We start from the raw sequence: 244,354 nt of genomic DNA, 5'->3' as shown, positions 1-244,354 counted from the left end.
AGCTACCTGGACAGCCAATAGGAACACAGCCACCTGGACAGCCAATAGGAACACAGCTTACTGGAAGTCCAGAGGGCTGGCTTAGTGAAGGAAATTTAATTTAAAGTTGAAGCAGAAAGTTAACAAAGAAAGTTGAAAACCACCTTCTGATACCTGAAATCTCTGAGTTTTCACACAAAGAACACCTGAACATGTCAAACTGGTTCCATAGTAGAACCATCATTGTAAAAACGTCATAGTATGGTGTGTTGCTCAAAAAACATTAGGACCCGGCTGTCAGGGGACAAACATGTAAGAAACATGAGAACAGAGAGAACCCAACCAGTAGGTCACAGTTTATCATCCCCCAGTCATCTCCTGAAGTCCATATGGTGAGAGACATCAGTATCTGGTTGTTCATTTACCAGAGGATGCTTGTAATGATGCTGATGTGGTCTGTACTCTACAGTATTTTAGTGACTCAATAAATGCCTAAGTTGTTTTTTTTTAAATACTTTTTAGTTTTTAATAAAAATTTAAGAGCCTATATGTAATAAATAAACGGCCTTTGCCTATCTTAAGAAAAATTCACTCAGAACTCTATGTTAACAGTACTAAATAAGTCAATAAATACATGCATACACACATAAATAAGTTAATACATTAACTGTGTTAAGATAAAATTTAGATTTTAAAAAAAGTTGTTTATGTTTTTGCAGAATCCAGTATTACTCACTGGTTGGTCATTACATTTTGTTAGTTTGATTTCACTGTTTAAAATGATGCCACCTCTTTTCAGACAGAACCTGTGATAATAAAACAATACAAAATTTTTAGGTCCGTGTTAATAAAGCACTTAAAGCTTTAAGTATGGCTAAATGCTTTTTTCAGAATTAAATATATCACTCCTTAGGTGGTAGTGGCCCCAAGTTCAGTAAAGTTGGAAAGATATTCACAGATTCAGACTTCCAGCATCAATAACTCATTAGATATAGGTTGTCAAAACATAAACGGTGCCTCTTTCCCATTGTTGCAAGGCAGACAATGTGCTACAAGCCCAGTTTTATCAAAAGTAGCTTTCTTTCAAGCTACAGGAATAACATTGGTGTCTATGGAGTGAACAGGATCCGTCTGCAATTTGCAAAACCGCTGCAACAGTAAAGAGAGACAAATATTCAATAACTTCACTCTTATACATTGTAGTGTTACTAAAATCACTGCAGCCTTCAACTGGCTCCTGTTGACAAAGTGTTTTAACAGAAATGTAAATGCTGTAATTTGATTCTTTTAATGAACCATGTAACTTGAATGGATGTGATGCTGGTGTGACCACAGTGCACACGTCTGATGTTGCTCACAGTGGTCCAAGGAACGCTCAGGGAGTTTGTGTGTTTGCTCAGACTCATGAAAAATTACAGGGAACATTGCTTATATATAATGATGTTTGTAAACATCTTTATATGTAAATATATAAAGATGTTTATATAAAAATGTTTTCGGAACACTGTAGACTGTATATTAAGATGTTGACATATACAGAAGTTTATAAACAAAGATGTTTATATACAAAGATGTTTACATATAAATATGTTTATATATAAACATGTTTTTATATAAAGCTGTTTTATATATGAAGATATTTTATATATAAAGATGTTTATATATAAAGGTTTTGGGGATGCTGCAGACCGCACATAAAGATGTATAGTAAGATGTTTATATATAAACATGTTTTATATATAAATATGTTTATACATAAACATATTTTATATATAAATGTTTAGGAACATTGCAGACTGTATATAAAGATGTTTATACATAAATATGTTTATATACAAACATTTAGGAACATCTGGCGCCATCTGGCGGTCGGTTTGTGAAAGTGCATGAGCGGAAATATCGTTGCAGTGAGTTCCTCCGGAGCTTCCTGCCTCTTAATCTACTTGTTGATCGGAGCAGGAGGCGGTCTGCGACTTAAACCTTCACTCAAACAGCTACAACAATGTCGGAAACTGACGGATAAACGGCGCCAGAAACGCAGCAGCGCAGCCGGCGGTGGAGCACCATGTTCGGCCTGAGGGAAGCCGCAGTCCTCGGAGCCTCCGCGGTCCTGGCGGGAGGAGTCGCTTATCTCATCTGGAACTACGCGTCCTCCTCCGGGCACCAGAAGCCCGACACACGGCCGGGAGAGGACGGAAGGCATTCCGGAAGAGGAGAGACGGAGGGGAAAAGAGAGGAGACTCCTGTTGAAGAAATTGTTTCTGCTGCTGAGGCTCCCAAAACATCACAGGTAAATAAAACTCTTATCACCGAGCTGCACCTAAACACACCTCTGCACCGCCAGATGTGACCGTAAGATCCATAATAAGAGAAAAACAATGTTTGAAAGGACGTGTTGTAGCAGTTAAAGCTTTTACTAGATGATCCATTTGCATTTTACTTCTTGTGTTGGATGTTTGCCATCACTCAGCTACACACTTTATATTAAACAAACTGCTCAGTGTAAATATTCATCAGTAACTCTTCTCAACCTGTTTAGACATGTCCTCTGGGGTCAAAGGAGGAAATGCTGGGAAGTGTAGGTCATTAACAATTTTGTCCCTTACGTAATGGTTTTCGTAATTTAAAATATCCTAAAGTGTCCCTTGTTGTACTTTGTTTTTGGATTTAGACATTTGAAGATGTCACTTTGGTCTGTGGGAAACTATAATGAGATTTTTATTTCATAACACATATCTATAAAATATAGAATGGAGTATCTTTATTGTCATTGCACAACAAAATTGAAGGTGCAGTCCTATCGTAGGTGAATGGGGTAAAGAATTTAAAAACTGTAATAAAATATAAAAGAAACAGAATTAAAAGAACAAAGTGCCCAAAATTCCCTGGAGTGCAATTGAGAAATAAAACAAAAACATTTCATTCCCACATAAACAAATTTCACATCATTAGGTTGTTGCACGTGTGATTATTATTACATTTGTATTTTGTGTTAATATTGCACAAAAAACGTTTCTTCGTCTGTTATATATGTATTTTATGTATAATAAGTTTTATTTTATTAATTAATTAATTTTTTACAAATTTCTGGCATTTGACTAGTCAAATCAATGGAAAATGACAAATACTCAATAAATTAATAGAGACAACAATATTTTGTTCATATGTTTTACAATATTTTAACTTCATATTGACAGAAATTTCCAAATTGGAAGAGCCAGAAACAGCCAATACTACACATTTTTTGCTTGAAAATAATTATAAACTTCCTTTATGTGTCACCATTTAAAATAATCTTACAAGTTAAATTGTGAAAAACAAGTTTATTGTCCAGTGGACTAACAATAATCAAAAGATGCTGTTTCTGTATGTCCAAACTGCAGTTTCTTTTTCATTATCATCCATCAAAAGCAATATATCTGCAATTAAATATTGTTCAACTAACTCAATACTTTTTTCCTTTTTCATACTGAGATTGAACAAGTTATTTTATTGTTCAATCGTCAATATATGTTTATATTCCATAAGTAATGAAAGCGTTCAGAGAAGCCTCATTTTAATATCAGGATGAATGCTCACCCCTGCTCTGCTCTGTGTTCCAGTCCTGTTCTGTGGAGTCTCAGGGGACACAGGTTCTGGTTCTGGGCCTGGATGGATCTGGGAAGACCAGCCTGCTGCACTGCTTTTCCTCGGGCAGCCCGGAGCAGGACACGGAGCCGACGGAGGGCTTCAACGCCGTCTCCATCAACAGAGACGACCTGCACATCGAGTTCCTAGAGAGTAAGTCTGTTTGTAAATCAGGGAGTCTGTAAGATTTAAGAAGCTCGGAATAAAAGGCCTTAGAAGGTGTCAGAGAGTGTTTTCTTCCTGCTTGTTGTGACCTTTTTTACATTAATTTAATAAATAAATCATACATAAATCAAGGTTGCTGCTAAAGTAAATATCGCCTCCATCCCTGCAGTGGAACCGCACTAGTATCGCTGAATATTATACTGTAATATTAGGAGATGTTGGTAATTTTGAACTCTGTATTTGTATGATACAGACGTTTGAGTGATTTATTTTACATGCAAATAGACTGTGGATGCTGGCTGCAAAATGGCTAAATAAAAGACTAAATATTGGTGCAAATTTAACACCTTTGTCACTATATCTTAGCTAGAATTGCCACTGTTGAGTCTTGCTTGCTGTCCTCCGATTGGTTCCCTTGTCTCGACCAGCTGTATCCTCCTCTACCTCCTCCTCTTCCTCATCATTGTTTATGCCATTTCTGTGATCTTCCTCCTTTCTTGGTCCTTCCTGGTGTTTTACTTCTAAACATTTTAGCAATATATTATGAGCAATTATCTAAAAATCTAACTTGCGGCAGGTTGATAAACATACACCTGTATTAGTGTGAGTAAATCACCCAACAATGAGCGGAACAATATTTGTGATTTTTGGTGTAATTTGTGAAAGGAATTCCTATTCCAAATTCGGATTCAGAATTTTTTATTAAAAGAAATTATTGCTATTGTTGTGAAAGTTGCATGATGTCAAGGCACACACAGAGAGACATGCAGGAGACTCAGATGACTTAGGCTGCAAACAATATTTACCGATATCAGGAGAAGTGACACTGATAGAGCAGCAGTACATGCAAGCAATGCCAGCATCAGTTCTGAGGATTCTCTCTGAACTTTGGGTACATATTATAGCTGGGAGAAGGTCTGATTTAGATTACAGACCAATATGGAGACAACTCACCTGCTCAGTCACGTCAGAATAGACAATATCCAACTTCCTGCAGCGTCTGCCTGGCTATTGGCCATTATTATGACCTTAGAAAGTGGAAAGAGTCATTTTGCCTTCACAGCTGTGATTTAATAATAAATTTGTTTCCCCATAGCTGTTTTTTTTTTTTTTTTTATCAGACTTCCACACTGTAAAGGCATTAAGTAGCATTCTATATTGTATTTAAAACCCTGTAAACGACTGAGATGCTGAGTTTGAGTCATAACTTGTCTGTCTGTTAGTTGGAGGTAAAGAGGATCTGCGGCCGTACTGGCAGAGGTACATGTCCAAAGCTCTGCTGCTGGTGTTCGTGGTCGACTCCTCCGACCCACAGCTCTTCCCGGTTGCTAAGAAACATTTACACGAGCTGCTGGCCTCACACCCCCGCCTGCCTTTAATGGTACTGGCCAACAAACAGGTGAGCATGACAGGAAGACACTCCAAAGTGTTTAAAATTAGAGACAGCTTGAGAGTCAGTCAAAATAAATCAACTGAAACCACATGATTCACTGAGCTGCCAAAATAAACAACAACAAAGTGGGTTTGTATTGTTAATAGTGGTCATAGTCTTTCATCTGTAACCTTTATGATTAAGTTTTGCACTTTTATTAGAAGTCCAGCTGTAGTTTTTCTCTTGTGATTGGTAAGAAAAAGTTCCAGAGTTGTCATGTAACCCTGTTTATTCATGTAGCACATTTCAACAAGCAGATCCCAATGTTTGATTCCTTCTATACTGCTGTTTAAGTATATTTATGTAAGAAGAGAACTCGCTGGTTCGAAGGTGCCATTTTTCCGTAATGTATTTTTTTACAGGCATTTTGAAGTTCCACATTAGAAAGAGTTGATGATAAACACGAATGTGGAAAATTCATCCCCATTTTTGCAAGTTTTTACACTGGCTGAAGGTGGTTTCTTACTTTTTCAAACAGAGTTCTTGGGCATAATGGAAGACGAAAACATCTTTATTGAATAAGTTCAGTTGTTGCTGTTTTTTTCTTTGTGTTCATCTGCAACTTTTCTGATTGAACACAATTTCTAAACAGGTGACTCCATTTTCTCTCAAAATTTTGTTTATTTTTCTGAGTTGACAAATGATTGATCTTGTTTCTGGCTTCTTCTACTCTACTACTGACACCTTCTAATGACACTTTGCTGGGACATTTAAAAGGTTTGCTGAAAATTGGCTAGACATTTTTATGGAAACACGGCTAATGAGCTCAAACACACTGTCCGTATAACCAGAACTTTTATTGACTGACTAAGACCATTATCAGGTTTAAATTCTGCGTGTAACCTGTTAAAATGGAGGCTGGAGTCTGAGAGCATTTCCAAAGACTAAATGATTAATTATAAGTGGTCATAGATTTGATGTAGCCAAATCCTAGACTTTATTGCTGAATAGTGATTTTGGAATGAATTTAAAAAGGAAGTGATGCAGTGTGGAATTTTGCCAATTAGTGTTTTATAGATAAACAGGAACCAATGCCTGTCTCGCCTTATACAATAAGCAGTGATGAGTGGAATAGCTGTCATGGATAATAAATCTGAGTACTGAGAGATAAACAGAATCTAAAGCCTTCAGAGTGGAAGTAGAGGCGTTTCTGTCAATGCTGTCTCCATTATCTAAGACAGACAAGAAGACTGCTTTGATTATTTGTTTTCTACAAAATATACGAAAAGTAGCTCTGTTTCTGGAAAAGTATCCAATTTTGTGCCATAGCTTGTAGACTAACATTTCAATATGATTTTCAAATGTGAGTTTTTGTTCCAGATAGACATCTAGAAACTTAGATTCTGAGACTCTCTCGGCATAATCTTTATATTTGGACATCCAGGATCTAAAAAGACAAATTCTGTTGAAGTCCATCGGGTGGATTCTTGTAAGAAGTGTGAGAATATCTCACCTTATCTCCACCCTGACGTCTCCTCATGTTGGTCTTCTGTCTCCAGGATCTTCCAGGTTCCTGCAGCATCACTGACCTCCATGACACCCTGTCTCTGTCCGATGTTGGGGACCGCCGCTTGTTCCTCATCGGTACCCACGTGAAGAAGGGCGAGGCGGAGCTGGGCTCAGGCGTTCAGGATGCTCGGGACCTGATCGTCCAGATGGTTTGTGACGGCAGATAAAGCTCACAGTTGGTGATCGTCAGTCAGTCCTGTGTTTCTGATCAAATTTAATGCACTTTTTTTTCTCTCTTTACTGTTTCCACTACACCGGGTCGGCTGAAACTCCTTTATTTATTTGTGTTTTGGTACGTCGCAGTTGGGATTAGAAAAAAACCTCAGTGTCGTCATCAGAAAAGGGCCAGATCTTATTGTTTATTTCCTGATTTTTACTTAAACTGGGGGACAGTTCTAAAAATTTAAAACAAAGAAAACATTTTTCCAATTTGTCTCAGCAGAGGATGGATAGAGCCATGAATAATACACTTTGCAAGACTGTTACTGTGTGTTCGAAAGCTTTAAAAGCATTGTAATGTTATTTAGTGCTGCATTTTAAGACAGATCATAATGCTTTTCATGTGTCATAATCAATAGAATCTAAAACATCTTGACATATGAGACTTCAAGCTCATTGTATCGGCTTAGAGCAGACTTTTATGTTACTTCTATTTCAACGAAAAACAACTTAATTAGCGTCTGTTATAATAGAAATACATTTTTCAGTCAGTAGCATCTTTCTGCCATGTGGGGACACCAGTGTGCAAACTTTCAAGTGCTTCAGAGTCTTAGTTACCAAATCTGGGGTCCGTTTCATGAAGCAGGTTTAGTGAAAACTCTGAGTTTGTTAACCCTGAAATGAGGGAAACTCAGAGTTTTCCGTTTCACAAAGGGAGGTAACTCAAACCCGAGACAGAGGGGTAACTCTAGCCTGTTTCACAAAGAGAGGTAACTTAAACTCTCGGTCAGTTACCGTAGTAACAGACTCTCTGACTCTAACCTGGTCGGGACCAGGTTTTTCTCAGTAAACCTCGAGTTTCTCTCAGTCTCCGCCCTCTTTCAGCCACACGCCATTTCATTTCCTCATTCATTCAGTCAGCTGGCGAGTTTTGGCGAAGTCTAGTTCTGCCGTGTGTCAAAATGACGTCCTTTTATTAACGATCCAGTAGATGAAGGAGCAGCATTACTGCACAGAGAATTAAATATTCGTCAGGAGATTGTTATCAGACCGTGCATAGATGTTCTCGCATTTCTCGACAAGTATCTTTTAGAGCAGTACCGTTTCACGTCACAGTCCATAATCTACATCCAACCTCATCCGTCCTTATATTTACAACATGACCAACCACAGTCATGCTCTCACATCCCAGCAGATATTGTGTGTTGTGCTGCGGTTCTTTGCAAATGGAAGTTTTTTTTATATAATGTAGGAGATGCAGAGCACTTCAGTAAGACAACTGTATGCAGGACGGTCAGAAAAGTGTGTCTGGATCTGAAATGACTTTTACCATCTTTGTGGTTTTCCCTGGACATAAACCTGTCAGAGCCATCAAGGCTCTCTCTCTCTCTGTGTATATATATATATATATATATATATATATATATATATATATATATATATATATATATATATATATATATATATATATATATATATATATATATGTATATATATATATATATAGTTGGCTGAGTAGAAGTCTGTCAGTTTAAATAGGCTTAATTATTTAACAACATGATATGGATGCAGACATTTAGGCTGTGTGTGGGATAAAACCACTGCATACTTAATATTTAGGCTACTTTACAATGTAAAACATGATCAAAACGAGGTAGCTCCATGAGATTATGCCGACTTCTTACCTGTTTTAAAAATGTTTTTATATTTCATCTTCAGCTGCTGCCACATGTGCTTCTCCCCTGCAGGATTGCACCTAAATGAAATAACTTAATAGGCTACTATTCAAACAGTTTTCCTGTAATATTATTGTGATTTAAACTTACGCATTGACCCAGGCAGCAATGTTCTCCCACACCGTCTCCCTCTCTTTTGCAGCTGCAGGTGTTGCACTTCTTTCTAAAAACGTGCTCAAACTCGCTATATAAGCGCATTAAGATTTCCAATTCAAACGATGTAGTCCTCTGCTTCCCCGTTGCCATGGTGACTCGTCGAATCGGCGCTCCATTGATACTGGCTTTTCAGAGTTGTGGTGCACTCGCTTAACTCCGGGTGAAACTACTCCGAGTTGATTGAACCAGCTCAAATCAGCCGTTGTGAAACTGAAAACTCAGAGTTTTCTATCTCAGAGTAGATCAACTCAGAGTTCAGGGTTAAACTCAGAGTTTGTTGAACCTGCTTCGTGAAACGGACCCCTGAAGACTGTTACAGCTTTAAAAACACACTTCTATGTTACACGTTCATTGTATTTGATGTGTGTTTTCTGTTAAACCTGTTAAAGGGAACTTGCTTTATCTTAATGGAATAAAAAAAAAACAGGATGGTTTTTTGCCGTTCAGAGAGATGACTTGCTTTTTTTTCGTTTAAATACTGTCTTATTGGAGGAAATCTGTAACTGCAAACTGTGGGATGAAGCTGAACTACACTGTTGATGTGTGCAACGTCTTCACCTGTACCATTTCTGAGGGATGTAAAGCATTTCAAAGAGCACATTTACAAAAAAATACCAAAATATCCACTAAATAGTAAATGTGAACAGTTTGATATTTACTGTTTTTTCATATTATAAATAAACTGTTTCCACAAATTTTTTCTGGTGTTTTTATGGTGATTTTAGGGTTTGAACCTTTGAGCTTCCACGTACAGGACAATCTCTGTCTCTGTTTATGGGTATAAAATGAACTTATCTGCCTCTAAGCCTCATCCTAACATAGCTCCTGTCATCTACACGGCATCAAAGCACACTTATATCTCCAGCAATACTCTGCAATCACCTCCCGGCTGACCTAGACGTATCACTTTCCTTTTAACATCCCGTGTCGGAAGTCTTGAGTCGGTAAGATGGATGGCGAAACCACACTGACTCCTGTTTCAAGGAGTCCTCAGGTGTGGAGCTGGTTGCCAAGGACTCCCAGCTCCATAGCAACAGCAGGAGATTATTGACACCATCAATGGGCAGCGAGCCGACATATCCAAGCCTGCTGCGGCTGCAAGGTGACATGGTGTCTGGAAAACAAGGTAAATTTATCATTTCCTCTCAGTCTTAGGATGCTTGGGAACTAATATTTTTAATCTGTTAACTCCTTTTGTTGTTGGTTGTTGCAGGAATTCAGTCCAGATTTGGTCCATCGAACAGGTGAAGTTATTTTTCCAATGCATCTAGTGTCCTCTATCGAAACTTTTACTGTTCTCTCGCTTATTCCTCATATCACAATTAGTTAACATAATCAGAATTCACAAGTATGCGCCCAAATTTCCTAAGTTGCTGGGATAAATATAGACAGTAATGGATGAACTCTTTGATTGGAGGGCTAAAAGTAATGAATGAAACCATTGAAATATTTGGCCAGAGGTAAGACTAGATGAAATATGTATTAGAGTTATGTAGGGAATAAAAAAAAATAAGATAAATGCAGCAAAGTTAAAGTTAAAATGCAATTTTGTGACCACAGTGAGGTTTGGGGTTCAATCTGAAGAGTGACACCAGTTTTTAGAAGCTGGAATATAAAAAAATCCTCAGCAAAGATGTGAAACCCCCTGAGCTACTGCATGTTCCCACTGGGCCCTGAGATACCCTCGTATTGAATGCAGTTTTCTGCTGTTCTCTGAATGTTATATGATTTGGCAGAATCTTGGAGCTGGCGCAGCATAAAACCTCAAAAACAGTTTGGGCAACGACTCCTTGGTGAGTAGCTGTGTCACACAAACTTCCCTGATAACCGCAAGAAGAATCACAATGGCCTCTATTCAGCACATGCCGGGTCCTGAACATTTTGAGAATGGCAGGGCCAGTTCTGTTCCAGCTGCTACATCATATAAGATTCCATGTTTGTTCATTGATCCAATGTGAAACTGACTCCAAGAATCCAGGAGCCAATGTGGTCAGTATTTCCTTCTTCGAGTGCAATTTCCCTAAACTACATAGTTCAAAGCAGATGTCTGGCACACTCTGAATGTGTGTTTAAAAGGGAAATACAATGGAGGCATGAGCAGAGGTCATAGCTGATTGAAGGTATCATTTTTTTATTTGGTAATTGCCCATTTGGAAAATATTTATTCTGCCTCTCCACTCATATTTTCATCATTGCAGCTTCTTACTGGAAGCTTTCCATGTTTTTTTTCATTGATTAGTGAGAAGCTGAGCTGGGGCAACCAGGAGCCAATATGGCCCATCTCCGCTTCAGCGCTCGGAGCCGCTCCAAGTGCAAGAATCCAATACCTAGCCAGGCACAAAAGAGACTTCTCAGCAAGGGAGGACCACCGGAGGTAACTGTAGCCTTTCTGCACCTCCAACATTATTGATGACTCTATCAAAAAGGCATGAGCGGGAGGGTTGTTTGTGTTTGTGCTGTAAAGCCGAGCACACAAGCTTTTTATGCCGTGCTGCATCGACATATTTGAGTGGAAACGTTTGCAAAGCTCTTTGGCACACAGTAGATTCAGGAAAGTGATGTTCAGGACTGATGCCAGCTGATCAGAGGTGATCACCCCAGAGAGCTGTCAGGCTCAGTTAGTGGCTGGAAAGATGCACTGGTAGTTACAGCTGCAGAGGCTCTTCTTCTGATAAAACCAATAATAAATCACTGTTATTAAAGATGACAGCTGGTTTGGTCCAAAGCCATGTTTGTTTTTCCACATTGGCCTGCAGACTGCTGATTACATACATATAGATAGATTTTATTCTCCATTGGTTTGCTGGACTAAATTAGAATTTGTTGTGTCTGATAATTACCCTGCTGGTCGACATCTAATTACATCAGTCTGCAGTCTAGAAGTCTAGTCCATGTTGTTAATTTTTAATCCAATTAGTTGTCAAAGTATTGCACAAAAACACTCTAGTCTGACTCCACTATTGTTTTTTAGAATATAATACCTTAATATCGATAGTGTGATAGTGCTAGAGTGTGGTAGCTGGACCTTCAACCGCAAATTTAGCTCAGGTGTGCAACTGATTACTTCCAATTATTCCATTTTATATATAAATATACTCTACCGTTGAAAAGTTTGGGGTCATCCAGACAATTTCATGTTTTCCATGAAAGTCACACTTTTATTCATGTGCTAACATAACTGCACAAGGGTTTTCTTATCATCAGTTAGCCTTTCAACACCATTAGCTAACACAATGTAGCATTAGAACACAGGAGTGATGGTTGCTGGAAATGTTCCTCTGTACCCCCAGGGTTTCTTCTACATTCATTCGCCGCTGCTGAATCCCAAGTTTCTTCTTCTTTTTTTTTTTTTTTTTTTTTTTTTTTTTTTAATCGTCGCAAACACACCACCGCCGCATGTCTCCACCTTCACAGCAGTCTTGCAGTGTCGGGTACTCACGACTACTAAGGTAAACTGCAGATAATTATCTTGCTCAGTATCTACTCTTTGATGCGTCAGGTGGGGCTGCACAGTGGAGTAGTGGTTAGCACTTTCGCCTTGCAGCAAGAAGGTCCCTGGTTCGCGTCCCGGCTTTCCCGGGATCTTTCTGCATGGAGTTTGCATGTTCTCCCTGTGCATGCGTGGGTTCTCTCCGGGTACTCCGGCTTCCTCCCACAGTCCAAAAATATGCTGAGGTTAATTGATCATTCTAAATTGCCCGTAGGTGTGAATGTGAGAGTGCTTGTTTGTCTTTGTATGTGGCCCTGCGACAGACTGGCGACCTGTCTAGGGTGTCCCCTGCCTTCGCCCGAGTCAGCTGGGATAGGCTCCAGCCCCCCCCCCCCGCGACCCTAGTGAGGATTAAGCGGTGTATAGATAATGGATGGATGCGTCGGGTTGGCCGAGAGGTGCAAACCAAATTTACATAATGCAAAACACTTTTACAACCTCCAAGACAAATTTACAAGCGACAAAACACTTTTACAAGTTCGAAAACACTTTTACAAATCTAAAAACACTTTTACATAATGCAAAACACTTTTACAACCTCCAAGACAAATTTACAAGTGACAAAACACTTTTACATAATGCAAAACACTTTTACAACCTCCAAGACAAATTTACAAGTGACAAAACACTTTTACATAATGCAAAACACTTTTACAACCTCCAAGACAAATTTACAAGTGACAAAACACTTTTACAAGTTCGAAAACACTTTTACAAGTCCGAAAACACTTTTACAAAGCCAAATGTAACCGGAAAGGGAATGTCCCAACTCAGGGGTTGAAGCGGAAGTGACGACGAGGAGCGGCTAATGCAACGGACAACGAGCGGGTGATGTTTTGCCCGTTTTGTGGGGAACATATAAACCGATTGACGCGGTTTTGTTTTTTGTGTGGTCGGTCTTTAGAGTGTTTAAATGGCGCAGATCAGACCGACAGAGTGCATTAGCCGCTCCTCGTCGTCACTTCCGCTTCAGCCCCGGAGTTGGGACATTCCCTTTCCGGTTACATTTGGCTTTGTAAAAGTGTTTTCGGACTTGTAAAAGTGTTTTCGAACTTGTAAAAGTGTTTTGTCGCTTGTAAATTTGTCTTGGAGGTTGTAAAAGTGTTTTGCATTATGTAAAAGTGTTTTTAGATTTGTAAAAGTGTTTTTGGACTTGTAAAAGTGTTTTATCGCTTGTAAATTTGTCTTGGAGGTTGTAAAAGTGTTTTGCATTATGTAAATTTGGTTTGCACCTCTCGGCCACCGTAGTTATAATAGAAATACATTTTTCAGTCAGTAGCATCTTTCTGCCATGTGGGGACACCAGTGTGCAAACTTTCAAGTGCTTCAGAGTCTTAGTTACCAAATCTGGGGTCCGTTTCACGAAGCAGGTTTAGTGAAAACTCTGAGTTTGTTAACCCTGAAATGAGGGAAACTCAGAGTTTTCCGTTTCACAAAGCGAGGTAACTCAAACCCGAGACAGAGGGGTAACTCTAGCCTGTTTCACAAAGAGAGGTAACTTAAACTCTCGGTCAGTTACCGTAGCAACAGACTCCCTGACTCTAACCTGGTCGGGACCAGGTTTTTCTCAGTAAGCCTCGAGTTTCTCTCAGTCTCCGCCCTCTTTCAGTCACACGCCATTTCATTTCCTCATTCATTCAGTCAGCTGGCGAGTTTTGGCGAAGTCTAGTTCTGCCGTGTGTCAAAATGACGTCCTTTTATTAACGATCCAGTGGATGAAGGAGCAGCATTACTGCACAGAGAATTAAATATTCGTCAGGAGATTGTTATCAGACCACGCATAGATGTTCTCGCATTTCTCGACAAGTATCTTTTAGAGCGGTACCGTTTCACGTCACAGTCCATAATCTACATACAACCTAATCCGTCCTTACATTTACAACATGACCAACCGCAGTCATGCTCTCACATCCCAGCAGATATTGTGTGTTGTGCTGCAGTTCTTTGCAAATGGAATTTTTTTTTATATAATGTAGGAGATGCAGAGCACTTCAGTAAGACAACTGTATACAGGACGGTCAGAAAAGTGTGTCTGGATCTGAAACAACTTTTACCATCTTTGTGGTTTTCCCTGGACATAAACCTGTCAGAGCCATCAAGGCTCTCTCTCTCTCTGTGTATATATATATATATATATATATATATATATATATATATATATATATATATATATATATATATATATATATATATATATATATATATATATATATAGTTGGCTGAGTAGAAGTCTGTCAGTTTAAATAGGCTTAATTATTTAACAACATGATATGGATGCAGACATTTAGGCTGTGTGTGGGATAAAACCACTGCACAGTCAAACAGCCACCTAATATTTAGGCTACTTTACAATGTAAAACATGATCAAAATGAGGTAGCTCCATGAGATTATGCCGACTTCTTACCTGTTTTAAAAATGTTTTTATATTTCATCTTCAGCTGCTGCCACATGCTCTTCTCCCCTGCAGGATTGCACCTAAATGAAATAACTTAATAGGCTACTATTCGAACAGTTTTCCTGTAATATTATTGTGATTTAAACTTATGCATTGACCCGGGCAGCAATGTTCTCCCACACTGTCGCCCTCTCTTTTGCAGCTGCAGGTGTTGCACTTCTTTCTAAAAACGTGTTCAAACTCGCTATATAAGCGCATTAAGATTTCCAATTCAAACGATGTAGTCCTCCGCTTCCCCGTTGCCATGGTGACTCGTCGAATCGGCGCTCCATTGATACTGGCTTTTCAGAGTTGTGGTGCACGTGCTTAACTTGGGGTGAAACTACTCCGAGTTGATTAAACCAACTCAAATCAGCCGTTGTGAAACTGAAAACTCAGAGTTTTCTATCTCAAAGTAGATCAACTCAGAGTTCAGGGTTAAACTCAGAGTTTGTTGAACCTGCTTCGTGAAACGGACCCCTGAAGACTGTTACAGCTTTAAAAACACACTTCTATGTTACACGTTCATTGTATTTGATGTGTGTTTTCTGTTAAACCTGTTAAAGGGAACTTGCTTTATCTTAATGGAATAAAAAAAAAACAGGATGGTTTTTTGCCGTTCAGAGAGATGACTTGCTTTTTTTTCGTTTAAATACTGTCTTATTGGAGGAAATCTGTAACTGCAAACTGTGGGATGAAGCTGAACTACACTGTTGATGTGTGCAACGTCTTCACCTGTACCATTTCTGAGGGATGTAAAGCATTTCAAAGAGCACATTTACAAAAAAATACCAAAATATCCACTAAATAGTAAATGTGAACAGTTTGATATTTACTGTTTTTTCATATTATAAATAAACTGTTTCCACAAATTTTTTCTGGTGTTTTTATGGTGATTTTAGGGTTTGAACCTTTGAGCTTCCACGTACAGGACAATCTCTGTCTCTGTTTATGGGTATAAAATGAACTTATCTGCCTCTAAGCCTCATCCTAACATAGCTCCTGTCATCTACACGGCATCAAAGCACGCTTATATCTCCAGCAATACTCTGCAATCACCTCCCAGCTGACCTAGACGTATCACTTTCCTTTTAACATCCCGTGTCGGAAGTCTTGAGTCGGTAAGATGGATGGCTAAACCACACTGACTCCTGTTTCAAGGAGTCCTCAGGTATGGAGCTGGTTGCCAAGGACTCCCAGCTCCATAGCAACAGCAGGAGATTATTGACACCATCAATGGGCAGCGAGCCGACATATCCAAGCCTGCTGCGGCTGCAAGGTGACATGGTGTCTGGAAAACAAGGTAAATTTATCATTTCCTCTCAGTCTTAGGATGCTTGGGAACTAATATTTTTAATCTGTTAACTCCTTTTGTTGTTGGTTGTTGCAGGAATTCAGTCCAGATTTGGTCCATCGAACAGGTGAAGTTATTTTTCCAATGCATCTAGTGTCCTCTATCGAAACTTTTACTGTTCTCTCGCTTATTCCTCATATCACAATTAGTTAACATAATCAGAATTCACAAGTATGCGCCCAAATTTCCTAAGTTGCTGGGATAAATATAGACAGTAATGGATGAACTCTTTGATTGGAGGGCTAAAAGTAATGAATGAAACCGTTGAAATATTTGGCCAGAGGTAAGACTAGATGAAATATGTATTAGAGTTATGTAGGGAATAAAAAAAAATAAGATAAATGCAGCAAAGTTAAAGTTAAAATGCAATTTTGTGACCACAGTGAGGTTTGGGGTTCAATCTGAAGAGTGACACCAGTTTTTAGAAGCTGGAATATAAAAAATCCTCAGCAAAGATGTGAAACCCCCTGAGCTACTGCATGTTCCCACTGGGCCCTGAGATACCCTCGTATTGAATGCAGTTTTCTGCTGTTCTCTGAATGTTATATGATTTGGCAGAATCTTGGAGCTGGCGCAGCATAAAACCTCAAAAACAGTTTGGGCAACGACTCCTTGGTGAGTAGCTGTGTCACACAAACTTCCCTGATAACCGCAAGAAGAATCACAATGGCCTCTATTCAGCACATGCCGGGTCCTGAACATTTTGAGAATGGCAGGGCCGGTTCTGTTCCAGCTGCTACATCATATAAGATTCCATGTTTGTTCATTGATCCAATGTGAAACTGACTCCAAGAATCCAGGAGCCAATGTGGTCAGTATTTCCTTCTTCGAGTGCAATTTCCCTAAACTACATAGTTCAAAGCAGATGTCTGGCACACTCTGAATGTGTGTTTAAAAGGGAAATACAATGGAGGCATGAGCAGAGGTCATAGCTGATTGAAGGTATCATTTTTTTATTTGGTAATTGCCCATTTGGAAAATATTTATTCTGCCTCTCCACTCATATTTTCATCATTGCAGCTTCTTACTGGAAGCTTTCCATGTTTTTTTTCATTGATTAGTGAGAAGCTGAGCTGGGGCAACCAGGAGCCAATATGGCCCATCTCCGCTTCAGCGCTCGGAGCCGCTCCAAGTGCAAGAATCCAATACCTAGCCAGGCACAAAAGAGACTTCTCAGCAAGGGAGGACCACCGGAGGTAACTGTAGCCTGTCTGCACCTCCAACATTATTGATGACTCTATCAAAAAGGCATGAGCGGGAGGGTTGTTTGTGTTTGTGCTGTAAAGCCGAGCACACAAGCTTTTTATGCCGTGCTGCATCGACATATTTGAGTGGAAACGTTTGCAAAGCTCTTTGGCACACAGTAGATTCAGGAAAGTGATGTTCAGGACTGATGCCAGCTGATCAGAGGTGATCACCCCAGAGAGCTGTCAGGCTCAGTTAGTGGCTGGAAAGATGCACTGGTAGTTACAGCTGCAGAGGCTCTTCTTCTGATAAAACCAATAATAAATCACTGTTATTAAAGATGACAGCTGGTTTGGTCCAAAGCCATGTTTGTTTTTCCACATTGGCCTGCAGACTGCTGATTACATACATATAGATAGATTTTATTCTCCATTGGTTTGCTGGACTAAATTAGAATTTGTTGTGTCTGATAATTACCCTGCTGGTCGACATCTAATTACATCAGTCTGCAGTCTAGAAGTCTAGTCCATGTTGTTAATTTTTAATCCAATTAGTTGTCAAAGTATTGCACAAAAACACTCTAGTCTGACTCCACTATTGTTTTTTAGAATATAATACCTTAATATCGATAGTGTGATAGTGCTAGAGTGTGGTAGCTGGACCTTCAACCGCAAATTTAGCTCAGGTGTGCAACTGATTACTTCCAATTATTCCATTTTATATATAAATATACTCTACCGTTGAAAAGTTTGGGGTCATCCAGACAATTTCATGTTTTCCATGAAAGTCACACTTTTATTCATGTGCTAACATAACTGCACAAGGGTTTTCTTATCATCAGTTAGCCTTTCAACACCATTAGCTAACACAATGTAGCATTAGAACACAGGAGTGATGGTTGCTGGAAATGTTCCTCTGTACCCCCAGGGTTTCTTCTACATTCATTCGCCGCTGCTGAATCCCAAGTTTCTTCTTCTTTTTTTTTTTTTTTTTTTTTTAATCGTCGCAAACACACCACCGCCGCATGTCTCCACCTTCACAGCAGTCTTGCAGTGTCGGGTACTCACGACTACTAAGGTAAACTGCAGATAATTATCTTGCTCAGTATCTACTCTTTGATGCGTCAGGTGAATATGACGTTAATTATTCGCGAGAGCGCAGCCTTGAAGGTGACGTCACGTCAAGCAGCCAGGCACCAGGTCAGAGAGTCAGAGGAGTGTCGTCTTGGAAAATACGTCAGCGACTTACAGTTAAAGTTATTAGCTTAAGATAACTCATAATAGATTTTACAAGTTAAACAGACATTTGCATAATAATGACGTCCAGGTAGCGTTACGTAGCATATCGGTAGCTTCAGTTGATTGGACCCGGTGCTAACTCAGTGTCACTAACGTGAGTAAACTATCGATAGCAATAAGCTAATATCTACACACCATGATGTAACTGCTAACTGCATTTTCAGATGAGCTTGTTCAAATATATATTTTTTAATTTTAACATTCAGCCTTTAAAAAGCCATTTTCAACTGGCCATTCAGTAAATAGGGTGTACAAGGAAAATCTGCAGTCACGTGTCATTTGTTTACGTCGCCATGGCTCCCTGCCGCTGCTGCTGAAAAAAATCCTAGAGGAAACACTGACCGCTATGTAGATATTCCACGAAAAATTAGCCGTTTCCAGCTACAATAGTCATTTACCACATTAACAATATCTAGACTGTATTTCTGATTAATTTAATGTTATCTTCATTGAATAAAAATGCTTTTCTTTCAAAAACAAGGACTATTTTAAGTAATCCCAAACTTTTGAATGGTAGTGTATAAAATTTAAATTGCAGTTTATCTAAGAAGACAATGGCCCGAAGCACATTTCAAAGCTGTGCAGAGATTATTTGACCAAGCAAAAGAAATCTGGAGTACTGGAACTGATGGAGTAGCTAAGTCAAAGACTTGAATCCTATTGAACAGATCAGGGATTTAGAGAGACTGCACAAAAGTTTCATCCAAAACAAGTCTCTGGGAACAGGTAGGAACTATTTGGAACTCAAAAAGAAATAAGACTGTCAAAAAGTACATAAAAACAATGGCAGCAAGAATGCAAGCTGTTATCAGGGCCAAAGGAGGTCATACAAAATATTAAGATGTTTGGTTAATATATGTGACTTATCTATCTATCTATCTATCTATCTATCTATCTATCTATCTATCTATCTATCTATCTATCTATCTATCTATCTATCTATCTATCTATCTATCTATCTATCTATCTATCTATCTATCTATCTATCTATCTATCTATCTAGTCCAAACCTCACATCTCATTGCACCATCTTGAGTGTTTACCAAAATTTCTATGTTTTTGTGGGTGCATACTACTTTTCCACTGAGGCTTAACACTTTACCATTGTTCTGTATTTCCCCTCCTCCTTCCTTCTGGCTTGAGACGATCTTTTGTCCCAGACACACATCACAACATGTAATGGATGTGATAATAGCTTCCATTTTCCTGCAGGAAGGAGGTGGAGGAGGCGGCGAGCTTCTTCAGTACGAGCCGGCGTCCTTCCTGTAGGACCTTCCAGTATGAAAACATTACGCGCTTGTCAACACCCAAAACCAGGAACCGGAGTTCCCAGGAAGCACGGTAAAAACCTCATTAGATGCTAAACTTGAACCAAGCATGAATCAAGGTTGTTCGGATGCCCATTATCTAGTTTTACCCTGACCAGGCTGCATTTATTTAAACATCTTTTAGACTCTGAATGTTAGATGATAAGATATGTAACCTAAATATCTTAACAAACAATCCCCTTGCAAGCCCAGTTTTACGCTCTGGAGTTTAGATCACAGACTATACACCGATCAGCCACAACATTAAAACCACTGGCATAACATTTGCGTAGATGTTTTTCATGAACCAAAACAGTTCTGACATGTTGGTGCAAAGATACAGCATCTCTGGTGGTGTCCAGTGGTGTCCAGCATCAGGAAGCTGGCAGATCTTTTGGGTCGTGTGGGTTGCTGGGTTTGACTTTGGCTTCGATGGATTGAACTTGTTTCCTGCAGCTTGCCATTGATGAGCCACTGGATTGGGATTTAGGGAGTTTGGAGGCTGCAGCAGTGCCTTGAGCTCTTGGTTGTGTTCCTCGAGCTGTTCTTCAGCAGTTTTTGAGGTGTAGTGGGGCACATTGTCTTACTGTGGGACTGTTGTTGCCCAAAAGGAGTGTTCTTGGTCTGAAGCAGTGTTTAGGTAGGTGGTACTTGTCAGAATAACTTCTGTCCAGGTGACCCCAAACTTTTGAACTGTAGCGTATGTTACATATGTTCTAGTATATATAAGGAAAAAAATGTGTCATTACCTGCAGCACTAAATGAAGCTTAACTAAGCAGAGGTCAGTGTTACCCAGTTGTAGTTGAATATTAGTTTTTTCACATTATTATGTTTTCTCGGTTTGAAAACATATTCACTATATAAAACCACTCATTACTGTCTTACTGTTAGGAAATGTTTAAAAAAAAGCTGTCTTTAAAGTATCTGTTTTAGAGATTATTTCCACATCCTGCTCTCCAGTTTGTCACATGTCAAACTCCAAAGCGTTCATTGTCTCTGAGGAGACCCTCATGCAAACCAAAGTCTCGAGTTTAATCGCAGCAGAATGGAACAAATCATAAAGTTAAATATGAGACAGCAGAGCGGAGGCTCCGGTCCAACACTAATGTCTCCACAGTGCACGAGGAAGCCAGCGTTCAGACATCTGTTATTTCAGTGTCAGACTGTGGGAGAGCAAAGAGCGGAGACAATAGAGCTTATTGTCCAAAGTTCAGCACTCCTGGGACACTCGTAGTCGGCCGTGGAAGTCTTTTTATAAATCCTCCACACAGCAGCAGCTGAACATGTTGTCGGGCATGAAGAGAGATTCATCCAGGGTTTATTTTCAATTCAGTGCAGCAGCAAGTAGACGTCTTTGTTTGTGATTTCTGTGACAGCCATCACACTGATTGCTGTTTTAATGCTCTGTACAAGAAATAATCAGTCGAGACTTAATCCTCTCGTGTTGTTGCTCCAAAAAAAAAGACAGACGGATAAATAAACCAGACAAAACAAGGCAGATAAAAATCAAATACTTTTCCTTCTGAAATTAAACTGTGGAGAAGAAAAACTGTTGCATTTTTTCACCTGCTTCCAAAAATACTAGTATTAAGATAGATAGATTAAATATTAGCAATTATATAACAAACCAACAAAAGAGATCAAAATACTGCAATATAAAGGCAGTAATAACCAATAACAATCATACAAACACTAGTTAATAACATATGAAACAACGGTTTAATAATAACAATGACATGATGCACTAATAACATCAAATTAATGACAGTTAACTACCTTCAACATTTAATTGGGAACTTAACATGAACATGAAGAAGTTGAAGTACCAATGGAGGCACAATATCTGTAGTCTTTTGTATTTATTTTAATTTAATTTTTGTTTTACACTGTGACATTGAAGATGACAGCCATTTATTTTGTTCACGTCCACTGATCCTTCACATTGGGATGAGATTGGAAGTTCCAGTATAAATACATTATGTTTAGAATATTAACAATTCCCATCACATGTCTTCAGAAACTTAAAATCCTGTACGTAGCGGTACAACAGAGGACTGTTGGTGCAGCGATTTTAGGATTAAGTTGTAAAATTCTGAAAATAAAAGCATGTTCTTGCAAAGACAAACCATAATATCACAAAAAAGTAAAAATTTTAGAGCAACAAGGCAAAAAAATGTAAGAATCACAAAGCTTAGAAAGTTTTTTCCCTCTTCCAGTGTGTTTAAAGTGCTGTGTGTTCGTCCTGCAGGCCTCCTCACACTCCTCACTGTGAGAAAAACTGTCCAGTGTGGCACGTTGATGCCAGAGTGAAATCTGCTGCGATCTCTCCTCGACTGCTGCAGCTCTCCAGCCCCAAACGGATGCATCCTGACTTCCAGAGCAACAGGGAGGTAAAAATCTGGGTATCTGTGAGCCAGAAAACTGCTCATTTATACTATGCCTGCTTTAACTTGTACTGCAGTGCACCTCGTTCATACTTAGTATCTCCTCATTCAGTCATCCCAGAACCATGATTCTGACACAAAATATATAATCTATGAAAAAAAATAATTATCTGGTAATTTATTGACGATAGAAGTGATGGGAAACCAAAAGCAACACAGGCTACATGTGAGAAACATGGAGAAACAGAAGCAGAACTGATTGAATAAAAGTGATCTTTTTTTTATAGCAAATTGATCATGTTTCTTTTTATTCTCCTTGTGTATTTTGAAGACTTTAACAGTAGAAATGTTTTAATAGGTTTAAAGGTAAAGGATTTATTGATGTGAAAGAAAATCTAAACTTATTCCATTAAATAGCCTTTAAATAGTTGTAGTAAAAGTATAAGGGACCTTTACAAGCCTCTAATTTCATATTTGTAGTTTCTAAGAGGCTTATAATTCTGAGACATGACAGATTCAGTTTTGGTTAATTAGCAACTTGCAGATTCTGGTGTCCACACACTGCAGAAAAGACTTAAAGTAGACTTTTATCTAATCTTTATGACTCTTTGTGTCATTTGCTGCACCATTTTTCACAGGTTTACTCTTCAGGATTGTGTTGGCAGCAGATTGACAGGAGCTCAACTCTCCTCAGCCACAGCTGGGATTCATTGTGACAACACAGGTGAACATAATCTGAATATCCTTTTCCTGTTTGTCTGCAGAGTGTTTCTTCAGTCGTCTCCTTTGCATCCAGAACAGCACGAATCTCTAAGAGACTGGTCCAGTTGTCACTGCCCAAACTGAGAGAGAGCAACATCTGCTACGAACTGGGATGCCCAGAGGAATCCATCTGGACTGTAAGAGCGCTCATTAAGGCCGCTGTTAGGATCAGTTTGTGTTTTTCATCTCCACATGGGTATATGCGACGTAAATGATGTTTTCCACCCAAGTGCACGACAGTTAGGGCTGAAAATTTGTGACCGAGCAGCAAAAGAAATGGTGCTAACATGGTGGTACAGCCCAGTCTGTGACCAGCAGCTACTTTTTTCTACCTGCGAAAAAAGTCACAGTCTTTTAGAAACATCCACGTCTTTTTTCTCTGTTTTCAATGTGAATGGCAGTGCAAATGTCTGTGTAGGCTACCGGCATGCATCTAATGTAGTATAAATAGACCAAAATGGATGTCACTAAATTCGTAATACTGTGTAGGCCTTTCCAGACTGAAGGTCTCTGCTCTGGAACCAATAAGCTGCCTGGTTCTGCTACAACTATTATGGACGTTGTGCTTTATTTTGTGCATCAAATATTGAAGAGTTTGGATTTTTTAAAACAGAAACATCAGCGTCGCTGTGATGTACAGTTTTGAAGTAAAAGTGTCTATTTTTGTAAGTTTTATTGTGTGTCAAAGTTCTGACTATGTCAGATTTACAGAATATAGCATTCTTCATTGTGCTATTACTGATTAAATTTAGGGATGATGTTCAGATGTAAATTTCAATGAATAACTTAAGGTCTAAAGCAGAGGTGTCAAACATACGGCCCACTTTGGGATGACTTTGCGAAGTGTAAAAATCACAGAGAAGACATTAACTGCAAATTGTAAATTAGTAAAACTGTAAATTTAAATACTTTCTAGATCTACTATATCATTCATTTCCAGATACTTGTGACTAAATGTCTTGTGCTTTTGTAGACACACTGTGATCTGTAAGTTTTAATGCACATGTGTACAGTAGAAAAGCACTCAGAATGCAGTACTCCGCCAAGGCTGCTCAGTCATTATATCATTTCTGATGGCTGAAATCTTTAAAAAAGTTGTGGATCCAGACGATAAGCCACATCAATGTCAAAATTCAATCAATTGGTCCTTGTGTCATTTCTGACCTTCCCTGAAAATTTCATCCAAATCCATTCATCCATTTTTGAGTAATGTTGCTAACAAACAGACAGACAGACAAACCAACGCCAATTGTCACATAATTCTGCCGAGGCTCTGCCTCCTTGGCAGAGTAATGATAAACTGAGGCATAATATCGTTGAAACTGCACTTAGTTTGCTTTAAAAAAAAATTCAGGTTCATAATGTTCAGAGCTGTACTTTTTTTGCACTAAAACAAAGGGAAAAATTTGGAATTGTTGATATTAATAGATTGTTATGCTGTGATTTTACTGTTCTGGCCCACTTGAGGTCATATTGACCTGCATGTGGCCCCTGAACTGAAAGGAGAGATTTTGACACCCCTGATTTAAAGGGTTAATGGTATCACATAAATACCATCTGTGTTACTCGAGTCTTCTATAACTCTTTAAATGGGAACAAACACAAAACCAAAGAACAAGGCATTCTTCTCTGACTGTACGCTCAACATCACACATTCAATTAAAATATTTTCCAGCTGTCTGAACCGGTTCTCACATGATGAATACATCTTCTAATTAACTGTGGAACTTTCCAATCCTTACCATCGTCAGGCAAATGACTATTTGATGAATCCGTTGCGTGTGCATAAATTACAGACATTTATTGGCCATCTGTCCTCATGATCTGTTGCTTTGCACTCTGCTTTTTATAATTTGATGGATGAAAAACATCATGTAGGACTGAACAACATAACAGCAGCTGATCACCAGCTTGTAAGACGTGTTTGGTTCCAGCATTTTTAACATCTGCCAGTACAACCACGATGTATTGAATGTCTGAATCTCTTTAATCAGGTTTCAAGGGCAGCGAGGAAAGCCACAGCGAGCACTCGTGTTGAGATGCTGGCATCACCAAAGCGACTGTCTGAGGACTACATCCCTCCACGAGAACCGGAGTGGAGCCGGAAAAACGCCCAGTGCAGCTGAGCATCTGTCAGCATCCTCACCAGGTCAGTGTTATTCTAGTTTGTAACCTTTGTTAAACTAATTCCATTCCTGTCTAAACCAGCAACGTTTAAACATTACGTCATGGCAAAGTAAAATTCAGACTGAGACTCAAGCTTTGAAGTTGATTTAGATCAAATTTAAAAAAAAAAAAAAAACAAGCTGTTGATTTAACTTCTTTGTGCTTTACTTCCTCATGTTCAGTATTTTTTTTTTGAAATCTTTCTGAACTAATTATCGCAACGTTTTTACTTGCTGACAGAAAAAAAATAGTCAACCCACAAACCAGACAGAGAGAAGCCCTACATCTCAATGCAAACTCAAAGCACGAGGAAGACAAATCCAAATGAGAAAAGATGCCACAGCTTTTTATAACATGTCTTGACGTTTGTGAATTGAATCCAGTTATTATAAGATGTGAAACTACCACAATAAAATCCTCTCTGAGCAGCTGGAAGATTTTAAAACTGCTAAATTCCGACCTCGGTTTGAGAGATCTGGAGGAGAAATGATGTTTCTGTTGATATCATTAGCATGTCCACGAAACCTTAAATGATCCAACTCTGGACTGTGATATTACAGCCTAATTACAATTATCCTATCTGTAATCTTTTGACAAAAAAGTGAACAATGCTGGAATTAAAAACATAATTGTGACTCTCTCCGTCTACGATCTGCAGCTTTTAACTGAGCCTCGGTATGATACAGTGATCCACATGGTTTATCCTTTGCAGCTGAGCTGGATTCTGCAGTTTTATTGCAACCATGTGTGCATGAATCCTTGCACTAAGACACTTCCATGTCACAGAGTTTCATTCAGTGTGTATTATAGGCTTTAAAAAGCACATCTGTGAAGTTTCTCAGTGATAGAAGGAAGGCAACTTGACTTTCTTGAGTGTCTTCAAGACGATCCATGTCTCTTCTGAAAGACTTTTTCAGGTGTAACTGACTGGTGAGGAGTCCCAGGTAGTGAACTTCCTGTGTGTTTTTTAGCACATTGAGAATTGTTGAGGTTGCATGAAAGTTATTGATGCACCTAGCCATCATATGACCTGTTAAGTTCCCCTGACTTGAGCTGTATAAAGAAGTTAAGCTACCTGAGGAGGGATCTTAAGGACTGCCAGTGACTGATGAGTGGTTTTCTCCATTCAGTAGTGGTCATTCAAGTTTGGTATAGATGGCTTCTTTCACTCCTCATTCCAACCACTGGTGTTTCCAGACCTTAATGTATATACTGACCAGGCATAACATTTTGACCACCTGCCTTATATTATGTTGGTCCCCTTTATGTGGTCAAAAATGTGCTTTTTGTGCCTGAACCAGAGGACCTTTCAGGGTGTTGGAGCCTGGACCAGGATGTTAGCAGTGGATCCTTTGGATGCTCTGGGTTGTACAGTGGGGTCTCTGGGAATCAGACTTGTTCCACTGCATCCTGTTGATGCCTGATCAGAATGGGGTCTAGGAAGTTTGAAGGTCAAATCCGCATCTTGGGCGAGTGTCATGTTTCTTAAGATGTTCCTGATTGTTTGATGTGTTTGCGATGTAGTGGGGTGCATTTTCCTGTGGAGGTAGACCTGTTTGCCATTTGCTTGAAGGAGTGTGCATGTTCTGGAACAATGTTTATTTGATTGTCTAAGTCTCATCAACACAGATCCCAAAATCCAAGGTTTTCCAGCAGAACACCACATAGTACCAATATGATCAATGTTATTCACTTCACCAGTGATTTTAATGTTGTGGCTGATCGCTGTATACTGTTGTCCTCTGAGTATCATTTTAGAACTGCTGAATGCAACTGCTTGACCTGAGGCTGTCCTGAGTTGTGCCTTGTGAAGCGGCTGTTTTGTTTCCTCGAAGTACATTCTGAGAGCGCCACACTTCAATGAACTGTGTACACTATATTACTCTGCTTATGCCCGAGTGTTTTGTCCTTGGGGTGAACAAGCTGCTGCCTCAGCGTGCGGTTGGGTTTGAAATGCATAGTAATGTGGTTTGTTTAAGATCCTTCGGAGTTTTTCAGATCCTCCTGCAACACAAGGAATAACAATGTTGCTCTGGTAATTGTTCTTTTCCTCTCTGTTCTGTTTCAACAAAGGCCCAGTTTGGGTAACCACATGTGTTTAGTGCTTCTCTGATGTCTTTGTGCTCATTCTCCGTCTACTTCGTCACTTGTTGGAGGCAGTGTGTGGCCACAAGGCAAGGAACAAGATCGTTTTCTTTCTTTCTATTATTGTTTGTACCCTGGGGAGGACATCTCTTGTTTGTATAGAACTGTACTCCCCAAGATAGACAAGGAAAGAGTCAAACTCAGACCAATCACCACCACATCAAAGCCCTGGTAACATAAGATATCACTTAAATCTTAACATGCATTCCGACACAGTAAAGACTATAAGGAAGTGATTAGTACAGGACCTACTCTGTTTAAACTGCTCATCCTCTGCCTGATGGCCACCTACTTCCAACATAACGAGGGCTTCTTCAGACGGATGTGTCATGGGTCATCGATGTCTCCAATCATGGTCAGTATCTTTACGGAGGTAAACATGTAGAGTGGAACCCTGATCACCTCTACAGGAACTGTTCTCACCTATTGTGTAGGTATGCAGATAAAACCAAAAAACAGAAAGTTGTAGCTTTTACAGCATACATCGATGCAGTAGACACCAAAAAGTAGACTCAGGAGGATGTCAGAGAAAATATTCTGAACTTCTCGGACTGTATGGTGCATACTGAAGATGGCAGACACCTCAATATCAAAATATACCCACAGATCAACATTTACTATTTGATTCTCTGCTTCCACTAGTTTTAGAGCCCAAGACCATCAGGCTTACAGAGGGGAGGAAGCACAACACACCAGAGAAGCACATAAAATGTAAATAAAGTGTTTCAGATTAGACAAGAAATGTCTTCAAGAAGTAATTAAAGCTGCCTTCTGTAATTTTTCCAATCATGAGAGAATTAAATAATTGACAGCCATCAAAAGCTGCTCTTTCCCCCCATCAGCGGTCATGACTTGTTGAAAACTTAACATTCTGGCATCATTTAGTTAACAAAGGCATCAACTTGAAAATCCGCTGTAATCCCTTTTACACTGCTGGGGCCCGTAAGTGAGTGTTACATGAAAAAATGGACACAGTTGTACTTCGGGCGACGGCGGCCAGCGTGGTTCTTAGATCAGCGCAGGTTTGTGGGCCGACTTCAGGCAGAGGCCAGCCAGACATCAAAAGAGATTGAACCTACAACCCGCTGGGAGGCTAATCTGGGATTAGCCTGCTGAGATCGGGAGGTAGAGATCAGGAGGAGGAGGTGGGGAGATAAGGGAACAAACAATGAGAGAGAAATTAAAAATAAAAGACAAAACATGCAGTTGTAGCCCAGTTGTGGGTGAAATTATAGTTACACCACTGAGTGACAGAGTCTCTGCTCATTTTTTGCACCATTTATTGTTGTTAAAAGGGGTTGAGTCACTCTTTTTAAACTTGCAAAACCCTTTTTTGAGCTTTAGTTAAAAGAAAGCAAAAAAATGTAAAATTTCTCCCTCTTTTTCTCCATTATCACATTTTTACTGAATCTGAACTTGATAAACGAGTAGATTCCAATTACCATTCAATGTTTTATTAATCTATAAAACATGATCAATGTTTACTGTATTCTATTGGTAAACATTCAAGACATTGAATGATTCACTGCTTTCTTCACATCCAAACCACATCACACACAGACCTGTTCAATCTGGACTAAATTAGATTTAAGATTCAAGACTTTTATTTGCCATATGTGTGCACACAGGCAGTCCAGGCACAAAAAAAAACAAGAAAAGGACTCAGAGAGTGCAGTACCCTGCCAAGGCTGCTCATTTGTCATTTTTTAATTCTTTCTTTTACCAGGTAAGCTCAGTTGAGCTGATGTAGTGTTCACTTGTTGTCATGGTTACAGTGACACCGTGCCGCTATTTCGCAATGATACAGAAATCTTTAACAAATCCGTGGATCCAGACTATAAGCCGCATCACTGCCAAAATCTAATCACTTGGTCCTTGTGTCATTTCTGACCTTCCCTGAATATTTCATCCAAATCCATTATTCCATTTTTGAGTAACGTTGTGCACACAGACAGACAGACAGACAGACAGATGGAAAAATGTACGGCAATCGTCACATAACTCCGCCGTTCCTTGGCAGAGTGATAAACACCAGTCAAAACAAGAAGCACAAAACAAAACACTCTACAAGAGTGGTAATAGATAAAATACAAAAATATGATAAATAAATGTGAATGCTACAAGGAATTAGCAGTGTACTAACAATTTTCCAGGAATATGTAGGGGATATTGCCCAAACATCACCTCATATTGCATGACAGGTAGAGTGAGGGGTTATTGCACAAATGTTTATTTAAAACAAAGATATTTAAAATTAGTTTCAGGTAACTTAAATCTCTTTTCTGTTTGTTAACATGCAACAAAGTGCTTTTTCACAGCTTCTTTTCACATCAGACCGCAAGACTAGATCTAAAACCACAACTACATCATCCCAGAGAAGATGAAGACTGCTTCAAAAGATTTATAAAATCTTTATTCAAGCTGCACAAAAATGGCAGATTTCCCCGCTGCTTTGTTTCTGTTTCTATCTTGTGTCAGATTGCTTCAGTCTATTTCTTCATCACCTTCCTCAGCAGATGTGTGGCTAAATTCTAACCGCATGAAACCACCGACCGCATGCTTGTGTGCTTCCAGAATGAGAATCAACCAAAAGGCCAGCTTTCTCACGGACAGAATCAACATTAGTGGTGGGAAAGAGCCACACATGGTGTTCCTATTGTTTAGTCCACATCTAATTGTTTTATTCACCTGCACAAAAGGTAGATGAAATTAGAAAAAAAATTCAAATTTTTAGCATCTATTAGAAAAACACTAATGACAGCTTCAACATTTGCCATAAAATTAACTCAACATTACCAAGGACAACATTTTACCAAACAAGAATGACAAACATTTTCTACTGCCACCTTCAGAAATGTGAATATCTCTGAATTTAGACTGCTGGCTGGACAAAAAAGGACATTTTAATATGCACTGCCTCTGTAATATTTCATTGGACATTTAGCTCTGAGAACAGCACATATTCGCTGTGGCATCGTTTCAATAAGCTCCTGCAAAGTCACAGCATTTATTTCTGTTCAGAGTTGCATTAATTTTCTTCCAAGATCTTATATTGATGATGGGAGAGTCAGACAAAGTCTTCTCCAGCACATCCCAAAGGTTCTCAGTGGGGCTGAGGTCTGGACTCTGTGGAGGCCAATCCATGTGAAAATGACGTCTCATGCTTCCTGATCCACTCATTCACAGTGTGAGCCCCATGAATCCTGGCATCATCATCTTGGAACATGCCCGAAAAACTCCATTGATGGAAAGACCTGGTCATTCAGTATATTCAGGTAGTCAGCTGACCTCATTCTTTGGGAACATAACGTTGCTGAACCTGACCAACCCCAGATCATAACCTGAACCCCCACAGGCTGGTAGACACTAGCCATGATGAGTCCATCACTTCATCTGCCTCTTTTCTTACCCTGATGCTCCCATCACTCTGGAACAGGGTAGATCTGGACTCATCAGACCACGTGACCTTCTTCCATTGCTCCAGAGTCCAATCTTCATGCTACCTACCAAATTGAAGCCCTTTCTTTCTGATTAGCCTGATTATACGTGTGGAAATGCTCTTACTTCTACTATTAAACGTAGCCGTGAGTTCGACTGTTGATTTCCTACGATCATCTAAGAGTTTGTTCCGACCACATTTGTTCCTCGAAGATGATGGTTCCCCACTATCCTTCAGGTTTTAATAATACGTTGGACGGTTCTGAACCTGATTTTAGTAGTTTCAGAAATCTCCTTAGTTGTTTTCTTTGCTTGATGCAGGCCAATAATTTGACCCTTCTGAAACAGATTAACATCCTTTCCACATTGTGTTGTTGGTGATACTTTAAGTCAGTTTCCTTTGCAGTCAGAGCTGAAGTTCTCTGAGTCTTTGCTGTGTTTGTGTTTTACCCGTCATCTGCCACTTGTGGTTTGTGCCAGCAGCCTCACGCCGGATGTCGCTTTGCGTACAGTCGGTCCACACCTTCTGCTAAACACAGGAAGCAGATAAAGCAAGACGTTCTCCTGTTGTGTCATTTTGTTTTTGAAAAGCTGTGAATGAAAAACTAATAATCAATAGCACAATTATTAGGAGCAGTCAGAATTGGTACAGATAAAAATGCACAGATTTTGGGAGTAGAATAATCTCTGGTTTAATATTTGAACTCTGCAAACAACTGCGACAGGGTGGAGTTACAGGAACTGTCTCCAAACAAAACTACATATTCCCCTAACAGAGAGGAACTCTGCTGCTGCTGCTGTGGTTTTAGACTAATAAATCTGCTGGACTTCACTCTGCAAACCCTGTATTTTCTTAATTAACCACCATTTATGGTGCATAAGATGAGGTAAAACCAGAACGTCCATATGGTTTTACTTCGGTTTATGCGTTTGAGGAAATGGTCCAGAACAGGAGAAACAGACGAGTGAAAAGAAAAAAAAACAGACTTCTTGGGAGGAAAGGATGTCAGGGTTTATCCAGAGGTGTCTGGAAGTGTTTCATAAGTTGAGGGATGGTTGAGTTTAAGTTTAAAAGCAGCTTAAAGGACCGCCTGCATGTCTAAAGCAGCTCCATAAGGTTGTGTAATTCTGCAAATGGTCACATTTTTCAAGTTGTGAACAGTTTGTTTAATGAACTAGTCATCTCAGCTCTTCTGCTTCACTTTTTAAAAGTTAGAACCAGCAGCTTGAAACTAAAACTGAAAATCTGAATCTTCAGAAATATAAAGATGAAAACAGCTTCAGGTGCAGAAACAAAAAGTCAGCCACCAAGACAAGAAGACTCATCAGAAAACTAAATTTGAAATGAAATGATCGGATCAGTTTCCCGTTCAGCGGAACAGAAAGTCAGGCTGCAGAAAGCAGACTGACAGATTCCTCACGTTCTGCAGCGTCCTCTTAGCAACACACAAAACCAGACTCCATTCAAATTCTGAACACACTCGCCACAGTCGCATCGTCCGTCCGCTGCTGTGACTCTGGACCAGCGGGAACTTTTTCTCTGACAGTCAAGATCAGAGCGGAACATCAGCGTCGTCACGGCTACATGACCTCTGACCTTTTATCATCCATACTGGTCAGGTTCATCTCTGCAGGCGCGTTTTTTTGTGTTGACTGCAAATGATGTTTTTCATGTTCTGCTTATTTGTTAAAGTGAGGTCAAGCTTTTCTATTTGACTATGAGTTGATGGCCACAAAAATCTTATTTTTAAAGATATTGATGTATATTGAGGATTGGAAAAATCCTAATTAAGATAAGACAACCTTTATTGATCCCTCACCAGGGAAATTCACGCTACAGCAGCTGGATACAGAAAGAAGCACAACTGGGCTAAAAATAAAGATATAATAATAAAAAATAGAAAAGATCTCACTGAGAGAATACACCGGGCATGATGAATCTACATATGGATATGTACATTATGATGCAGTGAAATGTACATATGGATAAATACAGTTATATGGTGAATTTACATATATACAGGTGTGGCATAGAGGATAATGTACACACAATTTTGTTGCAGTAAGAAACATTATTGGTGGAAAAGACCATTCGTTAACGTGATATTATTACATATGATGAGCTGTAGAGACCAGTGTTATATCTTGCACAGAAGATCTTGTAAAATTACAGAAAAAAAAGGTATTCATTTACACGCTGGATGCAAAAAACAAACAAAAAAATGTACACAATGTCCACACCTGTATTTTACAAATTATAATTTGTTCTTTTAACCTCTTTTATTACATATTCTTTTTTATTATTAATAATTTTTACTGTTTTTGAATGCTACTTTATTCCACCACTTTTTTTAACATCGTGTTTGTGACACTGATGCCTGCAGAATTTCAGGTTTTTCAATAGTTCACATGACTCCACATCACTTTTTTTTGGTCTGTTATGTGCAATATAAATGACAGTGACTTTACTTACTACTTACTATCCTGTATTGTGCTACCAACAAGTGTAATGGTAGTGTGATTATTATCATTTATAATAATAATAGTAATAAATGTAGCTTTAGCCACATCTCCAGCCTACAGTTCTGGTAAATCAACACTTCTAAAACCCAGTATAAACCACATACCTCATTACAAAGACCTATGTGGGAATAAGACAATATTTAGTCATTTGAAAGGATTTAGAAATTTGAGTTTGAACAGCAACACCTTTTAATTTGGTAACTACTAGTAATATCCCCTTTAAGCTGCTTTACCATCATTTCTTTTTTCATTCTTTTTTCAGCTGTCACCTTTAGTACAACAAGTCCTATAGGTGACAGTTAAAAAAAAAAAAAAAGAAAGAAAAATGTCCCAAATAACTGCTGAAACCAGTTTACCAAGTGAAGCAATCGAAACTGTGAGAGTGAATGATGATTTATGAGCGAGCAGGAGAGGGGCAGGGTCCCAGATATAATGCGTGTTTTCAGCAGGGACTATAAAAATGTTTTTCTTTAGTGGGTGTGACTTTTTTTTTCTTTTTCTTTACCCTCAGCTGAACAGAGGAAAACACCCCCAGGCTCGGGAAACAGACACCAGCTCTGTGTGTGTTCTGTATTTCTAGACATATCCCCCAAAGTGAGGGGCTTGTGAGCAGCTTTGACTGTTCATACTGAAGTCAGATTCTGAGTAAACACCGAAAACGTGAGTAAACGTGAACAGGAGAGAGTTGAGATTTGAAAAGCAGCGCCGTGTTTTATGTGCAGCTGAACTACCTGCTGGGTCGGTGTTGGTTTCTGTCGAGCTCGTTGTGCTCACCGTTCCCACGATCAGAGCGTTTTCACTCCCGGCCTGTTGGCAGGAAACCTCATCCTCTCCCCCTCTCCTCACCCCTCTCTCCCCCGCCTCCTTCAGTCTCTTTGTAGGGAGTGTGAGGCTTCAGGATGCTTTTTCTGTCCTGTCAAATGAGAAACTGTGTCCCTTCTCCTGCTTCTTGAGTCCCCTTTGTCAGCTCGGTTGAGTTAAAGGACACATTTTCATTCCTGCGCAGCACAAACATCCAACATTACAGCTACTTTATCTGGTTGAGTTGGTCTAAACAAGTCAGTTCTGCAAAACTATGTCAGACTCTTAAAACCAGTTTTCCTCAACCTTGCTTCATTTATTTATTACATCTCTTTGTGCTCAGAAATTCTGCCTTTCCTTAATGTTTGCTTGTAACCGAAGTGCGCTGCATTCGCCAGGAACAGCTGATTAGAGACGCAGGTTAAATGTTTGCTTCATCAAAACTTATTCAGAAAACCACACCGCAGCATACTAATCTAATTCTCAAATGGGAAACCTAATCACTCTGTTTATGTGTGTTATTGTGAGTATTCCAGCAAGACAGTTCATTAAATGTCAGCATTTTCATAATTGTACTTTTTTGCACTTAAACGGGGAAAATTTGAAATTGTCGTTATTTGTAGGTTATTGTGCTCTGATGTTAGTTGTCACTTGAGATCAAATTGGGCTGTATGTGGCTCCTGAACTATAATGAGTTTGACACCCCTGGTCTACATCTTTCTGATTGGGCCGTTGCTGTTTTAGTGTAGTTGGAACCCGATACAACAGGCCTGAAAATATGGGATGTTAGGATGAAAAACTAAAAAAATCCATTACCGACAGCTGTTTTTTTTTAAAGTGTTTCAGAGGTGTTCTTTACAACGAAGAAATCTTGAGATATTCTATATCTTTTTATGTCAACAAAGGTCCATTTATTCCTTCTGAAGATCCAAACGTTAGCTCAAAAATGTAGCATAATATAGCTTTTGGGGAACATATTCAGCGATGGATTAATACGCATTTGGTGCATTATATTAGTATTTGTTAGTTGCATTAAAACAAACTACAGTGTGCTTACTAATACGTCTTTGGACAACAACAGAACAGAAGAGTGACATCTATCAGGTTTTAATCTTGTCATGGGATTTGTTGACTTTAACAAACAAGTGGAATATTGGCAGCCTCATCCTTTAACCCTGTTTGAGGCCTAAAGCTCCAACTTTCTGGTGAGATCACGGCCTTTTTACAGCGCTCAGCCATGGGGAGAAAAAGGAACAATGAAATGACATCACCTGCCGATTGTGTAGCCCATAATGCCATTCACAGTTGGGCTGTGTCCTCCCTCTTCCCTCCCCTCCTCACCCATCCCTGTCTCTCTCACTCACAGCTACTGAAATGTTCCAGATTCGTCCCCACAAGTTCCTGATAGCCGATTCCAGCAGCATCCACTGTAATCGCGGCGCTTCCTCACATCTTTTATGTTCGAGCCAGGAAGCGGGCGTCCAGCTCGGCTCCCTGCTGACAGACTTGCATGTAAACAGAACAATGGAAACAAAAGCAGCCCCCTCGGACCACCCTTTATTAAGCTCGGCCCGTTATTGTATAACCCGACTTCCTCAGTGAATTTAAAGCCCACTCTAATGGTGGATAATGGCTCTTCAGTTCTTAAAAGCGCCGGAGGCTGTTCATTTTTTATTTATTTTTTCAGTCATCTGCTTTGGTGGAAAGTAAAAGCATGAAATTAAAGCTGTAACTACCATTTATTATTATTATTATTATCATCAAGTGAGGGGGTTAAAAACACAGTGGTCTAACTAATTTCTGTAATATCGTATTGTCTAGACTTTAGTGGCAGAGTGGTCCAACCCACAACCCAAACATAGCGGTACAGTGGTGCTTCGAATGTTAGACCATTCTTGAAAACACAAAACTTTGAACATGTTTTCACAAAAAACTACAGAAAGTGGGTCAGACCACTCTGCTTCCAACCCTTCAAATTGATTATTTGGTTGATAGAACATCAGAAAACAGTGGGAAATTTCTGTCGCAGCTACTCAAACTCCAACCTGAAATCTTGTAATCCATTGTTCAGTCTGACTAACAATCCAGAACCCACAATATTACATGTGTTCTAATAGAAGGAACCCAGAAGTGCTACAAACACCTACCGGTACATTTGACTTAACCTTCATGTCGTCCTGTGGGTCAAAATTGACCCATTTTAAAGTTTGAAAATGTGGGGAAAAAAAATATTTTCACAGTGAAATTCTGATGTCCACATTTTCAACATTTTTGGGAAATCTTTGAACATTTTTTGGTAGATAAAAAATGTTTCTTAAGAACATTCACAAAAAAATCAACCAAAATCCAGTGAATTTCGCTGGATTTTGGTTGATTTTTATGTGAATGTTCTTAAAGAAAATATTAGAAGTTTTACTGATATATATGGAATCACTTTAGATATTTTTAGGAATTTTTTTGGAAGATTTTTACTCATTTTTTGAAAATATTTACAAGAATTTTCTTGCCAAATTTGGGGGATTTTTTTAAAAATAAAACTTTTAAGGGAAACTTTTAAGGAATTATTGGAATTTTCTTCCTTAAGGTTCTGCAAATTTTCAGAAATTTGGGGAATTTTTTTGCTGAAATTTTGGATTTTTCACTCAGACAATGAAACAATATTTTTTGGTGCCCGTAAATGAGGACAACAGGAGGGTTAAAAATATGTTTAAAGCTTATCTGGTCCCATTATCATAATAGAACCAGATGAAAATAGTATTTTAAAGAACTTAAAGTCCTTTGGAGCACCATTTTTTGACAGTTCTTTGAGGCACCTTTAGGGGTTGTGGAACTAAAGTTGGTTCTTGTCTGCAAAGATCCTTTTCTGGTTCCAGGTAGCAGCTTTATTGTCTGAATGCAGATGCACAGTAGACTCAAAGCACACTGGAGTCACTTTAACTTATAATAACAATATGTTTATTTCCGTAAACATGGCGATTATACAGGCAATAGCGCACACACACAACTTCACATTCTGCAAGATAAAATAGCTTCATAGATACAAAAACAGAGATGGACAGCCGGAGAGGGAGGTGTCAGGAATCAGTTCATCCAGGAGGCAAAAAATGGTCATCAAGGAGCTTCAGGGATCCAGAAGGCGGACAGGAAACTTTAGTCCCACACCATTCCCGTTTCAGCCGGAAGACCCTCCGCCTGCCTCCACACTGCGTTACGTAGCTTGAACCATTTCTGCAGGGAAAAAGACCAACACAAACAGGTGAAGGGTTAGAAACAGGTGGCAGGAGGTTCTGTTCAAAGTATCTACTGCTGTAGAGCCTGAAACATGAGAGCGATGATGTAACCGGTTCTTCAGACAGAATACGGCCACGACATGAATATTCCTGAGAAGCTACACAGGTGGATGTCTTATATTGCCAAGAATTAAATACAAATGCAGTTCAATCCTCAGGCCACTGGCTATGTTTACTTGTAGACAATGATTTAAGGCTTGCCAACTGGACAGCAACATAATGTGATTCTCAAATAGGAAACCTAATCGCTCTGTTTATGTGAGTATTCAAACAACACACGTGAGATAAACAACTATATTGTTCATATGTGGAACTTCAGTTTAAGGAGTGAAAAGCTGCTATGACGCATTGGTTCAAGGAATAGTTTCACATTTCTGTCACACGGTTGTCTCAGTATAAGAATAAAACTGGAGAGCTGCCCATGATTGTCTGGCAGAAGAAAAACCTACGTAACATGCCATACCTTGTGTATGTAATCACACAAACAACAGATCAAAACAACATTTTGTGATTTTTAAAGAGAGTAACACAACATTAATAGCAAAATATTACATTATGAGCAAAGACTTCTTGCTTTTGTTACAAAAATATTTGATACGATCTGAGGAAACATGGCGGTAGCACATTAACAGCGGTAAAATGGCTACATGTGTTGACATACATAGACATTTAGCATTTAACATTTGGAATGCTTATATGAGTTTGTTATTATCTTGTAAATTTAACATATGGTGGAATGCGTGGAACATTTTGTAGGTCAGCAAAGTCAGCATATTAAGAACTGCTCTGACATTTAGCATTTTACATTTTACAATGCTAAAGTTAGCCTATTGACACAGATGTTAATCTGTTTAATTTAATATTTGTTGGCATAAAGTAAGTAAAAGCTAAAGTGAACATATAAATAGGTGTAGAATTTACCATTTGTTGATAATTAGCATTTAACATTTTAGCATGCTAACATTAGCCGAAAAATATATTTGATAACATATATTAAATTTAGCATAATCTGATTTATAGCATTTAAAATGTATCATTTTCGCATGCTAACATTCAAGTTAACATCTGCTGAATTTAACATTAATGCTAACATCTGTTAAATTTGACAAATGCTAGCAAATAGCAAGTGACATTTCAGCGCACCAAAAGTTAGCATATGCTATGAAATTCCAACACATGTCAAGATTTAGCAGGCTCAAGTTAACATATGAGCATCCATGCTTACAGCTTTACATTTATCATACATTGACATTTAGTAATAATAATAATAATAATAATAATAATAATAATAATAATACATTTTCTTTGTATAGCGCTTTTCAAAACACTCAAAACACTTTACATATAAAATCATCAAACATTAAAAACAGATATTTAATATTCAGCATTTAGCATGCTAATATTAGTATGTTAACGTATATTAAATTACATATGCTGCTACATAAAATTTTAGAGTACTAAAGTCAGAATGTTAACATCCATATTAACAGCTGTACAATTCAACATACACTGACATTAAGCATTTAGCATGCTAACATTAGTATGTTTACGTTCGTGCTAACATCGGTTAAATTTAACATATGGCCATAAAATTTAAGAAAGGCTGACACTTTTTATGCATTTTAGGATGCTAATGTCACCACGTTTACGTACATGTTAACAACCGTGAAATTTGACATATTCTGACAATTAGCATGCAACAGCTACAGTTAGCATGTATGTGGACATCTATTATAACATTTTAGCTCGTAAAATTAGCTTTACAAGTTATTTCATAACATCTATTAAATGTAACATGGAAATATAGCATTAAATATTTTGCATTTTATCATGCTAACATTAGCATGGTCGCAGTACAGTTTGGTAGTTCAGAATGTAATATGTTTGTTAGCTTATTACAGTTGTATTAGAAGTTTTTTGTACTTACAGTTGGTACATGAATTTTAACTACTAGTGTTTAGCATTAGTGCTGCTTATTTGTTGGGTTTCACAGAGAAATTTGTCATAGAAAGTGTGATACTGCATGAAATCATTTAACAGAAAAATGTACAGAAAGTCTTAAAGTTATGTTCTGAAAAATCAAATGAGCACAGAAGTCACTCTTTTTTTTTGTCAAGAATAATTGTTTAGTTAATGGTGTGACTAGAGTGTTGATTGTCAATGCAGAAAGATAAGCTATAATTAAACTATAATTAAATGAAAACTGTCCCTGTCTGACTCTCACAACCTTCACAGTCACATTGCAGTCACATTTAGTGCTGCATGTAAAAGTGGCTGCTGACTCACAGAGGCACAGCGGTGACCCTGAGGCTGAGTTTTATCAGAAAAACCACAGAAAGCGAATGTTTCCATCTGATTTTAAGAGAATGCAGGCAGTGACTGGGCCTGTTTCTCTGGGACCAGTTCCCTGCACAAGTTTTCTGCACTCTGACCGTTCAGCCAGCGACTGCTACACTAAAACTCCGACCAGATGACGACTGCATGGAGTGCCTCGACACACACCCGTGACCGGTCGCATTGCTGTTTTGCGGTTCATGTTGTCAAGGGACTCACAACAGCGCTGACGTAATCTCGATAACGCCAAGCGGGAAAGGGAGGGATTCAGGCCTCTGACACAAGACTAAAGCTGGATGTTTGAGCCGTGCGCCTGGCAGGAGGGTCGCTTTCCACGTTTTGTAATGACAACACATGAGATTTCCATTTGGAGTTGTCTGTGTTTGCACTTATAGACTAAATTGATTCAAGAACTATTCGCAGAACTTGGCTGTTCATGCTGATGTTTCACAACTAAAGAGCCCATCTGTAAAGTTGAAATTTTCTGTTCCTGGTTTTGAATGGAAGTTTTTTCTTTTTGTTGCTTTGGCACTTTTCTTTTTACAGGTACAAAAGACCTTTGAATCCCTTGTATAAGCAATTCATTTCTGAACAATAATAAACTGATTTATAATCCTGCCGACTTATACAATGGCGTTTGTGTCATTTTTTTTTCCTGTTGACTCGCGCTGCATTGCATAAAGGAGGTCTTTCAAACTCGACTCTGACGCAGCAAAGCAAATAAAACGCTGCATGGAAGGAGTTCAAACATGCCGCTGCAGAGGCCAGAGCACGTTGTAAATGTTGTTAATGCGAAACGGGGAGTGGTAGCCGGGGTGGGTTCCTTCAGCCGAAAAACTTCCAATGAGTTCTTTGTCAACAAATACGAAACACTCGACAGGATGGGCGGCAGGACCAAAGAGAAAACCAGGAAAAAAAAGGCATGAGCTGGAGGTTTCGTTGGGTCTTTTGAACAGAGGCCAGACCTTTACCTCACCCTGCCTGGACTGGGTTTAACTGTCAGGTCAGCCCGGCTTCTCCCACCTTTGTATGCAGTGAATGGAAACACAGAATCAGCCGGATTGTGAACGTCAGCCGGGACGTGACTGGCTAAAGACGAGGCTTGGCAGCAGTTTGCAGCAGTTAGCAAATCTTTCAAAGTTCAACATTTTCTTGTAGAAAATTCCTTTTTTCCACCACGTCCTGATACATGCGTGAAGTTCTGTTGCCAGAACAAAAACCAAGACCATAAATCACACGACTACCAGAATGAAGATAACCCATTTGGTTTGGATAACTCCAGCCTTGTCTGGTTAGCGTCCTCTGATCTTTAAAGGCAGGCTTAGGGATAGATTTTGTCCTAGATCTTTTCCAAAAGGAGTCATTTTACAGACATGAATGATTACATCCACCAGTAATCCTTCCGATGTGCAAGATTTAGTCTTTAAAGGTGAATTTTATTACCTGGAAAGCTACAAATTAGGATCTGTACTTGTCAGGGGGATTACTGCAAATTCAGAGATTTACCGTTCAAAAGTTTGAGGTCACTTAGAAATGTCCTCATTTTTGAAAGAAAAGCATATTTTTTCAATGGAGATCACATTAAATGAATCATAAATCCAGTCTAGACATTGTTAATGTGGTAAATGACTATTTTAGCTGGGAACGGCTGATTTTTAATGGAATATCTCCATAGAGGTACAGAGGAACATTTCCAGCAACCATCACTCCTGTGTTCTAATGCTACATTGTGTTAGCTAATGGTGTTGAAAGGCTAACTGATGATTAGAAAACCCTTGTGCAGTTATGTTTAGCACATGAGTAAAAGTGTGAGTTTTCATGGAAAACATGAAATTGCCTGGGTGACCCCTTCTGAACGGTAGTGTATACCTGGAAATTAAAGTCAGGATATCTTGACTTTTTCCAAGTTACCTACTCATGGAGGTGTAATATTAACATGGACAGAGCAGTTTCTAGGCTGCTTGCTGCTTTTATACTTGCATTTTGTGTAAACAGGTGGCCAAAAAAATCAAATGTTAGCTTTTCATACAGCAGTCTGCAACATCCAGCCTAGCAGATCATCTAAAAACAACAGGCTAACTTGTCTGCATTATGTTCCTCAATAGTTCTTGTGCTTAGATCACCAGTTAAAATATTTTCTGAAATCATATGGATATTGCTGCTCGTAAACTGTTTCTATCATTTCACAATAAAATAAGCGAGTAAGATGATTTAATATGCTACAAATGCTATCTGTTTATGCTGATTTAGAATCTGTTTAGGCTAATAAGGCTAGCAGGTAGAGGGCACTCAAAGATAACATGCAGATTTCTTCCCCAATCTATTGATTGAAAACTAAATATGATTTCAGTCTGCAAAAATTCTCTTTAGTTGAACACAAGATTTTAGTTTAGTTTTTTTTTTTGTTTTTGTTTTTGTTTTAGCTTTCATGCACTTTCTGTTGTACATGCTCAGTACTGTTTCCCCTGATGAGCCTGTCCACACGTTCCTGCTTGATATCATGAAAATAAAACTTTTTTTACTGGTGTTGGGAAAGTTTTACAAACATGAAGGCACACTGGGTTAACCCTCTGAGTTCCAAGCAGTTTTCTGGGTGTTTTATTAGCTGTTGTCCCATTTTTACTAGAATATAAAATCCAATATCTCTCTGGAAACAATAGCAATAACTAGAACAAAAAACGACTAAATCTGGAGTTTACATGTTCTGCATTTTTTTCAAGTCCCTACATATATATATTACGGATACTGGAAAGAATGGCAGCTCCACATGCTCTAGATGTTTAACCCCTATTGCACTTGATTTGTTTCCATACCTGTCTCTCTCTGTTGTAAACACTGCCTGCAGTTCAGCCAAAAAGTCAAAGGATTGTTGATTTTTGATCACAGCTGAGTTAATAATGTCTCTGCAGTTGTGCTTTGGAGCACAGAAGTTTTATTAATTTAATGGAAAAGGTTCATTTTTAATTTTTTTTGCTATTTCTGAAAAATGTGACTGATTTAGATTAAATAACAATTTTAAGCTTAAATTTGGTTAACCACACGTTACAGATAAGTAGTTTAGGGGCTGTTATAAAGTAGAAAATTTTTGCGTTTTTACAGTTTCTGGCTAATAAATGGTGTCATTTTTGAAATTTTTAAACATAATAATCTAGTTTTGGGGTTCAGAGGGTTAAAATCTCTAAAGAGACAAAGGAAAATCGGACCTTGTTTGCACTTAGAGGTATTCCGTCAACAGTTTTACAGACGTCTCTTGAAGTCTGTGGGGAAAATGCCTGGAGGGCCTCAGGGCATTTTATTTCATTATATCCATTAGAAAGGCTTGTATTGCAGAAGCATCCATCTTACACACATATGATGTAACTTCTCAAACAGTGCAGGCGTCTCTATGACAACGCAAAAGCATGTTTTAAGCACTTTGCATAATTTCTTCTGACGCTTGATTGTTGTTTTTGGCTGCATTAAAACAAAGACAGGTGTAAAATGTACTAAAGCTTCACATCTAGAATAAGTCTTCCTTCATTCTCAGTTTGAAAACCTGTTTACACACCTGCCAGAAATCTGCGCTGGGCGTTTTTGTGTTACCGCAGCACAGAGATATCTGGTGGAACTGGTTTGAGGTAGAAACCAGCAAGCAGCTCACATGTGATGTGTTCACTGGCGACATGTTTGCATGTGACAGCTGCCTGTTTCCACTCGACTGTCGGCCGCACCAACACAAACACGAGCAGGAATTTGCATATGAAACAAGCCTGATGTGGCGTCAATCCAAATGACAGATTTTACATGTGGGGCTTTTCCTCCTCCTGAGCACAGCTAAGCAAACAGCCGGGGCAGAAAGCTTGCTCTAAACTGAAACGTCCGCCAGTCTGGATGGCAGCTGGAGGAATCGGTGTGATCTGTCAGCGAGAGGAATGCTACTGGAACGTGGCTGCATATCTTCAGTGCGCTTTGCGTTGATATCGGTGCTCTGAAGCTTCACATCTGGCTGCTGATGTGACAGATCACAAACTTTACAGTAGGCCAAAAGACATTCCTCAGATAGAGAGGTGGTGGGAGTATTAATGTGTGGGAGAGAAGGGTGATGGAGACTAAACACCAAAGTCATAAAGTGAGGTTTTCTACAATTAAATGCCTGTTTTTCTACTTTAATTTATGACTGGGACATAAGCTTGCATGCTTTGTGCTCAACAGTTGCTGTTACTTATGTTTACTTCCTGACAAGCATTGCTTTCTCTTGCTTAAACTTTTCAATTTGGAAAATGTACAGTTTTTTCTTAGCTTAACATTACAGTACATTAAATATTTGTGGGTTTTGGAGATATGGTGACATTGCTTTGAGTGCTAGGAAGCTCTGATGGGCATTTATTGAGGAAAATAGCTGCTAGGTGCAGCCCTAATGAGCTCTAAGCGTGGGACTTCCCACATCCTACAAGGAAAAATAACATAAAACTGATGTTAAACAGACCCGGCTGCTGTTTATTTTTTAATGCTTGCATGCTTAGAAAGCATACTTTCAAGTTTGGGGAGTGGACTCATTCCACCGATGAGGATGTGGTTAAGAAAATAGAAAACAATGCTCACTGGTAGCATGCTTTCAATCAAAACACTGATTTCATGCCATTTTCCTTGATGGTTAATATGCCTAGTGACATTTAACCAATTTGTTTGGACCATAAAAGGCAAGAAGATCACAGTAAAATTGCCATTCAGTGCTTTTTTTTGGTCCAAAACCCAAAGATTTGCAGTTTACTGTCACATAATTCTTACATTTGAGAAGTTGAAATCTGAGAATTATTTACATTTGAGCACAAAATATGACAAATATTTGATTATCAGAAGTGTATGATTTTTTTTTGTCAGCTGACTTGTTTTTTCTCTCTGCATGTCAAACACAAGACGAGTTTCTCACATCCTAATGTACATTAATGCAGCACATACATGAGCAGCGCCCACATCTTTGACTACATCAACAGATAACATCTTAAAAACAACAGCCCCAGTCCCGCCCTCACTGTGTAACTGACAGCTTGAAGCCTGTACAGATGAGTTCGCGTGTTTGTTAGAATTAACAATAGCTGCACTTGAACCTGAAAAAAACAGCAGGAAACTCGCCTTCGTGAGGAAAAACAACCTGAAGCTGCTCCACTGATCATCAGTGAGCCGTTCCCTCCGTGTTCAGTGTCAGTTTACACTCAAATGAGGAATATTTCATCACATTGTGACGTTTTGACAGAAACGTTGGGCAGGTTCACCCTGAACGCTGACCTGCTCTTTTCACTGCTAATGGAGCTGATAGAGATTTAAAGCCTTGTTTTGCAAACCCTGCCTTTGTTCCTTTGAGCACCGTGTCACCCTGACACTGATAAACACTCAAAAACTTGTAAATTCTGTCCCAGTGAAGCTGTGACACCATAAAGTCTCATTTACTGAGTGTAGGTCTCATATTGTTTATTGTAAGCAGGTGATTTAAGTTCAAGGAAAGCAACGTTTGGTAAAGAAGTACAGCTGAGTACATTATACTTTACTGTATTTCAAGACTAATATGAAACATTTGTGTTGCTTAACATTAAACTACTCAGTGGTGCATAAATTATATTATCAAACTGACCTGGCAGAAGATGAAAATACAAGGTAGCAATTTTAATACAGTTTTATTTTTCACAAATTTCATTAAAATGTTATTTTTAATTAACGAGTAGTTCCACTGCAGACCTTTGTGTCCTCTAAGTACAGAAAATATATACAAACAAATAACAGAGTGATTATTTTTGACAGATATTGCCATTTTCATATGATTCTCAATTTCATAATCAGTATATTGTGACAATTTTTACTAGTAGCAAACGATTGGAGCTCCTCTGATTTCGATATTTTTGGTTATTTAGCCCCATTCCTTATTACTAAAACCATCTTCCATTTGTCAGCATGTTATTTAAAGTGTGCAAACAAGAAGCTTGGGAATTAGCAGGACTATAAATGACACTGAGATAAATTATGAGACCCAGGATGCTAATAAAGGATCAATCAGTGATCTTACTTGTCACTATCAGTCTCCATGAGTCACAAGTGAAGATTTAGACATAATAAATAAAGAATATATCGTAATAATTTAACCTATTCCAGCCTAAAAACCTGCTAAACAGCGGCTAAATTTAATGTGAAACTCCTGATCACAGGCAGGCAGTGAGGAGAGGGCTGAAATGTGACTCACTTGTGTTTCCTCCTCTGACAGTCCGCACTCCGCTGCGATCAACATGAGCGTCGTCTCGTCCGGATGCTTGGTGACTTTGTTAAAATTCTCCTCCAGCACTTTGACCTGCTCCTCCGACAGCTTCAGGCACTCCATCGCTTTAGAAGCCATAATCCCGTGTGTGTGCGTGTGTGTGTTCCCGCTCTCCAAAAGAGTTCAGCCTCGGTTGGTTGGAGCTCAGATGTGCGCACAGCTGGACGCGCGGAGCAGAAGGCGACGCGGTGCGTAAAGGACGCGGAGACGGAGCAGCGCGGTGCGGCGGTGCGGCTCTCTGACAGCCCGGCGGGAGTGTGCGAGTGTGCGTGGGTGTGTGGAGGCTTTACTACTGTCAACAGAGGCGCGTCATGAGGCCAGTCCCACCAGCGGAGCCCTCCCCCGGACACAACTGGAGGAGGAGGAACACAAACATCCCGACCGCAGAGCCAGATCCGACCCCGCTGTCAGGAATGTGATGGGGGTATTATGGGATTATCAGGGCAATAAAGAGGTGTAATTTATGAGGGGGCGAATCAGCCATGTTGGCCTGTGATGAGATGATGCCATAAAGTGATGTAATGTCACTGATACGTGGGCAGAAAGGCACAGAAAAATTTGTGAGATCTATGAGTAAAAGTGTCATGAAAAACAAAAAGATGAGAAAATTGTTGCCACTAGGGGGCAGAGAAATGAAAAATTTCCAAATAGTGTTAAATATTTCTGTCGTAATGCTACTATTTCTATTTTGGTAATATAACAAGACAAGCTGTTAAGCAATAACCAATATTTAAATCAGCAGCCTTGTATCGTGAAAACCAGGTTGCAAGAACACATCAGAACAACTTATCTATAGTCTGTCTGTTTGTCTGTGTGCAACATGACTCAAAAACAGACCAACGGATTTGGATAAAATTTTCAGGGAAGGTCAGAAATGACACAAGGACCAAGTGATTAGATTTTGGCAGTGATGCAGCTTATAGTCTGGATCCACTTGTTAAAGATTTCTGTATCATTGCGAGATAGCGGCACAGCGTTACTGTAACCGTGACAACAAGTGAACACTACGTCAGGTTCCTGCTGACGATCACAGGATTGCGATCCTGCCACAAATTGACCATTGCGGACTTATCAGCACTTATCCATCTGAAATGATACAAGGAACAACTGATTACATTGTGGAGGTGTTTCTGAGTCCCATCAATTCCCTCTGCCAGTTGCATATTTAAGCCACGTGATTCGGTATCCGTACATAACGTGCACATGCAAACACTCAGGCATATGGGTTCTGTAAAGCGTCTCGAGACAATTTGACTGTAATTGGCGCTATATAAATAAAATTGAATTGAATTGAATTGAAACCACACGTCATTTTGTTTGTGGGTATATCTATATTAAATGGCCACATTCTACAGTGCCGTGATTTCTGCCATGAATTTTTTCACAGTTTCAGCCGTCGGAAATGATACGACTGAGCAGCCTTGGTGGAGGGCTGTGCTCTCTGAGTGCTTTTCTTGTTTCTGCATGTAGCTGTCATTGCACTCCACATAGCTGCGACAAATGACCCACTGCCCCGACTCAAACCTATAACCATGTCGCTAGTCATTTCAACAGCTGAACGTGACTTGTAAAAAGCCTAAAATGGGTACACGCTTTCTTGCAAAAATATGGTTCAAAACAGTCCTACAATTAGTCTTTACTTAGAAGACTGTACATGTGTACTTCATTCAAGTGGAGCTACTTGATGTCGCATATAGTTAATAGAGCAGTGGTGGTTTCTTGTGGTAGCCTTTATGCTGAATTTGATGTTAATAGCGTAAAGGAGAAGATAGAGCAGAAAAAGGTGCTTTTTGACCTCCCAGATTTTAATCAACCAGCGTCTTGCCCCACCCAGCAGTTCTTCAGACCCACTCAGAATACCTACTTCACATTAAGTGCTTTGTTCTCCCCTGAAAACTGCTCTGACAGTGGTTCTACTGGGACGTTTCTCACGGTCAGAGCAAGGTTCAGGCCTGCTAGTTCCTACAGTGGAAAACGGCCAAATCAATCTATTCTGATGCACATTAGGAGACTGATGGAGCTCATTTCCCAAAAAGTAAAAATGAAAAAGCCCGTCAGAGACATTCTAAGAAACTGACCCGGATGGCAGGAACACAATAAGACACAAGAAGAAGGACAGAGGTCACCAACTGCAGCTGGATAAGCACACAGAGGGATATTATGCAACAGACGACTATAAAAATCTCACTGGTTCACTTTTAACTTAGTGCTATATCAGAGCCATATACGTATTTTATACTTCCCACAGGACAAAGTATTTTATTTAACCCTTACTTACAATGGAAACAAATATAAATAGTCCATACTGAAACCTGTCACTGTTATTAAATTGAATTAACACTGCTTTTGCCGCGACACAAACAATTTCAAAGAACAAAACCGAGTTTTTATGCTGCTATGCAAAGAGCCACAGCCTGAAAAACAAACAAAGGATGAAGGTATAACTCCCAGTTTTGCATCTTTACTTTCAGTTTAATCCGCCTGTTTATTTTAATAAGTCTTTTCCACTCTCTTTAGCGAACATGTTGATGGACTGGAGGCTTTGTTTTGAAGGCACCTGTTCAAGCATGACTATGAAAATAAAATCCTCCTCATTCACACACACACATGGAGAGGCTCTCCTCTTGTGCAAATGGTTTTGTTTCCACTGTTATGTCACCGAATTAAGTGAACGGATGCCCTTTGTCTACTGACTTCTAGTAATTTGCCTCCATCCAGACCAACAGTTAAGAAGCAGTAAATACAGGCACACACACACACACACACACACACACACACACACACACACACACACACACACACACACACACACACACACACACACACACACACACACACACACACACACACACACACACACACTCACTTCAGTTTCTTGTGGTGCTATATTTAGATTCTGATTAGACCTGTAATTATGTGGTACTCTCACTGAAAAGCTAGAGTCAAATGACTGCAGATCTTCCCAGATGATTTCCTCCCGCCTGCACAATTCAGCTAACCTTCCTAGCAGTGATACAAGCCGGGACTAGTCAGAGCTTTTACATCTACGTTAATACAGCCCCACTGTAGCATTAAGCATCGATTTAACGCCTATAAGCTCAGGTTTTTAAGGTATCTGGAGGCACATTAAACATGTGTGGAGAAATTTAGGCCCAGAATCGCTTAAAATGAGGCGGAATAGGTACTCATATCTTATACTTCAGCAAAAGTACCAGTACCACGGTGTAGAAATACTCTATAGCACTTTAAACAGTCATGTTTGGGGTCAAGAAAACATATTGGCAGAAGAGTTAGCATCAGTGTTTTTGAGTTATGACGACTTGTAATTAAATTATGTTCATAAAAAAACATTAAATTGGGAGAATGATCTTTTCTTGTGCAATCAAATGCATTAATTCCTGTATAAATTCAAGTTTTTGATTTGTTTAAGCAGAAAAATTGCAAGTTTGCATTAGAAAATGTATTTTTTAATATATATTTTTAAAATTTTGTAGCCATAGATTTAAATAAGTGGTTGGAAAAGGTTCCTTGAAAAACAAAAGTGCTCATTATGACGTATTTTATGACTGGATTATAATTATACAGTAGATGCATTCGTTAATGTGTTCGTTACTTAAATGTTGAAGCTACTGAAGATGATTTGCTACTTGTGAATTTCCCCTCAGAGATCAATAAAATTTTATTTTAATCTATAACTTTACATTCTAAGTTTTTTATTTTTTTTAATTATTAATCTAAATCTGCAAAATAAGTGTAGTTAAGTATATATATATATATATATATATATATATATATATATATATATATATATATATATAAATGTCTCTGAATTGGAGCTGAATGAAAATATAAAGTTGCAGAAAATACTCAAGTAAAGTGATAAATGAACATTGTACCGCTGACCTGAGGGGAATAAAAGCCTGTTTTCTTCAGCAGGACTGTGGTGATCCTTGTTTATTATGAAAACATAATCTGAAGCAATGAGAGGAAGTGACCCCAAAGGGTAAAGTCTGAAGGAAGCTGCTGTTGATATGTGATATCCAGCAGGTCCTCAGGCCTGGAGAGCTAAAACTAAATGAAGGATGAAGCCATTTTATTTAGTTTTTCCACCCAAATGATGTGGACGGGATTGTATGCTCCTGAATCCCAGTTGACCTTTAATCATCTCCACTAAAACACTCAGCAGGCCTTTTACAAACTCCTAATACTGTTATACTTCAATGAACCTGCAACTTATATACAGGCTCGTCTTTTTGGTCATTGTGCTCAAAGAAAATTTCACAAGCAAATGTATAAATTATTTGACCACTGTCTCTTCTTATGAGTTTATTTGTCACTGATTTTGGTTTCCTTTAGGTTTTTGTTTGTTTGTAGCGTACAACAAGTTTCTTTATCATTAGAAATACAGTTGAAAAAAAGACATGTCTACATTTCAAAATGTTTGACAAAAGAATATGAAAAAACACCTCATGCTCACATCATTAAACATATGACTGTAAAAAAAACACGAGACAGATTCACACTCAACTGTCTTTGAAAGCCGATAAATCGTAGAACATGATCCTCGCCTGCAGCTCAGCATAGAGTCACACTGCTGATAACAAGCTGTCCATTTATGATGGACAAATACAGTAAAGAGTTCTGTGGAAATGTCACTGTACATAAAGCTGCTGGAGCTGATTGGCTGCTGCCGATCGCTCAGTGATACGATGGAAAACTCCTATCAGGGCGATCCAAAGTTCACCGTCAGGCTCTGATATTTTTATCCAACGTTGGCACAAGTCATTAAATGTAACCTGCTGAGAGTATCCAAGAGTGTTTACAGTAGAGAAAGTAAATATGAATTAAGAGGAATATGTATGTTTAGACAACATTATTTGGGTTAAAGGGCGGATTTATGGAAAATGTGTAGCAGAACTTGAAAAAGGTTAATCTACAAATATAAGAATATAATCAGGATAATGTGTGGTGAAGATATAGAAGGTTTTGTTGTCATATGTTTCCGTTTTGTGTGAAATAGGTTGTGTATTGTAGAAAATGGCAGCTATAGCACCTGAATACACCTTTCAGCTAATAGAAAAACATTATTTTGTGTTGCTATGATGTGTATGTAAGTCATTTTATATTATTTGAGGCACTGAGACAGTTTTGCTCCCACTAATTATAATCCTTTTAGTGGTGTTTTTTATAAAGCATTTTGCAGCTTCATTCATAAACCATCTTTTAAAATTGTTTGTGATTATAGTTTTCTGCTGTAAAGTTTTCAGCTTTTTTTGCCTTGTTGTTTAATTGCTTACAGACTGATACACATTTTACAATTAAAACAATTTTATCTGTTATTGTCGAGCATTTATTAGTTGGACAAAGTTAAAAACACCATCTAAAGCAATTATTATTATTACTACCTGTGATAAAATCATAAAAAAACTAACAAAAAAGCAACTTATTGAATCATTCTGACTAGGCAAAAATAAAATTTACAGCAGGAGTTTACTATTAAATGTAGTTTAATATTCTATCTATCTATCTATCTATCTATCTATCTATCTATCTATCTATCTATCTATCTATCTATCTATCTATCTATCTATCTATCTATCTATCTATCTATCTATCTATCTATCTATCTATCTATCTATCTATCTATCTATCTATCTATCTATCTATCTATTGCGAGCCTGAAATAGAGGAACAAACTGATAAAGGTGAGTGGCCATGAGTCCACAACAGATAATATGAGGCTGAGTGGAGTAAAAAGATGACAGGTTTTATTTTCAGGTAGTGCAGCAAACACACACTGAGATTTCTGTGTCCTGATGATCCGTGAAGTGACACTTGGAGCTTTCATATTTATTTTATTTGTGCTTATAAAGAAAAAGAACTAGAGTATAAGAGTTGGCAACAAGGGTCAGTCAATAATTCTATATTATTTATAATTGACTTTTAGTGTATTAATGTGATCAGTAATGATTTTATTTGTTTTATTGTTTTAATGAGATTACTCATTCAAACCATCTTAAAAACTGAAAAAGATTCTAAATGTTTAAAAGCTGTCAAATGAAATGCAGTTTTACCCACAAATGCTTTATGTAATGCTGATATATTTATTTTTTTTAAAAACTGTCCAGGCTGCCTGTCATTATGTTCATTTGGGTTCATTTCAGTCTGAGAGACACAAAAAATAATTTCACTACAGTTCAAACTGGCTCCAAAAAAGTATGTGGACCATCAAACTATGAGCAGACATCCATGACGTTCATAATCTTTTGTTTTCATTTGTTATGTTATATTGTTGGTTAGCGACCCTCGGCTGTACGCTGTATTTCCCGGTGCATTGTGGGATACTTTCAGTGCAACGTTCGGACAGCACAACAATATGGCAACACACTCACAATTACAGAGAAGACATGAACTGATTTCATTTGGAAATTGCACATTACTGCATCTTAGTTTTAGTTTTAAATTATTTGTAATTCAGAGTCATTTTAAATGACTAACCACAGGCTGCTACTATGGACACTTTAAACTGAGACAATTTCAATTTCATTTTAGCTGCAATTTGTGCGTTTTAAAGGATGTTCTTTTTTTTATTGGATTCCTAGTGAAACACCATCTCATTTTGCCTGCTCTATGGTTGCATTTACAGCTAAATGACAGCAAAGAATGATTTGATTTGACTAACTTCTAGATCTTGACAAGTTGTTTTGATCATGAAGTAAAATACTACAATGTACTTTTTTGCACTAAAACAAAGGGAAAAATTGGGAGTTGTGCTTATTTATAGGTTATTATGCTGTGATTTTACTGGGCTTTATGTGGCGTTTAACACTCCTGCACCAAATAGTGAGGAGTGACTGATTTCAGATGCAACCAGAGTCTGACGCTGTTTCCTGATGACGGTTAAGTAGCTGCTCAGTTCTCCTTCGAATGCTGCTCTACTTGCGCCTCAGTTAACCTGTTCCTGCCTGCAGTCGTCTTCAGCAACCGTCCAGATAAGAGAGAAACACTCCGTCCTGTATTTAAACGGTCCCGTCTCACTCATTCACTGGAGATAAGCCAACGTTCCTCATTATTATCTTGTGTTGAAAAGACACTGAACTGCGGATATTAACTCAACAGCCAACTGTCGTTTACTTTAAAGAAAAAAACTGTTTGCATTAGCTGTATCTCAAATCCCTGATATGAACTATGTCTGAGGTGTGGTGAGTATGTTTTGAACTCACAGTGGGCAAAAAAAATTATCAAATGCTGCCAAAAGACAAAGAAATAAGTATAAAATCTTGACGCTTAGCGACTTGAAAACTAACTAAAAATTGCTGTTGGACACATGCATTGTACCATTTATGTTGGTATAATGGTTAAATAACTGCTAAATCAGTGCACAAAATGCAGCAAGTTGTGTTTACAAGTGGAAATAACAGACAGAGAAGCACTCAGTAGGAGTTTATTTTGGCGATAAACAAATGTCCTCCAGTAAAAATAATGACTTAATGACTTCCGATGTGGCAGTTTAATTGATGATGTCACAAATATTTTATCATTTATGTTGGTTTTTAATGGTTAAATCTGTATTTTTGTCCACTAGCTTCTAAATCAGTCTCTTTACATGCTAGTATCAACATTTTTGCTGTTTATTTTGGATCGATATTTGTAATTATATTTAAATTCCTGATATTTTATTGGTGTGTTTTGCTTATTTCTCAATTTCTTCATACTGTTAACTTGTTTTGTCTCATTGTTTTTCATTGCTGAGCATAAAGCACTCAATATAAGAAAAATATAAGTGTCATAATCTAGACTTGACTGATCTTTTGTTGCAGTTTTTTTTATAAAAATATAACTAAAATATGTGATTAATGAGCCTGTAAAGAGCAGATGCTAAGTTTCTACACTGTGCATTGGCTTATAAAAGAGCTTACGGCCTTATTTAAATTCAATTAAAGGCTGTTTGCTTTTTCGAATGTTGTTCTTTTTGTTCTTCAGCTGCTCATGAGCATGTCCCATATTATGTTCATCACACTCAGAATATTCAGATCTCATGCTTTAGCACATTAGCTGAGCATACGTCAGCTTTCCGTGAAGACATCAGTTTTATCTGGGCTGAGTGCAGCCTTGTGTTCCCTCAGGATGAGATTACTGCTGGGAAAATAAAACAGGCCTGAGGTAATCGCACTCGTGACAAGGTCTGAATCATCGTGATGCCGTGCAGCATTCCTGCAGCGAGACATGGGATCGCCTCCTCTCAGTCTGAAGCTGAGGCGGCTGATTGCAGCACGCAGGCCTGTTTTCAAGTGTTGTTTTTGCATGTAATTACAGACGCAAGTGTCGAAGTCCCGACATGAACGCTCATCAACGGAGCTGCTGTTGTTTCTCAGCATCACAGCTGTTTACTGCTGAGTCACAGGCTGATGTCATCGTACCGTCTGACTGACAAAACTACAGATCTGCACAGTGGCAAGTCACCTCTGAAGGCCTTGAATGATGGGAAACTGTCTGTCTGTACGTAATATGGGCTGATGTAAGGCATCACTAGAATCATGTCAATCCTGGTGAGCATTCATTTCCAAAATTCTGCATAGATTAGAACTTTTTCAACGTCTCTGTCTGTGCAATAGTCAATGAAATGCTCATTTCATTGCATTCTTTCATTTGTACACGGTAAACAGACAAAAACAACATGAAACTCAAACAGCGACAGAAAAATAGATTTTACAAAAACGTAACTGATCCTCCCAGAACTTAACTTGATGTCTTGAAATTGCTTGTTTTGTCCAATAAACAGCACAAACTCTCAATAGCCTTAATTTAACAGGACAGAAAGGAGAAAAAAAGCAGGAAATCTTCACATTTGATAGGTTGGAACAAAAAAATGTTTTCAGATTTAGGGCTAAATATTTTAGCTTCTCTATAAATTAGTGGGAAAATTATTAATAGTTAAATTGCATCATTCAGTCTCATTCATTTAGAGACTGTACAATAAAAAAGGGGAATTGTGTTGCAGAGATGTATTTCTTACTGTTTTTGAAGAATGGAGGATCAGAAAATTAACTTTTTCTTTTTAATTGCAGATTTCTACAATATAAGTTTACATCATTCGACTGTTAACAATTTCAAGACGTACATTTGAGAGCAGATACAACACAAGCAAGGATCTAGCCAGGAGAAAACAACCTGGATAAGAGCCACAAAACAAGTTCAAAGGACCGTGGTGCCTACAGGTAGCGCAGGAGTTAATAGGAATTAACTAACCTTTTTTTTGGCTATTTGCAACTCTGCTTTTGTGTAATGGCTTTGTTTTCATTAATAAAATCATCTGCTTGGACCAATATGTCACATCTGAGAATGTGAAAGAGGTGAGAACGCCACAACATTTTATAGACTTTTGTAATAATACAGTAACATGACAGCACAGCACCTGAGTGTCAGCTTTAGTGCAGAACATCAATATTGTGATAATGGAGAGCTTTGGTGTTGCAGCCAATGACTTTGTTCATGAATGAGGTTATTTAAAAGCAAATCCGGCTCTCTCCCTCTCTAACTTTCCTCTGGCATCTACTGAAGATGCCCACCTTTGTGACACCATCATCTCATTCGAATACATCAAAGACCTGAAGTCTATGACCATCAAAAACAAACCTCTGCACCAACTGCCAGGTATTACAGATGCACCAATACCAAAGGTATAAAGTTGTGTGTTTTTTATTTGTGAACATTGGCTCAAAGATTTGATGATGACACCAGGGTGGTTCCTACAACCAATCCAACCAAATTGCAGAGCTGCAGAAAGCATTAGATGCTTCCTGCCAAGAAATTCCAAATAACACAAAAAAGCTGAGAGGCAGAAACTCGCCAAGTCCATCAAGACCAAAGAAGAAGAGCTCCACTCTCTACCTCTCCCTCAATGACCATCCATGACTCCCATTCGTCCACCCTCATCCCTCCTTTACCCCTCTCTAGCTTTCCAACCTCACCCACCTTCTCTCACCAGTCTATCCCTGTCTCTAAGACAGAAATGAGGCTCAGTGATTGCCACTGCAGCCTCGCATTTGAAAAAAACATCTGAAAAAAACATTTGAAAAAAACATATTTCTGCATGTATCTGCTTCTCTGAATAAACATGAAATAATGTGGTCCGTGTATATTTTGGCAATTGGATTTTCCGTTCTGAAACGGGTATTGAAAAACAAAAAATGAGTGTTTATTTGATTTTCGTTTTAAAATACAAAAATTAAAATTGAAATACAAGGTGCTTTTCCTTTTCATGATCAAAAAGGGATATACTAAATTTTTAAAATGCTTTGATTTTCATTTTATATTTAGAATAACAAAAAAATAAAATCAGTAAGAGACAGAAACGAAAAAAGATCCGTTTTTCTTTTTCTGAGACCGGAAGTGGTCATCAGCAAGTGTGGAGCCAAACGACAACAAGATTCTCAGAGGGCGGAGCCAGAGAGCAGTGATTGGTCAGACTGACTGAGAGCCAGAGAGCAGTGATTGGTCAGACCATAGACAATATAGAAGACAGCGCGCTAGCGGAGCTCGTCTGCTATATGTATCTATGGTTAGCAGGTCTGGTAGCATCTCTGGCTGCTGTTGATCTTGTTTTTGGAGTAAAACACGGTAAGAAGATAAATACTTCTAACCACTAGCGTTGTTTTGTTGTACGTTAAGTCAGCGACTTGTGAAGAGTTGTGTTTTGTCGTGTTTGAGCAGTTGGTCCTGACGCGTTAGCTAGCTAAGCGGCTAAGTTAGCTAGCGGGCTAATTAACACAGGTGGCTAACTTACCGCTGAACACCTGTGTTAGTTGCTGCCGCAGCTGGTTTGAATTAAACCGCGCTGAATCTCCATAATTTCATTAAATTCTTTCTCTCTTCCACTGCTCAAGTTCAATCCAGTATATAAAGTGTCATTAATAGTGAATAAACTAACAACCAGCCATTGTATTTATTTATTATTGCATGTATTTGTAGTTAAACATCCTACTTTTGGGTCTAGAACTGCACAAGCCGTTCATTTTCAGTCATCTGACGAGTTAAACTCCCCTTTTTATGTGAGGTTGAAGCAGAAAGTCTAAGTTAACAAAGAAAGTGGTTTATTATTTGCAATACCTGTTATCTCTGACTGAGGCTTTAATTTTTGTAGAGCTGATTTACACGTAGAAACTTTGTTCAGGAAGATTTCTCAGTAGCTCAGAGGGCAGGCTGCTTTTTACACAACCTTGTAAGAGAATGTCTGTCAATGCTTTCAGCAGAATTTAGAAACAACACTTCCTAAACAGATATTTTGAGGCTGTGAGGTTGAACGTTTGAGAGTCTAAAAGTGTGTTTGTTTGTGGTGTTTCTGTTTCTAGGTGGAAGCTGAATTAGTGAGGATGACTCCTGCTCCTGTCATCTCTAAGCTCCTCACACATCTTTACCTGCATATGAGGAAAATCACTCCTGTAGAATGCAGGTATGTTTGTCATTATTATAAAAAGATGTTGCCTGGTGACCTGTCAGAAACCCATCATACAGAGTCAGCCAAAATGATGCTTACACACATCAGGAAAAGAAAAACTTGCATAAATATTTCAATACCAAATTTATTCAGACATCACAAGATTAATAAAAGTTATCTTTGGCCTCTACAATTACAAGAGGTGCTCAAAGTGGTGGCCACTGGCTTCCAGACATTTCTGTTGTGTTGTAGACGTCACTTGTTGATGCTCCATTCATGAGGGTAGCGCCATCTGTTGGGAAAACATCGTACAACAGGACACAGAGTTATCGTGATTTGATCAAACTTAGAAAGAGGAATCTATATGTATAGAAGTACTTATACAAATGAAATATTTATAAAAGTTTTTCTTTTCCTGATGTGGCTGACTCTGACTCTGAACTTAATGAGAACAAAACTGTCATTTAATTGTTGCTCTGAAAGCTTCTTCAGTGAAAACCAGCTGGTGTTCTGCTTTGAAACAAACTGCCGTTGAGGTCTGTGTTTTTAGGTTTAACGCCACAGTTTCTGAATGAACCGATAGTTGTTTTTTTCCTGATCAATGTGGACGTTATAATTGATGGTAACATTTACTGATCATATAATCAGCATGACAATATAACAGTATAACATTCTGACCACCTGACTAATACTGTGTTGGTCCCTTTATGCTGCTAAAACTCCTCTGACCCAGTGGTTCATCAGAACCTCTGGGGATGTCCTGTGGATTCTGTGGAATCCTGTGGGTTGCAGGGTGGGTCCTACCTAGACCAGGCTGATCCTGGACCATCCCACAGATGCTCAATCAGATCTGGATGTGGGGAGTGTGGAACCCAGGTGAACAGCTTAGCTCTGTCGTGTTCCTCAGACCACTCCTGAGAAGTTTAAGTTTGTCCTGCTGAGGGTGGCAGCTGGCATCAAGGACTGCTGTTGCCATGGAGACTAGGCGGGTTGTTTGTCCTGGCAGTGTTTAGGTGGTGGTACAGTCAAACATCACGATGAACGTCAAAGGTTACCAGCATGAACGGTTGCATTAGATATCAAGATGATGCGATGTTTGTTGTCCTTCAGCTTGTCAGTGTGTCAGAATGTTGTTGCTGATCGGTCGCGAATCTGACTCTGCCTGGTACCTCTGAACATCCATGAGTTATACATAAGGTGTTAGTATGTGTGCAGTGCAGAAGAGGGCAAATTTATACTTATTGTATCTGCAGGTTTTAGTAGCGTCCCATCAGAGGCAAAAATCATATTCCATATACAGATTTTATTTAATTCATAGCTTGTTCAAGTAAAGATTATAATAATAACTACAATCAGATTAATTCTTGGTCGCTCAGTTGAACTTTTGCAGCCTGAGAGATAGGTTGCGAAGGAGTTTGCAGTACCTTGGTTTTAGCAAAATATGTTTATAATAGAAGATCTTTTATTGTCATTGTACATGAAAATTATCTGCAAACCCAGCAAAGTGATCAGTCTGAGGTATCTAAAAATAAATAAGTAAAGAAAAATGCTTCTAAAGCCAATAATAAACAGAATATTTTGAGGGAATATATCTAAAAAGGAAAGAAAAGCTCCATTCTCACTCCTCTCAGGATAAACTGTCATTAAAATTGACTTTAAATTTAGCTTCAACACGAGATAAAAACATTTACTTTCATTACTGATGTTGTCAAGTTTTAATAAAGTTCATGCTACTTTTATAAAATGATGAAAGTGAATAAATTGTATTTCTGTGATCTGTGTTTGATTTCTGTCTTTTCTCCTGTCATCCAGATGTTCAGAGGGAGATGATGCCACATCTGGTCCAGCTGATGGAAGGTCTTGAAGTTCTCTGACTGGCCTCGACTGAAGATGGTCGTCTCACTGGATTTAAGGTTCAGATGCTCAGTAACAAACTCCACCAATGAGCCAACAGGGAAGCTTTAGGTTTATTAAATGTTGCTATGAAGGTTTCGCTGTTTTTCTTTGTGAATGCAATGTGCTCCAACTGAAACTTGAATTAGAACTTAGAAGTAAATCCTTCCATCTGAAAGGATTTAGTTGCATTAATAACCTCATAACATTCTAATTTTTATTCCAGTCTTGGTTGGAAATAGAATCTCTGTATTGATTCAGGTAAAAACTGAACTTCACAGCATGTTGGAGCAAAACAACCAGATGAAAACTGTGATGGTGTTGGATTGTCAGACCGTAATGTTGCAGCTCAAAGCAGCTTTTCTATCTCAGTTCATTCTGACATTCAGCTATGAATCAACACAGCAGATGGTGATCCATGCTGTGGAAGTCTCACATCTCCTGATTTAATGGAGCTGCTTTGCACTTTTTACACTGTTTATTCACCAACACTTTATTTAATAAAAGTCCCATCTAGTTTTTATGAGGAATGTGATGTTTTAATTTCTCTGTGAATAACTGCAGTCTAATGCAACAGCTGGAGTTGTAACATCTGTCCTGATATTGATCATGAAGTATTGATCAGAATACTTATGGTCAGCAGTCATCCCTGAAGTTTTACATTAAAATCTTTACTTGTGTTGTGAACTTTGGTAAGAAGCAGAAACTTTAGCGTTGCCATGGATACATGAGTGTTAAATTCTGTCCATGTTTCCATTTTGGGAAATTCAGTCCAGCAGATGAGTTTGTTTTTACTGCCAGCTACCATTCAGTCTGAGATATTAAGAATAAATAAATGTGCATAATGTGGAAATGAACAGATTTTATTTTTATTTATTCCTACAGCTGCTGCATGGAAAGTTCCAGAATGTGGAGGAATTTAGTCTCACAATCACAGACAATAAATATTATCTGAAAGTCGGGTTATTGTTGTTTATCAGCACAATACAAAAAGATTCATGTTAGAAATATTCCAGTTAAGACTCTAGAATATCATGATTTATGTAAATTTACCTCAATAATATGAATGTTCAGGTTAAGATTGTACAGTGATATTTATTATGTAAGTTTAGCTGATTAAAGTTTATGACTCTGCACTACAATTATTTATTATTTAAATTTACATCATTATTATAATATTTAGGGTCAGACCCTACAGTATTGAGATTAAGAAATCAAATATTCTATAAAATGTAAATACACTGAACTCATTTGGATATATTTAAGTGAGACTCTACAATATTATTTGACACAAATCTATCTAAATCAAAATTTTAATCATTTTTACTCCAAACATTTACTGGACTGATTTAAATATTAAAATCACTCCTTTCTAATCCTCTGCTGTACGTTCAAACCTGAGGCCTTAAATAGAAACACACAAGTATCTGATTGAAGGAACTTCTGCAGAGTCCTGGTTCCAGAACATGATGATAGAATTATAGACAAACTTTAACAAAAGCTGCCTGAGAGTTTACAGGTTTTTATGTTGATTTCTTCAGTAATTTAATGAGAGTTATCAGCAAAAATCAAGTGTTCATTTGATGAACTTCATTTCCTAAAACATCCAGAATTGGAGCTCATATCTTTGGCAGCTGTAAAGTTTCTGCTCCTTCAAAGTTCACAACACAATGAATGAATTCCTAAAACACTCTCAATGCTGGAGAGCGTTTGTGATGCTGAAGCAGTGACAGTTTTTTGTTTCTTCTCTGGAGATGCACAATGAGGGACGTCTGCAGAGACTGAGAAAGAGTCTCACCACATCCTGACATGAGGAAAAAGACTTTATTGAAGACTACAATGAGAAAAACTATCAGACAGCAGACGGCTGCATTCAAGGTGAGCTCTGAACATTTGATCTGGAACAGGAATTCAATAACGGCAGCATGAGCTTCATTTCAGTCTGTAGCTGCTGAATTCATGGATGAATCATCTGGCACTAGAGAGGAAGACCATCAAACATCCACGTCAGCTGATGGAGGTCCAAGAGTCTCACCAACAAACAACCTACAGAGTGAAGACCTCAATCTGATTGGACGGCCTCCTATTCAGCCACGTGTGAACAAATGCCTCTAAGCTGATTTGTTTTCTAAAATAAATCTAGTTTGAGTCCTAATCTATGCCTGTGTGTTTGCTTCTTTACACCGCTGTTAACAGTTTAGGCTGTTAGATTGTTCCAGATAAGACAAGTACAAGATTCTTCAGAGCCGTTCTACCACGAGCCTGACAGGAAGAACTCCAACAGCTACTGAATGTTCCTGTGGTTCCCTCAAGGCTACAGGAGGAGTCCTACGAGGACGAGCCGGTCCACCTGATGGCGGCCAGTCGCTGCGGTTCAAAGCCAACACCGACTACGTGGACTTCTACTGGACCACACGGAGGCCTTCAAACCGGACCAACAAGTTCCCCGACTCGTGGGTCTGAGGACGCCGCCGAGCCTCGGTCCAGCCGGCCTCCTGTCTGTGGGTGTTTGAGTGCTGAGAGGTTTGTGGATGCATGTGAACGTTCTGTGTTGAAACAGCAGCTTTGGACTCAGTAACGCCGGGAAAAACCAAGAGCTCCTTTATTTGTGACTTCCACTAAAAAAACTGATGAAAATAAGTTTGCCAGGGTTCTGACTGATAACAGATTATTAAATAATGAAAATAATCGTTTAAATATTCCTTTAAACAATCCTTTTAGGTCTACATTTCCTTTACACTGACTTCTTGGTATATGTACATGTATGTCGAAAAATGTCATTTTTCAACATGTTGTAAAAACGTGCCATATGATGAAATAATGTAAAGGAGGCCGTGAAAAACACCCCAGAAAGGTTTTCTTTGAAAAAAAAAATCATCATGACTTTTGGCGCAAAAAATGTTCATGCGTTCTTTGTGTAAAAACTCAGAGATTTCAGGTATCAGAAGGTGGTTTTCAACTTTCTTTGTGAACTTTCTGCTTCAACTTTAAACTAAATTTCCTTCACTAAGCCAGCCCTCTGGACTTCCAGTAAGCTGTGTTCCTATTGGCTGTCCAGGTGGCTGTGTTCCTATTGGCTGTCCAGGTGGCTGCTTGGTATTATCAGGAACACCTGAGCAGCTCAGTGTCTTCCTGCTTTATTTAGCTGCAGACAAACATTTCCTCTGCTTCTCTTCACCACTGAACCGGGTTTGGCTCCATTGCTTTAGTTTGTTCTTTAGGCGTTGGCTTGCAGCTTCCAGCAGTAAAATCGTCTTTAATGTGTTTCTTGGTGTGTTTCAGGGCTTTGTACCAGATAGTTGTCTTGGTAAATGTGGTTCTTTAGCCACAGTTAGCACATGGTGCTAATGTGTGCAGTGATTAGTGGATTTGGTGCAGCTGAGTTGTGTCTTTATCTTGGCTGTAGTGAGTCTTTAGAGGTTTTTGGTCAGACACATTCTGTATTCTTGTTTGTGAACCAATGTTGGTTGTCCAGAAGGTAAGAGTTCCTGTCCTGATTCTCTGTTCTCAGAGGTTCTCTGGTAGGCTACAGGAGACTTTAGCGTTTGGGTTGTTCTAGTTTGGTTTTTGTATGGTTTCATTTGGACGACTATCTTGAGGCCCCTCCATGTGGTTTAGTGAGGTTTTCTGGAACAGTTCTACAAAGCAACCTGCAGCAGAAGAGCCTTTGAGAGTTTTTAGGAAGTTCTGGAGACCAGACTTTAGAGCAGCAGAAACATTTGTCAGCAGTTTGAGCAGGAGAAGGTGAGCTTCAGAGTAGAAATGAGACGGAAACCTTCTTGACCCATGTGGTGAGGTCCTGTACCAAGAGTTTGAGCAGGTTGTGAAGAATCTGTAGTTCTTTGGTCTGAAAGCACAAGAAGAGTTGACTTATTAAAGGAGAAAACAGGAGATATTGTTGCTTCTTCTGTCACTCTGCAGTTTCCAGTTTCCTGAGACTGAATATCAAGTTTATATGTTAAATGATTTACCATGTGAGCCCAAGAAGACTTCAATAAACTCCCTCCATCCCCTGGACACAACATATGTTATTGCCATGTTAAATGTTTTTTTTTTTTTTTTTTTAAATGTTTGAGTTTTAATCCAAGTTTTAGCATATTTTTTTCTCCTTGCTTGTTTAGTTTTGCCATCTGTGTGAAAGGTGCTAAACAAATAAAGCTGAATTGATAAAATGAATAATTGACTAACTCATGATTGTGACAACAGAAGTATTTTCATTGTGATTTAAGGGTTTGTTTAATTTTTAAGGTTGGGGTTACAATCTTGACAGAAAAAAAGATTAAAGAAATAAACTACATTAAAAAAGCAATTAAAGGAAAAAAGCATTCGATACAATAAAAGTTTTAAAAAGAAAATTAAACATTAAATACAGTTCAATTATATTAAACAGACAAAATGTTTAATTAGATAATTAAACAGAAGATACAAAACATGTAATTCTGACAAACAAAAATATTAAACATTAAAGATGAAATATTTTTGATAAACATTTGAAAAATACAATTAAACAAGAGTAATATTAAACATATAAATAAAATACAAAACATTTAATTAGATTATTAAACCTTTAAAAAGACAAAACATTTAATTAAAAAAATCAATGTTTAATTAGAAAATTTAATCTTAAAGACAATAAAACTTTAAATAGGAATTAAACAGAAAATACAATGAATCATTTAAAAAGAAAATTAAACATTAAAAGGTGGTAAAACATTTAAAAAGAAAAACCTTAAAGATATAATCGAAAAATTAAACACTGGGAAAGAAAAAGAAACTCAAAACAAGCCGATAAAACATTTGAAAAAACAATTAAACATTAAAAAGACAAAACATTTGGAAATCAAATCAGACATTAGAAAAGAATAAAAGGTGAGAAAAGAGCAAAACTAACGTTTAAAGAAGAATCAAACTAAAGATGAAACATTTTCAAAAGACACCAGTTAGACTTTAGAAGATCAAATTAAACAGAAGAGACAATAAAACGATCAAGAAGAGCAAAAACAGATCTAAAAGTCTTAAAGCGTTTTCTAGTCTGAAACGAAAGCATCAAGTTGTTTCTTCAAACATTTCCTCTTTCTATGTTGTTGGTTGATTGTGGACAGATTTACTAAGAACTCATTTCAGAAAACTGCTTTCCAGATAAAGTCTACTAGTAGTTGAAGGCATTTATCAAACTAATGTTACCTTCTGATCTCCACAGACTTTACTGTACAGTGAAGAGAATCAGTTTGTTGAGGATTTCCTAAAAAACCCACAGGTGAAGGTCTGAGAAGAACTCAGATGGATGGTCTAAATGTGAAATCAAGACTCATGGTCACAAGTTTTAAGGCTTCTGTTAACCAGAAAGTTCAAACTAACAGAGAAGTACTGAGAAACTTTTAAAATTTCAGTCCTCAGACTGTCTGAAGGTTCAAACTAACAGAGAACTACTCAGGAACTTAGAAGATATCAGTCCTTGGACTGTCTGAAGGTTCAAACTAACAGAGAACTACTGTGGGACTTAGAAAATTTCAGCCCTCAGACTGTGTGAAAGCTCAGGTCCTGAGGACTCGGGAGGTGTGGAGGCTTTGGAAAGTCTTGGAACTGAGGGTTCAACCCTCCAGCACAAAGGCTGAAGTCCAACCTCCTGAGAAAAACGGTCGAGTCGAGACTCGAGTTAAAAAAAAAACTCGAAAACGACAAAAAATAGATGATAAATGCGCAAAAAAAAGAAGAATTAGTATCTGAGCGAGTAGCTCAGGGGATAAGAAGAGACTACCAAGTGGAAGGTCGCAGGTTCAAGACCCACCACTGGCATTTTTCTTTCTTTGTCTTTGTCAGGATTTTGAGAAAATTTAAGAAGGGTCTGGTCTTGAACCAGCGACCTGCAGCTCCATAGGCAAATCCTTAACTCACTGAGCTACAGATCAGATAAAAAGAAATAAATTCGTCGTCCCTTTGGCATCGTAGTTCCTGAAGTGACCACATGGGTGGAGCCAAGGCGGAGTCTGGGTGGAGTCAGGGCGGAGAGTAGGCGGGGAGGTGGGTGGCGGCCTCCCCCCTCTACTCCCCCACCTCCCCCCACCACCCACCACACCTTCCCCCGCCCGACGAGTTCTTCGAGTCTCCACGAGTTCTTCGAGTCTCCAGGTTTTCCCGAGTTTCTGGAGTTTCCACCAGGTCGGAGGCAGAACAAGTTGTCATGAAGAGGTGTTGAAGTCGGCCAGGATGGACTGACTTTTTACAGCGACTAGAAGGAAGACGACTAGAAGAGCAGGTCTTTAACCACCATCCATAAAATCCATGGAGTCGCTCCAGAGAAATGAAGGGAGGTCAACTTTTATCAACCTCCATCCAGATGTTCAACTTGATATCTTTACTTGACATTTTTAGCACCACAAACCTTTAGTATCACACTTTATTATCATTTATTAGGACTTTAATGGAATCCACCAGCAGATTTAGTTTTTGTTGACAAACTTTATTCTTGTCGTCGTGGGACTGCAGTATTTAAAACTGTTCCTTCTATTTGACCTCATGTTTATTAGTTTTAGTGGAGAAAGTTATTTTAATTGTCATTAGTCTCTTAAAAACCAAATAATAAATTGGATTAGTCAAGAGGTTTAAATTTCTTACTTTGTCATATTTTAAATATGACAAAAAAAATAAAAATAAAGTCTTGAGACAATTTGACCTGTAATTGGCGTTATATAAATAAAATTGAATTAAAATTGTATGTATCTTGTAATGTTGGAGTAATTCAGCCATATATGTTGGAAAACACATTTTCTTTGTCCATTAATCTGTTGATTGTTTTCTCCAGTAATTCATTTCTTGTTTTGGTTTATAAAATGTCAAACCCAAATATATTCAGTTTACTGTCATAAAAACCAAAAAGATTTACATTCATGATGCAGGAATCAGGCAGTTTTTCACTTTTTATCTTAGTTTAGTCAGAAAGATAGTTGATAATGTGTGAATTGTTGCAGCTTGTGAGCCGTAGAAGGTTTTAATCTTTGGGGTCGAGTGTCAGAAAACATTTAGAAACCAACATCAACAAAACACTCAACAAAGATTTGAACATCATTAAAGGGAAATCCAACTTTTGCATGACAATGTCTCATTAAAGGACATTTATTTCCAACGTAAATGTGTGATATTCATCCTCTGGAGCTTTCTCTTCACATCGTCTTCCACCTGGACTGCTTTGGTCGGGAGCATGTGCAACAAACATTTGAAAAAGTGCACTTTAACATCAATGAACGACACTGAAGTTTAATCTCTACATAAATGAGACTGAGTCTGGATGTGCTGCTCTGTCATTAACTCCTAAGATTAGGGAAAGTTCAAACAAAAGAGGACAGTTCAGATAAGACTTGAGAATGAGCTTATTTTGAACAAACATCTCAGACTTTCTGAGCTTCAGCACCTCTAGCAAGATACTTTAACAACAAGCAACTCAAGAGATCCAGAAGTTGGAGAGAATTAGCTTTAGCTGAGCCAAAGAACATGTGGGACGCTAACCTAGCAAACATTTCAGACTTTTCTCTGTGAATTCTGAGAAATAATTTACTATTTAATGACAGAGCTACACATCTTAACTCAGTCTCATTAAAACAGATTCTAATTCAGTGTCATCCATCCATATTAAAGTGCACTTACCCAAAATGTTTGTTGCATGAGCTCCAACAAAACCTGTCCAGGTAGAAGGCCACTTTGACAAACAGGAAGTGGAAGATTCCAAGCAGATTTATAGAAGGGGGAACCAGACTGTACTAAGTGTGGTCGAGTATAGAGGGGTGTTTTGTGGGTTTTTAAGGCTGATAATGATTATTAGGGAGACATTTGGAGTAGATATTCATTTGCAGTAAATGAAAGTATTTAAAATCTTGGAGTTAAACTTAGAAGAGCACAAATTCTAACAGAAAACTTTGTTGATACGTTTTTGTTTTGTTTACAGAGGTTAAGTTAAAGGAGTTTTATTCGTGACGTATAACCAATCAAATCACTCCAGAAGACAGAGCGACCACAGGTAGATAAAGGTTCAGAGCCAAAGTAGCGCTATTTTTAAATTGATTATTTATACTGATAATCAGTAAATCAGTCAGCCCACAATTACTACAATTCTACAATGTATGTCTCTTTTCTTTGACTTATTTGTACAATATACGATGTATATGATGGCGTTTTTTCATACCAAAGGCTATACTATGATGTTTTCTAAGAGACATACCATGCTATTCTGTTCTGGTTCTGGGCTGCTGCACTCCTCCTCTGTTGTTTTCTGGATTGTACTCAGCTGCATGCCTTCGTCCACCCGGCCTCCGTTGACTCGTCCCGCCTGCCGTCTCTGGAGCTGAAGCTGGATTGGAACAGACCAAAGTACAGTCCAATCACGATGCCAGCATCCTCTCAAAAGGCTCCTTCATCTGGCAGGTGGCACCACTTCTTCTGAGGGGAAGCTGAGCTGGCCTGGCAGAACTTTGGAGATGTGTTCCAGTGGTTGGTGGATGTGTGGGGAGATAGAGAGAGACCTTTGAATTGTTCAGAAAGGAAAACAGGGAACCCATTGGTAGTTTTAGTTTAGGGTGCTACTGCGGTGTGGTTTTGGGTTTTAAGAGGTGAACAGGAAGAGTTTTTTTCGTACTGATTATCTTTTACTTTGTTCCTGGTTGGAATACCCATCAATGTCAACTTGAAATTCACTTTTAGTTCTGTTTATTTTTATTTTACTAACACCCATTTGCTTTTAACCCCCTCACATGTTGTGTTGTTGTAAACTTACTCTTTCAAATAAATACTCATCTAACCCTCTGGAAACCAGCGTTTGGACTGTTTTTGTGTTGCTCCTCACCCACTTCAGACAGCCGGGACAAAACGTTTTGTGGACTAAAGGCTATTCTCTGACGTTTTTTGAGCGACATGCTATACTATGATGTTTTTAGAGCAACATGCTATGCTATGACGTTTTTTGGACCAAAATAGAAATAGAGACACTAAAAAGATGGAAGTTTGTCTAAAATCAGAATCGACTCAGCTGAAATGTCCCACAAAATGCTAGCAATACGCCTCATCTGTCAAATTATGCTTGACTGCAAAATTGTAGAACTTTCAATGTCACACGACAAAACAAATTTCTGAGCTGACTCATTTTTGTGTCACTATGAGAAGTTAAAGCATCCGTGTGTAGAGTACAAACGTGAAATATATCATCCTACACTAAGAAATATTCGGTAATCTTCTCTCTTCTCACTGACAGAGTAGCTGTTATCTGAATTTCTTAAAATCATGTTTCCAAAGGTATATTCTTCAGTGGATGGCGAATTGTTTGACAGCGCATAACTACACACAAGGAGGATGTTTAACCGGCGAGCCAAACCGCTGTGAAGAGAAGGGAAAGGGACAGAGAGCCAAAACAAACACTGGGTTTTGTGTTCAGAAAAGGAGTCTCATCCTCCTCGCGAGACAGTAAATCCACGGAGAATCAGATATGTGCTGTAGGTTTCTATTAATAAATCTCCGGGTGCTGTGGGAACCGGGGAAAAAAGATCTGCGGTCGTCTCATTGGCCGTGTCCTCCGTCCTCACCGTTTAACCCTCGTAATTCACGGAGCCTTGTTTTCATTTAAGAGGGGCTGCGAGTTATTACCAACGCTTGGAAGAGAGTATTCGTTATTGGCCGAGGTTCACGGTCGGCTCTTACATAAGAAGGCTCCCACCCACTCACCCACTCCCTCAAATAAAAACATCTGGGAGTGAAGAATCTAATTCACACTGGCCTGGCAGAGGTGGAAACATGCCTGCTGCCTTACTGGGAGCTTAAAGGGGATCACTGGAGGCTGGTTTGAAGAGTTTTTTTTCCCTGTAAATAGCAGATTTAGAAAACAAATAGTTGTCTGAGGTAAAAATACCCAAACTACACTCACACTCAGGACATTTGTGCTCCAGATTACACAATGTTAACATGAAGGCAGCCCAACCTGAACACTGTAGGCTCAGAACTAAAAATGAGCATCAAGGCGAACCTGAGGCAACCTCTGAACTAAAAGATCGTCTTTTTAAACCCCCCACCTGTCAAATGGTAACTTCAACACTCTGACCCTAAAGAGCTCCTCCACACACAGCTTGGCAAAGTGAAAACTAAAGGACAGAACCCATAGTGTCCTTTTACAGCCATTTTTGCAACTCCATGCTGGTGGTTGCCGAGGCTGGAGGAATGCGGCCTTGAATTAATTCTTGAATTAATTCTTGAATTGATAGTGGGCTGAATAAAGTAAAATAACCTAGTTTCTCTTTACAAAAGTTAGTGAGTAGAATAATTATATGATTCAACTAAACATTAATAATGGACCCAGAAGGACCCATGCACCAATATACTCTCTATTATCAGTTCTAGTTTCACATTGCAGGTTTCGTACTTTCTAATAATCGACTTTATTCTGTATTCTATAACACTGTTATTGCAAATACCACCAATTTGCACCTAAATACCAGCATTCATTCTTTCTATCTATCTATCTATCTATCTATCTATCTATCTATCTATCTATCTATCTATCTATCTATCTATCTATCTATCTATCTATCTATCTATCTATCTATCTATCTATCTATCTATCTATCTATCTATCTATCCATGTAAATGGAAACTTGACAGGCTGGTGGAGGCATAAAACCATGAGCAGCAACATCTGAGACTTCAAAGCAAAGTCAATATTGAAAAGTTTCAGTTCCTCGATTGTCCAGTAGAGGTTGGCTCAAAAACTAAGTCAATCCCCAAAGACCCCCATGTTGAAGGTTTGCAGCTTATCATATACAAAAAACATGTTTACAGCCTGGCACACAAAACTATTCTGGTCTCTATAGCCAATTTCAAGTATGGAGGGTGAATTTTAATATATCTCTCCCATTTTAATTGTGTTAAGACTTAAATTTATGCATAATTAAAGGCGTAGCAGTGGCCCACCTTAGCTACACTCACACGTCCCTATTTTGCTCATTTTTGGATTATCAGGGAGCCCAGCACTGTTGGGAAGGACATGGTCGGAGTCACCACACTGAGAATCAAAAATGGAAACCAATGGGTGACATCATGGAAGGTTCGTCCATCTTCATATACAGTCTATAGCTAAATCTTGTTTCACATTATATATCACACACATTACTGCAGACACAACTTTTTGTTTACATTCTTGTTCCCTGTTAGCAGTTGACCCCTGGCACTTCCTGCATGAGCTTTCATAGGTTGTGAGGTATTAATGGTTGAGTATAGTCGCTCGTGTGTCTCCACTAAGTCATGGCGAGAATAATAATATAGAAATGATGTCCATCTTATCTGACACCAAACGTCTAACCTGGTGTAACGGACTGCCAGGAGGCAAAGCTCTCGATTTACCAGTTGGCCTACATTACTCTCACCTGTGTTTATGAGCTCCGGGTAGTGACTAAAAGAATGAGGTTGTAGATACAAGCAGCCAGAATGAGGTTCCTCATAGGCTGGCTGGGCAAAAAGCATTAAAAAAACATAAAAACTCCAGAACATAAACGGCTGTTTCAGTGTTGGCATGACCCTTTTGTGCACATTTGGATTCAGGAACACCAACAGGTCCTTTAATTCTTGAGTAATACTCGAAAAATTTTCCTCTTCAGCTTGATTTCTCCAAACGAGCTCTACTTTGAATGTTTGTTTTCCTATCCAGGATGGCTTACAACACGAGAGAAGACATTTTTAGCATTTGATTGCTGAACTGTGCTATTATAAGCATCACGTTGAACCAATACTGGATGGTGAAAGAGAGATTTCTATCTCTGACACTCGGGCTGTTCTTAGTAGAGGAAGTGCTAAAGACGTCTCAAACAGCCAGAAAAGGAAGCCAAGATTTGACAGCAGGAAGCAACTTCCTGAGTTGCCGTGGAGATCCAACCAATACAGAGGAAGCAGAAGGCTTTGAGGAGCTGTTCTTCAGGCAGCAGAAAGGCAGGATCTCTTACGTAACCGGGTGGATTTATACGTTCCACGTCAAATGCCTGGGGCCCTCGGTAGGTAACTGCTCTGGGGAAGGGGCTGAGTCTGAGAGCCTCCTGATGCTGCCGGCCAACTACAACAGTCCAGAGGAGGAGAGCGAAGAACTGCCACCTATTTATGGATGAGTATTAAATGGGCTCAACTGAACTCCGAGAGGTTCAATCGGCCTTTTGTTCAGCCAGGCAGCCCTGAAAGCAGCTAATTCTCTGAGAGCGTTTCACACCTCTAGTTTGAACTCTTGTTTTTCGTTATTTCAGTTAATGCTGAAAAGACCTCCTGAGACCGTGGCTGGATGAACAAACAGTGGTGAAATGGTATGATTAAGGACAACTTTAGTGTACTTATAGTTGAGTTTTTGCAATGTGTGGAGAAAAATATAGTTCTTTTAACTACACTACATGTTTGACAGTTATAGTAGGTACTAGTTAGCTGCCTTGTAGGACTCTTTACTGATCAAGTTTTACAATAAAAACAGTGCTGATGAAGCTTTATGGTTTGTCACCATGACGTGGGCAGAAACTAATAAAGTAGCTCCAACTTGACCACAGTTAAAACAGTAACATGATTCTTAAGTATTAACGGCCTAATGATAAAATATGTAATACACAAAAGAGTACTCTTCTTTTTCATATTTTAAGTGTATTTAGCCAATGATACTTGGGTACTTTTTGACTTAAGTAGGTTCTAAATGCAAGACTTTCACTTGTAGTGAAACATTTTTACATTACTTTGCAAGTACTTGACGCTGAACTAAGATCCCAATACTTCTAACACCAATGAGAACAAAAATGTACGACATCTAGCCAGTAAAATCTGAAAAAGTCTTCATGATGGTGACGTTTTCTCACTTAAAAATCAAACTGCTTTTATAACCCCCTCCAGAGAAGCAACTATAACTGATATTTTGTACTCCTGATTGTGCAGCCCTGCATAGCTTTATGGAGCTTCGATTCAACGTGTTTCTGCACATACTACAGTCGTTGGTGAGAATATGTGCGCATTAACTAGAAAACACGATGGAAACTTGATGACAGCAGATGTTTGTTGTGTTTGACTAGACGACATAAAAAAGGGAAAACTTTGTGCAACAAGAAACAATGTCAAAGGGTGTAACAAACATAAGACGCATGCAACAAGAGGCCTGTCTACTTTTTCTGGCACACAGTCAGCGCCTTGTGTTCAGACTGTCTGCATGATCTCAAACTTCAGGCTGTTGTCTGCATAGATGAAAACAATTACATTATGCAGGTCTAGAGACGCAAAAATCACGAATTGGCCTTAAACTAATGACGAGCATCTAGTCAGATAAAGAATCAGATGGGGATGTTGATGAGGCATTTTTTAACTGATTGGTATTGGTTTATTGAGCGTGTGACATCCACTGTCACACAGGTGTTGAAAAGGGCGAGCAAGATTCTTCTTCTTCTTCGTTGGTGTTCGGCAAACCAGCTCAAAGGTGCAATATCTCCACTGACCGGACTGGAAGGAGAGCATGATTTGTGGCAGGACGTCTGCAGTGTAGAAATATTTCAAATTGTAAACCTAAAGCAATCCAACAGCCACATCTGTAGTATCTAAGAAGTAGACACTCAACAGAACACAGTGAGTTCATTCAGGTAACCCAGGCTGCATTGAAGCAACACACAGTGGCGGAGACTCTCAAGAGGAGAGAGACCATTCGCCAGGTTTCTTCCATCTGTGCCACATATTATTGACTGGATCCTTTAATAAAAGCATCAGAAATAAAGAATGACTTTGACAGATGCTGTTCAAAGCAGCAGTGACAGAGGTCTGTATTCATGTACATCAGTTTTTGAAGATAAGTGCCCCGCCGCCTTCAGGTCTTCCTTTTCCCCTCTGAAATCTAAACCAGATAGTCAGCTTATCTGTCTGTGATACGCCGCTCTCCAGTCTGTGGGACCTTCTTTGGGAGTGTCGTCTTGGCTTCACTCGAAAGCAGTTTCTGTGTTCGTCCTGTAAGCAAACAATGGGGCATTGTTGCACCGGATGTGCTTCAAATAGTCCTGGGCAGCAGTCAAAACATAAGAGAAGAGTTCTTTTTGTAGCCGGCGAGGGGAAACATTTGAGTCCAGATGAGGACCTCACATGCCTCCTGTTTGTCCCTGTGGTTCTCCTACTGAGCACTAAGACAGAAGTGCGGTTTACTCCAGTGTGGTTGCATGTTTTGTCTTTGTGAAGCAGACGAGCAGCAGTTTCTGAAGATAAATTTAGTAAAGTTCATCACTTGCAGTTGAGCGCAAACAAAAGCCCTGACTTCCCAACACCTATCTGTGAAAGCAGCACTAATGTTTTCAGCTTTCAGCGTGCCTCGTCGCCGAGCCGCTCTGTGATGAACAAACAGTTGTGTTTGTTCAGCTTTCCTGCAGCTTCATCCAGAACCACCACTCTACAGGCTGACCGTCAGGGTTTTCAGCTGTCAACAAGAAGAAAAAGGAGCCCAGCTGAGTTTATTATGATGAGCATTCCTCCTCAGACAGATCCTCAACCTGAACCACATGCAGAATGACTTCAGAAACAGTGTTTAAACTGGTGGGATTTTCTCTAACGGAGCGTTTTGTTCCACGTTTTGAAGCTCAAACTTTACCTGGGTTAACAGCCGAGGAACCTACAGAAGTCTTAAACGCCATTAATTTCAGGTTCTTTTGTCGTTATTGCCAAAGATCTTGAATGTTTTTTAGCCTGCGGTAGGCAACAACATAAATTCTAAAGGTTTTCATGTGATTTTGGTCAAAACTGGCAGAATGTACATGCAATCATCTACCCATCCATCTATTTTCAGGTTGTGTTTAATGACTAATGTAGTGACATTATTACCAACCATGATAATATAGTTAGTACTGGTTTAAACTTGTGAGTCTGACTGTGCATCATCTTCACAAAATGTTGTCTTGGAGTCCCTAAATGTAGCAGTAGCTGAAAACAAAGGTGGTTTAGAGTACTTTGGAAGAGTTTATATGTGTATTTGTGGACAGATCTTGTCAACACAATGTTGTCACAACTGTACATGATGCAGCCATGAAGCTTCACAGGTGTGTAGTTGAGAATAATGTCAATGATGTGTTTGAAGATGCATGTAGAGACTACAGGTTTTCATCTACATAACATCAAGGAACAGCTTGAATGCAGAAATGCAGTTTATGCAGAACAGCAGAGCTTTTCAGCTGCTAAGGATCTATATTAGGTTGAATTTAACCAGTTCAACCAGTTTAACCAGTAGATTTGTATAATCTACTGGTTTTTATTTCTCTCATAAATTGGATGGTTTGATCATAAAGTGGGTATTAAAATTTATTCTATTTGCTCAAATTAAAATATAATGAGGCCTCTATTAAACTTTAAGTTAAACAATAATATATAAACATAAACCGTCCTTTCATTACTGTAGTGTCTTGATCTGTTTCTAGTTTCTAGGAATTTTTCAGTGTTTAATTCGGGTGTTTAATTGAGTGCAATTATATCACTGCATAGAGGAAGAAAACTGATGAGCTACAGCTTCACGAAGATTATTTATGATGGAATAATGCCAAGCATTCCTCTGTTTTAGGTTGTTTCAGGCAGAATAATTGTGGATTTTGGATGATTGTTCAGACAAAACAAACAGTGAGAGGAGCCTTTCCATCTTTCCAATCTGATCCAGCACATCAGACAATAATGAAGACAGTAAGGGACATTTAGAATAAAAATATGCCAAATGTTTCAGCAAAAGAACAACACAGATGGCAGAAATTACTACACATGATACAGAAAAGCAGTGAAGACCAAACAAGGCAACAGAACCACATACAAAAAGTCAAGGAGGAAATTTAAAAAAAAAATCTGATGACGCGTGATGAACAGCTAACGTCTGGGAAGATGACACACAGAATCACAACAAGGAGGCTACGTCAGAATGAACGGTTTCCGTCTCGTAAAAGGTGGGAGGTGATGTCATGCACTACCAAGAACCAATCAGGATTGAGGATTTTGCTAATTTTGTAAGTGAACTGTGAACCAGATGTGACAAAGCATCAATCACACCATTGTTAGTTTTAATTCTAAGATACTTTTCTGAACTGATTGTTGCTTATTTAGGCATGAAAGTTTGATATTCAAGAGAATATTACAGAATTATAAAAAAAAGTCAACATTGCCGCTTTGTCAGTCTTATTCTGATATTTAAGGTGATTAATTGATGTAAATGAGAAGTTATTACTAACAGAATCCTCTGCTGCTCTTTACCTCCTACCGTTCAAAAATTTGGGGTCTCTTAGAAATGACCTTATTTTTTTTGAAAGAAAAGCAGTTTTTTTTCAATGAAGATAACATTAATCAGAAATCCAGTCTAGACATTGTTAATGTGGTAAATGACTATTCTAATGGCTGATTTTTAATGGAATATCTGCATAGAGGTACAGAGGAACATTTCCAGCAACCATCACTCCTGTGTTCTAATGCTACATTGTGTTAGCTAATGGTGTTGAAAGGCTAATTGATGATTAGAAAACCCTTGTGCAATTATGTTAGCACATGGATAAAAGTGTGAGTTTTCATGGAAGACATAAAACAGCCCGGGTGACCCCAAACCTTTGAACGATAGTGTACGTGTTGCACTCTTCGATTATTATTGCAGCACCGGTAAATGTACAGTCGTGCAGGGAAACTGTGACTTCACGTCCACGAATAAATAAAAGAGGGTCTGTAGTGAGAATCTGGAGCAGATCTGTGCCAGAGGTTGGTGAGGAGGGGTGAGGCGGGGGTGTGGAGGTGGGTGTGTTAAAGGCTGCACCAGTCAAAGCTGCAGTTTAAATATAGCTGGCAGAGCAGCACTCACTTGTTGTTTGTTGGGTGAAAAAAAGAGGCGAGAGGCTCGTAAACAAGCGCCAGTTTGGCGTGTTGTCGACGGATTTGAAACCTCAGTTTGATTTTTTTTTCAAACATCTGGCATCACCAGTCACTTTTAGATTTGCAAAAAAGTATGCTTTGATGAGCCGGACTTTTTCCAACGCCCCGTTCCAGCTGCTTGTGGCCAGCTTTTCGCCCTCCAACATGTTTACTTACATTTCAGCCTGAACTGTGCCTTTTTTTTTTTTTTTGAACAGAAAAATAAAAATGTGAGACTACTTAGAGTAACTTTTTCTTTTTTTTCCTCTCTCTTTCTGCCTTCTGCCTGGCTGGCACCGAAAGCATGACCGGAGGAAATATTTGAGATTTCCAGCGTGCAGTTTTCCATGAGAACAGGCGAGCCATATGGGAGCCAGATATGTTTGAGAGCAGCTCGCTGGCTGTTTGTGTGTTTACTGCAGGCCATTATTTCACAGCTACTTCCTAAGCAGCTCCGCTCACTTAAAGAAAACAACTTCATTCTCACACGGGTCCTCGGAAGGCTCTGAAAACGACAGGAGAATGGATTTTTATCATTTCCTGCTGTTAAGAAGAACATAGAAAAAGTCTGGAAAAGCCTGGGAAAGACGATCAAACTGTGCTCAGTTAGTGTTTGCTTGTACTAATCTTCCAACTGTAAAATAGTGTAGTCTGGATTTTAGTGCAGTCTCATGAGGTTTACAGCAACTTCTTGCCTTAAAAGTATAAAAATCTGGAGGAGACCCAAGAGAGTGAACTGAAAATGTTCACATTTGGAGATACTGGAAGTTCGTTATCGGGTGCTACCAAAAAAAGAATAAATAAAACAAAGTGGAAACCCTAAATGAGTTAAAGCCTGATTATTATATGATATAATAATGTTGTTCAGGCCACAGCTTTAACATGTGATTCCTATTTGCTGCAGTACACAGAGCTGAGTGCTGCTGCTATAAATGTGGCGGACAGACGGCAGCTTTGACGGTTGGAGTAGAACCGATTCTTTCAAGTTTATCAGATGTTTCGCTGGTCTGGGTGGAATCTGATAAAAGATAAGTTAAATGAGATTAAACTACGAAACTGGCAATTAAACAACATCAGCTGCTGAATAATAGATTCATCCCATAAGATTTGTGTTTGCATGCACTAAAGCATTTATATGATGTTATTTAAAGAATCTTTTATGACAAATGCTAAACAGTCCACTTTAATCTGCTGGAAATACAACAGAAAAAATAAATCTCAATCTAATAGAAGAAAACGACCTAGATGGATCCACATCATGTCCTCGGAACAATCTGTGTTTCTACTGTTCTTTCCAATAAGCAGCAATCACAGCATAATTCTCATAAAATCATTAAACAGTGAGAGAAGACCGTTACAGCTTTTTCAGAGAATGGCTACCACCAAAGTCTGAAGCAAAGACTGCTGGGAGATTTGTTCTCAATCATGGAGTTATTTCAGGAGTAGAATATGTGTTAAATTCAGAAAGAATAGATTTATTCCAACCAGAAATAAATGATCAGATGAAGCATTTAGATGGTTTTCGGGAGCTACTGAAGAGATTATCAACAGGGTCGCAATTTTAGCTTTAAATTAGTCAGATAATTCTACTTATTTAGCAGTTCTGTGCAGTTTCATCCTGCTTTTTTGAGGAGTTAATTTTTTTTATGAGAAAAATGGCCAACAAGTAGCTCGAACCGTCTTGTGTTCTGCGCAGAGGACGGGAGGAAAGGAGGTGCTAAATCTGCACTTTCCAACTATTTAAATATCAAAATCTTGTTCCAAAATCACTGACTCCACCTTTAACAGTCCTCTAACGCAGTGGTCCCCGACTGTTTGTACATAAAACTGCAAGATGGAAAATCTGTATTCTGTTGGGAATAATGAGAAAAGATAGACCAAGCCAAATGTATCTTTATTAACCCACAATTAGCCTATAGAGCTATTTTATTAAAGGTTTGTTCAGCTGTCTTAGTCGGATCATAAAGTTTTAGCGTTGCCTGGGAGAGAACGTTCTGCAGCTCACTGTTTTAGCTCGTTACTAAAATTAGCCAAAACTGCAAAAAAATAGAATATACTGTAAGCTGGTGGATGTGTATTTACTGACAGTAACATTGCAGAGGATAAATGATGCAATCCTGATCTGGTTTCGTCACTTACTCTCACAGATTCTGCAGTTTCTGCATAAATTTAACAACTTTTCAGGTTAAGCTCAAGCGTTAAGAGGAATGTGGTGTTCAGTAAGAGTCTCTTCTAGTCGATCCAGCTGCTCTGACGGATGGGAAAAAGAGTTCTGAAGTTATAGCGAGGAGAATATTGTATTACAATAAAAGCTTTTAAGGGCAGACAACACATTTGATACTGACTACTGCATTATATTCCACAATGGAACATTGCATGAAGTGATTCAAAATAATTTAGTTCTACACATAGAGACAAACAATCATACTCACATTCATTCCTACAGACAATTAAGAGTTACCAATTAACCTGAGCCTGTTTTTGAACTGTGGGAGGAAGCCGGAGTAGATCTCATCGTGCCTTGTAGATATCTCATCATGGATGCAAAAATGCCACCTTTAACTCAACCTCTCCACTGAGCTCCTTGTCATCCAGCCAGTCCCTCTGTACAGCAAGAAATCAACATCCAGCTTGAATCAGCCCAATTCAAACACAAAGTCTGTCAGGTACTTGGGTGTCACAATGACCGACTAACGCTCAAGGCTCATTTGGCCTCTGCCGCTTGGTCGTGTCGATCCGTCCTGTACATTAGGAAGATCAGACACTTCCTGTCTGAACATGCAGCACAACTCCTGGTAGAGGCTCTTGTAATATCACCCATCGACTACTGCAACTCTTTACTGGTAAGCCTCCCCGCATGCACGGTCAAACCTCTGCAGATGATCCAGGATGCAGCAGCACATCTGGTTTTCAACCAGCCAAAAACAGCTTTAGTCACCCCGCAGTTCAGATCGCTTCACTGGCTTCCAGTTGCTGCCCACTTAAAATTCAAAACTCTGACACTTGCATTCAAAACTAGAGTGACAACAGCTCCCTCCTACCTGAACTCTCTCATTCAGGTCTACACCCAGTCCTGGTCACTACGCTCGGCCAACAAAAGGTGCCTGATCCAACCACCACAGGGCTGGTCGATAGCTAGCCTCTTCTCTGTGGTTGGTTCTGGAATGAGTTACCAAACTCTGTTCGATCTGCAGAGTTGCTCCCAGCCTTTAAGAAAAGACTAAAAATGTAGCTCTTCACTAAACACCTTTGCACTTTACAGACTGCACAAAAAAAATTTAAAATCCTACTACGTCTGCGCTGCCTGTGGACACCACGGTCCTATTATCACACTTGAACTTGCTATATGGCTCTTATCCAGGTTGTTTTCTCCTGATTAGATCCTTGCTGGCGTTGTATCTACTCTCAGATGTACGTCGCTTTGGATAAAAGCGTCTGCTAAATGAAAGTGCAGAATTGTAAGCTAGTTAATTAAAAAAAAAAAAAACATGAAAAATGTATTGCCATTTGCATCTTTTCATCTGTAATATATGTTAGTTACAAGATAAGTGACCAATTACATGAACATGGCAGTTGTTAGTTGAGTCCCAGCGAGCGATAAGTCGCTAAAAGTTTGTCTGGGGACGGAAAAACACCAGAACTAACAGCCACACTGAGGTAGTTATATATATTTCAATAAAACCGTGAATGAGTTTTCTAAACAGAATCACATATTAATATCACAGCATATGGCACGAGCAGAGTTCGGTTTTGTTTTTATTTAATAAGCTGGTTCATAAATTATCGCACATAAAAGATTCTTTTCAGTAGTTACAAAGTGGATAGCAACTTCAGTTAGCGCCTGGAGAAAAAAAATAAAACGGATGAGGAGGACTGCCAACAGGGGGAAATTGATCACACCGATTTGGAAATTATCAGTGAACTGAATGGCATTTATCATCGTAGATCATTTTCATATATACTTATGGGCCAGTAGGGACTTTCTCCACTGTTCCGTGGACCAGAAGACACATTATCATCTATTCTGACCACTAAAATAAACAGTGCAACCCTCATTACATAGGTGATATCATGTGGTAAAGTACACAAGTGTGACATCACCTTGGAAACGAGTAAAATGTAGAGTTGTAACATGGGGTTAAATTAGCGATAGGGTGCATTTTTTACCTAAAAGCACCTAAATCGAACCAAGAATTGTTGATGCCTAAATGTAACTAAGTACTTCTGATACACAAACGTAATAAAACTGCCACAGAAAACACAAGAAAATGAACTTATGTGAGATGGTGATAGCTCAGCTGACTAGAAGGTGGCCTGTATGTATGGGAGTGATTTGCGATGATAATACCTATTGAAGGGTTTGATAACGTCCAAACCGGGTGTCGATCTTGACTTCTCGGGGGTTTCACACAGTGGAGCAGAGAAGAAGAAGCAGCCAACAGGAGTTTCAAATGTCCAGCTGCTGTCGAATCTCGTTCCTGAAGGGCCGTCGTTCATCACCGGACTAGCAGCGGACGGCGACATGCGTTTCCAAAGCACATACCGATACTCTTGTTTCCGGTCTCCAGTGTATTCGAAATAGTCTCAGAATGAAAAATAGGAAGGGAATAAATTATAGAAGAAAAAAAAAAAGAAAACAGAAACAGCACTAGCTACATGTTAGGCTCACATAAACAAACAGAACTGAACATGTTTGAAGTGGCATCTTCTTGGCTTGACCCTCTTTCCCCTTCTTTCTTCGAACAGGTTCGACAGTGGTTACGAGGCAGCGACGACACGCTGCGGGAACATTTTCAACAACTCATTTCATTAAGAAAAAAAGAAAATCACTGTTCCTTCATTTATTTATTTCTGTAACTCTTTATACTTTTCTACAACTACCTCCTCCTTCCCTTGTGATGGTCGGATCGCAGCCGGCCGACGGGCTGCGGAGATGGATTTGTTCAGTAAGACTGTGAAAGGAAACCCACCTCACTGAAACTGGTCTGAGGGAGCGATGGGAGACCACTGCTGGCTAACGCTAGTTCTCACTCTACGAGCTGAAGTCCAGTCCTGCTCTGGTTTCAGGAATCTAGTGGCCGAAGTTTCTCTTAGCATGATAGGAGCCTACTTGGACATTTGCTGCTGAATGTGCTGCAGGAAATCACGGTAGGAAGAGGCCACCTCGGACTGGTCCTCCACCAGGTGCTGGAACAAAGTGGCTTTAGCTGAAGCATCGTCTCTGCAGGAGAAAAAAGAAAAGACAAGTGTAAAAGGAAGCAACTGGTTTGGAGATTTTGATTGTGGAATGGACAGTATTATCGATCAACAAACAGTAAAGGTAATGAGTCGCGTGTCATACGTGACGGAAATCTCTCAATTTTCCTGTTATTTCTGAGGATTTGATAAACAAAAGTGTCTATTTGGCTTGAGGAAATGAAACCCCAACAGAACCCTTTTTAATCTTGTTACGGCCACAGGTGATTATGTGCCGTCTTGTTTCTGGGGTGGATTTCTTTTGGGCACTTGTATGGGGAGAAGTTCTGTGTAGGCAGCTGAGGTTTGAGAGCCTCTCCAGAAGCCCAGCTGCCAGTCATGTCAGCTAATGAATCTGGAGCTAAAGACCTGCATGCCAGTCTTTGTTCTCCCCACCTCCTGACCTGTCTGACTGAACCACCACCCAGATCCCTCCACCTTCAGCCAACCGGTCGCAGCCATCATTACACCCGAAGAGGATAAATCCTGCAAGCAAACTCTCAGTGAGGAGCTACCAGTCTTGGTGAAGACTGTGGCTCCTGTTAGCAGCCCGCTAATTTGGTGAGAAGCTACTTGTGATTTGAGTCTTCACATGCTGTGTCTTGTTAAGAAATGTGTGTTTTGAGGCACCAGCTTTGTTCAGTTAATTATGCACACTCGGCACTCCTTTATATTAGTTTCAGATGTTTGTGTTGGGTGTTGCTACTGTTTTTTTTAAGTCGAGCATCATTTCAACATTTACAGTTTATTAGATTTAAAATGTGATGAAACATCATGACATGAGATGCCACTGAAAGCATGACTATCACCCACTGACCCAGGGTTTATCTGAAATTACAGCCTTGCATGGGAAAGGAAAATTCTTGAAAACATGCGAGAGCTGATTGCCATTACTATGCATCCTCAGCATGAGATGATGCTTGACTGTCAGAGACATGCGAGATGGTGTCAGCTTAAAGCCTGGAGAAGTGAATCATTCATCGCTCAGGTGTTTTAACTTTGAACTTTTCTACACAGAGCACTCCTAATTAATAGTGATGCTGCATTTCCATCTGGTGATAAGGTCTGTCAGATGACATGACCAATGAAACAGGCTTTTCTTGCAGTTCATCCGTCATGTTCAAACATTAAAGACTTCTTCCTGTTGCAGTCTCCCTGTAAGTGACTCTAAAAATCTTTCTTTTCTTCCCTCCATCTTTCTCCCCTGCCGCCATACAGTGACACAATGACGTAATTTAATAGTAAGACTTGATTTGCTGAACTGCTGAAGCTTCATATTAACTTCTGATTTCACCCAGTAGAAACTAAGCCAGCATGATCAAGAGGAATGATTACAGTGAGAAAAAGTTACTGCAACTTCAACCTCTAACACACAATGAGGTATACAAGGTTCAAAAGAACAACCTTTGTTTATTTTGATGTCTTTTAGAAAGACCTCTTTCAGTTATGTCATTTCAGATGATTAAGTCCTGAACCCTGCCATCCAAACATCCGCTCAAATACCACTCGGTCCATTTGTACTGACATCAGCCAACAACAGCGGCGTAAACATGCGGTTGAGCAACAATGCGGTGCCACAAAGAGGAGGAGAGAGAGGAAACGGTAACAATGCATTCCCTGTGGATGGCTTTACCGCTGCTGTCAGTCACTGACCTCACTGCTTACTTTGTGTTTACACTGGAAATAGTTTTCTGTCAACCTCAGGACAATCTCTTTAACATGAAACCGTCCACACCCTGTTTCTGTGCAGCGCCGGCGAGAGCAGCTCGCTGGGAATGTGACTTTTCACTGAGGTGATCACAGCAAAAACTAACATACAGGCTAGGCCAAAAGTAGGCAGTTTCACTATTTGTTCCACGTTTTAGATCTAATTTATCCAAACCATAATTCCACATCCCTTATTCATGTTTTGGAAATGTTCTTAACCTATTTCTTCCAGTTTTGGTTTTGATCTGTATGTTTTTTTTTGTTGTTTTTTTTTTTGCAGGGATTGTGAGCAATGGCAAACAAATGAAATCAAGAGCAAAGAAAGTGCACACTAAAGCAGTATTGGAAGTGTGAAAATGCAGAGCAGGTGCGCACATCATGGCAAAAGAGCCTTTAACGCCCCCACTTTCCTGCCAGGCAATTTATCACATAAGAAATAAATCTGAAAGCACAGCACACAAGTGATTAGATTTTGGCAGTGATGCGGCTTATAGTCTGGATCCACAGATTTGTTAAAGATTTCTGTATCATTGCAAGACAGACGGATAGATACAATAACTGAGCAGTCTTGTACCTTTTTTCAATGAAGATAACTCTTAGTGATAGAAGAAGTGAAACTCTCTAATCTGACTGATGAAAACCTGTCGGAACGCTTTCTGTTCAAAATTTAGGTGGTAAAAGAGGCACGAAACACAACTAACAGCCTTTATATGTCCCTGCGTGACTTCGCGCCCAACATATGGATATGAGAAGATGCACACGATCAAACACAGCTCCCTGAGTGTTAGTAAAAGTCAGATGTGCATCCAGATGTGCTTACTTGACGACGTGCATCGTGCAGCTGAACGCTCGGTTGTCCTGCAGCCAGTCGAGGAACGCTCGTACCCTCTCAGAAAGAGGAGTCTCCAGCTCAGGAATGTGACTCTGGGTTTCACAGAGAGAAACAAACATCAGCTACATTGTTTTCCTGCCGTGCTTCAGATAATGCAGATTCACACAGTCATCCAGGCTATACAATGTGGGCAACAGAAACACGCCTGTGGTTGGGAATGTGCTGCTTGTAGGTAGCTCTGGGTTACATCGACCTCTCGCTAGCAAAAATAAAATAAACAGCACAAACAAGTGCTGATGCTGTTTGTTCTGGATGCTGCCGTGACGCCCACGCTGTGGCAATGACAGAACTTTCTAGGTGGCTGCACGGTTTGTTAAAAAAGCAGAACGGCTACAACAGCAAATCTGTTTTGCTGCATGAGTTGTATTTTTTACAAGGCTGACAGAAAAGCAGTGCTTCTTGACTCTGAAGCAAAACAGTCATTTTCAAGGAAACATCATTGCATAATTCATGTAAGAACTGGGCGGTGGTGTCAGTCGTGCCATTTCCCTAATCACAGTTATTCTCTGTCATTTCCTGACATGCTGAATGAAACATAAATGTATCATTCTGAATCACTGACCATGTTGGGGGGTATTGAAGCGTAGTTGGGGCAGCCCAGAACATCCCGGATGAACATTTCATTGCAGCATTTGCCAATCCACAGATAAAACACCTGGAAGAGAAGAAGGAGAGAAAAACCTGACTGCACCTGCCTCATCTTCTACATTTGTGTTGACATATTAACATATTTATGACTAGTTATTCAACACCTAAAGTCACATTTTAACTAGACACTCATTAACGCATCTCTTTTCATGATTTGAACCCACTTTGACATTTTTTCTTTTAATAAATAAATGTGTCTAAATTCAGTACTAAACAAAAGCCACAAGCAAGTGATTAATGTCATTTATTCAGTGCAACATGGGCTATTTGATTATATAGACTGCAGTGACAGCACAAGAAAAATAGTGCAGTGTTTCCATGATAGATTACCAAACCTCTGAGAGCATTAAAAGAACAAGACTCAGCTTGTTGTAACCGCTGAAATGTGCCCTGCAGGACAGTTTTTAAATTAAGTCGCTATATATATCTGTTACAGAGATGTTATTAAAAGTATGAAGCCAGTACTGGTGCAACTGTGGACAACCAGCATGACCCCAGATGGTTAAACCGTGACTTTGCAGCATCACAACATAACACATTCTTTTAAAATTGCCTCCTTATGTATGACTAATATTTTACTGTAATGTTCAGTGGCTCTTATCAGATAAAGCAACAACATTTGGACTCCACAAGACACTCTCGGGTCTTTAATTTCGACCTTCTGTTATTCAAAATACACTGAAACACAGACCTACATACTACATATACATTGTCCTTAGTCAAAAGCATTTAAAACACTATGAACTTCATTGTAATGCATCAAAACGTATTGACATAAAATGCACTTTTCTATTAATTTACTTCTCTGTGTTTATGAGACATTTTTGGCTTTCCCCCCAAATTCTTACTGTCTGTTTTATATGTGTGCAATTAAGATACTTGATGTGGAAAATCCCCTTATGTTAAATTGTAGGACAGAAACTGATTGAAAACTGGACTGTTGCACTGCTGTGGATGTTACTGAAGCCCAAAATGACGCAAAAAACACATTTAATGGATGACAAAGTGGCCATCAGTTCTACAAACTTCTACAAAGTTTATAAATGTAATTGTTTGAAGACAGACTAGATGGTTCTGCAGCAATGAAGTGAAGAATATAAATGAGATTAAATAGAAATCCGGAGAAAAACCTCTTTATGAACCCCACCCCTGCAGAGTGCGCCATGAATAAATAATCCTGAAAGCTTACGTTGCCGCAGTCCATGAGGAAAGCTCCGTCTCTGCTCAGCCTCTCAGCAGACAGGTGGAGCAGATGAGGCTGGGGAACCACGGTGTCGTTCAGATGGAGCGCCCCCTGCAGGTCACACACACACCAAAGAAAGATGTCACTTTAATGGGGTACAGTAACAGCCGTATTAGAATTAGATAAAGTAATAAACAGCTTGCTTTTTTTTTTTTTTTTTTTATTGTTGAAGTCTATCGAACTTGACAGACTTGTTACAAAAGCATCACATGGATGATTGTTGTCTGCGTCCTACCTGGTCAGACAGGTTGTCCAGCCTGTACAGGTCAGGATGAACCATTCGCATCAGCTGCTGCAGCGGCTGCGTCTTGAACTCGCACATGGCAAAGACCCGCTCGTCCAGCCGCGTGCTGGTGCCGGTCCGCAGCGCTTTCTGGAAACAAATGCAAATCGGCTCAAAAATGTGTCACTTTTCATTTATCCATTTGAAGGTGTAAGGCTGTGTGTACACCATAGAGTGTTTTCTTACCACCACCATATTTTTTTTCTAGTTTTTTTGCAATGGGAGCACTGAATATTTACAGCTTGGTACATGTGCTAGCAGTGTGACGAAGTGTGGAGCATCTTTTCATGCTCCGTGTTTTCTTTCTGATTGCCAAAAGCTGAAAAATTTTCCAAATGTTGGGTGAAAGGCTGTGCACATCATGGTCAACTTATATCAAGTAGTACAATCACAGTGAAAGAGTAGAGAGACAAACACTACACCAACCAACTATTCACATTCTACTTCTACAACTGCTGAACAACAATGAAGGAGGGGTAAATACTTCTTGTCTTTGAGAATCCATGTCTGTACCACACCTAGCACATTATTAATATGAAGTGAAAATGATGTTTGGGTCTATCAGGTGAGCAACAGTCAGCAGAGTCAGCCAGCTGATCGGTCCTACCAGCTGAGCGTCTTTTAAAGAACATCTCACATTTTCAGCTATGAAAATGCTCTGGTGGACACCCAGCAAAGCGTGTAGAGATCTATTTTCAGGTGTTTTACTGCTTTACAGTCATAAAAGATTAAAATATAAAGCTTAATAATGTGCAAAGTGGATTAAAAAATGCAAATCAAATCCTTATTTGCAATTAAAAGGTGGATTAAACTGAGGTTGCATCATAAACTGACAATGAACTTCCAGTAATGTTTGTCATTTAATCGAATTATCTTGTTTCCAAGTACTTTTTAATTTGGTTTGAACCATTGACACTCATGAATGCTTCAGGGTATAAACTGTTCCGGCCCGACCAACACCTACAGGAGGATTTGTCTCAGAAAAGGGTGTGTGAGTTTAAATGTGAACACACCCTGGATGTGTGAATGCACACGTCCTGGGTGGATGAATACAGTCATTGACCAAGTCTGTATGACTGAACTCAGCCTTTACTGGCATGTGAGTGTGTAGATGATATTTTGTAGGTTTTGTTTAGGGTGTGTGATGATGTAAACGTTGCTCATATTTTATATGTGAAATACAGATGTAAAGGTTACAACACAACGCTGTCCTCTGCACTTTGGACCTCAAAACTTTCCACCAGAAGGCATTAAAGAGGGTAAAAGGTGGATTAACACGCCATTATTCAACTTCACACGTTACCAGACATTACGCTTGAGCTTTTCTTGTGGGCTTTTGAGCGTATGTGTGTGTCTAAAGCCTATAATGATCCGCTGTGACGTGTGTGAATCTGCGTCTTTATGTGCTGATGCCAGCTGAGCGGCCACACCTGTTTGAGGAGAGCGAGGATGTAGAGGGGGAAGAGGCGCATGGACGCGGGGACGACAAGTCCGGACTGCTGCAGGTTCGACACGTTGCTCTTGTAGGCGCTCACCAGGTCCACCACGGCGTTCACCAGAGCGTCACGTGCGTCCGACAGGCTGGATGATACGGACCTGTCGATAGCTGGAATAGCAAGGACAGGATAAAGAACATTTGATTGCTTGTCATTGTTTTAATCCTTTCTGAACAGATATTTCATTTGACTAAAATTTTAGTGTGGAAAAAAGGCTGCAAGCAAAGGAAGACGTGATTCACATAGCAGCGAACATGATGTGTAAATTGAATACAGTTTGAATTACAACACACAAAACACCAGTGTAGTTCTTTAAGAACACAGTTTTCATAACAGCTTATGTCACTTATGATAGTCCAAGTGTGATGTATTTATTGTAATTATCAGGAACGTTCAACCAGTTTTCCAGGCCCAGTCCAAATCTGATACATGAAATATATTAAACCTGGGGTGTCAAACATGCGGTCTGTGGGCCAAAACCGGCCCTCCAGAGGGTCACAATCCGGCCCGTGGGATGACTTTGTAAAGTGTAAAAATTACAAAGAAGACATTCGGTGCAAAATATAAATTTGTAAAACTATAAATTTAAAATAATTTCTGGGCCAAGTTGTTTTAATTATGAAGTAAAATACTAGAATGCTCATTGTTCTTTTGCTGTTTTGTGTCTCATTTTTTAAATAATATTTTGTCTTGTTTTTGCAGTTTTTTTTCTGACTTGTCATTTGTCTCATGTTTTTGTTATTTTGTTTCTCGTTTTTGTCGTTTTGTGCTTCCTTTTTGTCTCTTTTGTGCTTTTTGTCTCATTTTTGTCATTTTGTTTTGGGTATTTTTTTGCACTAAAACAAAGGAAAAATTTGGAGTTGTCGTTATTTATAGGTTATGCTGTGATTTTACTTGTAAGGCCCACTTGAGATCAAACTGGGCTGAATGTGGCCCCTGAACTAAAACCATTTATTAGAGATATAGATACTGTAAAAACTGACCTTTAACTAATCATGTGTCACATGCTGGTCTGTAGGGAAAAATAACCAAATCAACTCTTAAACTAAGGATATTTCATCAAAGTCACTTTATTTCTGGCTTTTTTAAAATGAGAAAGTAGAACATATTTTTTAATAGATTCTGTTAGAAAAAATGTAAAATTCTGTGCTCCTCTCTACAACTGAGAAGCCATTAGCGACTAAACTGCGACCAACAGTCAAATGACACAAATTCAGAGCCCATTCAGCTGAAATGACAGCTACTTTTATACAGAGCGGAGAAGAGACAAGTGTGGCAGAAATTTAAAGATTGAGAGAAAAATAAAACATCAAATATCAAGAAAATAAATGCAGCACAGTTCAAAAACAGTATACGAGGGAGTACATAGATAAGGATACATTCAGCACGGTGAATTGTCTTTATCGAGTGAATGTGTGAATGAGTTTGTAAACATTGTAGAAATGTAAATGTAATGTAGTTTGTATGTAGTACAGAGAGCCACCACTTTTCCCAGTGTGAAGAAGCACCTGTGGGCACTTGGCAAATGTTGGGCGTCTTAATTTCACTTTTTTTAAAAATTTTTTTTCTAAAATATATAATCAAAGAAATCCAACATTTGTTTTTGCTTGTTTGACGACATTACAGCGTTGTCCACTTTCTGCTGGAACAAAAGATATTTTAACTTCTCTATAGTTCAAGCCATAGTTATGCTGTTTCCATAGAGGTGTAAGACTTTACAGTGCATTAAAAAAAAGGGTGTAGAATGAGGGAAAATGTGGCAGGAGCCAAAAACACTCTTGGAGTTAGAGAGTTAAACAGCAAAAGTGACAGAATTCATGAGAAAGAAAGAAGAAACATCAGATTTGTTAAGCTATTGCCAACCCATATGTTGTGAAATGCTATTTTATTTCTTCTAGCTGATGCTGTGCCCCTAAAATATGCTTGACTCAACCCTCATAGTGATCCTTGAGATTAGCTTGGGACATCGCTAATGTGTATTATATGGTACGTATTAAAAGGTCAACCATGACGAAGCTAAAGATTCATATTTCACGTGTGGGTGAAGTAGATTTAAGACAATGTGCTTAAAGAGGTGTGAAAGTTGGGCTTGTGTTTAGAGACTCACCCATGTTGGCTAACAGACAGGTGATTGCCTGGACGTCAGCTCCGGCATACACATCACTCAGCTGGTTGACCACCGGCAGACACAGAGTGTGGACCCTGATACGCCTCTTACCTGCAGGAATAGATCAACAAAAAATACCTGCATGAAGATTTGATTTTTTAATTCAATTGGAAAAGAAAAACTAACATGCAGCTTTCGAGATGTGAATCACGTATGATCTAAATAGACATGTCCACACCAGGAAGTCAGTCAACACAACTTGCAGCTCCTACTGCTGGTTGCTGGAGCAGTGTTTTACCCTTAAGCCTGGCAGGAGACACAATCTTTTATGTGTATACCTCTACTAGACGTGTAGAGCAGAGCAGCCTGGAAGCAGGCCAGCGACGAGTCCGCCAGAGAGTCTTCGATTGACATCTGGACAGCGAAGGCAGAGTCTGGGTTCACATTGGCCAGGGACAGCAGGTCAGTAGAGCGCACAAAGAAGTTCCCGTGGAACGTGTGAATGGATAAACCTGAGGGCCGGGAGAAAAGTTATGTTTAAAAAAAAATCAATGCATTGGAAAACTTCTAACACAAAAGAGCAAATTACACAGTGAACATCTGGAGTTTTGGTGGGAAAATCCAGTTACCTTTAGTGCATCGTATTCTCATGACGGCCTCAAAGCCGATCTTTCTGGTGAGGTAGCGCTCCAGATCCTTCTGGAACTTCTCCAGCTGAGCCGGGTTGTGGATGTAATGAAAGGAGGGGTAGTAGAAGACGCTGCCCGCTGAATACTTGGACATACATGCTGAAGAAGAAGACAGAGGAAAAAAAAAAAGGAACAGCATTAACTTGAAATTCCAGAAATGATTGTTGGAATTTAAAGGCATTAAATGCAAATGGGTGTGTTAATGTTCTGAAGGACATTTCATCACAACAAACACTCGTGTCCTGTTGGCTTGAAAGATCACTCTAAAATGTTTTATTAGTAACAAACATACTGAACACATCACTTAGTGGCGAAGTGAATTATGCTGCGGAGGTTTGAAAAAGCTCAGTGACATTTTTAAAATGAGTTCTTAATAATTTTTAAAAACGCATTAAAAAACAAAGAAAAACAAAAAAATCCCACCACAAACCAACCACCAAACAATAAACGTTGCAAAATACACAACTTAAAATATTTGGAATTTGTACAGGAATGCAATAGGAAATAATTAACATCTACAGATGAAACATGTACATTAAAAGTCTGTGTATAAAAGAGTGGGAAGGAAGGTTATCCAATTTCTGATTTTTCAATAACTGACAAGGGAGAAAGCCAATATCAGTGCCACATGTTGACTGCAAGAACATGTAGAGCAGAGGAAAATAGCAAAATACATTTTTCTCAATATCTGTATAAAAAAATCATCCAACATTTGATTAAACAGACAAAAAGAGGAACACAAGAGGTTGTTTATGAGTCACCTCTTAATAAATCTCTAGGTATGATGGCATAGCAGAGGTTTGAACTGTTGGAGGCAAACTAAGGTTGTGCTCTGATATCCATACTACCACACTATATAGTTCCCTTGAAAAATATTTAGTAGGCCCAAACGGACAGTATAAAAAATGCACTATGCCAAAAAAATAACGGGATGGTCACATTTTGCAGGATGCTTTTGGGTCAGTCTGACCCACAATCCAATTTTTTATGCTTTTTGGTGCAATTCAGACTTTCTGGTTGTTTGTTTGAATGTACAGCCATCAATGTGTGCAGAACAACACACTAAAACTCTTCCCTGCAGTGAGGTGTGAATGTTTGTGTTCTCACCTAATGAGGCGAGGTCGGCGTACTGCGAGCTGAGCAGGAAAAGATCCACTCCAATCTGTTGTCCTGAGCAGTCCAGTGCAAGTTTCTTATAGAAGTCTGTGGCTGGGCCAAGGTGCTGTACTCCCTGGAAAGGTAGCAAGAAATTACCAATAGATCCTCATATTGATCTCAAAATTGTGGGTAAGTTGGTGCTTTTGCATTAAAGGATTAAAATAAAGTAATAAAAGCATAATTCAGTTGTGGAATGAGTGTAAATCATTTGGCTGAGAGGTGTGTATTTTCTTTCATTTTCATGCCTTTTCAGCCTCAAAATCCTCCTGAAAGCTTATAAACCAACAGAAAGCCACTTTCCCAGTGCAAGAAGACATCTGCTCTTTGTTCACTTTATTCATGATTTTAGGAAATCGTTGCTGTGACTCCTTGGCAGTTTACTCAGATATAAGATGTATGATGATGAATATCAATAAATCTCAGTCCTGGGATGACAAAAACACACTTGGCTCACCATTGCGGTGTTCAGTTCCTGAGCTGAAATGTAAGAACCAACCGTAATGTTGTCATAAAAATGAGCTGTGGTGGGAATATAAATATAACAGAGCATATAAATGCCAGGACACTAGGTATAAATCCACATAGTAGTGACTGTTTGGCTATACTTCATCTGTCATATGGTTTGGTTTAGGCTTCATAAATAACAGGAAAGGTGGTGCAGCCATCATCGAGAAGTCCCATTCTATTTAAAAAGATTCATTGTAAAATGGTGAAAGATGGTGGCAACAAATTTGACACTTTGCATGAGGAATTGAAATGTTACCATCAGTGTATCACCAACCTTCGCACTCGAGCGCTGATTGGGGTCTTCTCTCGACTGCAGCGCCCCGGCACCCAGCGTCGGCAGCTGAGTCTGGAACACCGTGATGCGGCCGCCGGTCGGGGACATGAGCTTATAGGCGGCCTGTAAGGCAGGACCGAGGGCACTGTGGGTCTCCCTGGTCTGGCTGAACATCTCCGGTAGCGACGTCAGCAAGTCCTTCACCAGCTGGAGGAGGGAGGAGTAGTGACAGAACAGAAAGATGTTAAACATGTAAATTCTAGACCTGATTTACTATACTGTACATTTTATTTAACCTCATTTTTACGTTTGCTGCTTTTCCTTACGAAATTTTGCACAAATCTACTGCGTTTTTTCCATTTCACACTGTCTGACTGATCATGCGATGAAACTTAAAGTTGAATATCATCTGAAAAGGAGCAGGAAGAGAGGCAGAGGAGACGAGTGCAAGAACATGATGAGAACACAAATGACAAGTCTACCTCTTTGCTCTCCTTTAGGTTCACCATCAGACTGTCATGGGATGGGATAAAGACATCTGCAAGAAAAAAAGTGACGTTAAAACTAAAGAGCACATTGAAAATGATCTACCTTCTTTCAATTCAATTTCTAAGAGTAACAAACTGTTAAAAAACAAAAAAAAAAACAAAAACAGAAATAACTGTCCAATTTTAAACTTTTCAACAGCTTCTGGGAGAAAAACAGTTAAAAAAAAAAAAAAAAAAAACTGGCTTAAAATAATAACTAATCAAATTCCTGCAGTCTGTATGATCATACCAGTTCCTGTAAAAAAGAAAAATATTCTACACTCCTATATAATCCATTATTCACTCAGCTGAGACTTTTTGGCTGAACTACAGGCTGTGTTCACACAGAGCAGAGAGGAGATGATCAGAGAGACTGAGAGGGAAACGGAACAAATTGGATAAATAAAATAACTGCTGCACAGCTCAAAAACAGTGAACGGTGGAGTGAGCTGTCAGCAAGTTGTTAGAATATACACTCATGAACTATCTTTCTGGGGTCGATGGGGAGAGTAGTGGGGAAGACGCCTACTTTGTAGAGGTTGTAAAAATGTAAACAGGCAAAATAAAAGTCAAATATTCCATCTATAGCATGTGGAACCTCTTTTCTAACACCTGTGGGCACTTATAAAAACATTGTACACATTGATTCCAGTTTTTTCAGCTCACGAGAAACAAATAATCAAAGCAATAAGAAGAGATTTGTCTTATATTTTTTGTCTTTTTTTTTTTTTTTTTTTAAAAACAATTTATGGAATTATAACTATATGGCACTGCATAGAATATATTTTTGAATTCCCTCTACTTCTACTCGTAGTTGTGATGTTTCCATGGATGTGCAGGACTTTAGACCCAGAAACAGCCTGGAGCTCAGGAGGGGTAAAAATGATGTAACTTCTGTCTACAGAATTGATTTCAATTATCAAAAAACAAAAACATAAGTAAGTAAACAGTCTTGTCAAGTGTCCTGATTATTAGCTTTTGCCTTGCAGCTAGAAGATCCTCGGTTTGAGTCCCCACCTTACTGGGACCTTTCATGGATTTTGCATCTTCTCGTTGTGTATGTGTGGGTTTTTCCTCCCACAGTCCAAAAACATGCTGAGGTTAATTGGGAACTCTAAATTGTCCGTAGGTGTGAATGTGAGTGTGATTGTCTCTATATGTAGCCCTGTGATAGACTGGCGACCTTTCCAGGGCGTCTCCTGCCTTCGTCCTAAGTCAGCTGGGACAGACTCCAGCCACCTGCGATCCAAACGAGGATTAAGCGGTGTAAAGATAATGGATCGATGTTGGGTGGATTGCTGTGGAAACTGCTGCCACTTACAACTGGTAAAAGAGCAGAGAGTCCTTTCCCTAATGGAGTGAACAGACGTACCGTCAATGTCCGACACGACCAGCATCTGCGGCTGAGACAGACCCTCTTGGAGGTTATAAAAGTGGATGGTGCTGTCAAAGGTGAGGAAGCCCACCCTGGTGCGCATATCCCCCGGCAACCTGAAGCACATAAACTCTGTGAGCACTAGTTTAGATGGAAAACGGCAAGAAAAAAACCATACCATCTGGCAAATTCACACAGCAGCTGCGTTTGTATTCAACTGTGAAAATAATCAGCACTTACTTGGTCAGGTTCTCAAGAAGTGATTCACAGAAGTACTTCAGGTATCCTGCTTCTACAGCATTGTGAGAAACGTCGAGCACAAACAGGTAGACCGCCGGCTGAGGAGGCCGCAACTGAACACACAGAAGACAGGAATGTAAATAAGCAGGCTGAATGCAAGAATGTCTGTATTTTTACAATATTTAAGGAATCACCTCACATATGTGAGAGTACATGTCTGTGGTCTAAAGTGTTCTAAAGTGTAGACTCTTGGTCTACAAAGCACTGAATGGTCTTGGACCTGGACTTATTAGCTCCATATGAAGCATCCAGATCCCTCAGGTCATCAGGGACAGGTTTACTGTGTGTTCCCAGAACTAGAAGCAAGACTAGAGAAGCAGCATTCAGCTATTATGCTCCTCACCTATGGAACAAACTGCCTGAACACCTGAGGTCTGAGGAAACCGTCAGCTCTTCTAAATCAAGCCTGAAAACCACATTGTTTACTGCAGTTTTCTCATAGATGCTCAATCTATTTTCTTGACTTTTAATGCACTTTAATTGCTTAATTATGTTTTATTCCTATGATTTTAATATCTACCTTTAAATCATTTTTGTAATTAATTTTAAAGTTCTGTGATGAATGTATTTCTTTGCCATTGCAAAGCACCTTGAATTGCCTTGTGCATAAATTGTGCTTTACAAATAAACATGCCTTGCCTTCATATTGCAGCAATAACACCACACTGCCCTCTACTGGACAAACTCTCACGATGCATGTGAGAAGGATGTGGGACATGTTACCATGTAGTCTGATGAGGCAATGAACTCCACTGTAGAGTTTTGGACCTCTGGCCTCTTGTGTGGTTCTCCATACGACCTGGTGACTGGGTTGTACATAAACTCATCTGGAACTGAACAAGACAGAAAAAAAAATTACATTCTTTACACATTACATGTTGCATTTTATATTTTTGTCGTTGTTTATTTTTATTTACTGCATATTCTTGCTTATTTATCTGTATTTGTGGTGGTGGGAACTGTACTCTTTCTGCTCTAACAACCAAATTTCCCCTTGGGGATTAATAAAGTATTTCTATTCTACTCTATTCTGTTCTATTCGGTATGACTGCTGCAAGTCTAAGTAAAACACAAAATGGTGAAATATTAAAGTAATCAGAGGGCTGCAAGCACAAAAAGTCAACAATATTACTTCCTGAGTAACATCTGACTGGACTCATACCATCGTTGACCCGATAACACAGGTTGCACTTCCACCTGCGCTGGTCCAGGAAGGTGACAAATGGGTTGATGTAGGTGCGACAGGAGCGACAGCGCACTATTGTGTTCGATGTGATCACCGGTAACTGCTGCAGAAGGTAAGGGGAAAACAGGTTCGAGAAAGATGAAGTGACTTCTAAGAGAAAAATGCAAAATGTGTCTTAATAATTCAATATTGTACATTTTTTGGGTCTTTCGCCTCCTTTTCCAACAATCCCATGACCTTTTCAAAACATTCCTGAATTTGTGCCTCAGCGGATGATTAAAGAGGGCTTTGTTTCCTTTTTCTGGGGAATGTGGTTGAACGAATCTTTGCGGTCCTTTGACCCAATTTTCTGTTTCTATCTGTGCATATGACTGTTCTGATGGTGCACCAGGGTTAGCTGTACTGATAATCAATTTATTGCTGCAGTAGTTACACTATCATTCACAAGTTTGGGGTTAACCAGACAATTTCATGTTTTCCATGAAAACTCACACTTTTATCCATGTGCTAACATAACTGCACAAGGGTTTTCTAATCATCAATGAGCCTTTCAGCACCATCAGCTAACACAATGTAGCATTAGAACACAGGAGTGATGGTTGCTGGAAATGCTCCTCTGCACCCCTATGGAGATATTACATTAAATAGCAGCTGTTTCCAGCTAGAATAGTCATTTACCACATTAACAATGTCTAGACTGTATTTCTGATTCATTTAATGTTATCTTCACTGAAACAGACAACTTTTCTTTCAAAAATAAGGACATTTCTAACCCCAAACTTTTGAATTGTAGAAATCTCACATTGAATTAAAATTTTGTTTCATGTGTTGCACAAAACAAGACACTTGGATTTACATTACTTGTGATCTGTGTGAAATTATGAAAAATTGGCACTTTTTCTTGTTTTAGTTAGGGCTGCAGCTAACAATTATTTTCACCGATTAGGAATCTGTTGACTATTTTCTTGATTAGTTGTTTGGCCCACATAATGTTGATCAATGTTTTCCAAATCGCAAGATGGCATCACATCAAAATGTCAATCAAAGATATTCATTTTACTGTTGTAGAGGAGGAAAGACACCAGAAAACATTACAAGTTAAGAAATCAGAAAGCAATTCATTTACCATTTGACAGCTAGTTAATTAATCATTGCAGCTCTAAGGTTAGGGTTATTGTATTTTCTTCCGTTACAGATGGATTTAAATGTACTCTTAACAGTTAATTCTAGCCTGCTACATTGTTAGAATAAAACAGGCCAGTTAAACAATGACTTCCTGTAAGGCTACATTCTGAGTTTTATAACCATTTGAACGGTGTTAACTTCCTGCACTGCTTTTCCTGAGGTATCCCTGCTCTCTGTCAGCTCATACCCTCTGACAAGACGCCACCTAACACCTCTATAAATACAATCATCTATCTCCTCTGCACTTCATCTTTATCATTCTGCTCCTCCCGCTGTCACTGCATCTGCACATTGTCTACAAAACACTTGATTCAGTGGACAAAGACGATAATATGGTAAATAATATTGTGTTTTACTCCCCGGGTCCAGTTGTGTAGTGAAATATTACTAACATAATAATCACCGACTGTTTTATGAAAACAAATGATTCTGCACTGCTGGTTGATGTAAGTTTGGAATTTTACAGAATAAACCACAACTGTTTGCTAAGAAAAAGTGCTAAATGATAGGAAAAAAAAGAAAATATCCGCAAATCTGCAATGCAAGTGTTTCATGGAACAGCAATATTAGTGTCTTCAGTTTCTGAAACAGTGAAAATAACAGTTTTAACAAAATGCAGAAAAAAAACAATGTAAAAGTTCAAAGCTTCTCAATCAGCCACAAAGTACTTCACGAATCTCTTTTAGTCACATCTAAATATAAAAATGTAAACAGATTAATTCATCTTCAAGAGCAAAATCTATCTAAAAAAAGAGCTCTGTCTCTGCATGTTTCACTGTGTTTATGGGGGTTCTTCTGGGGGTCGGGTCATACCTGTAGATCTCTGAAGGGGTGCAGGAGGAGCCCCAGAGGGAGTCTGGCCTTGTTGAGTAAAGCCTGGGTCTGGGGGATGCTGGTCAGGGTACACCTGAAAGTCCTGATTAGCACAGGGGAAATGAAGACAGAGGGCGAATTAGAAAACATATCTATGCATTAAATGATGAGATGAGAGATACAGGGTAAGCATGAGAGAAATAAATGCTCCAAATAGCAAAAAATGGAGATCAAAAACACACATGAGGAAATATCCTTATATTATCATATATTTACACATTTTATGTCCTATTTAAAGGGATTATTATCATCATTTTAATATTGTTATGAGTTGCCCTTAATTGGTGGTAAACAGTGAAACAAAATAGCTGTGTGTGGTAAAAGCACGTCCCGCTAGCTAACTGCCTACACTTGACTTACTGCGGACTGCAGTTGACCTTCTTAAGATCGGAGCTGACGTTGGGTTCAGGGGGCTCCAAGGGCCGCGGGGGCAGCAGGTTCCTCTCCTGCAGCAGGTTGACGGGCCTCAGCGCCTCCACCTCCAGCTCAGGAACCCCGCTCAGCCCACCGAGGGCGGCAGACAGCTGGGAGAGGTTGGGGAATGGCTGCAGAGAAGGAAGAAATGCAAAGAAATAGTGACTTTTTCACTCCTCAACGACTGCAGGAACGAGCATCTGCTGAGAGTGAGGATGAGAGATTCAAACAGTAACTGAATTTACTACCAAAATGCAACAGTGAAGACATTTTTTTTTTTTTTTTTTTTTATAGAAAAGATTAAGATGCCTTTAGTGTGAATGGATGTAAAAATACAATGAAATCATGTTGGCATTCTCTTACAGTAGCAGCATGAGTCATGGGGAATATAAGAATATATATATACTACCATTCAAAAGTTTGGGGTCACTTACAAATGTCCACATTTTTGAAAGAAAGCAGTTTCTTAAATTTTTTTTCAATGAAAATAATATTGAACAAATCAGAAATAGAGTCTAGACATTGTTAATGTGGTAAATGACTATTCTAGCTGGAAACAGCTGATTTTTTAATGGAAAATCTACATAGGGGTACAGAGGAATATTTCCACCAACCATCACTCCTGTGTTCTAAAAACCTTGTGCAATTATGTTAGCCATGATTAAAAGTGTGAGTTTTCTTGGAAAACATAAAATTGTCTGGGTGACCCCAAACTTTTGAACGGTATGGGTATATAGATAAAATGTAATAAAAACAGAGGTATGTACACAAATAACAGCAGGAGTGCAATGAAGAGTATTTGTTTTTGTTTTTTTTGCACTAATTTCATCACAAAACATTAATTTCAAACCCCATAAATGTTTATTTACTTTGCAGCTTAAGAAATAATTCAATGATCAAAAGTATTCCTGATTAATTTTCCATCACCTCTAGCATTCAAATTTAACACACCGTATTATTAGCAGAGATTAAATATATTATTCTGCTCACAATAAACAAGTGAATCCACAAGAACGTGATGCATCACTGAACGCTTCCCAACAGTTTTGTTCAAGCTGTGGCCTCACCTTGGAGTACTGCTGGTAGCTTGACTGCCCGTACAGGTCGTGGGAAGGTGAGGCATCCGTGTGGGAGGCTGGTCCCTGCTGATAGGCTGACTGCATGCTGGGGTAACCATAGCTACCATAAGGAGGAGCCTGGTTGGTCATATCATTAGAGGGTGGCATGGAATCTGGACAATAGACAGATTAGCGTTAGACAAATGTGGTGCACGTTAAAAACATAGAAATGTACTTCAGTGTAGCTGTGAAGCTTGTTTTAGAAATGAGATATTTAGGCCTCAGAGATGTTCACATAATTAAAGACGTGAACCACATCACCTTTGAGGAAAGCACAATTGACAAGAAGAAAAGATATTAAATGACTTTCTTTCCTTAAGGGATCTTCAAATACTTCGGTTTAAGGAAGACATCAGCTTGTGATGTTTAGGGAGGCTGTTTTTGTGTGATGTTTGTCCAACTTTCTATGAACCTGCTTTGATAACTTCTATTTTTGTCATCCAATACTTGACAAGATGGTCCCTGTGCCCAGTTACATGATAAAAGAGTTGTAAAACTGTGACACTGCTACACAGGCCTAACTATATACATTGGCCAGGTCAACAAAACAATGGTTTATAATCAAGTGTGATGCTGTTAAAATGATAACATCTCGAGTAAACAGCCTTATGGTTGTTTTAATATACCAATGATTAGGGTCAGCTGTGTGATAATGGAGGGGAACAGTGTTTTGAAGAAGGTGGAACTGGGTGAAAGAGAGAAAGGTAATAGCTGAGGGAATCTGTGGGAGACCTGGGATACCTCACTGAGCACAGAGAACTAAAACTGGAGGGAAACAGCTGCAAGCTCGACTTGCTGGGGAAAGAGGCTGAGCACAGCGGGGTGTACCAAACCATTGACATTGTTCCCTTTTTTAGTTTCAGACAGATTTTGTTTTTTGTGTGTGTGTGTTTTTGCAGCTAACCTGGGGAATATGCTTTGTTCTTTTGGCTGGATTATTCTGAGGATTTCTGAGAGTTTTTGGCCGACTATTATTGACTGGAATAACTTTTTTCCACACCTGTGAGCAGTGGTCACACGAAAAGGAACAGACTGGGACACTGTGAATCATGGACTGTCTGTAAAATAAGAGTCTGACTTTGAAAATGTTTACTTCAGTTGACCCGGTCATTAGTGGTTTACAAAAACATGAAGGAAAATCACATTTTACTTGTGTATTTGCTATTAATCAACACACAAATAGATCAATGACCAATTGTATTTTGCAAGAGGTACAAGGTATAAACTACTGTATACAAAAAAAAAAAACAAGAAATTCTGGCCATCTTGTCTTCAGAGAAGCTTAAATAACACAAACAAAAACAATACAGAAACAAATGTGGACTTGTCCGAGGGCTGTAGCTAGATGCCAGTGTGTGCCGTCTGTCCTGTAGTCTCACTTTGCTAGCCTATTCTTTAGAACATAACTGTCTGGCTGTACCTCAGAATCATTCTGGTATAGGTAGAAAAGATGCCCTGGATTGTCTGTATTTTTTTTCTTCTAAATCAATCACAATCATTGTAGGGGAAGCTGAGTGAAGGACGCTACTTCATCAAAATAGTGACTAGTGGAATTGTTTTGATGGAACATTTGCATGCAGGCACTGCAATCAAATGTCTGTCCTTTAACCTGTCTTTACCGGCACAGTGTTTTGCATGGAAAAGTTCTTTGGCCTCCTATTTCTCATTGTCCTGAATGCACTGGGGAAGCTGTCACATGAGCGGTGAGATTAAATGAAATAAATCTAGGATGCTTTTTGCAACATGAGTCATCGTCAACTATGATACAAGGTGCAATCAAAATGTTCTGGGATGTTCTTCCTTCCCAAAACTAAATTCTAGTTGAAGGGTCACCGTTTAGACACAGTGGAGTAGATCAAGTGCTCATTGCAGATGGTGCTTGACGTTAGATTCCAGAGAGTGTTTAAAAATGTGACAGCAGCACTGGGAGAGCTGCATTATGGCACAAAGAGGCTACTTTGAACAGGATGGCAACCAACTTCAAGCCTGGTACAGTTTTTGTTTTTTATAGGTGCATTCTCAATACGTTTTGTTTGCACTTTGTGCACTACAGGAGATCAACACATGCCTGGCGCTCATTTTTGCTCCAGGCGCTCCACATCTTTTCATTTTGGGCTAATTTATGAATGAATGAATGAATGTTTTAATTTCAGACCGGAGAAAAAAAAGCCACAAAAACAAATCAATATATTCAAAACAACAACAAAACAAAGCAAAAAATAATGACCCAACATATACAAAAAGGAACAGCACAGAGCATAAGCTTACATAATCCTACCCCTTCTCCATCTCGACCATCAGTCTCTCAGTACTCCACTTCCATAGTTATTTACGTATATATTCACAAATAAAATAGAAATAAATTATATAAACAAGCAAATATTAAATAATTAGTGAGTGCCAAAGCCTCTCCTTCCTTGTGAAAACCATATTTTTGTACTGCTTTTTAAACTGGGTTGTACTTGGACATTGCTCCAATCTGTTCCATAACCTCACTCCACATACTGAAAGACAAAAGGACTTAAGTGTTATTGTTTTAATTTTATTGCTGAGATTGTGTAGTCTGAAGCAGACATTATGTTTGTTGTTTTTTTGTAAAAGTTCTTTGAATGCTTCATAACTATGTTGGATCATGTACACAATCTGTATCCAGAATGCAACAAGATACATTTTCAAAGAGGAGACATCTAAAAAAAGTTTATTCTATAAATGCTGAATTAATGTGCATTAGTGCAGATTTAGTTTTGCACTTCCCGTATATAAAAGTTACAAACACAATATATACATATAGTGAGGTGGAAATGTTGTTATAACCTATAAATTACCTAGCTGCATGTAGTCTGGTTGTAAATTTTAAAGTGAGTCGCTCTCAATAAGAGGAGCCACATATGCAGCGTGTTCGTACTGAAGCGGTACCTGGATAACTGCCGCCTTCTAAGGAATCGTAGCTGTTGGGCACCGGAGAGGCACTGCCAGTAGTGGAAGAGGAGGTGTCGCCACCTAAGAGAGGCAGAGATAAAGAAATAAACACAGAAAAGATTAAAAATTAAGATTAAAAGACAACAAGAGAGAATGAACAATGGGATTCATATGGTGAAACAAAGACTAATGGATTACAAAAGATGTTAAGAAAGAGGAAAGGCTGGAGAGAACGAAGAGCAGCAGCCATAAATGAAGTCGATGAAGAATGAAAAAAGGAAGGAGGATCATGATAAAAACGAAACCAGCAGAAAACAGCTAAAGACAAAACATTAAAGAGAAAGACAAGCAGCTTTCTTGTTTATTTCATGAAATGTGCTTTGCTTAGAGTCCCTCAGGCCTCGGACCAAGAGTGAGAGGGAGGAGGCAGAGTGACCGCTGGAGAGAAAACATGAAAAGGATGCACTTAAGTCTTGAACAAGTGCGTGTACAGACGTCGCTTTGTGGGGAGTACAGGCCTCTAAGGATAGGAAATGTGGAGGGAAAGGCAAAAGACTACAAGGATAGCGTGACAGCCTGACAGTCCACAATCCTTGCCATAATGGTTTACAAACAGTAACAACTGGTGGACTAACCAAAAAGAAAATATTTGTTCCTAAAATGCAAGGGTTTGTCCTGCATAGTGAATGTTTTGGTGGGCCCCAAAGACATTTTAGTGAGCAACTGGGAAAGAAACAGCACAGTTTTGTTATGTGGGGTTTTATTCACTTTAACATGAGACATTTTGTTTATCAAATGGTCAGAATTAGCAGGAAAATGTGTAGCTTTTTGTCAAATAAGGTAACAGACTCTTTGCTTTTGCTGCCTGTTTACTGGAGCATATCCCAGCTGACTTAGGGCAAAGGCAGACTGGACAGGTCACCAATCTATCACAGAGCTACACATTGAGACATTCACACCTACAGGCAATTTAGAATCACCAATTAAACTCAGCATGTTTTTGGACTGTGGGAGGAAGCCAGAGTGCCCAGAGAAAACCCACGTATGCACAGGAAGAACACGCAAACTCATGCAGAAAGGTCCCAGGCCGGGATGCGAACCGGTGACCTTTCTGCTGCAAGGCAACAGAGCTAACCACCGAGCACCATGCAGCCCTGCTTACTGATCATGAATATTGTCCTTCACAGATATCTCTGAAAGGCCAATTTTGAAGCAGGAAAACCCCATAGAGTGAGTACATAGGCAGAAATTGTTTGGATCATGGAACATTTTAAATGGAAGTTACATCCCATTGTGGTGCAACAGTTATGTTTCTGGGCAACTGATCAGAAGGCCAGAGGATCAAACCCCAATGCTGCCCGAGCAAGGCCCTTAACACTTCCTGCTCCAAGGGCACTGTACCATGACTGACCCTGCACTCTGACCCCAATTGGGATATGCGAAAACAAAATTTCACAATACTGTAAAATGTATTTGTGACAAATAAAGGCTTCTTCTTCTTGTACCACAGTTGGTCATGATGTAATTTTTAATTTTTCTTAGCAAAGTATAACCAGTGGTTGTGTATAAATATCATTTTTATAAGTAACTGTGGTTGTATCTTTATCTGCAACAGTTCAAATCAGACCTTTGCTGCATGTCATTAAATAATGGATAGATTTTCCGAAAGGATTACACGGGCAGAATATTTGAATGAGCCCATTAATCCGTGTGTGCCAAAAGGAGGGATCAACAGCAGCAAACCAGCAGCAAAGCGACAGGCCTCGGGCAGAGAGCTCATTGGACAGGACACGATCCAATTATCTCCGACTTAATCAGAACAGCAGACTCCTGGATTATGTGCTCTGGAGGAGGAGGACACCAGGACGGCTAAAGCCTTCTTCTTCTTCCTCCTCCTCCTCCAAGATTCTTCTGATGCCTCCTCCTCTTCTCTTGTGTGCTTTCAGCTCCTTCATGAATGAAGGGGGAGGCGCCTCGACTAAAACGACTCTGTTCTCAGAAAGTGTTTGTTTACAGCACATTTACAGCTGCTCTTCAAAGTTTTAATCATAAGTCCACTCTGTTTTCCCACCAAGCTGCTGCCAACCCCTCTGATTACTGATCATCAAGACTTCATTCATGCTGCGGCCGACAGTGTCTCCGCTCTAATCCGTTGCTCAGTAAACAACAACAATCTAAGCTCTAGATTTTACTCAGTCCAAACTTGACACAACAGTTCTTTTTTTTTTTAAAAATGAATATTACTACAAACAACTACTACAAGGGTTGCTTTTCAGATTTTATCAAGATAAAAGTAAAAATAGAAATTAAAAGCCATGAAAATGTATGTATTTAGTTGGTGATATTTACTACTTCTACTTTGTTGATTTTACAAAGCAAAACAAAACAAAGCATATGCAAAACAATACTAGAATTGATCATTTCCCCAAACAAAAACAGTAAATACACGCCTAAATTGCGATTGTAATAATAGGGATAATAGGGAATTATTGTCCTACTATAGTTTAATTCTATGTGGCTTCAAGCACATTTTAGTCAAAATTTAAATTTGTTTCGGAATTTGTTTGATCTCAAAAGGTTTGTCTAATATTGGTCAGCAACCAACAATCATTGGTTATATTTTTTATATAATCCTATATTTCAGTCTCTTTCTTAACTAATCAAAAACATGGGTGAAAAGATTAATTATGTAATTGACATATAGGTCTTCTTTGTGCAACCAAAGTCTAAAAACTAAGCAAAAAGTATTTGCTTTTATTCTTTCTAAATTACTTATATAATTAAAAGTTCAAAATAATTTCTTATATATTTTCTGTTGAGGACTGATCGACTGTTTGATTAATTGACACATGCAGTACATGGTTCTCTGCATTAAATATCAGTGTTATTATGTACACTACCGTTTAAAAGTTTGTGGTCACCCAGACAATTTCACTTCTACCATGAAAACTCACAGTTTCATTCACATGCTAACATAACTGCACAAGGGTTTTCTAATCATCCATTAGCTAACACAATGTAGCATTAGAACACAGGAGTGATGGTTGCTGGAAATGTTCCTCTGTACCCCTATGGAGATATTCCATTAAAAATCATCTGTTTCCAGCTAGAGTAGTCATTTAGCACATTAACAATGTCTAGACTGGATTTCTGATTAGTCTAATGTTATCTTCATTGAAAGAACTGCCTTTCTTTCAAAAATAAGGACATTTCTAAGTGACCCCAAACTTTTGAATGGTCGTGTATATATAACTTTGATCATGATGTTGACTGATGAGCACGGCTTCCAGAAATCAACACCTGATAAATTGCTGCTCCGGAGAATCGGAGCAATTGCGAGGGACAAACCGAAAGCTGAATCACGTTTCTCATTTCATTAAGAGATGTGCTAATGACTGGTAACAGAGCTGCCTTCTCACGAGAGAGCAGGAGAGTCAGCAAACACGGAAAGCCTGGACCTGCCGGCAGGGGAGTGGCTATATTTAAACACCTGTTAACCTCTGGATGATGACACAGCTCCTGAGGGATGCTCACAAGCAGAACACCTGAGTGGTGCAGAACATGATAGGAGACTGATTAAACACAGCATTGTGTCATTTCATTCAAATTGCATTAAGTTCTAAAGTAGTTAAGGGTCAAAATACTGGTGTTATATATTGATATTAAAATACCAATATTAAAATATATTTTCATGCAGCTGTTGATGCTTTCATTGAGATTGTTTCAATCTATTTTTATTACTTCACCAAGGAACGCGGCAGAGTTATGCGACGATTGGCGTACGTTTGTCAGTCTGTTCACATTACTCAAAAATGAACTAATGGATTTGGATGAAATTTTCAGGGAAGGTCAGAAATGACACAAGGACCAATTGATTAGACTTTAGTAGTGATGCAGCTTATAGTCTAGATCCATGGATTTGTTAAAGATTTCTGTATCATTGTGAGATAGCGTCACGGCGTCACGGTAACCATGACAACAGGTGAACACTACGCCAGCTGCCTGCTGACGATCACATGAATGTGATCCTACTACAAATCCACCGCTGTGGACTTATCAGGACTTATCCGTCAGAAATCATACAAGGACTGAGCAGCCTTGGCGGAGGACTGTCCTCTCTGAGTGCTTTTCTTGTTGCTTAATGAAATAATTCTTCATTTAGTCCAGTTGTGGGCTAATAGTGGCTCAGGGACCAAATCCAGCCTTGCCACAGAAATAGAAAGTTTCTTTAACCCTTTGATGCATAACATGGGTCAAAAACGACCCAAATCCAATGGAAAAAGGGTATCTCCTAATGTGGTCTACGCATCAAAGGGTTAAAGTTTTTTTTTTTTTTCATAGTTTGCATCTAATATTTGGCATAATACTTTCCAAATCTACTCCAACAACAATGTAAACTCAAGGCCTATGATATCCCAAGAAATACGACCTTGTTACATCTAAAATTAGTCAGTAATTTACATCACACACACAGACAAGTGAGGGTTGAACAGAAATGTAAGTCCTAGTTGTAGAGGACAATTTGATGGGGTTAGGGTATTTGCAGGCATTTTTGTCTGATTTTGTTGATTCATTTCCTCTGAATCGCCTACTTTTGTTAGAACAAAACTAGAGATGGCCACTAACATCAGCCCACTGATATTATTGGCCCAATATTGGTATAAAAATGTAGTATCGGTCAATATCGTTATCGGTTTTTTGCCTGTCATGAAAACCGATAAAATAATGCCTGGATTTCGCCGGCATTTACTGGCGTGCAAATGATGACATCATCAAATTGCATTCGGTGGGGTATCACAATAAAACTAGGCATGATGTGTTTATTTCATGACAGGATATGTGATGTTACCTAAAATTTGTTTAATAGCCCACATATATTTGTATCGGTTGATATCAGAATTGGAAATTGAGAGTTGGACAATATCGGCGTATCAGTTATGGACAAAAAAGGCCAATTTTGGACATCCATAAACAAAACCATTAAACATGGGCTGAGAATTGAACAAAAACTCCAACTCATACCAATGCCATTTAGTCCACTACTACCATCTAGAATTGTAGTCCCAGTGCTAATAATAGTTTATCGATTGCTTTTTCCCATCAACATGGATGACTACTGGTAAGTGGAGAAGCATGAGAAGTGGATGATCATATCTCAAACATTAGTTGGAAAGAAAGAGCTGGACACCATGAAAAGCAGGCATCTTTCTCTGCATGACAATTACAATAAGCACAACTTGGCTGAATCCTTCAAAGTCAAACTGAATGCTCATCGACTTACCTGCCACCTTTCTGTGAGAGAAAATATTATGTCAGTTTTCAGGGATGAAACAACAACACACATATAAAAGATGGAATCAACATTAAGTTTGAGCACTGACGATAGTGAGGGGGAAACATGGCACACTTTGGAAGACTGTTGCAGCCAGACAGAGAGAGAAATCTGATTAGCCCATTAGAAAGGACGGCCGTCAGACACAGGAGTGTGGCAGGGATCAAAAGTGACACTGCATGGATGAAGGTGTCTATTTAAAGAAATGCAAGAGGTTCGTGGGCAAGGTTTAAAAGAACTGTATGAGTTTATGGGGGTTGGAAACAAAGGGGTTATGGGGGAGGTAAAAGCTAAAGCAGACCTGCTTCCTCATCCTCATCCTCCTCCTCATCATCATCATCAGAGCTGGATGACGAGGGGGCTGCTGCTGCTGCTGCTGGGCCTGAGGTGGTGGCAGAGGCAGAGCTAGCTCCACTATTAGCAACATATCCGTACTGCACGCCTGTTGGGAGGAGGGGAGTGGGGAAGGTACAGAAGAAAACCAACAGGACTGGGTGACTGTCATCAGACTGAGCCGCCGTGATCGTACACTTCATGCTATGTGACGTGTGTGTTTAACTCTCTGAATCTCCAAAATCTACCAGCAGGTTTGAAAGACATGTCACCAAAATCACATTTATCAAGCCAGGACAAAAAAAGGATTCCTGGATAGTCAACTTTCCTGTGATGTGTGATTCTTTCAAGAATATGACCAACTCTATTCAAGATCATTTATATTCAACATGTCTCACTTGAAAATTTACCCAAAATAAACTGCTTATTCGACTGCACTGCAGGCTATGTATGCACAGAGCATAAAGGAGACATGTATGGGAACAAATTGGACATAGAGAGGAAAATAAACTCTACTTGTCCAATAAAATTAATGCAGCACGGTTCAAAATGGCATACAGAGGAGTAACCTGTCAGTAAGTTGTTGGAGGATACATACAGCATGGTGAAATATCTTTCCGGAGGTGACTTGTAGAGTAGTGTGATAAACTCATAACTGGTCTCAAAAGGCTTTTTCTTTTTGAAGTTAAATAGTAAAATATCTATAGAATGTGGAGGTTAATCTGTTTCTGAGTACTGAAACACCTGTGGACACTTGCATGTTGATCCCAGGTTTTTCCTAATTTTCTAAAATAAATCAAATCAATCCATTTTTTGTTTTCTCTTTTATGATTTATGGCATTTCAACTGTGTAATACTGCACAAAAGACATTTGTGAGTTTCCTCTATTTCTAGTCATTGTTATTCTGTTTTCATTGAGGTGCAGGAATTTATATTGCAGTGAAAAATGAGCCCATTTCTGAGGCCCGCAAAAAAATGCCCAGAAGCTGCTTTGGGTTCAGAGGGTTAAGCTTTTTCCAGTGGCATAATCAAGTAGGTTGTTGGCTTCCCATTTCTCTTTAAAACAAACTACATTTTCGACCAGAAAGAGGAATCTATTCTGCATAAAGACCCTCAAGCACAATTTAAATAGGTCAAGATCACTTGAAGTTTCTGGCAATGATGAAGATGCTGAAAGTTACAGCTTGTCCCACAACAAGTCATCTTGCAAAGGCAGGTTTTAACATTACCTATACAAAATAAAATTTACACAAAATGAAGTGTAAAGTGGGCACTGCATATCTCTTAGCATGAAAACTAATTGGATCACAAGAGAATCCCTTACAGCACATGGGACTTTATTTCTACTGTTTTCTCAGGCAGCAGCTGCTGCCATCCAACAACCTGGGCCTGCAACTAATGATTGTTTTCAATATTAAATCATCTGTAGCTTAATTTCTCAGTTTATTGATTAGCTGATGGGTGTAAAAAATAGAATAGAAAAAGGAGAAAAAATGTTTACTCTCACATAGAAGGGAAAAAATGAAAATCTTCAAATTTAAGAAGCTAGAATCAGCAGATTATTACTTATTTACCACCCAACTTACTATTCTTCTTAAAAAATATATTTAAAAAAATTACTGATTATCAAAATATTGCCAATTAATTAAATAGTCAATTGCTGAAGCTCTACTCAGCAAAATCCACACAACTGATTTTTTTCACAGCGCCGCAAATTTTCAAAATTGAACAAATATGTCACAAAAACCATCACTAAAGGCCTCATAATTGGCCACAATAATTCCAATCACAGCATTCAGCATAGCAATACCATTACTTACTTTAAATACTTATTTAAAACAAATTATTGTATTACTACGACAGGGATGTGTTTGTTCTTTGTAAAGCTGTTCTCCTGCATTTATATAACATGTCTGCTGTTGCCTGAGGCTGACATCAGTGAGAGAAAGGAAACTCATTTGGACACATTTTTCTGACTGCAGAGAGTAAAACCTGTAAAGTGTTGTAAATATTGGATCTGACTACACTACTGAAGAAGTTTCTTCTATTTGGTGAAGCTACGCAAACTGTTTTTAATCCAATCTGAATGATTCTTAAACGCAGGTGCAGCTGGTGCAAAAGTTGTAACCTAATAATGTAGATAAAAAATGTACAGGTCACAGTCAAAATATACCAGCAACAGGCAGTTAAGTGATAACCTGAAAGCCTGAAACTTGCGAAAACATTTGAAGTGTGTGTGTGTGCAACAGATTACATGTGTCACATTTCCAGTGCAGCTGTGAACATAACAACTATTCACACACACAGTTATACCGTCAATTTAGGGCAGGAGACATTCAGACTGAACATCTGAACACAGGCTCACCGACAAGTTTCCACAAGAAGAGACAAAAACCAATATCCAAGCAGCAAAAAGGACTTTTCAGCTACAAAAAGTTGCTTGTTCTAAGCTGAAATGGGTATTTTGTCTGGCAGGATAACTACATGGTGGCAGTTAGTCTTTGTACACATACAGAAACATCAATAAATAAAGTCATGGCTAACACTTTGCAGTTCCAGTGTATTTAACTTATTGAAGACTGGTGTTGTGTCATTGTTACCTTGGTGATGGCCCGGTGAGGAATGGACTGAAGTGGAGGGGGTTCCTGAGGGCGGCTGGTCTGTGTCTGCACCACCACTGCTTTGAGGGACCCCACTGTAGGAGTCATAGCTCAGGGAGGCCTGGTGGCTTTGGGTGTAGCGTTGGTGGACTGCGTTGTGGGCTGCAAGGACAAAAAGAGAACATATCCAAAAATAAAACATCTAGCCAGGAGAGGACTAAATAAAAGATTTTATAAACAGAAAATGGAGGTTTGTATGTACATAAATCTAATTTTTGAATGAAGTCTGACACTTAGGAAATGACACAACCACAACTGGTAAACAGTAAAAACAGCCACTAATAATAAAATGTCACTGCTCTGCAGCTTTCTTCGCAGGCTTACTAAAGGATCGTTTTGGTTTGAGACACATTGATGTGTTCATTTATTTTCTTTTTAAATCAAAGAAAGCCACAGCAGTAGCAACAGAGCTAGGGCTGGACCTGAATATCCGAATATTCGGTCATGACGGTTTAGATGTTTAGAAAATTAAGTTCAATTTCAACAATATTATGCCTCAGTTTATCATTTACACATGTGCATTACAACTTACAGATCACAGTGTTTCCACAAAGGCACAAACGATTTAGTCTGAAGTATTTGGAACAGAACAATATAGTATTTTACTTTATGATCAAAACAACTTGTTAAGGGATTGAGATAATTTTAAATTTATGTTTTGACACATTCACAATTTTCAGTTAATATCTTCTCTGTAATCTTTACACTTTGCAAAATCGCCCCCCGATGGCTGGAGTAGACCCTCTAGTGGGCTAGTTTTGGCCCGCGGATCATATGTTGGACACCACTGGTATAGCCCATTAAGTGCAGAAACAGGTCTGTGCAATTCCAACTTCACTGCCAGGGTATGCACCTTCAAGTTTCAAGGAACACCAGCAGCACATGAACCTCAGAGTAAAACATCCAGTTAAACTTACCTGTGCTTCCTTGACCGTTGACAACCGTTGGCGCCGTCTGACCGGGAGGACCCACACCGTACCCAGGCTGCACTGCTGTCGTAGAGGGTGGAGGTGCAGCGCTGTACTGGTGTAGGGGAGCACCCACCATCTGGGTGGGTATGCCTACGGGTGTAGAAGTGCTCTGGGAGGAACTGAGGGTGCCATACTGGCTACTTCCTGGAGCAGACGGGTAAGAAACAATTGGGCAGAGGGGAGCTCCAGGGCCGCTAGCTGTCACAGGAACCAAGCTGGGATGCTGCTGTGCTGGGGAAGGATGGTATGACTGCTGTCCATAGTAGGATCCTGGAGTGGCATAGGGTGGATGCGGCTGGAATGGCTGTTGGTTGTAGTGGGCATTTGTTGGTGGAGGCGCTGCAGAGGGAAGGGCGGCATATGGCTGAGAAGGAGGGGCAGAGCTCAGAGGAGCACTGTATGGCGAGGGTGCTACATGATGCTGCGGGAGGTGGTTTTGCTGCTGCTGCTGATGGTTGTTGTGGTAGTAGTTAGCACTGTGGGCATTGTTCGTGATGGGTGCTTTGTTGGGAGCAGGTGCAGCATGGCCAGGAATGGTGGAGTAGCCCTGTTGTTGAGGTGGGGCTCCATAGTAACCTGCAGGTGGGTACATGGATGGGTATGTCTGCACTGGACCTGAAAGGAGGGAGAGAACGAGAAAGTGTAATGACTTTTCTGACAAATATTTCAGATAATATCACCATTTAAGTAACGTCAAACCGGATAAATTATCAGTACATGTGGACAGCGTTGCAGGATTGAAATCATAAATAAACGACGGAACAACCAAATGCTAAGTGTATCTGTATTAGTCTACATACATCAGATAATAAATACCAAGAACTATCAAGGTAGGTCAGTATACGATTTCTGAATGTGGATGCTTTGCCCTGGTCAGTTGCAAACTTAGCAGGTCACGCAGTCACACTAACGGACAGGCACTCACAAGCTCACACCACACTGTGTGAAGTGATGTGGGGATGTTTTTTCCACATTTAAACACCAAAATTGGCCCAAGAACATCACAGAGAGCGCACAAAATCCTAATACAGCTTTCTTGTACGCTTTGCCATTCAACTTCACATCTAAGACGTGACTGCAATGAAGACAGATTCTGTAATGGGTCAGATTAACTCCCCCCAAAAAATCACCCATACTAAATATAACCTGGGTATTAGCCAAAGTTCAGTTTGTTGCTTCCAGCTGTTTGTAGAGTTCTCTGAATCTATCCAATACCCGAATCATCAACAGAAGCATCTCCAAGAGAGGGTTGTGCACATTTACACACAACTTCAGCAGATTCTTAATTGATTGTTATCACAGACTATCCCTGACATGAAGACAGGTTGATCAGGATCTTGGGAGTCACACTGTGTACTTTTTGGTGAGCTGTTACATGCAGAGTTCGTTTAAAATCTGCAGTTAAATCATTAGTAGCCGTCCTCAGGCTGAGTCCTGAACTTCATTGGGATATTTCAACTTCACTTTTAGTAAATTAGTGGTTAGATTGCCATCACACATGGACAGATTTTTTTACAGCTATAGTTTACAAAATGTATACATAAACTGTGCTGTTGTTTTGTCAGTTTGATAGGCTGCACTTGGTTTAGATTTGGTGAATTAGCACATTATTATTATTCTGCATCACTGGATGTGCTCTCCAATTTTGCATGCACCTTTGCTCTCTTCATCACTGTGGTCTCAATGAAGCTGTAAGGAACACTGTGTCTGAATGACTAAAAACAGATTGCTTAAGACACCAATGTTAGATATTCCAATCTGAAAAGAGCTACACTGGCATTTTCAGCTAACCTCTATTCCACAGCTGCATAATAGCTTCCCTGAAATTCAGTGGTTTTAGTGTGTCACCCCAAGATTTTCAGTGGCACCATCTGGCCACAGCTATGACAAATTTCTGGAGGAGCCACTGCAAGCTTGTAGGTACAAGCTCAGGAATAAAAACCCAGAATAGAGGATAGCATTAGCTGCAGAAGACAAGCTACATCAGCAGCCGTTACCTCAGCAGGGAGGGTTAATTCCAGCTAGCTCTAAGCACAACGAGCATCCCTCACACCAACACAGCACCTATCAGTCAAAAGCAAATTAATTCAGAGGAAATTAACTAAACGGTTATTCGTTGGAATTTCAATAGAAAGCGAACAGTATGAAGTGATGATGCGCAATCTGTCAAAACGGCTATTATCTGAGCTAATGCTAGCCGCTACCTGCTCTACTAAGTTAGCTAGAGTTAGCAAGTGACTACCGTTAGCTGAAACCCTCACAGTTTTAATGTATATTTGATTTATATTGACCGTCCCCATGATAGCTAACGGCAAAAGACAGTTGTAGAGAAATTAAATAAAACAGAAAGAAAGCGAAAGACAAACTATCTGACATCAGGGGGTTAGCATGCTAACGGCAGCGGGCTGGCTAATCGCATCATCCGGCCTGCGTTACCATTCTGATAGGGGGGCGCAGCTCCGCCGTTCGGCGTTGAGTTCTGGCTGTAGCCGGCGGAGCTGTTCAGGTTGGTGAAACCAGACATTGCTCGGTCCTGCCGTCCTTACGCCCGCAGATACACGGCTGGGTAAATATACATGAGCGTCGGTGTCCGAAAGCCTCGCTTCCCCCCAAAAAACGGCGTTAAAAAGGCTGCTGTTGGTCGTTGGAGACCCGGGCAGCCTGGCCAGGTCCGCTCGGCTGAGAGCTGAAGCCTCCAGTCTCACGAGAGGAGCGGAGCTGCCTCCTGACTGCGGGCTGATCGCTCCCCCTGGCGGAGCTCTACCGCAACTGTGGACCTTCAGCATATCTTCGCAGTTGGATTTTTTTTTTTTTTTTTTTTTTTTTACAGTTATTTATGTAATTCTATTATCATATCCCTAATACATTTTTTTTCTGCACTGACATGTCTAATGTCTGATTTCTCTCACAAACTATGCAGGAAGATTCATGTTTTTTTCTGCAGCATGTAAATATGCTGCAAGTATATAATGTGATACTGTAGATTCTTAATACAGAAGTAAATATTCTGGTATATTTGTTTAATAAATACTGTTGCATTCTCCTATTTCAAATATTTAAATTAGTTAAATAAGTTTCTCTTTTATAGTATATTATAATAAAAAACAATATTAACCATAATATCTAGTCAGGTAAAGTTGTACAATAAATAATATTGTGGGGTCTTAATCATAATGTTTGAAAATTTACATAACGCTGATCGTATTCCTCTACTTTGTCTCGGGGTGAACATCAAATCTTCATCTTAAATAGTCTTGCTTCAACGAGTATTGCTAATTTTATACTTAGTTGCACACCTTTGGCCTGTTTTTGCATGCGTTCACTCACACACATTATCATTTTCACATGCACAAGGAAGTTCTTCCACAAATGAGTTTTAACCAAAGTAAGGAACACAGATGTTTTGCTGCTTGTGGTTTGCTTAGGGAACACCTGCAGTTGCAGTAACCTTTATCAGCCAGGGTTTGCAAGGTTTGGAAAACATACAGTCAGTAGTGCATGACGCACGTTTTGCATATTTGTAGTTCTACAAAGTGCACTATGAATTACTGTCATTATTTTTTACCAGTACCAGTGGAAACAAATGAAACACATCAGTAATCCTCTAAACATTTATCACAGCTCAGCGCTGTGATTTGAAAAGAAAACAAATTTCCATGTGTAAACAAATAAGCTGAAATTCAGCTTTCATTACAAATGTTCACAATATTCACATAATAAAATTTACCCTCATACTTATTCAATAAAAGACGATTAAAAGGTTTCATTAGTTAATATCAACTTCATGGATGAATCTGTCTTCAAGGCTTACTTCGAATATACTTATTCCCAGCACCCACATAAAAAACATCTGAACTTTAAAACACGCTTTGAATTGATCATTAATAGTGAGTCCACATTTTTCAGGCACTAAAGTCCAATCGTTGTGTTGCTACACATCCTGAGGGATTCTGGGACGTCCGTCGGTGCATTCACACTCCTCTTTGTGATGCTTGGTCGCCTCACCCTGAGCCTGTCCTTTGGTCTGGCAGGTGGGGCAGCAGGCGGTGTGTCCGTCCTGTCTGCAGCTGGGGCAGGACAGAACCAGCTGGCAGCAGAACCGGGTGGAACACAGCTCATACAGGTCCCACGGACAGCCGCAGTACCTGCAGCCTGAACAGACACCCTGAATTAATCAAAACTAATGCTAGAAAATGTGCGTTTACTGGTGTTTTCTGATGCTGTTAGCAAATTCTTTGTGTAATTTAATGTGCTGATAAGAGGCTCTGTTCACACCAACCTGAGATGACATCATTGTTGGAGGAGATGGCGTAGCGTTCATCAAACACAAAAAGTTTCCCTCGATAGAAACCCTCCGGGAAACGCTCCAGGTACTTGTGAATTCCACCTTTCAGCTGGTAAACCTCTTTACACACGTCCTACGTGTAAAGCAGGAGATCAGTGTTAACATGAAGTGATAGAGCAGGCTGCACATCAGCAATTTAAAAACTATGACTGAACTGCTCCCATTGTGGAGAATCAGCAGCCAGCAGGTATGTAAGTGAGATGAGCCAGTTCCATGAGAGGCTGCAGCAAAATCCACCCCAAATCAATCAGCTTACTTTGGAGCGGAGGTAGGCGGAGCCGCGCTCACAGCGGATCCCTCCTGTGCAGTACATCAGGACCTTCTTGTCTCTGAACAGTTCCAGGTTCTGGTCGACATAGTCGGGGAAATAGCTGAACTTCCGGATGTTTGGGGCCAGACATCGAGTGAACTGCCCCTGGAGAAAATTAAAATTGCAAAAATTTAGTCAAGCAGTCTTTGTACTTTGCTTTAATGCATTTTGAAAGAACAATTCACTACAAAATACCATTGAACTAACCAACATCCACTTCAATACGATCGTTTATTGGGACCAAACTATTTGGGGAAAAAATCGAATTGTGATTTTTCTGAGATATCACATTTTGATTAGTGATATAACTTTTTGAAAGCAAGTTCAATGTGTACTGTGTGATTTATTTATTTAACCAGAAAGTCCCACTGAGATTAGAAATCTCTTTTACAAGGGAGACCTGGCCAAGGTAGCAGCCATACAAAACACACATTCGACAGGAAAACAATATAACAGACTGACAGTTATTATCTGACTAAAACAAGTTCCACCTGGCAACACCTGGCAAGCTAACATGATAAATATCACAAAATTTTTGCAAACAATAAGACCAGCCATGTTCTATATTTTTCTTACTGTCAAAAAATTACACAAAAAGCCCAAAACTGACAATGTTAAAGCCTGTTTAAATACTTCCGTTGAGTTGTCTGCAGTAACCTTGAGCCTATTCTGAAACCGCTAATCTTTAAAAATCAGTCATGCATATAAACTTTCACATTATTTTTGCAATAATTACTCAAAAGATACAGGAATGTTTTAGCTGCAGATTAATACACATTTGGTGCACTAGTGAATATTTGCAGCAGCAGGACGGTTGATGAGGGACATGTCATCTAGTGGAGGTCAGGTACAGCTGAACATACTACGTCAGAGTTCCACATCACGGACGACGCTTGTTAAATTGAAACAGGCTCCTGTTTTAGTAAACTACATTCATCTCAAGTTTTTTCCATTTGCTGATGGGCTGTTTTCAGTTCCAATTAAAATAACTTTGTATTCCAGTCACCTGTTACAACATTATCCTTCATAATTCTTTATGGCAGATGTGGTGACGCTGTACTACTGAACTGACCTGCAGAATCTGAATGGTTATTTAAAGAATTTCCTACTTACAATTTTACTCTCGTAAAAATTGCGGCAGTCCAACAGGATGGTGTCGCTGCACAAATCCCCTTTAGCCAAAAGAGCTTCAACTTCTTTATGAAACTCCTCAGGCTCCAGATGAACTCCTGAGAGACACGACACACACATGAAACTGAAAAATGAAAATGTTAACAATCCACACAAAAGTTTCAAGTCAGTTACAACATCACTGACAGAAACTTAACACATAAATACATAGCTAGGCGTGCAGCCACTTGGCATGTTTGCTAAGAAATGTGTAAAATAACTATAGGTATAATTTACATTATTAATAGAATCAGTGGTAGCAGCAGCAGAATTACAACACTATTGGTTACAAGCAAACAGCACCCGCCAGCTGGTAGGAAATAACATCAGGATCCACTCCCATTGGGACGATTTCCTTATAGACTCCGACCTTCAAGTCTGTGAAACACTCTGCTCCGCCATCACTGGTCTGAACAAACACAGATGGACAAAAAGTTCCATCAATATGCAAACAGCTTTATAAATTCATGGTATGCCAATAATTAGAACAAAATATTACGTATGTATATTATGACGCTACTCTCCTACAACATGAGTTTTCTTGAACAGATTCTCACCTTAAAATCTTCTTTATCCATCTTAAAAACAGGATGTGAATGCATTGCATTAATGTAAATGTCAGCAGCCACATTGGTGCCTCCAACTGTTCCATTGATGCCTTCTGTTGCCACCCTCACCTAAAGAAGACAGTATTTTTTAATGGGACAGTTCCATATAATTGCATGTTCCTTTCTTGTTAAATTTCTAAAATAAAAATATTTTTCTGTTCCTAATGTAAATGTCCTGGAGTCTCCTACTTGGAGATCGGATAGGAGACGTCATTAACCTTGCCGGTTAAATGGAGCTTCTCACACAAAGCTTTCTGCCAGGCACAGATGGCATGGGGATCTTCTACTTCACAGTAGCGGTAGTAGAGGAGAACCTTGCCTGGACCGCTAACAGAAAACAAGCAGACAGAGAAAAGCATTCAGAAATTAACTGAGCTCATAAATATTCTACAAATCAACCATGTTAATGCAATTTCATGCTGAGTTTAACATTACAAAGACATGACAGCTGTACCCATGGGGGCAAATCAAAGCTTTGTACTTTTTAAGTTGCTCCTCTGAAATGTGGCTGACGTCAGGTATCCAGGCAGAAATGTCTACTGCTTCGGTCTGGTGCTTATTTGGCTGCTGTGTTTCGGGCGCTTCTTCCAGTTGCATTAACAAACGCTCGTACGTGGCCTGTGTGAGCTGCTGTAGTTCAGCATTATGAGTTCTGGCCACGTGTTTGTGAATGGCAGAGTGTTCGTTGAAGGTCTGGCTGCAGCAGCACCAAGATGTGACTCCGTCCTCCTGACTGCTGTCCGTCTTAGACGCCACAAAGGCAGCAAATGACTGAAGATGAAAAAACGTAAAGCACTTTTAATGTGGCCTACTGTAGGTTCTTAACCTCAATATTCAAATTACTCAGGTAAACTGTTATTAGCAAGAATATTGTGGGCTTTTAAACTTTTTTTTTTTTTTTTTAATTAGTCAGATACATTTTAGGTCATTTTGTAGGTTCTCAACCCTAATATTTAAATGACCAAGGCAAATTTGTATTTCACATACCTATGCAGGGTTTTGACCATAACATTAAAATTACACAGGTATATTCACATAATAAATATCACTGTGGGGTCCTAACCTTAATATTTAAAACAGTCAGGTAAATCTGTATTTCATATAACTTTGTAGGGTTTTAGCCATAATATAAAAATTACTTTAGTAAACTGCTATTTTATGGAATACTGTGGAGTTTTAATCTTAATTTTTAAAATAATCCAGTAAATTCTCTATTTCAAGGGTATTAGCCCTAATATTTAAATTGCCACGGTAAATTTGTATTTTGTACAATTTTAAAGGACCTTAGCCTTAATATTTAAAGCAACAAAGTAATTTTGTAGTTTACCTATCTTCGCAGGGTTTTGAGCATAACATTGAAATTACACAGGTATATTCACATAATAAATAATACTATAGGGTCTTAACCCTAATATTCAGAATAGTCAGGTAAATTTATATGTAATTTTGTCGGGTTTTAATCAGAGTATTCAAATAACTGGTAAATTCACATCACTAATACTGTAGAGTCTTAACCTCAGTGTTTAAATTATTCTGGTAAACTGTTATTGAAAAGAATACTTTGGAGTTTTAATCTTATTTTTAAAATTACGGTAAATTTTCCATTATTTTGAAGGGTCTTAACGCTAATATTTAAAAGAACATTGTAAATTTGTATTATGTATAATTTTGTAGGAACTTAACACATAATAACTATCACTGTAGGGTCTTAACCTTAATATTGAAACTTAAATTCATAATGCTAATCTTATTTCTCTCTTGGAAAACACCCTGACTCAATATCTGCTGTTTTAAATGTGCTAATAAGTACTGGTGGCTTGACTTGTGTCTTGTGTGTTAAATTTTAATTATCTTATTGCTTTGTCACAGTAAAAAAGCAGAACTTCAGCAACTGTTTCATTTGTCAAAAAAGCATAATATAAAGTAATATATGTCAGTTCTCATATACTGCTACATGGCGGTCTTCCCAGCATAAGCAAACTGCTGCTCACCTTCCTCCTGCAGAAGCTGTAGTATCTCCTCTGAGAGGCAGACAACTGTCTCTCCTGTTTCAATCCGTCACACGATGAAACATCCACCTCCCAGTTCATGAACTCTGTTGTTGTTTCATCCGCTGCCATCGTGTTTAACAGCTTTTAAAACGTTCTTCACTTAGTTGGCTGGTAAACAGCTTTAGCTAACATTTAGCGCTTCGCCGTTTAAGCACTCATTTCATCAGATATAGTTCAAATAACAGCTAATAATAAAAATAAACTCCTAAACTTGTTAAGAAACACGTTACAAAGCTTATGGTTACATATCTGAATATCACCAGGCGTGCAGCAGACAAACCCATAGTGTGGATGGACGTCGTCTTCTGCTGCTGTTTCTGCCGCTTATGTTCTTCTTCTTCGAGGTGTAATTAGCGACTGGCGAACGACGAATTGGTGCAACAGCGCTGCTAGCTGGTGTGGAGGGTGAATCACAAGGTCTGATATTTAGAATAGAGAGGAGAATAGCCACTTTATTGCCATTAGTAATACACTCGTTGATGGATATTTGAACAAAATTTGGGGGCATTTGGTCGCCATCAGACTGGTAAAAAAAATAAAAAAAACATCAGTATAATACGGTGATACAGGTACAGGTACACGCACACACCTGTATTACCTTGAGAATCAAAAATAGTCTGTAAAATGTCAATGTAATCAACGAATAACGAGGCTTCATGTGAAAATTAACGGTAATCTCATTGCCAGCGCCATAGATATGAATAAGATATGAATGAATGAATGAATGAATAAGATATGAATCTTCAATACATATCTATGGAGAAACCCAGCAGCAGAGATCGTCGGAGGAAAAAGTCGGTGCACCATCCGGTTGATCCCTGGCTAATCCGGATGTGCTTCACTTGAATCAGACCGCTGTTATTTTCCTGCAGCGGCGGTCTTGCTGAATGGTACAGACTGAAGACGCTTGCGTAGCCGACTTATTGTTTTATTTCATATTCGCATAGTAATCGGGTTGTCTTGCATATTATAGCGAAACAAGCGGAGTGAAAGATGTCCAGGAGACGGCACAGCGACGAGAACGACGGTGAGTCGGTGGACGTTGGCTGCATGAGTAATTCAGAGGTTAGGCTAGCTAGCGGGGGTGAGCTAACGTTAGCGTGTTTATGGTGCATGCTGGTTGCTATATTGTAACCCCATCCACAAAATACGAAACAGTTAATATCCACTGATAATGATTCACACTGTGGCTGCTTGGAGGGATAAGACTGAGTAAGCTGTGTTAGCTGCGGTAGAATTACCCGGTTGGCTTTTACCGTTAGCTGCTGGATTAGCTAGTGTGAGTTCATCAGCGTCGGTAAGTAACACTGTGGGCGGCTATCATTGCTGTGCTGCTGATTACCAAACAGTTCAGTGTCTGTTTGGGATGTTACTTTTCAGAAGTGCTCTGATTCATCAGGGGGCTCTTAGTATTGATCCTTGGAGTCCTCTTGGCCTTGACCATCCTAACCAGTGCAGGGGTCACTTTTGGCTTCATGTCACAACCTCTGAGATTTTCCAACGTGGAACTCCGTGTACTTTTTGACGATGCTTTGACCACCAGCACCTGACACTTAAAAATTACTTCATGGTCTTTTCCTATCTTGTGAGCAGTCACAATACTCGGCTGTCTTTGAGTGATGGAACCTAATAGCAGCTAAGATACCTAAGAGCATGAACTCATTATTTAGTTATCCTGCCCTGTTTTTTTTTTTTTTTTTTTTGGTTCACTCTATAAGATCATATTTTTTTGTTGGAACTCTCTATACAAAACCAATTGCCCACTGTCTGCTCAGCAACAAACAACAGACATCGTTAGAGACTAACTGACAAACAGAAAAGCTTTAAGCTGTTAGGAATTGGTGGAGACTAAAAACAGAGCTAAAAGTGTGATTATTGGACTGATACTCATCAAAATGTCAGAATCGCAACCTGAAATGAATGGTAGTTTTGCTCCTCAACTGCTGGACGTGTATTTAAGCCGCTGTTGATTGATAACCTCACCTTGTCTCCTTATCAACAGTAGTTCCCCTGTGAATCAGAAAATAATTGTCAGACTGCTGCCTCAGTGTCTTATGAATTGTTTCAGTATTCGTTATCTGTGCAGTGGTGGCAACATCACTACACTGACAGAAGGAAGACTGAGGAAATTATTCAGTATTGTACTCTGGTGTTAACTCTGATGCGATTACCAAAGGTTATCTAGCTCTTTATAGGCTGACCGGATGTTTTTATTACAATATAACAAATTTTCGTCTGTAAATTTTGTGAATCTTTTTAATGTCTGTGTTTCACGCATCAGATCTATATATATATATTCTGTTTCAGCCTGGATTTTCACATAGTGGTGACCCTTGATATTCTTTCAGATGGACTTATGTTCTTTTTTTCTCTCTTTTTCAGGAGGGCAACCCCATAAAAGGAGAAGGACATCGGAGCCTATTGAGATTGAAGATCGTCTGGAGTCGCTGATATGTCGTGTAGGGGAAAAGGTGAGGGGACTGTTGAAGGAGGGACAATTTGATGTTTTTAGAATAAGAAAAGAAAAGACCAGATCTTTTGTAAGTGTTTGCTACAGTAAAATACACTTTGACTCACCAAAAAACAAGCAAAAGAAAAAAAGTCTTTGCTCTCTTTACAGTAAAGTGCTTATTAAATTGCTAGCTAATTGCTAATGATAACTACTAAACTGCTTCTCGTTTCCTTCCAGAGTACGTCGTCCCTCGAGAGCAACTTGGAGGGCCTCGCAGGCGTTTTAGAGGCCGACCTCCCAAACTACAAAAACAAAATCCTGCGCATCTTATGTGCTGTGTATGTTCACAGAAGTTCTCACCGTTTGATTAATATGTCGCCATTTGACTGTCATCTCTTACTGAATTTGTTTCTTGTTGACAGTGCCCGCCTCCTGCCTGAGAAGCTGACCGTCTATACAACCTTGGTTGGCCTCCTCAACGCCAGGAACTACAACTTTGGGGGCGAGTTTGTGGAGGCCATGATCAGGCAACTTAAAGAGACCCTCAAAAACAACTTGTACAATGAAGCTGTTTACTTGGTATGCTAATTATTTATAGTCATGTCATATATGTGGGTTTTAAATTACACTTGGGTGTATATATATATATTTTTTTAACAGATTTCTGTATTTTTTTTTAGGTGCGTTTTCTGTCTGACTTGGTCAACTGCCATGTGATCGCTGCTCCCTCTATGGTGGCCATGTTTGAAAACTTTATCAGTGTTACTCAGGAGGAAGATGTGCCACAGGTAGGCAGACGTTTAATGTGGAGTAGTAATGTTTTGTATGCTAACGAAAGTAAGGGATGTGTAAACCAAACTGATGCATTGTACATGCCGGTAGTTGAATTGGAACTTAGATAAAAACGGTAATGAGTTCATGTGTCTATTTGTATATTTTTTTGTTATGTTTTATGTGTAATTACCTGATGGAAAACGTATTCTAATTTATTAGTTTGTTTGTCTTTACTCTCAATTTTGTTGTTATAAAAGAAGTAAGTGAATATTCTTCATCATGGTTGTCAATATTCAGAATTTACCCTGATGCAAAAAGCATACATGCTTTAAAATCATCAGCTTTCCACACGATCTACCTTTACATTTTAGTGAAAATCCTGAAATATGATGATTATGGGAACGTCATGACCTTCAGCAGCTCCTGACTGCTTCCCTGCTTCATGCTGAGGTGTTGTAACTGGTCTCATTTGCTCCCGCAGGTTCGGTCGGACTGGTTTGTGTATGTTGTCCTGTCCTGTCTGCCCTGGGTCGGTAAGGAGCTTTACGAGAAGAAGGATGTTGAAATGGACCGGCTCCTCAGCCAAATCGAAGGCTACCTCAAGTAAGACCCCTGCCTTGTTTCTGCTCGGTCTTCATTTCTTTACTTCTGTCGTTGTGTCCTCACTGTACTGTTCAGTCTGGCGTTTGCTCTTTTGAGCTCACATTCTCATTATCAGACCAATCTTTGCTCCAATTCATGTCTCTAAACTCAGTATTGTCTGCATTTTTCAGGAGGAGAGTAAAGACTCACGTCCCCATGCTGCAGGTGTGGACGGCAGAGAAGCCCCACCCACAAGAGGAGGTGAGAGTCCTGGCAGTATTGATTGAGACATTAAGAGGGGTGATCAGAAAACTCTTGATAGTACCTAACAGTTTGACAGTGCTTCATTATCACTCTGCTTTATTTGTATTTCTTTAAACTAATCACAATCATCTTGGCTGTTGTCTGGAGGTGTTGGTTGTTGATCTTTATTTATAATGGATTTCTGATCAGCCATAACTTCAGCAGCAGCAAATTGGAGAGTAGAATAAATAAGACAGTCATGGTCCCTGTTATTGAGCTCATGTTTACAGCAGCTTTTAGTGTGAACACAGAAATAATGTTGCTCCTTTTAGCTAGTTTTTTCTTAGTAAACAGATCACTTTTGACGCTGATCCAGGTGGAGGTATGGTGTTATGATTCTACCTTCTCTGTCTCCTCTTCCTGTCCGTCATGCAGTACCTGGACTGCCTTTGGGCTCAGATTCAGAAGCTGAAGAAAGACCGCTGGCAGGAGCGTCACATCCTTCGTCCCTACATCGCCTTCGACAGCGTGCTGTGCGAGGCTCTGCAGCACAACCTGCCCCCCTTCACCCCGCCGGGACACATGCCGGACGCCCAGTACCCCATGCCACGGGTCATCTTCCGCATGTTTGACTACACCGATGCCCCGGAGGTTTGTCGCTGTATTTTTGTGAGACTTTGTAGGAATTAATCAGAATGTGTTTTGAGTCTCTGTAGAAAAGGAGATGAATGTGTAATGTTATTAAAAACAATGATTACCTACATAAATCTCCAAATTTACATTAACACAAAAGCATTATGCAAAGTACTATAGTGACCAAAGCTCTCCTTGTTATTAGAGCTGCAACAATTAACGAATCTTTTAGTTGTCAGCTATTGAATTCTTGCCAGCTGTTCTGATAATCAGTTATTTGGTTAATTTTTCAAGAAAAAAAGTTGAAATTCTCCAATTCCAGAGTCTTCAATTAAAATATTTGCAGTTTTTTTCCTCCTCCATGACAGCAAACTGAATATCTTGGGGTTTTTCAGAAAACTGGACATTTGAACATGTTGTCTTTGGCTTGGAGAAACACTGATTCACTTTTAGATTAATCGACAGTGGAAATAACATGTTAGTTGCAGCTCTTTTGGTTATTGACAAGTTGAACATGTTTTTTTCTCCTAAGGGACCCGTTATGCCTGGCAGCCATTCTGTGGAGAGATTTGTCATAGAAGAAAACCTGCACTGTATCATCAAAACTCACTGGAAAGAAAGGAAAACATGGTGAGTAGTGGTCACAGTTTCCCTTTTGGAAAGCCACCTGAACTATCACTCAGATACCTAAATTTGTTGTTTTCCTTTTCTACCTCTCAGTGCTGCCCAGTTACTCAGCTACCCAGGGAAAAACAAGATCCCACTCAACTATCACATTGTGGAGGTGTGTATCTATTTTTGTTTGCGTTTCGTATGATTCACATCAAAAAGTCAGAGTTATTTTTATACAGACAATTGTGTTGGTTTTTTTTTTTTCTTTCAGGTGATCTTTGGAGAACTTTTCCAGCTGCCCTCGCCGCCCCACATTGACGTCATGTACACAACGCTGCTTATTGAACTCTGTAAACTGCAGCCCGGATCGTTGCCCCAAGTTGTATCCTTGATTCTTTGCCTCGCTGGCATTCATGTCAACAATACCCTTTAGTGCAAATGTTTTCCACTGCTCCTCGAAGTATCTGAGGGTTTGGTTTTCTTCAGAATTTAAAGATTCAAGGTTCTTTTTTGTAATGCCAGCACATATATTTATATGAGGTGGCACGAAATTAATACTCGAGTCCTGGTTGTAAGCAGTAGAAATGAATAAATAAAACAAGGGAAATTACAAAGCAATATAAAAAAAACAGCACTCAGAGAGCGCAGTGCTCCACCAAGGATGCTCAGTCGTTGTATCATTTCTGACGGCTGAAATCTTGAAAAAATTAGTGGCAGAAATCACGGCAACATAGAATGTAGATGTCCCCACAAACAAAATGACCTTGCAGTGAGCACAGGCGTGTGTTATGCATGGGTACTTCATGTACGGATACCGAATCGCGTGACCTAAATATGTAGTGGGTGGCGGGAGTTGTTGGGGCTCGGAAACAGCCCCACAATTTAATCAATTGCTCCTCACAGGCAGCTGACGTAGTGTTCACTTGTTGTCATAGTTACAGTGACGCCGTGCTGCTATCTTGCAATGATACAGAAATCTTTAACAAATCCATGGATCCAGACTATAAGCTGCTTCACTGCCAAAATCGAATCAGTTGATCCTTGTGTCATTTCTGACCTTCCATGGAAATTTCATCCAAATCCGTTTGTCTATTTTTGAGTAATGTTGCTAACAGACGGAAAGACAGACAAACTAACGCCGGTTGTCACATCACTCCGTCGTTCCTTGATGGAGTAACAATATACGCAAGTGTTTAGAGGTGGTAAACAGATAAATAGGCATGTGTGCAAAAAATGAGGTAGTGTAAATAGAATCTGTTTTTAAGGACTTTAGAGTGAACTGCTTCAAACTGCTGCAAAAATACAGCATGAGGACACTGCACACACTGCCTCACTAAACACATCCTCAGTGTTGGTTCTGTTGCTCACTGTAATCCTGGCCCCAGCACCTGATGTATATAATTCTGCTTTGCAAACCAGAAAATGGATAGTGTCCCTGTGGAAACCGTTTCTGCAGGTCGGGAGTCGGTTCTGTGGCTAACGAGATGCAAAGAAGAAGTTTGAGATTAGGCACCGACTTCAAACCAGCCCTCCACTACTTGAGTGGACAACGGGTGACAGGAGGGCAGCTCAACAATGTATTGAAATATTTATTTTAAAACGTGAGCAATATCCCATCTTAAATGAAGCCTTTAAATTGTATTCTCCAAATGTAAGAAAACAGACCACAGCAAGACGTCTCATCATTTTTCGATTTGTTTCAGGAAGAAGGAAATGGAAATATAGACAATTCCCACTAGAGTTTTCTTATGTCATTTTTGTTTTGTTGTTCAGCCCTAGCCTTTATCATGGGTCACCTATGTGGATGTTGGGTTGATATGTTGAACATGAGACCAACTGTCTCTTGTTTGAATCCAGCTGCATCCGTCTCTTTCTCTTTTCCTGATGTCTTTCCATTAATGCTATTTAAAAATCGGCAAAAAACACACGAAGAAATAATTCAGAAACCGTTTCTATTGTCTTGATAGTCATTTAAAGCAAAGTACAATACAGTTACAGGTGGTCCTCGACTTACCGCAGAATTCTGAAAGTAACTTGGTTTATGCTGTAAGTCGGAACTTGCATACATTTGTGGCGTACAACCGGCAAATGTAAACGAAGCCGTCTTCCTCGTATAGCACCGTGTGAAGACATATTTGTCCTCCACTCACCAACTAGTTCCTGCGCAGAAATTTATTTTAATGTCGCAAATGCCTTACGTTTGAATGATGGAATAAGACTTTCTTAATAAATTTATGGGAGATGGCGACGTAACCACGAAACGCCATAGGTCGAGGACGTCGTGAACCGAGGACCTACTGTATATCCACACAGAGTGTTTAGTAACAACGTAATTGGTTATATAAAGATGTCAGATTCAGTATAATTGGTCTCTTTTTAGCTGAGCTCAACAAGAAACGGAACAAAACTTCTCTACTGTAATGGAGCCTTTTCTTTAACACCTGCCTGTTAGTTGGCTCAAGCCACAGAGATGCTTTACATGAGACTGGACACCATGAACACCACCTGCATAGATAGGTAGGTAATATTACTGCATGTTTACCTTCGTGTTTACATCGTTTTCTGTCTGTAATGTATCCGTAATCCCGTCACCCTCCATTTCCTATGCTTTACAGACTAATCAACTGGTTTTCTCATCATTTGAGCAACTTCCAGTTTCGATGGAGCTGGGACGACTGGTGAGAGACAGTTTGATGAGCGCAGAGATTGTTTATTGGAACTATGTGATGTTTCAGATCAGGAGAAATGTATGTTTTCTCAAACATGTTTCCTGTGTAAAGGTCCGACTGCTTGACCGTGGATCTGGAGAAGCCCAAGCCCAAGTTTGTCAAAGAGGTTCTGGAGAAGTCTATGAGGTATGGAAGCACTGCTCATGTTTCTTTAAGTCTAGAAAAGTTTTACTGTCTTTTAGCAGGAGTTTAAGAGGTGTACTTCGAGATGAGGGTTTTCAGGAAAACTGTATGACCTTAATATAAACATTTTATTATTTGTAGAAATCAAAGTATTTCAATGAGTGCCCTTTAAAGGGTTAAAAAAAAGTCTCTTTGTTCCTTTTTAAAATGTCTCTTAGCCTCAAACTGTCTGTTGTCCTCCTTTACTTGCAGACTTTCGTACCATCAGAGGATAGTGGACATCGTCCCTCCAACTTTCTCAGCCCTCATCCCTGCTGAACCCCTCTTCATTTACAAATATGAAGATGAGAGCGCCTGTAAGAACGCCTCCCATTTTTTTACTGTTTTTATTCTTAACATTTTTATAGAAGACTTGTTTTAAACATTTTTTGCTAAAAGCAGCACAGTCGCAGTGTCGTAATTTACATTTTGAGCCAAAATACTGTTCAGGGAACTTATTTAATCAGCATCAAGTGGTTGAGACGGATCTTATTGTGATTAACATCTTACAAAAACTCTGCTGCCTCACAGCTTCGTTACCGGGTTACGCAGTCACTGTCACCGTCGGAAACGCCATCAAGAATCGAGCATCCAACGAAGAAATCCTCACTATCCTCAAAGAGGTCCCCAACCCCAACCAGGAAGATGATGACGGTTCGTTTCCATTTTTATGTAGCTGAAAATGATCACTTGTTCAAAGTACAGTGTGACTTGTTACTGTTTTTGTAAATGTTGCTGCCGTATTTCTTAACTGTCACTTTGTTTCCCACAAAGAGTTACTAATTAGTTAAACGATCATTATTGAAAACAGTTTTGTGTTAAGTTGTGCGCGCTTCTCTCTTACAGGTTTTGTCAGTTTAGCGAAAAACCCCTCAAATTTAACACAATTTAATGAGACCGATTTGGCATTTTGCTCTTATCAACAGCGTTTTCTTGAAATCTACCCAAACATCACTTTATACCGTTGGATTAAATAGCTACTCTTGCTCTTTTTTCTTTTTCTGTCCACCCAGATGAGGGTGAGAGCTTCAACCCTCTGAAGATCGAAGTCTTCCTGCAGACTCTGCTCCATCTGGCAGCCAAATCTTTCAGCCACTCCTTCAGTGCCCTCGGCAAGTAAGTTCACCACTGTCATCGTGTATTTTTCACCGACTAAAAGACTAAAAGGTAGTTGGCGTAAGACACATTTACATGTGAATAAGGGAAATTGTGTCAAATGTATCCTCTAAGAAAAGAAAAGGGTTTATAAATGGAGGAAGAAGAGGTTTGTATTCATGTAAAACATGACAGTGTAGTGGCAGTACAGTGATTGACAGGTTTTTCTAATGTCCACAGGCCTTCTGTTTGTGCATAAAGTTTAATTTTCCAGCTCATTACCCAGTTCAAACTTCCACAGGCTGCTCCCAACAGAATAAACTGGCAGGTGAGCAGCTTCATGGCAGCTCTACCGCTATTAATGTGTGAATAGGTAAAGTTAGCTTAAGTTAAAAGACGCTAAAGAAGTGCAAACCATTAACCCAGTCCTGCTATTAAATGTTAAAAGGCTTGTCATGCATGGCTGTGATTTAATAACAATATGACAGTTAACTATAAACAATAAATCCACAGTTTGCAAGTACAGCTTGTATTATTTTACTGTTAATCATCAACAAACACGAAACATCTTAGTGAATAAATATCACAGTTTCTGTTGCCAAAACATAAAAATGGTTCTTTTCTCACCATCTGTGAAGTAAAATGCCTTGTAGCTCAGTGTAAAACCTAAGAGACTGACATAAAAGGAGGGAAACTGTTTTAAAAAGTGGTTTATTAAGAGCTAAAATATAAGCTATAGAGATATACAAATGAATCCATGAATACTTGAATGAATGAATCCAGACCTGATGGACTCACCTTCATCTGATGCTTGCAGGTTCCATGAGATCCTGAAGACCCTGACAGACAGCGATGAGGGGAAACTGCACATCCTCAAAGTGGTGTATGAAGTGTGGAGGAACCACCCACAGGTAAAAAAAACAAAAAAAAAAAACAAGCCAACAGTGTCCCAGTGTGGATCTTCACAAGTAAATATACACTACTGTTCAAAAGTTTGGGGTCACCCTGGCAATTTTACTTTTTCCATGAAAACTCACACTTTAATTCATGTGCTAACATAACTGCACAAGGGTTTTCTAATCATCAATCAGCCTTTCAACACCATTAGCTAACACAATGTAGCATTAGAACACAGGAGTGATGGTTGCTGGAAATGTTCCTCTGTACCTCTATGGAGATATTCCATTAAAAATCATCTGTTTCCAGCTAGAATAATCATTTACCACATTAACAATGTCTAGAGTGGATTTCTGATTAATGTTATCTTCATTAAAAAAGATACTTTCAAAAATAAAGACAATTCTAAGTGACTCCAAACTTTTGAACGGTAGTGTACATGTGGAATAACAGAGTTGAAAGTTTGGTTAATGAAACATGCGTCTTTGCTGCGTCACAGATGATCGCAGTGTTGGTGGATAAAATGATCCGGACACAGGTTGTGGACTGTGCTGCTGTCGCCAACTGGCTCTTCTCTCAGGACATGGCTCACGAGTTCACCAGGTAGGACATCAGCAGCAGTTTTAGTAAAAACACATGCAGATATTTAGGTTTTATGCTGTTAAGTGTTGCAGTTAAAACTAATTTCCATCTTGGGACATATAGATGATCTGAGCTTATGTGTAGTGTCCAGAGTGTTTTCCTTCTTCCTGCCTGTTTAAACTTAAAGACTCTCTCTTCATCCAGACTGTTCATCTGGGAGATCCTGCACTCCACCATCCGAAAGATGAACAAACATGTCCAGAAGATTCAGAAGGAGCTGGAGGAGGCCAAAGACAAGCTGGAGAAGCAGCAACACAAGAGGGTATCTTTGTTTGTCGTCATTTTGACATAGATTTAAAAAAAAAAAAAAAAAAAAAAAAAACATTCTTAAAGGGTTGTCAAACTCATTTTAGTTCAGAGGCCACATTCAGCCCAATTTGATCTCAAGTGATGCGGCCCAGTAAAACCACAGCATAATAACCTATGAATAGTGACAACTCCAAATTTTTCCTTTGTTTTAGTGCAAAAAAGTACATTCTGAAAATGTTAACATTTAATGAACATTCAGTTTCTACAACATTATGCCTCCGTTTACCATTTACACATTATAACTTCCAGATCACAGTGTGTCTACAAAGGAACAAAACATTTAGTTGCAGGTATCTGGAACTGAACATTACAGTATTTTACTTTAAAAAAGACAAAAACAACAGAAACAAGACCTGTGGGCCTGCGGGCCGCATGTTTGACACCCCTGCTTGAAGCACTTGTTTAAACATTAGATTATTGTAGTTATATTGTCTGTGCTTGTGTTTTGTTGTAACAGAGGGACAGCGGCGACGATGAGGAGATGGACAAGAACAGCGAGGACGAGGAGGGTCAGCTGGAGGAGCAGATCGAGAGGCTGCAGGAGAAGGTGGAGTCTGCTCAGAGCGAACAGAAAAACCTCTTCCTCGTCATCTTCCAGGTATCAGTGATTTACTGATAAATGACGCAGGCAGTCGGCATAGTGGCCAGCAGTTTAAGGCTTTGATAATGTGACAAAAACAACCAACGAGTCGGTTCAGCTGGAGTTAGTCATCACTGGTGAAGACACATTAACCCTCCTGTTGTCTTCATTTACGGGCACCAAAAAATATTGTTTCCTTGTCTGAAAAAAATCCAAAAATTCAGCAAAATTCCCCAAATTTCTGAAAATTTGCAAAACCTTCAGGAAGAAAATTCCAATAATTCCTTAAAAGTTTCCCTTAAAAGTTTTATTTTATAAAACATCCCCCAAATTTGGCAAGAAAATTCTTGTAAACATTTTCAAAAAATGAGTAAAAATCTTCCAAAAAAAATACTAAAAATATCTAAAGTGATTACATATATATCAGTAAAACTTCTAATATTTTCTTTAAGACCATTCACATAAAAATCAACCAAAATCCAGCGAAATTCGCTGGATTTTGGTTGATATTTTTTTTTTGTGAATGTTCTACAGAAACATTTTTTAACATTTCTTGTTTTCCACCAAAAAATGTTCAGAGATTTCCCAAAAATGTTAAAAAATGTGGACATCAGAAGTTTCACTGTGAAAATATATTTTTTCCCCACATTTTCAAACTTTAAAACGGGTCAATTTGACCTGCAGGACGACATGAGGGTTAACACCTGCAGGGTTTAAATCTGAGCAGGATCCTTTCTGTCCCGCTTCCTTCTCTAATTTAGTTAAATGTTGGTGATTCAGTTTCTACATTCAACAACAATTTAGAGACATTTTGATTCCATAACATTTCAAATTGGTTCAATTTTAGGTTTTATTTTAGTGCACTTTGTGTGTTGGACAGCTGTGGAAGTTACTGCATATTTAATGAGAGAACATTATTCATTCATTTGCATATTTTAACATGGAATTTTACAAAACTCTCATCAAAAAGAGGGTCTTAATATAAAGAATCAACTGATATCAACATGATGGTATCTATTTGTTTACATATTTGATAGTACATAGTGATTTCCAGTCAGAAATATAGAGTTTCTTCTTTAAATGTTATTTTCTTAAAGGGAGTTTTTCCATCTACTCTGAGCCAAAAGTCTCCACTTAAAGCAGAACTTGCATGCACCAAGCCTTTCAATTTTATTCCTCTCTATGTTCTGAAGGTTTTTGCAGAGGAGTTTGTTCAGATATGATCAACACCCTGATTTTTGGAACATTTGATTCCTAAGAACGTGGAAAATAGATTTTTCTCCAGCTGTTGACAGTATTTTCTGATTTATGACGTGATAAAAGAACAAACAAATCCTTCTATTAAAGCCTTACTCCACAATGCTAACAAAATAAAACTCAAATTTTGCTGCTGCCTTCATCCAATATTCAGATCCCTGTTTAGAGCAGCTTTAACAACCATGTGTATGTGTTTAACAAAAGTTGTTTCCTCCTCAGCGCTTCATCATGCTGTTGACGGAGCATCTGGTCCGCTGTGAAACGGGCAGCGTCGACATCAGCACTCCCTGGTACAAAAACTGCATCGAGCGGCTGCAGCAGATCTTCCTCATGGTAAGAAATGAGGCAAAACACCAGATCAGACCTTCATGCTCTTAAAATAACATGGACTTTATACATTTAGGGCGAATTAGAGCACTCAACTTCATTTAAACTCAGAGCTACACTCAAGTAGAGGCCTCATTTATAATACAGCTGATCAAAGACAAACAGAAGCAGAAATTGTAGCTGTAAAAATCAGACAAGACGGGATGGGAAGGACAAGCATCATAATAATTAATTAATTTGATCATCAGTTAATTGGTCCAAGTAATTTGAAAAAGAAAAATCAAAAATACATTAAACATTTATTCCTAGGTATTATTCCATAAAACCGTCAGGAAATCAGGGCACCATAAAATAAAGAGCAGACTGGTGCTGTTTTAAAGCTTGACAAACCATAACCCATGCATCAGGGACTATAGCTTCTGTTTGTGGTTCGCCCATTTAGCCAGCTGAGGTATCTGGGTGCCCGATAAAGAACAAACAATAGAAAAAGTCATATTTCATAAATAACAAGGCATTCCTATGCCGAGAAGTGTACTGCAGTTGTAGTAATCTAGAAAACAACACACAGAAGTATCAATAATCTGGAAAATAACACACAAAAGTGTCAATAATCCAGACAATAACACACAAAAGTGTCAATAATCTAGAAAATAACACACAAAAGTGTCCATAATGTAGAAAATAACACACAAAAGTATCAACAATCTAGAAAATATCACCCAAAAGTATCAATAATCTGGAAAATAACACACAAAAGTAGCAATAATGCAAAAAAAATAACACAGAGAAGTGTCAATAATCTAGAAATATCACACAAAAGTGTTAATCTGTTTCAAAAAGTGTCAAAAACCTGGATATTAATGTACTAAAGTATTAAAAACAATAATAAAACATAAACACAGCCTACCTTGAACAATCACAGCAGCTCCATCTTTAAAGTGTAAAAATCCACAGGATAGAAAACAGGTGTCGGATCACAAACTGGGCTCTAGGCTGATCTTTTGTCTCACATCTGACACTGCTGAACACACGCTGTTAAATTCCATCTCCTGTCGCTGACACGGCGTCTCCCCGGGTCCTGCAGCACCATGTGACCATCCAGCAGTACATGGGAACCCTGGAGAACCTGCTGTTCACGGCCGAGCTCGACCACCACATCCTGGCCGTCTACCAGCAGTTCTGTGCCCTGCAGCTGTGAGACCGACGCATGGGGACCAAACGTGTTCACGCAGTACCCGCTGTGATAAACCGACACATTAGAAACTACCAGCTCTTGCATCAAGAATCTCCTCTTTACAGTTTGTTTTTTTTTAATTCCCCGTTTTGTGTTTGGTGCCATTCAGGTCAGTTATGTGCAGCCGTAACTAAGGACGTCTCTCAAAGTAGGAATTCAAACAAATCTGTTTGACAAATCCTGTCATTAATTAGTGGTGTTTTTTTTTTTTTTTTTTTTTTTTTTTTAAATTGTTGTTTGTTTTGTTTTCATTAAATTTTTACCTCCTGCTCGTATTCTTATGAATGGGTCTTTTAAAAACTGTATGAACTGTCTGAGTGCAGACGGAGCCGGAGAGATGTCCATAGGAGAGGAGATTTCAGGTCAACTCGGAACAATTCTGAATCCAGAGAGCGCTCTACTTTTTTATATTTGTTTTATGTGGAATTGGGAAGTAATTAAAACTCTCCAGAATCTTTATCCGCCTGCTCTCTTGTGTCATCGTTGCGTCTTCTTGGCCCAGAATCAAGGAAAAATTCTGAAGATACTGACCGAACATCCAGAATGATACTAGATGCTCTTCAGTTTAACTTTAGTAACCTTTAGTCTGATCAGCAGCCAGAAATGATGAAATATTTGTATTTGGAGCATGACATTCTTGAGCTGTATTTAGTAGAAGTTAAGCATAAAATGTCAAACTCATTTATTTCATCAGTGTGTTTTTAATAGCCGATATAATTGTACAATTACATCCAGCAGGCGCTTTTATCTAAGATGACGTACATGTGGGAGTAGATACAAAACAGCAAGGACCTGGTCAGGAGGAAACAACCTGGATAAGAGCCACAAAACAAAGAAGTTCTCTAAAAACTGCAACATGAACAGTTAAATTTCTTAATTTAAGCAAAATTTATATATATATAAATGCTTTAAGTGCTCACAGGTGTTGAAAATACTGTAAAAAGTGGCTCCACATCGTACACCACCTGTGTAATTTTGTGTAGGCCCTTCTTTTTTTCTACACAGCTTAAAACAATAAGAGGTTTTGAATCATCTAGACCAGGGGTAGCCAACACGGTGCCCGCGGGCGCCTGGTTGCCTGCAGAGACCATGTGAGTTGCCTGTGTTCTAAAAATAACACTAGTCACCATGAAATTCCTTATAAAAAATTATAGTTGCTGTTCTTTTTAAATCAAAAATACTTACAATAATGCAGATTTTAAATTACAATATTTATTATATATATTTTTTAAAACAAAATGTCTTCGGTGTAAATGAACTTTGACCTTGTCCGGGTCAAAGTTCACTGCGCATGTCCAACCACCACGTCACTCTTTGCTGAAGCGTCCGGGCGCAGACACTTTGGGAAGCAAGTTGTGGTTTTTACCCCCAAAACATGACAGAGAAGTGAAAGAGAAAACACTGTTTTCACGATGACTGAGAGGAAGAGTTCTTTTTCACAACAGTGAAAGATAAATGTACGTGTCCTATTTGCGGGGCGACTATTGCGACGGCAAAGCGGCACAATGTGGAGAGACGTTACTTTAGCCGCTACCAAGCTTCCATGCTAACTAGCCACCTGCTAGCGCACATAGACTGGATGCGCACTACGGACAGGAAAACCCGGGACTTAAAGGCAGCTTTGACATCTGCTACGCGGCGAAAAGTTTCTTCGTGGAGAAAAATGTACCATCAGAAAGGCTTGTTTTACTGACGACAGACGGGGCTCCTCCATGACGGGTCGCCATGCAGGCTTCATTGTACGATGCAGAGGTGATCCAGACTTCCCAGCATTCCTACATTACCACTGCATCATTCACCAGCAGGACATATGTATGTACAAAAGTGGCCGGATTTGATCATGTGATGACTCCTGTCGTGAAGATCATAAATGGCTCCAAAGCCAAACAACCAGGACATTGAAGGTGCTGCTGGAGGAGCTGTTAGCTGAACATGGTGACCTGTTACTACACACAGAAACCCCATGGATCAGCAGGGGAACAGTTTTGCAGCGTTTTTTGTCACTGTTGGTCGAAATCAAAGAGTTCATGCAGTCCAAAGGGGAAGACATCTCGCTGCTTGAGGACACTGAGTGGATTCTTGCCCTTGCATTTTTAACGGACATCACTGGGAAACTGAACCATCTGAACTGTGAGCTGCAAGGTAAAGGTAAGACATGATAAGCTCTGCAACACCAGGCTTCCCACTAACACACATTTACAGACAAAGAAAGAGGTAACATGTTGTCATTCAAAACACCGTGCCATTACACAAAAATGTGAAAAATAATTTGTTGAAAACATGTAATGATTTGTTGTTATGATCTGTTAAAAATGTTGCAATGCTGGTGCAAAATACTGGTGATTAGTATTAATGTGATAGGATTTATTTCAAAATGTGAAAGAGTTGATTTTTTTTTACATAACTGATAATTTGTACAAACATGGGACAGAGTTCATGAATTGTTCAAAAATGTTACAAAGGTGGTAGTTTGCACAAATGAAGCATGATTTGATGACAGTTAATGATTTCCTGAAAAGTTTAGAAGTGACAATTTGCACAGAAATCTAACTGGTGTGATTTTGAACAAAATGCTGCAAATATGCTAATTCATACAAAACTGCCAAGAAAGATATTTACCAAAGTTTCAGAGATGGGATACCTCTGACTTTTAAATATTGGAACAGATTTCCATATATATATATATGTGTGTGTGTGTGTGTTTCCTACCGTCATTGTTGTGGAAGTCGTTGTTAATAATTATTGTAAGGACTAATTAACATAAACGTGATCAGACAGTCTTTTTACATATTATTTTCATTATTATTATTATTGTTTAAAGATGATGGCGCAAGTTTGCTATTGAGGAAGTTTGTATCAAACAAGGTGCCCTTCGTACTACTCAGTACCCTTGAAGTTGCTCTCGGGTTCAAAAAGGTTGGTGACCCCTGATCTAGACTTAAAAGAGCCCCTAACTAGTATGTGCTACATCAGTCATTCCTGCAGTTGAAAAAGATTCAGTTAAAACTGACTGATAGTGACCACTCAGATAGAGAGTACCAGGGCGAAACAGGCCATTTGTCTGCTAGACTTCTGAATGTTAAGCAGAGGTGACCTATCTGGAGGAGGATGATGAAGATGTTCACCTGGTAAGTCCATATATGTCATAAGTTTTTTAATGGTTAAATGGGTCAAACTGAAGAATTTGTGTAAATTTAGGCTATGCAGTTTCCCACTGACAACAGTTATTACCGAGTATAAAACCTACATTTTCACTAACAACACCAACATGAAATGAAAAAATGTATCCATATTATGTGTTAGGGAGGTCTAAGGAGTGAAATACATGCACTGATTTTGCAGGGAAAAATTTGGGATTAAATGGGTTAAACGCCTCGTAACGTTTGTGTTGTCGGCCTTCATGGATCAGGCTCTTTACGGTGCATCCCAGAAATGCTGCATCAGATTGGAAATGTGGAGTTTGGAGGTCGGATTCACATTTTGATTTTCTTTCTTTTTATGGAGTTAATATATTAACACAAAACATACCAAAAATACTTTTAACAATCATTTATTTTTACATTTTTTACTTTAAAATGGGTCAGTTTGACCCGCAACAAAACAGGAGGGTTAAAGTATCTCAGATTTTCTCTTTGGGAAATAAACCAACAGTTTACTTAGTCCTCTTTATGACTAGTGAAGAAAGAAAAGCTGAAACCATTCAAAACATTCAGAAATGTGTGCTCATCAATGACAAACCAGTGATTTGGCATCAGACAGTTTATTTTGACAGAATCAGTACAGTTTGTCTTTTATTGCACAAAACCAACAACTGTCTCCATCTGTAACGTGCAGTCCTTAACAAAGCAGCGTTACATACAACAATAAGGCACTAATAGGTAGTTAAAGCTCGTTTTTTTTTTTTTTACAGTGGCACAACAGTTATTTAGTCAGTATTGCTGTATTATATGTTTTATTGGGTTTGTCTGCTCATTGTAACTGGAAACAGTCTGGTTTCACTTCAGATGCTTGTGTCTAAAAGTTTTGAGAAATCTGCCAAAAAAACCCTGTAAAGTTATACATTTTACTTGGAGCATGTTGGCAAACAGTAGCTTTAATAGCGGTTTTAGAAGAACAGATTGACACACGGTTGTGCCTAATATGATGAGACAAGACATCCGGTTTTCTTGTCTGTCTCAGAGAATCAAAATGAAAGTTATTTGCTGTAAACACACGCATTCACTGCAGCTTAAAGAACCAGTGTGTAGGATTTAGGGGGCTGTTTATCAGTAATGGAATACAGCTTCCATAGTTATGTCTTTATTATCAATGAAGGGCTACAAATTGTGTTTTTGTTAGCTTAGACTGAGCCTTTTATTGGAGCGGAGACCCCAGAGTTCAGACTGTACATTTTTAAAATAACCTGATGTACATTTGGCTGCCATCCCCAGTGAGGTAGTTTCCTTGTGCAGAGATGCACAGCTCCTAGTGTGTTATAGTCTCTGCTCCTGTCCCTGTTCTTCTCCGTCCTTCTCCCTCCTTGTTCCTGTCTGTCCTCCATCTCTCCCTATTCTCACTCTCTCTGGTCTCTCTCTCTCTCTCTCTCCCTCACTCGCCCCATGTCACCTCTCCCTCCTTGTCTGGTACCTCTGTCTGCACCTGTTGGTCTGTCTTTCTGCCTGTCTCACTCTCACTCACCTGCCTGCACTCCTGATTACAGTTATGTGAATCACCTGCACTGATCAGCCCATTTACCTCACCTGTCTGCAATTACACCTCCACTATATAAACCCAGCTCCTTCACTCACTCTCTGCCGGATCACAGACTTATATCCCCACTAGACTCTGCTTCCCCACTTTTGGACTCTGTTCCCCATCTTGTGAATACCCCTCCTTAGCTTAGTTTGTCAATTCTGTTTAGTTTTGTAGACTTCCGTTTTTGTATTCATAGTTTGTTTGTAGAGTTCTGAGTAGTTTGGTTTAGTTCTGCTCCCCCAGTTCAGTTCTCCATTTATGTATTGATTTAGTTATTTGGTTAAATAAATCTCTTGAACGATGAATTCATGGATGTGAATGTTGAAGAAAACAAACATGCTTAGTGGGTTAGTGAGGTATGTTGAGCTAAAAGTCAGAGCTTTCAGTATCATGAAGGTGGCTGTTTTAACCTGCTAGGTCACCATGGTAACTGATGCTGTGGAGCTAACCTGGTCCAGGTTCAGTTCAGAGTTTAGATTTAAATCTCTTTTATGGAGCGTACTACTGTGTAAAGCTTGCGCCTCTTGTGTCAGTTTGTATATTTGCCATTTGGGGAAATGGTCATACTCGCTTATATAAAACCATTTCTAGTTTAAAAGGGTAAATGACTTATGACTTTATGTTTGGGACAACAACTGCTGAATTTAACCTGAGAACATACTTTCCCCCTAAAATGGATCTTTGTTATAGAATACAACTCTTCACTTGTGAAGTTAATTTTGTTCGTCTTTGCGCTCACGTGTGACACTGAGATTTCCATCTGTATGTTACTAAAACCACTGAATGAAGCCGTGCAGTTACAGTATCGCATACTGTATGCATGATGTTGCCATGGGAACACCACATGTATTCAGCTGGTGATGCAGAAATCATATCAATAGGTTTTATGTTTGGTCCTGATTTGCTGTCAAGTCTGTTTCCATGCTGGTACTGCAGCTGATAGAACATTGATTGTTCTACTGGTATTTATTACAGAGAATATTCAATCGGTAACATTAATTTCATTTTGATTTGGCCATAAACTAAAGTGATTTCCTGCATTATGGGACAATGTCAGACCTAAATGCACTTCAATACAATATCATGCTTAACCCTCCTGTTGTCCTCATTTACGGGTGCAAAAAAATATTGTTTTCTTGTCTGAAAAAAATCCAAAAAATCAGCAAAAAAATTCCCCAAATTTCTGAAAAATTGCAAAACCTTCAGGAAGAAAACTCCTATAATTCCTTGAAAGTTTCCCTTAAAAGTTTTATTTAAAAAAAAAAAAAAAATATCCCCCAAATTTGGCAAGAAAATTTTTCAAGAAAATGAGTAAAAATCTTCCAAAAAAAATCCTAAAAATATCTAGTGATTACATATATATCAGTAAAACTTTTAAATATTTTCTTTAAGAACATTCACTAAAAAATCAACCAAAATCCAGTGAAGTTTGCTGGACTTTGGTTGATTTTTTTTTTTGTGAATGTTCTTAAACATTTTTAACATTTCTTTTTTTTCACCAAAAAATGTTCGAAGATTTCCCAAAAATGTTGAAAATGTGGACATCAGAAGTTTCACTGTGAAAATATATTTTTTTTCACATTTTAAAACTTTAAAACGGGTCAATTTTGAGCTGCAGGACGACACGAGGGTTAAATATATAAAGCTTAATAACTATTCTATAGCTCTTACTTGCATTAATTGCTCAAATAAATACATTATGCATGTTTTCTACAAGCATGTCTTGCATTATTTGCAGTAGCAGCGTTTAACCATCAGAAACGCTTCTGTTCCTCATTTTTCTCCATTAAAACAACCTTTTGACTAAAGCAGCTCCACACGATTATTTCATTTTGTGTGGAAGAAGAATCACATGACGCATTAAATGCCTCTTATGTGAACAGAAAGTCTTAAATAACAAAGAAAGTAGAAAACCGCCTTCGTGACACCTGTTAACTCTGAGGTTTTAGTTTTTGTCGAGCCGACTCACAGAGAGAAAGCCCAGCTACGTCAAAGTGGCGTCGTAATATTCAGTCCTCTGGTGCTCCTGACTTGATGTGGGTGTCTCATGTTTTTATGTTAAAGCAGTGGCCTCAGTGGCTCTCCTGTATGCTTAAAAAAGAGGTTTTCAGTTGGCTGCAATCTGCAACCTCACCGCTAGATGTAACTAAATCCTTCATACCGGTCCTTTAAAGCTGCTGCGTTCTGAAGCTGAACATGAGTCAGGGTGGTGATGGAGCGTGGACACATGAACTCAGAATGCTAACAACTGCCCAACAGTTAGAGGATCTACATCTTAAATTTCACTGAAAATGAAAAATATGCGTTTTTCCAGAGTGTTTCTATGGAGAGCGACCACACTGCTGCTGAGTGCTACAGTACCTGTGATTATTTTCTCCAAATACTACCTCCCTACCTGATCATTTGGGTGTTTGACAGCCATGTAAACAAAGTAACTGCATGCTGCTTTGAGGAAACTCAGGATTTGTGTGCGTTTCCTCTCCACAACAACAAATTTGGAGGAATCAGAAGAGTCTGCAGCATCCTCTCTAATAATTATATGGTTTAATTCTGTACCAGCAACACATTCAGGCTCATTTTGGAGGTTGGACTTTCTCTCCCAGTACCTGAATCAAAGTTAAGTTATGTTATTTAAGCGTTAATGCCACAATGATTTAAATACACGATTGTTACATTCTGTATCCATAACAGACTGGTTACTTTATGATCTACACAAACTCACCTCCTTAAGACGACTTTTTTGTGCGTAAAAAAATCTGATTATTACATAGAAGCAGCAACATACCCAAAAAGTTTGGCCCAAATATACAAAAAGAATCTAAGTCCGTCTGAATGTCGTGATTTCAACGACAGCAAAATAAAAACTTATAAGTAACTAAACTGAGAACAAACTAGTTTCCTCCTCCGGTGCAACCTCACCCATAATTCCCTTTGTTTTAAGCGGCTTCATGTCTCCACGCTTGGAGCGTCCTCACTGCTGCTCGACTTGTTGCTTTGTTTAGTCCCGTACGTCGCCTCTTCTTCGGCCTCCAGTCGTCTGTAGCGAGTGTTGAAGAAGATGAGGAAGCAGCAGGTGAAAAAAGTGCAGATTCCCGCCATCACCAACATGGGCACTGAGGGAGGCAACCAGAAGATCGACAGGAAGTTAACATTTTTCTTTAACTTCATCATCAGAATTAATATTTAGTGTTACTTTTCCATGCAATTCTTTGATACAAGAAGTACATTGACCATATACTGGATAAAAAAACAGGAACAATATAATTTTCCATAACAGTATGGCAGATTATTCTACTATTGTTTGACAACAAATGAAGATTCTGATCAATGTTTTAATCATTACATAGCAAAAGTAAAACACATTTGCCATATTTCTTTATTACACGTGACAGAAATGGAACTTTTTAGAATTTTGGATTGTTGGTCAAATAAAGCAAGATGTGATTTTATGAACAAACTAGTCAAATTATCAAGAAAATAACTGTCAGATTAGACAGTAATGAAACTAATAACTGTTGTGGGGTGGAGCTGTTAAAATGAGGAAAGCTGCAAAGACGGTTCAGCTCTAATTTGAGGTCCGTTAACTGCAGTCAGACACTCATGATGACCAATTCAGCTAATATTTGATGCTTTAAATTGAGCACATTAAAAATCCACGAGCATTCAGAGGTGTGATGGAGGTGTAACATCATGTGACTTACCCTTCCAGCTCAGGACTACGTCTCCACAGGTGGACAGAGGAGCGCTGATCCGTTTGGTTAAAGCCTGAAGGAGGATGATGTAGAGAACCGACTGAACCTGTCTGAAAGACCGAAACATGAGTTTCATATGAGCAGATCCAGTCCAACAGATGATCACTGTTAAGATGAATATTAAACAGTGGAGCAGCATTATAGCTTTACTTACTTTTTCAATATATTTCAGTTTATCTTCCAGTACGTTATGAGCTTTAACAGTGCTTTCTCTCAACAGAAGCATATTACATGTATGACATAAGAACTGTGAAGATCTGCCTATGTGGACCTGTTCATTCAGGGTATCTGCGGATTTGAGGATGTTAACTTTAAATCCCATGTGATAAAATATTTTAATTTAATCACCACAACAGCGACTCTAAAGTTCAGGATTTTGGCAATTTTTTTTTCTTTTGGCTGCTAACATGTGAATTATTGTAGTTTAATACTAAAACCACACATACAGAAGCCTCTTATCCATGTTAGATTTAGCCGCTGTATATATTGTATTATGTGCAATATATTACAGTGAGCACATTCTCCCAGAAAGTTAAGGTTTGTTACTAAACAATGATGGGTTTATCACCTCTCCTTGTTCACAGTTTGAAGATCTAGTGCATCTACAAGTCCAAATTTACCTTCTTTTCTCTAAACTGGAGCTATCTAACAATAATATCCTCCTGGAGTCACTCATGTCTCATCAAAACCACAAAATCGAACATTTTCTGCAGCCTGACCTCAATCTAATTCTTTACACAGATATGCAAAAAAATACACAAAATAGATCTCATAGTCCACCTCTGGAAGATTTCTAATACTTTGAAAGATGGATTTAAGGAATTAAGAGCCTAATTTTGCATTAATTAATTTAAAATTTTAATTCTAAAAATGTGCAGACACCAGATATATTTTGATAAACTTCTGTAAAAGCAGAAAATTTTGAGTCCTAATCAGACTTTAGTCTATTTATTGCTGTCTAATGTGTGTAAGTGGTGCTCAGACTGTAGTACCCTGATATGAAGATGAGTCCAGCGGATGTGGCTTCTCCAACTGGATACGAACACTCCACCGACAGCTCCATCGCCACCGGGTAAATGGAGAAACCAAACAGGCCAAAGAGAGCGCAGACGGCGGCCACGGCGGCTTTCTGCTGTGGCATCAGAGAAACCTGATGGGCAGAGAGCAGACAGAAGAAAAGCTTTGAGCTGAAGTGCAAATTTATGAACACCAAAAGTAGAACCATTCCACCACACTAATATCCGATGCTGTCGCTATCCCTCGCACATCTTTTTTTTTTTTTTTTTTTTCTATTTTTCAAAACCATACAGAGTTAAGCTCAGAAAAGGGGGCTACGTTGCTCTTTAAGTTTGTCACAATTCTCCAGAAACCTCTCTCTTCATTAACCTCGCAGTCATAGATCATCTACTGTGCTTTAAGTAATAAATAAATGGCTGTTCTTACCACTGAGAAGGCGATGCATGACAAAGCAGTGAAGCTCATGTTGATCTTTGTGGCTTCGATGAACTTCTTGGTCTTGTCGACGTACAGACCCAGAGCGCCGGCGCCGATGATCCCAAACACGATGAAGAGAGCGCCGCACAATCCGGCAAAGTCCTGTGAAGGTCGGATTTTATAGGTTTAGTGAGTAAATGACCAAATTAGCAAGTGTTCCAGAAAGACCAACAGGATTCATGTGCTTTTATTTTGCTGCATATTTGATATTTGACATTTTTCAGCTTCTCTCTGTATATAGTCTCAATCATGCTGCCTGTGCTGTTCTTTTTCATTAAATTGGCTATAATTCTGCCACTCCATGTATATTTTTCCTCATTGCTAATCGAGACGGTGCAGTTATCCTGCTGTGTACTTACATCGGTGTATCCCTGCATGCACAGGATCTGCTCCAGCAGTGTGGAGAAGCAGGTGAAGACAGCCATGCCCGAGCCAAAACACAGCAGCAGGATGAGGTAGGCTTTGTTCCTCAGTAACTACACAAGAAACAGACCGGTGGATTTGTGAGAAAAGCCTCATGGGAAAAACAAACTCACTGCAGCAACAGCATTTCAACAAGGTAAACATGCACAGAGAGCAGAGAAAATGATGAGTATAACTGGAAATAAACAAAACAAATGGTAAAGCAATTATGCTGCAGGTTTAAAGAGATTTTCTGATTTTGCACCTGTCTCTTTTTACTTTATCTGCCTCCCTACCTTGCTTCATTTACGCCTGCAACAGAACTGAAATACACACCTAAGGTAAACCTGCAAAGTTTAATGAAAGGTGAATATGAATATATAACCCTCAACAAAACAATTTAACAGTCCTTGAGGTAATCGTGCTTGCTGTCCTGTTCCACTGAGAAAATGAACCAAATCTAAGCTTAAAATTATAATATTTCATCAAAATCACTTTAATCTACATGCCTCAAAAATACAATATTTGAGAAGTCATGATTCATTCAAACATTCTGTGACTTTTCAGCTGAACTGCAGGATGGGTGATCCATCCATCCACTATCTATACATCACTTGATCCTCATTAGGGTTGTGGGGGGGCTGGAGTCTATCCCAGCTGACTTATGGTGAAGACAGGGGACACCTGGACAGGTCACCAGTCTATCACAGGGCTAAATATAGAGACAAACAATCACATTCACATTCATACCTACGGACAATTTAGAGTTACCAATTAACCCCAGCATGTTTTTGGACTTGGAAGAAGCCAGAGAACACAGTGAGAACTCAAGAATGCACAGGGAGAACATGCAAACTCCATGCAGAAAGATCCCAGGGACGCAAACCGGGGATCTTCTAGCTGAAAGGCAACAGTGCTAACCACTGATCCCCTGAACAAAATACAGATAAACACAATTACAAAGTGTATAACAGTATTGTGAACAGCAACACAATACTGTTATACGCTTTGGATGTATTTTGGATGTATTTTGTTTAGCCACTGTCTGTAAAAGAAATATACTTTGAAAAATAAAAAATAAAGCTTAAAGAAAACGGTCTGTAGAGAAGCAAGTTGCTAGAAGGTACATGCAGAGTAACTGGTGGAATATCTTTGAGAAGTTGATTTGCAGTAGTTTTAAAAACAGTTGGAAGAGTTTGTAAAAATACAGTTAAATATTAATAGTACATAGAGAAACTATTGTAAGGACTTTTACATATAATTTCCATTTTTTTCAACTTCTGTAAAACAAGAAAAAATTCAACTTTTGTTTTTGATTTACCCTATTATGCCTGTGTTATACTGAACAGAAGCTATTTCTGAGTTCTCTCTACTTCTAGCCATGGTTGTGTTGTTCCCACAAAGGGACAAGACTTTACATTGCAGTGAAAAATGAGCCCACACTGAGCAGAAATGTGACAGAAGCACACCCTGCTTGGGTTATAACAAGGACTTGTTATCAGCACCACATTCAGGTGGAAATGTCAAGGAGGCAGAAAGAACATCGTCACTCCAGACACACTCATCATGGCCTCTGTTAGAAACCTCCCTGCAGCAGACAGAAATGTCAGCCGCTGCAGGAAGAAACCACATCAATGCAGGTACACATGCTGCTGGTGCAGAGAGGAGCTCGCAAATGTCACCTTCAAAGAAAAGAATGCTGCTGTTAGAAACGTCAGAGCTGAGCTTTGAAACCCATCATTATTTCCATTACTGTTTAATTCCCTTTCTGTCCTTTCATTAAATCGTTCCGTGTGCATACTGTAAATGTAAAAGCAAGCAGTGAAATCACTGCGTGGTAACTGGATGTCTCTTCTTGATATGGTTTTGTAGAATTGTTTCTGACACCAGAGTTATATCTGTTGTTATGTTGTTGCTTCTTTTTAGAGCTTCTGCAGTGAGTTTAACCCCTTAAGATACAGTTTAATTTCTCCTTTAAACCTTAGATGCATGCATGATTGGACCCTACACTCTTCTATAAGTGGGTCAAAACTGACCCGTATAAGAATCATGTGTTTTTATGCCATTTTTACAATTTTGGTTAAGAATAATCACTTTTATATTATATTTTTGTCCACACAAAAACGGTTTCCTGTTTGAAATATGTTTATTTTTCACTTTATAACAGATATTGAACATTGTGATAATTGAAAAAGAAGACTGACACTTCTGACATAGTGTGTGTGGTCCACAGTAAATATATTCCTGACAGTCACAACTGATAAGAATCTCAGGTTTCCATGAGATTCTGTGGGAAATGCAGAAGGGTTATTATTGACCCTCTTATGGAAGTTTGGGGTAGTGATACAAATATTAGAATTTCTTAAAAAGGATAAAAGGCAACTTAAAAATTTAAATGGAATGATATCAAAAACACATTTTTTCAGGAATAGCCGGAAAATTAAATGATAAAAACTTTTTATTATAAAAAGAGAGCAAAAGAAACGACCCCATCGGGTCATTTTTTACCCACTTATGCATCTAGGGGTTAAATAGATTCAAGGTTGCTAAAATCATTCTAAACCGAACAGCAGCGTGCTTCAATTCTGTACTAAATTATGTCGTGTTTACACAAAGCAACGCTCAAAAGAAGCTATTATGGAGCGGACATATTTAGTATATTTTAAATCCAATCCAAACCAAATCAACTTTTATTGTCATTTAGCTGGACTTACAACCGTAGTGCAGGCAAGATGAGGTGTTTCACTAGGCATCCAATAAAAAAAGAACGAGTTTAAACACACACACTCCGTGAGATGGATTGCAGCTAAAATGAAAATGAAATTGTCTCAGTTTAAAGTGTCCACAGTAGCAGCCTGTGGTTAAAGTGCCTGTTAAAGTGACTCATCATTAAAACTGAAGGTGCAGAAGTGTGCAAGTTCTGCACTAGAATGTCAAATTTAGTTTTTCTGTTCGGATGCAAAACATTAGATCCAAAGTGTGAACCAGAATTATGAAGTTGTGGACCAGAGAGCTAAGACAACAAGCTGAAACTCACTGTGAAGCTTTGTGCAGCCAAAAATCAAAAAGAGCTGCAGATTCCGCTAATAATTGAACATCATCACATTGTTCTCACATTTCCATTTGAGTTATTGTTATAAAAAAATGACTGAGTGATTAATTGTCTGCTTAATTAATAACTACGTGGGATCTTTCTGCGTGGAGTTTGCATGTTCTCCCTGTGCATGCATGGGTTTTCTCCGGGTTCTTCCTCCCACAGTCCAAAAACATGCTGATGTTAACTGGTGATTCTAAATCATCTATAGGTGTGAATATGAGTGTGCTTGTTTGTCTCTATGTGTAGCCCTGTGATAGACTGGTGACCTGTCTGGGCGAACCGGTAGCTCACCTGGTTGAGCGAATGACCCATACAACAGCAGCTACAGTCCCCGATGCAGCGGTAATTGGTTCGCGTCCGACCCATGGCCATTTGCTGCTACTCTACTCCCTACGTTTTCTGTCTCTCTCTCCACTGTCTTATATAATAAAGTCTAAAAAGGCCAAAAAATTAACTTTAAATCTAAGTCAGCTGGGATACACTCCAGCCACCCACGATCCTGATGAGGATTAAGTGGTTTTTAGATAAGGGATGGATGATTATTTGTCTTAATTATAGATAAAAATCTAACCGATGCAGCTTCAGATTTTGAGTTGGTGATATCTTCTTCCTTGTGTGTTCTTACCAGTTTGATCCCCTGTACGTAGGGCTCTGATCCGGAGGACTCGGCGCTCGCTGATGGCGGTGTCGGGGGGGCGCTGCTCCGTATCCCCACTGTTGCTAGGAAACAGATGATGCATGTCGGCACTGCATAGGCAAGCAGCTAGAGGACAAACACGTGCAATGTGGTGATAAATGGGTGTTAGCACCTTAAATCAAAGACAATTTATCATCATTAGAGAGCGAGGCGACCAGAACCAGCATTCAGCAGCTGCAGGTTTCTGTATTAGCAGGTGCAATCCCACAATTCCCTGTGGGAGTCCTCTAATTCTAAAGCAATAGAGTTGTTGTTTTTTCAGATTTTTTGATATTGTTACCTCACACCACAGGGGAATGGAGAGAGGAGAGCCTAACACATAAAAAAGACTCCTCAGTTAGCTGGTGTGTGTAATGGATGTAACCAAAAGTGTGTATTGTTCTACATATTTCTTTAACAGGTGGATCATCTGGAAGATATTGGTGATCCCAAGACGAGTCAGGCTTAATGAGGAAATCTCATCTGCCTCCTCTCTGCTCCTGTAAACTATGATTTTTCGGAAAAGGTATTCACACTCATATTTCACATTTGTACTGTTTTATCTCGCACACCCCCGACTATAACTTGGCATAGAGTTGTGCCTACCAAATTGAAATTATTCAGCACGGTTATTTCACAAAGCTGCATCTCTCCACGGTTTTATTTTCAGCAATTTTGTAGAATTTTTACAGATTTTGATTCTTTACAATCTGAAGTTTTTACAGAACATCCATCAGCTTTTAACTCCAAGGCACCTTTGTTTCCATTCTCTAGCCAGTTAGGACTAAAGAGGTTTCTTGGATGAGAGGTGAAATGTCCTCAAGAACCAAAAAGAGAAGTCCAGACTGTGTATTTATGTATGCAACAGATACAGAGCTAGATTAACATTAATTATTACTTCTAAGAAAAATATTCTTGTTGCTGCAAAATGCTCAGTTTAACTCACCAGCTAGTCGTTAAGTGATACTGAACAATTGTGCAAATGTCCTGAAACCAAAACAATGACTTAAAAGTGGCTAAAAGCTACTGGCCGATAACACCCTTTCACAAAAACATCCTTATTTAATGAATGAACTGAAACTGCTGCTGTGTTTGTTCAGTATATGTTTGAGAAACATCAACCTTGAGGTCAGATGGATACTGAAATACCTAGATGTTAACACAAAATAATCAAATTGTACTATACAGTAAATGAAACAAAGTCTAATGAGTTGGGAATGCTTTCTGAAGACTTTGTTTTAGTTGAACTCACCAGTGCTGGGATTTTGGCAGATGTTTCCACCATCATAGGAGAGATGATGTTAGCAAGAAGGACGCCGAGGGGGTTGGCTGAGAAGAGGAAAACGGAAGTGCAACTGAGGGTTATTCTGCTTTCTACTCCATATTGAGAATCAGTGCAGTCTTCCGTGACTTCCTGTTCCCAGTTTCAGTCGTCTCAGTGACAATACGGAATATAAACAGAGCATCTAGAAGGAAAACCTTAACTCAATGTCTGCTTTGTATTTTCTATTTTCTTTAACATGCTTTTCTTTAAGTATATTAATCTCTTTTTTGTTTTTCTGTACATAATGAAAGCTTCATTTAAAGATTGTGTGCAGAAAAAACTTTGCTGATGAGCCAAAATGTGAGAGCACTTTGCAGCACGTGCTGAAACTGACTCAGTTCCTATTTAACTTGTGCGTATTAATACTGAACAAATCTGACAGAAGGGCTGTGAACAATGACAGGAAATAACATTACCGTTCAAAAGTTTGGGGTCACCCAGGCAATTTCATGTTTTCCATACTAACTCACACTTTTATTCATGTGCTAACATAACTGCACAAGGGTTTTCTAATCATCAATGAGCCTTTCAACAGCATTAGCTAACACAATGTAGCATTAGAACACAGGAGTGATGGTTGCTGGAAATGTTCCTCTGTACCTCTATGGAGATATTCCATTAAAAATCAGCTGTTTCCAGCTACAATAGTCATTTACCACATTAACAATGTCTACACTGGATTTCTGATTAATGTTATCTTTACTGAAAAAAAATGCTTTTCTTTCAACAATAAGGCCATTTCTAAGTGGAACCAAACTTTTGAGCGGTAGCGAGCAGTTGAAAAGATTAGCAGTTATTATAATTTTAATGTGCTTTATTTAACTTCAGTTGTTTTGTGTATGAGTTGAGTAAATTGGAAAAGAAGGATGAAGAAACATGATAAATGAGTGAATCACAATAAAAACCACAGCTCTACCAGTTTCTATTTATAGCTTTGATCACTTCTTTGACTTTAGATAGATACTTCACTGATCCTTTGCAAGAAATTGTGTACATTTTCTCATTTTTTCTTGTGAAAAAACCCCTATAAATTCATTCACAAAAAATTGCTCTTTTTTAAGATTGAAACATTGGAGGGTATATTAAGTGCAGTACAAGCTAGCAAAACCACACCCCTTACAAGTGTTTTTTTAAAATTTTTTTTAAATCTAATAACCTGCAGACATTCTTTAAAGAGCGTATACATGCTTTGGGAACTATTTGGTAAATGTCAGGGTGACTTACACATAGAGGCGATCATGTTAGCCGTGGCACGCTGATGCTCGGGGAACCACAGAGCTGCCACCTTGGTGGGGGTGAAAATGATGAGGGGCTGAGCCAGGGCAGCTAAGGTCTGACCCAACATCACTATCGAGTAATGGAACGTGTAACCTGGATACGGCGGCGTGCCCATGTAGCGCAGCACGGCTCCGAGCATGTTCAGCCAGGCACCTAAGATCAGCTGTAAAGACGGCAGGAGGGTGAAAGGTCAAAATGCTGCAACGGACTCAGGATGTATTCCCTCCAGCTAACTCTCAGAGATCATCTGTCTATCAGGACGTATTTGTGGAAGGCTTTCTTCTCTACTGAGATCAGTTTTAATCCTAATTATTCTATCGTGCAGCTGCTTATTGCCAGTCTATTATTATATTGTATGTGTAGGGCGGTGGTTAGCACTGTTGCCTGGGTTTGAATTTCAGCCTGGGGTCTTTCTATGTGGAGTTTGCATGTTCTCCCTGTTCCTGCGTGGGTTCTCAATGGGTTTTCTGGCTTCCTCCCACAGTCCAAATATATGCTGAGGTCAAATGAGGATTCTAAATTGTCCATAGGTGTGAATGAGAGTGTGCTTGGTTCGCTTGCTTCACGTTGACTCAGCTAGGATATGGCATGTGTTATGCATCCGTAAGTTATGTACAGATATACGAATCATGTGATCTAAATATGTAGCAAGCGGAAGGAATTGATGGGACTCAGAAACACCCCCACAATTTAATCAATTGTTCCTTGTATCATTTCTGATGGATAAGTCCCGATGAGTCAGCAGCGGTCGATTTGTTGTAGGATCACAATCATGTGATCGTCAGCAGGCAGCTGATGTAGTGTTCACTTGTTGTCATAGTTACAGTGATGCTATCTCGGAATGATACAGAAATCTTTAACAAACCCAAGGTCCTTGTGTCATTTCTCACCTTCCCTGAAAACTTCATCCAAATATGTTATTCCGTTTTTGAGTAATGTTGCACACTGACAGACAGACGGACAAACCAGCGCCGATCGTCACATAACTCCGCCTCATTCCTTGATGAAATAATTCAAACTCCTGTTAATGTTGCCTTCTTACTAAGACGCCGTATTCAGTTTCACTCTCAGAGAGGAATATGAATGCAACCTGTTTCTTATTCCTTGATTCAGCCTCCGTCTCAGACCTTTCAGAATCAGGATCTATGACTGATTATATCCTCCCATTCTCTGTTTATTTCCTCCACACTTCTAAAGTCAGTAGCTGCTTGGTTGAAGCTTTGTGCTGTAGGAACCACACTTTGCCATGGCTCATACAAAAACACTCAAAGAAGACATAAACTGTATCTCTCAGTAGAATAAAATAGAGGGAATGGCAGGATTCTCATTTAGTTTTTCTGGAAAAGCTGATAATATTCCCCTTCCTCTTTGCCCCAGTTGTCAGAGTGTATTTTGTACCGTGATCCGTAAGCCGAGGGTGTCCAGCATCCAAGTGGTCCCGAAGCTGAGCGGTATGGCCACCACCATGAAGACCAGCGACAACCAGTTGATCAACTCCAGACTGACCTTCAGGAACTCGGCAGACTGGTCTGCTACTGGTGCAAAGGTGAGCCATAACTGGGAACAAACATAAAGATTTGTATTCAAAAATCAGGCCTGAAGAAGTATTACTTTGAAGAAGTATTAGTTACTCTTAAATTAACTCTCAACATCATTTTAGCACTAATTTATACAAATAAAGTCACTGTGGACCGATGCTGAAGTTAATCTTGAATTTTGAGCGCTTGGGAAAATATTTTAAAACTTGAGAATAGGATCAGTCTCTTAAGAGCTGAGATATAAATATAAGAGATCAATTTTCTAAGAGAGTGTAATCAAGATTATCATTAATCCTATAAGCTCTAGGCTCATTTTAGGATAATTTCCCTACCTTTACTTTTAGACTTTTATCTTGATCATTAATATACGCATAGTAGTCATATCCAGCAACACTTCAAATATAAATGATCAATATGTTGTTTACATATGATCAATCTGGAATATGAGATCTCTCTGGTGCATTTTTATATCCTCAATATCAAATCAAACCAGACAGAATAAAGCCTGAATGGCCTTTAGTAAATCTGCAGCGTGTAAAGCTTTGAACTGACCCTAGCCTGTAATTAAAAATGTCATCTCAGTGGAAAAACGGTAAAACTGAAAGCTTATTTTAGCAGGATGCCAACACAGATATTTCAGTCTTTGCTTTTTCCTCACTGCTGTCAGTTAATGTGCACCCCTGATCAATAATGTGAATTAAGAGCTTTATCGCAGAGTAATTCAGCTGCAGGTCTATTAAATGAGTGCCTAACAACCATTATACTGAATAATATTGATTCTATCACATTTTTCTTACACTGTAAATACAACTTTTTCACTCATCACATTTTCTGATTAGGTGTTGACTTTAAATTGTTAACACTTTCACAATGTGTTTTGTCAGTAAATGCAGATCCACTTTGCACTTTAATGACCTGATTTCCTCAAGTATGTTGAGTCTTATGACATGGACACGGTATTGTAAAAATCACGAGTTCATGTGAAAAAGAACTGATATATATAATTAATTAATCCTCCCTCGTGTTCTGCTCTCACATGACTCGTGCATCTCGACTTGTTATTCTGCTGAGATGTTTTAATGCTACTAGAAACCACAGTACTGTGACGGAAAGTTGCTGAGATGGTGAAAAACATGTTCAAGGAAAAACTATTGCCTGCTGAATAGTCTGTCATACCTTCACCCCGATCAGATGTGATGAATATGTGTGGATTTAGAGAAGGGGGTATGTAACTAAGTAGATTCATTCAAACAGTACAAATACAATTTTTATTGTTATACTGCTTTATAGTCCCTTCTCACTACATTTCTGTCACAATTATTGATACTTGGCTGCTTTTTAGATCACTTTTGAACATTTTATTATATCTTTATTTTAGCCCTGTTGTACTTTTTTTTTTTTTTTTTAAACTCTAGGGCTTCTTTCACGTCCTGTATTTTAACTACTACTCCCACTGTTTAGACTAACTGCACGTACTTTGACTAATGTACAATGACCTGACCTGTAAATTCAACCCTGGCATTCAACAAAGGCAGCACCTGTACTGTTGTCTGTTGCGTGAACAATGGAGAAAACCTCATTCATGCAGTTGAGCTGACTCAAGCCGGTCAGCTGATTGGGACACACAATGCCAGTCTTGTCCACAACAGGGAGGAAAGCCTCTGAGGCGTTTTACACTTTTCACACATTCCCCGTACCAATAACAGCTGCCACCACTGACACAAAGGAACAACATATTCTGTAAACTGCACTGAACATAATGCATCTGCAAGGGGCAAATTTATAATTCTGGTTTTCACATAGCATATATTAAACAACCAAAGATCAATTTATCTTCTAAGGCATTTTTAAAGCAACAATGCTTCTTCAAACAGTTTCTTTGGGGAATATCTTTGGGTTTTAAGGTTTCATGCTGGGTTTTAAGAAACTGTGATTGCAAGAAGAAGAAGAAAACAAAAGGAATCTGCGGATTAATCTCTGCCTGCCTCTTGGGAAAATAATCAAATCATGTGCAATATTATGCCAATTTCTGTGAATCCCATCACCTTTGTTTACAACTTCGTCATGTGTTTACATTCCCTAGATATTATTTATACATTTTTTTATACTGTGTATGCTATCAGTTATTTTATTCTATTGTATCCAATCTTGTTTTTTATATTCTAACTCAGAGAGTAACACCATAATTTTGTTGTATTGTTGTCTGCAGCAGTACAATGACAACAAAGGTGTTGAATCTGTAATGAAACTCAGTTTTAGCTGTAGTCTTAGTTTGAAAAAGTTAGTTTTGAAGACTACACCAATAATGGGAATAGACCGATTGAATATTTTCTTTTTTCTTCACTCCTCTATGACAGTAATTGGAATATCTTTGAGTCGTGAACAGAACAAAACATCTGCCTTCTTGGGATTTGGAAAACACTAATCAACATTTTTTTTTACCATTTCATGACATTTTGGATGAAACAACTGATTGGTTCATGATGAAAATAATCGAAAAATTCATTGACAATGAAAATTACTGTGAGTAGCAACATTAACTTCACTGGAAAAGTAGGGCTGGTTGGTATTTTTAAATCCATCCAATCTAAATTTCATTTAGCCAAACAAAAATACAAATAACCTAGCTGTGCAAACAATAGATTTACTCAAAAAAATACAATCTACTGTAAAAATTAGAGTCATTAGGATATGAAATAATTATATTGACATATTTTCACAGCTTTGCAAAACATATTTTGGTTTGTTCCGCAAAAAGCACTAGAGTCCAATAGACAGTCATAATATTACATAAGTTAATTTATGTATTCCTATCTCAATAATTTATTTTAATTTCTCTTAAAAAAAAGACATCTGGTATTACATGCTCTTTTAGAAATCTTTCCTCTTCTTCATTTTTTTCACTGAACTCTAACATACAATGTAGTTTAAAAGGCTAACAATCACCACAGGTTTTTCTACGCCCTAATTAGGCCCGTTAATGTCGCTCAGACTGATGAGGAACTGGCTCATCAGCTGTTATTTGCCACATCATGAATGACTCTCTGCCAGCTGAGCTCCTTTTGTGAGTGGGAGCACCAGCTCTGTGGAGACAAAAGCTCCCACAGAGAAGACGAGTCCCGTGGGGGCTGGAAGTAGGTGAGGGAGGGTCTCGGCTTGCATGACTGATGGCGGGCTGCAGGCACGCTCCACTTTACAATGAAAACATCTCCAGGGAAGGATCCTAAGTTACACAGACATTAGAGGGCCACCGCGTGTCATCTACCTACACTGATTACAGCCGCAAATGTGTTTTCAAAGGGCAACAAGCAGCCAATTAAAGGACAACACCGAAAAGACAGCGAGTGTAAGTAAAACGTGATACTGTACATAAAGAGAGGAGCATGAAAAGGGAAGCTGGGTCAAAGATAAATGCTACATTTGAATATCAGTGAGACAATAATTTCTGTTGAAAAAATACATCAAGTCCAACACCATTTAATGAGTGCTTATCTGGGGACACAGGCAGACCAGACATGAGCAGTTATCCAGAGAATTTTACAAACTGGGCCCCTTATTGATCCCGTTTAAGGGTCAAACACAGGCCTTAGATGTGCCTCCGAGCAGCGCCACCGGTACCCTTTGACCCCCTCACATTAAGGTTCAACGCAGTTAAACATTTGACCTATCTATTATATTTAAACACCCTGTAACTCCTCCTGGTTTAATACATTTTACTAGAAAAAAACCTTCATATAAATGCAACCAATGCAGGAGATTTCTCATCTAATATGAGTAGCAGTGCAAAAGCTGACACTTGCTTTAGTATCCAACTCCTTTTATGACAGAAAAAGAAAAAAGTAGAAATAATTTATAGATTAAAAGACAAAAAAAACTTACACAGTATCTCCAATCAACAGTAATTTCTGACGAGGTGATCATAAATTTTAAAATTCTTGCAGTGCCACCTATCACAGCTCATCAGGTGAGTGGAAGCTAACGTGTTAGCATCTAAGCACATTCTATACATATATTATAACACTGACTATTCCACTATTCCAGCTAAAATTCAAAAGTTTGGTTTTCCATCTGATTCCTAGAAGGTTTCCCCTGAACGTTTAAAGCAGAGATGAGTCACGACTCTGCAACTATGAGTTACAGTTTGTGCCCATTATACATTTGCAGCCATATTTTGTTTATTGATTATATTTATGATTAAACAATCAGCTGTTTTGTTTAAAATGTCATAAAATGGCAAAAGAAAACTTTGCGTTTTCCAAAACCTAAGATAGAAAATGTCTTGTTTTGTCCCGAACCCAAAGATATTCGGTTTATTGTCATAGAGGAGTGAAGAAAACAGAAAATATTCACGTTTTAGAAGCAGCGATCAGACCTTTTTTCACCTTTATTTCTCAAAAAAATTGTCAAACTGATTCAGCATCAAATTTCCAATCAATTTACTGGCCAATTAGTTGACAAAAATCCTGAACCTTGAAAATCCCGGAATATTTATTGATTTATTTATGTATTAGTTGATTGATTGATCGATGGATGGATTGTGGATTTAATGCAGTTAAACTATGCAATTTCATGGTCACATATTGTAAAAATTTTGGCCTGCATTATTTACTTATTTCTTCTTAACACTCAACAAGTACTACTTAATAATATTTATTTTCTGTATTTTTGTTAGATATTATCTGTACTTTAAAAAGGGAAAATCAGTAAAAAAAATTGTAATTGTGCCTTAATAAACACGGTCTCCTTCAATAACAGCAAATACCTATAAAATAGTAATTTTTGCTGATTTCAGTACAGTATGAAAGGAGCGAAATTTACTGTCAAACACTGAATAAAAGAAATATTTTTATTTATTTGTATAGTATTTGCCCTTTGTTTTCTATATTTAACAAGTATATTAATATTTTTTCTTGAAAAAAAATCTGTATTGACCCTTGAACATAATGTGCAGGTTTCACTGAATTAATTTACAAATATAGATAGATAGTTAGATAGATAGATAGATAGATAGATAGATAGATAGATAGATAGATAGATAGATAGATAGATAGATAGATAGATAGATAGATAGATAGATAGATAGTGTATATATGATAGATGGACATTGTATTTAAATGCAGCGAAACTATGCACACATTTTTTAACATTCAACATGTAAAAATATATGTATTTTCTGAAATTGTGTGAATAATTTTATCTGCACTTTAAAAAAGGTGAAGGCAATTTGAAAACTTATGTCAAATTTTATTTTTTACATTTTATTTTCATTTAAAGAATTGCAGTTTAGTTATTTTATATATACATAATATATATATATATATAGTTTTAGTTTATATATATATATATATATATATATATATATATATATATATATATATATATATATATATATCCTAAACCCTTAAAATCCCAGAATATTTATTTATTTACCTATTGTTTGTTTGTTTGTTTGATTGATTGATTGTGGATTTAATCCAGTGAAACTATGCAATTTCATGGTCATACACCGCAAAAATTTTGGCCTGCATTTGATTTTATTTTTAAAACAGTCAACAGGTGAATTAATACTTATTTTCCGTGGTTTGACTAGATATTATTTGTACTTTATAAAGGGAAATTTGTAAAATAGTAGTTATATGTTTTGCTGATTTAAGTAAGAAATTTACTGACTGTGAGAGAACAAACAACAGATTTTTGATGTATACTTTTTTGTTTGTTTGTTTTTAAACAGTCAACAAGCATATAGTTGACCCTGGAACATAATGTGCTGATCTACTGACCTACTTCCTACTGATGAAGTGATTTCAGCAGTCTGCTCTATGAAGGATCCCATCTCCATAAATTAAAGTAATACTCTACCCTGTAACATTTGTCATTCTAAGAATTGCAATTTGACATACACATGTATTTAATAATGTATCTGAGCTGCTAACCATGAAAGAAAACTGCATTTCTGGAACGCCGACCTGAAGAACACGAGCGAACATTTGAACTTTGTTTTGAACTTCTCCGACTCACCGTAGCGTTGGAGCAGTTTAACAAACACAACACCAGCAGCACAAACCAGCGTCTCTTGTAGACTTTAAACACCAGCAGTTTCCTCAGCTCCGGGTTTGGTCCTCTGCAGACACCGGGGGAAACCGTCTGACTGTCGGCGGAGGCTTCGTGATAACTCTCCATTATTCCGCTGACAGTTCGCCGGTTTAGCTAGTTAGCTCGTTGGCTAACAACACTGTACAGATATCCGAGGCATTGCTCCGTTTGTGTTGTTGTCAGGTGGGTAAAAGCCGATAAAACAGCGTGGTTTCGCTAAAAAACAAACCGTAAATCCACGGTGTTGACTTGTGTTGGATTACAATGTCATTTAATGTCACAAATAGGGGCCGGGAAGCAGTTTTGTCGGCAGGAGAAAGTCAACAATCAACAATCAGGTAACCGTCATTGTACTGTACGAAGATCTTCTATTGTCAAGATGAAACACTACGTCCGGATAAAAACTGAAAATAACAATTCCTCCCACAACCAAAGACTAGATTTCTGTAGGATGCAGGGAATAACCTCAATATTACCCCCAATAAGTAAAAAGACTGTATGTGTATATATGTGCAGGTATGATACTGAATAAAAACAACTGGTCTGCAGGAGAGTAAACATTTGAAAGCAGCACAGAATTCCACTCCATTGAATTTTTAATTGTTTTGACAGAAATTGATGCAGATAAGATAAAATGAGACACAACTCGGGCAATTCTTGTGCCAGATTTTCCTCAGTTAACAAAATGACATTGCATGAGAATAAGTGCAGTGCCTAACAAGATGAAATGAAGATAAGAATGTAGTTATTTATAGTATATAGACAGTAGATGTAGACAGTGCAAACATTCAAGGAATGAATATGAAACATAAAATATACCAAAATATACGCAAATACTAGTTCTGAAATATAACATTATTGCACCTATCAGTGGTATTGAATAGAAACACTTGTACATAAGTATATAAGTAGAGTAAGAAATTAGCATGTATTCTGGTGTATGTACAAAAACAAATATTGCACACATTTTTTAAAGAGCAAAATATTCATAGAATAGAAGAGAAAAGCAGTAAGTTTTAAGCACAATAACTCACTGAGAATGAAGATAAGTAAGCTAAAATGTGACTAAAATAGAAATGTAAGAAAAAATACTGGTAATGATTCTGAGGTTTTAAAATAATATTACAAAAGACAATAAAATATTGCACATAAAGTTGAAATATTGCACTTGAAAAATGAAATTTATGGGTGATAATGACACTGATATTGCACAAACTACTGAGAAACTCATTTTGCAAACAACATAGATGTTGTTCAAATGTCCGATGTTTCAGCTGTTCTTCCTATAGAAAGGGGATGAGTAATACAGTTGATAGAAAAGACCAAAAAAGGCACACACTGGTGCATAAACATTCACAAAATGCAGAAGATTAAGTGTTTTGACACTCAGAGTTTCTTGGAAGAGTAACCCCAGACCCTCTGCTTAATGTGTCTCTATGAAAATGAAACCTATATGCTGGCATACAACATTAGAAAACCTGTTCACACTTGTGTTTCAGTGTCTTGAACGCACCTATTTTCATTCATTAACATTTAAACCAAATCTACAGAGCACAGATTCTTATTATTTGGTTGATCACAGAATCGAGTATAGAAAATAAGGAGACCCTTTTGTCTGTGTGTTTTGCCTGGCCATGGGAGTAGATTTTTTTTTTTTTTTTTTTTACATTTAGCAGGGATCACAGGGTCTCACCCAGGAATTCAGAGAATCAAACACCTAATTTCCTGCATTCTGGTGAAATTCACTGCACCAATTTGTGTGTTTTCTGCATCAGTATATAGTAGAAATGTCTTTATTTATGTAAAAAAAATACAAAATTAAGACACCAGGTGACGTGAAACCCATATATACAGTTACAATCTACCCCTTTGTGTCTTTTGTTGTGAAGTAAACTCTTTTAAATGTGCATGAGGCACCTATTCACATCAGTGAATTCTGGCCAAAGGTCATAAACGTCATTATACACGACAAACATAAATAAAGTGAAATATTAATAAAGCCTCTACTTCTCCTTTTTAAACTTATATAGCTTATATTTTTCTTGAGTAACTGTTTCAGCAAAACAAAGCAGCATAATAAAACAATAATGACTAGCAATAGAAACAGTCCTGACTTCAGGCTGTCAGCTTTACTTCCATCACACCTGTGGAGTAAACAATTTATTCAAAGTCATTTATTTATTGTTAGAATGCAATATGGGGCTTGGGACATTTGTAAATAATCATTTCTCCCATTCTGACTGTTCCTTAACTGAAACTGCAAAGAAATATTGCTAATTGGACAATCTTCTTCTGCTGATCCAGAGTCAGGTCGCAGCGGCAGAAGGTTGGCATTCCAGGAATTCCTGAAGAGTCCTGAGGTGTTTCCAGGCCGGATGAGATGTGAATCCCCTCAAGTGAGTTCTGATTCTACCCTTATGCTGGAAATATAAGATAAGATAGTCCTTTATTACCTCCGCAGTGGGTAAAATTACAATTTAAAGCAGTGAAGAGGACAGTGATGAAACAAATAGACAAGATATAATAAAAAGCAACAAGGAAGTTAATTTCTAAAGCACCTTATTATACACAGGGTTTATTCAAAGTGCTCTACAGGTGAAAGGTAAAATACTAAATAAAATATGTAATAGATGACAGAATAAAAATGCAGTTATTTGCATTATATAAACCAGTATACAAGATGAATAAAGTGCACACAAACTTTATAGAGTATTTCAGACCGGTTGTCTTGGACAATTGGAAAATACAAAAGATTGTAAAAATAAAAGCATGTAAAAGATAAAGTATACAAATAAAATAGAAAACATAAAGAAATGAAATTAAGTCAACAACATAACAACACAAGTGAAGGATAAAATGTTAAGTAATTAAAATGTTCAGATCTTGAATTAAAGATACAACAAATGCTTGCAGAAGTTGTTTTCAGTTTAAATGTTTGATGCTTTTCTACAACATTTCTGCTGTTTGTTTGAACAAGTATCAGGATTTTCTGTTTACTAATGCAGGTACAGACACAAGAATAAACTTTACATTTGATGTCAACGGTGGGGTTGAAATGTCCTTATAACTTCATGGCATTTTCTGATGAAAGACAGATTTGAGCTCTGTTTTTCAGCATGATTTTTTTCGATAATCAACATCAGTATAATAGGAAAAATCCTAGTTTTAACAGCAGAACTGCACCAGTTTAATGACTATAACATAGAGCCATAGAAATAAGCATCAAAACCTTGGATGTGTTTCTGTTTTCTGACAATTCACCAGAGAAAACTTTAAAAAAGTGCATTTTTGGGACATTTTATAGCAGCATGTGTGAAAGGTGGTTGGTCAAACTGGCTTATCTTCTATATATAAGTGTGTACATTGATATTTTTATAAATGCATATACATTTTTACAACTATTTGACATATTTGATTTCATATTTAAATCCTCCAACAGATAAAGATACATTTGTGATTTGGGGTTAGTCTGTGTTACCTTATTGACAGAAATCTCTGTATATCTGTTATTTCTCACATTTTAATGAAGAAAAATGGTTGTGGTTGATTAAGTGAATTTCTAACAAACGGAAGAAATATAGACATTAATTATGTGTGGAGGACTGCTATTCTCCTGCATGTTTTGATCTGTATAAAACTAATCTGTGCTTGCCAGCTGATCTGAGTCATACCCTGCTGGTAGTTTTACTTCACCGCAGCTAATATCAGGAGCAGAGTGAGAGCTCTTCACTTTTCGAGCCTCTCTGAGTGCAGGAACAGTTCACTCCTCTATTTAACCTCTTGTCTGCCTGCCCTGGAGTTTGGATTCTCAAGAAAAGCATTTGAAATGAAAGTGATTCTGACTGAGGTGATCACAACTGGGTCAAGACTCTAATTTATGTTTTACATTTCAGAATGATCAGCATTTCTTTTTTGTGTACACTCTAAAAAGTAATTCTAGGGATATATTCCCACCTCTAATTAAGTGCATGAACGTCAGATAATTTCAAGTCCCCTCTGCTGTCTTGACATACCTGCACAATTTCAGAAAAGCTAATTTCCCTAACTCAGTGTAGTTTGTTAGTTGAACATGATTGCACTTGAAGCTGTCATAACTCCAATAGATTTATTGACCTGTAATGCATGTGTTTTTGGTTCTCTTTTCTGGGTGGTATGTTTGTAGGTTTCGTCTTAAAAGCATCATACGAACAAAAATTCGCATGAAGAAACCTTTCTGTTTTATTCTTATATACCTCTCTGATTACCTAAATGAGCTCTATATACCATCCAACCCAGTCTAGATTTTAAAAAATGACGCTGCCTTCTGCAATACCTGCACAACAAGGAAACGTTTGATTTATACTGATGGATTAAGCATGACAACAACCACATGCTTGCATTAGTGCGATTGTTCCTGCAATAAACATGATGCACAAAAATGAGAAAATTTGCGCTCTTGTTTATATGAGCTATATGAATGAAAACACAGAGATTTATAAAATGTGTACTGTCCTAGATATACAAATTTGATGTAAACTTTTCATGAAAATGCAGATTTTTTATAGCTTGAAAGCACAACCTGTGTATCTTTAGATTTCTTTATACAGAGCTCACGTTAACTAGGAATTATCAGAATTATAACTGAAAGTTCGGGACCATTCTTAAGACTATTTCCCAAAAGTTTTACACACTGGTTGTTGGAAGTGACTCAGACTTGATCTTACACTGACCTTAAACATAAATAGTTGCTCTAAACCGTGCACAAAGAATCAAGATGCTGTGTTGTGGAGGAGACCTACATCTACTTTTTTTGTGTTACATTTTTGTGTTTTTGCAAAGACTTGGTGGCATCATTAGGTCGAACTGTTAGTGGGTCATGTAAATGTCAGAGAGTCAGCAGATGTTGGCTTGTGGTTGAGCTAAAAACAGATGTGAGCAGCTGTGCCTAGTTGTTTGTGTCATTATTTCTAATCAATAACTTGACATACAGGCAAAATAAAAATAAAACGGACAACAAATGAGCTCAACAGCTTTTCTTATAATGAACCCGTGAACTGCTGACACTTCAGACTAAACTTTACAAAAAGCTCACAACAATTTACCACCAAAACAATGTGGTGATCAAGAGTAACTAAGTACATTCATTCACCTACTGTACTTAAGTAAAATTCTAATATATTTCTACTTTACTTGAGTATTTTTATTATTTGCTACTTCATATACCTACAACTCACCTGCACCTTCAATTATTTATTTGCTCATCCAACTGCCTTATGTTTCTTAAAAATATTGTCTATAGTCGAATTTTCTGCCTTAAATACTCAACATACTTGATAGAATAGAATAGAATAGAATAGAATAGAATAGAATAGAATAGAATAGAATAGAATAGAATAGAATAGAATGAAAAGGGTTAGAGCAGCAGCAATAGAAAAGGAGAAATACAAATATTATTTTATTATTATGAAATTAAATAATTGCACAATATGAAACTATCATTTTGCATAAAAAAGTTTTAAAGAATAGATATTAAAAAATATGAGTCTTACCTGTAGCATATTTTTTTAACATTACACAAAATAATTTCCCCTCGGGGATCAATAAAGTGAGTCTGATAACTGATCGATGAGTGTAATACATTAATTAATTAATTAATCAGGAGTGGGGGACCACATTAATGACTCACGACGCGGCGGATCGATTTTAAATATTTGTTGTCCTCGTTTACCCCGCCCCCCTCCTCCCCACACCACCTCCGGCTCGCCTGCTCTGCGCATGCGCCCCGCTGCTCCAGGAGCGCAGTTTCGGCCTGTTCCGTGGCCGCTCGGTCATTTTCGCCTCTTTGTTTTACTGATAGTGGATTTAACTCGGATTCGAGCCCACATCCAGCGGACCGTGCTGCTCCCAAACAGGTCAGTTCGGCTAACTACTCTCGTCTCACCGCGTGTGTCCGTCCTCGGCGGGTCGGCGGCCGGTTTACGGTCCCGGTTCGCTCCCCCTCCTCCTCATTTTTCGCATGTCTCCCTCGGCTCGGTGCTACGGGGCATGCTGTACGTGTTGTTTTATGTGTCTGTGTGCTGGTGTATGGCGGCGCCGGGCCCTGCAGTTGCACACCGGGGATGAGGGGGGTTTTCAGGGGGAAAAGTGTGCCGTAAAAGGCGGCTTTAATGCCGGCCGGGATGCACACGGTTGGCCGAGCCGGAGAGGAGGCAGTGGCAGCCGCCTGTCTGCCTGTCTCGTCATGTTTAAATGCTGTTGTTCCTTCTGAACCCAACAGCACTTCTTGTTTCCCATTGAGCTGGAATGTTCTTGAAGAAAAGAGCTCATGGTCCACCATTAGGCTAACCTCGCTGCTCCTGCCGTTCAAAGTTCAGCGTGTGTGCGTGTGGACAATCTGCATGAGGTCGGGATTAAATCAAGACACAAAGTTGGTGCATTTTTTTTTTTCCTCTTCTGGGTGGATGTCGCCTCTCGCCAGGCTGCTGCTGCTGCTGCATCGAGCCCTGGGTGACATTGTAGGAAGGGGGGGAAGGCGTGCAGAGAGCAGCCAACAAGTCTGTGCAGTTTTTCTGATCCGGAGCTGCAGTTAAAATATCAAACCTTTCACCCCAGCACGTTTTCTGTGTGATGGAGTTCAAAATCAGCCTTTACATTCAGGGGGGCTTCCTCAACTTTTCCACATCCTGCAGGATCCTGAGCAGCGTGGTGTGGCTGATGTGCAGCTCTGGAGGTGTAGGTGTCAATTAGAGTCATTAAATGTGGTCTCAAGTTCAGTTTTAGGGCAAATTTCTGTCTTGTGAAGCCATTTGTGATGTGTAACTGAGATGGCAATGTGCTCTTTACTCCGAGCAGAGACATGCATGTGCAGAAAGATGCTTTCCTCGTCTTTATCTACTGGAGTTTCTGCACCTTAAATCGGAGCTTCACCGTATGATTTTGTCATTTCAAAGGCTGAATATGCAGCCTACACAAGTGTGATACTTGAACACAGAACAGATTTGAGTAGTTAGACTTTAGAAATGAAAAATACTTATGTACTTATAGAATGAGGATTTTATTTGATGGTAGAGGGAGCAGAGGTAATTTAGCACTTTTCCACATCCTGCAGGATCCTGGGCAGCATGGTGTGGCTGATCTGCAGCTCTGGAGGTGTAGGTGTCATTTAGACTCATTAAATGCGGTCTCAGGTTCAGTTTTAGTGCAAATTTCTGTCCTGTGAAGACATTTTTTGTATGTAACTGAGATGGCAGAGAGATGCATGTGCAGAAAGCTGCTTTCCTCGTCATTATCTACTGGAATTTCTGCACCTTAAATCTGAGCTTCACAGCATGATTTTGTCATTTCAAAAGCTGAATATGCAGCCTACACAAGTGTGATGTGATGTAAGCCTTGAACACTGAGAACAGATTTGAGTAGTTAAACTTTAGAAATGGAGAATACTTGCATACTTCTAGAGTGACGATTTTATTTGATGATAGAGGAAGCAGAGGTAATTTAGCACTTTTCCACATCCTAGAGGATCCTGGGCAGCATGGTGTGGCTGATCTGCAGCTCTAGAGGTGCAGGTGTCATTTAGTCATTAAATGTGGTCTCAAGTTCAGTTTTAGTGCAAATTTCTGTCTTGTGAAGCCATTTTTTGAATGTAACTGAGATGCATGTGCAGAAAGCTGCTTTCTTGGTCTTTATATATGGGAGTTTTTGCACCTTAAACCTGAGCTTCACAGCATGATTTTGTCATTTCAAAGGCTGAATATGCAGCCTACACAAGTGTGATGTGAAGTGTAAGGCTGAACACTGACAATGGATTTGAGTAAAACTTAAGAAATGGAGACAATTTAGGTACTTATAGAATGACAATGTTATTTTATGATAGAGTAAACAGAGGTCATTTAATGTTTTATGGTCAAAAAAAAGAAGTTTAAACAGAAAATTGTCACTTTTGCACATCCTAGAGGATCCTGGGCAGCATGGTGTGTCTGACCTGCAGCTCTAGAGGTGTAGGTGTCATTTAGTCATTAAATGTGGCCTCAGATTCAGTTTTAGTGCAAATTTCTGTCTTGTGAAGCCATTATTTGTATGTAACTGAGATGCATGTGTAGAGAGCTGCTTTGCTCGTCTTTATCTACTGGAGTTTCTGCACCTTAAATCTGAGCTTCACAGCATGATTTTGAATATGCATTCTACACAAGTGTGATGTGATGTGACGCTTGAACACTGAGGACAGATTTGAATAGTTAAACTTTTGAAATGGAAAATACGTACTTATAGAATGAGGATTTTATTTGATGATAGAGGAAGCAGAGGTAATTTAATGTTTTATGAGCAAAAAAGAAGTTTTAAACAGAAAATTGCCGCTTTTCCATATCTTAAAAAGAGTGAATCTTTGTTGTGGATGTTTTAAGGTAGAATTTTTCTTGCCTGCTGTTTAACTTACCGCCTAAATGCTTGTTTGATTACATTTCTGTCTGTCTGACCTCCATCAGATGTATAGGAAACATTGTCATTTCTCTGTGTTCACCTTTCGTCTGAATTTTGCAGCAGAATTTTGTCACATAAAGACTGATTTTGCAACTTATAGGTGTGATGTGATCTGTGAAACTGGTCAGTGAAATGTGGGAGACAAGTTGCATTGAGTAGGGCAAGTTTTCAAATGAAGAATACTTGCATACTTTAGATTGTGGACTTTATTGATAAGAGAGAAAGACCTGTAAGCATTTTGAAAAGGCAATTTCCAATTTAAAGAATTTTTGTGCCTTTAAATGTGTACATTTTTGGGGGATATTTACTTTAAAACAATGAGAAAAACTTCCACCTGCTTACTTCTTAAATATTCATTTTAGATTTCCATCTTTCTGGCCTTCACCAGGTGTATATGGAAAACGTCACATTATATCTCTCTCTATATATATTTATATATTTACATATACACACACATCTCTGTCTTATGAAGTCATTTTTCTCTGTAATTGAGGTGACTCTGTGATCTTCTCTTGGATGTATGTGCACGCGGCTGTTTTCGCCTTCATATGCTCGAGTTTCTCTGTGCCCACCTTTAGTCTGAGTTTCCACAGCAGGGTTCTGTCACCTAAAATTACCAATTTTCAAGGCTGAAAATGCAGCTTTCACACATGTGAGGTGATGTGAAGCTGGGAATACACTCGTAGTTAAACTATTAAAATGAAAAACATTTTAATATTGTGTTTTTTTTTTTTTTTAAATAGGGAGCTTACTGAATCCAGTATTCAGTGTTTTTCCAGTTAATGATATTGCACCTTTTTTTCTGATAAAATACATCATTTTTAAAATGCGTTCCCTTTGCCTCTGATGTAGTCATCTCTCTCTCTTTCGCCATTGTGTTCTCAGACAAAATTCCCACCCATGGCACTATCTGATTGCTTATGCATCACAATAAACAGCCTATCAACACTCAAGGATGAATGTTTTGTATGCTTTTGAAACATTAAACACACATAAAACCTAAATAACCACACTTATCTTGACAGTAAGTGAGACATTGTGCAGGACTTTTCCTCTGACACACCTATCACTCATTCTTCTGTGCAGAGATTTTAATGTAAAACATCAGTTAAATCTTTCACATATTTCCATTTGTTTCGAAAAGAGAAAGTTTTCTCACGGTCAGAAATTAACTTGGCAGTTTTGCAATTTCTGTTTAAATGTGAAGCACAGTCTTTCAGTTCCTTTTGAAGCAGCTGACATGTAGCCCGGATCTCTAAAAAAACTAATTTGGCCCAGCTGTAACATAGATGTCTAGACATCTTTTTGATCTGCAGATCACCGAATCAATGCTTGCATGCACTGTAAACCACAGCCTGTCATACTGAGCCGACTTTTGTTGCAGGGAAACCAAAGAGCGTTCATCATTGTCTCAGTGCTGGATTCAAGTTAGTGCAGTTACTCTGCCATTAAAGCTGCATGCTTTCAGCTTGAAGCAGCCGCGGACATTAACAAAAATAAAATGTGAGCCTCAGTAACCTGACTGACAGGGTGCTTGTTGAAAGCACTTGACTCATGCTGCCTGCTAATGAATTGAGTGTTTTTGTTGGAAGTACACACACTGTGCAAGTATTTTCTCTGCTTTTCTGAGGTTCAGTAGCCTTGAATCTTGTAACAAGCTGCTACTGAACTGAGCTGCTCTCTGATGCTTTACACCATGAGATTTGACACCTTGCACCATCAGAGAAGAAAGAGGTGTAACATTGCCGGGGTCAGATTTTCATTGATGAGCCTTTCACTCACTCTTTTCTTTTTGCTTTCTTTGAAAACTGTATTAGCTTGACACCGAAATCTAAATCTGTGAATTGTCAGCCAGCGGTGAGGAGATGCTCTTGTCTGTCGCAGCCTTTAATTTAGGTTTTATTTCAACTTAAATTAACTTTACTGCACTTTTTCAAAAACCCGCTGGACTCCACTGCCCTGAGTGATGGTTCTTGCACAGCTGGCTTGCACTTTGAGGTCCCATATGATATGACTGTTGCATAAGACTTCACATGCACCCCCCTCAAGCATCAATTTTCATATCAAGTTTCTGCTTACTTTGCAGGGAAACCCCAAATTACCCCCGGCTTTTCTGTGCAGCTGACCTCTGACCTGAAATTGAATAATATCTAAAGAGATTTTCTGATTTTTATAGCAAGATGTCAGCATTTTCATCAGCGGATAATGAATATAAATGGCCAAAGGAACATCTATCTTGACCTTTTTACCCCAGAATACGCATCTCCGCTCTGTTTAAACAATGTTAATGGTCCCACCGGGCAGTCTGATAAAACTGTTGGCCCTGCAGGACAGGCGAGCAGGATACGGCTTCTTTAGGCCCAGCTCTGCTTGATAATGAGAAAACTCAATAGAAGCCGAAGCGCCAGAAGATGCATTTGTCTTTTTCTTGGACAGGAAATGATCTCAGTCAGCTCCATAAATGAGCCGCTGTAGAGAATCCCTCACTCATAAATCAAGCTGCAGTTTGGAGAAGCAGTTCACATTTTCAGTGCCGTTCTCACTTTTTTCCTCCCAAACACAGTTTCTTTGAGCATTTGATGAGAAATGAAAATGAGTTTTGAAGAATAGAATCACACCACAGACCAGGTTGTTGTCCTGATTCAGAGAAAAGAGTTGATGACTCTTTAAGAGGACTGTATGGTAGAATATTAAACATGATCACGATTTCGACCCCTGCTACTGAAATCCAGAGTTTAGACTGTAAACGACACAGTTGCATGTGGGAGCAGGTTTCTCCAGGTGTTAATGAAAGCACAGCCATGACTTTGAAGGTATGAGATGCCAGGGGATCTAATTAATTCTTTGTTTTGTCAATGGCATAATAAACAGTAGAATTGTTAACTTGGCATGAATGTGCACTTGCATGGATGCGATTGGTCAGTGCTGTACGTTAGCAGCTGATGCCGCTTTTTGTTGCAGCAAAGCTTGAGGCAGGTTTAAACTCTTTGCCAGACATCCGTTCCTTTCATTTGTTTTTCCTACCTGGAACTGCCTCCTGTGTCAAAGCAGTGGTCTCATTGAAATGAATGAGGGGTAGTAGGGGGCTGCCTTTTCCATCCGTGCAGCACTATTGTTAGTGCGAACACAGCCTGAAGGTCTGCCCATGCTGCCATTTAAACCAGCACAATCATCTCAGATTAAGAGATTGCACAGATTAGCACATTTACTCGGAGTAAATGCGTCTGTTTTTTTTTTCACATCAGGTTTGATTAGCTATGACATGCGTGTTTGTGCTGTTGACCTGTTGTAAGCCGGCTCGATTGTTCTTTTGAGGTGAAGGAGAATCTGCCAGTTGGCAAGCTTGCTCTTTAGTGAAAGGATGTACTATACTGAGATCAGAATACCAGGAGGAGGAAATGGCAGAAAATATAAAGAAGCTTAGGGAGCGAGCTGAGCTGCAAGAGCAGGTTCCCGACTGGTTAGCATGTTAGCTCGTCAGCGACAGCACCTTGGCACTTCGTCATGTGAGCAGTGAGTGAGCCACCAAACATCCAGAGCAGGTTTAATAAAGATGATTTTAACTGCGTTGCTTTAAGTTTTAAGAAGAAAAAAGAAACTGTAATAGAAATCAGTAAAGCCTCTTTCTATTCTCCTCGTATTCTATTTTAAATATTTACTCAAGGCAATGTACGGCTACATGATACTGGCAAAATAAAAGCTATATGATGCTTTGTGTTTCTGATTGGTTGTAATGGAGTCACTAACGCCTTCACAGTTACAATAAGCAACACAGAGTCTTTTGTTGTTTTTAAAGAATCTTTTTAAATAAGACAAGTCGAATATAGTGACTTCAGTGAAATATCAATATATGGTTCATTTTCCAACTGAGCAGGAAGTCAAACATGATGAGTTCAAGGACAGTTATTTGTGTTTTTGCTTTGCAATCATCATCATCCAGCTATGTGGTGATTGAAATGTCAAACAAATTACTCTCATCGGCGCATGTGGTGACAACAATTGCGAGACAGAATACCTGTTTTTGGTCAGTCGGCTTTTCTGTAGCTGATTTTGCATTTCTTTCTGCAACCTTTTCTAGTGTTTTCTAGTGGATCCATGGATTTGTCAAAGAGATTTCCCATTGTGAGATGGTGTCACATTGTCACTGTAACTATGATAACAAGTGAATGCTACATCAGCTGCCTGCTGATGATCACGATTGCAATCCTACTACAGATTGACCAGGCGTTATCCGTCGAAAATGAAACGGGGAACAACTTATTCAATTGTTGAGGTATTTCCAAGTCCCGTCAATTCCCGCAAGGTAATTTTTTATTAAAGATTTCATCTGTTGGAAACGATACAAAGACTGAGCATCCTTGGCAGAGCACTGTGCTTTCTAAGTGCTTTTCTTGTATTGTAAATGAGGTTCTATTGTACCGAGAAAAACTTGCAAAGAAAAACTTCCAGCGTGATGTGTTTCAGTTAATTTCCATTACTTCACATTGCACTTCTGCAATGTCACTATATATCACAGTGTCAGTGCTGAAACGATATATTGTGCTGCACCTAAGCAAGCAGCAGCAAAATTCTCCAAATAAGACTGTTCAGATTGTCAATTGAAAGGAATGAATTTATCAAAAGGAGTATTAGGACCATAAAGCATGAAAGCTCGAGGTGGAACCGTGTGTAATAAAAAACTAAGAAACATAATTTAAAAGATGGCACACTGAATTTTTCCCTCTGAATGCAGCAGTGATGATTTATCTCTTGTGTTATTATTTAGACCAGGGCACTGAAAAATCCCTCACTGATGACTTTTTGGCAGAGGGATGAAAAATTCCCCTCTTGTAGCATGAACACAGTGGATTATCCAAAGCGGCATTAAGAGCAGAGGGCAGAAGAGTACACGTCGAATCAGTGGAGACTTGCAGCAAATATTTCAGTCCAGATAAGATTAATTCCTCTGTGCTTTCGCTGATCGTATCTGTTTTATGTCAACATCTCAGTTAACTGGTTGTCAACAGGTGGTGTGAATTTAAATGGTATGACTTGCCTCTGTGTTGACATTAAAAACACCGGCTGACAGATGGTGCGCTGAATTCAGGTGGAGAAAACAGCAAAACAAGACTCAGCCGCCTGCGTTTCAGATCGAGGCGCTGATTTCTTTCTCTTTAGTTATCTAATTTATTATTAAGAGATGCCTTAAATGCAGACGACACGGCCACACACTTGTAGGTGCTTAACCTAATTTGTAAAGTCATTCTTACTATTTTGGGATGCGTGTAGGATGGTGGCAGGCAAATAAACAAAAGCTGGGCAGCTTCCAGACTCATTTGTCAGTTCAGCTGGTTTAATGAAGTCAGGAAGACGGTGCACATTGGCTGCATGATTGCTAAAATGTTTCTCCTTATTGCTCTCAGGTGATGTAACTTTCCCTCTGGTAAACACATCAGGGGTTCTTCAGTTGCTGCTGACGTTTTTTTTTCTAAATTTGTCTAAACTTGCTGTGCTGGTTGTCATTGGTAACCGATAAATTTTTTTGCACTGACTGTTACATGATTGGTTTAATTTTGAGGTTTAACTGTATCTTGTATATTAGCTTGTGGGGCTAAGTGTGATAACAACACTAAAACTGAACTGGTGCCGAATTTTTGAAGCAGCAGCATTAATATTTGAGAGTTTAGAACCTATAACACAGTGTAGAACCTATAAACAGTTGGTGATCTTATTTTTTGAACATAAACATCCAGTCTCAATATGGATCATGTAGAGCAGAACTTTTAATGGTTGAAATATTAAATTGACGGAGCTCTCTGATGTGCAGACTTTGATGTCTGTACCTAAAATTCATGGTTTGCTAGGTAGCTCGTTTTTAACGCTTTGATGCACAACATGGATTAAAAGTGACCCAAATCCAATGGAAAATGGGTATCTCCTGACCCATGCTGTCCATCAAAGGGTCCAAATCAGCTGACAGCATAAATAAATTAGATTAAGAAGAACCCTTATCGTATTTATTTTGATAAAAAGATGTATATTGGACCATAATTATTACTATAAAAGCCAAAGTAGTCAAATTTGCTCATATTATTAACAAAAAAATACACAAATATAGTATCGATAATACGCGTAATTAGTCTCATGTAAAAAATACATATAATAAAAATGTTCTTTGAGAAAAATGTAAAATATTTATAATTAACTGCAGTTTTAGAATTGCACAAAGTAACGCTGGCTGTCGACACTAAGGGCACCGCCATCTTATTTGAAGAAACTTTATTGAATTGGGAGTGTTTTTTTGTTAACGTTAGGCGCAAGAACTGCATGATGGCTTGCAGCTCACCACTTTACACACCAACACTGGCTAAAGTTACTGGCTAATGATTCTGTATGTTGTGGACAAACCGGCCAAGAGAGTGAACATTTTGTTACTACCGGTAATCCCATAGTCCATAGTGCACCTCAGGTTGACAAAACGCAGGCTTCATATAATATCCTGCCATCAAACACATGCAGTTTTCATCATACTAACCACTCAGCGACACAGTTTGTAAATGAGCTCAAACTTAGCTTTGCTTTTCTGTGCTTCGCTTTCTTGTAACTTACCTGAAATTATACCATATACAATTTAACAATTCGTAATTTAGTATGGTGCATTTGCATGAATACCATAGTCTAATACTGCTAAAGCTTTAAATGCACTGTTAAGGTCGTCAGTCAGCTGATAAATTTTTAGATATATTGATCCAGAGCTGTCACAGATAAGGATTTATCTTACATGCCATTGACCAAACCAGATAAAACGACATTTACAACCACGTTCCTCTCTTATATTTCCTAATTCTATGTTTTTATAGCCAGTAGTTCCACGATAACGCACGGCTTATTCTCCACCAGCAACAGCTTTTGGTTCTGGGGAGTTTAGGATTTAACTGCCAAGGCTGGAAAGCAGGAAATCAGCAGAATTCAATTATGCACCTTCATCTGCTCTCAGTGTTATTGTGGCCTTATGCTTTAAGCAAAGAAAGAAATGCAGCTAATCCAGTTCTGAGCATGTAATTTGTCAGCTTTATTAGTTGGCTAAACTTTTCAGAGGTCACCCAAGCTTATATTCAAACATGAACGTGACATTTTCTACTTTCTCAAGGCAGGATGTAGTAGAAGAAATTAAATATTTTGTTTTTTTAACATAAACTTTAAAGGCCAGCTGCCCAGAATGATTTGCATTAAACTTAACAGATAATCTGAGTTTAGGAAAAGGTGATGAATAGAACTCCATTTGAGTTTAAAGATTTTGTTTGGAGAAGCTCCTTCCTTATCACACTTCCACTACTGTCTGGCCCAGTTTATTTTCTCCTGAAACTAAGCTGCAGGGCGACAATATAACAGGTCAGCTTTTATTTAGTGGTCTGTCAGCTGTTTGACAGAACCTGGTCAAGGTTCAGCGGGGGTCTGACTTCTCCCGAAAGTCTGTATCAGAGCGATGTGCCAGTGACAGCGCTGTTTAGCATCTCTGTCGGTTTAACGAACCCAGAAGGCCTTTGTTAATGAACGTCGATGGGCCAAATGAGGAATTAATTACTTGCTTGCCTTGTGCTTTTGGCCCGGCTTGTACAGTAAATGGGTAATAACTGTCATCTCTGGGTCTGTGTGTGACTCACCGTGTCTCCACATGTGGCCTGTAGCCCACAGTTTGTGGTTAAAACTGAAAAAAAAAAAAAAAACAGGGCAAGACTACGAGCCTGTTAACCAACAAACCCACGTAATGGCTCATTGCATCCTCCGTGTTGGAGCAGGCGTCTAGTCCACCACAAAACTGAAGGGTGCAATTGAATGTTTTATTTTTAATCTGGGAAGTGAAAACCTCAACCTTTCTGATTCTTTGGTCTCGAAATTAATTGATTGCTGTACGAAGTTCTTTATGAAACATGCATCCTCTAAAACAGGGAAGATACTAGGTTTTATTATCTCACAGTGGTTATGTAGTCGAGGGGTTTGCATAGAAACATGCCTAATAGATTGTTGACATTTTGCTGTTTTGTGTGTTTTATTATTGTAAATCTAATATATTTGAAGTTAGACTTTTGATCAGACATCAGTTTCTCCTGTGTGACTTTGGGATTGCTTTTTTATTTTAGTGTTTTCTGATGTTTCATTCACTAAAAGTGATCATAATGTATAAATCATTGGTGAAAAATCATATTTTGTAACCCCAGATGTGTTCAAATATTTTCCTCAGCACACTTACTTCACTTTCTGTTCCGACTGCGATGACTTTAAATGAGGTGGTGTTTCAGTAAAAGTTGCTCAGGACTTCTCCCTCCCTTCAAATGCTGTCTGCCGCAGGGTCTGTGGTGTCACTATCCTGGACGTCAGCAGGCTGAGACCTTTAGAAGAGGGGCCCCTTTGACCTGGAGAGCTTTCTCTTAGCATCGTGTGGTTTTGTCAAGTGACAGGTGGAAGAGAGACTTGGCTGTAGACCTCAGAAATGTGTGATAAAAGGGCAAAGTCTGTGTAGGCCCTGTAGCTGTTCTGCTGCTTCATCAGTCTGTTAGACATGCCATTCTGTCATGCACACAAACATGTGGGTCACTTACATTCATGTTCCTTGTGGCTTCAGTAAGATGTACCCATGACAGTGACGAGGACAGCCACAGTATATTTGTCATAGACATGCACAAAAACGCTTGTAACCTGCACAGTATTGTACTAATTTATACTAAACTATAATAATTAGTACTTAACAAGGTCATCGCTGTTGTTCCACTTGCATAAATTTGTACATTTCTCTTGCATTTTAGACACACATAGATCCTGTGGTTGTTTGATGCTGCATATATTTAAGAAATACAGAGGAAATACTTCTACAAACACCTGGAGGCAACTAACTGACCTACAGCTTCTCAAAAAACAGGGATTACATTTATTTTCGGTGAGTCTCATCAGTCGGACTTGTCACCATGTGCAGTAAAGTTTTTATCTTTAGAGGCATTTTAGTTTGTAATAAATGAGAAATTGTAGAAAGTGAATGAGAAAGATGTGTTTTTTTGGGTGATTATTGCTGAAATGTGGAAGTTTTCCCCTCAATTGCCTCACAACTCCAAGTACATGGCTTGTATGTGCGCTACGTTCGAACTTGTAAGATTGCCATCGCGACTTACAGAAAAGGGATCAGAATCCTTATAAAGACATGAAGTCGACAGATTAACAGCGAGGATTGCAAATTTGAAAGAGAAGTAACTATATCGTATTAGGAAAAGGGAGGTGTTTCATGTTTCAGTTTCATGTTTGGTTAATGAAAACTTCAACAGCTTTTTTTCTCTAGGGAAATGTCATCTGATACATGAGAAGTGAGATGGTTTTTTTGGGTTGCCAGTTTGTTTCTAGTAAATAAAGAAGTGGGCTTGCATGAGGACTGAAAGCCTCCATGAGATAAAAAGAGAATGCTTACCTACACAGAAACCCACATTTCCACCCAGAAGTATCAAGATGAGCATATATTTAGACCTGAAACAATGTTTGAAGCGAAACCATTCTCTGGTCTCAATTTCTCAAATTTGTGTTTGTATAATAATTGCAAATCAGACCTCAAAACTTGTAATATCGGTTTTGAACTGTTAGTTGGATTAAACAAGACGTTTGGAAGATGTCACATTTGGCTCAGAGGGAATCTGTTGGGAATTTTTTCCACTATGTTTTAAGAATTTAGGAAATTAAACCATTAATGTAGGAAACATTCTGCAAACTAATATATTTTTCATAAATATGACTGAAACGCTGCTGTGGTCTTCATCCATCAATTCCAGTTTTAGAACACAGTTTTATTGAACCTACTAATGTTAATGGTTGAATTGTTTTTTGGATTTAAATTGGATCCACTGGGTTTGACTTAGGAGTGTAAATACATTGATGTGATTTGCAGAAAATTGTTGTCAGTAATTGCAGGAATTGCTCTTGTAAGAATTTGCTGCTGTTCACGTGTGATGGAAGTTCATAAAATATAAAGGAAGGTTTAGACTTTTATTTCACTTTTCTTGCATTTTCTTGATGAAAAGAAATAATCAGGAGGTTAATCGCTAATGAAAATGACCCCTTTTTGCATACATGTTTTTCTTTTGATCCATTTGCTTTATTCTTACTGAGTAATTGCAGTTCCACATCATCGCCGGCTGCCATTACGTCCAGACCCTGCCTCTGTATAAAGGGAAATCAGGGGCAACATCATCTTTACAAGCGGAAGTAGAGGTCTTAAGGGAAATGCGAGTGTAATTTGAAGGACATAAAATGCTGTGTGCAGAGGATATAGCTCCAAGCGCTGAAGGTTATCGATCCGAGCTTTGACTATAGGATTTGTTTTCAGTTTCTCGTCTTGCAGTGGAAGCAGGACAAAACACTGTCAGCCTCAACGACTGGCTGCAGCAGTGGAGCAGCTAAATTGCAGGTGACTGTGGTTTAACTAGGTGTAGCAGAGAACACCAAGCAGAACGAAGGTGAAAGAAAATACGAGCTCAGCAAACCCTCCCTGAGTAAATAAAGGTTTAAAATGCATCAGGATAAGTGGCAGGTGGAGGACTCCTGCACGCTGTCAGCACAGTTTGTTAAAAGTAGTGGCATTTCTGATAGCTGCCTGAAGACAGGAAGGCTAAGTTAGGTGAATTTTGCTACCGGAGTCCTTTCAGAAGAGACAATTATACAGAAGTCTTCAGCACTGAATTCATTTACATTTTGACCAGAGGTGAACCTACTGAAGGGAATAGTCTCGCAGTTTTAATCTTTGCAATGAAATCACAGCCTGAATTATAAAAGCAGCATTCCTTAATCAACAACTGATGGAGAAGATGTGATTTCAGATGTGTGTATTCACTATTGCACTGTGAGTTTATACTAATTCCAGATTTCTGCAGCGTTTAAGTTAATATCTTAACTCATTAACACCAGGCAATAACATTTTTAGTCACTATTGGCTTGCATTTTGCAAAAAAATCAAAAAATGTTCTACATATTTTACTAACATTTAATTCGTTTCCACTCTCCAATTCGTCTCTTGTCTGCTTTGTGTAAACACAGCCTGGAGTTCAGCCGACTGCTTTTGAAGAGTCCTTAAACTTTTGTCACTCATGGCTTTTTGGTTGTGCTGAAGAGCAGAGAAGTTTTTGTTTGATTTTTACACAAGCTGGAGAGGGCAAACTGGTTATTTTTGTCCTTTTTAAAAGTCTAAAATGTACATTAAAAAGTGATTTTAATGAAATATCCAGATTTTAGACTATTTTTGATTAATCTGACTCAACTCATCTCTTTACACATGATCAATTTAGGGACTAGTTGATGATGATATTCGTCAAAAAGCTTTTGATGTTGTTGAAGGCATTTTTTCTGTGTGAGGTGAGGAGCCTCCACTGTAAAACGCTGCCACAATTCATGTTCATAATAAATAAATCCAGTAAACTGAGCTTATCATGCATATTTCTACATCTTTATTTGTAGTCTGACATATCTCTGAATAATTAAGGATTGAAAAATGTCTGAAACCTACTGAAGGGCTGTAACAACAAAGACTGTGGAACAGGCACCTTTGGGTAGGCGTGAAGAATAGTCTGATATTAGTTTTATGTGGGAATTAGAAGTAACGCTGCTGGATGTGTGACTTGCAGGGAGCTTTTTAAAAATAAAAACATGTTTATCTAACACCTCTGGCATCATAACAGTACAGAATATGACTGACAAGAGGTCACTTGAAGCACAGTATGTCTCCTTTGTTGTTATATCTGTGGTAGATATGGTGCCTTATGACCTTATGTACTAGCAAGCTGTTGTGAGCCACAAGTGAAGAGATTGAAGTGAAGCATTGAAAAATCAGGGCAGGATGCATATCGTCAATACCGCTAACTGGTGCGTTGCTTGTCTTCTTTCTTTGGATGATTATTTCCCACCTCCAACTACAACTGGCTCTGTCTGAGCTGCTGTATTTAGTTTGTTACTCTGTTTGCTCCATTACATGAAGCCAAAGCCATACAGAGTACTGTATTGTATTAAACTGGCATCTTAGCGTGACAGTAATTCATTATGCTTCTCTTGCATGAGGTATGTTATTGTTAAAACCGCAAAGACCAAAACATTAGTTGTCAGCTGTCAAATACCTCACAGACTGTTTTTATAATGTGTCTCTTAAATGGAGGATTTCATGGTTTCTGTCTTCATCTATGACAATAAATTGAACATACCTTTGATTTTGAGCAAAATATTTGTCATCTTTATCTTTGGAAAATACAAATCGACACTTTTCTAATATTTTTATGACTCCACTTTTATGACATGTGAGTGATCTACTTCCATGCATCCATCAGTGCTGATAATAATATCAGAAATATTTTTTGAGAGCAGAAAAGAGGCCAGTTGGTTGCCTTCCGTGTGATGAGTGAACTAAATGTGACCGCAGCCAAAATACAGCAGCGTTTGGCAGGCTGCTGGTGGTCCTGTGGATTATTATCTGGGATGGAGAAGAGCTGCTTTGCATCTTTAACAACGTGCAGCCAAGATTACACTGTTGCACCAAAGCCTGGCTCTCTGCTGCGACTTGAAAGGAGAAAGAGGGCGTTTGACATTTCTGCGAGACGACAGACACATTGAGCCTTGTGACGGTCTTTTATTCATTCCTCTCATCTCAAACGGCTGTCTAGAGGTCAATCATGTAGTTACCCAGATTCATTCAAGCTGCTGTTCATTGAAGCAGATGTTGCTGTGCTGTATTGTAATGCAACATTTCAAAAATACAGTATTATTTGGCCAATTTGCTTATGAAACCTGTTAACTTTTTGTGTTTTGGGGAAAAATTAAGCAATTTTGTTCAGTATTTTCTATGAAAAGAACAGGGTTTCAACCTGCTGTATTTGTTTTCTCTCAGTCTGGGAGCTACAGAGTCAGCACTGCTTATTACCTGTATTTAATTAAAATTTACTGTGTGTTGGTATCACTACAGTTAAACTGCCAATTTGAGCGCTGGGTATTAAAGTTTTCTGCCAGGGATGTTGATCTTCCTGATTTCTTGGAGTTGGTGAATGTGGCTTTGTGATAGACAGAAATTGCATCTGCATCTTGAGCCGTGAACCAAGCAGCAGTTGGGTTCAGGAGGTTATCAGTGTTTGCAGTTTGGAACGACTGCAGCTAATAGGTGTGGTTGATCCAGGGCGCTGCTGTTATCGTGAGTTTAACAGTGTAGTGAAGTCAACCTTTTGAAGTAGCACAAAAAGTCTGAATAATCTTCCAAGTGTAAACAACCAGCGTGAATTTCAGCTTTCTTTAAAAAAAGAAAAACAACCCAGACACTTAGGCTGTGAAGGACTTTATGTTTATGCCCCTGTTAGTTTGGAATAAGCTGTAGAGGAGACAGTAAAATTCACAGAATAAGATGTACTCGGCAGTGAAATTGGCAGGTGGTGTCTTTGAAGGGTGTTGAAGCGGCAACTCATCTAAACACTGACAGTTTTTAGTCTTTTGAACATAGTATGAATGAAGCAAAGGGGAAAACAGTTAATGGATACCTTGTTTGGACTTTCAAAGACAGACGAGGAAATACAATTCATCTAGCTAGAGCATGGGGCGTCAAACATGCGGCCCGTGGGCCAAAAGCGGCCAGCTGGAGGGTCTAATCCATCCTGTGGGATGACTTTGCAAAGTGTATAAATTACAGATAGGGGATTTGTAGGCCATTCCCTTCACAAGGCCTACGGGATCCTAGGAATAACTGGGGCAAGTAGGAGGAGAGCCATCGGTAAAAACATGGATGCAGCAGAGGGAGCATCTAGGTGGTTCTGGCTAAAAAGGGGGGAGCAGTGGGGACAGCAAAATGCCACTTGGACACAGGCTGAGGCTTGATCAACCTCAGTCGGGTCACCTGGACGAGGGTGTCTGTTGTAAGACCTGAAACACCTAGTGACTCCAGGAAACAACCCTGATGATGTGTTCAAGTGTGTGTGCATCAAGGGATGCTTTCAATAGACAGAGAAGACATGAACAGCAAACTCTAAATTTGTAAAACTGTAAACTTATAATAATTTCTAGATATTGTTCAATTCCAGATGCCTGAGATTAAATGTTTTGTGCCTTTGTAGACGCAGTGTGATCTGTAAGCTGTACTGTGTAAATGATAAAGTGAGGCATAATATTGTTGGAATTTTACTTGTTTTTCTTAAGAAATTTCAGGTTGTTAATAATGTTTCATAAAAAGATAGTTCATTAAATGTGAACATGTCCCAGAATTTTTTTGCTCTAAAACAAAGGGAAAAATGTGAAGTTGTGATTATTTACAGGTTATTATGCTGTGATTTAACTGGTCTGGCCCACTTGAGATCGAGTTGGGCTGTATGTGGCCCCTGAGCTAGAATGAGTTTGACACCCCTGAGCTAGAGCCAGAAATAAGTCAGCAATCAGCTACCTATTTACAAAATCCAGCAGACAGAAAGCAGTATTGGCATTAATTAATCATATATTGATTATACGTTTGTTGCTATTTAAAATGGCTAAAATCTTGTTTCATTGTAAAACTTTTCATTGTAAAACTGCAGCCTAGAAACAGCACATTTTGTTTCAAAGCATATGCAGGAGGAACAACTGCTGTTCTTTTTCCAAACAGAACAGAATCAGTCTTCAGTCCACGAATGACTAATATCATGAACACCTCGACAGAAACTTGTTCAAAAGTGATGCATTCAAGTTAACTCTGATAAATGAATCAATCTGCTCTTAACACAACTCTGTCAATCGCAAAGAGTGAACTACTTTACTTGAATTTAAGATTTTTGTCACATGCTCGTACAGTGTGGGCAGTGAAAAATGCATTATGACTCATCCACGAGGCTGTGCGTTAACAGCAAGTCGATGAACACTCCTAGAAAGTCATAAATCATGGGTAAAGAGGTAATAAAGTGCAGTGTATGTTTTGCAAGAGTTGTGGCCGTGTGTTTGTGTTATGTTTATGTATAAGAGCATTTTTACAAGTATTTAGGGGACCTAGTGTCCTCCTAACTGTGGCAAAGAGACTCCAGATTTCATGATGTTTACTGTAGTCTGGCTTGTAGCTGTTAACTAGCCTTTGCTATTTGTACCAGCTCTGTAGAGATATGGTGATGCAGAGACACACTGTTGTAATGCTGCATGAACAGGGCTTGTATAGCCTTTTCAGGGACAGAACACTTTACGCATTTGGATAAATTGCTATACTGAAATTTGGGCATAGCTACACACTTTGTTTCTTGCACTGAGCTAATCACCTCTAGCTGCATGCGCTTCATAGTACTAACTAACTTCTCACACACATAGACCTGGTTCTCCTGTTAGTGCATGCTTTGAAATTAGCCCAGTTGAGTTTGCAAGGGGGCAGACCAATAAATTAGCAAACTAATTTTTTTTTGTTGTTGTTGTTGATTTAGTCATTATATTCACTCCCGTCGCTAATCTGTTCGGCCTGCACCAACTGTATTCACCTGCTGTTCACCTGGACCGATAGCAAAGAGTCGTTTTTTTTAAAGAGCTTTTTCTGCTGAAATGAAGCTAATATGATTGGAACAAAATAATTCATTTTAAAGAAGGATATAGATGCTTTAAAGCTGTGGGGAACTTTAAAGTCAGGCGATAATTATTTATGGGTTACAGATTGGAATTAGACCAATATAAAAATATTGACTCATGAAGCTTTAACTATGCTAAAATAAAAACAAATAACTGAACACATGATGTAGCTGATACAAACTGATAAACAGTGTAAACATTGAGAATCTATGTATTTTTTAGCAGATGAGGTTAGAGAAGAGAGCACAACATGTTTTTACAGATTTCATCAGAGCCTCTCTTGAAGTGTATTCCTTGTGTCTTCCTGCCGTTGGGGTGGCCAGTGTGTCCTCAGCCGCTGGATATCAAGACTGTTTCCTCTTTGATATCTTTTCTCTCTCTGAGGCTGTGCTGTCTGTATGCACAGTAGGACCCCCACAGGCTCCACAACAGTGCCTGTGTTTGATAACTCGAAGGAGCTGGATAACGAGCAAATATGGTGATTTGTGCTATACTTCTTACAGTGTCATGAGTGTGTTTTATTAGTGGCTGTGGTAAAAATACTGAAACCTTTATGCTTCAGTGCTGTCTTCTTCATGGAGCTGGTAACTGAGGGAAACCCAGATAGTGTTGCTGCTGTAATCTACACTGTTCCTCTTCTACGGTCAATTTAGCTCATCCCAGCTGAAGTCACACATGGCTTCAGTTCAGACAGTTCCATGTATGTGATTAAAAAATGACACTAATGTTGTTTTACCTCTGCGCACAAGGCAGCTCTTTGTGAATCTCATGTTGTGAATCAGAGATAAGTGGCTTAGTTCGACTGTTTAATCTCTCCCTGCGTTGAATTTTGCATAGAGCATGTAAGGTCCTTCAAGTCAGTAAACAGGAGCTCCGGATTCGGCGAAGTGGTAGCGTTGTTCGCTCTCCCATTAGAGGGCATCGGGCCCTGTGATCAATAACAGGATCGATCTGACCTTCTGAGACAGTTACTCAAGCAGAGGAGTTGAAAATAGATGTTTTGCATCACTGCTGTGACCTCAGATGTGTAATGTGACAGTGTAGGTCATGCTGATGATAAAAATGAGTCATGACGTGTTTATTTGAGCCTTTTTTCAAAAAGGAAAGTGACACAACAAATCCCTTCTGATGTCAGTTTTAAAGTGAAGAACCCTGTAAAACTTAAAGTGGGTCAACCAGCCGGGTTCTTCACTCTGCTCTCAGCTTGAGTTTATTCGGTTTAACTCTAGTGAAAGCAGCTCAACTCAGCAACTCTAATGTAGATGTATAATCAGTGAGATAAAGCTTCACCAGACATGGATGCAGGAATATTATTGTAGACTAGTGGCTGCAAAAACTTCTCTTGAGGTGAACAAGTTTCAAAAACAACATCCAAGTTTAACAACAAGCATTATATATGCAATATATATTTCGCTGTTGTAGCATAATTGTGTATTTGTTATACTTTCTGCTGGCAAACAGTCTTGCTTGAATGTTGTCACATTGGTCATTGTTTTTCTAATTTACATTTTCGTTAAATTCATTGCTACTCATCTAAAATAATAGAATTCATGGCAGAGTGAAGAGCACTAAAACAGAAAAAACACAAATAAAAGTGATGATAAATACCTACAATCAAGACTAATCCACATGCTTTATAATAAGGGCTACATTCCCCTTTCTTTATGCAGTTATTCAGCTAAATGATGCTACCCTCGTTAGTCAGGAACAAGACAAGATATTAACATTTTATTAATGTACAGCACTGTTGCATCAAAGCTGTTATGCCGCACTTCCTCCTTGCCCGCCCAAATGTTTGGATGTTGTCAGCCAGCGAGGTAGAAAGTGGGACAGATGACACCTGATAAAACAAAGTGAAAATAAGGTTGTATGTGCGCTGTGTCAAAATAAGCTGGAGCAATGGAGCAATGCATAACCACATCCAGCACAGACATGTGATCTTAATCCTGCAAGGTATCTATTTTAAATGTTAGCTGGTAACCTCTATCTGATGAGCTCTTGTCATGTTCTGTAGGATAATGTGTATTGCCTATATGCACGGCTTAAAGTTGGCAAAAAATTTTAGTTTATTCAACAGGGATTGTTCAAAACATCCCAACTTTATGCAGATGTACATGTTCTTCCATTATCTGTAAGACTTAAAATGTTGGTTTCTCAAAGTCTCTTATTATATTTGCACAATAGCAAACGACAATATAGCAACGTTTGTGAAAGATGCATAAAATAATGGGCAATTAATTTGTAATACCCAAGATACACCCACTATTTTCTCAAACTCTCTTAAGATTTTAGTGGAAGAGTTTCAAGTTTGGTTTCCCAAAAGCAGACTTTTTGTGTTTATAGTCCATTTTATTGGGGGTATATGTGTGCATGTACTCAAAATAACCGATTTGTCTTAACTTTCTTCTAATTACTGATGGTTTACTTTGTTAGTCAACTGACTGTAAATTCATTGGCTGCTAGCAGTCCTTATTTTGTTTTATAGAGCAGCATCTTTTAATATAGTTCAGTTTTAGCTTCGTAGTTGGGAGAATTCACTGCTTTTCTTTGTTTTGTTTGAAAATGGCGTATCTTTGGGCTCTGAAGTGATGCCACTTCAGAGCCCAAAGGAAGTGTGGAAGACAAACTTTAAAAGAAACAGGATGTTTTGTGGTGGATGTAAGGTCTATCTTGTCATTGTGACCAGACTTGTGAATATCAGTTTGTCTTGCACGGCGCCTCTGGGAAATGACTTTCTGAGAAAAAGAGGGACTCCATGTACTCGTCCCCTCATATCGCACTGCTCACTGTGATTCATCCTTTGCTATAAGTAGAATCAGTGTCTTATCCTTTCTTAGCAGATCTGTGCCAGAGCAACATTTGGTTGTATGCTTTGTGTTGCATGTCTTGCCCTTGACCTCGTCAGATACAGACATGGATGCCTGTTCAAAAACTTGAATGTTAAAGTCCTTCAGTAGCCATTTGAGATTATCTGAGCACCAGCAGTTTTCCGTTTAGGGTCTGCGCTTTCCGTGTTTTATCTGACCTGTGAGGCGAATTACACATTAGCTTCACTAACTCCGCTGCTCGCCCTCACAACCTCAACTCAAAGCTCAATTATTCAAGTGTTGCTGCTTCTTGGCAGTGCGTACGGCCTCCTGGCCTGCTGCAGTCTGCTTCTCTTTGGATCACATCTATTGTCTGACTGATTTCCCCAGGCACCGAGTCCTGGCTGCAGGATTGAGGGCCATCAAACAGCATTAAGAGGAGACAATAACGGTGTGTGTGACGGTGGACGTGTGCGCATGTGCGTGAATGCTCGGTCAAGAGTGCATTTCCATTTTTGTGTACATTGTGTGGCTTTAAGTCTAAGTGTGTGTGGCCTAGAAGTGTGTGTGTTTGTGTGTGTGTGTTTTGAAGTGAAGCCAAAGCTTCCACAACAAGCAGAGGCCTCTCCTCCGCTCCGTCCACTGATGCAGGCCTTCAGTGTCCGTCGCTCCAGCTGGCTGCCAATTTATACCGAGGCCAAACACTCCAATACCCACAGGCAGGCCAACAGGGGCTCTTTGTGATGCCAGAGTGTGTGTGTCTGTCTCTGTGTGTACTTATCAGCTACTGGGGCAGTTGTTCAGCTCATGATTGACTGCAAATGTTGTTAATCTTATTGCTAGAGGCACAAATTACATTATATTAGCGGCTCAAAGTCAATGAATGCACTGGAAACTGTAAATCTGCTGTGCGGCAGTAGCGGCATCTTGACGTAATGACAATTGTACAGCCTGATACCAGTTCTTAAATGAGTAAACAAAGCTGAAAGATGTCTGGAGATTTACCTCAAAGTGTTGGCATACTACAACACCTATCATAATGTAATTTCCTTTTCAATTTCTTCCATGAAATATTTCCTATCAATCTGGCTGTTGTGGCTCTATTAATCATGCTAACTTTACATCCCTCTCTTGTAAAGATTTGGGAAATTGAGTCACAAAGCTGCATATTTTGGGGCAACTGGATCATTTTAAACCTTAGAGCCTCACATTCCATGTTCTTGATTGAATTGAAGTATGTGTTATTCCCTTGGCTGCTCTGGTGCTTGTAAAATATCCACAGTGTACTGTTACACTTTGTTTAATATGCAGACCGAAGTTTTTCACTTTCAGAAACTTGGATTTTGGAGTTGCGCTGAGCGAAGTAATGAGCCTTTTTTAAAATTATGTTGGAGTTTCCAGTTTACCTTCACAGTTTTGCACTTGAATGTTTGAACTTTAACAGTTTGTACTGTGCTACTTTATACAAAGACATACAATTCGTATCCCACACATCAGGTTTTGTGGTCATTTTAGTTGTGTTTTTTTTAGAGGAAAATGAATTGTTTAGATGAAGTGACTACTCAGTTAAAAGGTCAATAGATCAGTCAGTATAAAATGGTCATTAGTGACAGCCCAAAGTGAAATTACCCAGAAAATACCCTCAGGCTTGTTGTGTTAATCAGTTGCTTTGGGCGTGACTGAAATTATGCACCTGGAACAACCTTTTTGCTAACTGCTTTGATCCTCATCCATGAATACTAACAAGAAACGTGCCAAATAAACCAGAATTATCCTTTAATTTCACCTGTGGATTGCTCACAAAAAAAAATTATGTGCTGTATGTACTTTTTTCAGGTTGTGCTTCTGTTGTAGGATTCAGTGGGTGTGTTTATATTCCCCACTCATGTGATTCATCCATCACTGCATTTAGAAATATAGTCCACAATCTGATACAGAAATAGACAAGATACATTTATTTTTGTTACTGATACTTTATTTAAATGTACAACATACTTTTTTGCCCTGATCTACTTTGTGGCATTCCCACACATTGGGTTTTGTGTTTGTTTTTAAGCATTTTTTCATTCCCCTGACACATATCAACAGTTGGTGTGTTGGTTGTGCCTAAAAAGCCCTCTGCACATACTACAGAGAGCTCTCAGCTGGGAGGACCGTCTCCTGTAGTCATGTATGTAAAAGATGCAGACAGCTGAGGATCGCCCACTCACACTGTGGCCAAAACCAGCGGCGCTCGAATACATAATCGTGCATCATAATGCAGCTCAGTCTTTTCTCTACAGATCAGAGGAAATGCAGAAATAGTAGAAGAAAAAATCTCCCACCGTGACCCTTCAGGGGCTTCGGACCTAAAACTAATTTTCATTCGATTCAGCTCTACGCAAGAATGAAACACTTACAGGTAGTAACTGTGTAGAAATGACCACAAAAAGCAACTTATTCTTGCACTTCCCCAGTTTAGTTCTCACTGTCCATTTTTTCTTAATTGCTCGACATTAATTGCATACAACAGTATTAAGAAAGCTGATGTTAACAACAACCAAAAGCTAATGCTGCCATGTGTTTTGCAGCATTTGCTGCCCTTGTGGCAGGTCAGCTACAGTCTTTTTGACACCTCACGAATTGTAGTCTGTGAATTTAGATATTTATTGGCCTCTGTGACTTTTTAACAAAATTTCTCTTCCTGATTTCCAGGATTCTTCATGTGTTTTGATGTCTTGACTTGTTGTTTTGGGGTTCCTAATAACTACAGCCAGTCAATCTGTCCACAAACTGTCTAAATTTGCCACCCAACACAATAGCTTATTCGTCATGTATCTATCTGTCTACGTTCTTTCTCTGCATAGAAATACAGGTGTGAATTTTTACCCCAACTTTTTTACCACAAAATTCATTTTAAGACATACAAAACGCGGCGGACTGCAACTAGGAACCTGCCACTCTAAAATGACGTGATATGCTTGCTTAGCTCCTTTCAGGAGTCAGTCAGGTCGACAAATCTTTCACCCCCACAGACAGTTTGAACACTGAAACCATCAAATTTCACCCGCGCTGCTGTTTATGCCCCTCTGAGGGGCAGCTAGACCCGGCTCTGCTTTCAAATTGTTACGTAAAAGCGCCGAAAATTAACTGAGTCCTCAAAAATGTTTTGAATTTAAGGCATTTAGCTGATTTTCTTATCTATTGTGACTTTTTTTCCATTCACAAGCATTGCAAGCAGCTTTTCTTAAGGAGAACATTTGAGTCATGGACGGTTTTTGCTGCGACTCTGGAGTGATTGTGTACAAGAGACGGTTTGAAGCTAATCAAATGGATTTTTAAAAAATATGGCATCAATTAGCTTAAACTAATTATGGTGAATCACTCAGCATTTTGACAGGTCTGTCTGAGTAGTAAGTTAATATGATCTGTTTTGGTAGTCATAACTTTCACTGTTATTTTATCACGATCGACAGCAGCTGATGGAGAATAATCCTTGGTAAATATCAGCCACATACATTTTTTTTTTACATAAGACAGTAGGAAAAAATGAACAGAGTTACTGTGATGAAAATTTAAAATTTCCAGAACCTGGGAGTGTTGGGTTATAGGAATGAGTTTTTAAAGTCTTGCTGTGGAACTTTCGGACCTACAATAGCCACAGCTGGCCGAGTTTTGGAGGATGCAACTAGGAATAATAACATTCAGTCAGATAGTGATGCTCTGGGCTACAACTTCAAGCCACTTCTTTGCTTGTGTTTGCTTTTTACATTCTGCACCATGTATTAAATACTTCAAGTAATAAATTAGCTTTTAGTGGTTCCTGTTGCAATGATGATTCTCGGGCAAACTCTGGATCTGTCTATAATTTCTGAGCACATTTATGGACATCAGAAGTCATTTAGTCATGAAGTCAAGGAGTGAAACGTGCCTCTATGTTCAGCTTTCACGTATGAGAATGTACATTTTGATGCAGGCGCTAATGGTTTTTAGATAAGTCTGTTAAATGCCTTCATGAGCTGCAACTGCTGGCTGTGTGGATGATCAATGAGCCAAAGTACAGCTCGTAGTTCTAAAGGCTGGATTACCATCCCAACGATGTTTAAGAAATGTTTATAGATGACTCTTAGTGAGACGGAGGGGATGCGATATTGTGTTGCGTTGGGTTTTTCACAGGAGCAGAGACATAAATACAGATTTATATATAGAGGAGACTAAACAACAGCACATGGCTCAACTCAGGAGAGCACCTGGTTTCGTAACTATTCACACCTTGAGGCATGTGTTTGTAATGGGCCATTAGCCATGTGAGCCGGGAGCGACTATTTACATCTGAAACTCCCCGTCAGTCAGTCAGAACTGAAAAAGTCTCTTTGATGAAGGTTTTCAAGAACCTAAAAGAGAAGTCCAGCTGTTTTAACAAAAGCTTCTAGGGCTGTTGTGACCTGGATGACCAAGAATTTACAAAGACACGGTACAGATAAATGTTTTGTTCTTTTTTTTTATAAGGATGATCTCTGACTTAAAATTGGGCTGTATTATAAGCGGTGTTGAATTTTATCATCATTTCTGTCTCCTCGCTGCTTTAATTTGCTGACACGTTGTCGGGAGAGCGGCTGCTCTGCCAGCAACGCTCCTGGTCCAGTTTTTTGGAGATATTGTGCTTTTTTAATGCTTCTATTTGGACCGTTGATGCTTTGAGACAAAAGCTCAAGCAGTAAATATGACGCCTAATGTTGGCTGTTTCATCACATCGCAGTGTGAACTCACAGGATGAGCTTGTGGCGGTATACTGTGACCAATGTGCATGCATAGCCTCGTGAAGTTTAGAAGGAGAGAGTGCAACCTAGGTTGTTTTCTGAAGATGCAATTTACCGATGTTTCCTAAATGCCTCACTCAGGTGCATCAGTACATACTCGCAGATGGTTGTGCACAGAAAAGCTACTTGTCTCCTGTCAGTTACTGTAACACATTTCAGACATACACTATCGTTCAAAAGTTTGGGGTGACTTAGAAATGTACTCATTGTGGGAAGAAAAGCAGTTTTTTTTCAATGAAGATAATATTAAATGAATCAGAAATCCAGTCTAGACATTGTTAATGTGGTAAATAACTATTCTAGCTGAAAACGGCTGATTTTTAATGGAATATCTCCATAGGGGTACAGAGGAACATTTCCAGCAACCATCACTCCTGTGTTCTAATGCTACATTGTGTTAGCTAATCACATTGAAGGGCTAATTGATGATTAGAAAACACTTGTGCAATTATGTTAGCACATGAATAAAAGTGCCAGTTTTCATGGAAAACGTAGAATTGCCTGTGTGACCACAAACTTTTGAACAGTAGTGAATGTGTGGCCAAAACTTAGTTTGAAAAGAGTGAAGTAAGTGGTTTTAATGACAGATTTACCACAGCTGAAACTGGGTGGAGACGCTCCAAAACAAACCTGCTAAATGTCAGGCGCATCAGTGCAGCTTAAGAAAATATTTAACAGATTTTTTTTTTTTGTCGCACCAAAGTCCTGAAATAACAGAGTAACAATAGAAAAACACATTGTGAAGTGTGTGTGAGTGACTGAATGCTGGATTATCGAATTCAGAAAGCTACAAATAACCGATGACAGCCTCTATCTGATGTCCAAGCGATCTGGGGAAACTATCCAAGCATCTGACATGCAGTTTCGACAGACCGTAAATCTTGCTGAACTTCACCCCTCCTTGCCTCCCCTTCAGCTCTCTTTACCTCTCAGTGTGAATCCCTGGGAGTGTGATGCAACGTCTGCTCATGACCCCACCAATGCCATTGGTGTAGAAATACACAGCAGTTTAAATTGGTCTTCTTTGACACATCTTGAAAAGCATTTCACAAGAAAAAATCTGCAACTTGTGCACCTCAGAGTGATAAGGCACTTGATGAAGCAAGCATACGTCCAAGCATATTTGTCAAGAATTTAATGTGAGGTTTCTTGCTTCATTTTTTATCAGAGCAACATCATAGGACATGGCAAACCCTCTGTTATATTTGAGCTCTACGGGCTTTAGATCTTTACAAAAGATTCTGTTGCTTTAATTAGCCAAACTGTATAACTATAAACATGATCCAATAAACAAGGTCATGAGGCAGCTGATCGACCTCCTGTGGTCTTTTCAGTGGTTAATAAAAACCAGAGCGACACGCTGGATCATGTGCTGCCGGGGTGAATGTGGCAAACAGTTGCTGCAGGACAGGTTTCAGTGGGAGGATGCATGATGATGAACTCGGTCTCATTGTGAATCAACATGACAAATAAGGTCGTCAGAGTGGGAGCAGATCCACGTGACAGTTGCTTTAATCACACATTTTTCAGCATTAGTCTCAGTGTCAGTTTCTTGGAGCACTTGATTTGATTTCTGTCAGAGCAGAGATGTTTAGGCTGCATTAGCTGATGTAGAGCTGTGACAGTTTCTCAATTTTTTGGTTAGTAAGTGGACTGAGATGAACTGTCTTCAGTAAATTGAATTTTCTTTCATGCTGTTTGTCCAAAAACAATGTGAAGGCTTCATTCTGGATTCTGGAAAGCAGGTAGACATTTTTCACTGTTTTCTGACCTTGTATGGGCAAAATAATTAGTTAAATAGTCCAAAAAATAACCCACAAACAAATGACACAATCACATTTACCTGCTTTAATCACGATATTTGATCAATTCTGTAGCCTCTCGGCTTCTGTCAGAATTGCTTACGCTGTTAAACTGCGTTGCTGACCTTGTCTTGTATAACAATTGTGCAGCTGGGGTGAAATGTCTCTGCACTGCTGCCATGAAGATGAATATCTGACATTGTGTGGAGCCGTTTATACCAGAGCACAAGAGAAATTATGTGAAGGTGAGCAAAAGCTATAAAAGCAGGAGGTTAATTTCACATCTGCTTCCGGAAGGTGATCTGGCAAATCACAAAACTCTCTTTAAACTTTACTAGCAGCTAATGACGGTTACAGACTCCCAGGTTAACGACTGAATAGTACAGTAGATAAAATTTTGCAGTATTTTCCTGCTTTTGGGCCTCGGCTGGTGTTTTGTTTGGAGCTTGATAGATAGCCTTTGATAGATCTAGGAAATATAAAGTGTCGTCAAGGTTCTGAATGTAAAAGACGGCCCTTTCCCTCCTTCACAAGTTAGCGACGCACTTATTCTTCGTGTGCCTCTGAATGTTTTAAGGTATTTTTGTCTTCATTTGACAGCAGAACTGGCTCACTTCATTAGCTATGCTGCTGCTACATATTGTATTGTTGTAGAAGACATGCAACAAAGACTTCTTGCTGGAATCGAACCTGGTAGTTGCAATTAAATGCTATACATCTTCCTCTGGCCTCCAGGACGCCACTAATATACTAATATCTGACTGTGAGCAGTGATAACAGTGTCTCCATTAAGATGGTGAAAGCAGGCTCTCCAGTGTGTCGGATGTAAGCTGCCTTTTGTAATGTGTTTTCAGCTTTCATCGAGCTGGTATCCTCAGATAACCCGGAATGTGGCAGCCTGAGCTCAGTGCTGAACTGAATTCAACTCAGAAGTGGTTTGTTGCGTCTTATCTTTCATATATATATATTTCCTCCATTTCACATATATATATATATATATATATATATATATATATATATATATATATATATATATATATATATTTCCTCCAGTGATATCCCTTCAGCCATCCCACCGTAGTTCAGTAGCAAACATCTGCGAGTTATTTATTTTGACACTCTGCAAATAATAAAGTGCTCTCAGATCAGCATACTCCAAATTAATGCAGACGGAACACCTGAAATAAGGGGGAATTCATATTCAAACCAGAGTGGAAAGTTGATTTTGTTGCAGAATTCATTTGAACTCACAAGCACATTGTATGACCAAACGTGTGGACACCCATGCTTCTGCACACTGGAGCTGCTGCATTCTATAGATTACCAATTTTCTTGTAATTGAAGTAATCATTTAGGTATTTTTCAAGCGAAAGTGACAAATATCCACTGGACCTAGCAAACGAGAGGATTTGATACTTTTCTGTACAATATAGTTTTCTAATTAGGTTTTTAAAAAATGTTTCTAATTTTATTAGTTTAGTTTTTTATTTTTAATTGATTTGTTGAGAAAACGATCTGCAGATACACTGAAATTTTACAGACTCTGATAGGAATTATAATCATTGGTTAATTGATTAATTGCCGTTTGTAATTTATGTGGATAAAGATGTGTAAAGCAGTAAGGCAGAAGTCGAGGGATACGTATGTCAGAATGGCTTTCGGCCAGAGCTCTACTAGGACAGCGTTTCTATTTGATTCCACTTTGCTACAATTACATCAGAGCAGCAAGGTTTCGATAATGCAGTAAGGCAGCCCTACTAGTTTTTTTGGTGGATTATCCCTTTTAGTGACGGAGCTCGTCTCCTTGTATGCAAATTTTCCACCACAACCATTCCACCATCACTGTTTTAGTAGAATGACACTGAGGTGCAGCCAGATGAAAACATTCCTGTTTGAAATGGCTTTCAATACCAAGCGGCATGGTGACATTTTTTTTTTTACTTTTATCTCTTTTAGATATCTATTTTAGTGCTGTTTTATGCTGTTTATTGTCTTATGGTATATTTTACGGGCTGCACAGTGGCATGGTGGTTAGCACTTCTCGCCTTGCAGCTAGAAGATCCCTGGTTCGCGTCCCAGCCTTCCTGGGATTTTTCTGCATGGAGTTTGCATGTTCTCCCTGTGCATACGGGGGTTTCCTCCGGGTTCTCCGGTTTCCTTACACAGTCCAAAAATATGCTGAGGTTAATTGATTATTCTAAATTTGCCGGTAGGTGTGAGTGTGATTGTTTGTCCTGCTTTAAGTTACTGTATTGTTTTTGTTATTTTCTTGTTTTTTACTGTGAAGCACTTTGGTCACCCTTTAGGATGTTGTAAAGGGCTAGACAAATAAAGTTTGATTGATTGATTGATTGATTGATTGATTGATTGATTGATTGAGACCATTATATACTCCACAGAAAGGACAGTAAAGATACCGAAAACATGATGGTCCCAAATCTGTTGAAAACCCTGTAACCAGAACAGCAGAGACAGTTGCAGTAACGCAGAGTTTCGACTTTCTGTGTTGCTGTAGTTTTAGTCAATCATGGTGGATTTCAGTCCTCCTGTGTTGTAACTGAGGCATTTGTCCTTGATTTGTGTCGACATATTGAGGCTTTCAGGCATAAATAACTGCTCGACACAGCAGATGTCAACATCTGTCTTCTGACACCCACAACCTTCAGTATTTATTGTGTTGTATTGTGCTCACAACCATCAAACAAAACAAATAGAAGCGTAATGTACTTGGTGTGACCTTAACTCAACTCCAGCGATGCTCAAATATAAAACATTACGTCACAGAAGAGTCGCCTGGCGTCATGTGACAGGAACATCTGGATGAAGCTCCTGCGCTTGTGGCAGCTCTCTAATAGCTGCAGTACAGTGTGTGTCCTCAGCTGTACTCACCACTTTTCATCTCTGCCGGCTAACTGGGCTAATTTCATGGTCTGATGAGCAGACAGAGGCAGGCTGGCAGACTCTCTGCTGTCACCGGAGACTTTAAAGGCAGTGTTTTTTTTTTCAAGCTGTGTTTGTGTGTGCGTGCTCAGAGGAGGATGAAGGAGTGGTGGGCCTGGCATCCTTTCCTCCACCATAACTGGTCGACCTCCTACAATTAAGTAATGAATCACTCAAAGAAACAGCAGGACTAGTCACTAGGCACGGCCGCATGCACGAGAGACCGAAAATTGAGACTGTTTGTGGAGGATTTGTGTTTTAATGTGGTGCTACATGAGATCGTCTTCTTTTTGTTTGTTCTTTCTCACCAAACATTCACTGCTGTGGTATTTGGCTCGTCAATGAAGCAGCGTGGGTGGTACTGTGACGTGCAGTTTCTTGTAGTATCCAGTGTGTGTTGGCTCTCTGTGGGTGGCTGATTTCTTAGGTTGTTCAGTAAAGCCAAATGAAATACAAAGCATTTGATAAATGACATTAATAATCTTCCAAACTCCTTTGTATTACAATCACGGGGGCATTCATTTAGTAGTACTTTTGCTCGTCCAGGAAATGTATAAAGTAAATTCAGTAGGTTTGGACTACAGTAACAACAAAAATAGCACAACCATGGCTAGAAGTAGAGATAATTTAGAATTTCTGTGCAAGGTGACACAGTTGTAATGCCATATATCCCAAAAATTTGAATTAAATTTCTTTGTTTAACAAAACTGTAAAACATCAGCAATCAAATGGTGATTTGTCAGAGTATACTTACTTTACGACTTACATTTTGATTAGTTTTCAGGTGTCTCCTGTCTGCTCTATTTATACACAGCCTGTAGTTCAGCCGAATAGTCCCTAACTTTTTTAGTCACATGATAATGCTATGTATTTATTTATACATACAAAATCTGGTTATAGCAAAAATATTTATATTTATGCTTAAAAATTCAATGGTACAATTGTCCTCTTCAGATTAGATGTTTACATGAGAAGTTATTACGCACTGAATTGTAAAATTACCATGTAAAATATGCATGTAGATACAGTCACTAGCCAGCTTAGCGTGGTTCTGTCCAATGAAACAAAATGTGCCTCATTAATGTATTTTTATTAACATATTCAATCTTTTTTTTTTCATTTAAATTCTCACGAAACCAAAGTAGAAAAATGGCATTTCACTGTTTTGTTTGGGGTTCATGTGTCAGTGAAGAGATAGTCCTACACATTACTTCATTTCTGAAAGAAGCAAAAACAAGAAATTTCCATGAATCAGACAAACTAGATGTAACATGTTAGTGTGTATGCTAGCTGTTTTTCCAGATTGTTTCCCAAAATTTCTATCCATTCCTTTAAAGCTCAACTGGCTACAAATTGCGTTGCTGCTTTGTTGTTCTTGTACAGGAATGACTTATTCTCAAAGAACGCTATTTTTTTAACGATTTGATTCAGCTGTTTTTCCTTTGTTTTTACCTTGAAACCACCACAATGCCAAGCAAGCCCTTTTATGCCACTAACATCTTTCAGCTTTCAAACTACATCTTTCAACACCTTCATTTTTGCTTCTTTCTCTGGTTACAGGCTTCGATGAGAGGCTCTCCATGATGAGCAGCTAACACTGTCGGCCGCACAACCACAGAAAGAATCGTGGCTGCTGCACCACCCACAGTCGACGCATGGCGGTATTAGGGGTAAGAATCACACTGTTGGGTTTACTTGTGCGTTTGTCAATGCTGGGACACGTCTAATAACTGGAAACAATGTCAGTAGTTGTCAACAATGAAATTAATCAGTAACTATTTTAATAATTAATCAATCAGTCTAAATTCTCTGATTCCAGTTTCTTAAATTTAAATAGTTTCTGTATTTTTTTTTTTCTCGTCTAGGACATTAAACTAAATGTCTTTGGGTCGTGAACAAAGCAAGAAATTTGCACTTGTGGCTTTTGGGAAGAAACTGACAAACATTTTCACCATTTTTGAACATTTTTAGACCAAAGAACTAAATAATTAGCTCAGGAAATAATTGGCATATTAACATTAACAGTGTTCACTGCAACATGTCAACACATTGCTTTGGAATAATAGTTATTAATAAATTAAAAGAGGTAAAACATTTGAGTTTAGTTTTGGAAACTAAAATGATGTTGATCTGATGTTTTTTTTCCACTTAAAAGTGATCGCACTGAAGGTTGTTCTGATTAGAGCGGAAACCAATATTTTGTGTCACAGATTAAGCTACTGATTATTTTCTGAATAAACCGATGCATTATTTGGTCTTAAATGTCAGAAAACTTTGAGAAAACTACCCAGAAAATATTGAAAGATTCCCGTAACAGTTTACTCAAGCTCAAGGATTCACTGAATTGCACATTATGCCTGAGTTACATTTAAGATCCAAAGATATTCAGTTTAGCATCGCACGATTCTCACAGTGAAGTAGAAACTACACAAATCTTCAATTTGAAGAAAATTTGCCTTAAGCCTTATTGTCAATTAATACATTTTAATCAGCTAATCAAATTACTGACTAATTATCTCTCCCCTAACTATAATTGTGAGCCCATGAAGTCATAATTTGCTGAAAAATCACAATATCCTGAAAGTAGAAGCCAGAATTTTTCTTTCCTGAAAAGCTGACACTCTGAAAAACATGTTTTGAAGAAGAGTGTGGTCTATCGATTTTGACGTCCAGACACCTGTCCAGTTTGAACAGTCAGCGGGGGTTTCAGCGAGGAGGTGTGAGCCTCTAGATAATGGATGTTGACTGTCTCGATGTCTCATTCGCTGAGTACAACCGGCCTTTATCTGAGTGATCGTTGCTGGTTATGTCACATCTGATCATCTGACAGCAACTGTGCGCTGTTTTTGCTTGACAAAAAAACTTTATGTGTTTGGATCTCTGTGGGGAACAAAACATAGCACCAGCTGTATATTAATTACATTTTATCCTGTTGGCAAATTAATTTAAGGGGGAAAGAACTATTAAATTGTTTCTTTTTGAGTTGATTCTATTGTATTGGAGACACAGAAGATCAAGTCGTTTTATCTTGTGGTCTGGCACAAAGGTATCTTTATAGTAAAAGTGACTCAGGGAAGCCCAGTGGAGTCTCCTCAGGGTGTCTGTGTGATACAGAAGGGCTGCCTCCAGCTGTATCAAAGCAAAACGTCTTTTAAAATTACAGCTCAGACACTCTCCTTGAATTTATTTTTAATAGAAAATCTCTGAGAGAAGTTTAAAAGCCTGTCTGGGATTCTTTCATAAATGTAGTTTTGGTTTAAGAGCGTTTATAAAGTTACCACAACATGACATTTATGTCCGTAATATTTAGTACAGAATATTTTGAGCGTTCCTACCTCTGTGCTCACTATGAGAGTCGGTGCATCAGACCATGGTGGCAGCTCTAGAAAGTCTTGCCTCGGAGGGGCTACAAACAATATATCAAAATACAGCCATGTGAGAAAAGGTTCTGCAGCTCCTTGTGGTTTTACACAGCTTTATTTATAGTGACTGTCAGCTTGTTGTTTAGCTTTTTGGTCTGCAGCTTTGGTCCAGACTCATCGCTCCCATGACGTCATTTTCTGCTGCTTCAGACAGCTTCTTTTTAGGCTGAAAAATCACCACCAAACAGCAACTAGATGGTGAACAACGACAAGCTAAAGGGCCATTTCCCTCAGGAGCCGATAGAGACCAAAACAGAGCAAAGAGAGAGTGATTATTGGACTTAGCAGCACCTTTGCTAGCTGTATTTTTTCTAGCTGGTGATGATGTATCAGTGCTGTGATCACAGCTTGTTTCGTTTGCCCCCAAGTGGCCAAAGTTATTGGAACCTTAAAGAGCCCATGGTGGATTTAGGCTGTGTTTCTGTGGATGTAAAAGGTTTGCAAAGTCCACGCTAAAGGGAGTTATTGTCTCCTACAGAAACCACTGCTCGTCACCCCTATAAAACATCTGATTTGAAGTTGAGGCTTTTCGTCCATTACTTACTTATGTCGCTATGTGATACATTTGCGTGATGCCCTCAGACAAAGAATGATCAACTTCCTTGCAGTCCGCCATAGTTTCCTCAATAGAGCTGCTTATTTTCTCACAGTCAACTTTAAATTAAAGTATACATTTAGCCTCTTTTTCCCCTAGTCTTTATATCAAGCAGGGAGAAGGGGAAGTTTGCCTTCAGCCTGACAGGCAACACCAACAGCTGCTTGTGGAGCTGAAGCTGTGTGCACATGGTTACAACTCAATGTGATGACTGTACGAGCTAATCTGGGTTACAGTAGCTGAACAGAGGACACTGTGTACAGAGATTTAAGCAAGTTGCTCAAACTGCAAGTGGAAATCTTGCCCTTATAGTGTCAGTTTTCAGCCCTTGCTTGTGTTTTGATGAATATTTGGATCATACGAATCACTAAATTAAAGGAATTGAGTGCAGAAATATGGTGACACGCTGAAGTTAAGTATGAACTTTGCTGTGTGTTTATTTCTAGTAATGTGCAACAGAGATGTACAGAAACCACATCTGCTGACAGTTGTTGACTGAAATTTCGGGGCAGACAAACTAGTTGGCCGTTCACACGTGAGCTGAGCTTCTGTGTGAACAAAGCAGCCTCCCAGTGTCTTGTTAATGATGCTGCTCGCATAGTGAAACCGCAGTTAGTCAGGCACTTACTCAACACAAAGTAAGCTTCTGCATTGCAAATCACTGCTTTTAACATTTTTCTCATTTAAAGCATGAATCACCTGCTGAGCTCTCCGATCGCGCTGGTACATGTTGAGCCAAAGACTCGGTGTAACACAGTAGATCCTGGTTCACCGTGTTCACTTGTGGTGTAAAATTAGTAATGAGCCATTACTGCCAGCGATACATGACTCACCTGCCTTATTAGTGATGTTTTCTCAGGTAGGAGTTAGATTAAAGGGAGCAGCAGTGTGGAAATAGCAGCATCAGACTGCATCAACTGCTGCAGGAGACTTTAGAAAGTTTTCTTCAAAGAGAGCAGAAGATGAAAACAGCAGAAAGCTGTGGTTGGCAAGAAAGCAGGAGTGATAACTAAGTAGCTCCCTGGGTGCAATAAGAGCAGCACAGAAAACAATGAAGCCCGGCGAGCTGACATAAAATGCTGCAGTAATATTCAGCATAGTGTTTCTTGGTGTGATTATGGTTGTATTACTGCTGCTGGTGACATTGTACATGCTGGGGCTTTAATTCAGTGGTTGGCTGCATGTAAACTGCCTGTTATGTGGCATTTTTATTAAAATAGAAATACAGGGATGCAGTTTATACGGTCAGGATTGTAATTATTTGGACATTTACACAGGCTCTGTGCTTCAGCACACTTATTAAAGTCGCAAGTCCAAGCTCTAGTTTGAGTAGCTTTGTGTCAATATAGATCAGGGGTGTCAAACTCATTATAGTTCAGGGGCCACAAACAGGCCAATTTGATGTCAAGTGGGCTGGACTGGTAGAGCTACAGCAGAATAACTTATAAATAACGACAACTCCGTATTTTCCCTTGTTTTAGTGCAAACTAGTGCAATACTTCACATTTAATGAACTATTTTCTTAGAAAACATTCTGAACAACCTGAAATTTCTTAAGGAAAAAATTAGTGCGATTTAACATTATGCCTCAGTTTATCATTTACACATTACAACTTACACATCACGGTGTGTCTACAAAAGGCCCAAAACATTTAATCTCAGGTATCTGGAACTCAACAGTGTAGGATTTTACTTTATGACCAGAATAACTTGCCAAGGTCTAGAAATTATTTTAAACTTACAGTTGTACAAAGTAACAGTTTAATGTCTTCTCTGTAATTTTTGCACTGTGCAAAGTCATCCTGCGGGCCGGTTTTGGTCCATGGGCCATATGTTTGACACCTCTGATATAGAGAGAGAACTGGGTGGGAGATTTTTTATAGTCATTACTATATAGTTTATTCTATTTACTGTTTGCTCAAGTTGCCCCCACTATGTTATTTATACTTCTAATTGACTTGGATCAGATTTTTTTCAGCAAGATAAAATCCAAAGACTGTATATAAAATGGACAGTGCACCACCACTGTGCTGGGTCATCATTTGCAACCAGAAGGTGGGGACCTGGTATCAAGGTCCTGCCTGAACCAGATGTGAGCCCACAGCTCTTGAACATCATGTAGCCGCTGCAGTCTTGACGGTTTTTGACTGTTGTAGATCCTTCCTTTATCCTAAACATCCTTCAGATGAAAGTGATCTGCATGTACCAAATACTTTTCACTCATCACTTGCTCTGACTTTGTTACCTGTAACATTAGCATTAACTTTCTAATTAAGTTAGCCTTCAAAACACATCTTTAACCAAATAAAGAACCTGCAGCGGACCACCAGATTGCTCAGAATAACAAGTCAAGTTGGGGTTTTAAACAGACAACGAATAATCATTTTTAAACTGTAGGCAGCATCATTATTCCTCATAAAGACCTGTCTCTGGTTTAAACTTGTGTGTCTGTAATTTCTCCAGTATGGCTCCTTTTGTTGTGTAGCTCATAGTAGTTTTACAGAGTTTAAGCAGATTGAATCATGTCCCATCTGCTAACATGGAAGTCAGAGGCTTATACTGCAACCAGTGATCCAGGGGGGATCGAGATGTTTTGACTTCACCTCTAAGGAGCTGTCATGTCTTCCATTTTTATGTACAATCTGTGAAACGAACAAGGTGTGAACTTAACATATAAGACTTTTTTCCCCCACTTTAGAACCTGAGCACTCAGATTAGATTACATGTGGGTTTTTTGATGTCTCATTGTTGTCATCATTCAGTATCAGCACCTCACAGCCTGGTTAGAAATGCTGAAAATTTATAAAGAAACTGCTCTTCAAGCTAAACTGTGAGCAGTCAGCTGTGTTTACACTGGAGCCAGATACATGTGAAGCACCAAATCACCAGAAAAAGACCAGATCTCACTAAATTTAGTGCCCAAATTTAGGGACATCTGGTCGAACCTGGTCAATAAATGTTTCTTGATCAACCGGATGCTGTTTCAGATTTTCTAAAAACGAGGAGGATTAAGTAATTAGAAATAGAACATACTTCAAATCACAAACATTACAACAAACAGTGCTCTTTTCATTCATTATATCATTATGTGGTAATATATGAACAGTATTTTTATATACCGGTAGTTCTTTGTCACTTAAATATATGTGAATTTATAGGAGGGAAAATATTACATATTTGGTGTGATGCTTATCAATAAACTACAAATTAGTGAAATCATAAAACATAATGCCAACTAATGGCTGCAGTTTTGCTTTGTGTCAGTAGCAATGTTATAGCTAAGGTATAGCTGTACTGTCAAGAGCTACAATGATTAATACTAACCGCCAACTGTTATTTCACTGATTACATAATCTGAGCAATTTTTATGAGAAAGGTCTGAATTCTCTGGTTGCAGCTTCTTACAAGTGAATGTTTTCTGGTTTCCTTCCTCCTTTATGACAGTAAACTGAAAATCTTTGGGTTATGAACATACCAAGACATATGAGGATGCCATCTTGGGCTTTGGGGAAACACGAATTGACATCTTTCACCTTTTTTGTAGCATAATCAATAGGTGCCACCCTACTTCTGTTTGCTAATTTTTTGTCTTCTCCTTTATCCCCAGAACCCCGACATGCTGACGAGGAAGATAAAGCTGTGTCACATCAATGCCCACATCACATGTCGTCTGTGTGAGGGCTACCTGATTGATGCCACCACCGTCACCGAGTGCTTACACACCTGTAGGTCCCTCCTCACACTGTCACCTCGCTGTCTGTGATTTTCAAGTATTCTCACTTTTCATCTCCTAGCCGTGGCTCGTGTTTCTCTGCCTTGTTGCTAGCTCGCTTCCTGGTTTCTCTTGTTTTGCTTTTCACACACACCGACTGTCTCGGAGGGGTTTTTCTTGGCTCTCGCCACCAGGGACAGATCCTGGAGGCAGAGTGAAGCTTCTGAGAGGGATGCAGCTCGGTTTGTAGCTGAACTTTGACTCGCGGCGCCGTTTTCTGTATTGTTTGTTTCACCACCAGTGAGGCACCTGATCTGTGTGTTGCACAGAGTTGGACTCATGCACATCTCTGTTGTGGAGCTTGTTGTGTTAAATATGTCTTTATTAGTGTGATTGCTTTTAAACAAATGACTCTAAAGGTTTATACAGCTGTCAGTGCTTTGAACCTGAAGTGAACACACACACATAGACTCACAGTATCACAGACCAGGTAGTCTGCACATTTATTTAAATTTTATTATTATTATTATTATTATTATTATTACTATTATTATTATTTTTTATTTAGTTAAAGTCTTTATACTGGCTAATTTTGCGTTATAGCCAAGGCTCTGAACACACTCTTCTAGAAAAAAAAAGGCCCACAAGTCATCTTTACAGTTAACAATTCTCTTCTTCTCTTTAGCAGATGAGGTGTAGTTAAACATATTCGAGTTGATCTTAGGGGAAATCCTCCAATATACGATCTAAACCGTAAAAAGGGGTGTTAATAATATTTCATCATGCTAAATCATCTTTGCAAATCAAGTTTTAAGCTTTGCGTTTAGTTATCATCCGTGTTAAGCAGTAAGACACATGCATGCAGGGCTGTGAGACCACCGAGAACTGAGTGAAGAGCAGGGAACACTGAAAAGGAAGATTTGGTTGCAAAAGGAAACGCATTGTCACTCTATATTGAATGATGTTGACCAAAAACAGGTACGTTGTCTGCGGTCTGGTTTGTTTGATCATTTAAATCAGCACCTCAAAGCTCTGCATGATGAGAGCAGCAGCAGATGTGAATGTCATCCAAAGCAAAAAGCCTATTCTGGATCTTGGGTATTATCATATAATGCAGCCCTAAGAGATATTAGTACCTTTGTCTGAAAAGTGAATCAGTGCCTCACTCACTTACTTGAGTAAATAGAATGTCAAATTTCACATTTCGCAATTGTCACAATATGGCGTTATTATTTTGACACAGAAGGAATCATTACTAGAAGATGATTCTGGTATCAAAATTGGGGGTGAATGAGACCTTTCATATGTTGATGATGTGACCCTTGAAAGTTTACTCAAAATGCAGTATATGTGTTAATTATCAGAAAATAAATAACACTTTAGGGTATCAGTGCTCATTTTTATGACTCTACATCATAACTTTAAACTGGTGCAGTCCAAACTGTTGCCGGTGCTTTTAAAACTATGACATATCCCATGAAATTATGCTTAAAGTTCATTATGAAGAAATCATGCTTGTCACACTTGGAATGAATATAAAATTGTTAAAATGTGTTTTTCATCACTGAAAAATTTCACATGGCTCGCTCCTTTACATATGAAGATAGGAGGCTGGAAAAAGTAACACGCATAACAAAAGTGGGAAATTTTGACCCACATCTGTGTACTTTGAGGGTCTGTAACTCAGAAAATATTCATAGTATGAAGGTGAAATGTCATATGGCTTCATTAAATATACTGGAGTTATTGTACAAAAACAATCAGCTGATTCTAGGGGGGTCAGGTGAGAAAATTTTTTCTAGATTGTTTGATTTTATATGAAATGACTCATAAGGTCTGTAGTTACACTCTGCTAGTTACATCTAATCTGAGTGAGCAAAGATACATTAAAATATTGAAGGCAGATATTTGTACACCTTCCACAGTTGCAAATCTTGATTGCTGCAGTCCATCGAGAGGCCACTTTATTAGGTACACCTGAACAACCCAAATCCATGCAATCCAGAACAACTGTGGTGATGTTTGTAATGGTCTTGTTTTCATAGAGGTGTTAATAAGTTAATGTTAACTGTGTTTTTTGAGTGATGTGTGCAATCTTCAGAGATGTTCTGTAAATAGGAAGGACCGAAAATCTGATATTGCAGCCCAGTACACCACAGCCGTTTTTAACTCTGTTCTCAGTCATGAACATATAGTTTAATTTATACTTTGGAATATCATGAGCTTCATAAAGATAGAATCTATGGAAGAAATGTTGAACTAGATTACATTATATGGCCCGTGAGTGAACTGTGTAAGTGCTAATAGTATCATATCATGTAAAACAGAAGTAAACAAGAGTAAAAATGCAGTGTAGCTCTGTCAGTTGTTGTTTATTCATGTTAATTTATGGTGCATGAAACTAGTTTGCACTCATACAGAAATTATGATACCTTCTGTTCTGTTTACCAGCTCTGAATCGCATGGACTGTGAAGTTCATAACGCGTAGGTAACAAATATGTGTGAGCTAATGTTGTTAAAAAGCAAACAAATGCAGCAATACAACTTTACTCAAAGGCTGAGAGAAGTCATAATGAAACGCTCACTGGCCTCAGTTGCAGTACTTTTGAAATTGAAATGTCTGGGTCTTATTAAGACCTCAGGGGTCCACTTTCTGTTTGTAATATAAATATAATTAGCAATTCAAGATGTTTTTAATGGGTTTAGAAAGTTGAATCAGCAGCCAATTTGATTGTTGATTTTGATTAACGAGCAAGTAATTGAAGTCTGGAGCCGCTCTGCATGTTGGCGTCTAATCGTCCTCAAAAAGAAGAAGAAGGTTTATTCTTTTTATGTTGCATTTCAGTTCCAAAGTGCTTTGCAGAAGGGGGACGAGAAAAAGACAAAATAAAATACAAGGACACGGCAACATGAGGCTTTCAAACAACAAGATAAAAAGCTGTAAAATCAAACCTAATCAGAGGAAACAAATTATTTTGTCGAGCTTTTAAAATTGTTCAGTAAGTTATATAAGAAAGCCAAAAGTCCTGCAAACTGTCCTTTACTGTACTTTATTAACATCCATACAGATAAACAGCATTTAAAAACATTTAAAAACTATAGGCTGTAACCAGGGAAAGAACCTGTGAGTCAGAGGACACCAGCCAATCCTCCAGTTGAATGTAAATGAAGGTCAGTGGGGCTGTTTGGCTGCATCGTGTTAAAACCCTACTGACTTTTACAAATGTGCAGCTTGAAAGAGGGGTCGTATTAGTGTCTGAGCTGAAAGAAGCAGGACAGGACCGGTTATTCACAGGATCAGGGATCACGCATTAACATTTTGAACAAGTGAGGCAGTTTGAATAACTTAACATAACACAGTGGGGGCAGTTTTATCACACCGAGGTTGTCTGTAAGCTTTAAACTATGTGCTGGCTGCCTGGCACTTATCACCGCTGTTGCGAAAGACATTTTATTGCAGCGCTTCCTCTTAGATTTCTCAACCATCGAGCCAGATACTTCCTGTACAACCAGCGAGGCCTCGTTTGTCCTACAGTCTCAGTTTTTTATGAAAGCGCCGCATGCTGCTTGGTTTTACTGTACATTTACTGCATCTATCTGTCGATCCCTTGTACCTGTCTGTTTTTCCCACCTGTCTGCCTACCCATCTGTCTATGTATCTACCTGCTTGTCTACCAAGCTACATACCTGTCCGCCCATCAACTTACCTGTCTACCCACCCTACCTACCCTACCCACCTTACCTACCTACCTACTCTACCTACCCTACCTTCCTACCTACCTACCTTGCCCTGCCCTACCTTCCTAGCTACCTACCTACTAGTCTACATGCCTGTCTACCTACCTTGCCCTACCTTACTCTACCTACCTACCCATCCACTCATCTACGGGTCTTACTACCCTTCTGACTACCTCCATCCCATCAATATACCCACCTACCTTACCTACCTACCTACCCTACCCGTCTGACTAACTCCATCCCATCAACATACCCATCTATCTCCCTGTTTATCCAACTGTGTCCTCCTCAGACAAAGCCTACCGTATCTCAGTATGTATTATACTGCCTGCTATGGTGAACAGAAAGTAGCACGACCTTGAAAGAGACATTTTATAATCCCTGCGGGGTCACTGAGTTGACGGGACCTCAGCCTGTTTACCTCATCTGCAACCTTAAATGCCTTTTAATGCTCACACGGGATCAGGGTGAGGTATTAGAGGGCAGAGCTAACAGTGTCCCAACACCAGGCGGTTTTTGTTGTGCAATAATAATAATAATCTTCTGATATTGCAGAATAATGAAAAGTGTTTGAGGATTTCTGAGCCGGAGGGGCGATCCCACCCCCGCTGTGTTTAATTGAACTTGACATATTTATTTCTGGAGCATTCAGCATTTGGGTTGGTGAGAATAATCTAATTAATCTGGACACCAATCAGTTGCTCTTTGCTTGTCCTGAATCACATTGAAGTGGAAGGTTTTGTTTATTTTAAAGCAGGAAAACCTGATTCTGAGCTCCTAAATTTGACAACATTACTTAGCCTTTTTTTAGATACCCCAAAGCAAACAACTAACCTTTCCTCCCTGATCATGTTTTCAGCTTAAATCTGTCTAAATCTTGAACTGAAAACTGAAACATTTACAGTAGAAAGAAGAAACAAGAAACACAGACTTGCATTGGCTGTAAGGTGAACCCAGACATTTTAGTACCTCGTCTGCCCACCAGAGGAAGCTCTTCTACCACAGATGAGAGCTGCTCTGCCCTCATCTCACATCAGAGTCCAGACATAACGCCTTGATTATCCCTCTCACTTTGCGAAGGGGCTCCACCATTGGAGAGTTGAGACGACGAGATTCACATCACATCACCATTGCAGCTGTTCTGACAGACTGAGCTGCAAAGCAGTAAAAAATGTCAGGCAGAGATGGAATTAATGGCGAAGCAGATGCAGTAAATTTCACTGCCAGGTTATAAAATACATACATTGTGCACAAATCAATTTATTAAAGTGGGTACATCATGTGCAGGTTCAGCATGTTCATCAGAAGTCAGTATGTTATTCAGGGTTTTTCTGCAGCCTAACACACACCTCTGCATCCTCTAATTACGTTGTGTGTATTAATAAAATGATAGGCTGAAAATATATCAATGCCTTTGATTTGTAGTTCAAAGTCACTTCTCAACGCACCATTTAAAATCTGAATGTTGGTTGCTTCTTCCTGCTTTATATAATAACCATTTAGCAACAAAAGCAGTATTTTCTTCTATTTTTAGTCTAAACTTGTTTAGTTAGTAGAAAACATATTTACAGATCAATCCATGTGATTGTGTTTCAGCTTCCAACAAATAAGAATGGAACATGAATGAACAACTGTATCTGATTGAAGAACTGGTAAATGTAACAGAGATCCTCATGGAAATATTTCTCAATTCAATATTTCAGCTGATCTTCAGTTCACAGTGAGTGCTGCTGTGGAATGTGATTTATTACTGCGGTGCTGGACCTTGAAGGCCATTACAGGTTGTTGTGAGTTCAAAATGTAGTGAATAGGAGGGTTTTTTAGCATAGGAACATAATGTAAACATTTTTATAAAGGATGTGTTAAAATTACATCTTAAGATGTCGTGATGAAAAGATCTGGGAACATTTTGCAGTGGGAAAATACACTTGCTAGTGCTCTCTTGTGGACAAAGTGGGTATAGAAGACACATTTTCTAAATGACCTCAAGTTTATGTTGAGCCTTTATGCACTTCAAGTTAATTTTCAGCTGGCAGCATACCCAGATATCACTTTGATAAGGTAATATAAGCTGTGAAAATTACAATTACAAGCAATCTAGAGTAAATTTTGGTCGTCTTTGCAGCTGAAAGTGAAATCAAATCTTGTGGATAATGAGTATGAGTGTTAAAGCCACAGTCATGCAGAATTATCAAGTGCACTGAATAAGCATTTGTACTTAAAATTATGTTTGTAAAACTTTATGTACACTTTAACTGTTGGCCTAAAGCTTCTTTTAGCAAAGTCAGTTTATTAATAAAACACTTTTGCATCAACACATACTGACAAAAGTGCTTTGCAGAGAAATGACAGTAGTGTAATAAAAACCCGTTCATAATGAGGATAAAACTATGCCACAGATACAAGAGCATGGTTATGATGATTGAAAGGCCAAAGGAAAGAGACTGTGGGAGCTTCCCTGAAAACATGATGTGAGATTTTAAAGGGTCTTTAGTTGATTTGTCTTCTGTAGCATTATGTAGAATGGTCTGACTGCACCTCATTGTTATTCAGCTACAGAAGAATAAAATTCCATGGCTCTCTGGGTTGTATTTATTTTTATAAACCAGGGATGTCTGAGACCAATCCTTAGATCGGAATCAGGGGTCAATCAAGACACGTTTTAACTGATCAGTAATGATACGAACCTACGCCTCATTTTTCGTTGCCGTCCACGGTCGCACCTGTATTGTATATTGTAACTATTAAATATGAGCATTATCGATCAATAAATGATCATCATAAATCATAAATTCAGCAAACATGTTTCATAGGCTGATATTCTGGGCAAAAACACATAATACAGGCCGCTAAAGTGACCGTTGGGTATACTACTGGAACATAAGATTACGGTTCTTGTTGAGCCTAACTTTATTTAGTACATTATTCTTACGGAGCACATTGTTATGCTGCCCCTTTTGTTAGCTAAACCCCCACAATGTTCTCTGCTTGCCAACACAGAAGTGTAAATAGTACGTCCCCTACTACAGCTAATCTACAATGCTACATACAATTAGCTGAAAAAGATGATATTGGGTTTCGGCAAACCTTGAATTTTCAGTGTAGTTGGTTGCTAGTACAGAGGTGGTTGTTTCCGGTAGTGAAGGAGATTTTGAAAACAATGAAATGTAGATAGTGGAAGAAGAGTAGGAGGCAGCGGCATTATATGTCCAATTTTGGCAGGCTTATACCCACAATCTACATCCAGTGAGTCAGATTACTAAATACTGACAGTGTGCTATTTTTATTATTCATTTCTCTGTTTCTGTAACACCATCATCATGGATCATGCATAAAATGGTTCATGTATGAGGATGATTCATCACTAATTCACTTCAGTAACAGAACCGGCACGCATGGTGTTCTTGACAGTGATGGTGATGCATTATCATAACTTAGCTCACTTTAACTTGAAGATCAGAAAAGAAATTAACTTTCTTTATGCCTGACTGCTCTAAAACGGCACCGAAGAACAAAGCTAAACCTCCCCCGTGCCAAAAACAGCGAGCAGAAGCAGCTACTTTTCATCTGTCTTCTTATTCGTACTAACCATGTTCTTCTAAACCAGTGGTGTCAAACATACGGCACGTGGCCCAAAAGCAGCCCGCCAGAGCTACACTTTGCAAAGTGTAAAAATTACAGAGAATACATTAACTGCAGATTGTAGATTTGTAAAACTATGAATTGAAAATAATTTCTAGATCTAGACAAATTATTTTGATCATAAAGTAAAATACTATATTGTTTAGTTCTGGATACCTGGGACTAAATGTTTTGTGCCTTTGTAGGTAGATACACTGTTATCTGTAAATTGTAATGCACGTGAATGATAAACTGAGGCATAATTTGTTTGAAATTGCACTTATTTTTCTTAAGAAACTTCAGGTTGTTCATAATGTTTTCGAAAAATACATTTAATCAAATGTTAACATTTTCAGAATTGTACTTCTTTTGCACTAAAACATTTGGAATTGTTGTGGTTTATAGGTTATTATGCTGTGATTATACTGGTCCAGCTTGATCAAATTGGCCCCTAAGCTAAAATGAGTCTGACACCCCTCTTCTAAACAGACATAATGATAAATAAAAGCTAAATTGAGCACTAAATGTTACATTGGTTTTTTCTCAACACAGAAAATTTGTAACAAATTGAGCTCCTTTAAACCAATGGTATAGCTGCAAAGTATTCCACAAATTAGAACCAACAGTATGAGCCACATCTATAGCGTCTATGTGTACATTGAAGCGTAACCATATGTCTCCCCTGTGTGTCTCCAGTCTGCAGAAGCTGCTTAGTGAAGTATCTGGAGGAAAACAACACGTGCCCCACGTGTAGGATTGTTATTCATCAGAGCCATCCACTGCAGTACATCGGGTGAGTGAGGAACCGCTGCAGAGCTACACAAACACACACACGTGCACGCCAGTCCGTGCACAGACACACACACTGACTACCATCAGCAGTGCATTGCCAGTCAACAATAAACTACCAAGGAGCAAAGAGCCGCTGGCCTTTTTCCATTTTCTTTCCAGTTGTCTGCGGGAAACAAAAAGCGTCTGAACCGCTGAGGTTGGTCTGTGTGTTTTTTTTACAGATAAGTGCTTCACACAACAACACTTACAACCTGAGATCATTCAACCCTGTTCCTTGGATGAGGTATATCTAGAGGATACAGTGCAGCAAATACTATACAGTGTTATTTCAAAGCAATAGAAGCGCTGTTTAAGATTTAAATGGGTTGTCACATGCAGGGCTGGGAGTTCATTTTAATCAAATACTAATTCACTGATTAGTGTGTCGTGTGTGGCTGGAATTATAACTAGCTTACTTTCAGACTTGCATGATAACACATCAGTGGAGTAAAATAGATACCTCAGTGGGCTTAAATACAGGTTGTTCCTGTGTGTGTAAATGAGCAAAAACATCACCATAGCTGTCTCTTCTTTTTACTGCTTTCCTGAAATGTTGTTAGGTTCATGATGGATATAATTAAAAAAACTGATTTAAATAGATGCAGCGAGGGCGTCCTAGTGGCCGAATGGGTTTCGGAGGTTGTTAGATTCCCGGTTTGAAAACTATCCTCTCCAATTTTCCAAAAATTCCTTTCCCTCCATGGCCATCATGAAATAAAAGCATAAATATTCCCCCAAAACAACATTTAAAATAAATAAATAGAGGCAGCAGATCCATAGATGGCATGTTTTTTATCCAAACATTTTTCTTCCTGGCCATCTACATTACCCAGAATGCAGCTCAAGTGCCAGAGACACTTCAGTCAGAGATTTAGGTGTATTATGTTAGTAGCACCTGATGTAGCCTCAAGCAGAGAGGAAGCGTGGGCTGCTTCCTTCTGACTCTGCACCTCCAGGTTCCTTTTATTTTCCAGAATCAGTTGCCAAGCAGGTTTTCTCACACAAGGAATTTGTCTTGGTGTTTTGGTGCATAACGGTAAACACCGACACTCATTCCTCTGCTCTCTTTCTCCACATTCCCTGACTGTCTGTACAGCATCTACTGTATCCAGTAAAGGCTAAATGACAAAGAAGAACAGTCTCTAAAAAATGTAAACCTTAAGCTTGACTTTACATGACACATTAAATTTTGTTGGATGAATTTGTGTGTATGCCCTCGATAAAATACATTTTTATGTATTATGTATATTTTGGTCATAGCAGAGATGTCAAACATATGGCCCACTGGCCAAAAGCGGCCCGCTAGAGGGTCCAGTCCGGCCAGTGGGATGACTTTGCAAAGTGTAAAAATTACAGAGAAGACATTAACTTTATACATTAAATTTAAAGTAATTTCAAGATTTTGACAAGTTGTTTTGATCATAAAGTAAAATATAATATTATTGAGTTCCAGATACCTGAGACTAAATGATAAACTGAGGCATAATAGTTTTGAAATTGCAATTTCTTTCTTATTTTTCTTAAGAGACTTTAGGTTGTTCATAATGTTTTGCATAAAGATAGTTCATTAAATGCAGACATTTTCAGAATTGTACTTTTTGCACTAAAACAATGGGAAAAAATTATTTCAAAATTTTTGTGCTGTGATTTTACTGGCCTGCCCCACTTGACATCAAATTGGGCTGTATGTGGCCCTGAACTAAAATGAGTTTGACAACCGTGATTTATAGGAAAAGAAGTTGCACACATTTTGTTAGATAAATTCAACCAAAAATTTAACATAGTTTAACACAGTGAAACAGTATTAGACCTTTGGGGGGAAAAAAAGTGAGGATCGTGGTGATTACTTTGTTTGCTTCACATGCTTTGTTCACACCCACTGTGAACATGCGTCTTGACTGATCTGATCACTAGTAGTTCAGGTGTGAACGCATCCGAGACACACTGAGGACGATCGGAGTCGGTTTGGGTCGTGTACGCATTTAGCAGTGTGGACGTGAATGTGTCCTGGACCACACTGAACTGACATCTCTTCTCACCTCACGTAAACCGACTTTGTCTTAAAATCTCAAAAAGCCCACAGAGATATGTTACAGGTGCATCTAACATCTTGGTTTGCCTGGAACACGCCAAGGAATATATCCAGTCTATACTGTTTTGATTTGTCCTTTTATGCTTAAGATTAGTTTTCAGGTTTTATTAGATGGGTAACAACTGAAGAGAGACATGAATGTGGGGGAAATAGGGGGAGGACTTGCACTGAAGGACTGCCCCTGAAGCAAAGGCAGGTGTGGTAAAAACTCAGCCTTAGTACTCTATGCACATGCTCTACTAGGTGAGCTAGAAGACCTAAGCTTTCTTACTTTCTACATTTCCTGCAGACTAAGCATAGAAAGTGCACTGCTGCCTCCTAACGCGTAAAATATAGAATGCTTTTCATTGTTTAATTGCATATAGAGCACTGAAATGCTAGGTACGAACGCGTCCTCAGATGTAAGAGTAAGACAAAACTGTCACAAACACTCAAATAAGCCTCATTAAGCTGAGACGCCTCAATAATGTAGAGCTCTTTCACTCACTGCTGCTGTTTCTGGAAACTGAAGCTACAAAATAGAAATAATGGTTTTATATAACGATATATCCACACTGAGCACAATTTTTACTGACACTGTATTTCTGACATTATATTGTAGTGTTGACACGGTACCTGACTGCACTTTGATACTGCAGTTGCCCTCAAAAAGTATTCCTGTGAAGTCTTTTATATATATATATGCATTTGTCAGTTTAAAATGCCATGTTTCATTTTTAAGAAGTTCTTTCTGCCTGCTTAAATGCTCCTCCGTGTTGTTGTCGCCCCTCTGAGCGCTCATGCATTAGCGTCTTATTAATGTGACACACCAACTTAGCAATTTAGTCCATTACCTTCTAAGCTGAACTGTCTGCAGACTCATTGTTTTGCAGGAAATGCTCCATTTCAAACACATTAGCTCTTCGTGTGGCTGTTTTTTTTTTTTTTTGCCTCATTGTTTGTAGGAAATTGGAGCTGATGGGAAACATCTCAAGTGATTTGAAGGCAATTTTTTTTTTTTAAAAAGCAGCCAGCAGATGATAGACAAACCCCATCTGCTCATCAGGAAGATTGATCAAAGTTGATGTTTGGGATTGAGCCCAAAAATCACACTCAGATGTCTCCTCACAGAGAGAATTAGCTGGGCAGAACAAATCCTGCCACTCGTACTGCCAAGTGGGGCTCCTTTTAATCCGTTGTATTTGAAATTATTCTGGTTTTATATATAAACAGCCTGACACTCTGCAGATCTGGGAAGGAAATGGTGCTGACATGGTTGCTGTTTGTTGTTAATTTACTTTCTTCTGACTTTGAAATACAAATAATCTTATTAAAGGTGATTTCATCTTGGGTTTTTTTATAGAAAGAAGAGAGTTTGCAGGCTTCGTTTATACCAGCTTGTGAAACCAATTTATGGTTGCTGTTTTGAAACTAAAACTAGACTTCTGACTCTTTAAAATGACATGTTAGTTGTCATACTATAAGCATGGGTGCAACAATAATGCTTCCTTGTTGGTTCGTTTTAGTTTTAGGATTTTTAGAGGCCCACAGGATAAAAGAACAGAATTTCTGAATCACAATATCAGTTGAATAACAACTAATTTATTTCCTATTTTTTCTCGAGGCCATCTGAGATAAAGGCTGGAAATCATCTCTGGACTGGATTCATTTGTAATTGTCATGGCCACACTTTATAGAGACGAACAATGAAGTGAATTGTTCGCATTTTATTTGATTACATTAGTAACTGTGGCTCTTTGTGAGGGAATAGATTTGTGCTGAATTATGCACGACTGCTTACTAAGTACATATGAAGATATATAAATTTTGGAAACCCTTGTACTTTACATTTTTCGTAACCATATTAATGTCTCAACAAAACCGAAGAATCAGAAAAACATACTCCTGCACAGACCATGATTGGGTACTATATTTCAAACATGCGTGACATTTTTAATACTGTTAATTTTAGCAGATCTGATTAGTGATGCTCAGCTGTAAGGATGTGCTTCCAGATGTGTCCAGCAGGGGTCAGTGTTTTGCTGCAGTTTTTTTGTAGCCAGCCTCAGTGTCAGGAAGCTAATTGTGGCTCCGGATACAATGACTCCTCTGTGGACACCAGGAGAGACAAACATGCCATGCTCTTTGGGTTTTTTCTTACATAACAGTGCAACAAACTCAACATGTTTTGTCCTTTTGCTGGCTGTCGGCGTTGGGTGCCTCAACGCACCGTCATAGTGATGGCAGACCTGAGCACCTCACTCTACACTCATGTTACCTGTACAGAAGAGGCTGTTTAACACTCACTGACAGAGCATAGCGCTGCACACCTGCCACTGAAAGTGTCAATCGGATTTATTTATTTTTGGTAGTAGTAATCATTTTGCATTTTTAGCTTTTTATTAAGCAAGGTTTTCACAGCCAGAATTGGTTCTTATTTACAACCCGTCATCACAGGTTGAATAAATCCACACTTTCTAGCTGGTTCAACCAAAGAGCTGTTACTCCTTCTCTGACTGCTGCATGTGTAATTATTTACAAGAAAAGAGGCAAAGATGAGGAGTAATTTTGACAAAAAATGAACAGTATTCTCTACCAGGAAAGTAGTTTTCCTCTTTCTTCTATCCTGTTAATGCTGTGAAGAAATAAACCTGCCATTGGGCTTGAAAGGCATGTTATCTTTTTTTTTTTTTTTTTATGAAAATGCCAAAATTGCACCATTTTTCAGAGCCAAAAACAAAAATAAGCGTTGGATTTTGTACTTTGTGATGTTCCTTGAAGTTCTAGTCTGTGACTCGCCGCTCTGTTTAAAGACTGAAAAACCAGATAAGGTAGACTGATGTAGTTACTTTATTACGACTGATCTCTCATGCAAAGTCCCTCCTGAAAGGCCAGTTCTGAACCTTGTGAAACACTCCCTTTGGTGCAGTGACATGAAAAACTATTTTAAATCTGATATGATACCATCTTTAACATGTTAGATGTGTGTTTTTCATCTTTGGGTTCAGAATTCTTTGCAAATAACGTTAATTATCATTAAATTAACTATCAATAATATTATTTTTCTTCTCTTTAGCCATGACAGAACAATGCAAGACATTGTGTACAAGCTGGTACCGGGACTTCAAGAGGGTAAGTGCCATGCATTGTCTTTTATTTTGATGTAACCCACAGGAGATCCATCTGACAAGCCTTAAACTTTTATTTCACTGTGCTTAATTGCTGTTTAATACTGCTATCTGCATGCGTCTTAAAAGTGCATGTATTTCTTAACATTTTCTTGTTTTCACTAATGGACTCAACGGGCATAATGAAGCAGCTTTTAGTGTGTAGATAATCCCACACTTGACTGTGTTTTAAAAGACTGGCGACAGCATCAACCTTGAGAAAAACGCCCTTTTGTGTTTTTTGTTTCGTTCCCTGTTGTGCAGCGGAGATAAAGAAGCAGAGGGATTTCTATCAGAAGTTGGGAATGGAAGTACCGGGAGACATTAAAGGAGAGCTTTGCAACATGAAGACTCATCTAGATCAGCGCAATGGTACAATCACACCTACACTAATCCTCCCGTTGTTTCCATAAACACTGCAGGAATTCAACAGAAAGATTTCTTCTTTGGTTTGTAACTCATGTTGCCATTGTCAAGAATTTCTAGTTCGTAGTTGTAAATGAATGAATCCAGCACCTACCTCCGATGGGTCTGCTGGTTTAATTACTAGTTGACGTACCAGATTTGCTGTTGTTCAACATCACCTTGAGGTAGAACCCAACAGACATGAGGACCATGTCGTACCAGAAGGTGTCGTTTAGCTTTCATATGCTAAGTGGTTAAGGTCCTCCAGATGGCAGTAGGGCTCAGTTTGGCTGAGGCGAGCATACAGACAAAACACACAGAAGCTCCTGCAGTGGTGAATGGAGGAACCTTTCTGATGCTAACACATAACTAAATACAACCCTCTGAATCCCAAAACTTACCTGAAAGGCATGTACTTCATACAAAATCACCAACAGAGAGAAAATAAAGGGAAAAATTTGGAATTTTTGGTCAGTCTTTCAACTACTCATTGTGATGGGAAGTTTCATCTGAAATGTTGCTAAATCTAAAATTAATATTCTGATATAGTATCAAAATTACTTTATTCTACAGGTCTCATTTGAATTGTGCCGAATATAAACCATTTGCTCGAACCAGATTCAACGGGAAATCTAAAACTTCAGTGCTCCTCTGCACAATTGTAAAAACACTGGTGGCACAGAGCAGAGCCATAGGCAGCTGTGACTGACGTTTAAAAAAATAAACAGTAGTCCAGAGGTTTAACTATACTACAAACTGAGGCTCAGTTAGAACCAACAAAAGTAGAGAGGGCTGAGCAGAGCAAGACTTTGGGAAAGAGAGCTTACCAGCTCTACCACACCTGAATTCAGCGGAAACTGCAGCTTTGGCTTAATGGAGGAGACCATCACAGGACAGACCGTGTCCAGTCTGTCTCTGAGCAGAACCACTGAAGCAGGTCTGCTGGGAGACCACAGGCTGTGAAATGTGTGTGTTCATAGCTCAGCACAGTTCAGCATGATTGAAGCGCACTAAACTATGCCTGCAGAAAAATGGACGAAGCGCAAACTGCTAAAATTGGTCTCCAGAAGAACTTTGCCGAACCCTTTACCTCAGCAATGTTAGTTTCCCTCTCTGTCACTGTGCTATATAAGGAACGCAGCCCCCAACATGTAATGAGTGACATTAGAAGCACAACCATGAGTAACAGCGGAAGCCATTAAGCAGTACACATTAAGGCAATTTAGCCGATCAGAACCAGCCTCTGGCCTACTTTATGTGCACGACGGCTTTTCCAAACCAGCCTGCTTCTGAGGGCTGGTGTAAATGTGTGCCCAGAGGGCTGTCGTGCTGGCAGGCCTAATCGCTCGCTTAATCCCCCTCTCTGATTTTGGTAATTAAGGCTCAAATGGAAGCGGTACTGCTCTCCGGCTTTCCAAGCCTCATCGCTCGAAGTCAGGTTTAGCTGAAGTGCACACACAAGCGCATATTCATGTCTATACACAAACACATTTTAAGGAACATTTGCTCAGATGCCAACAGAAATAGAAACAGAAACTCCTTTCAGCTCGTTTCAACTTCATTCCCTTTCAGTGTGCTAAAACACAAACATATACGATGTCTCAAGCCTTGAGCAGTTCAACACATAACGTGGTTGCATGTGATTTCACTGAAGTTAGAACTCAGAGGACGTTTTCACTCTCACACTGTCACTAGTGAGTTTTCTTGGGGGGATATGAAGCTTTTGTCTTGCAGCCTTTTTATCGTATTTCTGTGTGCTGATAACTAAGATCTGTGTTTTCAAGAAAATGAAAGTGAGATAGTTAATGTACTTTTAAACCGGCCTCAAAGTTCGTCTGAGAGTAGTTTTTTTATTCCAGAACTGGTTCAAAAGATGTCAACCACTTTGCAAATCAAATGTGTTTGTACAGAAAGTGCAGTTTATATGATGCCTGTTGCATGTTGTCATACCATTAATGCGTTCATCTGATCTGGTGGTTGCCTGGTTTCCTTTCTTGATGTTTTATATTTTTTTATTCAGTCACATTATTAACAACAATCAATCGATTAACTGATAATCATTACCGTCCCTATTGTAAGTTTAAGAAAATTCTCACTGCTTTACCTTGTTGTTGGACAAAAAGTTTTCCAAGCGTCCACCATGAGGTTCCTTCATTTCAACAGTTTTGGCCACATTGAGCATGATGTTTCTCAGTTGAGCCTGTAAAGGATACATGCAACCATGACTAAGTGCCAAAGAGTTGTCTGACAGCAAGGTAAAGAGAATATTCTAAACATACCATACATTTAAAACACTTACATGATATTTTTTTTTTTTTAGGTTGACCTCATTTTAGGTGGTTAAAACATGTTTTGCTGCAGCATGTCACTTAGCTTCCCTGCTAGCAGCAGCACCGACTATGATCTACTATACATAATAGACAATGGATAACCTCACTTCAAAGAAACTGAACTATCCCTTTAATATACCAGTAGTTTATTGCCTTTCTGAACAGCCATGCTGGAAGATGGGCTGTAAAATTGGCCATCATACGAGGATGTAGGTGGTGCAATGTCACTTAAAAACCAATATGACAGCTAACGTTTTCAGGCAAATCAAAGTTGATTGTTTTGCATCAGGCTACTCACAAAAAATACACAAATTGTTGAGTGTCAAGGGGAAAAAGAGAGCTAGAACATGTTCACACTGACGCTCAATTACAGCGTGAAGAGCATGGGAATGTCGGATCGTCGGTTTCAGAAATTTACAGCAAATGGGGCGGAAAATGTATTGGGGATGAGGTGTCCAATGCAATCCGTCATGCATTTCGGACAGACCATAAATCCTGCTTAAGGTTTGGGTTGGAAGCTAAAGGACACATTGGGCTGAATATAGTAGAAACGTTACCGTCTATCTTTACCTACAGTGATAATATAGTATGATGTGTTGTAGGCCTATCATTATAAAAACACACTTCAATAGGAAGCGATAATACATGCACAGAGTATGAATTAGTCATCTAGTGAAAGCCTTCATTACAGGGACCCTCTTCAAACTGAGACTCCGTGTTTGAAGTTGCTACTGCGTTATTGCATGCCACCCACTCACACATCACTGGATTTCTTTTGTTTTATGGGAGCTGGACCAAAGTAGCAGCGTTCAGATAATGAGAGGGAAACCTTTTTACGGTTCTCCATGATCACTGCTGTGATGAAACGCTGCGCAATCTCTAAAAAGTCTGGAGGATTCTTAATGTTTTATGTAGCGACTCCCTTCTTCCCAAACTGAATAATTTGACCGAAGTCTGAAAACGCCTTAAAGGATTAATATGGAAACCCCCAGGGTTCCCTACTTAAATAATTGTCCCTGAAATGTGCCATGAAAGTCTTGGCATGTTACAGTGGTTTTTGGAAGGCTTCATCCTCATCAAGGCTGTTAATTAAAAACAATATTTTCCTTAAATTGAATAAATGTGTAGTTGTGCTTTATTGCAGATACATCGGAACATCTCTTCAAACAGTTAAAATAATATAATGTTTGTTTCAATGAACAGGAAACTAACAAGGTTTAACAGCTGTGTTTCTTCAGCCCTTGAAAGACAATAGAAACAGTTCAGCACAGAAAACCCCTAAATTGTAGTTATAAAGTTAAATTCTGCAAAAATAATACAAGCTCATGGAAGCCCCAATGGAAATCAATCTTCCATGGTCAGATTAAAGACACAATGAGCTGTTCACTCACTGTGCTACAAAATTAAAGGTTGAAATTTGCAAAAATTGAGCCTTCCAGTCACAAAAGTCTTGAACAGTATCCACCCAGTGTTAAACTAGATTTTGACTCAGGACTCTTTAATATTATTTAAGTAATAATTTAGTCTCAGCTTTAGTGGATAATGTACTGTAATTGTGCAAATTGTCTAACATTTTTTAAGGTATTTTTGGACATTGCAAACCTTTAATCAGACAGCAGTAGTGAGATGAAAAAACACGAGAGAAGAGAGAGAGGACACATGGTTCATGGCTTAATCCATAAGCTCCCAGAGTGCTTCACTTCCCTCACAAATTAGCATTTTGTCAGATAAAAAAGTAAGTTATGTGGGTTCAGAAGGACCGAGGACAGTCGCACAATTATCCGTGTTGTAACTTACCTTTGAGTGTTGGTTTAAAAAGCGGCACGGAAACGTTTATAGCTTGTTCCTTGGCAGTGCATAATTCACCTGACCTCCAGCGATCAGGATGTTCCAAACACTCAACAAGATAGCTTAATGGAGCACTCCAAATTCCTCACAGCTTCACAGCTCTGCCAGAATTAATATAATGAGCTATACAGCTAACAGAGATGTCTTTAAAGCCACCTGCCTAGTACTGTGTGTGTGGATGCAGGACCTCTAGGGGTGTCCAGTGGTGCCTGGTAGTGGATCCTTTGGGTTGCAAGTTGGAGGCTCCACAGTGTACCAATGATGCTTGTTTGGACTTAATTATGGCGTGTTTGGAAGTCAGGTCAACATCTGGGACTCTTGTCATGTTCCTAAACCTGAACAGTTTTTGTGGTGTGGCTAGAAGTATTGTCCTGCCATGAGAGGCCCCTGCTGTTGGAGGGTGCTACTGCCAGTAGGGTTGTGCTTGGTGTAATCTCTATAATTATTGATGCTGTAGGACCTTAGCTTTAAGATTCATATTATTTGACTTAAATCCTGTAACTTGTAATTCTGTCGGGTTTGGTATAATTATTGCATTGCTTAGGTTGTTCTCTATAATTAATGCCAATGTAGGGTCTCAGCCTTAGAGTCAGGTAAAGTAGTATTTTATTTAATTTTGTTAAGTTATTTAGATTAAATGACACCATAAATATTACTGTAGGATCTTAACCCTAATATCTAAACTTATTTGTTTAATTTTAGAATTTAAATCGTCTTTTTTACTGAAAAACAGTTTGGCGCAATTGCTGTTTTTAAGTGTTTTATATTGAAAACAATGACTTGACTCGATCACTGTATAAAAATGTAAAATGCTGTTTGATTGGAACACATTGAACGTATATAGCAGTGGCAACAAGTACATGATGCTGACACAGTGATTTGAGAAGGTTCAGTGGACATTTTATGCCACTTTCCAGAGATTTGGTGTCACCTTAAAATCCATTTTCACAACTTGAAGCCTGCATGTGTGATACCCAGCTGATGGTTTACTTAAAGAGGAACAGAAAAACTCACATGATAAGCACTGCCAGCCCATCCGTCAACCACTGATAACACTGTGACATTTTAGGGATAACATTACACAATCTCAGTTTTCACACTGTAAATCTAAGCCCCGCACTTTCAAGTGCACACATGTTGAGTTTTGACACTGGCAAAACAAAAAACTTCACTTCCACAAACACACGACAGGCTCATTTCTTTAAATTGCCTGCTTTCCTGAGCACTTGAAGCAAGACATGATGAGTCTGCTGAGTCACTTTTCCCCTTTACGACTGTATAAACTCCCACACACTAGCATCCACAAGCGGATGTTTGCTCCATCTCATTCCCAACACACAGTAGCACAATGTCATTGTGCATGGTTTTGGGATTTGATTGTTTACTAGACATCCGATAGATCATAAATTCAGTATGACAAACGGGAACCTTTGTAAGAGACGGACTACCCAGCCAATCATTACATTACCTGTTGTCCTCAGACACTAGCTGGGACTTCATGTCTGCTGAGAGTCACTGAGATGCTCAGGGGTTGTATGAAGGTGAGACACAACAATGAGAGCAAGGCCCTCTTGATACGCAATCAGTGAGGCAGACTCTGGAGACAATCACCGCAGAAGCACCAGAGCAAGCTCAGTAATACTCGGTGGAACTGGTAACAGTTAGCCCAGACGGAAAATGGTCACAGCAGGGTGAACGCAATCACATCTACAGTCTGAGCCGCAGTAAACCGTCCACACACACACACACACACACACACACACCAAGTTATTACATCCACCAAATCCACAAAGAACAGACTGAATTTCTTTGTTTTTAAAGGTTACAGAAAAGCAATACCCATCTGCAGCAATTTTGTCACAGCAACACAATTTTGGCTTTGATAACTACGTTTCAAATCTAAAAATTCAATGCTGCTACAATATCACAGACCACAGGAAAATCCACGAAGATGTATATAACCGCAGCTGTCCGGGACAACTTTGGAACCGCTGTTTCACAGGGGATTTGAAAGTTGTTGCTGTGTCTAAGACAGTGATTATAGACACATATCTAGAAAATCTCTGCAGTGTAACAGCATGATACTGTGCAAACTCAAATACTTCAACTTAACCATAGATTTTACGCATACCTAGACCTGAATGATGCCTACAAAGAATGTGCATGTGAGGACACTGTGTTGGGTATCTGCACTCATGGTTTTCAGTATATATAATTCACTTGGTCATACGTTGTTGGCTGCACAATCCACGTACGTAGCCAGATGACAAAATAACAGTTTCCTGCCCACTCACAACCATATGTATGCTCAAAGTATAATTTGTTGACAGAAAAATACTTAATATTAGTTTAATGATTATCTGTTTTATGTTATCGAACATTGTTGGGTTTGTGGATAAAACAGAAATGGATTATACTACCCTTGTCACTTTATAATGGGTATGTTTTGCATTGATTAATCAAGAAAATAATTGTCTTTACAATAATAGTCTCTATAATGGATGATTATGTTCAATATTAGACTGTAAAACAAATTTAGTGGAGTAATGTTTATATATTTGTGCATATAGCCTTGTTTTCTACTACCATTGTGGCAAATTAACTAATCTGGCCTGAAGCTTTGTACATAAACTCTACTTTACTCGAGGTGTGCTGCGACATTGAGGTTTCTTCCAGCATCTGTGTGGTACATTATTAAACAGAACCTTACCTTTCTTAAGGCCCTCTGAGCACAATACCCTCAGAAGCCCACAGAAGTGACAAATTGCTTTTTCTTCCTATTTTACCTATATGTTCTTTAGAGAGTTCTGCTCCCTCTAAAAACCCATATAATTTATTTCATTTTCCTGAGGAAAGTCAGGTAGAGCTGAGGCTGGTCCTCGTGTGGGTTTGGAGAATCAGTGAGGAGTTTTTCTTTCATTAGAAGTATTAAAGATGTGCATGGACAGTGGATAAGTCATGTCAAGGATGCTTTGACACCCTCAGACATGTAATTAAATCAGAAATAGAAGTGCTTTTTGCTTTAAATACTTCAGAGAGACAGACGTGGTGGTATCCCTGATAAGTCTGACTTCAACCACAGCATTGCATTTGCATTGCAATCAAAACTAGACTGCAATGTTAACAGATACACAGTGACAGAGTCTGGTGTCTTATTTGTCTTTTATTGTGTATGTATGCATGGATTTTAACTGTTCGTACTCTTGGTTTACTAAACAGGGGATGCCAAATCAGAGGACACGGCCAATAAAGAGGCAGGAGAGGAGAAACCAGAGGAGGACAACGACTATCACCGTAGCGACGAGCAGGTAAGCCTCTATGCTTCTCTTTTCCTTTCTCCAGGTCATCTTACTACAGCGACAGCTTCTCTATTGCTTTGGTGAATTTTCTGTGAGATATCTGCCTCCCTTGCCGCACAATCTTAATGCTCAGACCTCAGCTGTTTTTAATTCCAGCTACAAAACAGTCACTAAGAAATCTGTTGACAGAAAGGTCTTCAGATTGTTTAGACTAGCAGGGGCTTTGTTTCTGGGAAAAAGGTACTGTTGACGTTTGAAAAATTAAATACTGTGAGCCCCACAAACTTACTCCTATCCTTCATTTTATTGTAATAGAGACACATGTTGGAGTTTGTTATTTAATAAACTGCTTGCGTGGTTAGATACCACCAGGGGTAAGTGAGAATATGTTTTTTAATATACTTATATTTTACAAGGAAATTTTAGGAGGCAGTGAATATTGGTTTGTCTTTTAGCAGAGAGAGAAGCAAATAGGGTGAAATAATTATGGGTTACAAAGCATTCTGCCAGGAACAAAAGCACAGAGGAATAAAAATACTGTTTGTGATAATTGTTGGTACAATTGCCTTAAAAGCCTGAACATCAATTATTGCCTTTATAAAAGTGGCCCCTTTGTGACATACTGGGACAATTACTGGGTTCTTTTGTCTTTCAGCTGTTTGATTTTTATAGTTCCACTTAGTGACAGACACCACAGCGCCACACCACTGCTATCCACGGAACACATTTAAAATGGAAATGGGCTTTTCTCAATTCTATTTGTATTCTGGCACATTCTGAGACCTCGCAAAATGATATCAATAATGCAGAGAGAGAGAGAGAGAGAGAGAGAGAGAGTGGTGTTATTGTTGTTGCTAGACAGACAGTCAGGAACACAAAGTATCTTTCCTGCATCTTGAAAAAAAATGTTTTTGCCATTTTAGAAATTCAGATTGTTTTTTTTTTTTTTTAAGACAAGCCAGCCGTCTCCGAAGAACCAGTTCTTTATTGTCATCCGGGGGAAGGCTGGCTGCCCCGACGAGGGTGAAGATCTCACCCTTTGGATATTCAGCAGCCTTGCAGAATGCACACGGAATAGCTGATATTCTCTGTATGTGAGCTGAATGCAGTGATGTCAAATGTCATGGGCAGGAGGCGGGGACGGAGACAGCCGAGGAATACAAGATGACGGATAAAAAAAGAAAGGAATTGCAGGGTTGAAAGAAAAAAAAACATCCCTGCTGATGATCACAAGTCACCATGCAGGGTGATGAGGTGATCATAAATAGTCGAATGCGATTCTTAGCTTGGTATGCTGGAGGGCAGCAACATGTGAAGTGATTGAAAAGGTGAAGCTCATCAGAGCAAGCGGGGTGGAAACAGTAGCAGTGGAAGGATGATGGAGAGAAATGATGGAATAAGATAGGCTACGGTGGAGATGTCCGTATGTTTATAAGCAGGCAGCTTTTAGATCAAAACCCACCTTAAACCGTGTTGGCTAAACAATAGCACTGCATCAGAAATCCTCTGCATGGTACAGAACGGCTGCTGACACCAGGCTGTGGTAAGAATCTTAGAGCCACGCTGCAAAAAAAAAGGTGCAATGCAGTGTCAAATCCTGTCATTAAGCTCTGATTGTTGAAGCTTGTGGAGGAGCTCTCAGCTGACAGATTCCCATATTTCTTGGAATCCTCAAAAACATCTGATTATGTTATCCATGAACACTGAACAAACACTATTTTGTTATCCTGCTACTTCACATAAACCCAGGTGTAATTTGTTAGGTATAAGCTCCGGGTGCAAGCTTGCCATTATCTACTAATTTTAGTCAGCTTGTTCTCTCTTTCTATGTGTTACCACTTTCAAAGTCCTCTTCACTACAGAACACAAGAACATCCTTTGGACAGTAGCCTACCACACTGAACATTTTGAGTTTTGCTGAAGATTTTGGTCGTGCAGCAAAGTTATTTTTTAAGTAACAGTGCACGTCTTCCTGCATGCAGATATTCAACCACAACAATTCATTGTTTAGAGGGATCACCTAAGCCACATCCTTTGTTAAAACCATTGTGATTGGTTTAAACAAATACAAACAAGCTGGAGCATTTCCTTCCTCCATAGCAGAATAATAATGAATGCAGCCGGACCATTATGTTCTACAGAATGAGCTGGCAAAGGTAAACAATATAAATCGGATAGAAGTTTGAATTACTTTAGAGTTTTTGTGTTAGCCTCTACTACTTTGATTGAGCTGTAAAACAGTAAAGAAACTATGGACAGCACTTAAGACTCTAAAGGTCCTTCAAATGCCAGAATGGATCGTGGAGAATGCCGTATTCAAAGATTAATGGTGTTAGAAAAGCAGAGAGTGGTGAAGAAAGAGGTGCAGAAAATACAAAAGCAAAGTAAAGAGAAAGATGCCAAAGCATAGAAACTAAGTGCAAAAATGTGTTAGCAGCAGTTTCAGTCAGTATAAAGATGAAGAACAAAATTGTCCCAGAAATCTGATTGGCCCCCCATCACTCAGATATAAGAACCGACAGGCGAAGCGGCACGCTTGGCCAACTTGCAGAACACTTCCCCGCTGTCTTCTGGATGACCTTTCAGAATGTAACCTTGGGCTGTGAGGCAGTGCCAGTGAAATCTAATGAAACTAGAGAAGGAAAACAGAAACACAACAAAAGCTAGAATAAATCTGAGGAACGCACGTTATCTGCAAAGCGTGAAAACATGGAGTTTCAGAGGTTAATATTTTCAGATGAGGGATAAAGTCTGATGATAAGGCCACCCTCAGCCTTTCATCACATTTTGATAAAATGTCCATGGGGTGAGAACAGATTGTGTAAATTTAATAAACTGCAGCTATTTGAGGCTTTAAAAGTCTACTTTGGAGAAATTGGAGTACACAGCTTTGCTCTGAATTATTAATTAAATTCTCCAAGTGGGAAAGCCTGCTCTGTCAGAGGTCCAAACTCAAGACTTGCACATTTTTGCACACAGGAGACTTCAGAAAAACTAAACAGATAAAAATGTTGCATCAGAAGTGTGCAAGCACTCAAAACTCAGTCGTTAAATGGTGAAAGTCTCAAAATAAAGTGTGGAGCTTTCAGAAACAGAACACATATAAATTTATGTTGACATGCTTAGCTGTAGCATCAGCACGTCTGTGTGCTTAGCTGTCGCAGGACTCCGTGTCTCCATGAACATGTCACTAATGTACTTAAATGTAATGAAACTGTCTTGCGGATTGCTGTCGAGCCGCTATGGAGTCCAGATCACTGCCAAAGCTTTTATTTCACATTATGAGCCTCCCACATTGCCAGCGCCACTGGAAGGCAGATATATTGCAATGTTGGTCTTTGCTTATTGAAGGGCAGGCTGTGCGCTGATGCGCTGCCAGTGTTTATTCGAGAACAGTGATAATTTCCAAGTTTAAACAGGAACCAGGGTAATGTTAGCTCTTCCTGTCTCAAAAGAGCGAGATAAAAAGTGACAGAAGGACTCCCACAAATGAAGAAATGCAAAGCTTCTTCTGTCTCTCTCTATGTGGGAGCAGAAGCCTGGTGGCAGTAATGCATCCTGACTCCCATAACCATCGACTGCCAAAGCCACCTACTGTGTCACCTCAGGGGAATAACAAGTGCACGGGCCACTGGCAGCAGCCTTTGGTCGCATGAAAGAAGCCAATAAATAGAAGACAACAGTACAAGGTTAATGAGATGTGTTCTGAAAGCAGAGGGGCAAATGAGCACCAGTGTCAGACAGAATTAGCATTTTTACATGATTTACAAGTAGGTGAAACAAGTTCTGGTCATTATGTTCAGCTGTGAGCTTAGGAAATAAAACTGTTGTTGCCATTTCAGACAATGCCACAAGCTCAGAACAAGTTTTTTAAGATGTGCTGTCCGACCACGTCTGAATTCAAATGTGCTTATAGTTGCTTTGAACCGCCACAGTGGAAGGAAGAGTGAAAAGCTGGACATCATGGAGGGGGAAGACATGAAATCGTTCCAGAAAGGCTTTCCAGGTGTTGCACTGGGTTGTAAAGATGAAACACAAATAGCTGTGTGACAGTCAAAGAGGGATAGGAACGGAAGTACAATGTCTTGGTAATGTGGGATTGTGGCTTTCTCAGGCCTGTTCACACCCAAAACTAACATGTGTCCTGGCTGATCTGATCACGAGTGGACAGCTCTACATTCAGGTGTGAATCCATTCATGACATATTGAGGATATACTGAGATCTGATCGCTCAGATCAGATTCCGAGGTGGTTTGGACCTGAACCAGCCTCCTGCCTTTAGCAATGCAGGACAACTGATGTGCTCCGATTAAGCACACTCACTTCATGTCACAAACTTATAGCCTATGCCTCACTGTCGATCTTTTTTTGCACTGTAATCCTTCCTGACTGTCGATTTTCTTATTTGTCCAGTGCATCAGAAACTTGTCTTGAAGGCTTCCCAGATTTTACCTCCATAGACTATGTCTAGTTGCTGTAGCTACTACATCTCCACGCTTGCTCCCCTCTTTACCTCTGGCAAACCAGTGGTTACTGATTGTTTTTAAAACATAATGATCCCATCAATGCGGGAATGTCGCCTCAGACATTAGATTTAAGACTCAGTGAAAGCAGAGGTCGGAATGAGCACCATTGTCAGGCCGAATTAACTATTCTGCATGGCAAAGTAGGTGGAATTAGAGAAAAAAAACTTACTGTTTCAAACATTGCTGCAAACCTACAGTCTCAGCCAGTTTTTAAAACGTCCTGTTCTGTCTGAATTCAAATGCGCTTATAGTGCCTTTGAACAGTGGAAGGCAGAGTGAAAAGCTGGACATCATAGGCTCTTTTGTTTCCGTTTTAACGTTGATAGCGTTGCATCGAGTTGTACACATGACAATCAAATAAAAAGGGACAGAAAGGGAAGTGCAGTGTCAGCGCCTCGCTCACCTCCACACAACAAAGTGAAGTGGGTGTGAATGTGGGATCGTGGGTTTCTCAGGCCTGTTCACACCCAACATTAACATGCGTCCTGGCTGATCTGATCACGAGTGGACAGCTGCACATTCAGGTGTGAATGCATCCCAGACATATTGAGGACGGACTGAGATCCGATCGCTCAGGTGACTTAGGTGACTTCCGGAAGTGGTCGGAGCCTCATCCGGCCTCCTTCTTTTAGCAGAGTGTACGTGAATGTGTCCTGGGCAACAGTGAACTCAACTGACATCCTCTGAATAAGTGAAAGTATGAAGTTAGAGTAATTACAAGCGCTGCACCTATGATGTCTACTTAGCCATCGATCTCTGTTTCTTTCCACTGTAGTCCTTCTGACTACAGTTTCTTTTCTGTCTTGAGCATGAGAAACATTTCTTAGACGCTTCCTAGGTTTTTCCACCATGCAAGTAGTTAGTGTACCTACTCTGTCTCCATCACTGTCGTTGCACCTCTTGCCAACTGAAAACTCCCGTATACTGCTGAACACAGAGAGATTTAGCTTGTGCTGATGGGCTTTATCAGCATTATGTGAACCCATTTGGCTTCAATGCAACAGATTCCTTTATATGTAAAAGTCCTGCAGTCCAGTTTTAAATTCCTACAGCAAGCAAAATTGTCATGTCTTGTTCTTCTTGTCAGAGTAATGTGACCGCCACCATGCTGACACGTCAACATGCCAAACTTCAACTAGCATTCTGCAGTTTAACATTTAATGTTCCATGCTAATGTGCAACATGCAGGCGTTGTCGTTGCTTCAACATGTTTTGTTGTAGCTGAATGCAGACATGAGGTTGACGGAAGTTCAGCCATGTTGGTGTTGATGGGCGAGCGTATCAGGATTTCCAAAGTAATTAGTTTGATCCTTATCACAGTCCTGTAGTTGTCATGACTCTTGCTCTAAACAAGAATGTTAGACTAACAAAGTGACAGCCAGTATAATACACAGAGCCGAGAAATTGGCATAGCTAAATGTATACAATGGTGTACAAAGATAATAACCTCTAACTTCATTAAAAAAAGGGCACTAGACTGAAAAAAATAATCTAAATCTATGTAAAGTACTTGGCACAGGGCTTGTTCAGTATCATGGAGAAGTTGCCACAGTTCTTCTGTTAAATCAGTTTCCTAAAGTTTTCCCTTCAGGATCTTAGAGAGATAGAGGTGGAATGCACCCATGGCATGACATAAAACTCCATTTTAACACTACAGTTTTATTTTGTTTAGCAGTTTATGCACATTTACTTGGATAGATGTGGTTAGACAACGCATACAGTACGTCTCCTCTGCCTTTTGGAATGACAAAAGTGATTTATTTATTTCTCCTTTACAGTCTCCAATCAAATGACAACGCATGTTGTAATGTAACTGTTCTTAAAGTGGGTTTTGTAAATGCAGTATGTTGGCTCTTTGGTACATCCAAACCTTTTCAAATTATAGGAACATCTGTTTTAAGAAAAACCGCTTCTGTGTGTCTGAAAGGTGCTGAAAACATACTTTTATGCCAAGCCAGTTTTATTGCATTTTCACATCTCCTTTCTTCTGTGAAGCCAGAAGAACTGTCTTCTGTCTCTTCATATAAATAACAGACTGACTCCATTATGTAGAGATCAGAGCTCTGTGGGGGTCATACCATCTGTTGCAGGACTCCTTGTTCCTCTTGTGGCTGATTATAGTTCTTTATGACTCTGGCTGGATGATTGATGTCATATTGCAGAATTAATTTGGGCCTCACTGATGGCATTGATGACTTGAAACCCCAAAACACCGTGCTCTTCTTTCTGTGTGTCCTCCAAAAACAGGTCAGCATTTGCTTGGAGTGCAACAGCAGCAAGCTTCGGGGTCTGAAGCGCAAGTGGATCCGCTGTTCAGCACAAGCCACGGTCCTCCACCTCAAGAAGTTCATCGCCAAAAAGCTTAACCTGACATCATTTAATGAGGTACAGATAATGACGCGCTCCACCAGCCTGGAAAGCACCGCGATGAGAGCAAAGCCCTGCTAGATCCGTCTCATGATGAATGTGGTTTTAGTGTAAAACTAAGGAACTAATTCTGGAGGGAATTCCACCCTTAATGCCACTTCTGTCCGTATTAATAACATTTACACTAACATTGGACACCAATCAGACCATTTAATCGCTCAAAGCTGGAGTTAACCTGAAGGCTTGAAACTTTACAGGCAAAATATAAGTAAAAGAACATATTGAATTGGTAGAGAATCACCTCAGCACAAGAAGTGACTTTGCAGAAATATTGTTTTTTAATTCCAAAAAGTTTTACTCCACATTACATTTTACACTGATTTATTCTCAAAAAAAAAAAAAAAAGATGGAAATGATAGATTGTCATCATTTGTCTTAATTCCTGTACTTACAAAACGGATTTGTAGCAAATTGGAACAAATCTCTTAATTCTTGTAGTTCATTTTAACTTGTTGCAGCACCAGCTGGGCAGTGTGAGTTCTGTGTATCAGAAAGTTTATTTAATTGCAGGAAATTACATAAAGGTCAGTTTATTTATCATATTTTTGCACTGACTCATGCGAGGCTTTTTTATGTTTGTTATATTTAGCAGGAAACAAACCCTTATGATATCTAATTTTCCTGTTTGTTGTCTTCACCACCCTGTTCGGAGCAGCAGAATGGGGGAGTGGGCGATAATTTGACAGATGGATTTTTAGATTGCTGTGAATAATCCTCACAGTCGCCTTCTTGTTGTCTATTTTTCTATTTTCTCCCATGTCTTTTTTTTTAACTGGCTGTCACAGAGATGAGTGGGCAGGCTCCATCATATCGTCGGCCTCCATAACACAACTTTGGCGAGGCGGACGCTCTACCCGCCAGCCATTGTTTTATCTATTGACTATCAAAAGATGTTGTTTGAAACGATTCTGCTTTCAGCGTTGAGCCAAGCGAGGAGCTTTACAACACGCCGCTTTGTCAGAGAACAGCGCGCCACTTGCTTATTCCTCGTGTTTGTAGGCCTGTTGTTGAGGTCGCTGTTCCCATCTAAATACACATTCTAAATTAAACATAGAAGAAATGACCAAATAACAGAAAACAAACAAGTGTGGGAAATGCACTTAAAATGATAAATAGCACTATGTAAAGATCTTTTATTTTAGAGGAGGGATGTACAACCTCAAGAATGTCGGCCCCGTTTTGACCTTTGCAAAAAGGCCTTTTCGTTGTTTTCTAAATGGTTTATTAAGCTTAAGATGAAGGATTTTTACAGCTGTCAAATCTTCAATTTGATCTTCGGTTTGTGGAAAAATTCAAAAACTCCCTATAATTGGTGATGCATATTTTTCACTGGAGAGCTATGACATGTCAAAGACTAACATTTCTCTCCTAGACTGCTTTTTTTCACAGTTCTCAGAAAACTGAGAAAAGATATACATAATTGGTATAGCAGAAAGTTTTTTCTTCCAAATGTATTTCTTGTAAATCATCTTCAAATGCGTCAAATTTCCATTGTGAGCCTTTCAAGTGGAGAAAACCTTTATGCTTTTCATAGCAAATTGCTGAAAGATACTGAAAAATACCCCTTAAAGCACAATTTATCATTTTTGAATAGTATGCCAACATACAAAGGTATCCAATTCACTGTCACAGATAGAATAGCAAGGAATAGCAGCAATTAAGAATCTTTACTTGAGGAATTAATACAAGGGGGCCAGTACTGAGTGTAAATTTTTACATTCAGTATTGGCCCTCTTCAGTCAAAATCAAGGTGTTAAGATGTTCATTGGGTGTTTGTTTATATGTTGGTCAATGCCGTGGTTTAGCATGACCACCTTGAAACTGCAGTGTAAGAGTGACAGTCCCAAAAACATAGATTTAGACTTCTGGGGTTTTATAGTTAACAAACTTAAAGAAGCAGTCAAGTTTCTGTATAATTATTCTTCTGAATCGATTTCTGGTTCAAACATGTACAGCTGAATTAGTATAATGCTACATGTCAACCAGTGAATAAAAACGTTTTCAGCTGCCTCATAAAAGCTTCGCAGGAGTCGACCGATCTGTAGAGGAAGAGCATTCCACAGCTGGTTTTGTATTTGGTTAGTGGGACAAGAAGTCATTTTTGTTGGCCTGACCCCTTTCTGTGCCTGCTGTACAACTTTCTTCTCAGTTCAAGGACATCTAAGAAGATTTTTGTCATTTTCTGCCAACATATTTTTTATTTTTTGACACAAAATCCATCTTAACACAAAATATTCTAAGTATTCCCCTGAATCATTTGTGGAATCTTCCCTAGTCTCAGACCTACAGTTTCCATCTCACCGCTGCTGCTGATTAAGGCCTAGCGTCCATTGACAGCCAGCAGGTGGCGCTGTGGCAGTGTTCCTCTGCAGCCTTCTCTCTCTCTCTTTCCTCCCTCTCTGTCTCACAGTGTTGATTGGTAGATGCAGATGCGAGGCGGGGATATCAATGTTGACTTCAGATGGGGGAGAGGTAGATTTGGCGAGCCGGCCCCCCTGTTCAGTGTTGCACTTTTGTATTCTGTGCAGAGGAGCCAGGGGCCACTCTGTGTCAAAATAAGCTTCCCCCCGTTCCCTCTCCAAGAAACAGTGATGTTAGAACAGACAGTGGGGAAAAAATGAGGGCAGAGGACCAGAGGGTAGGTGGGGTAGCTTTGGCTTTCTCACCACACTGAGACCTCCAACCTTCCTCTGTCATATTCCAGTCATGTTTTTAAACTTTCTGGAGGAAAAGGGGAGAGCTTCTGCGTGTCTCAGGTCACGTATTGCTCAGTAATTTGCTTTTCTGTTTCTTTCAACAGCTGGACATTTTATGCAACGAGGAAATCTTGGGGAAGGACCACACTTTGAAATTTGTTGTTGTGACAAGATGGAGATTTAAGGTAATCAGTAGTTCAAACACATGAATATTCAGACGTAATTTGATAACGGCGTCGCATTCCCTGTGAAAACTTGTTGAGTTTGAGTTATAGTGCAGTCTTTAGGCTGAATATGGTTTAATTAATCTACACTTACATGTCAAATTAGGATGCTCTGCAATCAGGGTGATGCAGATTTAACTGACTGATGTGTATTAACATGTAGAATGCCATCTTATCAAATTTAATTAAAAAAAAAAAAACAAGAGTGATAGCTCTCGAGTAGGACTTTACTTCCTAATAATAGTTCAGCCTGCTGAGTACAGGACTGGTGGACATTCTCATCAACTGATTAATATTGAAACTAGTATTTATACATTACTAAGATAAAATACACAACATGGTACTTGTACAGCATATTTCACTGATATATTTATTTACAGGCTAATCAGTATAAAACGGCAAAAAGGCTGGTGATATGTCGCACTGAAATAAAAGAGCAGGTATTATAGCTCTAGGAAGGGTAAGAAAACATACACAATACTGTTCAAATGTTTACAGCAGGTAAACAGTGTTGTGCAACAGTCTGTTCAGCACTAAAAGTAAAGTGAGTTTTGCCTTGAATAGCTCTGCTGGCTCCGAGTCTACATTTGGATTCATGCTGCGGAAGGAATTTGGACTGATCAAACACCTCCCTGATGGTGTTAAGTAATGAATAAGCACCAAAACGTTGAAAGAGCCTCTACATTTACACAGTTCAGTATACAGGAATTCACATGGGCAAGTGAAAAATGGTCAGGCCTTAATGTTAGTGTTTAACAGAATCCTCTCAGTTTAACTTGACCTAATCCAAACACGTCAGCTAAAGTGAACAAGTCACTCCTGAATGTATTTTTTTTATCCAGTAAGCCAACAAATAGGGCTAAAATAGACTTTTCAACCAATCAAGTGGCCTTAGAGGAAAGAAAATCTGTACAGATTAAGCACACTCAACCTGCTAGCCTTATTAGCCTAAATTAACTCTAAATCTGCATAAAGAGCTTGTATTTGTAGCGAAATAAATCATTTGATTTGACAGTGAAATGATACCAAACTCAGAGCAGAGCAGCAAGCACCTGCTAGCATTCGTTTGCTTTCTGAAAATACAAAAATATCAACCCGTGATCCCAGCACAAGAACTACTAAAACGAGTTAGCCTGTTGTTTACAGATGATCTTCCATCTTGGTTGTTGTGGTAAGCAGTCTACAAGTTTACACTCGACTTTACACTACTGTTCGAAAGTTTAGGGTCACCCAGGCAATTTCATGTTTTCCGTGAAAACTCACACTTTTGTTCATGTGCTAACACAATTGCTCAAGGGTTTTCTAATCATCAATGAGCCTTTCAACACCATTAGCTAACACAATGTAGCATTAGAACACAGGAGTGATGGTTGCTGGAAATGTTCCTCTGTACCCCTATGGAGATATTCCATTAAAAATCAGCCGTTTCTGGCTAGAATAGTCATTTACCACATTAACAATGTCTAGACTGGGTTTCTCATTAGTTTGGTATATTTAATGTTCATTGAAAGAAATGCTTTTCTTTCAAAAAATAAGGACATTTCTAAGTGACCCCAAACTTTTGAACGATAGCGTATGTCCTTCCAAAGTGCAATCACACCAGCAAATTCTTTGACATCGTGCCAGTTACTTTGGAGCCGACTCCAAGGTAAATGTACAATAAGTCAGACCTGGAAGTCTCCTTTGGGTTGGGTGAGACCAAAGTTGTGACAACGCTGTAATATTCCTTCTGCTGCCAAAAATACTAGACTAATCCTGGAGGGCCATTGATGGAGAGCTGTTATCTTTATGAAAGGAACACTGGTGATCATCCAACTAATCAGGTCAGATGAGAGCAATCAACCTGGGGACAACATCTCTGCCAGCAAATAAAACACCTAACTTATTGGCCTTGGCTGCAGTGTTAAGTCTCTACAGTAGGTAGTGAATCATTTAGTGCAGCCTGTCTGTGATTCACTAACTATTAAATTGTTTCCTGACAGTTTTGCCATCATGTTTTAATCTGTCCCACTAGATCCTTCACTAACCCGCTTGAACATAAACACAAATCCATAGTTCCACAGCCGTGCCAAGGTCCTGCCGATAAACTAGTTGTGAATGTATGAGTTCAGAAAATCCGTCTTTTGCTGAGGTTGTGTTTTGTGTTTCCTCTCCAGAAATCACCCCTCCTGCTCCATTACAGACCCAAGATGGATCTGCTGTAGCTACAACGGACACAACGGTTGTTTTCTTTGTTTTTTTTAATTTCCCTTTTCTGTTGTTGGCCCAGTGGCCGCGAACTGTGCCGAAACCTTTTTATTTATGCAAAGACGATCAACCAACACCAAGCAAACACCCCGACGGTAAAAGTCAACACAAGCCAGCAGCCAATCGGGATCTAAAGGGAGGGAAAGGGGGACGAACACGACAAAAACTGGTGGCCTCCAGCACAGACACGGCAACACTGGTGTGTTTTTAGGAACTGAAACAACCATTTTTTTTGTCCGCTACATCCTACATATGTGAACATGAGAAAAAAAGAAAAAAAAAAATACAAAAACAAATGGAGAGAAAGCATATATTTATACTTTTGTACAGAAGAGACACATGGAACCAAGACACTACTGGTGCTCTGTTTACACAAAACAAGATGTCGGGAATCACATGACCGTCTTTTTGAGCTTCATGCAGACTTCATCCTCCTGAGACAATGACTGACAGGAGAAGAAGAAGGTTTTTTTTATACGTTTCCTTTCACAGTACACTCGACACGTCTTTGGAGCACAGAAAGTATATGGAAAAGTTATATAACAGGCATCAATTTTAAGCTGTTTATCAAGTAAAATGTCTCTGAATCTTTGTTTTTTTTTTATTTCATTTCGTTGGCTTTGTCTAATTTGCTATTATTGAGTTCTTGATTGTCAATTGTGAATAGGCAAATTTTTTTTTTGTGTAGTAATTTATGTTCTATATACCAATATTGTACATAAAATGTCATTACAGAGAGAAAGAGAGAGATTGAAGAGACTTTAGACTGTTAAAAAAGAGTGGATCCCAGAAGTGCTATCTATATGTTGAAGTGTCTGGAGGTGATAAATTAGGATTTTTAAAGACAGACTCACTATCAGTATCAAAATATATAAATGCATTTTTATGTTGTCTTGGAAAGACACAAAACAGCTATATCAAATCCTCTTCCATTTATGTGTACGTGGGGTCCAAATATGTTACGTTGCTCTAATAGAATTACGAGACTTTAGGACAGATAAGGACGAAGCTTCAGAAGTGTCCCCAACCTCATGCTCCTCATCTCACCTGCCTTCTATACAGTTAACCTTTTCTTTCCTTTTTTTTCTGACAATATATTCAGATTTTACAGAAGATACTCATGTCCGTAAATGCCTGCAAGACATGAAAATGCAAAATTTGGGCATTTTTTTAATTGATTTTAATCCCACAGTTGTGAAACCATGCAGTCCTTAATATCCGTCCCTGTTTGTGCAGCCTTTCAGCAGCACCAGGCTACTGCTTTTACACCCACATGTTTACAGCTTTCGGTTTGAGCAGATGTTTTTTCGCGCCCTCGCACCACGCATTTTCTTTGGCTGCATTAGTTCATATTTTTACTGCAAAACTACCAAAGCTCCGCAGTAGTGTTTTTCTTTTTAAATGTCCAGTCTCACTCGTCTTAACAGCCACAAAGACGGTCTTAACCCAACTCGATTACGGTGTTTAATATCGACATTTATCAGTCAAGAAGATGAAACAAAAACTGCGTGCTCGTCTCCTCAAAGCAGGACGTCTGCGGTGTGAAGCAGCACAGATGGGCCGGTTTGATAAACAGGAGTGCAGGTTACCGATGTCACATTGTTGTGTTTCTGGAGTAGATTTCAGTTACTTCTCACTGCCAGCTTGAGATGCAAATGTGCAAAAGTTGCACAGTGCTTAAGAGAATTAATTTAAGAACATTTCTGAAAGATAGGTATTGTTTTTGTCACAAAATCACTATAAAACTTGGTGTTTTTTTGCAGAATAGCCAGTGTTCGATACTGTTGACTTCACAAGACACAATTTTACAAGTCTTTTTGAAAAAAATAACTTGCAAATTCAGGTTTCGCACAGGGACTGAGATTTTTTGAACATTTTGATAATGAAATTCTGAATAAAATGACCGCTGTTTGGTCATTTGGTGCTCATAAATGTATGTTTCTAACCTTGAGGACTATTCCTCAGGAGCAATGCTGTTCTTAACTGTGTGACGCAGCGAACCGATGTTCTGTCAAACTACAAAATGTCTTAACCCTAAAAAATCCTGAACCGAACTGTCTTTAACGTGACCACAACTGGATCCCTGAACACCGTGTCAGACCTCAAGTAGTATTACCTCACTGACTTGTCTCATTGGTAATTCAACGACAATTTACCTTTCGCATTATGTCAGCCCACAACAAGCTTTTTTTTTTTGTCTGTATGTTCACATGCAGGGTTCCTATGCATCCTCACATGTCAAACGTCTGGAAAAATGGAATTGCAAATTGGATTTCAAAGCAATGTATAGGAACTCTGCCACACAAGGACCTATGTCGTGTGTATTTAATGCATTATAGCCTACAGGTCTGTACAAAACCAGCTCAACCAAAACTCCTCCTGCATGTTTCAGTTCATTTCTTACGATAAACTTTATGTTCTTGAATACCCTTAATCCAGCTACCTTTGTAAGGCGACATTGTTTTTGGTTTTTTGGTGCCATTTTGTTGCATTAAATCATGAAATCTGTATTCTTTTTTTGTTTTTAAAAAGGTTAAGTTTTGACCAACATCTGCTGCTTCCGTCCTGGTATACCTGTAGTTGCAGTAGAAGCATTCAGATTTGTTTCAGATCTACACATTTTCCGACAACTTCTAGCCTTGTTCCCACTTTTCCCTTTATTATTATTGCTTTAAACACTGAACATTGTAATCGGCCTGCGTAAAATTGGAAATTTCCATTTTGAAAGATGATCTACTGGTAAAAAATGATTTAAAACCAAAAACAATGAGCCCTCAACCATCTCGCCAGCTCATAGGCGAGTATTGTGTTTGTAATTGGTGAAAATCCTGTAACTGTTGTGTGCTGTTATGTCTTTGTAAGACTTGGTATTTCTGAGGGTTAAACACATGAATACATAGAAATTCGACCGGTGATTCTCATCGCAGTGACCTGGTTTGCAGTTCTAGGTTACAGTCAGTCGTGTTGCTTTGCAGTCAGTTCAATTTTCAGCCTCGGCTTCATCCAACCGGAGTCCTCGTCATGTTTAAGTGTCTGTTTTATGATGATATCTCTTTACTGTACGTCAGCTTTTTCCTTCAGGTGATTAAGCTGTTAAAAAACACACCCCCAAACACACGGTGCTACTGTAACTACCCCAGAAGAAAGGTTACCACATTTCTGTACAATGTAAAACACTGCATGGCTGCTCTGTACCGTGGAGAAGGTCTGACGTTGAAACAAAGGCTACATCTGTGCAGGTTTAGTCGCCTTTTGGTCTGCATGGTTGTGTTCATTCTGCTCATGACATGTTCCAATTTTATTTCTCATTGGTTGCCAGATGTCCATCATCTTGAGCTGATCAGCTGTTCCAGAATTGCTATGAATAGCAGTTTAGCTGGAAAACCCCACTGTGATTTGTTGCAGATGCCGAAACAAACTGCCTGGTAATGCATTTTTTTCGTCCGAAATAATGTGATGAGGCCCACTACAAAAGCGTAGTTCGAATTTCACTCGAAAGGCAACAGAACAGAAGCAACACTTTTTGACTTGATGGAACTTCAGTGTCTATTTTACAACCAGCAGATTCCAGTTTTCATGCATCGTAAAGTTCTACAGTGTGAACAAAACCTTTCACTAACTCCTCGTGTATTTGTCGAGTATTTTTCAAACAAGCGAGCGATGAACCCATTGAAGGGTCAGGTCTTCGCCACAGTGACGGTCAGACATCGTCTCTGCCGCCGGTGCTTTCTATGGTGCTAACAACTCCTCGTTTCAAACTTCTTCAAGAGAGATTCAGTCAGAGACAGAAAGACGCTGTGCTGCGATGTTCTCCTCCCGCCTTTTTTCCCCACACGTCTCCTCTCTGTACCTGCTCGAGTCCTTGGGTGTCTTCTCTTGTCAGAGGTGTCTCGCTGTGCTGGTAACGAAGGTGCTGTTTTTTCCCTTTTCCATTGATTTTTTGGCTCTACCCTCTTGCCTAGGCTTGCTCTGGAAAGCAAACAGATGGATCTTTAAATAAGTCATAGACTGTGACGGGGCTGATGCTGTGAAAAATAAAAGTAGTGAGATATTGGGTGTACTAGCTGCAATGTCGTGCCTCCAAGAGAAACTCACACTTATTATAGGCTTCTCTGGTGAGATGTTTGCGCCTCTGAGTCAGATTGACACTTCAATCTCTAACAGATAATTGGCTCCGCAAGACGAGAACATGCATGAAATTTAAAATCACGCAGAGCTGATTTTGTTTTAATGTCCCCAAATTTCTACGGAGCTCTCGGGAGCTTCGACCTCCTCACCGCCGGCGTGTGGATTCCACATTGAGATGTCAGCGCTGCTATGCTTGACAGCCAAGCTAAGAGGCTTACAGGAGGCCTGAGCGTGCCTCGCTGCAGATAGGTGAGGGCATCGACTCCAAACGGTCTCCGGCAGGAAGCGAGGCCGCCATCTGTCAGAGCTTCATCGTCTCTGCTTCGACCTTGACCTCCTGTCAGCCCGTTTGTTATCTCCTGCGAGGATCCGAGTGGAGCTCGGGGGGAGTTGCGTGAAATTTGGATTGGAGGTGGTTCGGCAGCTTCACGCCGACTGTCAGCGCGAGCACATCGGAGTTTACTCTCCCACCACGACGTGAAGATGAGCAAACAATTCATTTGTGCTGCTTTGCACGCTTTCTGAGCTCGGAAATGTCTCAGAAGCTTGCTCTCTGAAGGCGGCGCCATCCATTTCAGCTTTTATTTTCAAGCCTGTTGTTGGCAGCGGAATCATTCCTGGCAACTTAAAATGGCTCTTGTGTGTTTTCTTCACTGTAATAAGCGTCCACTCTGGGAGTGCGGTAGCTTTCTTTGTTGCCCAGCTCGCTTGTTCTCCCTCATTTCTGAGTTCTCTGTAAAGCTCGGTAATCTCACAGGCAGGCTTCGTGTGCGACGGAGAGGGAGACCTCGAGGGTTACTGAAACGGCAACATGTAGGAAAACACCCCAAAAAACGATTGTTTGGCCGGAGTGGCTGCCCGCTCTGAAAAGTTCTGAAAAGGGCTTGAATGTGCTGAATCGTGTCGCCATGGGTGGTGCAGTTTGAAGAGCAAACGACTGGTCGAATTATGGATTGTTTTCAAAGATGACACCTCTTGACATTTGTGTGCGAGTGCTAGATTGAACCTTTTGGCTTCAGTAATTGCCATGTAAGTTGGGAAATCGGTCAACAGCTACCAAATCTAACAGTTTCATGCTCCCATGAGCCATAGCAGGTGTCATCAGTTTAAATCTGTCCAGTTTTGTATTATTTATGCTGAAAAAGTGACTTCTGCAGCAGTTTTCTTCAAAGATTTCCTCTCCTCTTCTAACCTTTTACTTTCACCTCTTTCTTTTTTGTGTGAAATCTACCTGACTCGTCCAGAAAACGGCTTAAATTATGACTTTGCAATTGAACACCCCTCTTTTTTTGTATTAATCCAAGTGTGTTAATGTCTGCGCAATGCTCTGTCCATGTATAACAAATGCATAGGTTGCGTTTCTAGGTCAAGTGCGAAAAACAAAAAAGCAAAAAAAAAAAAACAAAAAAGGAATAGTGTGAATCTGGCAATGTGGTTATTGTATTTGCAAGGAAAATGTGCAATATACGGTTCTCAGATGGTTCCAGGTTTCAGTGTAGAACTCCATTTTTAATTTTTTAATATTCTTTTTGCTATCATTTTTTCCAGTCAGTTCCTCAGGTCACTAAATGCCTTCTGGTCCTGAGGGTGACCAGGGAATCTCAGAACATACACTAATGCACCCAAAATACAAGCGACTGGATTTTATTTTAGTCTTGTCTCTCTCTCCTTTTCTTTTCTCCCCCATTTGTTGCAAACAAATTTCTTAGATTTTGCTTTTTTTTATTTTCAGGTTAACACAGGCACTTAATCGGGTGTCCTTTTCCTTGCCTCCTTTTTGTATTATTGTTATTTATTGCACATGTAATGAACTGGTTTCCATTGCCACATTTAATTCCAAGGAGTTTTGGGTCTAGAGTGGGGCTGGAATTTCTTACGTACAAAACTACAGAAGCTTTTGTCAAAACCTAAGTGTGTATTTCATCAATAAATGCCTTTAAAAGTGCTGCTGGTGCTGTGTTGATTTGGAAACAGAAGTGTCAATATCGTTGTATGCTGGATGCTAGAATACCGTCACTGATGATGCAGCAGGTTTACCTAAGTCTGAAAAGGGCGTCAGATCATCCTCACGTCAGCATAGTTTCAAGAATGAGAACAAAAACCTGAAGCTAAGCAGATCACTGGTTGCTATGAAAAAGATGAGTGAAAACAGTTGTTTTACTGTTAGTGGTATTTCTTTTTGCTATGATCCTATAAATTTTTTTTCTATCAGTGGCTTTCCATGCACCTTTTCAAAACAATAATGTTTCTTGCAGTCATTCCACTGGAGTCCAGTAGGAAGCATAAGCTGACAAATACCGGGACCTGGATCAGGCAGTCCAATCCAGCAGCTGTGGGGAGAACACAACAAGTAAATGCTCTTTTGTGCAGCTGTGTTGCTTCCCTTTTTTCCCCCCAATACAATGACGACTGATTCAAGTTCTTCGAATGTAATTTGGAGTTTTGCGCCGTGCAGGATAAAGCCAAAAAAATCTGTGAATCAATCAGAAGAGCATTTGTCACCAACAGCTGCCTTACAGCTCGATGGCAGATGTTAAATGTCAGGCGGTCGGTGGCAGGGCCTCAGGTTTCCATCTGCTCATACTGCAGCTGTAGAGCCAGCGTGGCCGGCATGATTTCATATGCTGGTCTTCATCCTGTTTGAAATGTCATTCGTTCAGTAGTGGACAGCGAACTGCACCACGAAAACCTGCAATAAATAGCTTAATAATAAACCTTATGTTGAGTTTTTAGTCCAAATTATAAGATCGGTTAAATCCAGGATAAACAGAGTGAAGATGATCCAAAGCAGCAGATAAGATGCATTTGCATTCTACAGAAATGGATATCTACAGCGCCACTTCATTTGAAATTGTAAATATGGCTTCGTTTTGCATCAGTGGTTCCTCTTTGGTGCAAATAGAATCAAGACTGTGCTCGCTGTTTGCCGTTGGAGGAGAAATTACTCTGAGAAGACAACAGGATGCGATGTGTTGTTTGTTTTCTCGGGACCATTAGATGGCAGCTATTTCAGTCAGTATCTGTGGGCGGAGTGCTCAGATGTGTGAAATGAGAAGAGGAAAACCACATTACTGACTCATTAACCAAGTCCGTGGTGTGGAGACTGTGGATCTGTCTTCTCTTTCTGTCGCTGGTGGTTTGGCCACATGGTGCCATTATGACACCAGTAGGGCATCATGAGTCAGATTCAGGAGAGTTCATCAATATGCAGGGATTTCAAACCTTTCCAGGTAAAAAAAGTTATTAAAATACTTCAAAACTAGTTGCATACGTAGAGGCAGGTTTCAAATTAAAGGAAAAGCTAACATAAAGTGTCTTGGTAAAATGTTGGTCCATCTACTGGAGGGTTGAACATCTATTCTTCCAAAAAATATTCCCTCATTTTACTTTTTAATGATGTTGATAGATAGCACCATCTAACACACAAAATCTGAAATGATTCATATGATTTTCAGCAGAATTTGTTCACAAACTGAGCAAACGAAGTAATAGAGTTACTTTCCCAGTCAGTGTGTTTGACTCGGGGGTAGAAGGTAAACCTTATTTCAAAGACTAGTCCCATTTTCCAGCTACTTGCAAGTTATACGAGTATTTATACTTACAACAGAATCCGATTCTTCAGGGTCAGTACTTGGAAAAATGATTAAAAAAAATTTAATTTGACTTTATAAAAGAAGCAAAAGTCCTCCAGTTTCAGTCCCCAAAAACTT

General features: G+C 39.1%; 8 protein-coding genes across 13 annotated transcripts; 4 read left to right on the top strand and 4 right to left on the bottom strand.

Annotated features, from left to right (window-relative positions):
* The first annotated feature begins 1,879 nt into the window (after window positions 1-1,879).
* On the top strand, window positions 1,880-6,895 carry arl9 (ADP-ribosylation factor-like 9). The gene is made up of 4 exons (XM_023290584.3): window positions 1,880-2,269; window positions 3,582-3,759; window positions 4,995-5,170; window positions 6,703-6,895. Exons 1-4 carry the CDS (start codon window positions 2,045-2,047, stop codon window positions 6,877-6,879), a joined length of 756 nt encoding a protein of 251 aa, XP_023146352.2. The 5' UTR covers window positions 1,880-2,044; the 3' UTR covers window positions 6,880-6,895.
* Window positions 6,896-15,861: 8,966 nt separating this feature from the next.
* On the top strand, window positions 15,862-25,128 carry LOC129350410 (testicular haploid expressed gene protein-like). The gene is made up of 8 exons (XM_055016879.1): window positions 15,862-15,991; window positions 16,079-16,109; window positions 16,601-16,657; window positions 17,104-17,238; window positions 19,738-19,866; window positions 22,082-22,223; window positions 22,982-23,116; window positions 24,974-25,128. Exons 1-8 carry the CDS (start codon window positions 15,862-15,864, stop codon window positions 25,103-25,105), a joined length of 891 nt encoding a protein of 296 aa, XP_054872854.1. The 3' UTR covers window positions 25,106-25,128.
* Window positions 25,129-36,984: 11,856 nt separating this feature from the next.
* hopx (HOP homeobox) lies at window positions 36,985-46,229 on the bottom strand. The gene is made up of 2 exons (XM_023282237.3): window positions 45,888-46,229; window positions 36,985-37,280 (listed from the first exon to the last, which is right to left on the bottom strand). Exons 1-2 carry the CDS (start codon window positions 46,035-46,037, stop codon window positions 37,203-37,205), a joined length of 228 nt encoding a protein of 75 aa, XP_023138005.1. The 5' UTR covers window positions 46,038-46,229; the 3' UTR covers window positions 36,985-37,202.
* A 16,181-nt stretch (window positions 46,230-62,410) lies between these two features.
* sec24b (SEC24 homolog B, COPII coat complex component) lies at window positions 62,411-114,329 on the bottom strand. Of its 3 annotated transcripts, XR_004848578.2 has the most exons (27): window positions 114,042-114,329; window positions 111,552-112,220; window positions 110,575-110,736; window positions 107,943-108,083; window positions 102,307-102,390; window positions 99,340-99,503; window positions 98,219-98,403; window positions 97,799-97,901; window positions 95,777-95,903; window positions 95,338-95,447; window positions 94,555-94,667; window positions 94,312-94,430; window positions 92,895-92,950; window positions 92,413-92,619; window positions 91,581-91,704; window positions 90,414-90,572; window positions 90,123-90,296; window positions 89,785-89,895; window positions 87,612-87,787; window positions 86,134-86,271; window positions 85,845-85,949; window positions 84,570-84,662; window positions 83,936-84,039; window positions 81,055-81,394; window positions 80,522-80,952; window positions 67,502-67,802; window positions 62,411-63,136 (listed from the first exon to the last, which is right to left on the bottom strand). XR_004848578.2 is itself a non-coding variant. In XM_023285332.3 (24 exons), the coding sequence occupies exons 1-24, from the start codon at window positions 114,127-114,129 to the stop codon at window positions 81,280-81,282; spliced, it is 3,627 nt and encodes a 1,208-aa protein (XP_023141100.1). In that variant the 5' UTR covers window positions 114,130-114,329; the 3' UTR covers window positions 79,912-81,279. The 3 variants fall into 3 exon arrangements, 2 of the variants coding, with proteins under 2 accessions (XP_023141100.1, XP_023141101.1); XM_023285332.3 differs by lacking the exons at window positions 62,411-63,136; window positions 67,502-67,802 and having other exon boundaries at window positions 79,912-81,394; XM_023285333.3 differs by lacking the exons at window positions 62,411-63,136; window positions 67,502-67,802; window positions 80,522-80,952; window positions 107,943-108,083 and having other exon boundaries at window positions 81,000-81,394.
* A 686-nt stretch (window positions 114,330-115,015) lies between these two features.
* LOC111578486 (thiosulfate sulfurtransferase/rhodanese-like domain-containing protein 2) lies at window positions 115,016-120,429 on the bottom strand. The gene is made up of 9 exons (XM_023285330.3): window positions 120,030-120,429; window positions 118,520-118,809; window positions 118,257-118,365; window positions 117,988-118,107; window positions 117,734-117,839; window positions 117,374-117,489; window positions 116,207-116,365; window positions 115,885-116,023; window positions 115,016-115,757 (listed from the first exon to the last, which is right to left on the bottom strand). Exons 1-9 carry the CDS (start codon window positions 120,156-120,158, stop codon window positions 115,537-115,539), a joined length of 1,389 nt encoding a protein of 462 aa, XP_023141098.1. The 5' UTR covers window positions 120,159-120,429; the 3' UTR covers window positions 115,016-115,536.
* Window positions 120,430-120,930: 501 nt separating this feature from the next.
* On the top strand, window positions 120,931-135,076 carry LOC111578488 (nuclear cap-binding protein subunit 1). Its single transcript, XM_023285334.3, has 23 exons — window positions 120,931-121,116; window positions 122,472-122,560; window positions 122,779-122,879; window positions 122,964-123,120; window positions 123,222-123,329; window positions 123,797-123,918; window positions 124,089-124,158; window positions 124,576-124,791; window positions 125,306-125,403; window positions 125,494-125,557; window positions 125,657-125,767; window positions 127,838-127,902; window positions 128,001-128,063; window positions 128,166-128,240; window positions 128,490-128,593; window positions 128,808-128,930; window positions 129,290-129,392; window positions 130,189-130,282; window positions 130,768-130,871; window positions 131,055-131,172; window positions 131,677-131,817; window positions 133,276-133,389; window positions 134,468-135,076. Exons 1-23 carry the CDS (start codon window positions 121,083-121,085, stop codon window positions 134,579-134,581), a joined length of 2,388 nt encoding a protein of 795 aa, XP_023141102.1. The 5' UTR covers window positions 120,931-121,082; the 3' UTR covers window positions 134,582-135,076.
* Window positions 135,077-138,358: 3,282 nt separating this feature from the next.
* On the bottom strand, window positions 138,359-159,354 carry slc49a3 (solute carrier family 49 member 3). 2 transcript variants are annotated; one of them, XM_023285323.3, is made up of 10 exons: window positions 158,931-159,354; window positions 152,773-152,931; window positions 151,321-151,537; window positions 150,025-150,101; window positions 148,722-148,859; window positions 144,957-145,073; window positions 144,547-144,699; window positions 144,096-144,253; window positions 143,053-143,153; window positions 138,359-142,464 (listed from the first exon to the last, which is right to left on the bottom strand). In XM_023285323.3, exons 1-10 carry the CDS (start codon window positions 159,090-159,092, stop codon window positions 142,298-142,300), a joined length of 1,449 nt encoding a protein of 482 aa, XP_023141091.2. In that variant the 5' UTR covers window positions 159,093-159,354; the 3' UTR covers window positions 138,359-142,297. The 2 variants fall into 2 exon arrangements, 1 of the variants encoding a protein (XP_023141091.2); XR_008603705.1 differs by having other exon boundaries at window positions 142,326-142,464; window positions 143,053-143,149.
* A 1,955-nt stretch (window positions 159,355-161,309) lies between these two features.
* On the top strand, window positions 161,310-242,589 carry LOC111578485 (polycomb group RING finger protein 3). 3 transcript variants are annotated; one of them, XM_035955111.2, is made up of 10 exons: window positions 161,310-161,401; window positions 196,917-197,026; window positions 202,981-203,098; window positions 211,142-211,238; window positions 216,424-216,479; window positions 216,779-216,886; window positions 224,317-224,405; window positions 231,170-231,307; window positions 234,150-234,230; window positions 236,426-242,589. In XM_035955111.2, the coding sequence occupies exons 2-10, from the start codon at window positions 197,012-197,014 to the stop codon at window positions 236,471-236,473; spliced, it is 750 nt and encodes a 249-aa protein (XP_035811004.1). In that variant the 5' UTR covers window positions 161,310-161,401; window positions 196,917-197,011; the 3' UTR covers window positions 236,474-242,589. The 3 variants fall into 3 exon arrangements, with proteins under 3 accessions (XP_035811004.1, XP_023141094.1, XP_054872398.1); XM_023285326.3 differs by lacking the exon at window positions 161,310-161,401 and adding an exon at window positions 164,757-164,896; XM_055016423.1 differs by lacking the exon at window positions 161,310-161,401 and adding an exon at window positions 176,257-176,376.
* Window positions 242,590-244,354: the final 1,765 nt, after the last annotated feature.

Source organism: Amphiprion ocellaris, chromosome 13, assembly GCF_022539595.1.
Source record: "Amphiprion ocellaris isolate individual 3 ecotype Okinawa chromosome 13, ASM2253959v1, whole genome shotgun sequence".
Classification (NCBI taxonomy): Eukaryota; Metazoa; Chordata; class Actinopteri; family Pomacentridae; genus Amphiprion; species Amphiprion ocellaris.
Note: the sequence above shows the minus strand (reverse complement) of the source record. Positions and strands in the feature narration are given on the sequence as shown.

Coding starts and splice junctions, on each gene's coding strand:
- arl9 (XM_023290584.3), top strand. CDS start 2,045: ATGTTCGGCCTGAGGGAAGCCGCAGTCCTCGGAGCCTCCGCGGTCCTG. Junction 2,270..3,581: donor AGGCTCCCAAAACATCACAG/GTAAATAAAACT, acceptor TCTGTGTTCCAG/TCCTGTTCTGTGGAGTCTCA. Junction 3,760..4,994: donor GCACATCGAGTTCCTAGAGA/GTAAGTCTGTTT, acceptor TCTGTCTGTTAG/TTGGAGGTAAAGAGGATCTG.
- LOC129350410 (XM_055016879.1), top strand. CDS start 15,862: ATGGAGCTGGTTGCCAAGGACTCCCAGCTCCATAGCAACAGCAGGAGA. Junction 16,110..16,600: donor AGATTTGGTCCATCGAACAG/GTGAAGTTATTT, acceptor ATGATTTGGCAG/AATCTTGGAGCTGGCGCAGC. Junction 17,239..19,737: donor GCAAGGGAGGACCACCGGAG/GTAACTGTAGCC, acceptor ATTTTCCTGCAG/GAAGGAGGTGGAGGAGGCGG.
- hopx (XM_023282237.3), bottom strand. CDS start 46,037: ATGGCTTCTAAAGCGATGGAGTGCCTGAAGCTGTCGGAGGAGCAGGTC. Junction 37,281..45,887: donor TGTCAGAGGAGGAAACACAA/GTGAGTCACATT, acceptor TTTTCCCTGCAG/AAATGGTTCAAGCTACGTAA.
- sec24b (XM_023285332.3), bottom strand. CDS start 114,129: ATGTCTGGTTTCACCAACCTGAACAGCTCCGCCGGCTACAGCCAGAAC. Junction 85,950..86,133: donor TGGACAACCTGTCTGACCAG/GTAGGACGCAGA, acceptor TGTGACCTGCAG/GGGGCGCTCCATCTGAACGA. Junction 84,663..85,844: donor TCCTCATGGACTGCGGCAAC/GTAAGCTTTCAG, acceptor CTTCTCTTCCAG/GTGTTTTATCTGTGGATTGG.
- LOC111578486 (XM_023285330.3), bottom strand. CDS start 120,158: ATGGCAGCGGATGAAACAACAACAGAGTTCATGAACTGGGAGGTGGAT. Junction 117,490..117,733: donor TATTTCCTACCAGCTGGCGG/GTGCTGTTTGCT, acceptor CGTGTCTCTCAG/GAGTTCATCTGGAGCCTGAG. Junction 115,758..115,884: donor CAACAATGATGTCATCTCAG/GTTGGTGTGAAC, acceptor GTGTCTGTTCAG/GCTGCAGGTACTGCGGCTGT.
- LOC111578488 (XM_023285334.3), top strand. CDS start 121,083: ATGTCCAGGAGACGGCACAGCGACGAGAACGACG. Junction 125,768..127,837: donor CCGGATCGTTGCCCCAAGTT/GTATCCTTGATT, acceptor CCTGCCTGTTAG/TTGGCTCAAGCCACAGAGAT. Junction 131,173..131,676: donor AGAAGCAGCAACACAAGAGG/GTATCTTTGTTT, acceptor TTGTTGTAACAG/AGGGACAGCGGCGACGATGA.
- slc49a3 (XM_023285323.3), bottom strand. CDS start 159,092: ATGGAGAGTTATCACGAAGCCTCCGCCGACAGTCAGACGGTTTCCCCC. Junction 152,932..158,930: donor TAAACTGCTCCAACGCTACG/GTGAGTCGGAGA, acceptor GTTTGTTCCCAG/TTATGGCTCACCTTTGCACC. Junction 144,254..144,546: donor CATGCATCGCCTTCTCAGTG/GTAAGAACAGCC, acceptor TCTGCCCATCAG/GTTTCTCTGATGCCACAGCA.
- LOC111578485 (XM_035955111.2), top strand. Junction 216,887..224,316: donor TCATCTAGATCAGCGCAATG/GTACAATCACAC, acceptor TTTACTAAACAG/GGGATGCCAAATCAGAGGAC. Junction 224,406..231,169: donor ATCACCGTAGCGACGAGCAG/GTAAGCCTCTAT, acceptor CTCCAAAAACAG/GTCAGCATTTGCTTGGAGTG.